Source organism: Stegostoma tigrinum, chromosome 30 (assembly GCF_030684315.1).
Source record: "Stegostoma tigrinum isolate sSteTig4 chromosome 30, sSteTig4.hap1, whole genome shotgun sequence".
In the NCBI taxonomy this organism is placed as follows: Eukaryota; Metazoa; Chordata; class Chondrichthyes; order Orectolobiformes; family Stegostomatidae; genus Stegostoma; species Stegostoma tigrinum.
The window spans coordinates 10,707,046-10,969,710 of NC_081383.1; the positions used below are offsets into that span (position 1 = coordinate 10,707,046).

General features: G+C 42.0%; 2 protein-coding genes across 3 annotated transcripts; both read left to right on the forward strand.

The window, feature by feature from the left end:
* Positions 1-38,218: 38,218 nt before the first annotated feature.
* Positions 38,219-188,857, forward strand: LOC125465805 (calcium/calmodulin-dependent protein kinase type IV-like). 2 transcript variants are annotated; one of them, XM_048559678.2, is made up of 11 exons: positions 38,219-38,572; positions 99,781-99,859; positions 108,794-108,856; positions 127,456-127,538; positions 130,297-130,369; positions 152,110-152,200; positions 153,364-153,438; positions 163,959-164,034; positions 165,443-165,569; positions 167,673-167,825; positions 181,513-188,857. In XM_048559678.2, the coding sequence occupies exons 1-11, from the start codon at positions 38,451-38,453 to the stop codon at positions 181,657-181,659; spliced, it is 1,089 nt and encodes a 362-aa protein (XP_048415635.1). In that variant the 5' UTR covers positions 38,219-38,450; the 3' UTR covers positions 181,660-188,857. The 2 variants fall into 2 exon arrangements, with proteins under 2 accessions (XP_048415635.1, XP_048415637.1); XM_048559680.2 differs by lacking the exons at positions 127,456-127,538; positions 130,297-130,369.
* Positions 188,858-205,879: 17,022 nt separating this feature from the next.
* Positions 205,880-262,262, forward strand: LOC125465742 (PWWP domain-containing DNA repair factor 3A-like). Its single transcript, XM_048559520.2, has 14 exons — positions 205,880-206,014; positions 218,906-219,007; positions 228,894-228,982; positions 229,497-229,567; positions 235,025-236,224; positions 240,717-240,851; positions 245,896-245,966; positions 246,250-246,335; positions 246,990-247,050; positions 248,511-248,586; positions 248,804-248,854; positions 253,677-254,122; positions 256,951-257,039; positions 258,572-262,262. The coding sequence occupies exons 1-14, from the start codon at positions 205,952-205,954 to the stop codon at positions 258,636-258,638; spliced, it is 2,607 nt and encodes an 868-aa protein (XP_048415477.2). The 5' UTR covers positions 205,880-205,951; the 3' UTR covers positions 258,639-262,262.
* Positions 262,263-262,665: the final 403 nt, after the last annotated feature.

The window sequence follows — 262,665 nt, forward strand, 5'->3', positions numbered from 1 at the left end:
TGGGGGACTTGAAAAAAATCAAAGTAAGACAGGTCAACATGATTTTGTAAAGGGGTAAATTGTGTGTAAAGAATTTATTGGAGTCCTTTGAAAAGTAACATGGAGCTATAGACAAAGAGGAACAGGTGGATATACTGTACTTAGATTTCCAGAAGGCATTTGATGAGTTGCCTCACCAAAGTTTACAGCAGGAAATAAAGGCTCATGCAATAGATGGTAGCATATTAGCATGAATAGAAGATTGGCTAGCCAGCAGGAAATGAAGAGTGGGCATAAATAGGTCTTCTTTGTTTTGGTTGGCATGAGGTAATGAATGATCTACCACAGCAAACAATGCTGAAGCCTCAACATTTTACAAGGAAACATGTTATCTAAATGGTGAAAAATTGCCAATCTCTGAAAAGGTCTGAGCGTCCTGGTGCATGGGTTGCAGAGGACTGATGTGCAGGTTCAACAAGTAGTTATAGGAAAGCTATTGGAATGGCCTCACACTGTTAAGAATAGAAATTTAGTGGGGTTATGTTTCCAATATACAGGGCATTAGTGACAGCATATCTGGAGTACAGTATTGGTCACCTGATTTAAAGGAGGTTGTAAGTGTGTTGGAAGCAGTTCAGAAAATGTACACTCCATTATTATTTGGACTAGGTGGATTTTCTTATGAGGCTACATTTGTATCCACTGGTGACTTGATTGAACATACAACATCCTGAGGAGTCTGACAGTGTGATTAGAGAAAGGCTATTTCCTTTTATGGGAGAACCTAGAACGAGGGACCAAGTTGCCTACTTAAGACAAAGATGACAGAAGGTTCTTTCTCTTAGAGGATCATGTCTTTGAAACTGTCTCCCTCAAAAAGCAGGGGAAGCAGTCTTTGAATATTTTTAAGGCAGAAGCCAATTGATTCTTGGTATTTAACATTGTTAGGGTTATCAGTTAGCGAGGTTTGCTGGATAGTTTGTTTGTGGTGCAGAGTAATGCCAATGGCACAGATTCAACTCCCATACCAATGAGGCCACCATGAATGTCCCATCTTCTGAACCTCGCCCTCCTGTCTGAAGCATGGTGACTTTTCATTTCCTGCTGGCTAGCCAATCTTCTATTCATGCTAATATGCTACCACCTATGGCATGAGCCTTTATTTCCTGCTGTAAACTTTGATGAGGCAACTCCTCAAATGCCTGCTGGAAATCTAAGTACAGTATATCCACCTGTTCGTCTTTGTCTATAGCTCCATGTTACTTTTCAAAGGGGTCCAATAAATTCACCACCAGCCATCTGTCTCTAATGAGACTTTACTATTACCTTTTATTATACTTCCAATGTAAAAGATGAGTTCTCAGATACACAAATGTGTATCTCTTTGACAAAGAGCTGTTTAACTCTTACCAGTAACTGAGAGGCACATTTACATTAAACAGGAAGAGTTTTCCAAATAACTTCAAATGATTTATTTTAGTTAACTCCAGAAATTTAGAGACCCCAGGTCCTCCCATTACCTCAAGACTAACCTCTATGCAGAGATAGATAATAAAATAAGGTAATATCTGAAATTATTGTCTGTTATGAATGACATGATCCCCATAATTTCGAGAGTTTGTTGATGTGATGAAGACTAAAGCATTGATGATGAATAATTGAATGCAGTTGAACCCAAAGCAGATTGATCTCTGTGTAAATGTGAATAGATTGTGGACCTCAATCCAATGAATTCACAATTTCCAAACAAAAATCTCAACAGTTTTTTTTGCTAAAACGCACTGTAATGAGATGTAGCTCTTAATTTGGTTTGATTTGATTTGATTTATTGTAGTCACATGTACCTAAATACAGTGAGAAGTTTTGTTTTGTGAGCAGAATGGGCAGATCACTGCAAACAAGGACATATAGATCATAAGGTGCTTGGACGGAGCCAGATCAACATTATTTGAAGCGAGAGAGGTCCATTCAGCAGTCTAATAACAGCAGGGAAGAAGCTGATCTTGAATCTGTTGGTATACGTGTCCAAACTTCAGTATCTTCTGCCTGACAAAAGAGGTTGGAAGAGAGTATTACTGGGGTGGGAGGAATCTTTGATGATGTTGGCAGCCTTTCTGTGGCAGTGAGAAGTGTAAATGGAGACTATGGATAGGAGATTGGCTTTCATGACGGTCTGGACTATGCACACAACTTTCTATAGTTTCTTACAGTCGTGGGCAGTGCAATTGCCGTACCAGGCCATTACGTACCCAGATGGAATGCTTTCTATGGTGCATCTGTAAAAGTTGGTGAAGGCTGAATTTCCTAAGCCACCCGAAGAAGAAGAGGCAATGTTATGCCTTCTTGACTGTTGCATCTATGTGGGAAGTCCAGAATAGATTGTTGTCTATCAATTTCTATGTTGTATTCAATGGTGACAATTTTTACTGAGCAATTTATATTTCAAAACTGTATGTTTTCAATAAACCTTTATCCGTCATTAAATTTGATCTGGTACATTACATCAGTGAGGAATAATTCTCATTCAGTCAAATTGTGTGTAATCATACCGTACAAGGGTTAAGGTCTTCTTCAGGTTCAAGTATATCTAACCCAGAAAATCCATGTTAATAATTAATTAACTTATTAAGAATTAATATACATGAATTAACCCCAGATTCCTCAAACACTATGACTGTCTTTGTCGATAACCCTAGTCATGACCTATTTTGTTTTCCACTTGTCTTTTGTAAAGTCCTCTCACAGTTTAATTGCAAACATTTTGCCCAATACGTTTAAGAATGTCTTCAAATTGTGTGCATACAAAATGTGACATGTTCAAATTCTTTGTTCATAGCGAAGATGTTGCAAATTGAAGATACAGAACCATAGAAGGCCTTCACTCAAGAAACTGAAAGAATTACTGCATCACTTAAAATTACTCTGGCAACAACTAACAAAGAGCGCAGAAGAATAGACATCTCTTTACTAATATTACAGTCGAGTGTTGGAAAAATGTTTAAGAAGTGAATTCCCACTCTCCAGTCAAGACAGATTTCTCTGAACATGTGTAAAATAATCATTCCCGTAACGAAAAACTCTTAAGGAAGTTAAAATGGAGACAATTAGCCGGCAAGAGCTGCATCAGATGCAAAGTTCAGGTCAAAATGAAAGCGATAAACAATGGAATACAGGATGGATAAAATCATTGGTGTGATTTGCCAGCTGGCAGGTTTCACTGCATTAAAGCAGGAAACTAATCAGTCACAACTTTATTGACTGAGATTGTACAGTCCTGTGAAAAGTGTAACATAAACCATTTTTTAACTTTTTCATCTCATTGTTTTATTAATCAAATAAGTCTTTTATTCCATAACGAAAACATAGCTGCTTACTGTTCATGTTTACAGGGAACTCCTTTCAGACTAGATTATTTTATAAATGCTGAATAGGAGAAAGACTTATCAAGGTTGACTTTGCTCTGTCTCAAATCAAGAAGGCTTTTTTTTCTGGTTACAAAGCAGAGGAGAAAGAGGCAGAGAATAAACTCAGTTGTCTTTGCCCTTCAATGTTCCTGAATACTTGTGGGGTTTTTTAGGGACACAGTATGTGTATCTTCAGAAGGCACACACATTGAAATTGTTGGCGAATCTAAAGGAAGCCATACCAAAATGCCAGCAAGCTCACTTGCCCAGAATTCTGTTGCCACGCACCCTGGATGGAAGTTACCTCGCAACAAATGAGCTGGACTGCCAGCCCCCCCACATTGGAGGAAATGACTGAAACTGGTAGTAAGAACATGTAAAGTACAGAAACGTGAGTAGTTTATTCAGCGTCAAAAGAATGTCAAATATCATTGCTGGACGAAATATGGTAGAGAAGCTGGGCAGCGAGTGAGCACCCTGTACTTTCTGTAGTTAGCACACACTTCGGTGAGAGTGATATTTCTCACGAAATTTTATGAACGATAGGATAAGCGCCAGACTGACTCAATGGATTGTACGCTGTGGCAGATTAGAAATGTAACATGGCAGAGAAAGCTCAATGCCTTGTGATCTTAGTAACAGTGAAAGCTGTTCCAGACCTCGACATTGGAGTCACCTGGCAGCAGCTGGAGTAGCTGAGTCATGTGCTGAATGTCTATCCAGAGGTACCCAAGCTGCTGCCTGGTGGTGGCTTCCCAAACGGAGATCAGGGTGGCCAAGACATCAAAGAGAGTTAAAGGCCTACCCTCATTGGCAGCCTTCAGCTGCAGCTGCACACTGCCTTGTGACCTGGTTGCTTGATCAATGTTTAATTTTGGGTTTTAAAGAATTGGACAATAGGCGCTACTGTCTCTCTTTCTCACTTTCCTGCCCTGGCATCCCGCTAGTCCTATTGGAAGTCTTCCTAAATAACATCAGCTTGGAGCACAAGGGCCATCCTTAATTAGACAGTGAGTCCACTCTCTGATCATTTGGGGGAAAATTGCTAGTGCATAATAATTTCCCAAATTGTGCAGATTTCTAACCTCCATTTGAACTTGGTGGTGGGATCCTGAATGCCCCAGCAGAGTCTCTGCCCAGGTTGTCTATAGTGAAACAAGGGGTCCAAAGTCTGGTCTTATCTGATATACCCACATCGTAGTGTATGCTGCTTACAATACTGAAGAGTCATTAAATTTGCCATGAAATCTTTTCTGATCATTATTTTATATTAACATCACTCCTTCTTTTGCCAATTGCATGGTCTCATTAAAATGCCCCAACTCACTCCTCTAAAAATTGAGTGAATCAATAGTACAGCTAATTTGGAGAATACACCCAATGTGGTTAGACCTAATGCAATCACTGTGGTTTCCCACAATCAAAGATGAGTCTACACTTCATTGCTAAATAGCACAAAGATGTGCAGAAGAATAAATACTTCCCTATGGGGAGAAATTATTGACAAGGTCCATAGCGTTCAGCTTTGCAGCCCAGAACAGAAAACACGCGATTAATGTCATTGCATCGAACAGCATGAGTACTCTCATCTTAAACAAAACCACTGCCAATTTCGGACAGAAAACCAATGTACAGCATAATCAGTACATCTAATACACGAAGGATCCTGTCTGACTCTCATGCGTTTCATGACAGAAATCTAAATGAGAGGCTAGGTGACAGCCAATACTGTGAAGACACAGCTCAATTGGTTTGATAGTTAAAATCCACCAAATTAGATTGCTCTCTGTTATTAAGTGACAGTTATCAAGTGTTACTGATTAAAGGAAGGTCAATGTATTTCCAACAGATGACAGTAGTTTTTTTATCAGCTGGAGGCTAATGTTGCACAGGTAGGATTGGAGTTGGCAAATGTTAACTCAGAAATTGCAGCCCTGCTGTCACTCATTCCACAAAATCATCTTTGCCAATTCAATTGCCTAAGTCCTTCAGTGTATTAGACTGACCTCCAATCATGCTGAGGATCAAATGATAAGGATCATCATTTTTCCATTCAGCTCATGTCTGATTTCCAATCCTGATATTCCTTTGAACTATTTACAACGCTCATGCAGTATGTTACAACTACATAAGGTGAAATGAATCGGTTCCCCTCTTTTCAGCCTCCTCGTTTGGCTGCAACAGAGATTTATATTCATTTAGCATGGTGTTATACCTCTCACTAATACAAATGCAATTACCAATATTTATTGTATCATTAAGGAGCCAAATACAGAGTCTTCTTGAGTCAAAGTAAGTGCAATTTTATCATGTTCTAACACAGAGAAAAACAAGAGGCAATGTCAAACATATGCACACAAAGTTAAAAAGGAATAGTGTTCAGTGAAAAGGGAGATTAAAGTAATACACAGCTTATAGTCCTGAGGGTGTCCTTGAAACATGAAGTTTTAACCTGATGCATGGGTTGTTTTATTAGCATATTCACCAAGGAGAGGGACATGACAGATGTTGAGGTTAGGGATAGATGTTTGCTTACTCTCGGTCAAGTTGACATAAGGAAGGAGGAAGTGTTGGGTATCCTAAAAGACATTAAGGTGGACAAGTTCCCTGGTCCGGATGGGATCTATCCCAGGTTTAGACAGCAAGAGAGGAAATAGCTGGGGCCTTAACAGATATCTTTACAGCATCCTTAGACACGGGTGAGATCCCAGAGGACTGGAGGCTTGCTAATGTTGTCCCCTTGTTTAAGAAGGGCAGCAAGGAAAATCCAGGTAATTATCGACCGGTGAGCCTGACGTCAGTAGTTGGGAAGCTACTGGAAAAGATACTGAGGGATAGGATCTATTCCCATTTGGAAGAAAATGGGCTTATCAGTGATAGACAACATGGTTTTGTGCAGGGAAGGTCATGCCTCACCAACTTAATAGAATTCTTTGAGGAAGTGACAAAATTGATTGATGAAGGAAAGTCTGTAGATGTCATATACATGGACTTCAGTAAGGCATTTGATAAGGTTCCCCATGGCAGGCTGATGGAGAAAGTGAAGTCGCATGGGGTCCAGGGTGTGCTAGCTAGATGGATAAAAAAACTGGCTGGGCAACAGGAGACAGAGGGTATTAGTAGAAGGGAGTTTCTCAAATTGGAGACCTATGACCAGTGGTGTTCCACAGGGATCTGTGCTGGGACCACTGTTGTTTGTGATATATGTAAATGATTTGGAGGAAGGTGTAGGTGGTCTGATCAGCAAGTTTGCAGATGACACTGAGATCGGTGGAGTAGCAGATAGCGAAGGGGACTGTCAGAGATTACAGCAGAATATAGATAGACTGGAGAGTTGGGCAGATAAGTGGCAGATGGGGTTCAACCTGGGCAAATGCGAGGTGATGCATTTTGGAAGATCAAATTCAAGGGCAAACTATACAGTAAATGGAAAAGTCCAAGGGAAAATTGATGAACAGAGAGATCTGGGTGTTCAGGTCCATCGTTCCCTGAAGTTGACAATGCAGGTCAATAGGGTGGTCAAGAAGGCATATGGAATGCTTTCCTTCATCGGATGGGGTATTGAGTGCAAGAGTTGGCAGGTCATGTTACAGTTGTATAAGACTTTGGTTCAGCCACATTTAGAGTTCTGAGTACAGTTCTGGTCGCCACATTACCAAAAGGATGTGGACGCTTTGGAGAGAGTGCAGAGGAGGTTCACCAGGATGTTGCCTGGTATGGAGGGTGCTAGCTATGAAGAGAGATTGAGTAGATTAGGATTATTTTCATTGGAAAGACAGAGATTGAGGTGGGACCTGATTGAGGTCTACAAAATCATGAGGGGTATAGACAGGGTGGATAGCAAGAAGCTTTTTCCCAGAGTGGGGGATTCAATTACTAGAAGTCATGAGTTCAAAGTGAGAGGAGGAAAGTTTAAGGGAGATATGCGTGGAAAGTTCTTTACACAGAGGGTGGTGGGTGCCTGGAACACGTTGCCAGCGGAGGCGGTAGACACAGACACGTTAGTGTCTTTTAAGATATATCTGGACAGGTACATGGATGGGCAGGGAGCAAATGGACACAGATCCTTAGAAAATAGATGCCAGGTTAGACAGAGGATCTCGATCAGCGCAGGCTTGGAGGGCCGAAGGGCCTGTTCCTGTGCTGTATGTTTCTTTGTTCTTTGTTCTTTGAGTCATCAGCAGTGATGTAAATTTGACTCCAAAGGGGTGTTTTACCTGATACAGCAACACTTTTGTTGTCCTCTGTAACATTAGAAACTGAGCATAGATATTGCGGTATCAAAGAATTGCCAGATATTTAAAGATATTTGATACAACAAATGTGCAACCAATACATTCCTTAGACATATTAGTGGCTGAACTTATATTAAACCGTTAGTTTATAGATGAGCAGCACAGATGGATTTGGGAATTCTTGTGAATAAATCACAAAAACTAACTCATAGGTTCAGCAAGTAAGAGGGCAGTCAAATAGCAATTTGGCCTTTAATTTGAAGGGAATGGAGTATCAAAATAGGGAAGTCTTGTTAAAACTGTATCAGGGTTAAACTAGTTATACTAGTTAAACGGTGAACAGCTTTGGTCCCCTTATCTAAGGGAAGATAGCTAAGGAAAGGAAAGCATTGGAAGCAATCCAGAGAAGGTTCAATAGGTTGATCTGAGATTTGGAGGGAGTTTCTTATGAGGCAAGGTTCAGTAAGTTAGGCCTGCACTAATTGGAATTTATAAGAATTAGAGACAACCTTATTGAAACATGCGAGATTCTTTGTAGGCTTAACAGGATAGTTGCAGAATGGTTGTTTCCCTTTTTGGGACAATCTAGGACCAGAGGGCATAATCTCAGAATAAGGGCTCAACCACTTAAAAAACAGATGAGGAGAAATTTTTCCTCTCAGTGGACAGTGCATCTGTGATATTGTTTAATGCAGAGGGCTACTGAGGTTGGGTTGTTAAGTCTATTTAAGGCAGGGAGAGATATATTTTTAATCAGTTAGGCAATCAAGGAATACAGGGAAAGGCAGTACTGATGATGTTCAGGCCAGCCACAATCTTTTGGCAGAGCTGTTCCGATGGGCTGAATGGCATACTCCTGCTTGTATTATTTATGTTTCTATCATTTGTTAACTTTGAGAAGAGGAAGATGTCGTGCTCAGCATTCCTCTAATGCTCTTTCTGGCTGTGCGGGCCTCTGTGGTCTGTGTGTGGCAGTCCTGAAAGGAACATCAATGCTATGACCAGCGTGCCAACACTGATCGCCTGGGACGAAAGCTTGGATGGCAAAGTGTGAAGCTGGATGAACACAGCAGGCCAAGCAGCATCTTAGGAGCACAAAAGCTGGTGTTTCAAACCTAGAGGCCTGCTGTGTTCATCCAGCTTCACACTTTGTTATCTCGGATTCTCCAGCATCTGCAGTTCCCATTATCTCTGATCACGAAACCTTGGATGCACAGCTTAGCAACATTATATTCTCATAATCATAGACCATAGAGTCATACAGCATAGAAAAGGCACTTCGGCCCATCAGGTCTGCACTCACACATCCACCACTAAAGGCGCACTTAACCCAATTTCCTGCACTTCCCCTATATCCTTGAGTGTTATGGCATTTTGAGTGCTCATCCAAATTTCTTTAAAGGTTGTAAGGTTTACTTCTTAGGCAGTACATTCCAGATTACCAGAGCCCACTAAGTGAAACCGTTTTTCTCTCTAATCCCCTCTGAATCACCTGCCCCTTAACCTGAAACCAAGCCCCAGCAGGGTGTCCTTCTCAACCAAGGGGACCAACTGCTCTCCATTCATCCTGGCCATTCCCTCATAATCTTATTCACCTCAATCATGCCCCTCTTAGTCTTCTCTGCTCTAAAGAAAACAATCCAAGCCTATCCAGTCTCTCCTTATAGCTTAAATTCTCCATACCAAGCAGCATCCTGGTGAATCTCCTCTGTAGCCCCTCTAGTGCTATCGCATTTTTACTGTAGTGAGATGACTAGAACTGCACACAGTACTCTAGCTGTGGCCTAACCAACACTAACCTAATTCCAACATTACCTCCTTGCTCTTATATTTTATGCCATGATTGATGAAAGCAGGTGCCTGATATACCTTTATTACTATCCTATTCAAGTGGCCTTCCAACTCCAGGGATTTGTAAATAATTACCCCAAAATCCTTCTCTTCCTCTAAGCTAACCAGTTTCCTGCCATTTATTAAATACCCCGTCATTGTTTCTTATGAAGTGAGTAATATGGCAGCATACTCTTAAGAGACATATTCATGATAACATCACTGTATCACAGCATAAGACCCATGGGTTTAAAGATCTCAAAGTCCATCTTACTTCAGATCATGACACTTCATTAGGACCATAAGACCATAAGATAAGAGCTTGCTCTGCCATTCAGTATGACCATGGCTGATAATCCAGAGAATATTCGAGTGAATGTAGTCCTCACTGATCCAGGTTCTCTGCATACGTCTGTCCAGCCATCCCAAGAATCAGCTTATCCCATCAGATATGCACATATAAACCTATGTAATTCGATTATTATACAAATATGTAAAACAGACATTGGAAGAGTAACAGTCCAAACTTCAATTCAATGATTCGGAGGTTTAACAACTCATCCTGATCTGTTGATTGTGTACCCATTTGGAGAGGCATGTACTGTTCTCTTTTGTATAGACAACTTAGTTGTCTGCTGCTGGTCGTTTTCACTCAAAGATCATCATTGTCAGGGTGCCCTTCTTAACAGCAGCTGCTGTGCTGTGCCTTGGTCTGAACTGGTTTCTTCATACAATCTGCATTGGTTGCATAGTTAAGCTATCTTTGCTGCAAATATTTATGTTTGTATATAAAAATAGAACAGAAAACTGCAGATGCTGGAAATCCGAAACAAATACAGAAATTGCTGGACTCAGCATTTGTGGCGAAAGATCTTCTGCAGTTCTTGTAATTGCACATCCTTGACAGTTGCTAATTGCAGCTGTTCACATTGATTCTGGCTAAGGTGTGACAGATCAACCTTAAGAATATCTTAAACTTTCTAGTCAAGAGCATCAATGAGTAGATCAAGTGAAATTTATTGGTCCTTACGTGAGTACGCTAATCTGCTCAATGTGCCTGACATAGTCATCTTGTTGCCTGGCATTATTTCACTTCAGTGTCATACCTTGCAGATCACTGTCTGATTCAGTTGTGTCACATTTGATCTATTTGTCATAGTGTTTGTAGTTTGAATCTGATGAATTTGTGAATGTACTGAGATCTGTGCATAATGGTTGTGCTGCCACTGCTGGACCGCAGACACTAACCAGGTAGAAGATGTTGAGAAACTAAGATAAGCCTGAGTATTGGCATTGCAATGGGATTCTGCCATTGCATGGAATTAGTCATCCATTTAAAACCATGAGATGAACTCTTCCATGGAGTACCAATTGGTGAGGTGCGATTCTTTCAGGATGCTTAGTGCTTTTAAGTTGCCATAAGCTGCCATGTCAATTTTACCTTTTGGAGTGTGTCATCTTGCCTTTTCAGAATATGTGATATTAAAGGTTATAAACACTTCCGATTGCCTCATAGCACTGGCACGGTGTGTGAATACAAAATCAAAAGCTTGGTCAACTTCTGAAATTTGCCTTTCACTTGGTTGGCTCTGAAACATATTGATTTGTTTGCATTTGTGCACCTTCTTAACACTTTCTTAGATGCCAGCGTTGTGGCGTTGGACAATCTTGTTGTTCAGTTCTGGGTCTGGCATAGCCTTTGGTACCAGATATCCAGCATAAGCATGCATGAGGTTCTTTGGTGCCACAGGGTTTACAGATATCTATAGGTTTGTCAGCTTATAGATAGGTGTGGCACTCCACATCTGTTACAGATTTTGGTGATTTGGCTTCCTTAGCAATGATGGACTTCAGGAGTGTAGCAATAATGGTAGCTGCACCTAAAACATATAATTGTTGTTGGTCTGTCACTAATGTTTCATACTTATGTCTATCCTCACGTAACGCTCCAATCCCATAGCCTTTTTCTTGCTCTTAAGGTTCTTCACATGATTTTTAATTGGTGTGAAGATAATGATTAACTTAATGAGTCTGTCCAACAATACCAGCTGTGCACAAGCCACTTGTGCACTTTTCCATGGCATCTTTCAACAAATAAGTCACTGGACTTTTGGGGTTTCTGCCTGCATGATTTGAATTAGTGTTTGTTCTAAGTGAATTATTTCCTTGAGCTAGTCTTCAGGAATGTTCCGGATCTTTTTTGTATCTTTCTGACCATCCATGGAAAGATTGAATATGCTAATTCTGGCAAGTCCATCTTTGTCAACGGCAAGGAAGTTTTTTCAACACTTTCTGGGGATCATTTATTACTTGGTCTGTGAAATAAAGCTACATATGTTGTTTAAACAGTTGTAATTCAATATAGATATCATTGAAAACTCAGCTCAAAATGAGGTTTTTGTTATCCATGATTCTACTTGAAAAACATTGGACAGTATCACTTTAAGCCATGTGCTCCTGACTTTGTGTCAGAGTAACTTTAAAACTATTCCTTTCTTAATAACAAAGGCTTTGCAGCTGCAGTTGTGAGGAACTAACAATCATGTATTAACTGTCAGGAAGCAGTCTATTATAAATTTCCAACTTCCTGGATGCCTAGCTTTGTTTTCAATCTAAACTGCACTGCAGTCTCTCTTTTGTTAAATAATATAACCTTAAAATTCAATTTTAAAATTCAATTTATCTTGAAAGAATTTACATTCTCATTAAAAAGAAGTTAGTTCTATCTTCTCGGTGGTTAGTGCTATATCCATAGATCTGTACAGCTATCTGTACTTACAGACATTGATGCTTCTTAGGGGTCAAAAACACTCTTTCTCCAAGTTTTCTTTTGTCCAAAGCCATTATCCATTTGGTCTTCAATTAGCATTCTAAATATCTACCACAAAAATAGTACAGTTGCATAGATAACTACTGTTGTTATGATGGTGTGATTCTATCACTGACAGAACAATTTACCTGATGATATATTACTCACATTTTCTGTCATGACATAAGAAGTTGGGTGTGGATATTGTGGTACTGAAGAATCCAAAATATGTTTATTACATTTAACTGTTATGGACACCTATTGTGTGTTACATTTGTCAGGTACATAAAGGGCTGAGCTAATATCAATCCAGTCATTGCAAAAGGGGAGTATGCTTCCATTAGAGTCATGCTTTTAATGGTGTGTAGTAAGACAAGATCTTTATAGCCTGAGGTCACACACCATGATGCAGTGATGATCTGATGAGCATCTCTCTTGAAGTTAGTCTGATTTGAGACATAACACTGGCTGTTACAAATATTTCAGTTGTCTTTTGCGTACTTAGAGCTCTCAGTATTCTGATTCATCAGTCCTGTCACTGGGCACGTTTCCTTCTTGAGAAGCCACGAGAACACTTTCTCCAAGTGACTCCAGTTGCAGTAAAAATTCATCACCCTGATCTGCCAAAATCAGTTCCTTGAAAAATAAACTTGTTTTGTATATTTCATCTATGAAATTATGTTCCATTAGCTTTGCTATCTGAAGGTAAGGTTCCATCTCCAGTTGTGACAACTCCCATAAAAGTGTAAACCAAAACAAAAGTGTCTTCACAATTCACTGAGTTGACTGGTTTTGCAGTCTTTGTTAAATTGGTAAATTCAGTTCAGATTGTCTTTGTTTATCTCATGTGGATTTCACGGCTAGGTCCATTTGTTAATCAGCTGATTGCTGCGGCCATTTTAAATCAGCATTTTTCCTTTTCAAGACCATTTCCGTCCATTAAAGTCCCAGGTATTATGCTGAGATGGAGGACTTCAAAAATCAGTGGGCCCACACTTTATCAGTAACATAACATGTCTCATAGCACTTTCTGTATTCATTTCACCTTGGATAATGTTTGGTGCGGATTTTCTTCTGGATTACACACTGCTCAAGCATTAATAAGAAATTGTTGCTCTTTGTCTCTTGTATCCTTCTTGCTTGCCCCTTTGAAGTCATTGCCCAAGTATTCCCTTTGAGGTAATTTTTATTTATAAATGTAAATTATTTTCTAAATTTCTGGTTCCAGAATAGAAGAATGCATGAAGAAATAGTCGGCTTATATTTTAAAAATTATTGAATGGGACATGGCCATCGCTGGGAAGATTGACTATGAATTAGCTTTATTGTCACATATTCAAATGAATACAGTGAAAAGTTTACAGTCGCTGCATTATAGTACCATTTCGGATATAAAGGTTCCTAGGCACAGATACTTAAGATCAAATGCTGAGGAAACAAAAGAAAATCAGAAAAGTAAAGAAATAAATAGTCCAGAATTATAGATCATAGGAATAAATTAGCAAATTAAAGATGTAAAAAGTTCAGAATATCAGTCTTTCCAACCCATGTGCATGCCAGCACCCAGCCTCAAGGTAGACCTCTACTACCTCACTGTTGCCTGCTTCGGACTTATCAATGTAGGAGTCGCTCCACTTTCAGTGCCATCTCTTCACCACCAGGCCCACTTTGCTGATGCCACTGAACCCACACTCATCCTATAACCAAGAGTTCCTGGTTCCGCTGTCAAGCCAGGCTGCCACTGGGCTCCGAATCTCGCGTCAGCTGCAGTGGTCACCTTGACGACGATACCATCTTGAAGAGTCTGCTGCCGTTGGCATCGCCATCCCTGTTATAAAGCAGAGGTCAAGCCCCACCTCTGGTAACTAAAACCAAAGCACCCAGAGAGGAGATAGCAGGAACTGCAGATGCTGGAGTCAGAGTCAATACAGTGTGGAGGTGGAGGAATGCAGCAGGCTAGACAGCATCAGAGGAGCAGGAGAATCAACATTTCAGGTCAGGATCCTTGATCCTGATGAACAGTCCCAACCCAAAATGCCAACTCTCCACTGATGCTGACTGACCTGCAGTGCTCCCCCAGCTCCACACTGTATTGAAACCCAGAGAGGCTCACCTCATCATATAATCTGTTAAAATAAGTGTGAAAAGTGGTATAATTACCTCTCACATCCAATCTGTTATAAAGGAGTGGTTAAATTTTAAAAACCCTCCAAACACTCACTGTATAATCAACAAGTAACAATTTATTAATCTAACTCTAACAGTAAACAAATTAACTGAAGTTAAAAAAAACAAACAATTCCCCTTTAACTACTAACTATTCCCAAATAAACAAGATTCGGATGGTATGCTGTTCCAATAAATACAAGTCCCACTTATGTAAACCAAAATAAAAATATTTAGAATTGAGTCTCTCAAAATTACACCCAGGTTACATCTTCCAGAATGTTCTGTGTCTTCTCCATTGATTTTCTATTAGGAACGCCTTCTTTGTCAAATTCTTTTGACAGGATGAGTGCTGTGGTACCTTTGTTTAGATGATGCTTCATCTAAGAGCTGAGAGATGTGATCTCTTAGTAGATGACAGTTCGCTATCTGACAATTTTGCAACTGAGCCTGTCTTTTACACCCTTGATGACATATGAATTTCTTGCAACTAGATTGACCCTATGTTGTCAAACCTATCAGATTTAAATTTAATTCGTTTTTAGTATCTAAGTGCCTAATTTAAATTAATTGGCCAATTCAAACTTGTTGTCTTGACAACAAAACAAAACTGTGGCTTGGACTGCTAACCATCTAGCCTTTGATAGAAGTATTACAGTTCTCTGCTCTCTGTGCCCCTGCAAACTCACAGACAGCCCACAGACATATTTTTTTCCCCAAACCTGGAAACAGCATGTCATCTTTTAAAGGTACCATGCACTGCCTTCCCTCTTATCAGTTAACAAAAATCAATATTTTGAAAACGCTAAATTTTAATGTCCTGCCTTCCAATCTGCAAGTACTCTATCCAACTTTGCAACATTCCTGATAGTGAAAGGACCTTTGCCGGTGCTGCCACCAGCCCTGAACTCCATGAGAACAGCCTTACTGTTGCTGAATACAGCCCCAAATACCAGGAGAACAACCTTGCTGCTGCTCCCACCAGTCCAGTATGTGTTGTCCATCACTCAATGTCCTTGAGAAGTTGGTAGGCCCCTTTCTTGTACCATTGCAATTCAATTGGTGCAGGTATACCTTCAGTGCAGTTAGGAAGAGAGTTTATATTTGCTAGTTTAAATTTGTTTTGCATCCTTAAGAAAGTGTGGCACGAGGTGTGGTAACAAATGCACACACGACATAAGACATTTAAATAAAGTGCTGGCCTGTTTGTTTTTCTTTTTGTTAATGTTCCTACATCAGATGGCAAGGTCCCAGAATTCCCACTGCTAAAAGGGAAAGAATTTATCTATGTGCAGTTCACAGTTTAGACACCAAATCCAAGCTGTCAGCAAGTGGTCTTGGGTCAGAAAATGAATGTGACATCATTGTAACCCTAACTTTGTCCTGCAATTCACTGAGTGAGGCTTACTGCTAGGATATGGAAATTAAATTTACCTTTAAGTCTTAAGCAGAGGACCAATTGCAGCCTCTGAAAGCTGTAAAAATGTAAGTCCTTAGTGCTTATATTATTCTGGAGATCGGGTCCTTTGTTACAGAGGGACATTAACAACTCATATATTGCACATAAGTTGCTGTCATTACTCTATCGTTATGAAGGCTAAGCTTGGGGCTGTTTGCATTGATACAGCAGATGGATTGGTTCCTCTAATTGCAGGTGAATGCACAGAGTAAACTCCATTGTACACATGCCAATGAATTTTCCTTTATCATATCAGTGCACACCGATTAGTATAGAAATTGCATTTGAAATGGCCAATAAAATAAGATAATTTACAATATGCTGTGCTATTCCAGTAATCAGCATTGTCATATTATCCTCGGATAGTAATGAATCAATCAATGAACCTTCATATACTAGGAATCCTGTCGGACCCTTGTTTAACAATATGGTTGTGGACAAGGAATCATTTCCTCGTTTAGCAAAGTCAGAAACCCATTTTTCATGAAGCACTTTCCGTTTTTGTTGCACAGAATGAACAGAGGAAACCCTGCTCCATGGAAGGTCTCAACATGGTGCCTAAGGCAAAACCTAGGTGGCCAGACCTCCAATGACTTTTTAAAAACCAATGCTAAGAAACAGAATTCATAGCTACCAACATCAAACACTCAGGCAAGAAGAATCATTGCAGCTCTTTTCAATGAAATATCTCAGGAAGGAATTGTTCTGCAAAATCTCATCAATTGTATTTAAAAAATCAATGTATTATAATGATGCGAATTCTTTTTAAAGATTTGCACCTAAAATGCCTTGAGGCCATTTTTGTTTAAATTATAGCTAGTTAAGCTGGTATTCCCTCTGTAACTCTTTTATTTGATCGTGGAACTGTGCTACAAAACTCAACTAATGGGCATCTTACCACCTCCAGGGATTGAGTGTTGCCTTTTGTAGGGTCAGGCAGGCAATGTGTTTGCATGTGTCCGTCATGACAGTTAGGAAACAATGTAGATGAGGTAGGAATACAAAGCTGCACTCATTGCTGCTGGATGAGAGTGGGACTGGCAGAAATCCAAATGCGCCTTTTTTTCAACAGTACAGCTCTTTTCTACCAAACCACTTTTTTTATGCTGTTGAATTGCACTTCTTACAAGTGTCACTCCCTGCAGAGAGTGCTGAACGCAGCATCATCCTTTCTATCACAGTCAGGCTGTTGACAGCACCCCCAATGTGACTAGACTTTGAAATATAAGGTTAACTCTTCCAATTGGCAATTTCTTGCCCTGTAATAAGGAAGGAGGTGGTTATTGTGTCTCCAGAGCCTTCTCAAAGGATGTATTATTTTCTTTGAGACCACGTTATAACATCGGATTACAAACACCTCCATCATTCTTTAGGTTTTACAGTCCAATCTGCTTCTGATACAAAAAAGCATACCACATTCTGTAAATTTTTTATAGCCATTAATACCTACATAAAATAAAAACATAGGTAGCAGATGATGAGAATTTTTTTAGCAGTGAGTTGCCAAAGGATGTACTGCCTGAAAGTGATGTAAGAAAATTCAATGGTGACTTTCAAGAGAGAATTGGTTATACCTGAAGGGGAAAAGTTACAGGAATATAAGCCCACAGTATGGAGTGCAAGGAATTAACCAGCTCTTTCACACAGGCAGAAAGAGCCAAATTGTCTCCTTCTGTCCAGTATGAGAGGTTGATTCCTCTGCACCTTTTTGAATTCTGCTACACTGGTTTTATATTCATCACAAGGACAGGCAGGATCTCAAATCTCCTAAAGGACGTTTTTTTCCCCTGTTATATTATTATTTTGCCATATGGATTTGACAGTGTTGGACTAGAGTGAATAAACCTTTTGGACTATAACCTGGTGTCATGTGATTTCTGATATTGTTGTTTTGCAATCAGTCATCATTGTTTCATCTGCCAGTACCTATCTAGAGGTAGACTTGTATTGTCATATCCAAAATTGTTAAATTATGCACATTGAAATTAAATGGTGATTAGCACCTGAAGAAACTGCAATGTTCCATATGACTTTAAAAAGTAGACATACAGGAAATAAAACATCTCTCAAAGTTCCACCAATACTAAAATGTACTCACCACACATTTCCATCAACCTATTTGACAGCGTATGTAACTAGAACTAGTTATAAAATGCAGCACTTAAATGTTTTTGTATGTAGCGACCAAGAATTAATATTGGTATAAATGCTACTACCCTATGTGGTCAAATTAGTTAAAATCTTTAGTTCTTTTAACAATAAATAAACCATGTAGTAGTCAAACTATTTACCAATCACATGTCCCTTAGGTAAGACAGTAATTTGAGTTTATCGCAATTTCCATTAAAGCAAACGGACTAAGTCTCCAGAAGGTTTTTTTTTAACAAGTGTCCAAGTAGTGAACGGTGCCAAAAATTGTAAATCAGAGACATCGGACGTTCTGTGGCGATGTTCACGATGAGTTTGAGACTTTGTTGAAGTGTGATGCTTTGAAGGATGGCAGATGCAGTGAGACTGCAAGTAAACCTGACATTTAGCTGATTTGATTTTGAATGAATTGTCACGTACTTTACAGTAAGAATAAGATAAACTGCAATGAAAAGCTTTCTTTCGACACCACAATATGGCGCCATTTTGAATAATTTAAGTTAAAACATGTAAGATATAACTTGAAAACAGCCCAACAGTCCTGAGTCCCCTTATCGCCAATGATGTTGCCTGTACCACCACTACATTGCCGCTATCTACACTGGACCCAACCAACATCAAAGTTGCTGATCCTCAGGCACCATCTTTGCCATTGGGCTGATACTCCTTCACCACCACCTCACTGCTGGCTCCACCAGACTAGCCAACATCAGATTCGTGTCTCTCACTGCTTGGCCCACCTCATCGATGTTGCTGTGATGCCCTTTCACAACCATGTTTCCTGCCAGAGACAGACCTAACTAACAACAAAGTTGCAAATCCTCAAGGTGCCATCTTTTGCTGCTGGGTTTACTTTGTAGATGTCACCTCTGCCAATGTGGTAGACGCCTGTGCTTGCTCCCTAAAAGTAAATAGAAGCTCACTCAAGGCCCGTGCTGTGCCCACTCTCCACTGCATTAGGCCCACTCTCCATTGTGCAGGGCCTACTCTCCGCTGCATTGGGCCCAATCTACATTTGGCTGGGCCCACTCTCCATTGCATTGGGCCCACTCTCTGCTGTATTGGGCCCACTCTACATTGCGCTCGGCCCACTCTCCGCTGCATTGGCTCCACTCAATATTGCGATGGGCCCACTCTCCACTGCAATGTGCCCACTCTCTGCTGCGTTGTGCCCACTCTCTGCTGCATTGGGCCCATTCAGCACTTCACTGGGCCCACTGTCCACTGCATTGGGCCCACTCTCTACTGTGCTGTGCCCACTCTCCACTGCATTGGGTCTGATCTACATTGCACTGGCCCCATTGCGCTGGACCTGCTTGCAGTCGATGGTAGACCCACCAAAGTCTGTGCGCCAGGTCTACTCGAGGTCTGTGCCCCAGGCTCTTGCTGCTGTCAATGCCCTCCAAGCTCAGACAAGGTAAGCAAGTAACCAGTAGTTACAGAAAGCATTCTTGACACAGGCATTAGTGCTTTTCATGGCTCTGATAAGTGCCCCCCATAATTTCCGTCGAAGCCATAGAGCAATGATCCAACTTGCTTAATGTAACATTGTACTGTTATTCAAGCATCTTTTCACTTCCAGCTACTCATCTCAAATCCCTTGTGTAAATTATTCTTTCTTCCTCTTGCTTTTTCAAATTCACTAAATTATGCCATTCAATTAGACTTTTCTTGAAGTAATATTCTAAATCTACAGGGTCAGAATCATATAATGTACTTCGGTGTACTAAAATTGGAATTTGAATTAGAATTTTCTTTATTGTCACGTGTACTCCAGTAGAGAGGTACAGGAGCACAGTGAAAAGTTTACAATGCTATCTGGCATAATGCCACTTTAGGTACAAAGTACCCACATCCAAATCTTAAATACAAATTAGAGAAAAAAGGGAAAAAGAAGTTACATTACCTCTGATGAAGGGTCTAGGCCCGAAACGTCAGCTTTTGTGCTCCTGAGATGCTGCTGGGCCTGCTGTGTTCATCCAGCCTCACATTTTATTATCTTACATTACCTTTCCTTTATTTATAGAATAAGTTAGAAATATAAGAACCCACCTGGCATACTATGAACAATTTTGTTCCCCTTATCTAAGGAAAGGTACACTGGCATTGGAGACAGTCCAGAGAAAATTCACCGGATTAATCATGGGCATGGAGGGATTTTCTTAAGAGGAGAGGTTAAGTAGATTTGGCCTGTACTTATTACCATTTAGAAGAATGGTAACATTGAAACAAACAAAATTCTTAGGGAGCTTATAAATGCGGAGAAGTTGTTTAAACTTGTGGGAGAGTCTAAGGCCAAAGTGCATAATTACAAAGAAATGGGTCACAATTTAAGACAGATATGAGGAGAAACAATTTCTCTCACAGGGCTGTGAATCTGTGGAATTCTTTACCCACAGACTGCTGCAGTGTCTGAGCTGTTAAGAATATTCAGGACTGGGATAGGTAAGTTTTAAATCATTAGGAAATTCAGGTGTTTTGGGGAAAAGGCAGGAAAGTGGAGCTGGGGAGTTGAGGTTTATTAGATCAGCCATTTTTGACTTTGGTTTAGGAATCTGAACTTTAATCTCTTTCAATACAAAGTGTAAAGATGTAACTTGGCATCAAGTTTATTTTGTATTTACTGTACAAGTACAAGAGGTTTACAGCATTTGGATGTTAAATAGACAATGGCACACAATTTTTTGTAAAGTTTACACCAAATTACACAATAAATTGGACAGCAAGTTTCAGATACTTGCAGTTACCTACTCATGTGTGCCATTTCTGTATAAATAATGCTGAGTTCCATTATCCCTGCTGTTACTTTGACAGCAAATTATGGCGGAACATTTGGAAACTTTGTGGTTCTTAGGTCTAAACATGAATGGCAAGCTTTAGAAGAAAATATAGACTGCCCTCTTCTGGGTGAAGGAGGAACCAATAACATGGAAGGCAGACACCAATGATGCTACAATGATTGAGAATAGAACATAGAACATTACAGCGCAGTACAGGCCCTTCGGCCCTTGATGTTGCACCGACCTGTGAAACCAATCTGAAGCCCATCTAACCTACACTATTCCATTATCATCCATATGTTTATCTAATGACCATTTAAATGACCTTAAAGTCGGCGAGTCTACTACTGTTGCAGGCAGAGCATTCCACACCCTTACTACTCTCTGAGTAAAGAAACTACCTCTGACATCTGCCCTACATCTGTCACCCCTCAATTTAAAGCTATGCCCCCTTGTACTAGCCATCACCATCTGAAGAAAAAGGCTTTCACTGTCCACCCTATCTAATCCTCTGATCATCCTGTATGTCTCTATTAAGCCACCACTTAACCTTCTTCTCTCTAATGAAAACAGCCTCAAGTCCCTCAGTCTTTCCTCATAAGACCTTCCCTCCATACCAGGCAATGCCCCGGTAAATCTCCTCTGTATCCTTTCCAAAGCTTCCACATACTTCCTATAATGTGGCGAACAGAACTGTAAGCAATACTCCAAGTGCAGCCGCACCAGAGTTTTGTACAACTGCGACATGACCTCATGGCTCCAAAACTCAATCCCTCTAACAATAAAACCTAACACCGTATGCCTTCTTAACAACCCTGTCAACCTGATTGGAAACTTTCAGGGATCTATGCACATGGACACCAAGATCTCTCTGTTCATCCACACTACCAAGAATCTTACCATTAGCCCGTACTCTGTATTCCTGTTACTCCTTCCAAAGTGAATCACCTCACACTTTTCCGCATTAAACTCCATTTGCCACCTCTCAGCCCAGCTCTGCAGCTTATCTATGTCCCTCTATGTCCCTCTGTAACCTGCAACGTCCTTCTGCACTATCCTCTACTCCTCTGACTTTAGTATCTTCTGCAAATTTACTAACCCATTTTTCTATGCCCTCATCCAGGTCATTTATAAAACTGACAAACAGCAGCGGCCCCAAAACTGATCCTTGTGGTACACCACTAGTAACTGAACTCCAGGATGAACATTTCCCATCAACCACCACCCTCTGTCTTCTTACAGCTAGCCAATTTCTGATCCAAACCTCTAAATCACCCTCAATCACATGCCTCCATATTTTCTGCAATAGCCTACCGTGGGGAACCTTATTAAACACTTTACTGAAATCCATATACACCACATCAACCGCTTTACCCTCATCCACCTGTTTGGTCACCTTCTCAAAGAACTCAGTAAGGTTTGTGACGCACAACATACCCTTCACAAAACCATGTTGACTGTCCCTAATCAAATTATTCCTTTCTAGATTCTTATAAATCCTATCTCTTATAATCCTTTCCAACACTTTACTCACAACCAAAGTAAGGCTCACTGCTCTATAATTACCAGGGTTTTCTCTACTTCCCTTCTTGAACAAGGGGACAGCATTTACTATCCTCCAGTCTTCTGGCACTATTCTTGTAGACAATGACGACATAAAGATCAAAGCAAAAGACTCTGCAATCTCCTCCCTAGCTTTCCAGAGAATCCTAGGATTTGCTGACACCTCCTCCTTATGAACCTCAATCCCATCAAGTCTCAGTATTCTCCTCGACAACACTGTCTTTTTCCTGCGTGAATACTGATGAAAAATATTCATTTAGCACCTCTCCTATGTCTTCGGACTCCACACACAATTTCCCATTACTGTCCTTGACTGAGGGTATCTTAAGAAACTATAAATAAGAAATCTGTTTGGCCTGTTTGCCTCTTCAGACCTTGGGATTGAGATACAGCAAAAGAAAGCATCTAGCCATTCAATAACAAACACAGGAGGCTTGATGCTTCCTCTGGGTATTTGAAGTTGAGTGTATTCCTTTCTCTAGCATTAACAACTTCTGCCTCAGTGAGTGCAAAGGTACAAAATAGTAAGAATAACAGAGAAACAGATATATCAGTGCATCAGGTCTTTGCCAGTATTCATCCTCTATACAAGCTAACCCAAAATCTATCGCAGGTTCACAGGAAAATTTGAATGACATGGAGACTACCTTGAAGAACTCTCAACAGTCCCCAAAATTGATTTAGCTGATAGAATACACTTGTGTTTCTCGCACATTGATTTTGATGAGGATTTTGGTGTCTATCCTTCCTCCAGTGTCTCGCTCTTCCTTTCATCTCAATTATCTCTCCTCTGACCAGCAGAGGGCACCCAATGTTTTCCCTCTGCAATCCACCAATGTAAGTTTCAACCTGACTTCATTTACCAGATGTATCTTGCATTCAATCACTCCTTAACTGCGTTGACTCATTCCAACTTGCAAAACTGACAAGTAACTTCATTTGTTTCAAATTTACGAATTCCAATAGCAACCCAATTACAGTCTCATGCCAGAGAGAAGCATGGATGAATTGAAATTTGCTGAATTGACACAGACTTAAGTTTGTAACCAGGGGCAAACAGCTATGACTAGGGGAAGGTGAATGGTTTAACTACTTCACCCAGAAAGTTACCTGGTAAGAAAGTGTAGGTAAAATAAAGTAGCTCTCAAATAATTGATAGGCATAATAAATAAAGTACAGGAAATTGCTTTCAAACTCTAGGAGCCAACCTGATAGACTACTCTGATATTTCCTGACCCTGTGTAATATATATAAATATTATTAATTAACCAGTTCACACAAGTTACCACACACTTTGTAGTGAATGAGACTTGAACCCAGGCTTCCTTGCCCACTGTAATCTGTATATCTGTTGTGGAATTCCCTACAAATCAAGCAGCAATTTCAATTAAGAACTTCAAGAAAGCATAAAATTAAATCTTTAAGGTTCCTTTCCTTATCTAGATCAGTGCCGATGTCAGTGATGAAGTTGTTCCACAACAAAGGTAAGGTAGTTGTACCACGTAAAATCTAGTTTTTATCTGCAACACAGAGTGGAATAATTGCATTATATCATATTAGATATTAACTTGCTGCACTCAGCATGTTTTATCTTGTTATATGAGAAATGGCCAATTGCAGTATCAAGGGTTAAGTTCATGCTTCATCTTGTTTTTAAAGCCCTTTGTTATATATTAGTTCAGAAACCTAACCTGCAGACCATGGTTGGAAAGGAACACAGGACATGACAAAATAAATCAATAATTAGCAATTAGGTGGCAACCCTTACTCAGTGGATACCGTTCCTGTCTTTCAGTCAGAAGGTTGTAGGTTTAACCCATGCTCTAGGAGCTTGATAAAACATCTGAGCTGACACTCCAGTGGGGGAGTGCCACACTGTCAGAGCTACCATTGATTGCAAGAATCCCATCTCTCAGATGGAAAAAACATCTTGACGTTATTTTGAAGAACAATGGGTTAAATCACTGCCCGATTCAAGGAGGCCTGTGGTTGCAAAAGGTGCTATTTAAATGCAAAAGTTTATTACTCATTCATAAGTATTAAAAGCTTTTAGATCACGCTGACAAGAGATTTTTAAAAAATAACATATTGTGCGATCTTAATCCCTGGTCCTGTCAGGAACACAGTCCAATAAAAAGCAAAGAACTACAAATACTAGAGATCTGAAACAAAATCAGAAATCGCTGGAGAAACTCAGCAGGACTGGCAGCATCTGTGGAAAGGAAGCAGAGTTAATGTTTCAAACCTGAAGAAGGATCACTAAACCTGAAATGTTGACTCTGTTTCTCTCTTGTTCCAGAAACTTAGTATGTATATGTTTTTTTTGCATGTATACATACATAGGGAATATAAGTATAATTTATACAAACCAAAATTTTTCTCTGCACCATCAAGGCTCGATGTTTTCATGAAAGAAACAGAACATTCCTGTGAGTGGCACTTACAACACTGAATTAATGTGAACTACATTGCTTTTAACAACCCACTCACTTCCCTCTCAAGCTTAACCCAGGCTGCCTCCCCCACACCAAGTCCTGTGTACTGGATGGTGTCACTGTGTGAATTCCTGTGCCACTGCTAACAGGGGATGAAAATCAGTTGCTTCATTTCGCAATGATGCAAAGCACTAATTAAGCATTGTGAGCCTTTGATGAAACATTTCCTGATAGGTTACAGTGTAATAATGTCAGCTATGTACCAGGCTGCCAGATGCAGAAGATTGAATCTGTACCAGCAGTGGGTGTTCACTACCCACCCCCTCATGTCGACACAAGACAGAAACTGTCAGTGAGTGGGCTTTAAGTGAAATTTGAATGAGCTGTTAAGATGGTGAAATACAGACTGTATACTGGCTTTAAAATGGACACTCTGTGGCAAGGACATTCAAAGAGTTGAATCTCTTGAGTTTCTTTTAAGTTTCATTCTTTGAGGCTGCTTTCATAATCTCAATGAAACTGTGCTAGATTTTTCACATTTGCATGTTATGCCCTATTTTAGCTCTTAAATATACAGCCTTGCTCTGAAACTCTATGTTTTAATGACATCGTTTTTTTAACCATTCACAGGATGAGGCCATCACTGCTCAGCATTTACTGCCCATCCCTAATTGCCCAGAGGGCCGTTAAGAGTCAACTACATTACTGTGGGTCTGGATTTACATATGGGCTTGACCAGCTAAGGATGGCAGCTCCCGTCCCTAAAGGTTTTTAGTGAACCAGATGAGTTTTTCCCACAATCAACAATATATTCATGCTTAATTCCAGATATTTATTGAATTCAAATTCCACCATCAGCATTAGTGGGATTCAAACCCAGGTCCCCAGAAAATTACTGGAGACTCTGGATTAACAGCCCATCAATAATACCACTGCGCCAACACCTCCCAATGAGGATGCGACCCTAGTCATGCAGGATGCAAAAACAGCACATGAACTAACTCCAATGCATTACCTTTGTGCAGCGGTGTGAATGATGTTGAAAGCATGGATAGGCTAGATCATATTCCCCAATAATTTTACAAAGCCTAGGGATGGGACTGAGTCATGGAGTGGGACGGTGGGGTTGAAAGAAGTATGTTCATTCTGAGCATCTAACAATGTAGCATTGAGAAAATTCATTCACTTAAAGCAATTGAGCAACAATGTTTCAGTCTGCATGTAAAAACAGAAAACACAATGGAAAGCCAGAAAATTTCACTAGAGAACTGGCCTAGATAAAGTTATAGTCAAGAAGAAAGACAGAAAACCCAACAACTTGTAAGCATAGTTATCACCCCATCCTTCACATCCTGTTAATTCTTTCTTTGCCTAGCTGCTGTTTCTGTTCATTGAAGTTCCTCCCAGCCACACTGATCATCCTATGCCACAGAGGTATTTGTTATTTTTCACTGCTCAGCTTCCCTGATTAGGCCATCAGAACCTCGAAAGAGTTCTGTGTGTATACTCCCTGGTATCTAAGGCTAGGACATGAACAGAATACAATAGCCGTGAATGAATTCTTTTCAATTGATAACTTTCCGATCAGCCTAAAGATTAATGGCTGGAGATGACAAATGAATCAAAATCCCAGAGGAGAGTAGTGGATTCAGAGATTAAGAATCAGTTAGTATGCTTGAAAGGGAACTGATTCCCTGCTGTTAGGAAGGGTGCTTTGCAGGTTTGACCACGGCAGTGAACTTTAATGTAAGGAATCCAGCGGTGATGGCTCAAGTAGCCATCAATGATATTGGGATTGGAAAGGCTCTAGTGGATGCAGCGAAGGAGAAATCCATGATGTGATATTCAAAAGTAAATTTCAAATGAGCAGGCTTGACAGAGCAAATTTCTTCTACTTGCTTTGGAGCTCCTATTGCGAGAGTGCAAAATTTCTGGTTTGCAACAGGATTGACCAGTTGAATTATATCCACACAAATACCCAATGTGGACTTCAGTAAGGGTTTTGACAAGGTGTCCTATGGGCAACTGTTAGACATAACGTTGTCTCCTTAAATCCCCTCTAAGCCTTCTTTCCCTACATTAAATTGATGGTTTCTGATAATTGCCTCCTCTACCAAGTGGAAAAGTTTATTCCTAATGATCCTATCTGTGCCCCTCACAATCTTGAAAGCTTCTGTCTGGTTCTCTCTCAGCCTTCTCTGCTCCAAGGAAAATAACCCCTGTCTATGTTGTCTTTCTACAAAGTTGAAATGCTACAGCCCAGAAACATCCTGGTGAAATGAAAGTAAGAGCTGTGTGATCCAGGTCAAATTGACAAATTGGGTCCAAAATTAGCTTAATGGTCAGAGGAAGAGTGTGCTGGTTGAAGCCTGTTTCTGTGTCTGAAATCCTATGACCAGTGGCACACCACAGATTTCGGTGCTGGGTGCCTTGCTGTTTTTAGTGTACTTTAATGATTTGCACAGAAATATATCAGGTTTTATCATTAAATTTGCAGATAACTCTATAATTGGTAGTGTGGTTAATAGCAAAGAGGAAAGCTTTGGTCTACAGAAAGATATAGACAGCCTTGTCAGATGGGCAGAACCATGGCAGGATTTTAATTTTTGGTGCGTGTGAAATGATACATTTTAGCTACAATCACTTCTGTGCAAGGGCCACTGGACTTGAACCATTAACTCTGCTTTCTCCACACAGTTGCTGCCAAACCTACTGAGATTTTCTAGCATTTTCTGTTTTTTGGTTTCTGATTTCCAGGATATTAACTTCATTGGGATTTTTTCACCAGAATATTGCTCAGTCCGTCGTGCTTCAGCTATGAAGAGAGAGTAGGTGTGCCAGGATTATTTTTCTTGGAGCAAAAAAGGCTGATCGTGTGCTGATTGAAATCAACAAAATTGTAAGGTGTAGATAGAATTCATAGGAGTAAACGTTTCCCTGTGCTAGCGGAGTTAATGACCAGCGGGCTTGGATTTAAGGCAAGGGGCAGGAAGTTTAGAGGGGATTTAAGAAGAAATGTTTTCACCCAGAGGATGGTAGATAAATGCAATTCACTTCCTGAAGGGTTGCTACAGGCAGAAACCATAACAACATTTTATAAGCATTTAGATAAACACTTGAATTACCATTGCATAAAAGGTTATGGATCACATGCTGGGATAATAGGATAGGTGCTTGATGAGAGATTTGGATGAGAGATAGGCCAAAAGGTCTTTTTCCATGCTGCTGGACTCTAATTAATTGGAAAGTGGAAATCCCATTCACTGGATCATTTGATTCCTTTTTTGGTGTTTGTGAAGTGCATTCCAGAAAGCTTTCTCAATCAATATGTAGAAGGAGCAAAATGCGATCTCCACTTAATCAAATGGGCTGAAGATTGGCAGATGGAGTTCAATTTAGATAAATGAGAGGTGTCGCATTTTGGTAAGGCAAGTCAGGGCCAAACTTATACTCAATGTCAAGGGACAAAAACAGAAATTGCTGGAAACGTTCAGCAAACCTGACAGCATCTGTGAAGAAAATTCAGAGTTAACGTTTCAGGTCCGGTGACCCTTCCTCAGAACTGATGGTAGCTGGGAAAGTGTTGGTTATCCTCAGAAGATAGGAAGAAGCGAAGAACAGTTGGACAGACAAACGGGTTGATAATGATCAGGCTGGGAGGGAGATTGGCTGTTAATGGGGACTGTTAGTGACTAACAATAGGTTGTGTGCAATGGTAGGCTATGTGATCACAAGGCCTTGTGTGTGGGTTAGGAGGCTAGGTCATGGGAGAGTTACTACCTAAAGTTATTGAACTTGATACTGAGTCCAGGGGACTGCAGGGCTCCCAAGTGGAAAATGAGGTGTTGTTCTACCAGCTTGCTCTTACCTCCGCTGGGACACTGCAGCAAGCCAGAGACAGAGATGTTGTCCAGGAAACAGGGTGGTGTGTTAAAGTGGCAAGCAACTGGAAGCTTGGGGTCTTTTTTGTGGGCAGAACGTAGATGTTCTGCAAAGCGGACATCCAGCCTACACTTCATTTCCCCAGTGTAGACAAGACCACATTGTGAGCAACAAATGCAGTAGATTATATTCTGGGAAGTGCAAGTAAAGTGCTGCTTCACCTGGAAGGTATGTTTGGGCCCTTGGATACTGGGGAGGGAGGAGGTAAATGGCAGGAGTTGCACCTTTGCCAGTTACAGGGGAAGCTGCCATCGGGCTGTGGTGGGGGCGGTGGGCAGGGGTGTGTTGTGGGTGAAGGAAGAGGGGACCAGGGTGAAGGAATGAATGATCCCTGCAGAAGGCAGACAAGGGAGGGGAGGGGAATATGTGTCTGGTGGTGGCATCTCTCTGGACGTGGTGGAAATGGCACCTGGTGATCTTCTGGATGTGGATGCTGGTGGGATATTAGGAAAGGACAAGGGAGCCCTATTGCTGTTGTGGAAAGGAAGAGAGGAGATGAGGGTGGAAATGCGAGAGATTGGTCGGACCCGGTTAAGAGCTCTGTCAACAATGGAGCTGGGGAGTCCTCGGCTGAGGAAGATGGTGGACATTTCGGAGGGTCCATTTCATTCTCTCAGTTCCTCCTTCTCCATCACATGTGTTCATGTGAGGCCAGCTTTGACAAGGGAGCCTCTGAAATGTCCACCTACTTCCTCAACCAACACTTTCCTAGCTACCATCAGTTCCGAGGAAGGATCGCTGGACCCAAAATGTTAACATTAATTTTCTTCATAGATGCTACCAGACCTAATGAGCTTTTCCAGCAATTTCTGTTGTTGTTCCTGATTTACAGCATCCACAGTTCTTACGGGTTTTAAACAATGGTAGGTCCCTGGGGAATATTGCTGAACAAAGAGACCTAGGAGTGCTTAGTTCATTGAAAGTGGAGTCACAGATAGACAGGGTGGTGAAGAGGTATTTGGTACTCTTGCCTTCACTGCGCAGAATATTGAGTACAGGAGTTGCGATGTCATGTTGTGGCTGTTTAGGACATTGGTGAGGCCACTTTTAGAAAACTGCATTTAATTCTGGTTGCCCTTCTATAAAAAAGATATTGTAAAACTTGAGAGGATGTAGAAAAGATTTACAAGGATATTGTCAGCACTGGAGGGATTGAGTTATAGGGAGACACTGAGGAGGCTGGGCCCTTTTTCTCTGGAGGGTCAGATGCTGAGTGGTGACCTTTTAGAGGATTATAAAAAGACCTTGGCTACTTACCCTATCTATACCTGTCATGATTTTATAAACCTTTATAAAGTGCCCCTCAACCTCCAACACTCCCAGGAAAGTAGCCCCAGCTTATTCAGCCTCTCACTTTGGTTTATACATTCCAACCCTGGGCAAAATCCTTGTAAATCTTTTCTGAACCCTTTCAAATTTCACAACATCTTTCCTATAGCAGGGGACCAGAGCTGATTGCAGTATTCCAAAAGTGGCCAAGCTAATGTGCTGTACAGCCGCAACATGACCTTCCCACTCTTACACTTAAAGCACCTGTTCCTGAGATGGGTGCAAACATTCAGCTTGAACTTTTGCACTTATGCAGTGCTCCATCGTTATTGGGCTTGGGCATGTTCATTGATCCACCTTCTCCCATTAGTTGCTTAATTGTCTATCATCATTTAGGGCTGAATGTGGCAGGACTAGAAGTTTGATTTGATCCATTGGTTGTGCAAATACTAACTCTGACATTAGCATAGTCTTTCCTTCTTTATTCATTCACAGGATGAGGGCATTGCTGGCCAGGCAGCATTTATTGCCCATCCCTAATTGCCCAGAGGGCATTTAAGTGTCAACCACATGGAGTCATGTGTAGGCCAGATCAAGTAAGTATGCCAGTTTCCTTCCCTAGGAACATTAGTGAACCAGATGGATTTTTCCAACAGTGGATTCATGGTCCTCATTAGTCTCTTAATTCCACCATCTGCCATGGTGGGATTTGAACCCAGACTTATTTCTGGATCTCTGGGTTTACAGTTTAGTGATAATACCACTAGGCCATCATCTCCCCATTCTGCTCTTATCATGCATATTTTACCAGGAAGGTACCTTATTCTGAGGTAAATCTGTTGCTATTCCCAACACGTTCTTCTAAATTCCTCATTTGAAGAGTTTTGGTTGCATAAAAGACCATGAGTCCATGAGTTTACAGATTGTTATTAATTCTGTTGTTGCTAATGGCCTATAGCGCCTCATGGATCTCCAAATTTAAGCAACTGGATCTGTTCTTAATCTATCCCTTGTGGCATAATATGATGGAGGGTATCTCAATATAAGGGTGGAATTTCATCTCCACAAAGATCCTGTGATTATCACTCCCACCACATTGTCCAGGACAAAGATACCTGTGACAGATAGATTGGGGAGATTGAGGCCAAGTAGGTTTCTCCTTCATCTCTTACCAGTTTATTAGCTATATCATTCAGGATTTGGCCAACTTTGTTAGCTGTATTGCAACCGAACCGATCTTTGCAATCATTATTTAAGTGCATCAGCCAGAATATACTGACCCATCAGCTGAGGGAAGTCAGAAGTAATAATAAGTAGGACCCTATCTTATCCGAATTTTATCTGATGCCATAAATAAACTAGAGTCAGTGTTAAGGGCTCACAGGATAACTCTGTTCTGATATTGTGCTATTGTCTCAGCAGTGAGACAGGGATGGTGATGGAATTCAAGAAACTTTCTGAAAGGTGTGATTCAGAGTATGGCAATGATAAGCTGTTGCTTATTTGTGTGTGAGAAAGCTCTTCCAATTTTGATATGTTTCCTGATGTTCATCAGGAAAACTTCATACGGTCAATTGGGCTGGGCAGGACTTTGCCTTGTTGTGTTCAGATCCAATACCAAGGACAATATTGGGTCAATATTATTCTTATTAAGCAGTGTCAATGGATTGATACAAATGAATGGCTCACTGGTCTATTTCAGAGGGCAGTTAGCAGACAATCACATTGCTCTGGCTATGGAAACCCACGTGGACCAGACAAGGACAAGACTACAGTTGATTCCCTTAAAAAGAATATTAAAGTATCAGATGGCAATTCTGTAGTCGTGTAGCCCCCATTGTTGCTATTAATTTGCTAACACTTTTTATTGAATCAATTGAATTTAAATCCCACAACTTCCATGATTGGATTTGAACTCAGGCCTTCAGGACTCTAGATTCCAAGACTTTGTACACTTGATGGCAACATTTCTCCTATGGTATGTTCCGCTATTAAAATTCTTGCTCGGTGTTATTATTGTTAATCTCTCTAACTTTATGATTCAATGTGTTTCTGCAATGTCAGAAATTTGCCTGTCTTAAGAATAAACTTGAATCGTTTCCCAAAAGGCTATGAATTCTGGAAACAAGGCTGATCTTTCAAAGCTAAGATGACTTGATTTATTTTGTTAGGTAAACATGTCATGGAGAATTGAGTTAAATCAGTTAATATGAGTTGAGGTCCAAAATAGAGCAGACAGGAGACTACCTCTGTTCCTGTGTCTGATTTCAGTTCACAGCCACCGTCTTTTCAGTTTCCCACTGCAGTATTAAAAGCAGGATGAGTTCTGCATATTTGAGAAGCTGCAATTTAATGAATATTGTTATTGTAACCTACCTCGCAAATCACTGTTCTAATACTTTGTGCTCCTACCTGAACTGCTTCATTTCTTTGCCCATAAGTTTAAGCTTTCCTCTAGCTCTAGAAGGAAAACCTTTTTTCCCAGGACATTGTGGCTTGGGAAGACATAGTGGGGCCCCTTGCTGAGATGACTGGAGGTAGGCTAATGTTGTGCCATTATTTATGATAGGCTGCAAGGTAAAGCCAGTCTGGTGAGCTTGTCAGTAGTGGGTAAGTTGTTGGTGGAAATTCTAAGATGCATTTGGAAAGACAAGAACAGATTAGGGATAGTCAGTGTGGCTTTGTGCATGGAAAATCTTGTTTCACAAACTTAATTGTTTTTTGAGAATGTGACCAAAAAGATAGATGAAAGCAGAGTGGTCTACGTGGACTTTAGCAAGACCTTTGACAAGTTTCTGCATGGCAGACTGGTTAGCAAGGTTAGATCATATGGAATCCAGGGAGAGTTAGCCAATTCGATACAAAATTGGCTTGACAGTAGGAAGCAGAGGGTGGTGGTAGAGGGCTGTTGTTCAGATTGGTGGTCTGTCACCAGTGGTATGCCACAGGGATCGGTGCTGGGTCCACTGCTTTTCGTTATTTACACAAATGATTTGAAGTGAATGTCAGAAGTATGGTTAGTAAGTTTGCAGCTGACACCAAAATTGGTGGCATACTGGGCAATGAAGAAAATGATCTCAGAGTACAATGGGATGTTGATTAGATGGGCTATTGGGCCAAGAAGTAGCAGATGGAGTTTAATTAAGATAAATGTGAGGTGTTGCATTTTAGTAAGGTAAGTCAGAGCAGGACTTGTAAGCCTAATTGTAGGTCCCTGGGGTGTGTTCTTGAACAGAGGGACGTAGGGGTGCACATACATAATTCCTTGAAAGTGGCATCACAGGTAGACTGGATGGTGAAGAAGGCATTTGGCAAACTTGCCTTCAAGAGTCAGAGCATTGACTATGGGAGTTCGGACATCCTGTTACAAGACATTGGTAATGCCACGTTTGTAGTCTTGCATGTATTTCTGGCCACGCTACTATGGGAAGGATGTTATTAAACTGGAAAGGGTACAAAAGAATTTTACAAGGATGCTACCGAGACTGGATGGCTTGAGTCATAAGAGAGGCTGGATAGGCTGTAACTTATTTCCCCTGCAGCATAGGAGGCTGAGGGGTGACCTGTTAGAGATTTAGAAATCATGATGGATATAGATAAGGTGAATAGCCAAGGTCTTTTCCCCAGGGTAGGGGAGTCCAAAACTAAGGGCATAGGTTTAAGATGAGAGGGACAAGATTTCAACGGGACCTAAAAGGGACAACTTCTTCACACAGAGGGTGGTGCACATATGTAATGAGCTGCCAAAGATAAAAAGAGAGAAGGAGAGAAACAAGTATTCAGCTCTTCCTAGCACAGGATTAGGAGTTCTCTGTAGTCAAATCTAACACTAAACCTGAAGAAAACCAGTTCATCTATCCTGCAACAGTTGTAAGCTGGGAATTTTAATTGATAAGTCAGAGATCTTTAATAAGTGAACCACCCACATTTTATCTCTTGCCAACCAATGAAAGCCCTTAAAAAAAGTCAACTACAAAGCAATGTGCTGGCCAGTAGGAGATTCAGCTACCGAATCTGCTCCTAAGATGCTGCTTGGCCTGCTGTGTTCATCCAGCTCCACACTGTGTTATCACAAAAATTACTGAAGTGTCTTTCCAGTTTTTCCCCTTTGCCCATAACCTATCTTCTTTATCTGTTTGTCTGCCTGCACATGTGTATATAAGAGGGATTACATAAAGGGATTAGAGTTTTAATTAGAAATGTTATATGCCAACAGTTTATAACTGTTTACCTGTAGCTAAAATCTAATTACTTGTAACAAGTAGTAATTCTTGTTCAGTACAGAAACATGGCCTGTGCTTTTTATCAACCCGGGTCTGACAGTCTAACTTTTGTGATGACGCTGGAAATACTGGTGATCAGTTTTGAGCATGATACTCCAGTGAGTTGTAACTGTAGCAATTCATCTCTTATTAGTTTGACTTGTCATTTGTGGCGTATACCCTCTGTGATAAAGCAAAATTGTGAAAAATTTATCTGATTATTAATATTCTTGATGTGAATTTTGTTTGGGTGTTTTGTAACTCAATACTAAAAATAAGAAATGATTTATGATTAAAGTTTTAAAAAAAAAGAAATGGCAGAATCTTTGCCATTTTTCTCAATGTGGAAATATGTGGTCTTTGTTCAATATCTCTTCCATCACAGTATAGCTACTCCCGAGCTAGCAAAAGCTGAATAATTATCTCTCTCTTTCTCTCTTTTTCTCTTTGGCAGCTCATTACATTTACGCCCCATCCTCTGTGTGAACAAGTTGCCCCTCAGGTCCCTATTAAACTTATGCCAGCAGGACACCATCAAACAATGCTCTGAAAATACACTATTAATAAATAGTAGTTCAATTTAAATTACAATTTGGAAATTTCTGTCAAAAGAACAATTGAAGTATTGCACTGCCTTGGTCAACACATTAACATCTCTTTTATTCCAGGCAACGAGAACTACAAGAACTACCTCTCCCTCCAAAGCTAGGAACCATTAGAAAGAAATAAATCGGGTTATTCAAATGAAAACATGTACCCTAGTCTTCTAGTACCTGGGGAGGTGATGCCTAGTGGTTTTACCACTAGACTATTAATCTGGAGACCCCAGGTAATGTTCTGGGGAACTAGGTATGAATCCTCCCATAGCAGAAGATGGAATTTAAATTTAATAAAGAATCTGGAATTGCAAGTCTAATGATAACTATGAAACCATTGTTGATCATCAGGAATAACCTGCCTGGCTTTCCAATGTTCTTTGAGGAGTGGCTTCTATTAACCAACCCCTATGATAGGCAAGTGAGCTGTTTGTCTATGATTGGAACAAAGCTAAATTAGGGTAGGGACCAAGTGTCACAGTAAGAGCTGAAACTGAGGGTTCATGATCAGGATATTACTCAGTAAGCGCAGCTTGTAAACACTATTGATGACCCCTTCTATCACTTTGCTGATAAATTGAGAGTGGACTGATGGGGTGGCAATTGGCTGGCTTGGATTTGTCCTACTTTTCATGGACCCAATGCCTGTGTGGGCTTCCTCTGAATGTTCTGATTCCTCCCATAGTCCAAAGATGTGCAGGTTAGGTGGATTGGCTATGCTAAAATGCTAGTAGTGTTCAGTGGATTCCTAGATTAGGAGGGGTTAAAGGGGGATGGGTCTGGGTGGGATCCTCTGAAGGTCAGTGTGGACTTGTTGGGCCAAAGGGCCTGTTTCCGTACTGTAGGGATTCTATGATCTATGATCTTTACATGGTCTGGCTTACATGTGACTCCAGACCCACAGCAATGCGGCTGACTCTTAATTGCCCTCTGGACAATTAGGTAATTAGGTATAGGTAATAAAGACAGGCCTGACCAGTGACACCCACATTGTATGTCATGTGATTTCTTTTTAAAAAAAAGATCATTTTGAAATTTATATCAAAAACACGCAATATCCCTTAGGATGTATCAGTCATTAAAGGAACTTCAGGGAATGTTTTTCACATCTGTTTGAGTAAGTAATTTGGAGATGTTCCCTTTACAGTGCTTGGCAATATTTCAATTAGACAACTGGTTTGAAGCAGTTTGCTCCATGCAGAACACCACTACAGTTTATAGGGGGGAAAGGAAAAAGGATAACATTGCTGTTTTTAAAGCTCAGTAAAGTAATTTTTGTTATCAGGATTGGATTACAAAAAGAAAGCGATCTGAAATTCAAGCCAAGAATAATATGCACTGCAGGAATTGTTATATTATGTAATTATCACGCCAAATGCACAGTGATTTCTGCCTCCAGACTCCCAGCAATTCTCACTGTTACTTTAGCTAATACGCCCACAGGCTGATTACACCAACACTTTATTTGAACAGCAGTACAGACACTGTGATACCGAAGCATATGTGCAACAACTACTACATTTTAGAAACATCTTTATTTTCAATTTGGACAATAAATAAATCACTGTGTATGTATAGATGACTATGTAGGTTTTCCTTTTCCCATGCAAAGTTTGATAGATGGCCTAACATCGTTCTTTAAAATTATGAAAGCTTTTGATAATCATAGAGCGAATGGGTTGGATTTTCTCACAGAGCTTGGGCATCCAACATCAGGACAAAGACCCTATTTGGGGACAGTGAGCTTGGCTCATCTTTTGGGAAGCAGCTGGCTCAGTGCCCACTGGCTCCAATAAGACCAACAGAAACCCCACCGGGAGAGATCCATACTGCTCAAGGAGCTCGGAAATCACGGGAATGCCTCACCATGGAAGTGTTATTGCTACCCTGTACAGAAGGCTGCGTTGGGACAGAGGAAAAACCTCTCCACTGGAATATGGCCATGACTGTGGCCTGTCATCCAAGTGGCTACTCTGAGGCTAGAGAGCTTCCAGCTCCAAAGGCCCCACAGCCTGGAAACTGGTGGTCTCCATTCATAGGAAAGAGTTCCTCCACTGGTGGGAAGGCCCAGCAAGATCATAAAATCATCCTCACAAGGCACCCTAACCATACCACTTGGTGTCCTGTCTCTGAAGAAGAGGCTGTTGATCCTGCGACCAACCTGGTGTTGGGAAAGTTCCTCTGTGGCAGCAATGCCATGGGGAACTCTCTTTATTCAGCTACTTCAATCCACCCCAACTATGAAAACACCTAACTTCCAACCCCATCTCCACAGTGCCAGGAATATCCAGGCCACCATTTCACTGACAGAGGAGTGCACAAAAGTGTCCGTCAGTATTTTGTGGGAGACATCAAACAGGGAATTCAGAAAAACCTTCTTTAGCTTAGATTAGATTCCCTACTATGTGGAAACAGACCCTTCGGCCCAACAAGTCCACACTGCCCCTTGATATACCCCACCCAGACCCACTCCCCTATAACCCACACACCCCTGAATACTACAGGCAATTTAGCACGGCCAAGCCACCTAACCTGCACACTTTTGGACTGTGGGAGGAAACCGGAGCACCTGGAGGAAACCCACACAGACACAGGGAGAATGTGCAAACTCCACACAGACAGTCGCCCGAGGGTGGAATTGAACCCAGGCCCTTGGTGCTGTGAGACTGCAGTGCTAAACACTGAGCCACCGTGCTGTCCTTTACTATGAGAGTGGTGAGAACGTAGAATGTGCCATCGTAGGAAGTGGTCAAGGCTGATAGTATCGATTTATTTCAGGGAAAGTTAGTTAAGAATGTGGGAGAGAAAAGAATTTGAGGGTAGTGCTGAAAGAATTTAATGAAGGGAGAGATGAGGCTCCAGTGGAACATGTAGAAGAGTATGGGAAGGGAAGACTGATTGACCTGTTTCTGGGGCTTATATTCTGTTCAATGTCCTGAACAACCGTGACCCCAAAATGCACATTTTCTTAAAATAAAGTTTTCCAAAACTACATCACTACTCATAAGTGCTGCACTCATATATTTGCGGGGAATCAGAAAACCAGAATTTACATTTTTTTTTTAAAAAGCGGCATAAGCAGATATTTTTCCTTTCCGTGAAATGGGATACGGTGCTGAATACAGAAAATCAGTAATTGCACTTTTGTAACTCCTCAGCTTTAAGGACAGTGGGTAGGGGCTAAGTGTCAATCATCTCCCGGGCGCTGGTTGTCACAGCACCCGAAGGGATTGACACTTGGACTGACCAAACATTGGCTAGCTCCAGGTTGGACCCCACTTACACTAGGCTCCAGTGCACCAGTCAGCAGCGAGTAGGCGGAGAGCTTCGACTGTGTCAAAAAGACGGCAGGTGTATCTTTCTGAAGCTTCTTTTGAAAACAGGATGATTATTTGGAAGGGACAAATAGTTGTTCAGTCCAGTCGGTCTTTGCATTAAAGAAATTTGCATGTGGCATGTGCCTTTGATTTATTCACAGTGCTGCAGACATAAATCGAATTGGAGGACCAGTTTTCTTTTAATAGCAAAAAAGGGAACATCAAATAAGATTGAAAAAAAACCACAAGAATATATATGATATCTATGATCATCATGCCAGCCTCCAGGTCTGGAACTAGCTGCGATTACTGGATAGATGGATCTCACAGAGAGATAGCCTTTGAAGATTACTATACAGTGGCACAGGAATTGGGAAGGTACTGTATATTACAGGCTGTATATTGTTATGGGTGGGGGTGTACCTGCCGGCACTGGCATGTGATGACTGATTGCAGTCTGACCTGCTCTAGTCCCGCAGTCACAAAATGCGTAACAATTCATCGCTCTGATTCCGTGTTAATTACAGTCATTAAAAACACGCTGTGAAATGTTATTTAAGATGCATCGTTTTATCGGGAATAATAAAAAAACTAACGGCCTTTTTCGCTCGTAGTCTCCCATCTGAACGTTGCAAAAGAAACTTTATTTTATAAAGAAAAGATTGTAGGGTTTTACAAAGGCTGAATTCAGTGGTGAAAAGCAACTGTACAGTAACATTTTTTTTTCGATGAAATAAGGTGATGGAAATCATTTAATATGGCCAAGTTTGTTTTTTTTAACGTTGTGTGTTCAACTAAACCCATCAAGAGTCACTCGTTAGGAACAGGGTTCAAGTATAAGATATCTTTTGACACATAACCCTCATTCAAATCAATGAAGTTCCATACACGGCCGCGCAAACTGAAACAGTCTTTGTTAATTTTGATTGTAATTTCTAATATTCCTCCATGTGTCAGTTTCTTTGCATCTGATACCTGCAGGTCCAGAGGGAAGGTGGGGGAGACACTACGGGATCATCAGATTCTAGTCCATCTCTGCATGGTATTCCTGCAGCTTATTGTTTCACTGCTTTCTGCTTAATGCTCTCAGTTGCTTATGTGTTTCTGTTTGTCAATGCAGTTTAAAACAAAAGGCTTTCTACTGCGACTGCACGGTTATCCTTTTGGTGGCTCACAGTTGTTCAGAGGTTAGGGCATTAGGGAACCCCTGTCAGGACATACACAGGACGTGAGGGATTTTGTGTTTGTAAATATGGTCATAAAATGTGGACATCCCTGGCAAGCCTGACGTATGTCAGTATTCACACTGTGGGGCATGGCGTTGGTCTTCCAAAATTTGCAGTGGATCCCTGGAATTGTTTTTCTTTTGGGAGATCTGGGGATATTATAATTCACTGGGAATGTGTACCTGTTTATAAGTATTAGAAATCCTGAGGATTTCAATGAGGTTCTCAGAGGCATGTTGGTCTTGGAAAGGTGTCCCTTGAATGTTTGAAGGGAATCTTAATGAATGTGTCAATATTTGCAAGAACCCTGAGAATATATCAGCATTTTCAAGTGTGACACTGTTTTCTGGGGCAAAGTTACTTATTTGAAAGGAGGATTCAATGGTTAATCTGTATGTCAGTATTTATAAGAGGTACAACTAAGAGAAAAGTTTGAAACCATTGCTTCATGTTGGCCAGTCAGTTTCAATGGTGTCCATATTTTGTTGTTTCAATTTTGGAGGCAAAAGATAATCAAGGCTTTTTTTTCTATCTCAGACCTTGATGGTCTCTGCAATTAGTGCAGTGTTCATTTTAAGATTGAAAAAATCCTGCATCCATTTAAGACCTGAACTTCTCAATTGGAGAAGATTATTTGCAAGTTCCAACTGTTTCTTTTCAATTTTGCGTTGCCTAAGTTGGCTTTTGGAGGGACCACTCAGCAATGGCAGAAAGTTATTAGACCCTGAAAGGTAAGTTGCATAGGGCAGTTCACCTGAATTTTGGAGTTGAAGCCTGAGATTTGGGTAGTTCTAATTAATTTAGATTTCACTGTTCTAATTCTTAATTGAAATAAATCAGTAGCCTACCATCAAATCCCAGTTTTGCTGCTTATAATGTCAACTAGAGCCTTTTTCTACAATGGAAGAGGAGGGCATGAGTTCTGGCTGATCTCACCTGGTATATTTAACAGAATTCCCTGCAGCTCAGAGATGTGAAAAAGACCATCAAAATACAACCCAGTGATCTATGTTTGTTTGTGTAACTGTTTACAATTTCAATGCTTAATTTTTTTACAGGCTGTTTTTCTTGCCCACTGTTTAGAGACTTTTCTCATGCGCTGAGCTCAGATGATGCTTTTGTTGCCATTTTAAATGAAATGTCTCTTTTTGCTGGAATCTGAGGTTTAAATGAAAATTGTTTTATTTAAAGTTTCAAAAGACTGAGTACCAACAAATAACGAAAGGCGAATTGTGCTGAGGGACTGTCCAACAAAAAAAACAACAATAACAAGAGCAAGTCAAGTGTGATGTCAACTTCCATTGACTTATTCCTGCTCAATTTTCAAGACTCATTAATAAAACTAGAGATCATAATTATTGTGTTTCCTTCTCCATACTGAAAAATGTTTGGAATTGCATTTCTGTTAATAACATTAACTTCAATCGCTTAAGTAATGGTCACATGCTGTGTTAGTGTTGAAGTGAGGTTATGGACAATAGGCCTCTGTGGTCTCTTTATCCACTAAACTGATTTACATGAGTTTTCTCCAGTTGCATTTATTATACTAATCTGGTCAGATGTATTGGGAGTAATTTTGACCTATCTGACCAGATAAAATCCCAAAGTAGAAGCTGGAACTTCAACAAAGAATAAAAGCCAATGCAAAGTAAAACCAGAATTAAACCCAATTTCATCAACTTGTTGAAGGCTGTGTTACCCAAAAGTGTTGCTATTGTAACACTGACATCATACCAATCAGGGAGTAATTTAGAAATGGTTGTTAGCAGAACAAGACATTGTAGGTGGAAAGCAGATGGCTCATACTAGTCATTGGACAGTTTTTTAAAAATGTTACAAGTTGGCTGTTAAATAATGCTTATGTGAAAAATGTAGCTGACTGGAGGAAAATAAAAAGCTAAAATAATTTTTTTAAAAATCAAATCTAGGTCTGGAGAAGGATCACTGGATGTGAAACATTAACTCTGCTTTGTCTCCACAGATGCTGCCAGCCCTGCTGAGTTTCTCCAGCCATTTCTGCTTTTGGTTCAGTTTCACAAAACTATTGTGTGCCAGGTGGGCAGTATAAGTCTGTCAGATTTATGCATGCAGCATTAGTTTGAGATGTTTAGCTAGTTAATGATACTTAGTTCAGTGCTTTATTTGTACATATCTACAGAAATTGTTTTGCTAGCAGTAATTTTCTCAAATTATGATCCTAGGCCCCCTTCTCAACCTATGCTGAGTTGGTTCGTCTGATTCAGGGTGACGGAGAAAGACACTGTCATTAGAAATATGGGAAACATGGAGTAGGAAATTACGCATGATTCCAATTTTGGTCATCCATCCAGTGGCTCCCAGAACATAGAACATAGAACATTACAGCACAGTACAGGCCCTTCGGCCCTCGATGTTGTGCTGACCTGAAGCCCATCTAACCTACACTATTCCATGTACGTCCATATGCTTGTCCAATGATGACTTAAATGTACTTAAAGTTAGCAAATCTACTACCGTTACAGGCAAAGCGTTCCATTTCCTTACTACTCTCTGAGTAAAGAAACTACCTCTGACATCCGTCCTATATCTTTCACCCCTCAATTTAAAGCTATGCCCCCTCGTGCCATCCTAGGAAAAAGGCTCTCCCTATCCACCCTATCTAACCCTCTGATTATTTTATATGTCTCAATTAAGTCACCTCTCAACCTTCTTCTCTCTAACGAAAACAGCCTCAAGTCCCTCAGCCTTTCCTCATAAGACCTTCCCTCCATACCAGACAACATCCTAGTAGAACAAATGCATATTTGAAAATATTTGGGTGAAAACAAAGCTGGACTCACGTTGTTAGTTGAAGTGGTAAATTACACCATTGTCACTCAAGCTGTGTATCCCGAGATAAAAAATTAGCAAGGCTTATACAGTATGCACAGTCCATGTAGCACTTCACCTCATTCTGAAAGCCTTCAGAAAGATAGTGAGAAAACCTGTTCAATGGAAGAAGTCTGGTAACAACAGGGTTTTTATTTAAAGTGAAAAAGAATGAGAACAAGTAAATTACAATAGATTTATACTAGGCTTGTCCACTAGAAGGCCTGGGGGCTAGAGTCCAGCCTCGCAAGGCTTTCCATCTGGCCCACCAAATAGTGTCCAAAATACACCTAATTGGAAGTGACAGGTTCACTGGAAGGAGCTGCTCCTGCAATCACAGCCTGTTTCTCCTGCATTAGCTGCTGATAATCTCACTCATCGGCTGAGAGAAGAAATTGCAAGGAAAGGTTTGTCTGCCAGGAATGGAATGAAACTGATCAGTCATTGTTCTGAGATATCCAGGAATATTCTGGCAATCTCCAAGTAGTAACAGAGACTGGTTTGAAATGTCAAGTTTCAGAACAGCAGGATGTTTGTGTATTAGTTTCCAAATTGCTGCTGTGTTTGTTTGCAGTTTGCCACAGAGTTGCGCATTAGTTGTATCTTCCTTTGTTGTTGGAAACTCCATGGGGCTATGATGATGGAGTTGCCAGTTTGGAGCGCCAACTTTCTGGAAGACGCTTTGGACCTGTCCTTCTATTTCCTGGTAGAAAGTGATCTGACAGAAACACAGACGGTGCAGCCTTTTACTCTGCTTCATTCCTACTTCATGGCACTGACCATAGTTTGGCCTGTCAGAAATAGATCAATGGTTTAAATGTGAGCAGTTATTTTAATTAGCAGACCCAACAGCTGTGAATAGGGCATAAACAAAATATTTGACCTTGCTGGTATGAGTACTTCATGCCACTGTAAAAGTTCTTGAAGGACTAATGTACCAATGAAGTTTGGTTCAATTCTAGAGTTAAATTAGTGCAATCTTTAGAAGACAAGACAGAAAGTGAAAACTGTGAAAAGTAAAGAAGACCATAAGAGACCAAAGATATAGGGGCAGAATAATGCCACTTGGCCCATCAAGTCTGCTCTTCCATTCGATCATGGCTGATATGTTTCTCAACCACATTTTCTTGCCTCCATCCCGTAACCCTTGATCCCCTTATTAATCAAGAACCAATCTATCTCTGTCTTAAATACACTGAATGACACCTAATTTTAATATACTTCAATCAACAAACATATAGAATTGGACACTATATACAAATCCACACAGATCAAAACCAGAAATGACAATACTCAATATAACAGACCGGACAGTATAAATTCCAAGCGGAGTAGAGTAACATCACTTCATCGGAGGCTCCACTGATTATGCCACCCAGCGTGGTGACGAAACGTCACAAAAACAGTCCAACTCGGTGAGAAAGTCAACAACCTCATCCACAATCCGGGCTACAGATCTTTACCAAAACTTAAATTCTAAAGTGTCCCCACGTTTTGGACTCATCCACAAAGGAAAATGTTCTTTCCATGTCCACCTTTCGAAGACCATTCAGGATCTCATAAACTTCAATCAATTCATCCCTCACTCTTCTGAACTCTAGGGAAAAGAAGCATAATTTATCCAGTCCTTCCTTATAAGACAACCTGCTCATTCCAGGGATTATTTTGAATGAATCCCATTCATCCATCACTCCCTGAATTTGCTGACCCACAGTGGTTCCCTGTCAAGGCACTGCTGAATTTCAAATTTTTCATCAACTCAACTAATAAATTTGTTTTCTCATTTGAAGTTTGTTCATCAAAATTTTTTGTTGATTTGATTAAACAAATCAATTCTATGTTGTTTTCTATAATTTGCTCAATGGCTCCATAAGGGAGAAGAAAAATTAAGCGTCGACCTGTTGCAAAAATATGACTTTCACAATTAATATGATGCTCTTTGTATCCTTGGTACCTGCTAAACAACCGCACAGCCAATGCATTACTTTGAATGTTGTCATATATTTTATCCTTTCATGGGTTTTGATCATCATTGGTAAAGCCAGCGTTTGTTTTACATGAGATAATGGGAACTGCAGATGCTGGAGAATTCCAAGATAATAAAATGTGAGGCTGGATGAACACAGCAGGCCAAGCAGCATCTCAGGAGCACAAAAGCTGACGTTTCGGGCCTAGACCCTTCATCTCAGGAGCACAAAAGCTGACGTTTCGGGCCTAGACCCTTCATGTTTGTTTTACATCCCAAGTTTGACAAATGCAGTGGCCAATTTGCACACAGGAAGCCTATGAACAACATTATCAATGAGTTATACCTTGTTTCTGCCATTGCTGGATTGGATTACAAAAAGAAAGATAGTGCGGCTTAGATTTGAATAGCACATTTACAGGGAGAGAGAAGAGGAGAAGTTGATGAAATGATTAAAAACCTTGACAAAGAAGTAGGCTTTGAATCAAAATGTGAAAATGAAGAGAGAGTTCAAGAGTAGAAGATGAATAGTGTTCTGCAAAGTGTTGAGCAAGAAAAGAAGATGGTTCAAGGGAGGACGATGTTTTCAAATTATTTCATTTGCCTATATTTCAAACATTTATTGGCTTTAGTCAATTTACAAGTAATATTATTTTAATTTAACTACTGCTACCATTTTTATTAATATTGAATATCATTACCAAAAATTTGTCAGCTAAAAAAAGTCCTTTGAAAAATGGTTGAATGAGGAAGCCTAAATTCTGGCAGCAGTCTATATGTGAATGTTAATTTTACCCGTGGGATTAGGCTCCTAAATCATTTGCACATGCTAATTCAGTGTATGGGCAAACCTGTTTAAAATAAATGAGTTCATGCCCATGTTAACTCAAAGACAAAAGAATGTGATATTCAAGAAGCATAAACTGCAAGAGCAGACAGGACATAAAATCAAATAGCGGGATTGTGATGTTGGATTATTCCTTGCCTTTTGTGTCCGATGTTGGATGGTAGGAAAAACCTGTTTGGTTCACTAATGTCCTTTAGGGAAGGAAACTGCCTTCCTGACCTGGCCTGGTCTGGATGTGACTCTGGACCCATATCAACATGGTTGACTCTTAATTGCTCTCTGGGAAATCATGGATAGGCAACAAATAGCAGTAAAGCCCACACCCCACAAATGAATAAATAAAAAACAAGCATCAGAATTTGAAGACAGCATGAAGTTTGCCTGCTTGCAACATCAGAAGCAGTAGGCACGGGGTAATCTGGCATCACAATCCCCAAATGTGATTTTATGCCCTGTCTACTCTTGCAGTTTACGTTTCTTGAATATCAAATTCCTTTGTCTGTTGAATTAACATGGACATGAACTCATTCATTTAAAACAGTTTTACCCATACACTGAATTAGCATGTGCTAACAATCCTGGAGCTTAATCCCAAAGCTAAAATTAGTATTCACATATACTCTGCTGTCAGAATGTAGACTTCCTCATTCAACTTGTTGTGTGAAACCAAGTGAATAATAATGTGGAGTGGCTGCAGGCGCGAGCATGGGGTGTAAAATCAAGAGAAGAAGCATGAGCTAAAGCCACTTTGTGCCCCTTTAAAGGGAAAATGTATTGTGGTGCTATAGAAGTGTTTTGAACTTGATTTTCCTGCAGGAAAACATTCAATAATGATATGGAATGGCAGAGAACAGGTACAAAATAGTTTCTGATGCCACTCTGAAGGACTTGATGTACGAGATGGAGAGAATGTAAGATGTGATTGATTCACAAGAGACTAGAAAGCCATCAGGCAAACGTCTGAAGGAGCTGAGACCAGATAGTCCTGACCAGGTGTCAAGCCCCGTAGACCTGGATGCAGAGCCACAAATAAATTCAGTTATCTCACATGATTGGTCAAGATCAGTGACTGTAAAATGAATTGCCATATTTCACTGGAAAAGCTCAGCAAGTCTGGCAGCATCAGTGAAGAAAAAATCAGAGTTAACGTTTCGGGTCCAGTGACCCTTCCTCTGAGCTTTTCCAGCAACTTCTGTTTTTGTTCCTGATTTACAGCATCCACAGTTCTTTTGATTTTTATTTGCCATATTTCACTGCTAGCTTCAAACACTGCTCAAAGCACTATACCCCATCACTGACCTACTAACAAATGCTATGAATTATGATTCATTCTGAAAATTCAGAGCTCCACCTCACACCCATCTCTCAGAGCTTTTGCATATCGTTAGATATTCATCCATGGCTAGTGTATCCCATGAACACCTCCTGAAACATGTACTTCTCTACAGCAGGAGAAGACAGCACATGTCTGGAGGCAGTAAGACCTAACTGATATGGAACGGGTACGAATGCATTTCCTTAATCCTGATGGTTGCGATATTCCTATCGTATTTTCTGATTTACAAGATGCAGATGCTGTAAGGATGCATCTCCATTTCTGCCACTAACCCCATTCCCATCATTACAATCCTAGCCTACCGCTTTTTCTTCCTTTCAGATACCCAAGAAATACAGTAAGAGCAGAAAGTACTGGAAAGACCAGCAGACCTGGCAGTGTCTGGAGAGAGAAAAGGTGTTGGCGTTTCAAGGCCAATCTGATTTTTTTTTGGATTCCTAGAAATGCAGGCTGATCAGGCAATGAAGACAAAGACTAAAAGTAAAAGAGCAGAAAATCAGTGATGATGAAGAAGAAATGTAGAGATTCATTCTCGTGCCCAAAGGCACCAGCTCAGATACTGACACTTCTTATATCTTAAACTACACCCATAAGAAATAGGAGTAAGAGTAGGTCATTCGGCATGTCGAGCCTGCTCTGCCATTCAATAGGATCATGGCTGATCCAACATTCCGCATGTCCACTTTCCTGCTCTTTCTCCATTACCCTAGATCCATTACCCTACTAACCAAAAATCTCAGCCTTAAATATACACAAGGACTCTGCTCCGCTGCTGTCTACTGCAGGGAGTTCCTAAGACTCAAAACCCTCTGGGAGAAGTAATTTCTTCTATCTCAGTCATAAATTGGTGCCCCTCTATTCTGAGACTGTGCCCTCTGGTTCTAGACTCTCCCATGAGGGGAAACATCTTCTCAGCATTTACCCTGTCAAGCCCCTTTCGAATATTGTCTGTTTTTATAAGCGAATGTGCTGAAACACCAGAGAGAGGTAGCCTAGGGGCAGTGTGAGGAAAAGGGTAACACAGGCGACAGCTCACTGTACTGAGTTTCCACACAGGTTCTCCAGCAGAGGCCTCAGCTGAACACTTTGATGGATGGGTGTCAGAAAAAGGCTGATGCATATGTACAATGTAGTGGCCAGTACATTGCAAAGGAGCCAGGAGGATTCCAGCTCCAACCTGGGACAGGGCTTTACTCAGAGCTTGTAGCTTATCCATTTCAGGGTGGAAATGGTGGGCCATTCCTTGAGTATATTCGATGCTGGGTAATTCAAGATGAAGGATGAAAAATTTGTGACAGTAAGAGCACTTCCTTTTTTGACGTATTTTCAGTGTTGCAGCTGATTTCTTCAAAATCAAGGATCAGTAATTACTATTTTATAAGCTGTTGCATCATTCTGGAACTTTAGGGGGGAAGAAAAGGTGGAAGACAGACAAAGGCAGTTACCACATAGTCCGGGAATCAAATGGAGAAATAAATCTGCACAGCTGTCTGACCCAGCAGTGAATCTGTACAGCTGACTGTTCTGCTGCTTGATTTCAAGTATCCCTGGACATCAGACTGGACACCAGTCATCTAAGAAAAAAATTAGCAAACAACAAAATTCACAGCTGGCTTTGGAGAAAATTGTGTGGGAGAGCTCACAACAGGGATGCAGTTAAGTGGCTTTTTAAAGTGTAACCTTACTTTGTTTTGTAAATCTACAGTTGAGTGTGTTCATTTTTGATTATATGTTTTATTGACATCTGTTCCTTGTTTAAACTTTAAAAATTCAAACCATCGGCACTAAATTAGCCTGGAGCAGTGTTTTTAGAGCGGTAAGACTGTGCTGTTTTCTGGGTCTGTAGATTCTTAAGATGCAAAGATGGCCTTCAGTAGAGTGATGTGCCCTTCCTGTCGGACAAGGGAGATTGGGGAGAGTTTCCCTGTTACCGATGATTATGTTTGCAGGAAGTGTGCTTGGTTGTGAATCCCATCAGATCACATGGATCGGTTGGAGTGGCAGTTAGAGGCAATGAGGAATTTACAGAAGCTAGAGGTTGTGATGGATGGCAGTTGCTGGAAGGTAGAAAAACTGAAGATTCACAGAGGTACAAGGGTTACCTCCAGGAAAGGTAGGAGAGGAATGTAGGTCATCCAAGAGTGTCCTGTGGCAATCTGCATCTCAAAATGAACATGCTGTTCTGGAAAATGTAGGGGGTGACGGACTCCATAAGACATCGGAGTGGAAATAAGGCCATTTGGCCCATCGAGTCCACTCTGCCATTTAATCATGGCTGATGGGTATTTCCAGTCCACTTACCTGCACTCTCCCTGTAACCCTTAATTCCTTGTGAGATCAAGAATTTATTAATCACTGCCTTGAAGATATCTAACGTCCTGGCCTCCACTGCACTCTGTGGCAATGAGTTCCACAGGCCCACAACTCCCTGGCTGAAGAAATGTTTCCTTGTTTCTGTTCTAAATTGACCCCCTCTAATTCTAAGGCTGTGCCCACGGGTCCTAGTCTCCCTGCCTAGTGGAAACAACTTCCCAGCGTCCACCCTTTCTAAGCCATGCATTATCTTGTAAGTTTCTATTAGATCTCCCCTCAACCTTCTAAACTCTAATGAGTACGATCCCAGGATCCTTAGCTGTTCATTATACGTTAAACCTACCATTCGAGAGATCATCCGTGTGAACCTCTGCTGGACATGCTCCAGTGCCAGTATGTCCTTCCTGAGGTGTGCGGCCCAAAATTGAACACAGTATTCTAAATGGGGCCTAACTAGAGCTTTATAAAGTCTCAGAAGCACTCACTGCTTTTATATTCCAACCCTCTTGAGATAAATGACAACGTTACATTCACTTTCTTAATCCCGGACTCAACCTGCAAGTTAACCTTTAGAGAATCCTGTACTAGTGCTCCCAGATCCCTTTGTACTTCAGCTTTATGAATTTTCTCACTGTTTAGAAAATAGTCCATGCCTGTATTCTTTTTTCCAAGTGCAAGACCTCGCATTTGCTCACCTTGAATTTCATCAGCCATTTCCCGGACAACTCTCCTAAACTGTCTAAATCTTTCTGCAGCCTCCCCACCTCCTCAGTACTACCTGCCTGTCCACCTAACTTCATATCATCCGCAAACTTCACCAGAATGCACCCAGTCCCTTCATCCAGATCATCCAGACTCTCAGGGAAATGTAGCACTGACGGCCAGGTTTCTGGTACCAAGACTGGCTCTAATGTAACAAGGGCTTCCCCATGTACAGGCAATTGATTATGATCGGGGACTGCCTAGTCAGTGAGATATCAGAATGGCATGTTGCCTCCCTGGTGCCAGGATCAAGGATATCCCAGAGAGGGTGCAGAATATTCTCAAAGGGGTGAAGGACTAGCAGGAGGTCATTTTACACATTGAAACTAATGACAAAGGAAGAGAAGAAGGTGAGATTCTGAGCAAAGAATACAGGTAATTAGGCATGAATTTAAAACGGACATCCTCAAGGGTAGTAATATCTGGATTACTCCTGGTGCCATGAGCTAGTGAGTGTAGGCATAGGAGGATAGAGCAGATGAATGCCTGGCTGAGGAGCTGGTGCAGGGAGAAGGCTTCACATTTTTGGATCATTGGAATCTCTCCTGGGGTAGAAGTGACCTGTATAAGAAGGATGGATTGCACCTGAACTGGAAGGGGACTAATATAAGGGTGGGGAGATTTGCTAGAGCTGCTCAGGAGGATTTAAACGTATAAGTGGCGCGGGGGGAATCCGGGGTTCAGGAAGATAGTGAAGAAAGACATCAGTGTGAAACCCGTACAGTTGGGAAAAGGAGTAAGTCAAAAAGTCAGGGCAGACAAGAACAAAGTAGAGAACAAGGTTGGATTAATAAATTAAATTCCATTTATTTCAATGCAAGAGGCCTATCAGGTAAGGCAGATGAACTCAGGGCATGGTTGCGAACACGGGACTGAACATCATAGCATTTACAGAAATGTGGCTCAGGAATGGACTGGACTGGCAGCTTAATATTCCAGGGTATAAATGCCAAAGGAAGAATAGAAACAGGGGCAAGACAGGAGGGGGAATGGCGTTTTTGGTGAGGTATAACATTACGGCTGTTCTTAGGGAGGATATTCCTGGGAATTCATCCAGGGAAGTTATTTGGTTGGAACTGAGAAATCAGAAAGGGATGATCACCTTTTCAGGATTGTACAATAGACCACCCAATAATCAGTAGGCAATTGAAAAACAAATTTGTGAGGAGGTCTCAGTTATCCGTAAGAATAACGGGATGATAATGGTAGGAGATTTTAACTTTCCAAACATAGACTGGGATTGCCATAGATTTAAGGACTTGATGGAGAGGAATTTGTTAATTGTGCACAAGAAAATTTTCTGATTCAATATGTGGATGTATCTACTAGAAAAGGTGCAAAACTTGACCTACTCTTGCGAAATAAGGCAGGTCAGGTGACTTGGGTATCAGTGGGGGAGCTGTTTGGGGCCAGTGACCAATTCTAATAGTTTTTAAATAGTGATGGGAAAGGTTAAAGCGGATCTAAAAGTTAAAGTTCTAAATTGGAGGAAGGCCAATTATGATGGTATTAGGTAAGAACTTTCAAAAGTTGATGCGGGATGGGGGGGGGCGCGTGTAGGGCAGATGTTCACCAATAAACGGATGGCTGGAAAATAGGAAGCCTTCAAAAATGAGATAACAGGAGTTCAGAGACAGTATATTCCTGTTGGGGTGAAGGCCAAGGCTAATAGATGTAGGAAATGCAGGATGACGAGAGAAATTGAGGGTTTAGTTAAAAAAAAGAAGGAATTATGTCTCAGATATAGACAACTTGGATTAAGTGACTCCCTAGAAGGGTAAAAATGTAATAGGGGTATTTCTAAGAAAGAAATGAGGAGGACAAAAAGGGGACATGACATAGCTTTGGCAAATAGAGTTAAGGAGAATCTAAAGGGATTCTACAAATAAATTAAGGACAAAAGAATAACTAGGGATTGAATAGGTCCCCTAAAAGGTTAGCATGGCCACCTGTGTGTGGAAATGCAGGAGATGAGGGAAATAGTAAATTCATATTTTGCATCAGCATACTGTGGAGAAGGAAATTGAAGATTGAGAATGTGGACAAATAAATAGAGACATCTTGTAAAATGTCCATATTACAGAGGAGGAGGTGCTGAATATCTTAAAAATCCAGAAAGGTGGATAAATCCCTGGGGCCTGATCAGGTGTACACTAGAACTCTGTGGAAAGCAAGGGAAGTGATTGCTGGGCCCCTTGCTGAGATATTTGTATCATTGATAGCCACAGGTGAGGTACCAGAAGACTTCAGATTGGCTAATGTGGTGTCACTTTTATGAAAGATGGTAAGGAAAAGCCAGCAAACGAAAGAGCGGTGAGTCTGACTTTGGTGGTGGGCACATTGTTGGAGGGAATCCTGAGGGACAGGATTTACATGTATTTGGAAAGGGAAGAACTGATTAAAGATATTCAACATGGCTTCGTGCGTGGGAAATCGTGTCTCACTAACTTAATTGAGTATTTTTTTGGAAAAGTGGATTGATAAGGGCAGAGTGGTGGATGTGACCTATATGGACTTCAGTAAGGCATTCAACAAGCTTCCTCATGGTAGACCTGTTAGCAAGGTTAGATCACACTGAATACAGGGAGAACTAGCCATTTGGGTACAGAATTAGCTCAAATGTAGAAGACAGAGGGTGGTGGTGGTGGGATGTTTTCCAGACTAGGCCTGTGACCAGCAGTGTGCCACCAGGATTGATGCTGGGTCCTTTTTTTTGTCTTTATGTAAATGATTTGGATGTGAACATAGGAGGTATGATTAGTAAGTTTGCAGATAACACTACAATTGAAGGTGGATAGTGAATAACAAGGTTACCTCGGAGTACAACAGGATCTTGATCAGATGGGCCAATGGGCCAAGGAGTGGCAAATGGAGTTTGATTTAGATAAATGTGAGGTGCTGCATTTTGGAAAGGCAAATCAGGACAGAACTTATACACTTAATGCTAAAGTCCTGGGGCATGTTGCTGAACAGAGAGACCTTGGAGTGCAGGTTCATAGGAGTGGAGACCCAAGGAGACAGGATAGTGAAGAAGGTGTTTGGTCTACTTGCCTTTACTGGTCAGTGAATTGAGTATAGGAATTGCGAGGTTATGTTGCAGCTGTATAGGACATTGGTTAGGTCTCTTTTGGAATACTGTGAGCAATTCCAGTCTTCCTGCTATAGGCAGGATGGCGTGATAAGTTGAGAAAGACAAGATTATGGGCTTAGAGGAATTGGACACAAAAGCAAGTAACTTAGAGGGAACATTTCTTGAAAGGGCTCAGGAAGTATTTACAAGGATGTTGCCAGTGTTGTAGTGATAACGCTGTAGGGAGAGGCTGAATAGGTTGGGGCTATTTTCTCTGCGGTGTCAGGGACTGAGGGGTGACCCTACACAGGTTTGTAAAATCATGAGGGGAATGGATAGAGTGAATAGACAAGGTTTTTACCCTGGGGTGGGGGAGTCAAAAACTAGAGGGCATAGGTTTAAGGTGGGAGGGGAAAGATTTAAAAGGGACCTAAGAGGCAATTTTTTTCATGCAGAGGACGGTGTGTGTATGGAATAAGCTGCCAGAGGAAGTGGTGGAGGCAGATACAATGATGACATTTAAAAGGCGTCTAGATTGGTACATGAATAGGAAGAGTTTAGAGAGATATGGGCCAAATGCTGGCAAATGGGAGTAGATTTATGTAGGATATCTGGTCAGCATGGACAAATTGGATCGAAGGGTTCGTTCCTCTGCTGCACATCTCTACTACTCAAAACCAAATCAATACTGACCACAACCCAAATCATCTCATCAGCAATGTTTCAGTCTCCATTGCAACACAACCGAGCTTGCAGGGTGTCTCAACAGTATAGCACTCTGTTCACCAATATTTTCCTAGGAATGTTGAATTACCACAAGGGGGACTGGCAGTGGCTCTGGGGGCTCAAGCTTCTTGTCCTTTGGCAAGATGAGAGTTTCAGTCCCCACACCAGTGACTGTTACATGCTATCCAAGCGGTCCGGATTGCTGCTGCCTTGCCTAAACCTTACATAAATTGTACAGTCTAACACTGGACCTTTGCGAGATTTGCTTTACGTGACATGCATTCTATCCCCCACTTCAGGTTTCTGAAAAACAGTTCAGGCAGAGGAGGCTTTGCTTAAACACTTGACCATTACAATTCATATAGCAGCATGGTTTGCATTATATGCACACTATACATATACCTGACATACGCACCATAGTCATGACTATAGTGTCAAAGGGTAGCCCTTGTCCAACTTCATTGAGGTATATCTCTGAGTTGAAATGCAGCACCCATCATTACATCCTGCGGTACTAAAAAGCCATGTCCTTGAGCTAACTGCTTCTCTCTGCCAAGAGTTTAATGTATTCGGCTATTTTGAAATAGTAGCCTTGGTGACTTACCTTATGCAACATTGGATGGCAAACTGGGAGATGTTGCAAACATTGTGTGCTTCAGCCTGGAAGGAACCAGGCATATGAAAGTTCATGGTCATGGAGGAGTGCAGTCTTCACCCAGCTCTGTGATTGCTGTTGTAACTTCAGCAGCTGGTATATTTCCATGCAGATACTGTTAGTGAAGAGACAGACAGTGTGCCACTTTGAAGCTGAACAATCCACTAATACTCCTGTTTTTGTAACTTCTTGCAGCTTACTCAGCAGTAGGAAAGTCTCCCCACCAGTGCCATTTAAAGGAAGCATCACCTGTTCTCAAGTTAGTTACTGGTTTATTTATACCTGCTGCAGCTGCAATTGTACAAGTAATTTTGCTAATTCTAGATTTAAAGTGACTAAAATCTACAGAAGTGGTGTGGCAGATGCTGAAGGACTTCAAGGGTGCTACATGAGCCAATCATGCCTCGACATGGACACAGTAGTGTGCATTCTCCTTGGTGTACAACATGACAGATATTATTCTTTGCTGAAATGCTCCCTCAATATTCTGGGCAGATATGTCTCCAGCATGATGTCCTTCTGCCCTCTTAGTCTTCCCTCTTCCAGCAGCTTGCTGTATTCCATGTTGCTCGTGCTTATTCTCCTTGCCATGCTGTTTCGGCAGTTCTTCCCTGTTTTAAATAATACTCTTTTTTCCATTCTTCCTGTTGAAGTAAACAGCTTCACATTCTCCCACATTACACTCCATCTGCCAGATTTTGCCCACTCAATCTTTCTGTATCCATCTGCAAACTCCTTATGCCTTCTTCACAATATATTTTCCTCCTACTTTTGTGTTGGCTGAATATTTAATTATCATACAATTGCTCACCTCATTTAAGACAAAGATGTAAATTGTACAGAGTTTGAGACCCAGCACAGAAACATGCAGGACCCCACTCCTCATATCCCACCTGCCAGACAAAGAACTGCTTATGCATTCCCTCTGTTTTCCAACAGCAGCCAATCCTCTATGGGGCCTCTCCCATTATCAGCCATTATCATAATGAATGCAGAACATGGGCCAAATGTCATACCCTGCTCCTATTTTCTATGTTTCTACTAGGTTTGATTACACATCACACATACAGCCTTGGAAGAATAACAGCACTTGTAACAGCAAAGTAACAGCTGCTAAGGAACTGAATTTTGCAGCTATTAACTCAAGGCATCTGTCATTAAATGTCCCATTTTGACACAATTTTAAAGATCAACGTCTATTTTCCCTTGTTAACTAACTATTGGAAAGAAATTACTGTTTGGAATGCAGGAATTTTTGGACATTACAAGGCAAAGGTCCATCCAGTTTGGAAATCAGGCATTGGCATGATCCAAGAATAACGAAGAGGTTGACTAATCTTAGCATGCAATCTCTGTAATTGTCTGCAATGAAGCAGAAAAAGCTTGAAGTGGAGAGCTTTTTTGCACCAGAGGTCCAAAGTGACTTCATTCTCATTCAAGCACACTATTTGAAATTTGAGACTCATGTCTTAAGTTATTCATATACTACATTCCCAAAATATTATTTGCTCAAGTCCTTCCACTTTCAACCTGGGGAGACTGTTTCATGGATTGACGACAAGTCTATTATTTGGAATTTATCCATTTTCAAACAGAAGATATATCCTCTGGTTCTAATGTTTTGGACAAGGTGAGCTGGCTTATTATTGTTTACATTATCTTGCCTTTTAGAGTCCTACATATCACTTCTTTGCAATGAGGCTATACAAGTTTATGTTATTATTGTGCAAGTTGAAACAGTTGTACAAATGAAGCCTGTTTTGACACATTGATGCAAGTAATTAGAAATTGACTTAACCAACCATTACTAAAGCTGCAAACTGTCAATCTTTCGCTTATTTGTTCAATTATTCCATTGCTTGACTAAATTCATTTACCTACACCTGAGAATGCTGTTGATTGAATTTATGGTGTGAATGATGTGAAACACTGGCAGCAGTTAGCACCTTAGTCGTGGGTGCTGTGATAGTTAATGAGATCATCTTGCTTTACTTAATAGTGAATCTGCTAATATGAAAGCTGCTTGCTCAGAATCTGCGATGGGATGGTGGCAGCCAGGGAACGGACCTATTTTCATCAGAAGTAGAAGATTCAATGTTTGTGAATGATACAACACTTACATGTTTTTTAAACTGGTGACAAGGACAACGGAACTTCAGAAGGACATTGACAAATTATGCGGAGTGAGCGGATAGGTGACAGGTGAAGTTCAATGCAAAAAAGTGAAATGATGCATGAAAAAGCATGAACACACAGCATAATGTAAAGAGTGTGACTGGAAAGATTGTGCAGAAGCAGAGAATCCTGAGTGTATAGTACACAAGTCATTAAAACTGGTAGGGAAGATGAAGTGTGTAGTTAGTAAAACATGCAGTTTTGTAGGTTTTGTTAACGTTGACTAGGAGCAAAGAGGAATTCTATAAGACACTAGCTGGACTCAGTTGCTTACAGTTCTGGGCCCCTTTATCCTGGAAGGGAATACAGAATAAAGAAGTAAATGGAATGTAAGTATAACCTTTTTCGTACTGGAGTGATTTTTGTCTGAAATGCACTGCTCAGAAGTGTGGTGGAGGCAGGTTCAGTGAGGCATTTAGAGGTCATTCAATGATTATTTCCATGGAAATAATGAGAAGGATTACAGGGAAATGACAGGAAAATGGCAGTAAGTCTTAATGCTCATTGGAGAGCCACTGCAGATGTGATGGGCTGAATAGTCTCCTTAAATTCTGTGAATCAACCAACTTCCTAAAGTCAATCTAGAATTAACTCTAATACCAAAATTAAACTGTACAACTTATATCTCTCACTCAGCTCCTGACAATAGCTTTTTTAATTTTTTTTAGCCAAACCATCAATCTTTCAGAGGCACTAGACTGTTTTAAAACTTATTTTGGAAATGACTGCAGCCCAGTTCCAGCTAATCCTGACCTTGAATCTTCTAGTGAGACTGCAGGTTAGATATTGTGACAGACACCACTGTGATGTCACTAGTTTTATCCTTGGACTGTAACCCATATATTACTTGGAAAATGGGTCAGTTCAGAAATGACTATGAACATCATTCTGTTCAGTTTGGATGTTGTATTTGGAGTAGAGGCTGAAATTATCTCAGTATAGTAAAACCGGAAACAAGAGTCTTCAGTGTAGAGCATAGGATCATTACCTGTGAGACACATTACCGTCAAAGTTATGGCATCAAGCCAATCATTCACAATGGGGTTTAAAATCAAACATTTGGATGAAAATACAGAAATGAGTGCTTGCTGTTGATCCTAGACAGGTTCAAAGTGATTGGTGGGATGTGAAGGATAGGAAGTAGGTTTGTAACATTAGGCCCCAGCAGATGTGTTGGGTGAGAGTGTCAGTAATGACATTCAGAGGATGGTGTTGTTGCTTTTAAGAAGGCAATGCTGGGCTCCTCAATGATGGGTTAACATAGAAACATATGAAATAGGAGCTGGAAGAGGCCATTCGGCCCTTTGAGCTTGCTCCACCATTTATCCCAATCGTGGCTAATTATCCAAATCAACAGCCTAATTCTGCCCACTCCCCATAACCTTTGATCCCATTTGCCCCAAGTGCTATATCTAGCTACCACTTGAATACACTCAATGTTTTGGCATCAACTACTTGCTGTGGTAATGAATTCCACAGGCTCACCACTGTTCGGATGAAGAAGTATCTCCACATGTCCATCCTAAAAGGTCGACCTGGAATCCTCAGACTGTGACCCCTGGTTCTGAACACACCCACCATCGGGAACATCCTCCCTGCATCTACACTGTTTAGTGCTGTTAGAATTTTATAAGTCTGTATGAGATCCCCCTCATTCATCTGAACTCCAGCAAAAACAATCCTAACCTGGCCAATCTCTCCTCATACGAGAAACCAGCCATCCTTGGAATCAGCCTAGTAAACCTTCGCTGGACTCTCTCAAGAGCAAGAGCATCCTTCCTCAGAAAAAGAGACCAAAATTGCTCACCAATATTCCAGGTGTGCCCCCACCAAAGCCCTGTACAACTGCAACAACACATCCCTGCTCCTGTACTCAGAACCTCTCGCAATGAAGGCCAACATATCATTTGTCTTTTTTACCGCCTGCTGTATCTGCGTGCTTACCTTCAGTGACTGGTGCACAAGGATTCCAGATCCTGCTGCACATTCCCCTTTCCCAATTTACAGTGATACAGGTAATAATCTGCCTTAGAGATAGTAAGAACTGCTGATGCTGGAGTCAGAGGTAACAAGTGTGGAGCTGGTGGAACGCAGCAGGCCAGGCAGCATCAAAGGGGCAGGAAGATTGATGTTTCGGGTCAGGACCTTCTTCAGAAAAATCTGCCTCCTTGTTTTTGTTTCCAAAGTGAATAACCTCACATTTATCCAAATGATACTGCATCTGCCATTGATTTGTCCACTCACCCAACCTGTCGAGATCATGCTGAAGGATCTCTGCATCCTCATTACAGTTCACCCTCCCACCCAACTTGGTATCATTTGCAAACATTAAGATGTTTTTGCTCCCTCATCCAAATCATTAATATATATTGTGAATAGCTGGGTTCCCAACGCGATCCCTGTGGTGTCCCACTAGTTACTGGCTGCTGATTTGAAAATGAGCCATTAATTCCTACTCTTTGTTTTCTCTCTGCCAACCAGTTTTCTATCTCAGTACACTTTCCCCAATCCCGTGCGCTTTAATCTTGCACAATAATCTCTTATGAAGGACTTTGTCAAATGCTTTCTGAAAGCCCTAATATATCACGTCAACTGGCTCCCCCTTGTCAACTCTACAAGTTACATCTTCATAGAATTCCAACAGATTTCTCAAGCGTGATTTCCCCTTCATAAATCCATGCTGATTCTGTCTGACCCTGCCACTGCTTTCTAAATGCTCCGCTATTTCGGATTCAAGAATTTTCCCCATTACCAATATTAGGCTTAATGGTCTATAATTCCCTGAATTTCTCTCTACCTCCCTTTTTGAATATTGGAGTGACATTAGCCACCCTCCAATCTGCAAGGACTGTTCCAGAGTCTATAGAATCCTGGAAGATGACCACCAGTGCATTCAATATTCCTACAGCCACTTCCTTAAAATACTCTGGGATGTAAATTATCAGGCCCTGGGGTTTTATCCGGCCTCAATGCCATCAATTTTCCTAGCATCATTTCTGTACTAATATTGATCTCCCTCAATTCTTCCCTGTCACTAAATCTTGCATTCTCCAACATTTCTGGAATCTGATTGGTGTTCTCTTCAGTGAAGACAGAGCCAAAGTTGCTCAGCCATTTCTTTGTCCCCTATTACAATATGGCCAAGCGACCTAACATGCATATCTTTGGACTGTGGGAGAAAGTTGGAGGACCCACAGAAAACCCACACAGACACAGGAGAATGTGCAAACTCCACACAGACAGTCACCCGAGGCAGGAATCGAACCCAGATCCCGGGTGCTGTGAGGCAGCAGTGCTAATCACTGAGCCACCATGCTGCCCTTCTTCCTTGGATTGGATACTATCTCTAATTTCCTTTGTAAGCCACAGATTCGTCTGCTCTCCAGTTGGTTCCTCCATATATTGGTCAAGAAAACCATCCCATATACAGTCCAGGAATTCCTCCTCTATGGTATTGTGGCTAATTTGATTTGCCCAATTTATGCACAGCATAAAATCACCCATGATCACCAATATTCCCTTATCACGTGCATCTCTAATTTCCTGTTTAATACCATTCTCAACACCACCACTGCAATTTGGAGATCTGCATATGACACCTACTAATATTTTTTGCCCTTTGTTAATTCTCAACTCTACTCATACAGACTCCACATTGTCACAGTCAATATCTTTTGTCACTATTGTGTTAGTTTCCTTTTTAACCAGCAATGCCACTCCAGCACCTTTTCCTTTTTCCCTGTCCTTCCTAAATACTGAATTCCCTGGGACATTCAGTTCTCACCCTGTAACCATGTCTCCGTAATCCCAATTACATCGTACCCGTTTACATCTATACGTAATTAATTCATGCGCTTTAGATGCTTTACGCATTAAGGCACAAAGCCTTTAAGCTTTTTTTTAAAGTGTTTGTCTCGCTATTATTTTTCTCAATAGCTCTGTTTGAATCTTATCCTCGGTTTCTCAGCCTATCTCTTTTCTTATTCTGTTTTCTACCTTTTGTTTTTGTCCTTGCTCTTCCTCTGACTCCTTACACAGGTTCCTATCCTCTTGGCATATCAGTTTAAACCCTCCCCAACCGCTCTAGTGAATACTCCCGCTACGGCATCGGTCCCAGTCCTGACCACATGTAACCCAATAATTTGTACAGCTCCCACCTCCCGCAGAACTGGTCCCAATGCCCCAGGAATCTGAAACCCTCCCCCAATACCATCTTTTCAGCCACATATTCATCCAGTATATCCTGTCATCTCTACTCTGACTAGCAAGTGGCACTGCTAGTAATTTTGAGATCTCTACCTTTGAGGTCTGATTCCTTAGCTTTCTCCCTAGCTCCCTATATTCTGCTTTTAGGACCATATCCCTAGTTTTATATCTGTCATTTGTACTGATGTATACCACGACCACTAGATCGTTCACCCTCCCCCTCCAAAATGTCCTGTACCCGCTCCAAGATACCCTTGTCCCTAGCTCCAGGGAGGCAACATACCATCCCAGAGAAAACGGTAACAAAGTGTGAAGGTGGATGCACGCAGCAGGCCAAGCAGCATCTCAGGAGCACAAAAGCTGACGTTTCGGGCCTAGACCCTTCATCAGCGAGGGGGATGGGGAGAGGGTTCTGGAATAAATAGGGAGAGAGGGGGAGGCAGACCGAAGATGGAGAGAAAAGAAGATAGGTGGAAAGGAGAGTATAGGTGGGGAGGTAGGGAGGGGATAGGTCAGTCCGGGGAAGATGGACAGGACAAGGAGGCGGGATGAGGTTAGTAGGTAGGAAATGGAGATGCAGCCTGAGGTGGGAGGAAGGGATGGGTGAGAGGAAGAACAGGTTAGGGAGGCAGAGACAGGCTGGGCTGGTTTTGGGATGCAGTGGTGGGAGGGGACGAACTGGGCTGGTTTTGGGATGCAGTGGGGGAAGGGAGATTTTGAAGCTTGTGAAGTGCACATTGATACCATTGGGCTGCAGGGTTCCCAAGCAGAATATGAGTTGCTGTTCCTGCAACCTTTGGGTGGCATCATTGTGGCACTGCAGGAGGTCCATGATGGACATGCCGTCGGAGGAATGGGAGGGGGAGTTAAAATGGTTTGCGACTGGGAGGTGCAGTTGTTTATTGTGAACCGAGCAGAGGTGTTCTGTGAAGTCGCCCCCAAGCTTCCGCTTGGTTTCCCCAATGATAGAGGAAGCCACAACAGGTACAATGGATACAATATACCACATTGGCAGATGTGCAGGTGAACATCTGCTTGATATGGAAAGTCATCTTGGGGCCTGGGATAGGGGTGAGGAAGGAGGTATGGGGGCAAGTGTAGCACTTCCTGCGGTTGCAGGGGAAGGTGCCGGGTGTGGTGGGGTTGGAGGGGAGTGTGGAGCGGACAAGAGAGTCACGGAGAGAGTGGTCTCTCCGGAAAGCAGACAAGGGTGGGGATGGAAAAATACCATCCCAGAGTCTCGTTTGCAGCCACAGAAATGCCTGCCTATTCCCCTTAGAATTGAATCCCCATAGCTATTGTACAGGCACACTTTTTAATCCCTCCCCTCTGCAGCAGAAACAACAGTGGTGCAATGTGTTTGGCTGCTGCTGCTTTGCAATGAGAAGACATTCTCCTCAACAGTATCCAATACGGTATAACTGTTTTGCAGGAGAATGGCCGCAGGAGATTCCTGCACTGCCAACCTGTCTCTCTTGTTCTGTCTGCTGGTCACCCATTCCCTTCCTGCCCACACAGTCTGAACCTGCAGTAGGACCGCCTGTCTATACATGCTCTCCATGATGCTCTCTGCCTCGTTGATGCTCCACATTGTCCCCGGCCACCGCTCCAGCTCTGAAACTCGAGCTTCCAGGAGCAGTAGCTGGATTCACTTCCTGTAAACATGCTGACCCAAGGGATTGGAACTGACCCGGCCTGCCACAGGGAGTAGGAGGAGCAAACCAAGACTTTGAGCTGTCCTGTCATGGTTTACACTTTAAATTAAACCTTGGAGACTACTTTATATTAGATTAAGTCAAATCCGGTTATCTGTAACCCTTCTTTCCTGGTCTGTGTACTACCCTTAAAGATTAGAAGCCAAAAAAAATTGCGTGCAATAGAAGCTGTAAGGAGCCATTTCTGAAAAAGGGTCCAAGCCTGAAACATCAGCCTTCCTGCTCAGCTTGCTGTGTTCATCCAGCTCCACACTTTGTTATCTTTGATCCCTGGAATGGTAGGTTTAACGTATGATGAACAGCTAAGGATCCTGCAGTTGTATTCATTAGAGTTTAGAAGGTTGAGGGGAGATCGAATAGAAACTTACAAGATAATGTATGGCTTAGAAGGGGTGGATGCTGGGAAGTTGTTTCCGTTAGGTAGGGAGAGTAGGACCCGTGGGCACAGCCTTAAAATTAGAGGGGGTAAATTTAAAACAGAAATGAGATGACATTTCTTCAGCCAGAGAGTGGTGGGCTTGTGGAATTCATTGCCACGGAGTGCAGTGGAGGCCGACACATTAGATGCCTTCAAGGCAGAGTTCAACAAATTCTTGATTTAGCAAGGAATCAACGGCTATGGGGAGAGTACAGGGAAGTGGAGTTGAAATGCCCATCAGCCGTGATTTAAATGGCGGCGTGGACTTGATGGGCCAAATGGCCTTACTTCCACACCATATGCCTTATGGTCTTATGTTCTTATAATGGGGGACCCTGGCACATCAGTGCAAGAGGTAAGGCTGAAGTATCTTCATGCACCTTTGGCTAGAAGTGCCAAATGGAGAATCTATCCTGGTCTCCTTCTGAGGTCCCTAGCATCACAGATTCTAGGTTTTAACCAATTTGACTCGCTCCACATCATGTTCAGAAGGAGTTGAAGGCACTCAACTCTACCAAGCGTAAGGGGTCAGATAACATTGGAACAATTGCACTGGATATTTATGCTCCAGAACTAGCCATACCCTAACCAAGCTGTTCCAGTACCTCGTCCTGACAATTTGGAAAATTGCCTAAATGTCCTGTGCTCAAAACTTGAGATAAATCCAACCCAGTCAATTACCACCCTATCAGACTATTCTCGATCATCAGTAAACGAAGAGGTCATCAACAGTGCTATCAAGTGGCACATACTCAACAATAACTTGTTCACTGATCCTCAGTTTGGTTCCGTCAGGGCCAATCTGCTCCTGACCTCATTGCTATCTTGGATCAATCATGGACGACAGAAATAACCCCCACGCGACTGCCTTTGATAATCAAGTCGGCATTTAATGCAGTATAGCATCAAGGAGTGAAAGCAAAACTAGTGTTGGGAAAAACTCTCTACTAAACAGAGTCATACCTAGCACAAAGGAAGTTGGTTGTGGTTGCCAGAAGTCAATCACCTTAGTCCCAGAACATCACTGTAGGAGTTCTTTGGTGAGTGTCCTCGGTCCACCTGTCTTCAGGTGTTTCATCAATGAAAACCTTGCCTCCATCATGAGATCAGACATGGGGATAATTGCTGATGAATGCACAATTTTCAGCGCCATTTATTATAGCATAGATTATGAAGCAATCTGTGTCCATAACAGAATCAAGACAACATTCAGGCTTGGCAAGTAACGTGCATGCCACACAAATGCCAGGCAATTAGCATTGAAAACAAAAGAAAGTCTAACGATTACCCCTTGATGTTCAACGGTACTATCGTCACTGAATTCACCCACTATGAACATCCCAAAGTTTAACATTGACCAGAAACTGAACTGGACCATATAAATACTGTGGGTAGCTGGGACTTCTGCAGTGAGTAACTCACTACTTGTATCTCCAAGGCATGTTCATAATCTACAAGGCACAAGTCAGGGGTGTGATGGAATACTCCCCACTTGCTGGGATGAGTGCAGGTCCAACAAAACTCTAGAAGCTTGATCCCATCAGGGACAAAGCAAGCTGTTTGCGTCACCTGCGATATTAATTCCTTTCACCACAAATGCGCAGTGGCAACACTGTGTATCATCTACTTGATGCACTTCAGTAACTGACCATCTCCTCCAAGGTAATTAGGGTTAGGAAATATGTGCTGGCTTAGCCAGTAATGCCCACAGCCCATTAATTTTGTTTTATTTCCAGGTGGGAGACTTAAAACGAAGTGTATGTTAAGTGGTTATTCTGTGTGAGCCTTGTTATCTTACTTAAGGTACAAGGCACAAAATTTGAATGCAATCGGTCTGAATTTGAATTGCAACGCCGGCTGCCATCACACTCCTACAGTTCTGATGTTCAGAATCACAACACTGAAATGGAATGTTAACATAATCAAGCCTATTCCCGTGGAAAATATTGTGTTTGTGAACAGTTCTGGCTTTGAATTTAAGATTCAACTCACTACACTTTCAGTGAATTGTGCAGGGGGACTTGACCATATCATTGGAACAAGTGACCTACTGATCTGGTTTGGGTTTCTGAGAAACCATCCAACCATGTTTTGGAGTAGCTACTAGTCAATGTATATGTGACCAGCAGCTGTTTGATTTTCCTTTATTTATTTTTCCCAGTGGTTTCAGTGACTGGCCTCTAGTCAACACCTGACAACTGAGGTTAGTAAGTCATTATGTAGCCATGAACCTCAACTATCAGCCCTCTCTCTGTGGTGCAGTAGACTTTCAGAGTACTTTTTTTTATAGTTTATTCAGAATGATGCAATATAAGAGTGCATAGCTATCTTCTGTAAGTCTTTCTCAGTTAGCTGTTTTCATCGCTGTCTGTCAGTTGCATCAAGATGTGTTAATATTACGCTGAGAAAAATCATTATGCTACCAAGTCTTGTGAGTACTAATGCCTGTGGCAAAATATGCTTTCCTTGACAGTTCTGTTTTCAGCCTTGGTGTTCAAAATACATTTAGCGTATTTTGAAGATAAATTTAACCACTTTCTATTTCATTTCACAATAAACCTAAAGACATAATAATAAAGTTTGTAAAAAAATTATCTTTTGAACTCACAATGTATTTGTTTGAAGTACATACTACTTCAAACAGCTGAGGTCTACAGACCTCTTTGCACTGTGAAATTCGCTCCCAAGATGTCTATAATGTTTGATGATCTAGTAACACCAGAAACAGCTGAATACTACAAGTAGAAGTTTACTCCTTTATGGGCAGAAGTTACTCACTGATCTAGGTCAGTTGTCAGAACTGGATTTACAAAGTTGTTATGAAAACATCAATTAAGCTGATTTAAGTAGGGGATCAGATTTACTTAAGATAACATTGCAATTTCTAATCACCTTAAAGGGCCAATATGTTCTGCAGGTCCAGCTAACAAGACAAAATCATTACCAAACAATATGTAGACGACAACATGCATTTTTAAGACAAATCTTTGATGGGACGTTGATGTTGCTGGAAAGGACAACATTTCTTGTCTATACCTAGTTGGGGTTGTAACTGCCACTATCCTTAAATAAGGGTGTATAACCACAGAAAGTAAGGAGTAAAAAGCATATCTGAAGGACAGGATTTTCAGTACCAGTGTGTCATACCTAAGACAAAATGTAGTCGAATTTCTGGGAGCTTTACCCCCAGAATGAGCCATAACTGGAGTGTGGTTAGGTGGTTGGTTTTGTTCTGCAGAGATATAATAGACCAAAGAGCCCTTTTCTGTGCTGTAGACCTCTATGACTCTAAGTAGCAGAAAATTTGATGGACTTAGGTATTTCAAATGCTCATAGTGTGTCTGTGAAGATTACATCATATCTGACCTTACTCACCACTAATGCCTTCAAACTACCAGAAAGTTCAGCAGACTAAATTAAAGAATACTTTCCACCTGCATTTGAGGTATGACAAATTCTCTTTTCCAGAAAAGTTACAGTTCAATCCTTTCATTTCCATGGGTGTTTTCAGCAATAATTTCAGTCACGTGTTTACGCCATTATTATTGCTAAAATCTTGCATATGAATATACAATATTTGAATCAATCCACAGTTCCTTCATTACAAGTCATCTATGTCTATGAGATTTGAATGTGGATGGCTGACATAAAACCTTGTTATTGGGAAGTTGGGCTACACCCTAGAAATGGGACATCCTGTGTCCGTTCAAAATTCATAGCTGGTATCAAAGCAAGACTGGAAGAGGCATGGGGTGTTTTATGTTAAATCATTTAATGGAAGGCTTTCTAATACAACCAGCGATTGTCTACATGTGATTGTCACCCACTACATGACCATGGCTCAACCACCTTTCAACTGGGATGGTGAGCATGAATGTTTCAATGTTAGAGGAAATAAAGCATTTCAGTTGCCTTCACTAACTAAACATGGAGAGGTAATGGCCTAGTGCTATTATTGCTGGACTGCTAATCCAGAGACCCAGGTAAGTTCTGGGAACCAGTGTCCAAATCCCACCTTTGGCAGATGTCAACACAAATGTATTCAATAAAACTCTGGAATTAAGAGTCTGATGATGACCATGAACTGATTGTCAGAAAAAATCTATCTGGTTCATTAATGTCCTTGTGGGAAGGAAATTGCTGCCCTCACTATATGTGTCTCCAGACCAATGTGGTTGATTCTGACTGATCGATTGATTTGATTTGTTGTGGTGAGTACCGAAATGCAGTGAAAAGCTTTGTTTATGAGCAGTACAGGAAGACCGCAGCAAGCAAAGGATGTACAGATCAAAAAGACTTAGAGGCATACAGGTTACAAAGCAGGTTACATTATTTGAGGCTAGAGTCCATTCAACAGTCTGATAATGGCTGGAAAGAAACAATTCCTGAACCTGCTTGTATGTGTGTTCAGGCTTCTGTATCTTCTGCCTGATGGAAGAGGTTGTAGGAGATCATTAACAGGGTACGATGGGTCTTTTAATGTTGGCCGCCTTTCCTGTGCAGTGAGCCATGTAAATAGAGTCCATTGATGGAAGGTTGGCTTCCGTGCACTCCACCTTCTGTAGTTTCTTACAGCCCTGGCCAGAGAAGCTGCCATACCAGGCCATTACGCACTCAGGCAGTACACTTTCAGTGATGCATCTATAGAAGTTGGTGTGGGACCTTATGGACATGCCAAATTTCCTGAGTCGCCTGTAAAAGAAGGGGGGTTGTTGTGCCTTCTTGACTATTACATTTACCTGGAAAGTCCAGGACAGGTTATTCTTAACTGCTGTCTGAGATGGGTAATTAATGTTGGCTTATCCAGTAATACCTTCATCCTGCGAATGAATAAAAGAAAATATGGCTTTAGCACAGGAAATAATCTGATTGCCAGCCACTTCAGTTTTTAAATTTCTAATACCAATGTAGGATGCTCCATAAACCAGTCTGTTTGATACCAAGGATAGATTTTTTTAAGCTCACCAACTTTGCACTCATGAATTAAACAGTTATTTTGATAATGATTCCTCAGTAGAATAAATTATAACTATAATAAAGTTTTTATTTCGCTGACATACAAGCCATAAACATTTTTCCATGAGTTCCAGCAATTTGCCAGTACCATTCCTGATATGAACCGCGACGTAAGCAAGGTCATTCAATACAGAAGGCTCACAGGTGATGGTGATCCTGATTCTGATCCTGTCCTCAGCCAATGCTCACACAAATGCAGTTCGAGTAAACATTGAATAGTCATTGGGAACGTATTGACCTTCCTTCTCTACCTATGTGGAAAGGTGAGGCTAAATGTGACATCACTAGTATAATTAAGATCAGTAGAATTTGGGAAGTTCCAGTTTGGCACATTATCAAGTTACATGGCATCGTTACCCACAACTGTCAAGAAATCCTACCACCAGGAAAATACCATGCTTTAAAATCAAAGTGCACCAGAACAGATTTTTGATTGCATTCAGCCTGCCAAGCCTGGACTGTTGTTCCTAGAGCCAACTTTCAAAAAATTGAATGAACACTTTTGTTCAAACTAGCATTAATTGGGCAATAAATGCTGGCCTAGCAAGTGAATCCATCATCCCAGAAATGATTTTTTAAAAATTACCACAATTTTCTGTAGGTTCATTTGAGTGATCCTCTCAAAATTGTGCAGTCTGGCTTTTTCTTCCCTTATTATAATAATCAGTTCACATCAATGGAAGTAAGCATGGCAAGCATTAAATGGATCTGGGTTTTTGTAAGTGAACATTAAGCAAGCTTCTGGTCTCTTATCACTTGTTTAATGGATGATTCTAACTTTAATAACTTTCTAACCAGGCTTATTGTATTTGTACAATAGAGGACCAATGATGCATCACATGAATGCACGTGGTGTTACAGAGTCATAAAGCACAGAAACAGACCCTTCAGTCCAACTCATCGATGCTGACCAAGTTTCCCAAACTATACTAGTCCCACTTGCCTGCATTTGGCCCATATCCCTGTAAGTCTTTCCTATTCATGTACTTATCCAAATGTCTTTTAGATGTTGTAACTGTACCTGCATCAATCACTTCCTCTGGCAGTTCATTTCACACACAAACCATCCTCTGTATGAAAAAGTTGCCCCACAGGTCCCTTTTAAATCGTTCTCCTCTCACCTTAAAAATATACCACCTAGTTTAGAACTCCCCCACTTTTGCAACTCACCTTATCTATACCCCTCATAATTTTATAAACCTCTATAAGGTTACCCTGCAGCTACTTACATCCCAGTGAAAAATGTTCCAGCCTGTCCAGCTTATTCTTATAACTCAAATCCTCCAGTTCTGGCAACGTACTGGTAAGTCTTTTCTGAACTCTGTCCAATTTATTAATATCCTTCCTATAGCAGGGCAACCAGAACTGTACACAGTTCTCCAGAAATGGCCTCACCAATGTTTTGTACAACGTAACATCCCAACTCCTATATTCAATGTTCTAAGCAATGAAGGCAAATGTGCTGGGTGCCTTCTTAACCGCCCTGTCTTCTGATGATGCAACTTTCAAAGAATTATGTAACTGAACCCTTAGTTCTCTCTATTTGGTAACATTACCCGGGCGCTACAATTAAGTGTATAAGTCCTGCTCTTGTTTGTTTTACGAAAATGCAATACCTTATATTTATCCAAATTAAACTCCATCTGCCACTCCTCACCCCATTGACCCAATTGAGCCAGACCCCTTTGTAATCTTAGATAATCTTCTTCACTGTCAACACTACCACTAATTTTGGTGTCATCTGCAAACTTACTAACCAGGCTTCCTATGTTCACATCCAAATTATTTATATAAATTACAAGCAAAAGTGGACCTAATGCTGATCCCTATGGAACACAGCTGCTCACAGGCCTCCAGTCCGATACACAACCCTCAACCACCACACTCTATCTCCTACTGTCAAACCAACTTTGTTTCCAGTTGGCAAATTCTCCCTGAATCCCATGTGATCGAACTTTACTAGTTAGTCCAACGTGCAGAACCTTGTCAAAGGCTTTACTGAAGTCCATGTAGTTTGCATCTACTGCTCTGCTCTCATCAATTTTTTTGGTTACGTCCTCAGAAACCTCAATCAAGTTTGTGAGACATGATTTCCGACACACAAAGCCATGCTGACTATCCCTAATCGATCCTTGCCTCTCCAAATGCATGTGAGTCCTATCTCTCAGAATCACCTCCAACAACTTCCCCACCACCGATGTCAAATTCACAGGTCTGTAGTTACCAAGCTTCTTTACAGCCTTTCTTAAATAAAGGCACAACATTAGCTACCCTTCAGCCTTCAGGCACCTGACCCTCAGCTGTGGATGATACAAATATCTCTGCTAGGTGCCCCAAAATTTCTTCCCTAAATTCTTACAATATCCTGGGATAGATTTTGGTCAGGTCCCAAGGATTTATCCGTCCATATGGTTTTTAAGATCTCCAGCACTTGCTCTTCTTTAATGTGGATTGTTTTCAAGACATTAATATTTATTTTCCTGAGTTCCCTAGCCTCCATTTCTGATGTGAAATATTAGACTAGTATATCTCCCATTTTCTGTGATTCCACATTTGGACAACCTCATTGATCTACTCTCCCTAGTTGCTCTTTTGTCCATAATATATGTGTAGAATCTTTTTAGATTGTCCTTAACCTTATCTGCCAAGACTGTCTCAAATCCCCTTTTGCCCTCCTGATTTTCCTCTTAAGAATGACCCTATACCCTTTATGTCCTTCAAGAGATTCACTTGAGCCAGTGGGTGATTCAGTGTCACTACTACAACATATTTGACCAAAGTCCAGCAAAGAAACTCATTCACATTAGTAGTTTGTCTTCTTGCCATTCCCATCCCCTCTTTCTTGCAAAACTTTAATGCTAATAGAGACTTGGTTTTGGTGCTTCTTGGTAAAGGGGAATGAAAAGTAGGTCACCATCCTTCTAGTCACACCCGAGCTGGCACCCCAAATATGCTAATTGGGCAAACACTGAAATTAGCAGCCCACAACATGTATATCAATAATTAATGGTCAAACAGGTTTGCTAGAGTGGATAATTTCCTGCCTGCATCATTAGGCTGATAGTGGGTAGATGGGTGGGAGGTGTGGGATGTTTTATGAGACCTAGACAAAAAAAGAAGGCAGGAAAAGGGGATCCTTATTTGGGAGTGGCACCTTCATCTGGACACTACAGCCCCAAGTGACTAGAGCCAACGTCCCTTTTCGTCTGGATACCTGGCCTGCAAAGCCTGAACCCTGCTTCTCACCTCTCTTTTGCTGGGTGTTCAGCACTTCTCGCCATTACTTTAACTCGAGTGGAAGGTGTCATGCTGCACAATCCAAACAATATCCACAAGGCATTGACGATTTTGGTGCATGTTGAGTTGCTTGTACCAATTGACACCAATTTCCATTTCTCGGCATTTTGTAAAATTACCCACCTATATCTCTCATAACCATCCAAGCTGAATGAATCTGCCACATTAATCACATTAAGCCCTTCATTTTCTCTACTAGCATTCCACTTTTGTTCCACACAAATCACAACTCAAACTGCCTCCACTACATTCTTATTTCCATGGCACTCCTGGTCTTAAAGATTGTTCTCAGCCCTCACACCCCACTCCCCAACATTTTCTGTCGTGATTTTGAAGGGTTCCTCTTATCTCTTCCCTTCAGAGTTTTCTCTTTATTTTTCCTGTTGTTTTTCACCAACTTGTACAAACACTTCAACGCATTTGTCTCTGATGCTGTCTAACAGGACCCATTGTGGATTCTTTGTTTGACAGTACAAAAATACTAAAACTTACTTTTAATGGGTTGCACTGCAAAATGGGACAGTTCTATTCCTGGACTATTAGGAAATGGGGCACTAGACAATAAATAAATTACAAGTCTGCCTATTTTTTCCACAATTACTGTAGAAATTTGCTGCATGTCTCAATCACACATCCTGTTTTGGACAAAGTTGCAAACATCCAAATTTGCACACAAGGAGGTATATGAAGCACACTCATAGACAAACTAGGGATAAAGTAATCAGGTTAACAAAAATGTTCTGAAGCAGATTGGTTCTGTAATTGAGTAGGGGGTAAATGAGAAATGAGCCACATTTCCATTATTGCTAACTCTTCTGATTCTTGTAGAAAAATACATTTCCCATTTTCTTGTGTGATTTCTTTATTTAAGAAATTAAGTCAAAGGGCAAGCCTGTAAATTCAGGATGGCATCAAGGTTGAATGAGTAAATTACAATGAATTTAATACCCACCAAGTGATGTTGCTGTCACTGCAGAAAGACTGCAGAGCTGTATAGAAAATGCAGCATTAATGAACCTAGCATCATCTCATTTCACCTGATATTGTCTCCATGAGGATAAGGAATGAAGCAATGACCAGGAGACTGTTCTGTCTCACCCTCGTAGAATGATTTATTTTTCAAGTGAAATGCAGCTTATATTTTTTCTTTGTATTTGTTGCAACCAAAATACATGAATTCCAAGTGAGATTTGGAATTCAGTTTTATGATTTATATGCTTGAAAATATTTCTGTACTATTAAAATATTATTAACACATTCATTTCATTAATTTCATCATTTTTGATGGGTAGGTGGAGATGCTACTTTCAAGTATTGGCCCACTCTGGGAGAACCCACATCATAATCTTTTGAAGACTCTAGCAGAGGTACAAAGGGAAGTAGTGCTATCAATGCAGAAATGTTTCTATTCATATTCAGCAACATAAACCAACATGCTCAAAAGTTTTAAAAATAGATGAAAAGCACAGAATACAATATTCTCAATATCTCATCCCTGTGTTGTAATGGTATGCTATGTCCTATGTGGATATAAATCCAATTTTCCTAGTTATGCCTGAGATCCACTTGTAGATTCCAAAATAGAAACCTGTTTTGATTTTGAATGAGTTAGATCATTCACTGTGCTAAGATTTTCCATTAAGATTTTACAAGGTCCTATCTAAGAACATTTAATCTTGCAATATTGTATAGATTAATTCCCGGTTAAAAAGTAAACATAGGAGTCCAACATAGAAACCTTAGACAAAACTTAATCTGTTCGTCCCGTTAATCTGCTATCGAAAGCTTCCGTTGGATTCTGAATAACAACCAAAAACACTGTAAATATTCTACAGGTATGGCAGGATCGAGGGACAGAGAAGCAGAGTTAGCCTATTAGATCAATGACATTTTATCATTGACCTGAAATGTTAACTCTTGTTTTGTAGGATTTAATGGAAATTGGTCTGTATTTGGTTGTGTTGACTGTTTCATGAGTCTTTGCAATTGTGCTTGATTGCATAAGCCTGTGGGGGAAGAAGAGGGACAAGTGAGGCAAGAGGACAATTTAATCACCTCCGGCTGTTCTAAATTCCAATGGATACAGCCTGTCTAGCCTTTCAAGGTGAGGCAGGTATGTAACAGAGAGGTCACTTCATTATGGAAGCACCCTTTCATAGCATACCACTGTGAGAAGACGATCAAAGATAGTGCTTACACCCAAGCAGGTAGGTTAGGCATTGGAGATAATGGGAACTGCAGATGCTGGAGAATCCAAGATAATAAAGTGTGAAGCTGGATGAACACAGCAGGCCAAGCAGCATCTCAGGAGCACAAAAGCTGACGTTTCGGGCCGGTCTAGGCCCGAAACGTCAGCTTTTGTGCTCCTGAGATGCTGCTTGGCCTGCTGTGTTCATCCAGCTTCACACTTTATTATCTTAGGTTAGGCATTGGACTGCTAGTGCCTGAGACAGGGTTGTTTTTGATGGTTCTGAAGGAATTAATGCTCTTGAAACATTGAACTTCAGCCATTCTGTTGATGTCACACACAGTCTGTGGCTGATGATGAGAGTTCTACACTAGCCTTCAACGGGAACATATGTTCTCAATGCAATTCCCAAGATTCCTGTAATTATGCCAGGTATGTTATATAATTATGTACAGAATCAACGGTCGCAGTCTAAGGACCATTTAAGACTGAGATGAGGAGAAATTAATTTCTTCGCTCGGAGAGTGGTGAGCCTGTGGAATTCTCTGCTACAGAAAATAGTTGAGGCCAAAACATTAAGTGTTTTCAAGAAAGTGATAGATCTAATCCTTAGGGCTAAAGTGATCCAAGGATATCGGGAGAAAGCAGGAAAAGGATACTGAGTGGGAAGTTCAGCCACGATCACCCTGAATGGCAGAATGCATTTACAGGGCCGAATGGCCTACTCCTGCTCCAGTTTGTGATGTTGCTGTTTTTAAATTGCTGCCTCCGCACAGAGAAAACATTCTACAAAGACCCAGGCTTCCGACAGAGACATCATACATACAGATATATTCTTTATTGAAACTTATGTAAGTTCTTAGGTGTTTAAAGTTCTGCAAATAAAGTGTTTGAATTTAGAACTCGTGTGATCTCTGCATGACTCCACAATAACTAAAAAACAAAACAACTCATTCCAAATATAACATATTTTTCCACAGCTGCTGCCGGTCCTATGTGGTATTTTTAACATTTTTTGTTTTTACTTTAGATAACCAGCATTCAGTATTCATGCTTCTGTTGGATCCTCCATTGTTTGCACAGCAAGTTCTGTTTGCCTTCAGAACTTTTCCATTCCTTCAGGAGTGAGAATTATAGAACAACTCCCTTTTCTGGTGAATTTTGCGCCAACATCAGAAATCTGCCCTTTGTCAGTCCTCTGGGTCAAGAAATTTCAATAATCTAAATTACCAAATTTCCAAACTTGAATGCAATGGTTGGGGGTCAGACCGGGATAGTCGGGGCTGAAGGAATGGGGGTCCCTTGAATTTTTTTTGTGATTGAGCGTTTTGTTGTGTGTTACTTAGACATGGATGAGGTTAACAATTCATGTGTATGTGTAATCTCAGATTGCTTTCTGATCCTGATTCCTAGCTCCAAGAGATTGAATGCCTGAGATTGTCTAGACAGTATATAATTTTAGCACATTAAAAAGTCCTAGTAATTGCACTAACACTTTTTCTCTTAATTATAGTTTTATTATCGCAACAGTTAATAATTTTTACAGCTCTGATAATCGTTTTGGATAAATGTATCAAAGTATAGTTTGTGTTTCTTTGTATTGGTGCTGGATACATTGCATGCATATAAAACTAAAATGACAATATGTGATATACAAGCCAAATCAATTAATGTTGCAATTAAAAAAAGGAGCAGGAAAAACTCAGCACATCAGCCAGTATCTGTGGATTAAGAATCAGAGTTAACATTGAATCTAATATGACATTTCTTCGGAAACCAGTTTCAGATCTGCAGCATTTGTTGCAATTTCCTTTTATTTTCCATAAGTACATATCTGTCTGTTGTATTTTTACTTGGTGTTTTTTTAACGTAATTGATGATATAGGAGAAGTTTAAATTTTAGCGAAAGATTGAGCTTTAGCTATTGGTATTGTGTAGTGTCCTGTCATTCAGATCAGGCCCTCACTGTGCTGTTGGATTTGTTTCGGGTGTGATGTATTCCATTTTGAATTCAAGCTTACTTAATTTCCAATTGTGCTAATTAATTTTTATTAAAATTAATTTTATACTTTACTTTCTTATGTGATACATCATTTAAATTATTGGATAATTCAATATTTTTAATGCAAAAGAATTTTGAATTATAGAAATAGACAGTAATTTGGAAATGTTCTCTGTGCTCCTGCTAAAATTGACAAAGTGCAATTCTCTGCATCATGAGACAATCAATACATTTTAATTCAGAAGCACAAGTTAGCAATTAGGTATATGATTGATGTACTGAGTCAAGCATTAGAAAGGAAGCTGTCTCATAAAGAATCCAGATATATAATGGAACTTTTCCTCCCCAGACACAGGATTGAAATGATAGAAATCTCAATTGCTGTACAAACGTAACAGGCATTTTAAATACAGACACTGCACGAGGATTATAAAACAAGGATTCTTTATTCTGTTGGCAGTGAGCATTTATAAACATTAATGGAAAATCATAACTTGGAGAAGCAAACTAATAATAACAGATATTTATCTATATTCGAGCTCCACCAGACACTGTTGTGGAGTTTAATAAGTAATCCCTAATCTGTGAAGTAGCAGCACTCAGTTGGTGGAGCTCTTACTGGTGACTTCTGCAATCACTGCACCTCCCACATACAGGGGACCCTTCCTCTCCTCATGGCCTCTCAAATGGAGGGCTTCATCCAGATGGCTCACTTAAGTTTCCTGCAGTTGCTCCTCTAACACTTGCCAGCTCTCTAGCCACCTTCAGTGGCTTCAATCTGTGCTATTCATGGCCTTGCCTCCTTGATACAGTGACTCTCCAGTCTCAAACTGTAACTCCAGCTTCTTGCTGCAGCCCTACTTATCACTGTCTTTGTAAGGCTACTCAAGCCCAAGGGGATGCTGCCATTCAGTCTAACAAGGTATCCAATAGCTGCATGCCTGTTCCAGTTCCTTACTCTGGTTCTGTTACTACCATCAGAGACTCCCAGCTGGCCTTAATCTGAGATCCTGGACTTGAGCTTCTTCCGGTATTTTTGTCCCATGTGGCATCTGGCTCGGACTCCTCTGCTTGCCAAAGATATGGTTTCCTGCAGGGAGAAGCCATTCAGTTTGCTTGTATTGTGCTCTCTCCCAACAATGCCACCTGCTTTCAGAGGCCCTGCAACACAGATTTTTCTTTGAATTATAGGGTATTTCAGTTTCTTGCATACTGTTCAGTAGGAGATTGGGATTAACTTTGGAGGATTGACACTGTTGTAATAAAATATTCTTAATTGTGTGAATTCCTGCCCTCTTTTCAGATGTTTGGGCAATAATTACTGGTATATTATTCCACTGACGCCATTAAACTTCCTGGTTTATCCAACAAATAATGTCAGGAATTTCTTAAATTTCATTCCCGACTTCCACTGAGTCAATTGATTTAGGCAACGTTGTATCAAAGGCTCAATAATTATCCACATCCCTGGGTTAGGGAAGGCAGAAACAGCCAGAGTTTCCACTCTGTCTTTCAATGACCACTAATAGACCTCAAACGAGGACAGAATGAGACTTAGTAATAATGTTTCATGCAGCTGAATAGTTTAGCAAATTTCTGCTTCCAAGCTTAAACATGAATAATGATTGTTGGATGAGGTAGTGGAAAGCATCAGCTGTGTTTTATGTGTTAACTTGAGACGAACACCTTCAGTAACCGAGATAAAAGAATGAGAATTCAAACAAAAAAGCTGTGTATTTCCTCTTCCTATCCCTCCTCGTGGTATTGAGGCCAATTATAGCATACTATCTACTGCCACAACCTATAAAAACGTTTCATTTTTCACTCAGGCTAATGAACCCATCTGTACTGGTTTTAAAAAAATGTAGTCTCACCCCCATTTTTATATCCACCCAACTGAGCCTCCATACAGGAAGGAGAGTCTCAGAAAATTAACCACTACATTTCTTCATTCTGCAACACAAGAATATTTGTTTTTCACTGCCGGTTTGGTAGGACAGGACACAAACTTGATACTGTCATAAAAATAGTGTGATCATATTTAAGCTAAGTTGCATTATTGCCATTGACTGTTATATTGTGAATTAGCGAAGCTGCTAATAAAATGTATACAGCTACGGCTGGCAATAATTTACATTCTATAAGAATAACAGAAATGGAACAATGAAACAGAATGGTGATATTGCGGTTGTCTGTGTACCCTTGATTAGAAACTCTCAATTATAATAGAGACCTCTGTTAGAATTTAGCTTTCTAATGCTATCCATGAGATTTAATTACCTTAACAAAGTGCTTTCTTAAATGAATTTAGGTATTTCAGTCAACTGTTTTGCACACGTTTGTTAACATAATACTAGGCATTGCCACAGAAATAATATCAATAATTATAATTTCAACAAGTAAAGTAATGCTCAGAGACAGTTCATTTTTCACTTCGGGCTACTGAATCCATCTGTGTTTTCATGATGTAGCTTTGCTTTTCTGCAAAGTTTATGGATTTGTTTATCCTTTTAATCATAAATGGAGCTGAAAATATTCAACTGAATTCCACCATTTTGAAACCTATCCTGGGCATATGGCTGGGAACCAAGGATAAATTACTGTTAAAGCTACAGTGCCTTTTAGTTGGGGAAAAAAAAGACATTTCCTGTCACATCAGAAATAGTTAAATTTACCTACCTTTTATAAAAGACTGACAACATACGACAGCTGTCAACACCTCAAAATAAAAGACAGTTTAGTAGGTCAAATGGATATATTGTACAATTTTTCCATTAACATTTGTGATACAATCTTTGATTCTCATGCTCTTAATTCAATTGTAAGCCTACCTCTTTAGCACCTGACTGATCTAATGTATATTTCAGGAGCTGTCAATCATTTATTTCAAATTTCAGCATATATTATTCTATATTTCCTATGTAATTGTATTGTTTTCTTCTAAAAGCCTAATTATGTCTGTTGAGTAAATATTTATATTGTGGCATTTTATTTTGAACTGAACTTGCTCCAGCATTCCATTGTTTTGCCTATGAGATGCCATTAGATGTTTTCTATTGTTCATATTACAATATCAGTGTAATCCGAGGAAGAATCAGCCTAACCAATGTAAAAAATTGTATCAGTTGTATCAAAAACAATTACTTTACTGTCCTCCATAATCTTTTACACTGATTTAAAAAATTGACAGGCTTGAAACAGTCCACTGCTGCAAGATTGGCCATGATATCAGGCTGAAATTCCATTGATTGTGTTAGCTCAGAAGGTGCTTGCACAATATTTGTTGCCTAGTAACCAGTCATACTGAAATCAACAAGGCTGCAATATAAAAGTTCTATTTTGGTATCCCAACACCAGTTGTCCAGTCAAATGCAGAGCTTCCACTACACATGAAAGAGTATAATTAAAGCTATTCAGGAAGAGTCTTCAAACAATCTAAGTTGCTAAGTAATACAAACCGTAGAACACGGAACAGAAGCAGGATTTGACTGAATGCCCCACTGAGCCTGCCTCGTCATTTAATATGATTATGGCTGACCTTGGGCTTCAATTCCATCTTCCGGCCTACTCTCCATATCCCATGGTTACCTCAGAGACCAAAAATCTTTTAACAGGCTGAAATGTGTTGTTTTATATTACACTGTCTGATGGCTCATAGAAGATTTAATGTTTGTAATTATGCAAATGTAATTTTGGATTAACTTGAATTGTAACCAAACCAGGGCAACTTCCTGATTGCTCCCAAAACAAAATCTCTATGCCAGTCATTTCTTGCAGGTTCTCCACATTGCCAAAGATTTGGAAGACGTTACTAGAAACTCAATTTATGTTACTTACCAAAATCTTTGACATCTTTATACCATTTGATTGTGAAAATCCCTCGGGATAATTCTCAGGTAGGTATTTTGAGACGCAGACAATTGCAGACACTTGATTTTGCTTTCCTAAAATAGGTTGAATAATCTTCATACAGCAACCTCTTATTTTTAAATCCTGAATACTGCAAATGAGGCAAATCAGAAGTAAAAGCAGAAAATGCTGGAAATACTCAGCAGGTCTGGCAACCTCTGTACAGAGCTAATCTTTTGGGTCTGTGACTCAATAGAGAGATTGGTTACAAAAAAGTCACCAATTAGTTCTGAAAATGTACTGATTATGCAACTTCATTCTCTAGCTACCTCCTCTAACAGGTTTGGTAGTACCTCACTTTCAATTTTTATGATTCAATTTGTTTCCTAGTCATTGCTTTGTTTGACTTTGATTAAACAGAAATGTCTGTAATCGAATATTGATATTGAACTCAAAGGTGAGAATTTATCTAGGTTTATTCAAGTATATTTTCTCATTTTGTTAAAGATGTCCCTAGAGCTTATAACAATATTATGATAACAGAACTAGATGACAATTTGAGCAAAATTTGAGATTAGAATGTATTTTACTTTCCTCACTATTATGGATATGTAGAATAGACTGTCAGAAGGACCAAATGATTCTGTGTCAAGTATAATCTTTTGAGAAAAACAGGGAATTCATATGAAACAAAGGTGGTCATATATACGGTTAGATCTGAGGAAATGTATTTTGGAACATGATTATGTCTGTGGATCTATGGAAATGGCATGCAACCAAAATAACAGGCTTCAAAGGGAAGTCGCTATCATAGTAGGGAGGGAGCAGAATCCTGGCTTGAGCATCCCATTTCCTCAGTGGAACCCTTGATATCTCTGCCAAAGGACCTCTGGCTCCAGGCTCAGTCACCAAACGACATTCAAACTATGAAGTTCAGCAGACATCATTCACAATTTGAGGTATTGATAACAACAGTGAATTAGCATTAGATTTTATTATCACCTGTACTCAAATATAGGGCTACAGGAAGACAGTGGAATGTTTACAATGTTGGCATTCAGCAGCACCATCTTGATTACAAAAGCATAACCTTTTAAAAAAAAACAAGAGAACAATAGTTTAAAACACATCAGATTAAAAATAGCAGCAGGAATAAAAGAAAAAGAGCCAAAAAGGGGAAAAGGGTGCAGACCCAAGAAAGAAAATGTCCAAAACTTAATGCCTTTGTCTGGAGTCTCAGACGGTGGAAAATTTCAAATCAATCTCCACATGGTGCCACTTTCTTCTTGCCGCAGTGACTGCTGCCATTCCCTCAGATCGCTTTGGGAGCTTTGCCACCACTAACTAACAACCAAAAGGTTGTGAATCCACAGTCCCACTTGGGTAAATTGTGAAAAGTTATCTATAAATCCAGTCTCAAACTCCAAAAGACTATTCCCACACACACATTCATACCCTGTTCACAGCAGATTAGTTTTTACACTCAAAATGGTGTGTTAACACTAAGTTCAAATGGGAGCTTCCTCTGTGCTCGTCTGACTTACCATTTCTTATGTGAGACATTTTTATCACTTCTGGAGTTGTGATTGAGCTCAATGCAAGTTTTTGATGTTTTCATCTCTGTGAACCATTTGGAGCTAGACTGAGAATCCCCCAGGTTGATTTCACATTGTGCACAGGATGCTCTCGCATTTTAAAGAAGACTAAATAGTACTTTTGTATGTTCTGCTGTTAGCTGTAGATTTTGATTAATGCACTGACAGCAGAGGCTTAGTCTTTTTTTTAAGATTTTTTGAGTTGGCTGAGTAAACCCGGTGTTTTACTGAGAACATACAGGGTGAAAATGTGAACCGGAAAGAGTGGCAGAAAGAAAATGGTGCATTATCACCTCTCCAAAAGTGTAACTAGAAAGTCAAAATACTCCACTGTACAACCAGAAAAAAGAAGACTGTCCTCCCATTGCATGGGAATAAACTCAAATGTCATTGATTAAAATTCAGCACAACGAAGGCAGAACGCTTCAGTTTGGGAGTACGGAACTTATTGCCTTCAAGACTAACCAGTTTTGCCTTATGTAGGCCTATAAAATTATGATGTGAAAAAAAATCATCCTCTGATCTTTTGCATTGTAAATAATTGAACTGGCTTTCAGTTTCCCATCACATCCAATCACGTCTTTGATTAATACTATTTACCATCTCTGTTTTGAGCCTATGTTGTGGATAATTTGATTGATTTAACAGTCAGTTAATTTGAGGATTTTTGTAGTTCCTGTTGGAGATTAACAATCCATGTGCACAGTGATTTAATGCACATTTGTCAGTCTGCATGATAGCTAAAGGTACTAAAAATTTAACAAATCCTGTTAGAAATGTGTAAAATGGTTAACTTTGTGTGATGAAATCTATCATATATATATTTTTTTAGAGTTTAGTTTTCAAAATAGTGGCATCTAGGTGATGGTTAAATTTGTAAAGATTCTTAAAGAATATATAGGTCAGTCGGCCCATCTCGAATATTGACCTAAACCAGTACGTGTCAGATTGGGGACCACAGAGTGTCAATGGAAGATTGCTGGTGCTGTGCTCGGTTTGTGACTATGGTGTGCAAACATTGAGGGCCATTTGCTTGTTTTTAGTTTAGGATAATCAAGGTTGTTTTCGGCTTAGGAAACCCAGTGACTAAAAGTTTTTGGACAATTTGAAGTAGACTTGACTAGGATTAGAAGAAATTATTCTTTCTCTCCAAAAAAAAGAACAGTTCAGGGAGTAGGTTACCTTAGTAGAAAGTTAGATTAACATGCAGACCAGGAGTTGTTAGTTAGAAACCTGCAGACTGTGAAAATATGAAAAATTATAAGGGTTCAGTTTTGAGAACATTCACGTGGGATTAATTCACAGTCACCTAGGAAGTATTAATTGAGTCAAACTAAAGATTTGAGATAGAGGGGTAACTTCTCTGGATTTGACAGTAAAGTGGTGTTGGGGGCTAATTGAAATTTTTGGTTCTGTGTCTTAAGATTTTTCAGACTGTGTTCTAGACGTTGATGGCCTGTTCTGTTTTAATTTGTCTTTTTTTTCTTTTACATCGTAAATTCTTTTGTTTTATTGTTTAAAAAAATTTGCAACCTTGAATGATTATGTTTCATTGACTATCGTGTTAAAATGAAAATAAAATCTATCAAGTAGTGTTTCATTCTGGGATGTAACTTGTTCAGCAGTAACACCAACTGGAGTCATAACTCTGTTACATATCGTTCAAGTGCACAGAATATACCCCAAGCTTAACCATTTTTGAGATCCATCTGTTATACACTTCAGATTGCCATTGTGAACTTTACATATATTAATATCTTTCTCAGATTCATTTCGTTTTATTCATTCATGGGATGTGGGTAACACTGGCTGAGCCAGCAATCCTTGACTATATCATGCATTTCTTGAGAAAGTCGTAGTGAGCCACCTTTTTGAACCACTGTAGTCTTCTTGGTACAGGTATCCCCAGAGGTACTATGAGAGAGGGAGTTCCAGAATTTTGAACGGATGACACTGAAGGAGTGGTGAAACCTTTCCAAGTCAGGGTTTTGTGTGGCTTGGTGAATGAATTGCCAGTGATTCTCACGTACTTGCTGCCATTGTCTTCTGGTAGTCGTGGGTTTGAAAGATGCTGTCTCAGGAGCCTTGGTGAATTTCTGCAGCGTATCTTGTAAATGGTTCTGCTGCATGTCAATAGTGGAGAAGTGAATGTTTGTAGATGTGGTGCCAATCAAGCAGTCTCTTTTGTGGTGGACAGCAGCCTTGTTGAACTGCTGCAGTCCATGATCAATATGTCAGTATGTCTTTAAGAGACATGCTTATGATGTTACCATTATAACACGCGACCTGAAGGTATAAAGACTTTGTACTGCATTGTAACCTTTGCTCACCTGAAACATAAATACTCCACTGGAAGCATGCTCCTTTGTTGTAACCAAATAGCTTATTATTAGCCAAGACACTAATGTGCCTGAGGAATGTAATGTTTGTATTGTTGTAATGATGTGTTATTATATAATAAAAAATACTGGATTATTTAATACCACTATTTCCATGCCCAGTTTCATTCGTCAGAGAAGACTGAAGTTTGGGGGCAGCACGGTGACTCAGTGGTTAGCACTGCAGCCTCACAGTGCCAGGGACCCGGGTTCGATTCCCACCTCAGGCGACTGTCTGTGTGGAGTTTGCACATTCTCCCTGTGTCTGCATGGGTTTCCTCCGGGTGCTCCAGTTTCCTCCCACAGTCCAAAGATGTGTAGGATAGGTGGATCGTCCATGCTAAATTGCTCGTAGTGTTCAGGGGTGTGTGGTTTATAGGGGGATGGGTCTGGGCAGGATGCTCCAAAGGGTGGTGTGGACTTGTTCGGCCGAAGGGCCTGTTTCCACACTGTAGGGAATCTAATCTAATCTAATCTAAAGTGTTGCCACTTCAGGAAGATACCCTGTAGGAAGCAAACTGACACCAGCCAATGCAATCTTTTATGCAGAGCGTAATGATTTGATTATTTTTCTCCCAGATCACTTTCACAGCCAATGAAGTACTTTTAAAATGTAATGGTTGTTCTTTTGTAGACTATTAGAGTAAGCATTTTTACACAGCAGTGAGATGAATAACCAATGCCACATTAGAAAATATTTTGGCAACATACTAGAAGTGGACAGATTGTAGGATCAGTGGGCAAAGGATAGAAATATAAGGAAGCAGCATGAGGCATGCCACAACAGAGAGAAGTACCTGAGATTTTTTTCTGTGGATAAGACTCCTGCCTGGGAAAGTATTGATCTCTGCTGGCTAATAGAACAAGAACTACATGCAGGGCCTTTCTTCAGTCCTGCGTTGACTGTGAGCATGAAAGTTGCAAAAGGCTTTTAACTGCTGTGCCACACTGCCCTTCCAGTCACCAATAGAAAATTTCTGAGATTAGTAAGTTTGATTTCAAGATTGTTTGCTTCCTCTAGAAAGTTCACTATTCTACGCGCACTCGCTTAATTGCAACAAAATTGATTGCACTCTCAAAAGTAGCTTTTTCCTACAATTTCACCAGGGTGCACCACCTCATTCACTGTCATTTATCAGAATCCAAAGTCATTTTAAAACCATATTTTGCCAGCTTGGCTCAACAGACAGTATTTGTCCATGAAAAGAAACAATAAACCCTCAAGGTCAACTCAAACAAATTGTCTATATAATTTTGACTGACTGCAGGGTAGGTGTAACCTCCTCACTACTTTCCTTCATCTACTGTGCTATACGTAATTTTGGTGGTGTCTTGCATGTTTGGATTATGTCGCTCAGTTAAGGTTTATACTTATAAAATTACTGTATAAATTGTGGTGATCCTTTGAAATCTGACATCTTGCACTCGTCAGGGATAAAAGCCTTTACACCAAGTCTCCATTTACAGAAATATTGAAATTATAAAATTATACTCGCCAATTATCCCTTGGAAATACAGTCAATACAATGATTTGCACATCAGCTGTAAATATCTACATTTTAGACTTGTTTATCACCCAAAATGCATTTCCTTCCATTTTACGGTCCAGCTGTCATAATTATCCATAAAGAGATAGCACAGTTGCAGAGTATAGATTGATGATATGTAATTTAAATTGAATCATTTTGTCATTAGTGTTTTATTGGATGATTCCCTTATCATCACATGTTCCATTGAGTACCACCTTAGGGCAAGTAACGACCTTCAGAATAATGATCTTACAATATCAATAATTGGACAGATTTGCTTTATCAAAACTCAAAGCAGGGGGTGTTAGTTACCTATACTCAAAGAGATGAGATACAATAGCAAGTCAAGTAATGAACAGCCAATGGCAGTGTCATCTGTTTTCAACAGAGAAATTGTATTAAAGTTGGGAATTATCATTGGTGTTCCAGAAAGCAAGAAATAATGTCATTATGATGTAGCTCTCCATATATTCAATGCCACACTCACAGTCATTTCAGCTTCTGTGAATAGTACATATTATGGACTGAGGTTCCTACCATTTAGCTGCTGAAAACTAAATACATTGGGATTTGCAATGTTTATGAAAAGTTACCTTGGGGGTGATTTAAAACAAAAGCCTACAAATCATTGAGTTCAAATAGCATTTTTTTAAGTTTAAGAGCACATTAAAAAGGAATGAAACAAGATCCAATATTGTAGAAGTTCATGAAGAGAATTTAATAGCGTCACTGGCCTGGTTATATGTATCTGATGCAGTCATTTGGGTGAAAGTAATCACTGTACTTAAGACCATGTTGAACATAAATTATATTATCTTAAAATCAACTTGTCCAATTATCAGGTAAATTTCAATCTACCATCTTGCTTCCATGCTAACATTTCTGTCCTTGACATACTGGAGTGTTCCAGTGCAGTGAAATTGAAGCTGGAAGAAAAGCAGAATAACAAAGTATGAAGCTGGATGAACACAGCAGACCAAGCAGCATCCCAGGAACACAAAAGCCGACGCTTCGGGCCTAGACCCTTCATCAGAGAGCTATCTTGGATTCTCCAGTATCTGCAGTTCCCATTATCTCTGGAAGAAAAGCACCTCATTTTCCACTGAGGCTCCTCACAGCCTCTGGGGCTCAAAATTGAGCTCAACAACATAAAGAACATAAAACACCATTCTCCAGTTTAATTACACCATCTCTTCTCTCTCTCTTTGTCTCCTCTCCCATTGGCAGGGTCTTGTTGGCTTTGCTGAGAGCAAACCCAATGCCAATATATTGTTGCCTGTCCACAAAAGCACTCACACCTACTTTGGATCAAAATATCTCCTTTACAACCAATTACATTCCCTTTGTCTTTTGCTCTGGGTGCCCTCACAATCTATTCCATTTACTCATAGAGGTTTTTTTTCCTATTCATTTGTGGAATGTAGGCTTTGCTGGCTGGCCAGCATTTATTACCCATCCCTAGTTACCCTGAGAAGGTGGTGGTGAGCTGCTTTCTTGAACTGCTGCAGTCTTCCTGCTGTGGGTTGACCCAGAATGCTATTAGGGAGGGCATTCCAGGAATTTGACCAAGTGACAGTGAAGGAAGAGCAACATATTTCCAAGTCAGAATGGTGAGTGACTTGGAGGGGAACTAGGAGGTGGTGGTGTTCCCATATGTATGATGGCCTTGTCCTTATAGATGGAAGTGGTCGTGGGTTTGGAAGGTGCATTCTGAGGATCTTTGGTGAATTTCTGCAGATCTTGAAGATAGTACACACTGCTACTACTAAGTGTCGGTGGTGGAGAGAGTGGATGCTTGTGGATGTAGTACCAGTTAAGCAGGCAGCTTTGTCCTGGATGGTGTCAAACTTTTTGAGTGTTGTTGGGGATGCATTTTTCCAGGCAAATGGGGAGTATTCCATCATACTCCTCACTTGTGCCTTGTAGACGGTGGACTTTGCAGGTCTTGGGAGTCAGGAGGTGAGCTACTCGCCACAGTATTCCTAGCATCTGGCCTGCTGTTGTAGCCACTGTGTTAATATGGTGAGTCCAGTTGAGTTTCTGGTCAATGGCAAACCCCAGGATGTTGATAGTGGGGTACTTAGTGATGGTAACACCACTGAATGTGAAAGGACAGTGGTTAGATTGCCTCTTACTGGTGATGGTCATAGCCTGGCATTTGTGTTGTGCGAATGTCACTTGCCTCTCGTCAGCCCGAAGCTGGGTATTGTCCAGACTCAGATGTACAGCATGGAAACAGACCCTTTGATCCAACTCACCCATGCCAACCAGATATCCTAAATTAATCTAGTCTCACACTTATTAACAGTGTACTCCATCTGCCAGACCTTTGCTCACTCACTTAGACTATCTATATCCTTCGGCAGAAAAAGCCTCATACTTTCCACTCTATCCATGCCATTCACAATCTTATAAATTATAATCAAGAGTCTAGTACTTTCTTCTAGTGACCTTTAGTGATGTTTGGGGTATTAATTTTGCTGATTTTCAATGAATACACTAATATCTCTTGTACACTCTGTATATTACAGTATGATTGAGCAGTCAGAAAGTTAATGAGCCATTTGCTCTTTCCAAATTAGTGACTTGACGCTGACATTGATTATAAATTCAAGAAGACAAAACTAAGTACACACCAGAGATCCTCTTGCAATGGACAAAAAAACACAATGTGATGAAGCAAGAGGGTTGTGCAAACATGTAATTGATGTGGAAAGAACTTAATGCACTCCGCCAGAGCATAGCAAGACTTTGGGACAGTTAGTTGGGCAGTCTGCCCATTTAAGGGACTCATTCCTGAGTACAGCAGTTGCCACATTGAAGCCCAAAAAGCAAACAAAGCCCCCTTGTTCAAAGGCATTCCTGACTGAGGCATCCTGCATCAGAAAGGGTGAAAGGTAGATGGGTTGAGGAGATGGCAACAGCAGCAGCCAAGAGCCAAGCTCCTCTCCTTGTTGACAGCCACCCCTCCCTCATCTCCTACAACCTCTATCCTACTTTCATTGATCTGTGACATGGATCCCTGTTGATTCAAAGCCACTCTCCATATATATTAATGACGACTGCCTCTTCAGTGGCAGTACCTGCAGTGCATACCTGCTAGCCTCTGGTAGGCCCACACAATACTTGGGGGTAAGGGAGTAAGGTTTCAGCTACTGATGTCCTTAATCCTGGGAAAGTCCAAGCCTTACCACCAAGGTACATAAAAAATACTTAATTCCAGTAGGCCTTTCCCAAAGGAGATGATGTAGCCTCCACAGGTGCATGACAGTCGGCCTTCCCATCCACCCTCACCCACATTAAATATTACTCAGCAAGTGCCATGAAGCTGGAAATGAATTGCTAATGCCACCATAAAATAAAAATAAAAGTGAATAAATTTCGGTCAAATGCTTCCCAGTCAGAAGAGATGCCTACAGTGAATATCAATACTTTCTACCAGTAAGATTTCGATCAGATTAGGACCTCACCAATCTTATATACCTTAATATTTCAGAAGAGAATTACTCAACTGCAAAAAATAGTCATAAAGCTAACCACTTAAGATGAAATGAAGTAGAATGGGTGAAGCATAAACAACCCTACAACAAGTTCTCAACCGAACTAAAGACCCACTCCCCGCCATGGACAAGACCAATGTCATCTAAAAGATCCCCCGCAGAGACTGCGAGAAACACTACATCGAACAAACAGGAAGGAAACTAACAACAAGAATACATGAACACCAACTGGCTACAAAAAGACACGACCAATACTCACTCATCTCAATCCACATGGACAAGGAGAACCAACACTTCGACTGGGACAACACCAAGATCCTAGGACAGGCCAGGCAGAGAGAAGCATGAGAATTCCTGGAAGCATGGCACTCCACAAAGCAGGCTATTAATAAACACATTGAACTCGACCCCATATACATTCCACTATGGAGGAAACCCGGAAGTGAGGCAATCCATCGCAACAGATCCCAGAGTTTAAAAACCAGGCGGGAAAACATACCGACGCATCATCAGAGGCTGCACTGAGGATGTTACCAAGCACAGTAACGAAACAACTGCGGAACAACAAACCAGCTCGGAGAGCCAACCAACCTCAGTGTAAACGTTGACGTGGATCAGTTGGGCCAAATAGACTATTTCTGTGCTGTCGATGCTATGAAATATACATTTTTGACTGGAATAACTCATGACTCAGTTTTGACCCTGCTTGTCAGATTGTCAATGTCCAAACTGGTGCTTTGAGCAGAATTGGATAGTGATAGTGCATCCAAAGGAGAATTGTGCTGTTCTCAGATATCTTCTACTCGTGCTGCTGAGATAGAGCAGGGAAAAAATGGGCAAGAGTTAGGACAGCAGATGGAAGCTGGGTATTTGGAGCTAATACTCCTGAGAATAGCTTGAAGTTATGAAACATGCTGTATACCTCTTGTGATGGATGATGAGTGGCAGGTAACATGTACATGCTCTGCTGATGTTAGCCACTGGCTCACATTCTATGCTGCTGGTTTTGTCCAGGGAACGTGATCGCTCTGGAGGTTCCTCCCCATAGTTTGTTCCTCTCCTTGAGGTTTATTCTGGAGAAAGAGAGACAGCGAGAGTTTTTAAGCTGTTGAAAAGTTCAGTGGAGACATGTAGGACTTGGGCATATAGTAATATATTGAGGGAAAAGGAAAATGGAATAATGATAGAATAGTAATTCATGAAGGAAAATGTGTGCCACACAAAGCGAGCAAAGACGTTTGGGATGGTGCCTGTGAAAGTGGTTGCATGGGAGAAGAGAATGGTAACATTGTGCAGAATAAGCACAGTAAATGAAAGTTGGGATTGTCTTTAGAATGAGAAAGATTTGCTACTGTGTGCCTTTGTGATTATGTGCTAAGAAGTATATGGATGGGAACAATTGAATGGTGCAGGAGAGGGTAACTGGAATTTTGGGAGTGGGCATAACAGGGTGAATGCTAAAAGGATGTTTCTCCCCCATCGGAGAGTGTAGGACCAGAGGTCATGGTCTCAGAATTTAGGGCGCCAATTCACGGTTCAGATGAGGAGGAAAGTCTTTTCTCAGAGGATTGAGTCTCTGGATCTCCTGGCCACAGTGAGCTGTGACGGCAGAGTCTTTGTGTATTTTTAAGGCTGAGGTACAGAGATAGATCAATAGATAGACAGGCAGACAGACAAATAGAAAGAAAGAAAGTGAATCAAAACTTCTGGATGTGAGTTTGCTCGCTGAGCTGGAAGGTTTGTTTTCAGACGTTTTGTCACTTTTTTTTATTTGAAAAAATATGCTTTATTCTTAGAATGTACAAAAAATAAAACATTTATACACCTACCCAGTCATGCAAGCTGCTCCCGGTTACCCAGGTGGTACGTACACCAACTAAAGGCAAAAACAAAACAAAGAAAGAAGAAAAAAAAACAAAGCAAAGAAAATACCCCGGCAGTCGTCACCCCGCACAGTCCCCGTTGGCCCCCTGACCAGTTGGGGAAGGCGCCAGCTGGGCCCAGTTAACAGATAGGACCCTTTTTTCTATTCTGGACGAGGGGTTTCATACGGTGGTCTTTCCCCACCACGCCTTGGCAGCGGCTGCCCCAAACTTTAGCGCGTCCCTCAGCACGTAGTCCTGGACCTTGGAGTGCGCCAGTCTGCAACACTCGGTCGGGGTCAGTTCTTTCAGCTGGCAGACCAGCATGTTGCAGGCAGACCAAGGAGTGTCTTTCACCACATTGATGGTCCTCCAGGCGCAGTTGATGTTGGTCTCGGTGTGCGTCCCGGGAAACAGCCCGTAGAGCACGGAATCCCGTGTCACAGAGCTGCTCGGGACGAACCTCGACAAGTACCACTGCATCCCCCTCCAGACCTCCTGCGCATAGGCACACTCCAGAAGGAGGTGATCGACAGTCTCGTCCCCCCCGCAGCCGCCTCGAGGGCAGCGTACGGTGGCGCAGAGATTCCGGGCATGCATAAAGGATCTCACTGGCACAGCACCTCTCACTGCCAGCCAAGCAATGTTCTTGTGCTTGTTTGAAAGTTCTGGCGGTAAGGCATTCTGCCAAACGACTTTGTCAGTCTGCGTGGGGAACCACACGACAGGATCCACCCTCTCCTTTTCCCGAAGGGTCTCGAGGATACTACGGGCTGACCACTGCCTGATGGCCTTGTGGTCAAAGGTGTTTCCTTTCAAAAATTTCTCCACGAAGGACAGGCGGTACGGGACAGTCCAACTACTCGGAGCGTTCTGCAGCAACACGGCCAGGCCCATCCTTCGCAACACCGGGGACAGGTAGAACCTCAGTAAGTAGTGACACTTGGTGTTTGCGTACTGAGGATCTACGCACAGCTTGATGCAGCCGCACACAAAAGTAGCCGTCAGGGCGAGGGTGGCGTTCGGTATGTCCGAAGGCCTGGGTGACCACAGCGGCGCAGGTCCAGGGAATAGGCCAGGCCGACGCCATATACAACAGTACCGAAAGCCCCTCACACCTGACAACCAGGTTCTTACCCGCGAGGGAGAGGGACCGGAGCGTCCACCTGCTCAGCTTCTGCTTCAGTTTGATGATACGCTCCTCCCAAGTCTTCGTGCATGCCCCAGCTCCACTGAACCAAACACCCCGCACCTTCAGGTAGTCTGTCCTGACGGTGAAGGGGATGAAGGAGCGGTCGTCCCAGTTCCCGAAGAACATGGCCTCGCTCTTACCCCTATTGACTTTGGCACCCGGGGCCAGTTCAAACTGGCCGCAGATGTCCAACAGTCTACTCACCGACCGACGATCGGTGCAGAAGACGGCGATGTCGTCCATGTACAGGGAGGTCTTGACCTGAAGGCCTCCGCTGCCTTGGATAGTCACGCCCTTCAGGCTCACGTCATTCCTGATGGATGCAGCGAAGGGCTCCATACAGCACACGAACAAGGCAGGAGAGAGCGGGCAGTCCTGCCTGACTCCAGATCTGACGGCAAAACTGTCCGATTCCCACCCGTTGATCAAGACTGCGCTAACGGTGTTGGTGTAGAGCAGCCGGATCCAATTGCAGATGCCCTCTCCGAACCCCAGTTTGGAGAGGACGTCCCTCATGTAAGCATGAGAGACCCTGTCGAAGGCCTTCTCCTGGTCCAGGCTGACGAGGCAGGTGTCCACTCTCCTGTCCTGCACGTCGGCGATCGTATCCCTGATGAGCGCAAGGCTCTCAGCGATCTTCCTGCCTGGCACAGCACAGGTTTGGTCAGGGTGAATCACCGACTCCAGGACGGACCTGACCCAGTTGGCTATGACCTTGGCCAGGATTTTGTAGTCCACGTTCAATAGTGAAATGGGACGCCAATTCTTAATTTCTTCCCTCTCCCCCTTCCTCTTGTAAATGAGGGTGATGATGCCCTTCCTCATGGACTTGCACATTTCCCCTGCCCGAAGCGCACTATCATACACCTCCAGCAGGTCCTGGCCGACCAGGTCCCACAGAGCGGAATACAGCTCAACCAGTAGGCCGTCGCTCCCGGGAGTCGTATTCTTCTCAAAGGACTTGAGGGCTCTGGTCAGCTCGTCCAGGGATATCGGCCGGTCCAGCCACTCCCTCGTGCCGTCGTCTAAGACCTCCGTGATAGACAACGGGAAAGACTCGGAGGCCGTGCTGTCCGTGGGCTTCGTGTCGTCAGTCCGGCATAGAAGGATCTGCTGATCCTCAAAATGTCGGGCCAAGTCGTTACCGAGCCATCGTCTTCCTTCAGCCGGCTAAGCACAGAGCTCTCTTTGTGCACCTTCTGAAAGAAGAAACGCGAGCACGTCTCGTCCTGCTCCACGGAGCGGACGCTGGACCGGAAGATTATCCTGGAGGCCTCCGCGGCGAAGAGCGAGGCTTGCTGGTCCCACACCTTGCGGAGGTCCTCCGTGACATCGACCTCCATCAACTGCAGAAGGAACATGTTCTGCATCCTTTTCTGGAGTCGCAACAGCTTTCCCCGTCTCTCTCTCGCCTTCCGAACACCCTTGAGGACAAAAAATCTCTTGATGTTCTCCTTCACTGTCTCCCACCAGTCGCCCGGAGATTCAAAGAGGAATTTGACGGTTCTCCAACTGGCATATTCCCTCTTAAGCTCCTCGACATTCTCTGGGGTCAACAGAGTCGTGTTGAGCTTCCACGTCCCCTTGCTGGCCTGCTGGTCGCCCTGTAAGCGACAGTCGGCCAGCAGGAGGCAGTGGTCAGAGAAGAACACCGGCTCGACGCCGGTGGACGTGACCGAGAACACCCGTGACACAAACAGGAAGTCTATCCTTGAGCGGATAGACCCGTCTGGCCGCGACCAGGTGTATCTCCGCTGCGCTCCGTCTGCAGGGGTGCTGAAGACATCGAGCAGCTTGGCGTCCTTCACCGTGCCCCTCGGGAATCTGGATGTGGCGTCCAGTTGACTCCCGCCACCCGCTGTCCCCACGCCGGATCTTCCATCCGCACCGATGATGCAGTTGAAGTCTCCGCCTCGGATGACAGGCCTGGACGTAGCCAGCAGGGGTGGAAGCCACTGCAGGACGGCCAACCGCTCACTCCGTACCGCTGGGGCGTACACGTTGATCAGCCTCAGGGAAGTGTTCCTGTAGGTGACATCAGTCACTAGGAGGCGCCCCTTCACCACCTCCTGAACTTGAGAGATGGTGAAGTTGCGCCCCCGCAGCAGAATAGCCAGGCCCGAGGAGCGACAGTCGATACCCCCCGACCAGATCAAAGGCCCACAGGTCCAGGCGCCGGACCATTTCCCGTACCTGCTGAGGTGCGGTATCCCGCACTCCTGCGGAAACAGGAGGTCTGCCTTGCGGTGGTCAGGTAGGCCAACGTGGACACACATCTTGCGGTGGACTTGACGCTGCGCACATTAATGCTCACAACTCGTACCCCCCTTGTGGGCAGTGACCGCAGTACGCTCCCCGAGTTCAAGGTCCAGCCCCTCCATCTGTCCCTTCATGCCCATTGCCCAGGCGAGCTGCTGGACACTCTCCAGGCTCAGGAAACCGTCCGTGCTGCCTTCCGGGTGGCATCCCCCCGTCGGGGGTACGGAGGCAGGAGAGTCCGGCTCTGGGTCAGGCTGGAAACACGCTGTTTCCTGCTTCCCGCCTGAAGGTTCCGGGGGACCCTCCAGGCCCCAATGGCACGTGGCTGGGTGTCAGAGGGAGCCTCAGGATGCCTCCCGTCACCTGGAAGCGGGGTGCTGCTTTCCTTCTCCCTTGAGATCTTTAGCTTCTGCTTCGGGCGGGCACTCTCCGAATCCCCCTCGTCAGAGGAGCTCTTGTAGCCCCCCTGTAGCTGCCTCTTCCCGCCTGATGGTTGCGGTGCTGGGGCCCGCCGGCGCGCCTTCCTCCTTGCCTTCCGGACCGTCTTCCACTCCCCTGGGTCACCTGTCGCCTCCTCCAATCGACTCCGGGTTGTCGGGGGGGAGCAGAGCCTGCAGGGGCACTTTGCTGGCCTCAGGTCCGTCCTGCGGGGCTGGGCCCTCCTGCACGACCTGGACCTCCTGCACATTAGGGGGGTCCTTGCAGGGGTCTGGTGCCTTCCTGTCCTCCGGGGGTGCTGGCCCCGCATTGCCCCTGCCGGCAACCTGGGCTTAGGTGGTCCCCCGCCGCAGGCATGCCCTATAGAGGTGGCCCGCTTCCCCACAAAGGTTGCACCTTTTTTCTTGTGGGCAATCATTTGCAAGGTGTCCCTCCTCCCTGCAGATGGTGGCTTTGCAGTCGACCGCCACATGACCTGACCTACCGCAGGCATGGCAGATTTTAGGTTGCCCTGTGTAGGTCAGGTAGGCCTTGCTCCCGCCGATCGTGAAACTGGACAGTGGGTGTACGATGTTCCCGTCCGCGCCCGTCCTCAGCGTCACCCTGACCTGTCTCTTACAGGTCCAGGTCCCAAAGGGGTCCATGATGTTGGTTAGGTCCCCTTCCACCTTCAAGTACCTTCCGAGGAAGGTCAGGACATCAACTGCTGGCACATGCAGGTTGTACACGTGTACAGTCACCATACGGCTCCTCTGGACCGGCATCACGAACAGCAGGACAGCAGTCAGTACAGAGAGGGGGCCCTCACCTCCTTTCTCCTTGAAAACCTCCAGGAAGCACTCACAAAGCTTGGCACTCCTGAAGGTTACATCGTAGAAACCTCCTCCGGAGAAATCCTGCAGGCAGTAAACGTCCACAGCAGCGAACCCACAACAGTCCAACAGGACCCTCTTCACGAAGAAGGTGCGGTCCACAGGTGCACCTTCATCCACCTTCTTCACGGAAACACGGATGGTGTTCCGGACCCCCTGACTCGGAGCACGAGCACTCATCGCAGCCATCGTTGCAGGTTGGCTGCTCCCCTGAACCAGCGTTAGGCCGAAGCCAACATTAAGATCCACCGGTTGCAAGGGTGCACAGCCAACCCGACGTCTTCCTTCCACCTCCAACACAGTTGCGCTCTCCTCTTCTCGGTCCACAAAAGAGTGGGTCTTTATTTTGTTCCGGATGTAAGCTGGTTCACTGAGCTGACAGGTTCGTTCCCAGACGTTTCGTCACCGTTCTAGGTAACATCAACAGTGAGCCTCCAGTGAAGCGCTGGTGTTATGTCCTGCTTTCTATTTATCTCTTTAGGTTTTCCTTGGGTTGGTGATGTCATTTCCTGTTCTTTTTCTCAAATCTTCTCAAAACTCGCTGAATCAAAAGTCGTGTGGGAAAGGATAGGGGACACATGTTGGATCAGTAATGATCATATTAAATGGTGTATCAGACTCATATTCCATGCAGTCTTATGGTCTAAACTTTGGGGACTTGCACCAGAGTGTAAACTGTCCAGATTTGGTTCACGGAATCATCTCCACAAACTCAGATTCGTGAAATAAAACCAAAATACTAAGGATGCTGGAAATTTGAATCAAACACAGAGAATGCTGGAGAAACTCAGCCGATCCAACAGCATCTGTGAAAAGAGAAACAGAGATACCATTTTGAGTGCAGTATGACTCTTCTTCAGAACCTCCAGCTCTTCCAGATCTGCCTATTCTAACCATAACAAATTCTTTTTACCTACCACTTCCTCTGCTAGCTAACTTCTGTTTAGGCAACACTTCAGATTCAAAATTCCGATTCTTATTTTCAAATCCCTGTTTGGCTTCAATATTCAACATCTCTTTAATGTCCTCCAGCATCTGAGGATTTTGCACTTAAAACCCATATGAACAACCACAACAGTATCTTGGTTCTCACTCTATCCATTGGAAAACATCGAAATCTAGCATTATCAGCTCAAATTGTAAATGGTTTAGGCGTTGAGCTGGAATCCACTGTTTCTCACTGACAGGCAAGATTGCTTTGAATTAAGCCTCATTGACATTAATAAGTTCTGAAATTTTAGCCCAAGAGAGAGTTAAATAACAATTAAATAACAATTCCCAGAAGTATAAGAATTAACTATCTTGTTTTCTTTTATCAATTTTTATTTTCCAGATGGCTCTTCAGTTGGTACTAGAACAGAAACACCATACCAGGCTTTCAGTAAAATCTCTGAATATCCAGAAGGCATAATTTAATCATCATTCTCAAAATGTCCTTATTTAACCTTCCTCGTAATTTTCCATCATGATATTATCCAGCCTAAGACATTGCTTGCAGTTGATTTGTTTTTACTAAATCATGTTCAAATCTGCTTATGGATAATGCCATGGTTAAATCCAAATGCTGATTGCTGAACATTCACAGTGACTGAGGCTGTAAAACGAGGTGTAGTTTGTAACAGTTTATTTAAGAAACCATACAAAAATTAGCCTAGAAATTCAGCCTCAAAGCTGCAGTTTAGCCAATGCTGTATGAACTTCCCGAGCATCCAATTCATGGTATAGAAGAAACCGACATGAATTGCAAAGTGTGATTGCTGTCTGCCAGAGTTGAAGCCCAAAAAAACAATGTGCATTTCCCATGTCTGAAACTGATATGTATGAGGCATAAATGCTGCTACTTTACAGCAGATTGATTTTCAATCCCATTTCACTGCCAACCTGCCCACTCTAGACCGCAGCTTGCTGGCCCAAAATAGAATATTTGTCATCATTCAGGTACTGGAAAATTTGTTGCGTCCTCCTCCCTGAAGTCCTAAAACAAGAGCATATTCAAATTCCTAGACCACTGTATTAACAGGACCCAAGTCATTCTTTAATACTAATGCAGGGTGAATAACTGTGAGCCTCAGGCCTCATGTTGGCTTATCTCTTGCAGCCTGTCCCTTAAAGCCCAGGTAACTTGGCCCTATTTATGCTTATAATGGTCAATTTTCTTCAGCATGCACCTGATGTATCTCAGCTGTTCTCAATCTGTGGAACCCTCGGAGAGCATGTGGCATACCTACAGGTTTCGGAATTGTTTGTAAACATCTGGTGAGATTAAAATGAAGATTGACACATACGAAAACGCTTTCAACCAGTGCCCCACACAGACCCTATGTAATGACTGTTGAGTGACTGGTGATGCTGTAAACGTTATGCGAGCCTGGAGGCCAGGAGTGTGCACACCACCTCTATCTCTATTAAACCCTACAAATACAAGTCAGTGGTGCTTCACAACAAAGCTCCAGGGAATTACTGCTGGATAAAACGCGGGCAGAGACATAGGTCTTAATTTTTCGGCCCTGGTGACGGTCAGGAACTGAGCCAGATAGGGCCTGAAAATCCAGGCCAGCAGCATTTGAGTTTCTTAATCTTATTCCCAAGAACAGACATTTGGTCTAACAGGATTTTGGATTCAGCAAAACCCCTCCCCCTTGCACATTAAAATGGAATTCTGGTTCAAACCAGTGTAGTGATTGTAATGAGGTCAGCCAGGTGGATCTCAGTGAACGTGAGCTCCCTGATTGGCGATGTTAACTTGATCCAATCATGAAGCCCTGGCTGACAGGGATAAACAAGAGTGTCAGAGATTCTGCTCACGCTGGGAGCTTGGTCAGTGTCATGTACTATGCACGTGTAAATAAAGGACGACTTGGTGACAGGCTACCGTCCTTCGTGCAGTTATTTCACCCAATACTCGTTATTTCCAAATTTACTATGTTTTTCCTTCTGACCATAAGGTGGGCAGGCAATGCGGCTCCTTAAGAACTATGTCACTGATAAATGGCAAGGCCTAACTGAGACATTCCGGTCACCCTCCGTTATTTACCCTGGTCTGTGCAATTTGAGTGTTCAGAGCTTGCACGTTCGTAAAGCCTATAAACTGGCACTGTTGCCTCATTATAGGTTAAACCCTAAACAAACAGTTGTCAGTGTTAAAAATACTAATTAGTACCTGAATTCTACTTTGCATGTTCCCATGTCATTTCATGATATACCCTAATGAGACCTAAGAAGATACAACCTTGGGCATTCCTTCATGAACGGGCACTTTCTCTTTCCAAATCTTTAACTTTCAAGCTATCTTTTTATCATCCATTAGTTTCTCTTTCTGTGACTCTGATTTTCTCTCTTCTTTTCCTCTTCATTCTTTCTCCACCTTTAATACTTCCTCTGATTTTCATGTAGTTCCTGAATTAAACTGGTCGTGATTCAGGTCTAAGAAATGACCTGGTGTAATTTGTTTAAGCTATCCCACCAGAGACAAATAATAACCTTGATACAGAGATTGAAAAGGTAAAATTTAGCTATGATATTTTGGAGAACTAGCTGTTCTTACTCGTGGGATACATGGCTAATTATAATCCTTGATGAGGCTTGTGGCACAGAGGATTGTACACTTCTTCACATGAGCTACTTTCTTAACACAAGGCAGAAAAACTCAATCTTGTGAAAGCAAAGTGTGGTGAATGCTGGAGATCTGAAATAAAAACTGGAAGTGCTAGAGAATCTCAGCTGGAGAAATTCAACAGGTCTGGCAGCGTCTGAGGAGAAATTCTACCACACGTAATGACAAAAACATCTCCAGCACTCATACTCCACGCAGTTGAATAATCTGACGGCTACACCTACTGTTGAGAAATGAGGGTGCTGTTCTGAAGTAGTCAAGATCCCATTCAGTTTCTTCACAGCCCACAACAAGGAGGTCAATGCAAGTACAGTTTCAAGGCTTATGTCTTTAACTGGGCTTGAAATCTGCATCACTTATTTTGATTATAAATCTCAAACCTCAGTTACCCAACTATATACCTGTTTTAACTTTGAATGGGCTTGCACTCAAGTACTGAATTAGCTTACTTACATGTAAAGCAATAAGTTCAGTTGTAGTTGCACTTGAACTGTTTGATCAATGTAAATTCAGTTAAATTAACCTTTATTTAGTCACCAGTGTTGTGCAGGTCATCTTCTTCTAAATTAGATAGATTGTCTAAACGAGATAGCTACCCCATCTAAATCCTTACCACCAGTCTCATGGCTTGATAATGCCAATCTGTTCTCATAACCCATTACTCAGATAAATAGACCCTCTGAAGTGCCTAGGTTTTATTTTTATGCTGGCAGTCTACTGTTCGGCTATCATAATTCTGCTTTTTTTTGTGTTCTATCTCTCTTACTAGTCGGGATAAAAGTCCCACTGTGTGCTTTTTCTATCAAAGCAGGAGCTGATATATAGCTTGCTAATGACAGGAGCATTTAATAAACAGTCAGTGAAGCCATGCTTAGTGCATTTTTAAGGCTACAACATTTAATTTAAGGTTGATTAAAGCCAATGGAAACATTATTCGCTTCACTAAAAAATTATTTGTTGCACATTCACATAGGATAAATGGCAGAGTACTTCGTAAAATATATTCAGAAGACACAAGTAATAAACATATATGTATGTGAGCGTTCACATTGAGTCTAGTTTTCTAATTGAAACCAATGAAAAATGGATAATATTATATTGAGTCCTACTTCTTGAGTTTAACCTGATTTGAACTTTTGTTTGCTATTGTTAAGTGTATAACTTGAATTTCCAAAGCCTTCTTACGGTCATCTAAATGTCAAATCTTGAATTATCATTGTATAATATTAGTACTGAACCTGTTAGCTCATTTATATGAAATTGTTTTTAAAACCATTAAAGATTTCCATTAAAGTAGTAGACAAAAAAATTACGTGCAAATACATCAGTCATTATTTGCAAAGCATTACATAATGCATTTTGAACTATTGAAAAGTTTATGTAAAAAAGTATTTTTAATACAGAAACATTGGAAATTGCTTTTCAAATAATGGTTGATGAATAGGGGACAAATGTTTATTTCCGGGGGAGAAAGATAACAGAATGGAACATAACACGGCAATAAAATTTGATTTTCAGGGAACTACATGAAAATATTTCTTGTGTCTCAGGAACTCAAAAGTGAAGGATGTTGTTTCCTGTCCTGTCAAAGGAGAATTGGATATGCATTTCATCCTCCAGGATTGCTCATAAAGTTTGATTGAATGATGAAAACAATGTTGTAGTATAATAAGACTGTACAGTGATTCTTATTGGTTTGGGATTATTGTCTTCTGGTTTTTCTTTCTGTTGTAGGGGTGCCACATCTGTTGTGTACAGATGTCAAGAAAAACAAACCCAGAAACAATATGCTGCAAAAGTCCTGCAGAAAACTGTAAGTGGAAGTTTTGAGTAGATTTTAAACTGAAACTGCGCTTGTACTGTATTAGAGTGTCAGTAATTGCAGGTCTTGTACCATTAGTGACATGCATAAGCATTAGTGACCCAAACTATGTACAGTCAATGCAGTAAGGTATTACAATCACCATCAGGACAGTGACTGCCTCCTATGACCAACTAATTATACTGAGTTGCTGCAGTAAATAACTATGCCTGTATTACAGAACAAAGTCATATTATGATCCAAGCACTGTTTATCTCACTGTCACATTCTCAGAACTGTGTATGGCAGGCACATGTGGAGAATAACAATCTTTCAGTTTTGGAGCCAGTCTGAATGGAACCAAAACCAGATGCCAATGTGAGTGAGAAATGTATGGTTTACTGCTTCTCTGAGATAGAGTTGAAAGAAAAGATAGATTCTTGGCTTTACAGTATTTCAAAGCTTTTAGTAATTTAGTAATTGCCGTGAGTTTTGTTAGCCTATCAATCTGGAGAATCTTGGGGAAGACTGACAAGGCAAGGAAATACACAATAAATTGCTGGATATTTAGAAGTGTATGAAATAGAGGGATCTAGGAGTTCAGACAAGCAAATTATGTAGTCAAAAATGCACATAGCATACTTGTCTCTATTAATCAGGTTGAATAAAGGCAAGAGGTTATGGTGCAAATTTATAAAACTTTACACCCATTTGGCCACAGAAAGAGAAATGTGCAGTTCTAGTCATTGCGCTGAAGAAAAGATGTGATTGCTCCAGAAATGGTGTTGTGAGGGATTTATAAGGTTGTTCCATAGACTAGAGAATTTTAGTTTGAAAGAAAAGGATGAGTCTAGGGTAATTTTCTTTAAAATAGTGGAAGTTGAGGGAAGACCAAACTAACGTGTACAAAATAATGAGGACCCAGAAGGAAAGGCCTTATTCCCAGGGTTCTGTAACTAAGGGGAAAAGATTTAGAGTAAATGGCAAGAATTTTAGAGCGAATTACAGGGGAAATGTTTCCACCCAGAGAGGCATCAGCATCTGAAACTCACTGCCTTGAAACTCTTACAACATTTAAGAAGTAGTTGAATATGCACTTGAAGTTTGTAAGGTACAAGACAACGGACCGAGACCTGGAAAGTGGGATTAGGCTGGATGGCTACTTGTCAGTTAGTGTAGAGCTGATGAACCAAACAGCTATCTTTCACACTGTAAATTTCTAGAATGCAACACCATGGTCTGGTAGATTTATAAATTACTTTCCTTCATCCTATTTTCCACTATCCAAGCTTCCAAGTCAATATAAGGCTGCACAATTAAAAATGCACGGTTGTTCCTTCCCACAATATTGCTAGGTAAGTCTTCTTTCCATGTCAGGTCCTTGAGTTTTGAATGTACAATGGAACATTAAATATCCATAGCCAAGCCAGGCACAAAAACCACAAGCTATGTAATGCTATTTCAGTACGGCAGAAGCTATTAGTTCAAAATAGAACACACTTGAGCTGAGACTGGCTAGAAGATAGCAAAACAAAATGGAGATGAGAAGGAAATAATCTAAAGTTTAATTTTTCCTTGATTTAAGATGTTTAGCGTTGAAGTATTGTTATTATCTCAACAAAAGCAAAAACTATTTGCACACAGCTATATAGCACAACAATGAGAAGAATGGGCCCATTTTTGGGTCGTGTCTGTTTAGCATAAAATTTATGGACAATGAAAGAACTCCCTGTTCGTTGAATACCAGAGGATCTTTAAAATCCACTTCAACCATTGGAACTAGTGAACAAGACTTTGATTTTATGTTGTAGCTACAACATTTTGTTTTGAGTCTCTATGATAGAGCACACCCTATGTGCAGTACTGAAAACGTTAATCAGGATTTTGAGCTAAAATCCTGGAGTGGTATTTAAACCCAGAAGTTGTTGACTTGGAGGGTCAACTGAGCTAACATAATACTATAATGCCAAAATTTGTTTCCCATGAAACATTATCATAACCTGAAAAGGAAACCCTGTTCATAGACAGTAGGAACTACAGATGCTGCAGAATCTGAGATAACAAGGTGTAGAGCTGGATGAACTCAGCAGGCCAAGCAGCATCAAAGGAACAGGAAAGCTGATGTTTTGGGCCTAGACCCTGCTTCAGAAATGGGGAAGGGGAAGGGGATTCTGACATAAATAGGGAGAGAGGGGAAGGTGGATAGAAGATGGATAGAGGAGAAGATAGGTGGAGAGGAGACAGACTGGTCAAAGAGGCAGGGGTAGAGCCAGTAAAGGTGAGTGTAGGTGGGGAGTTAGGGAGGGGATAGGTCAGTCCAGATGGACAGGTCACGGGGGCGGGATGAGAATAGTAGGAAGGAGATAGGGGTGGGGCTTGAGGTGGGAGGCAGGGACAAGCTGGGCTGGTTAGGGGATGCAATTGGGGGAGGAGAGATTTTGAAGCTTGTGAAGTCCACATTGATACCATTGGGCTGCTGGGTTCCCAAGCGAAATGAGGTGCTGTTCCTATAACCATTGGGTGGCATCGTTGTGGCACTGCAGGAGGCCCAGGATGGACATGTCATCTAAGGAATGGGAGGGGGAGTGGAAATGTTTCGACTGGGAGGTGCAGTTGTTTGTTGCGAAGGTGTTCTGCAAAGCGGTCCCTCCGGATCCAATGCATCATCCTCCGACACTTCCGCCATTATTTCGGAATCCACTTCCCCTCTCTCATTTCTGCAGAAGGGTCTAGGCCCGAAACGTGAGCTTTCCTGCTCCTCTGATGCTGCTTGCCCTGCTGCGTTCATCCAGCTCTACACCTTGTTATCTCAGTAGGAACTGCAGATGTTGGAGAATCTGTCTCTGAAACAATTTTAACCCCACTGTGAAGCCTCTTCTAAGGATGCCTACCTTGAAGAAGTTACCCTCCTCCATCTAGAAAGACCTCAGTGGATCTCTCTCCCGCTGCAACTCTCTCGTAATCTCTTCGGCCCTGAAACTGCTCGACCACGTCCTGAAGCAAACCAGGTACTACAGCCACATTACCTTTCTTAGTATCTGTTGACGGTCTGAGTCTGGGAGGATTGGGAGTTGGAGGAATGGAGGATTGAGTCTGGGAGGACTCACAGTGTCAGGGACCTGGGTTCAATTCCACCCTTGAGTGACTGTCTGTGTGGAGTTTTTCCATTCTCCCTGGGTCTGCATGGGTTTCCTTCGGGTGCTCTGGTTTCTTCCCACAGTCCAAAGATATGCAGGCTAAGTGGATTGGTCATGCTAAGTTGCCTGTAGTGTTCAGGGATTTGTACATTAGGTGTGTTTTAGGGGAATGGGTTTGGGTGGGTGCGGACTTGTTGGGCCAAAGGACCTGTTTCCACACTGTCGGGATTCTATGACGGATCTGGATCCCCAATGGACTACAATCCACATTTAGGCCTTCCCAATGTGGTCGCAACTGTGACAACTGCTACATTCAGAGCATTGAGATCCTTCAAAAACGTTTCTCCCTGCGACTCCTGAAACACACACTCACAGCAATGCGCCGGCATCTTGTGATACTACAATCCAGCCTACCCCAGCTCAGAGCCTCCCTCTCCCAGACCTGCAAAGGACCTCTCCTGTTTTTCATTCTTCGCAGGGTCCACAACCTGAACTCACAATTCTACTTGGCTTTATTGGACACTAAAAACCATAAGTATACTAAACCTACTAGTGCCTGCCACCCAACACAGGCCTCCTCCATCCCCCAAATCCTCAACCCTACCCAGGACCTTCCCTACAATGTGCCCACTGCCATTGGCCATGCGGCCACTGTCGGAGCACCCACGGATGACGTCACATCTGCCACCGCTGGATACGCCACTTCCAGTACAGCGAACACCATAAACACCGCTGCTGCTGCTACAGCTAACATCCAGGACTTATGGACCGATGCTGCTCCTCCCACTACCGACTCCGCTCCACCCACCACCTCCCCAGCCAGCAGCTCCAGAGGAGACAATAGCACCCAGCCCTGCCGGGTCTTCACCGACCACCAGACCTCCCCCTCACTGAGGACGAATGGTCACTCCTCAGGAAAGGGCTCACCTTTGTCCCCCTCCACCCAAACATCAATGAATACTGCTCACACTTGGATGTTGAGCAGTTTTTCCGCTGCCTCTGCTACCGCACTTACTTCTTCAGTCATAAGCCTAACCCTCCCTCTGCTGACCCCCCTTCTCCCACCTCCAACACAACCCTTCCTCCTGGACACACCCCAAGGCCTCCTACCCTCCCTCGACCTCTTCATCTCCAATTGCTGTCAAGACATCAATCACCTCAACTTCTCCACTCTTCTCACTCACTCCAGCCTCTTCCCTACAGAACATGCAGCCCTCTGTTCCCTCTGCTCCAATCCCAACCTCAACATAAAACCCGTGGACAAGGGAGGCGCAGTTATAGTATGGTGCACTGACATCTACATCGTAGAGGCCAGATGCCAGCTCTCTGACACTTCCTCCTACCGCCCCCTTGATCATGACCCCATCCCCACCCAGAGCCTCCAACCTCATCATTCCCCAACCCCACACCACACGTTTCTATCTCCTTCTCAAAATCCACAAACCTGCCTGCCCTGATCGACCCATAGTCTCCACCTGCTCCTGCCCCATCGAACTTATCTCCAATTATCTCAACTCCATTTTCTCCCTTTTGGTGCAGCAACTCACTGCCTATGTCCGTGACACCACCCACACCCTCCACCTTCTCCAAAACTTCCGATTCCCCAATCCCTAACACCTCATCTTTACCAAGGACATCCAGTCCCTATACACTTGCATTCCCCAAGCAGATGGCCTTAAGGACCTCCGCTTCTTCCTGTCCTGCAGACCCGACCAGTCCCCCTCCAGCAACACCCTCATCTGCTTAGCTGAACTCATCCTCACCCTTAACAACTTGTCTTTCAATTCCTCCCACTTCCTACAGACTAAGGGGGTGGCCATGGGTACCCGCACGGGCCCAAGCTATGCCTGCCTCTTTGTAGGTTACATGGAACAGTCCCTCTTCCGTTCCTACGCTGGCCCTAAACCCCACTTCTTCTTCCACTACACCAATGACTGTATCAGCGGCGCCTCATGCTCCCACGAGGAGCTTGAACGGTTCATCCATTTCACCAACACCTTCCACCCCAACCTTAAGTTCACCTAGACCATCGCTGATACCTCCCTCTCTTTCCTGGACCTCTCTGTTTCCATCTCTGGCAACTACCTGGAAACCGATATCCTTTTCAAGCCTACTGACTCCCACAGTTACCTAGAATACACTTCCTCCCACCCACCTTCCTGCAAAAACGCCATTCACTATTCCCAATTCCTTCGCCTCCGCCACATCTGCTCCCAGGATGAGGCATTCCACTCCCGTTCATCTCAGATGTCTTCGTTTTTCAAGGATCGCAACTTCCCACCTCTCAGTGGTTGAGAAGCACCCTTGACCATGTCTCCCACATTTCCTGCAACTCATTCCCACACACCCCCTCTCCGCAATAACAACCAAAAAAAATCCTTGTCCTCATGTACCATCCCACTGACCTCCAGACCCAACGCATCATCCTTCGACACTTCTGCCATCTACAATCCGACCCCACCACTAAAGACATTTTTCCCTCACCACTCTTATCTGCTTTCCAGAGGGACCACTCTCTCTGTGACCCCCTTGTCCACATCACACTCCCCTCCAGCCCCACCACACCCGGCACTTTTCCCTGCAACTGCAGAAAGTGCTACACCTGCCCCTACGCCTCCCCCCTCACCCCCATCCCTGGCCCCAAGAAGACCTTGCACATCAAGCAGATGTTCACCTGCACATCTGCTAATGCGGTATACTGTATCCGCTGTTCCAGATGTGGCCTCCTCTGCATCAGGGAAACCAAGCAGAGGCTTGGGAACCGCTTTGTGGAACACCTACACTCGATTTGCATCAAACAGCTGTACCTCTCAGTCACAAAGCATTTCAACTCCCCCTCCCACTCCATAAATGACATGTCCATCCTGGGCCTCCTGCAGTGCCACAATGATGCCACCCGAAGGTTGCAGGAACAGCAACTCATATTCCGCTTGGGAACCCTGCAGCCTCATGGTATCAATGTGGACTTCACAAGCTTCAAAATCTCCCCTCCCCCTACCACATCCCAAAACCAGCCCTGCTTGGCCTCGCCTCCTGAACCTGTCCTTCCTCCCACCTTATGCCCCACCCCCATCTCCTACCTACTAGCCTCATCCCGCCCCCTCGACCTGTCCGTCCTCCCTGGACTGACCTATCCCCTCCCTTACTCCCCACCTACACTCACCTTTACTGGCTCCACCCCCGCCTCTTTGACCTATCTCCTTTTTACCCATCTTCTATCCACCTCCCCCTCTTTCCCTATTTATTTCAGAATCCCCTTCCCCTCCCCAATTTCTGAAGGAGGGTCTAGGCCCAAAACGTCAGCTTTCCTGCTCCTCTGATGCTGCTTGGCCTGCGGTGTTCATCCAGCTCAAACCCTTGTTCATTGTCTAGATTTTCTAATTATCTAATCCCAATTGATGGTGACAAAGTTATCTAGATATTGGTGCCACAATTATTACAGACATTCCTGACCAAGTGTAAATTGTCCCACATGTTTGAACATTTTGGAATTTTCATGTCAATGCACTGTTACATATTAAATAATCTATGTGCAGAACAAGAAAAAAACAGGGCAAAGATTTTCTCCAAATATCCAATGGCTTCATGCTGATACCAGTGTTATAATTATTGTCAAATTATTACTCATACCACATAAGTAAGTGGGAATTAGCCCTGTCAGATTATTTTTTGAGTGAGTTCATACAAATTTGACAAACCCCCGGAAAAACAAAACATTTAAACATGTATTTAATCAAACGGTTGTTTGATTAGTAACCTTTTTGAATCCTCTTCTTACGTCACAAAGACAAGTTTCAAGGTACAGTTCCATATCCTGTAGATCTATCAGCATCGGCAAAATTTTGCATAGATCAGCTACCAAAAGTAAAGCTGATTGACAAATTATTTGCATTCTCTGCATTTATTTTTAAAGGTGATGTATGAAAAGCTGAGTTGCATTTTCAAAGCAAAAACCGATGTTGATAAATTCAGGTAAGTGACACGAGCTACAAATGGTGCCTGTAGCTATTCCTGCCGGGAGACTACAGTCATGGTATACCACCTTCTCCATGATTATTGCTGTAGTTCATCTGCAACCACTGTATAACAATTGTCATCCAACCAGGCCTAATCCATCACCATTCTGCTGCTGTCCACTTTGCCTCCTCAAAGAGATCTCTTTGTCTGATTAAGTGGCCAAAATACTGACATTTTCCTTTAGTGTTCTTTTTGCTTTGGCAATTTCAAGTATTCATTTAACTATTATACATTTAGTATGGTCATTTACTATGATTTCATGTTTTGACAGTGCTGCCTATTTTTAGTTGTTACTAAATTGCATCTCTCTCGTGATTCTTTTATAAAATAATGTGCATGGAGGGAAAAGCTGATCTGGATCGTTTATTTTCCCAAAAATTTTCTTGGGCCAGTATTTCCAAAAAACAAGATGTTAATGCCCATCGCCTCCAGAGAAATTCTGAACCCTGCATTATGAAATTTAATACATTAACATTGAAAGCATCTTGTCCAAACCCTTGCGATTCTAATAACCCTACAACCATAAGCTGGGAGGAAGATGAATTCGTAAACTGTCAAGATAGCTCACTGACACAATGATGCCGAGGTTGTTTCCCAGCAATAGTTTGACTGCCGGAACAGATGAGTGCCAGAATGGTAGGAGACAGGCAATTTGAATAACTAACCATCTAAATAACCATCACTTTTCAGTAGCCAGAGTGTCTGCCAGCTGCATTGAGGTCGCTTCCCAGGGGTTAGGGAGGAGAATGGCATCAGACTGTCAGGCCCAGGAAGGAGCAGGCTGGCAGGAAATTCTGCCTGCACAGCCCCAAAACAACCCTTGTCAGTACTTTCCCTTTTACCAGCAAAGTCAGCTGTATTTTTTAAAAATATAAATTCCTCAATTTTGATGTGCCTTTATGTTTTCCAGCCTGCCTCAGCAGCAACCACCTCTTGTAGCGCGAGAGATAATGGGAACTGCAGATGCTGGAGATTCCAAGATAACAAAATGTGAGGCTGGATGAACACAGCAGGCCAAGCAGCATCTCAGGAGCTCTCTGATGAAGGGTCTAGGCCCGAAACGTCAGCTTTTGTGCTCCTGAGATGCTGCTTGGCCTGCTGTGTTCATCCAGCCTCACATTTTGTTACCTCTTGTAGCGCCACTGGTTAGGTTCCAGAGCCGCCAGCCCTTTCATTAGGCTTGCCTGTCCGCAGTCTAAATGGGATGATGTACCAAAAGCTGGCCAACCAGGAGGCTGATGTGGTTCTGCAGCGCACTCCTGTGGAAATGGGTCCTGTATCTGGTTCCAGGGGTAGGAATTCCCATCATCTTCACACCCTGCTCTCAGTCAATTTCACTACCATCATGCCTTCCTTAGCACGTGAAAAATTTGTGTTAAGAGTTTACAATGTTTTTTTGATTGTCCTTTTCTAACCAATTTTCATCCTTTCCTGAAAGTATTCATCTGTTGCTGGGGCATAGACCGAGAAGAGAAAGACACTTTCGACTCCTTCATCCAAGCAGCATTCATGAATTTACATATTAATTGCTTTCAGACACCCAACATTTCCATTTCTAAAAGAGCCACTTTTATAGCAAAACACGTATGGCATTATCTAATCTTTCATTATCTAACCAATGGATACCGAGCTGAATATCATTCTGACCAACAATTTTAGTGTAAATTTGAGAATTTTCTACTCGGAGTGACTCTTCTACTGAAGTAATAAATTAATTGAGTCAACATGGGATATTTTATAAACACCTTGGAACCATTTAAATGTAATTAAGAAACCTCACTTTTTTTTACAGATTGATAAGAAGATTGCAAGGACTGAAATTGGAGTTTTGATACGACTTTCTCACCCAAATATAGTAAGTGTGTCACTTACTTAACATATAAGTTAAAAGTATGCTTCCTTCAGTTTCTCTAATTTTGAGTATTTAAAGTTGGTTCCTGATTCTTAAACTGATGTTAATCCAATTTTGACCTTTTAAAACTTCAGCATTCAGTATTTTAAGTGAGCCCGTCTTAAATGGATTCTATATAGTTATAGACCTGTTGGGCCAGATGGCCTGTTTCTGCATTGTAGATTCTGCATAGGCTTCACTGAAAGAAATCAGATATTTCCCAAGTCAATGAAACCATGTCAAACCCAAGATTTGTTGCTTACTTATAAACTATTCTAGCCTGCGATTAATCCTTTTCTCAATTTATCTGTCTGTACAGAACGGTTAGAAAGTTTCAGCGAAGATGGCATTCAGTGACTGTTTCTACAATTAGCCTCAATATGTCTGCTTTTGTTGTTGATGGCTATGAAGCTGCCTTTGCTTCAAGTGCACAAGTTGATGTTCAATCTTATAATCCTGGTAGATTCTGATCATTTTTAAAAAAGGAAGAAATTCCACAACACAAATAGAAAGAAAGCCTATTGACAAAATTTCACTTTTTAAACATTTGCTGTTACAAAGCAACTAAAATAATATAATTTAAACAATTAAAGGATATTTTGAATGTACAGGCAAATATCACTTTATATAATTGATACAACAAATTTACAGGTAATATAATTACAAATATACATGTCACCTGTCACAGATATGTGTCTCCACGTGCAGTCTCAGTCTTTCCAACTCAACCTCCAATAAACAGAATCTTCGGTGGATTTGGCCCTCGGCAGGAATAGTTTATCTCAGGTTCCAGGTATACTTAACACTGACAAGCTACAAGAATTCCTTCATTCTCTCAGATTACACAGCAGTCCTGGCGGTGTAACTTTCTAGAGTTCCTTTTCAAACTAGCTAGCAAAAGTATAAAGTATGTAGTAACAGTAATAAGGAAAATTTACAAAAAGCAGTCACTATAAGATTTCTGCCACATGACTGATTTCCAGAACTATTATTTTCAGAATGAGGTGGCTATCAATTTTGATGGATAGCTCCAACTGCTCATAGAATGGAAATTTTGGATTTGTTGAAGGAATTTCAATGTGTTAGTGTTTTGTTATCTATTATTGTTTCTTTCTCAATTGTGAAGTTGTCAATAGACAAGCATATAAACAAACAATAAAACACCATTTTATTTTCTGTCAGCGTGTCTCCTGAGGTATGCCCATGGTTGGTGCTGGGTGAGTCAGCATGAAAAGAGAGAAAGGCAAAGGATGGAAAGTGATGAGTTGGCATTGGGAGATGATAACAGCAGATAACAGATGACAGCGAGCATAGGGAGTATGAGGGGGCATGGGAGATAGGTACACTATGGTATGGGATGCAAAGGGCCATAAGCGATGAGTAAGTGGGCACAGTGGATATGAAGGACCATGGAAAATGGGTAAATGGACATAGGTTGGCACAGAGATTATTAGGGTCGATGATGGTGGCTATAGATTGGCATGGAGGTGGTAGGGGTCATGGGGTGTGTTCAGTGTATTAGGTGGCATGGATAGGGCATGGAGTGAGAAAGCACTGTGAGTCAGAGTCATACAGCACGGAAACAGACCCTTCGGTCCAACCAGCCCGTGCTGAACACAATCCCAAATAAGCTAGTCCCACCTGCCTGCTGCTGGCCAAACCTTTCCTATTCATGTATTATCCAAGCATCGTTTAAACGTTGTAATTGTGCCCACATCCGCGATTACTTCAAGCAGTTCATTCCACACACAGACCACCCTATGTACAAAAACTCTGCCCCTCCTGTCTTTTTAAAATCTTTCTTCTCCCACTTTAAAAATGTGCTCTTTCATCTTGAAATCCCCCATACCACAGAAAATATACCTACCATTAGCCCTATCTGTTTTCTGCATGATTTTATAAACCTCTACAACATCATGTGAGGAGGGATGTTTTGTTTAAATATTTAAACAATGCCCAAGTAGGTTATCTGTTCAGAAGTGGCACACTTATCCACTCTTCTTGGGTTGCTAAGCTTTGTTCCCAAATGAGACTGCTGCCTCCCAGAATGGTTACTTAGAGAAGGCGTATGAAACACAATAAATAGGAGCAGGAGTGGACCAAATGACTCATCGAACCTATTCCATCATTCATTACAATCATGTTGATCTTGGGCTTCAACTCCATCTTCCAGTTTGCCCTTTGTATCCCTTGATTCGCTAAGAGAACCAAAATCCGTCTATCCCAGTCTTAAATGCATTCGAATGGACAACCATGATCCTCTTTTGCAAACACTTCCAAAGACTTACAACCTTTGAGTGAAGAACTGTTTCCTCATCATGCTCCAATATAATCCTGAGACTGTGGCCCTGCATTTTAGATCCCCTGACCCAGCGAAAACAATTCCTCCAGATCTATCCTATGAAGCCACTTCAGAACCAAGTGGGTCTCAATGAGATTGCTTCTTAGCCTCTAGACTCCAGAGAATACAGACCTAATTTGGTTTTAATTTACTCGTGGCACTTGGGCATCGCTGGCTGGCCAGGTTGCATTGTCCATGCCTGGTTGCCTTCAAGGTGTTGGTGGTGAGCTGCCTTCCTGGACTGCTGCAGTCCACATGCAGCAGTAAGGAGGAAGTTACGGAATTTTGACCCAGCGAAAGTGAAGGAACAGCAATACATTTCCAAGTCAGGATGGTGAATGGCTTGGAGGGGAATTTGCAGATGGTGCTATTCCCACCTATCTGCAGCCATTGTCCTTCTAAACGAAAGAAGTCATAGGTTTGGCAGGTACTATCCAAGGATCGTTGGTAAATTTTTGCAGTGCATCTTGTGGATTGTGAACACAGCTGCTTCTGAGCGTGAGTAGTGGAGGGAGCAGATGCTTGTTGTTATGGTGCCAATCAACTGGGCTGCTTTGTCCTGGATGATGTCAAGCTTCTTGAGTGTTGTTGGAGCTGTAGCCATCAATGCAAGTGGGGAGTATTCCATCACACGCCTGACTTGTGCTTTGTAGATAGTAGAAGGGCTTTGGGCAGTCAGGCAGTGTGTTACTCATGGCAGTATTCCTAGCCTCTGACTGGCTCTTGTAGCTACTGAGTTTATTTGATGGGTCCAATTGAGTTGCTGGACGATGATAACCTCAAGGATGCTGGTAGTGGGGGATTAAGTGATGGTAATGCCATTGAATGTCAAGGAACAGTGATTAGATTATCACTTATTGGAGATGGTCATTGCATTTGTGTGGCATGAATATTACTTACGACTTGTCAGCCCAAACCTGGCTATTGTCCAGATCGTGTTGCATTTCAACATGGATTTCTTTAGTATCTAAGGTGTCACAAATAGTACTGAACATTATGCGATCATTGGTAAACATCCCCACTTCTGACCTAATCATGGACAGAAGATGATGCAGAGGAAGATGTTTAGGCCTGGGAAACTATTCTGAGGAACGCCTGCAAAGAAGTCCTGGAGCTGAGATGACTCCAATAAACAAAACCATCCACTTTTGTGCCAAGTATAACTTCAACCTGGGGGGAGTTTGTCGCCATTAATTCCAGTTTTGCCAGAGCTCCTTGATGTTAAAAACCAAATCAAATGCAGCCTTGATGTCAAGAGCTGTCATTCTTACATCACCTCTGGGATTCAGCTCGTTTGTCATGCTGATATGTGAGTCATTCTGCTTGGTAACTGGGTGACCTCTTTACCAGAATGGAAGAATGACATGGCCTTAGCATGTTCATTACCATACAGAAGCAGAAAAAGCAAAGTATTTTTGGAATGGGTACTTTATGATTTCAACAGACGAACATTTGAGCATATTGTTAGCTTTCATAGATAAATGTTATCATAAAGATTATTCATTGACAGCTTGTGAGGCATGGTCGGAATTTGATAAACTTAAAAAGATTGAGGATAATACATGAATGGAATTCAGTTGATTGTATGCAAGACTGCTGCAATTCCACTTGTAAATTTCTACGCACTCTGCTAGCATTTAAATTAATATGCCAAGTATCAAATCGGGACAGACTTCTACATTTAACATAAATTTGCAGATAAATATGCACTGCTAGAACAAATGTTAGAAGCACAAAAATAACTAGGAAAGCATTCCTTTCCAGCATTATTAATGCAAAGGAGATAATTGGTGAGACAAGAGGAAACAGAAGACACAATGGCACGCCAATGCCAAATGTCACACACAAACCTTGGAACAGCATGATGCTGTTAACATCTGTTAGTATTTGGAAAGTAACTTAAAGTTCCCTCATGAATATGATCAGTTCCCAACTTGGGAAGAATTAGAATTAACTGTACTTTGCAACAATTGAATACATTGCACAAGAAAGACTTTTATTCAAAGCCCAACTCTCAGAATTTGGTGGGCTTTAAAATTGAGATGATTGGAAACCCAGTTTTAATTGGGAAGATGTGGTTTAGTATAAGAGGGAGAGAGGGGCTTGAAGAATGGAGAGACCAGAGGGAGATAATTGGTTCAGATGGAAAAACAATCATTGAACAACATGGAGTGTGGGTACATGCTTCAAGGTTGCTTGGTATGGATTACAAATTTGCAGATTCTGAAGAAATGTTAGAAAATAACGAAGAGCCAGGTACACCTTGTAGCAAATTTACATAGCTATAAGGATCAAACCAATTCATTGACTTGTCTAAATGGTCGATATGAGGCGATTGGTCCCTAAAGTGTGCACTAAAGTCAAATATTTTCCAGGACGGGCTGGTCATTCGAGAAACGTAACTATTATTAAAGCCAGGAAGATCACTGGAAAATGTAAAAGCTGGACGGGTATACAGGATGAGGGGCAGGAAGTTAGGCCCCTGGATTGGGAACATGACGTACAAAAAACGGAAGGCAAGAAAATGCAGTGTAAGCTCAGTGGGTCTGGAACAGAACATGATCCTAGAAAGACATCACGAGCCATTGAAATGAATCCTGTTTGTAGTCAGGAGGAAGTCAAATAATTGCAGTCCACATAGAGGAATGATAGAGGCAGGATAGATTGCATAGTTTATCAAGAGCTAGAAATACAGTACAAACCAGTGGTATCACTACAGAAGTCTGTGTCACTGAGAAATTTTAGTGGTTACAAACTAGAGGACAAGTTTAGCAGAGCAGCACAGTGGCTCAGGTGGTTAGCAGTGTTGCCTTATGGTGGCAGGGACCTGGGTTCAATCCCAGCCTTGGGTGACTGTGTGGTGTTTACACATTCTCTGTATCAGTGTAGGTTTTTGCCAGGTGCTGTGGTTTCTCCCACAGTCCAACGATCTGCAGGTTAGGTGAATTGGCTATGGTAAATGTGTGGTTACAAGGAGTTTAAGTACACTGGTTTGGAAATTGAGCAGAATGGATCACAGGTTGCTTTACATTGGCAATTTTATCTGGTAAACGTTATGCCCCATTCTTATTAATCAAAATTGGGCCTCAAAAAAGATGCAGCAATGTCCGAACTATACAAAGAAATGGCATTTTTTTTCTTAGGGACAATATTGGAACAACACTGATAGCCACAGACGAGGTGCCAGAGGACTGGAGATTGGCTAACGTGGGGGCACTATTTAAGAACGTGGGAAGAAAAGGCCAAGGAACCATAGACCAGTGAGTGTGACATCAGTGGTGGACAAGTTGTTGGAAGGCATCCTGTGCGACAGGCTTTATATGTATTTGGAAAGGCAAGGACCAAATAGGGATAGTCAACATGGCTTCATCCGTCAGAAGTCATGTCTAACTAACTTGATTGAGTTTTTCAAAGAAGTAACAAAGAGGATAGATGAAGGCAGAGTGGTGGATGTGATCTGTATTGACATCCATATGGTGTTGAACAAAGTTCCGCACAGTAAACTGGTTAACAAGGTTAGATCACATGGAATTCAGGGAGAACTAGCTTGAAGTTAGGGGACAGAGAGTGGTGATGGAAGGTTGTTTTTCAGACTAAAGGGTCTGTGACCAGCAGTTTTAGTTAGTAAATTTGCGGATGACACCAAAATTGGTGGTGTAGTGGACAGCCAAGAAGGTTACCTTAGAGTATAACTGGACCTTGATCAGAGGGGATGATGAGCCAAGGAGTGGCAGATGGAGTTTAAATTTAGGTAAATGTGAAGTGCTGCATTTTGGAACTGGGCAGCATGGTGGCTTAGTGGGGGTGGGGGCTGGTTAGCACAGCTGCTTCACAGCACCAGGGGACCAGGTTCAATTTCTTGCTTCAGGTGTCAGTGTGGGGTTTGCACATTCTCCCATGTCTGTGCAGGTTTCCTCCAGTTCCCGCCCACAATCCAAACATGTGCAGATTAGGTGGATTGGCCTTGCTAAATTGCCGCTAGTGTCCAGGGATGTGTAGGTTAAGGGGATTAGCCCTGAGAAATGCAGGGTTTAGGGATAGGATGGGGGTGAGTCCAGGTGGAATGCTCTTCACAGAGTCGGTGTGGACTTGTTCAGCCTGTTTCCACACTATAGGGATTCTATTCTATGGAAAGGCAAATTAGGGTAAGACCTGTATAATTACTGGTAATGTTCGAGGGAGCATTGCTACACAAAAAGAGACCTTGGATCATAGGTTCATAGTTCCTTGAAAGTGGTCACACATAGGCAGGATAGTAAAGGTGGTGTTGGTATGTTTGCCTTTATTGGTCAGTGCATTGAGCATAGGAATTGGGGAGGTCATGTTGAGGCTGTACAGGACATTGGTTAGGCCACTTTTGGAATACCACGTTCAGTTCTGGTCTCCCTGCTATAGGAACGGTGTCGTCAAACTTGAAAGGGTTCAGATAAAATTTACAAGGATGTTGCCAGTGTTGGAGGGGTTGTGCTACAGAGAGAGGCTGAATAGGCTGGGGCTATTCCATCACCTCTGTTTATTTAAAGTCCTGTGCAGAGGCCAGGTTACACAAATGGACTGGAAACTGGTCCCAGCACTGTTCAGATGGAGTCTATCCCAGTGGGAAAAAACTTGCTACTCCCTGACTGCTGATGCCGCTGCCCCGTGCATCGAATCCTTTTCTTCCCATAATACTCTGAGCTGCATTCTTTAGCTCTGTATTCTGCTTGACCCTATGCCAGTTGGCATGTGGTTCAGATAAGAATCCAGCAATGATTTGATTTTATTTTTTGCAGTTCTGTGCGTTAACTTACATCCTAACTCCTCCAAAAAAGATCCATTGGCTTTACCTATGTTGTTGGCTCTCCCACATGGGCCCTGACCACTTGCTCTCTTCCCTTCGTCCCCAAAAAGACTACCATCTTTGCTTTAGCTGGCTGGAAACTGGATGTCAGTTGCAGCTGTAGAAAACATCAGTATCTACTTCATAAGAACATTACCACGTACAAAATTATATGTGAGCGTGAATCATACGTTCAGGTGAATAAAATCAGTGTGGTGATCCTTGCATTTATATTGCTTATGATGCTTCATGCAATTCTTTTTTGAAGCACCAGCTTGCCATTTGTAAAATTCCAGCAAAATCTGTCAACATTACAGACAAATTATGAAACTGTTTTATACATCATTGACATAAAGTCATTAGAAAAAAACAGAAATCACCCCAATCCTCCTTGAAAAGTGCTACAGAATCTGTAACATTCACCGAAGTGAAACATCTTATCAGCAGTGTGACACCCTAACAGTGGTGCACTTTCTCAGCGCTCAACTGACTCCTAGCCTAGATTAATCTACCACAGTAAGATTAATATTTTATTGGAAGGAAGGAAGGAATACAGGAAGAATTTGTCACGTCTTTCAATCTGAAAACTTGGTAACGGATTTACACCTGAAAGTTATTCCAGTAGAATTCAGTGTCAGTGAATTTGATTAAACATTAGCTGTTTCACAATAACTAGACTAATCTTGCATTTTTTTAAGGTTTTAAATAAAATGGAAGATACTTACCAAGAGATAGGGTTGTTTCTGATATTAATTAATTATGCAGAGCAGCCCAAACTACAGCACCTCTGGCCTCAATGGTAATCTTATGATACTGCACTGGTGGAAATAATTTTTCTCCATGTGCCTCCATGAATCTGACCTGGGGAGGATGCAATGTCACAATGTTTCCTAAAGGTCAAAAACAATCTTATGAATGATATGCCCTGCCATGTGAATATAAGCGAGAAAAATATTAAATAATCATCAGCCTACTGATAGAAGCATGGAAATAGACATGAACTGAAAAAGTATAAAAGTAAATGAAGTTTAGAAGCTCCCAATTTATGATTTGCCTCGCTTATGATACTCAAAATACTCAAACAATTATACCATCCATGTTTAGTGTCGGGCAAGCAATTAAAATATATAATTGAAATAACAACAAATGAAATAATGGTAGCTCAGTGGTTAGCACTGCAGCCTCACAGTGCCAGGGACCCGGGTTCAATTCTACCCTCAGGCAACTGTCTGTTTGAACATTCTCCCCATGTCTGCGTGGGTTTCTTCTGGGTGCTCCGGTTTCTTCCCACAGTCCAAAGATATGCAGGCTAGGTGGGTTGGCCGTGCTAAACTGCTCATAGTGTTCAGGGCTGTGTAGATTAGGCGGGTTATAGGGAGATGAGTCTGGGTGGGATGCTCCATGGGTCAGTGTGGACTTGTTGGGCCGAAGGGCCTGCTTCTGCACTGTAGGGATTCTGTGAACAAGAATAATGCAACATTCTTGACTAGACAACATCTCTGCTGATGAACTCAAGGACTTCTCTTTGACATCATCCCTATCCTGATCAACGCTTTGAAACAAAATATTCAATTGTAATCTTTGCACATTGAGTTTCTTCTTGACATGAAGCATAAGCTTACTTAAATATTTTGGAGTGATCTTCTTGGTCCTGAGTCCAAACAGCAGTCATAAGTGTCAGTACAAAATGTCTCACCTTTAGGCATTCAGAAGGCTCAAAATGGACAGAGATCCCTTAGATAAAATGAAATTTGTAGGGTTTCCGTGATCAAGCGCCAACCTGAAGAAGCTTTGAGATTACAATGAGGAGATATTGCATGAAGCATTTAGGTCACCTTTAATTCCTATGGATGCAAGCTTTGTTGCAACTGTTCCAAATGTTCCAACTTAACATTTAAATTGACAGTTTCAGTCAGAATCTAGAGAACACCAGTGAAAATATCTATGCTGAGTGTCTATGGGAGATTTCTATTCTGCAAAGAATAACAATGATCTATAGTCAAAATTGTTTTAAAATCCAATATTAACTGTATGTAATATGACAATCAAATGTGTAAACAGTAGGGCTAAGTGTTTAATTTTTTCTGTAAATTGTGCAATGAAATTTTGCTTAACTTCTTGTCTGCTCTGTTTAAATGCAGTCATCTATTATTTAAGTGTTAAAATAGGAATTTATAGTGAGCATTTTTAGTCAATTGAGCTGGGGTTGGGGTGGAGATAAATGGAGAATTAAAATCCATTCAGCACGTGTTTTAAACAAAATAGATACTGCATGTCTGTTTTATTTGATTTAAGCTATCCAGAGAACACAAATTTCAAGCATGTGAGAAATAAGAATGATCCACTGACTGTAGACGTTTAAGGCCCTTTGTTTCTGGAATGGAGATTTAGTGCATGGCAGGCCGTTAATTTGTTGCCTACTTTAGTTTCAGAGTGGCATATCTTCCATAAATATGTGCTGTGACAGATTAGAGATAATGGGAAATGCAGATGCTGGAGAATCCGAGATAACAAAGTGTGGAGCTGGATGAATACAGTAGGCCAAGCAGCATCTTAGGAGCACAAAAGCTAACATTTCGGGCCTAGACCCTTCATCAGAAAAGGGGGATGGGGAGAGGGTTCTGGAATAAATAGGGAGAGAGGGGAAGGCGGACTGAGGATGGATAGAGGAGAAGATAGATGGAGAGGAGAGTATAGGTGTGGAGGTAGGGAGGGGATAGGTCAGCCCAGGGAGGACGGACAGTTCAAGGGGGCGGGATGAGGCTAACAGGTAGGAAATGGAGGTGCAGCTTGAGGTGGGAGGAGGGGATAGGTGAGAGGAAGAACAGGTTAGGGAGGCGGGGATGAGCTGGGCTGGTTTTGGGATGCAGTGGGGGCGGGGGGAGAGGGGAGATTTTGAAGCTTGTGAAATCCACATTGATACCATTGGGCTGCAGGGTTCCCAAGCGGAACGTGAGTTGCTGTTCCTGCAACCTTCGGGTGGCATCATTGTGGCACTGCAGGAGGCCCAGGATGGACATGTCGTCCAAGGAATGGGAGTGGGAGTTAAAATGGTTCGCGACTGGGAGGTGCAGTTGTTTATTGCGAACCGAGTGTAGGTGTTCTGCAAAGCGGTCCCCAAGCCTCCGCTTGGTTTCCACAATGTAGAGGGAGCCATAACGGGTACAGCGGATGCAGTATACCACGTTGGCAGATGTGCAGGTGAACATCTGCTTGATGTGGAAAGTCATCTTGGGGCCTGGGATGGGGGTGAAGGGGAAGGTGTGGGGGCAACTGTAGCACTTCCTGCAGTTGCAGGGGAAAGTGCCGGATGTGGTGGGATTGGAGGGAAGTGTGGAGCAGACAAGGGAATCCCGGAGAGAGTGGTCTCTCCGGAAGGCAGGCAAGGGTGGGGATGGAAAAATGTCTTTGGTGATGGGGTCGGATTGCAGATGGCAGAAGTGTCAGAGGATGATGCGTTGTATCCGGAGGTTGGTGGGGTAGTATGGGAGGAGAAGGGGGATTCTCTTAGGGCGGTTATTGCGGGGGTGGGGTGTGAGGGATGTGTTGCAGGCAATGCGGGAGACACGGCTGAGGGCGTTCTCGACCACTGCAGGGGGGAAGTTGCAGTCCTTAAAGAACAAGGACATCTGTGATGTACAGGAGTGGAATGCTTCATCCTCTTCCCAATTCCTTCGCCTCCACCGCATCTGCTGCCAGGATGAGGCATTCCACTCCCGTACATCTCAAATGTCCTCGTTTCGTTTCTCAAGGACTGCAACTCCGCACGTCCCCCCGCAGTGGTTGAGAACTCCCTTGACCGTGTCTCCAGCATTTCCTGCAACTTATCCCTCACACCCCGCCCCCGCAATAACCGCCAAAAGAAAAACCCCTCATCCTCACATACCACCCCACCAACCTCCGGATACAATGCATCATCCTCCGACACTTCCGCCATCTGCAATCCGACCTCATCACCAAAGACATTTTTCCATCCCCACCCTTGTCTGCTTTCCGGAGAGACCACTTTCTCCATGTCTCCCTTGTCCGCTCCACACTCCCCTCCAACCCCACCACACCTGGCACTTTCCCGTGCAACCGCAGGAAGTGCTACACTTGCCCCCACACCTCACCCCCATCCCAGACCCCAAGATGACTTTCCACATCAAGCAGATGTTCACCTGCACATCTGCCAACGTGGTATACTGCATCCGCTGTACCCGTTGTGGCTTCCTCTACATTGTGGAAACCAAGCGGAGGCTTGGGGACCGCTTTGCCGAACACCTACGCTCGGTTCGCAATAAACAACTACACCTCCCAGTTGCGAACCATTTCAACTCCCCCTCCCATTCCTTAGACGACATGTCCATCCTGGGCCTCCTGCAGTGCCACAATGATGCCACCCGAAGGTTGCAGGAACAGCAACTCATATTCCGCCTGGGAACTCTGCAGCCCAATGGTATCAATGTGGACTTCACCAGTTTCAAAATCTCCCCTTCCCCTACCGCATCCCAAAACCAGCCCAGCTCGTCCCCGCCTCCCTAACCTGTTCTTCCTCTCACCTATCCCCTCCTCTCACCTCAAGCTGCACCTCCATTTCCTACCTATTAACCTCATCCAGCCCCCTTGACCTGTCCGTCTTCCCTGGACTGACCTATCTCCTCCCCACCTCCACACCTATACTCTCCTCTCCTCTACCCGTCTTTGGTCCGCCTCCTCCTCTCTCCCTATTTATTTCTGAACCTTCTCCGCATTTCCCTTTTCTGATGAAGGGTATAGGCCCGAAACATCGGCTCCTAAGATGCTGTTTGGCCTGCTGTGTTCTTCCAGCTCCACACTTTGTTATCTTTGCTGTGACAGATTGCTGGCTAAGGCTACCATTACATTACTATGTCATTCCTGCTAAGAAGTCACAATGTAAACCTAGGGTGAATTGTTTTTTTGGGGGAGTGGTGAGGTGGGAGGGGGGTTGGTGCTGGAGGATTGGGGAGGTGAAATCAAAGGATTGTTGTCAAAACATGACAGGAAGGGAATTGAGTTGGTAACTGGTGGATTTCAACACCCCAAAAGGTGAAGTCAGAAACAACAAAGCAGCAATCAAATTTGACAAAATTTTGAGAGAGTTTACTCATGAGTCCGAATCTCAAATGTATTGCCTGGAGTGGTTATGAAATCTTTTTAACCCCCTCTACTCATAGCCTTCACAAGCTTCACCAGTGAGCAAGGAGGCATTCCTGGTTCCTTGTAAAAAAGAATATGCGGGTTGGCATGACAGCTGGTTAGCAATTCACAGTGATGCCAACAGTGTTGTTTCAATTACCACATCTGCTGAGGTTACCATGGAGGGTGCTCCTCCTCAAGCTCTCCCTCACTTAAGGCATAGTACCCCTCAAGTTAAAACATGACCAGTTGTGTATCGCATGAGAGAGCAGCCACATGGTCTGGTAGGACTATGGTGACATTATCTTATGTACCAATTGAGCTTACATCGACATGCGTGTTTTTATTTTCATTTGTACATGGAATGTGAGTGTCACTAGCAAGGCTGTACTTGTAGTCCAACCTTAATTGTCTTCCAGAAGTCTGTGATGAACCACTGCAGTTTGTGCAATGAATACATCTACAGTGCTTTTAAGAACGGAGTCCCAAGTTTCTGACTGAGCATCTTGCTTGAGGCCATTAATCTCTATCTCAGTACACCCCTGCAGATGTTCCTCGGGAGTGTCCTCACCCAAAAAGCCTTAGCTGGTTTATCAATAACATTCTGTCAGTCTTAAGATCAGAAGTGGGAATTGCACAGTATTCAAATCCACTTGAAACTCTTCAAATAATGGAGCAGTTCCTGCCTCCATGCCACAAGACATGAACCACATTTGGGATTAAATGCAAAACTTGAATGAAAAACTGAAGACAAGAGCTTTAAGACAGGGAGCTGGATAAGTGTTATTGTTTTGCATTGACGATATCAGGCTGTGAGATATGCTATTAATGACTGAAAGAGACTTTACTGTTTAAAAATACATCAGATGGCTGGTTTAAAGGAAATGAGAATAAAGAGATCCAAGAATAGGATCGGCATATTGTTAATGCTGAGATAACAAGGTGTGGAGCTGGATGAACACAGCAGGCCAAGCAGCATCAGAGGAACAGGAAGGCTGACATTTTGGGCCTAGACCCTTCCTCAGAAAATTGTTAATGCTACAGTTCATGCAGAACACAAACCTCAAAACAGACTGGATAGTCTGCTTCCATTTTAAGTAATCTTCCATTTCTTTCAGGAAGAAAAACATTTTTAAATGCATCTGAGCAGAAAGTGTGTTATTTATAATTTGGAGAAAATTCGCTAAACCACCTGCAATTTTGGGCTATATTTTATGGATTTCTCCCCTGCCTTTCCCAGACTCCCTAAAAATGGGCAAGTGGGGGCTTCTGTGGGAACAACACCTGATTGAATATTAATAAACTGGTGGCAGGACTGTCAGTCTTCAGGGACAGGAAGCCTCCCCTCAAGAGGCCGGGAGATGTTCAGTACCACCAGCACCACTATGAACAGTGGCTGTTTTTAGTACTGCACTTGAGGAGGTGAGCCATGCTGAAACTTGCTCAGGAGATGAGTATGGGATCTCTTCAAGTATTGGGCTAGTCAGCAGCCAGACTGCCCAATGCCAGCTATGCCACAAGGAAAATTGCAACAGGGTAAGAACTGGGCACTGTACTTCACATGCTCTTGCTTTCATACTAGCTAGCAAGAGAATCTATAATCCACCCCTTTGAACCTCAGAAGCTGTTAACCCACTTAAGAAAAATGTCAACGGTCTGTTAATGTGGAAGCAACAACAGAAGAAATCTGGCTCTGACAGGCTTTGGTCCCACCATCTAGTCTACATCTGAATGATTCTGACAGCTTCCAGTCCCACCTTTCAACTGATCTAATTGTTCGATTCTGATGAGTGCAAGACCAGTGTAAAAAGTTGGATTTTCTGATGAATTGCCAAGCTGACATATCAGTTGAAACGCTGCCAGTTTAAAATGCTGACAGTTGGTGTAACTAATGGCATTCTGACTGAGTAGTCAAGGGAATTAGATTGAGAAATGCATTAACAAAAAAGGAAGGGAGCTATGCCTTGCACAATCCTGCAAAAGTATAATATTCACAAGGTAACACGGCATAGAGCTGGTGGACACGGCAGGCCAAGCAGCATCAGAGGAGCAGGAAAGTTTGACATTTCGGCTCGAGACCCTTCTTCAGAAATGGGGGAGGGGAAGGGGATTCGGAAATAAATAGGGAGACAGGGGGAGGCGGATAGAAGGTGGATAAAAGAGAAGAAAGGGTGAGAGCAGACAGACAGGTCAAAGAGGCGGGGTTAGAGCCAATGAAGGTGAATGTAGGTGGGGAGTTAGGGAGGGGATAGGTCGGTCTGCGGACAGGTCAAGGAGGTGGGATGAGGTTAGTGGGTAGGAGATGGGGGTGAGGCTTGAGGTGGGAGGAATGGTTAAGAAGGCGGGGACTACCTGGGCTGGTTTAGGGATGCGGTGGGGGAAGGGGAGATTTTGAAGCTTGTGAAATCCACATTGATACCCTTGAGCTGCAGGGTTCCCAAGCGGAATATGAGATGCTGTTCCTGCATCTTTTGAGTGCCGTCATCGTGGCAAAGCAGGAGGCCCAGGATGGACATGTCATCCGAGGAGTGGGGAAAGAGGGGAGTTGAAATGGTTCACCACTGGGAGGTGCAGTTGATTGTTGCGAACTGAGCGTAGGTGTTCCGCAAAGCGGTCCCCAAGCCTCTGCTTGGTTTCCCCGATGTAGAGGAGGCCACAACGGGAACAGCGGATACAGTATCGTGCAGGTGTATAATATTCACAAGGTTGTTTTCTGTCACCTTTCCCATTTCAAAGCAGGCAAAGAAGCACAATTTTGAGTTTGAAAAGATTGAGATTGTTTCAACATTTAAGAAAAATAAGTCCAACTACACTACAGCACAGTAGGCAAAGCCAGTGTTCCAGGATTACTCTTATGTTCTTGCATTCGAGGGCGAGGATATGAACAAAGGGACAAAATTGGTTTAAGTCAACTTTTCAGCAGAGTGCAGTGCACAGGATGCATGCCCAATCTAATAAGGCCTAAATTGGTCCATCTGACTAATTTAAATACATTATGTGGACTGTCAGCGTTGTTTGTGCTGTTCATTGTCAAAGTCACCAAATTGGAGGAGAGAGAGAAATACTGTGCTGCTGGCACCATTTGAAAGCAGGCTGTACTGTTTAAGGAGAAGGTGCACATGTATTGCTAACAACTGTAAATAGCTGATAATTCTCGGCAAAAGGAGAAACTGCAGCCTGCAACCAGCTAAAGAAATCTTATAGGGCTGCAATAATTTGCTGCTGGATCTGATTATATTGGTTATCTATATCTGTTCCTAGATTGTTGAGGGCATATCCATTATCCATCAGCAGTCTTCCCATCCACTTGATTATCTGTGAGAGGGTGTTGAGGAAGTTTTAAAGCATCATGATAACCACCAGGAAACATGCACGACTGTGGCTATGAGTTTGTATTTTTTTCCAAGAGAAACAGATTCCATTTGCTCAAATATTACTGTTTCCTAATGGGAAACTACAACTGAGTATTTGATGCAATCCTGAAATATGACAAATCATAGACGGTTTACAGCACAGAAGGAGGCAATTTGGCCCATCATGTCCATGCCAATCAACAAATTTCTGACTACACTAATCCCATTTTCCAGCTCTGGAAGCTGTGGCCACACTGGTAAATATCTAAATGCTGCTCAAGTGTTAGTTTCTGATTGAACCACAGGTGAGTCCAGGCTCCCATTTTAAATCCCAATGTTTTTTCTCCTGCTTGCCGGACTCTATCGGAAAGCTAGTGAACAGTAAGGCAGGAATCTTCCGAAATGCCATTTCTACAGTAATTTAGTTTACAAAAAGCAGCTTGCAAGGGCTGTAGGTATAAAGGCTTGCAGCCATGGTGACTCCCACTACCCTGGCAGTGCAGTGCATACCTAATGTTGGGCTGTACTTGCTCTAATAGGTGGCGTAGGTAAGTAATTATTCCGTGTTGAATAAAACTGCCTTACACACACTTCCTCAATGAAATTCCGATTCAACATTCCATTTCTGAAGACCCACAGCCCTGTAATGTCTTTTGAAAGATTCCCTTCATCACCCTCTGTAGACTAACACTTACCTTGGCTGACGCTTTTTCTCTTAAGATAAACTAGCATCATTCTGATTTCAACAACTAAAAATAGAAAACTCCTGTAAAAAAGCTCAGCACCTCCACAAATCTTTTTTGCCATTTCAGCCAAACTGGCCAAAGCAGCCAAAAGCCTCACTCCAAACACCATCGCAGTCAAAAATAACCAGAAATCTACTTTGATAGAATTGACGATCTTTTTAATTAGCACTTTGCCATGATTTACAGAGCAGCTTTAGGAAGTAACATTTCAGACACACACGGCCGTCAACCTGTCAAAGATATATTGTTTTGACATTTTAATGTTTTAACAGTGGCTACATTTGTTTAAGACAATTGTCACTTGGAGTGCTCAAATTAGTTTAGTATCGGATGCCTTGGCACAAGATTTGCATTTGTACCACCCTTTCTAGTTCTGGAAAACGGCACACTGTGTGCCAATTCTACCGCTAACTTTCGAAAAATAATATCCATCTTACCCCTGAAATTGAAATTGTATCTAGATTGCCAACCCACTAAAATTACAACAGAAACAAAAATTGCTGGAGAAACTCAGCAGGTCCAGTATTTGTGGAGAGAAAGCAAAGTCAACAATTCGGGTTCAGTACCTTCTTCAGAATTGGCAGTAGCTAGGGAAAGGTGATTATTATATACTGAAGACATAGAAATATAAGAGATGGGAGCAGGAGGCGGCCATTCGGCTCTTCGAGCCTGCACCGCTATTCATCACGATCATGGCTAATTGTCCAACTCGATAGCCTAAACCTGGTTTCTCCCCATAACCTTTGATCCCATTCACCCCAAATGCTATTTCTAGCTGCCTTTTGAATACATTCAATGTTTTGGCATCAGCTATTTCCTGTCATGATAAATTCCACAGACTCACCACTCTTTGGGTGAAGAAATGACTCACCTCCATCCTAAATGATCTACCCCGAATCCTCAGACTGACCTCTGGTTCTGACATACCCACCATTGGGAACATCTTCCCTGCATCTACCCTGTCTCGTCCTGTTGGAATTTTACAAGTCTGTATGAGATCCCCCCCTCATTCAGCTGAATTCCTCTGAAAACAGTCCAAACGTAGTCAATTTCTCATCATATGTCAGACCCGCCATCCCCGGAATCAGCCTGGTAAACCTTCGCTGCACTCCCTCGAGAGCAAGACCATTCTTCCTCAGAAAAGGAGACCAAAACTGCACACAATATTACCAGTGGTGGAAAGGTAAAGGAGTAAGTAATAGGTGGACAGAAGCCCACAGGGAGAGCAAAACAGTTTAGCAGACAGGGAGATGGATAATGGTAAGCCAGGAAGAATAAAGAGCTGATAATGGGGACCATAAGTAGGTGAAAATGGGTTGGCTGTTCTGAAAGCAGCCCACGTGATGACAAGGCCTGTGGTGGGTAAAGGACATGAATGTAGGTATTCAGGCCCTGAACTTATTAAACAGTACGAAGTGCTGAAGGTTGCAGGGGCCCGAAGCAGAAAATGAGATGCTGTCCTCAGAAACATTGAAGCAGGCCCGAGCCACAAATGTTGGCCAGACCACACAATGTGTTGAAGTGGCAGGCAACAGGAAGCCTGGGGTCATTTTTCCAAACAAAACATAGGTGTTCTACCAGGATCCATCCTCTGCAAACAAAAGAAGTATGTCCAGCCTGGTATCTATTTTGAATTCCTCAAAGTGTGGAGAGTTAATGGTTCCCCAATGCTTTCTCCATAACAGTGCCTCAATCAGCTAACTTGCAAATCAATCAGCATGATTTACTCTGATGGTAGAAATGGTAATCATTTAAACTTGGATATGCTTGTGTTTATCCCAACGAGTGAGAGACAAAAACTTCAACAAACTATCCCTCTTTTCAGCAGTATTAAAGCTCTGCACTACCAAGCAACAGGTTATAGTTTGACAGTAAAACAGAATTTAACGTTCTATAACTGGACAAGTACCTCAGAAGCTGATTATAAAACAAATTAAAATATTAGATCAAGTGAGCACACGTTTCATGTTTAATCGTTTAATTTTCAGATGTTCATTTAAGGCTTCCAGCACTGTCCAAACCTACCAATTTAGAAGTTAAAGTATCTTTAAGTGTACCAATTAATAATTTCACTCTGATTCAGCGAAAGAGCAGGATTTAGTCATCAATGAAGAGATGGTATTCAAGAAGCAAAAGCAGTAGTGATTTGTTACTGTTTCTTACAGATTAAACTAAAGGAAATCTTTGAGACTCCTGCAGAGATCATCCTGATCCTGGAACTGGTGACTGGTGGGGAACTTTTTGACAGGTGTGTTCAGACATTAAACAGAAAATGTTTGATTATATATGATCTGTTTGTGTCTGTGTTTATATGTGTCATTTCCTAGAACGTCTAAGGAAAATTGACTTCAGACATTAAATAAAATGCAGTGGAAAATAAAATTCTTCTAAAATGCTTTGTCTTGAAAAGATAATAATGGGTCAGAACTTCTCAGTTTGCTGGCCTCAAAACACTGACTCTGCTTTCTCTCTCCTGAGATGCGGCCAAACCTGCTGAGTTTCTCCAGAAATTTGGGGGTTTTTGCCTCCTAAATATACAAAGTCATGAACTAGCGGAGAATTATACCGCAGAAAGAATGAACTCTATTCTCTTGTTACTTCAAGAAGTGACAGTGCCCAGAAGAAACTAAATTACCATAATTTACATAATAACAAAGCGTGTAGCTGGATGAACACAGCAGGCCAAGCAGCATCTCAGGAGCACAAAAGCTGACGTTTCAGGCCTAGACCCTTCATCAGAGAGCTCCCCTCTCTGATGAAGGGTCTAGGCCCGAAATGTCAGCTTTTGTGCTCCTGAGATACTGCTTGGCCTGCTGTGTTCATCCAGCTACACACTTTGTTATCTTGGATTCTCCAGCATCTGCAGTTCCCATTATCTCTTACCATAATTTACATTGTAGGTGTAAAAGAAAAGTTAAGTTGCCATAGTCCTACCAGACATGGGCTCATCTTCATTAGAGGGGAGGGATTGAGAAAGAGACTCATTCATACTTACCTAAGCCGGTTCTGAAATTGAACCCATGCTGTTGGCATCACTCTACCTTACAAACCAGCTGTCCAGCTAACTGACTGCTTGATGCTATTATGTGGACATGATGTGCAATTGTTATATTGACTTTCCAAAGATGGTTAATGTGATACAAGTTAAAAGAGCAAAGTTATAAAATTTTCATTCTACTGTGGCAGAGGCAGCACAAAGGCTAAATAATCCTTTGTCAACACTGCTCAAAGTTGTTATTGTCTAATAGCACACTTGTCACCTAAGGAGTGGATCATATAACAGAAAAAAGCACATTTGAGCACCCATTATTTGATTAATTAAGGAGAATCTGCTAAGCACTTGGAGGGAACTGGAAGACCAAAATGTCAGGTCAGATTTGGAGACTAAAGCCTGCATTTTCAAAATGATCGAGAGGGCTTCCAGTTTAGTCAAAATGGCACACAGCACTGGCTCTGGAAGCCCCCACTGAGCTTTTTCGCTGGGGTTATGGAGGAGAATTGGGGGTGGATTGTGAAATGCACATCTGTGGATTACAGAAGCAACTGCACGTGCAAAAGTGCAACTTCCTTCAGTCAAATCCAGTTTCCATTAGTGGGATATTCTAAAACCCTATTGTGGGCTTGTGACTTTTCAAAAGAAGAGTATCATTTTTGGAGAGATAAGGTATCTTTTCTAGATAAATCCAGTGACCTATTTAAGGAAAGAAAGGTGCCTTTGGGTTGTTAAAGTTAGACATGAACATGAATAAAAAGTGGGTAGATCTACAGGAACTCTCAAGTGTTGCAGCGTTTAAATTTTATGCCCTTTAAATTATGTTTTTTTTAAATGCGATGTGAGTTGACATGGATGCTGCATGGAGACTGTGTAGGGGGTGTGTATGAGGGTTGGGGAGCCTTTTTTTTGGTTTATTGTTTATTTTTGAACTGCTGGGACAAAGCCCCAGAACATCAAGATGGGCATTCCCCGGACCCACACTCTGCACTCTGTGACAGTCTTGAAACTCTTTCCAATGACAGTGAGATGGATTGTTTCTGTCCCACCCAACACCAGGTGTGACCTGTTTTTTGCACCCTTCCCCAGGACTGGTTAAACTGACAGTGACCAGAGTGTCTCAGTAAACAGGATGGTTAAGTGAGCTGACCCTTTTCCAAGCTCCACTTATTTCAGGGGAAAAGGCAGGCAAAACTGACTTCAGGAAATTTGCTGGACTTTAAAGCTTGAGATGACACTATATGAATATCTATGTGTGCAACATATTGGAGTGTCTTGAATTAAAAAAAAGAGTTGGTGACTTTATTCAAATAATTTTACCGTTCAAACTAATACCCATACTGTAATCTCAAGATCTAAATCTTTATAGTTAACTACATTTGGTGGTCTTCCTTTAAATATCGGTACTGAAGCTGCCTTATAGTATATAATATCATCATGACTGCTGTGCAATGCTCACAAAAATATAATGACTAAGCAAGAAAGTTCCAAAAGGAAACTTACAAAAAGAACACAGTTTTAGCCCTGTTTATTGTTCATGGAGTTGATGTTAGCACTGAAAAATATTATACTCGTTTTACTCATGTCAGCCACCCTGTTATATCAAGCTCTCCTAGTTCAATTATATACCTATGCTTGATGCAGAATTAAATCTTTCCACTTTACCACAATAACATGCCCCAGCTTTATCCTCGCCCTTTGAAGAATACCCTTCCCTACCACATTCTTGCCACCTTCCTACAGAAGTCATCCTGTGATCTTTCTGATTTCAAATTGCCAAATTAATGATCATTTTGTGCTGGACAGTTGCACAAACTCAGTCAGAAACCTTACAGACAGCAGAACAAGAGTTTTAGCGCAACAATGAAGATCTGAACCTTGATTCAAGAAGTGGAAAGGTCTGAGCCTGTGCAGCCATTGTCAGAAAGACTACCTTATTGGTTGGGTTGGAGAAACAAAACAAATACTTTGCTAAGTTGGTAATATTTTATAACATTACCTCTTTAATATACAGGATTGTAGAGAAAGGATATTACAGTGAGAGGGATGCAGCTCATGCTGTTAAACAAATTCTGGAAGCTGTTGCGGTGAGTCATGTTAACCATCTTTCACTCTCAGTCAAATTCTCCCTCCCACTTCTTCCCTCACCCACTTACTAACTTTTCTGTGTATGAAATAATTTTATCTGCAACATTTTGACCTGCAAAGTGAAAATCAACCAGCTGTTCTGAATCAGAATTTACTCCTGTAGGTGGATTGCCATTGTATGTTCTTTTGTTGGAATTCAGCTTACCTTAGCACTTGCAATGACCCATACAAAATGCTGAGAATGTACTCCAGGATTAAATTTTATTTTTATGTATCCGGATTAGTTTTTATTTACTCTTAAATAAATAGGGATAAAAAGAGGAAAGCACAACCCAGTTAAACCACAATGACGCCTTATGAAATACACAGCAGTAGTGTTTTACACAAGCATGATGGACATAGAGACATCCTCCTATGCAGTACAATTCAGTTATTCTTTTACTGCAATCATGAATATTGTTAATGTCATGACATATAATCCTAATTTTCATCAGTCAAAATGTGTAAACGCCATTGGGAATTATGTGTCCAGGGTTCAGAAATTGTATCAATACCTTGATTTCTTGTCAGTACTCTGAAAAATACTTTGAGGGATGCAATGCAACTCAATTAGCTGCTCCCCTTTTCGTTTAAACACTTAATCAAATGTACTAGGTGTCGGGATTGCTGAATCTTCTCAAGAATCAGAGCTTTAGCAGAGAAGCCATTGAGTTCAGCTTGCCAGAATCTATTAAAACACAGAAATCCTTCCAATTTAAAAACACAGCAGAAAAGTTATGAAGTTTTCTCAACAGCAGTTTTAAGTATTCTGAGTAAGGCATTATCCATTCTGGAGAGATATTCCATGATGATAATGACAGTCTTTGAAGCTACATTTAAACCCATATGTGCTGTGTCTTTTTTTTGCAACTACTAGACCTCTGAGATTTGTCTGATAACCCAGCTTTGGCAGTGGTATTTACCAGTTGTGTCTAATTATTCCTTTATTTTTATTTCATTAGAACCAAACCAGGTTTTTCAATTGGTTTTGAGATATCCAAGAGAGAACTTGGTGACAAGATTCAATTGTTCACTCTGCAGTACTGGACAGAATTAGTATGAGGGGATATTTTCTTTGCTTTGCACCACACTTATTGGTTTAGCTGAACACAGTGAATTCCAAAAAAATTTCAGCGCACTGAGGTGGGGATTGAACCCAATGGATCTTTCTTCTATTAAATAAAAGACTTATGATATGTGCATGCACTACCTATCCAACATTTCAGTCTGTGCTGTACAATGAGTTCCAGAGTGGGCAAGATGACCAAGAAGAGGGCGAACAGTAGACAAGAATGGGGAGGCGATAGCCTCGTGGTATTATTGCTGGACTGTTGATCCAGAGACCCAGATAACGCTTTGGGGACCGGGGTTCAAAGCCCACTACAGCAGATGGTAAAACTTGAATTCAACAAATATCTGGAATTAAGAATCGAATGATGACCATGAATCCATTATCAATTGTTAAGAAAACCCATCTGGTTCACTAATGTCCTTTAGGGAAGGAAACTGCCATCCTTACCTGGTCTGACCTACATGTGACTCCAGACCCACAGCAATGTGGTTGCCCTTTGGGCAATAAATGCTACCTAGCCAGTAACACCCTCATCCTGTGAATGACTTAAGAAATGTTTTAGAGCATGGAAGAACAGAAACAGTAATCATAGGTATCAAATTGTATACAATATTTCTTGTTTTGTTAATTAAACATCTTTTCCCCCCCTAAAATAAACAGGATCCATCTGGCTTTTGCTTATTTGGTTCTTTTATCATTTGTATGATTTTTAGCCTTGTGAATCCCTCCACAATACCAGATTATTTTAAAAATATCACTACTTTTTAATCCACGACAAGGTCCTAATGATCCTTTGGAAACGAAAGCAGCATTTTCAGAAAGACAGCTTTACTATCTTATGTAACATACTACATATCCCTAATGCTGGAGTCTGATTAGTTTGAAATTAAATAGAATTTGCCTGGATTAAGACTCCATCCAGCCAGCCACCCACTGTATATTTTTTCCTGTAATTGTGTAATGAACTTGCAGTGACATTGCACGGTTCTTCCAGATATCCTAGTCTCTGTGCTGAATTTTAATAGCCTATAATTTAAGGATGTCTGCTACTTGCAAAATATAACCTGCAATGATGAGGCACAACAAAAGACCAACCTGTGTCTAAACTGTTTCTTTTCAGGCTGAACCACACAGAGAAACAAAAACTAATTATCTTTAGAGAGCCATGGACCAACTCAGTGTGAATGTCAGAGATTGGTTGGTGAATTCATTAGAACAGATTCATCAGTAGTCACGGACATGATCTGGCATCATGGAGTTACATCAAAATTATAGTGCTGTACACAAAACCTTGACTACACATTGCTGTCTGGACCAACTAAATAAAATGGTACACGTTGATATGTGCATCATTCTCTCCAAAGTGAGAAATTTTGTTTAAAATCCCCACCATTCCCTCTTACGGTGGCTGTCTATAGTATATTACGAAGATGGCACAGACCATGTGCCTTTGCGATAGGCAACAGCTACAAAAGCAAAAAAGAAACAAACAAGGAACTGCGAATACCGGAAATCTGAACCAAAAAACGGGAATTGCTGCAGAAACTCAGCAGGTCTGGCAGAAACTATGGAGAGAAAGCAAAGTTTAACATTTCAGGACCTGTGATCCTTCTTCAGCTACAAAAGCATTCCATGAATTGTACTAATCATGCTCACACTGTAAGGCCATTCGTTAGCTGTGTGTACCTTGTTAGAATGCCTTGACTTGTTATTTATTACCAAATTCTACCCCCCCATAACCTCTAAGAGTTTTGCCCTTTCTGTGAGCCAATCTTGCTACTGAGCAAGGCAATATGCTATTCCATTAATCAAACTAACATGACAGTCTCGCCTCTTAAATGCATCCAGGTTTCCCATCTCAAACCCAAATTGTTAAAGGAAGTGCTGATTGAGTTTTAAATTCCTCAAAGCCTTCATTACCTTAAAATCCCCCGATCCATTTTTCCAAATAATTTGGATCATCAATGTATCTGGTGTAGTTTAAATATTAAGTACTGGAATAGTAAATTAATGTAATGTGGAAAGAAAAGGAACAGAGGATGAAGATTCTGTGCTATTAAAAATTAACAAAATTCATTTTAAAATTCTTAAATAACACCTCATTTTGACACTCTTGTATCTCTATATAGCACTGTATCCATGGACAGTCCTCCTCACTGTCTGCAACTCGGCCAATTTCGGTGTTATCCACAAACTTAACTAATCAGACCAACTACATTTTCCTCCAGATCATTTACATATATTACAAACAACAAAGGTCCCAGCTGTGATCCCTGCGGAACACCACTGAATACTGATCTCCATTCTGAAAAGCAACCTTCCACTGCTACGCTCTCTCTTCTATGATCAAGCCAGTTTTGTATCCATCCAGCCAGCTCACTCTGGATCCCATGAGACTCTGTACCAGCCTGCCGTGAGGTACCTTACCAAATGCCTTACTAAAGCCCATGTAGACCTGTTACAAGATAATGTGTGGTTTAGAAGGGGTGGACGCTAGGAAGTTGTTTCCGTTAGGCGGGGAGACTAGGACCCGTGGGCACAGCCTTAAAATTAGAGGGGGTAAATTTAAAACTGAAATGAGACGACATTTCTTCAGCCAGAGAGTGGTGGGCTTGTGGAATTCATTGCCGCAGCGTGCAGTGGAGGCCGGGAAGTTGAATGCCTTCAAGGCAGAGATGGACAAATTCTTGATCTCAGAAGGAATCAAGGGCTACGGGGAGAGTGTAGGGAAGTGGTATTGAAATGCCCATCAGCCATGATTTAAGTGGCGGAGTGGACTTGATGGGCTGAATGGCCTTACTTCCACTCCTATGTCTTATGGTCTTATAGACAACATCCACTGCCTTCCCTCAATCATTCTTGTCACCTCCTCAAAAAATTCAATAAATTTGGTTGAGACATGACCTTCCCCATACAAATCCACACTGGCTATCACTAACAAGTCCATTCACTTTAAAACGTGAACAAGTCCTGTCTCTCAGTACCTTCTCCAACCATTTCCCCACCAGCAACGCCAGGCTTACCAGCCTGTAAGGACCTGGATTACCTCGGTTTAAGGAGAGAAACAAAGGAGCAACATTAGGCATTCTCCAGTTCTCTGGAACTTACACCCGAGACCAAAGAGGATGCAAAGATATCTGCTAAGGCACTAGCTATTTCTTCCCTTGCCTTCCACATATCCTGGAATAAATCTCATCTGGCCCTGGGATTCTTGTCTATCTTAATGTATTTCAAGATGCCCAACACTTCGTTTTTCATTATCTTGACCTGCCCTAGAGTATTCAGACACCTTTCCCTAACCTCAATATCTCTTATGTCCTTCTCTTCAGTGAATGCCGTTATAAAATACTCATCAAGGATCTTATCCATTTCCTCTGGCTCCACACATAATCTCTCTCCTTTATCCTTGAGTAGGACTACTCTTTCCCTAATTGCCCTCTTGTTCCTAATATATGCCTAAAATGCCTTGGGATTCTCCTTAACACTGTTGGCCAAGGCCATTTTAGTCCTCTTAACTCCCCATTTGAGCTCCTTCCTACTTTTTCTATATTCTTAAATATAGAGTATAATCCCTACAGTGTGGAAGCAGGCCATGTGGCCCATTGAGTCCACATCAACCCTCCAAAGAGCATCCCTTCCAGACCCATCCTGAATCTTTAAGTACTTTTCTGTTTTTAGTTGCCTAGACCTTAGGAATGCTTCAATTTTTATTAACTAAGCTGGTAATTTCTCCTATCATGCAAGGTTCCCAAATCCTGTCATTCCTGTCCTTTTTCACAAGGAACATGCCTGTCCTGAACTCTCATCAACTGGTCTTTAAAAGATTCCCATATGTCAGATATAGATTCACTCTCAAACAGCTGCTTCCAATCCACATTCTCCAATTTTTACCTAAATCGGTTACAGTTGGCCATCCTCCCAATTTAACATCTTCCTTTGAGGTCCACTCTTGGTCTTATCTGTAATTATCCAGAAACATACAGATTTATGATCACTATTCCGCAAATGCTCCCCGACTAAAACTTAGATCGCATGGCCGGGTTCAATTTCCGATACCTGGTCCAGTATAGACCACTCTCTCAACGGACAATCTGCATACTGTTTCAAAAACACTGAACTGGACCCACTGGCAAATTGCTCCCCATCCAAACCCCTGGCACTAATGGAGTCCCAGTCAATATGGGCCAAGTTAAAATCACCCACCATAACAACTGTTATTTTTAGATCTTTCCAGAATCTGATGACATGTCTCTTCCTCTATTTCCTGCTGGCAGCTACATTTCCTCCTGTCTGCACTGCAATCCCAGCATCGTGGTTGGACCTTTCCTAGTCCTGAGCTCTACACATCGTGTCTCGCTACAAGATCTCTCCAGCGTGTCCTCCCTCAGCACAGCTATGATATGCTCCCTGAACAGAGTTGCAACTCACCCACCTCTTTCGCTGCTGTCTTTGTCATGTCTAAAACATCAATATCCCAGAATGTAAAGCTACGATTTCATATTTACAATACAGCAAATGTTATTCATACTTCCATTGTCCGCAAAGTTATTATCTCCAAAACCTTTGAGAGCCCAATAGAACAGCGGGCAATTGACTTAGTTTTCCTTAACCAATTAAAATGCAATTAATTCTGGAGTTTGGGTTCAAAGAGCTCGGTAGTTGTTACTTGCTTGTCCTTTACATGGTTGGAATTTGCATCTAACCTTAGGCAAGACGACTAACAGGAACTGGGATTTTGGGTCAGTTTATATGAATCTGGAAGGATCTAACAGGGTTAAAAAGTTAAATGAATGCATAAGCAACATCTGCTGTCATGATCACTTGATAGGAATGTACATTAGCATTTTGTGAGGGACAGATCTGAGACCAGGTCCTCCCAAAAGTCTTTGTAGTAACGTAGAGCACATTCTTATAACCTATAACTAGTTGCAGACATACAACAAACTACATCTCGTTTATTCGGACAAGACTGTTCATGTTCAACCAGAACATGGCTATCCTCATTTACACTAGACTATGCAAGCCCTAGAGAAACATCTACCTATAAGGTTATTTAATGGAATCACTTAAATCATGGTTAGCAATGATGGTGGTCAGAAGATATGCTATCGCTTCACCATAAAATACGGTGATCTGACAACAGATCTGCCTGCTCATACAGCTTGATGAAGATTATTAGATCGAGATATGAAGACCTAATGAATCATGGAGAAAACAACTTAGGGCAGTACTCAACACAGAAGAACACTTCAAAGGATGAAAGGAAGCATTTATGATGTGATAAGACTGAAGCTGGAAAAGAAGAAATCAGCTCTGAAGCAGTGGTACAGGCTGCATCTTGAGGCAGCGATCTGTGGGAACAGTCCCACACCCAAGCCCAAAAATACTCAAGACGCTTGACTCCATCCAGGACAAAGCACCCCACCTTGACTGGCTCCACATCCTCCATTAACCCTCAGTAACAGAAGTGTTTGTACCTTCTACAATATGCACTGCAGAAATTCACTAAGACTCCTTAGTCAGTGTCTTCCATATCCATGACTACCACGGAGAGGAACAGGGTCAGTAGGCACTTTTGAAAACAAGATCTGCAAGTTCTCATCCAAGCCACTCACCTTCGTGACTTGGGAATATATTGCCATTCCTTCAATGCCGGAGGATTAAAATCCTGGAATTTCCTCCCTAACAGCATTGTGGAATACCTACAGCACATGGACTGCAGATAAATCTGTGAGAATCTCAAATTCCACTTCCGATAACCTTAGATTCTTGATAGACAAAGGAATAAATCTATGTCCACTTTTTAAAAAACATTTAATGGTCTTCTCTTCACTATCTTCTGAGGTAGAGCATTCTAAAGTCTTACAATTGTCTCAGAGAAATTATTTCTCTTCATCCCTGTCCTAAAAGGGCAACATCTATTTTTCAACAATGTTCCTAGCTCTGGACTGACTCAAGAATCTTAGAGTCCCTACAGTGTGGAACCAGGCCATTCAACCTATCCATTCCACACCAACCCGTCAAAGAGCATCCCACCTAGACCCACCCACCTACTCTATCCCTGTACTTCTGTATTTCCCATGGCTAATCCAACTAGCCTGAACATCCCTGGACACTATTAGCAACTTAGCATGCCCAGTTGACCTAACCTGCAAATCTTTGGACAGAAAACATCTTTTCCCACATCCAACTTGTCAAAGCACTTCAGAATCTTATAAGCTTCAATCAAGTCATCCCTCACTCTTCTAAACTCAAGGGAAAACAAGCTCAGTATGTCCAACATAAGACAGCTCACTCATTCCAACTCCCAATGCATTTACATCCTTTTCTTAAATGCAAATTTCTGATGTCAGCGAGTTATCAGTTTGACACTTGTAGAGCTTTCAAGTCAAGCCATTTCCTTAAAATAAGTGAAAAACCAGTCCAGAAGGAATACATTTTGGATGCCCAGTGCGGGAGAAGAAATTCAGGTATTTGAAAGCCAAGTGTAGATGCAGTCAAAAAGGACTGGCTGAAACGTCCATTGACTCTTCAAATTGGTCTTTTTTAAATGAGCAGGTCAGTTTCAAGATGGTGGCCTTGTATCCTTGACTTTTTTTTAGGCTATAGTCTGGAATACCTGTGAATTCTACTTATTCTACTTCAGTGATTTTGACTTCTTTGAACTTTCAGCTGGTTTTGGATACAGGAGGTGGGAAAATTTGTGACTTCCAGAGGTTGACTCATTTCTTACTATCTACCTCTTTTAACCACATCAGACAGGAAAGCAAATTTTCCACCATCCCCATCCCCATCCCCAATTGGAAATCCTGTGATTTGATTTTCAAGTTAGAGACCTGGTGTTATCAAAAGCAGCCTTACTTTCCTCCACTCATATACATTGACTGCTGGATTATACCTAAGTATGCCCAGCGTAGATATGCATGGATCCTGTACCTCCTTTTGAAATATGCATATGTGCAACTTTTTGTGATAAAAATAGTGCTGTCCGTGGGTTAAACAGTTTCCCCAACATTTGCAGTCTATACTTCCATTTGACGATTAGGTATTTGGGTACTTTATGTTACAGTCACTCAGTATTTCAGAATTAATTCGAGTAGAATCTTGTTGATGGCATGGGAATTGCCTATCAGCTGTAAAGCTGGCGATAGACCCCGCACCATGTCTTCAGAGGACGGCCCACCAGATTGTCTGTCAATCTGCTACAGTTCTAAGATCACCCATGGGCCTTCTTCCATAATCAAGTCCCTGAGGGCAGAAGTCACTCGTGGCAGAAGCTGCTCACCAGAGGCCAACAGCCTCTTCACATTGAAGGGCTTGGCTGCTACCAGTCAGCAATCGCTCCAAGATAGGTGATTTGTGAAGGAAGCGTGTAATGTCTCCGACAAGAGTTATAGGGAGGCAGGAGAATCAGAAGTAAGGGAAGGCTGGTGGATCTCAGCAGCCACCTCCATGCCCTGTGTCTATACAGCTGATCAGGCTCTCAGTGCCTTTGATTGAATCCCCCCACACTGTCCCATTCCAGCCCCAGCCAACAAACAGCGCAATCCCTTCTGCCTCCAGGACAGTCGGTTCTTGACAAACTGGCTTGCATCTCAGTTAATCCCAGGGTCAATGGTCTAAGGCTCCAGCATGGTCTTTAATTGACCACTTCAGAGCCTCAGATGATGGTGGTGAAAGTATCAGCCATGGACCACCCTGCCCACAATTTAATACAATGAAAAGCAGGAAAGCAGTGGAGCTCTGATAAACCATCACCTTGTCTGATTAAATACTTGTCTCACATCCTACCTTGCATCCTTTAGGCCTGGAAGATTCTGTCCAGTGGCTGTGAAGCACTTAGGAGGCCATGAGAGAGGTATATAAAGATTTGCTTTTACCAGCTGCAGCTGGTTTTTATGGAACTGACTCCCAGCATGAATCACCATCTTCGGGGTAAAGCAGACATGGGTGATTAAAACTAAAAGAAGAAAATGCTCTGTGCATTTTTTTTTAAAAAATCACATGATTGCAAATGTCTATGACCTTCACGTCATACTTGTGTTCACAATTTTTAACGCCTTTTAAAAGAATAACTCATTTGATTAAGTTATTGAGAAAATGCAAATCCAAACCAAATGAAGCTGATAGAAAGCTACCAATGAGAGAAAATAAAACTGTGGACTTGTGGTTTTTAAACACACTCCTGCTTTAATCCAATACTGCTACATGCCCTTTGAGACACTAGTCTGGACTATGGCAGGCTGGGTGTGTCTGCATATACACTCTCCTTACAGCTGCTTGTTCCTTATTTCTTAAGTGAGACTCTGTAACTTCTTATGTACTTTAATACTCCTTTATTTACAAACATACATTACTTGGGAGCTGTATTTGACAAACAAAGTGCAAAAGAACTTGTTCTTTACATTGCTTAATCTTGACTGGTATCTTCTGTCCTACTAATGGTAGAATCATGTGTTCAGTTACAGGTTTCTCCCAAATGCCTCTCTACTTCTTGTATAGTTTATGTCATCATTAAAGTCATTATTAACAAACTATCACCATTGTTACTCTTATCACTAATGCCTCCCGATCACCAGACTTCCCCCTTGAAGTTTGAATATCTCAGAACTCTAACTGTTTACGAGTTCAGCACTGGAGTGATGGTGTCGTACCATTTTGAATATGGTATGAAGTAGTATAGACATGGCTGTCCCACATGTTATAATGATCATATTCTGTCTCACTTGGCCTGAGTAAGGTCAGTGCCTTCCTCTTCCTCCTGAATGTTCTTTCAGGCAGTCTGATAATATAAGATCTCAGTTGATCTGTTTTTCTAATGGCCGTGGCTTTTTACTTACTTCTTTTGACTGGACTTTCTGCACCGATCTAAAGTTTGACAAGTTTACAGCCTGTGTTTATAGCTGTTCCACTTCTGCTGCTTTTTGATATGGCTTTTCCCTAGTTTCTTTTTACTTTCTTACAGTCTTATGAGATTACCTTTGGCCTGAGTTTGTGTCCTAAAACTGCTAAATTAATTTTGAACCACCTCCCTAGTTCCACTGGCAAGAGCCCATTATTTAATATTGTTGGTCTGTAGCTGAGTAGAGCTAATTCCCAAAATGGATTGTCATGCATTAGTGACTTCAAAGTCTTGACTGTTCTTTACACCCTTCGTATTCAACTGGCGATGGAATGGAGAATTTGTCACATGATTGATATCTGCCCTCGAAGTGCCTTCTTGAAAAGTGATAATGGGAACTGTAGATGCTGTAGAATCCAAGATAATAAAACGTGAGGCTGGATGAACACAGCAGGCCAAGCAGCATCTCAGGAGCACAAAAGCTGACGTTTTGGGCCTAGATCCTTCATCAGAGAGGGGGATGGGGAGAGGGTTCTGGAATAAATAGGGAGAGAGGGGGAGGCAGACCGAAGATGGAGAGAAAAGAAGATAGGTGGAGAGGAGAGTATAGGTGAGGAGGTAGGGAGGGGACAGGTCAAGGAGGAGGGATGAGGTAGTAGGTAGGAAATGGAGGTGCGGCTTGAGCTGGGAGGAAGGGATGGGTGAGAGGAAGAACGGGTTAGGGAAGCGGAGACAGGCTGGGCTGGTTTTGGGATGCAGTGGGGCGAGGGGTCAAGCTGGGCTGGTTTTGGGATGCAGTGGGGGAAGGGGAGATTTTAAAACTTGTGAAGTCCACATTGATACCATTGGGCTACAGGGTTCCCAAGCGGAATATGAGTTGCTGTTCTTGCAACCTTCGGGTGGCATCATTGTGGCACTGCAGGAGGCTCATGATGGACATGTCGTCTGCGGAATGGGAGGGGGAGTGGAAATGGTTCGCGACTGGGACGTGCAGTTGTTTATTGCGAACTGAGCAGAGGTGTTCTGCAAAGCGGTCCCCAAGCCTCCACTTGGTTTCCCCCATGTAGAGGAAGCCACACCAGGTACAATGGATACAATATAACCACATTGGCAGATAGGGGGTGGCCATGGGTACACGCATGGGTCCAAGCTATACCTGCCTCTTTGTAGGTTATGTGGAACAGTCCCTCTTCCGCACCTACACAGGCTCCAAACCCCAGCTCTTCCTCTGTTACATTGATGACTGTATCGGCGCCGCCTCTTGCTCCCCAGAGGAGCTCGAACAGTTCATCCTCTTCATCAACACCTTCCACCCCAACCTCACGTTCACCTGGGCCATCTTCAACACATCCCTCACCTTCCTGGACACCTCAGTCTCCATCTCGGGTAACCAGCTAGAAACTGATGTCCATTTCAAGCCCACTGACTCCCACAGCTACCTAGAACACACCTCCTCCCGCCCACCCTCCTGCAAAAATTCCATCCTCTATTCCCAATTCCTCCGCCTCCGCCACATCTGCTCCCAGGATGAGGCATTCCACTCCCGCACATCCCAGATGTCCACGTTCTTCCAGGACCGCAACTTTCCCCCTGCAGTGGTTGAGAACACCCTTGGCTGCGTCTCCCGCATTTCCCGCAACACATCCCTCACACCCCGCCCCCGCCACAACGGCGCCCAGAGGATCCCCCTCGTTCTCACATACCACCCCACCAACCTCCGGATACAACACATCATCCTCTGACACTTGACCATCTACAATCCGACCCCACCACCCAAGCCATTTTTCCATCCCCACCCTTGTCTGCCTACCAGAGAGACCACTCTCTCCGCGACTCCCTTGTCCGCTCCACACCCCCCTCCAACCCCACCACACCCAGCACCTTCCCCTGCAACCACAGGAGGTGCTACACTTGCCCCCACACCACCTCCCTCACCCCTATCCCAGGCCCCAAGATGATTTTCCATATCAAGCAGATGTTCACCTGCACATCTGCCAATGTGGTATATTGTATCCATTGTACCCGGTGTGGCTTCCTCTACGTTGGGAAAACCAAGCGGAGGCTTGGGGACCGCTTTGCGGAACACCTCCGCTTGGTTCGCAACAAACAACTGCACCTCCCAATCGCGAACCATTTCAACTCCCCCTCCCATTTCTCAGACGACATGTCCATCCTGGGCCTCCTGCAGTGCCACAATGATGCCACCCGAAGGTTGCAAGAACAGCAACTCATATTCCGCTTGGGAACCCTGCAGCCCAATGGTATCAATGTGGACTTCACAAGCTTCAAAATCTCCCCTTGCCCCACTGCATCCCAAAACCTGCCCAGTTCTTCCCCTCCCCCCACTGCATCACACAACCAGCCCAGCCTGTCTCCGCTTCCCTAACCTGTTCTTCCTCTCACCCATCCCTGCCTCCCAGCTCAAGCCGCACCTCCATTTCCTGCCTACTACCTCATCCAGCCTCCTTGACCTGTCCGTCTTCCCTGGACTGACCTATCCCTTCCCTACCTCTTCACCTATACTCTCCTCTCTACCTATCTTCTTTTCTCGCCATCTTCAGTCCACCTCCCTCCCTCCCTCTCTCTAATTATTCCAGTTCCCTCTCCCTATCCCCCTCTCTGATGAAGGGTCTAGGCCCAAAACATCAGCTTTTGTGCTCCTGAGATGCTGCTTGGCCTGCTGTGTTCATCCAGCTCCACATTTTGTTATCTTGCCTTCTTGAAAACTTTTGTTTCATGAATTGAGATCTGTTGTCCAATATTAATCCATCCAAGGAACTATATATGACAGTTCTGTTTCAGTGCTCTGATCACTGAATCTGCTGTGGTTAAATGCAGTCTTGCCACTTCAATCCATCCTGTAAAATAAAGTCAAGTAAAGCTAAATACATTTTCTCCCTAAAATTGAACGAATCCATAACTGACCATGACAGAAATTATCACCAGAGATCTCACCTGATCCACCCTTCTGGACACAATGATCAAGTAAGCACATTGACTTCTCTACTTCCTTGGGAGACTAAGGAGATTTTGCATGTCCACAATGACTCTTACCAATTTTTACAGATGCAGCAAAGAATCAATCCTATCTGGATGCATCACAGCATGATACGGCAACCGCACATCCAACCATCTATACTTCCTGCTGACTCGAGAAAGCAACCAACGTATCCTAAGACCCCTCCCATCCCAGTTATACTGTGTTCCAATTCCTTCTGTGAAGCAGAGTTATAAAAGTTTGAATACACGTACAAGTAAATTCAAGAACAGCTTCTACCCTGCTGTTATCAGATTTTTGCATGGACTCCTCAAATGTTAATTCTGATCTCTTTCTCTGCAGCTATAAAACTATATTCTGCACTCTGTTCTGCTACCCTGGTGCACTTTGTATGCTACAATCTGCTTGTATAAACATGCAAAGCAACACTTTTTAACTGTATCTCAGTACATGGGACAACAATAAATTGTCAAATTTCTGTAGGATTCTTCATGTCAACTTTGATACAACCATTCTATGGTCTTATATACAAGAAATCTTGCACTATTGTCAAGGGTTGTTTCTGCTCGATAACCTTTCAGTACTTGGCCTGCCGAACTGCATTGCTACCATCCTTGCAGAAGGATTGTTAGACTTTTGAGTACTGTTTGTCAGATTTCTTAGCTGCACAATTTTGTTGGCATGCAATAACCCTGGGTTGCAGTAAAGTGGTGGTTATAGCCACAGAGTAAGTCTCTACTAATATATATACACATACACACACACACACACAGGTTTTTTTGTGGCTTCTTTCAACCCCAGTCATGTCTCCCAAAGGCTTGTGGTCCATCTCAACATGGAATTTCAGTGCCATGAGGTATTCTTCAAACCTGTCTTATCCCCATGAAACTGCTAACACTTATTTTAATGTACCTATGTTCAGTTAAAGCTATTGATGTAAAATAGACTGTTTCTCATGCCTCATCATGACTTTGCTTAAATTTGGTTGATTATGCACCTGTGGCCATTACAGTGAATAAACCTGGATTCTATTGGACCGAAGATGGAGAGAAAAGAAGATAGGTGAAGAGGAGAGTATAGGTGGGGAGGGGATAGGTCGGTCCAGGGAAGACGGACAGGTCAAGGAGGGGGATGAGGTTAGTAGGTAGAAGATGGAGGTGCAGCTTGGGGTGGGAGGAAGAGATGGGTGAGAGGAAGAACTGGTTAGGGAGGCAGAGACAGGTTGGACTGGTTTTGGGATGCAGTGGGTGGAGGGGAAGAGCTGGGCTGGTTGTGTGGTGCAGTGGGGGGAAGCGACAAACTGGGCTGGCTTTGGGATGCGGTGGGGGAAGGGGAGATTTTGAAGCTGGTGAAGTCCACATTGATACCATTGGGCTGCAGGTCCCCTCCACCCACTACATCCCAGAACCAGTCCAGCCTGTCTCTGCCTTCCTAACCTGTTCTTCCTGTCACCCATCCCTTCCTCCCACCCCAAGCCGCATCTCCATCTCCTACCTATTAACCTCATCCCACCTCCTTGACCTGTCCGTCTTCCCTGGACTGACCTATCCCCTCTCCACCTATCTTCTTTTCTCTCCATCTTTGGTCCGCCTCCCCCTCTCTCCCCACTTATTCCAGAACCCTCACCCCATCCCCCTCTCTGAAGGGTCTAGGCCCGAAACGTCAGCTTTTGTGCTCCTGAGATGCTGCTTGGCCTGCTGTGTTCATCCAGCCCCACATTTTATTATCTCGGATTGTCCAGCATCTGCAGTTCCCATTATCACTGGTAAATATTTCCCATTTGATTTGTCATATCGAAGAACTTCTTGAATGCTAAAAATTCACTGATGGCTCCTGCTCACCTTGGATACACTGCCATACATTGTTCTGGGATAATATGTCTTAGGAATATAATCATTTTAGCGGATTGGTATTTCTAATTTAATTGAAGGCCTGTTTTTTGTAGTGCTTTTAGTATGCCCCTCAGCCTCTGATCTCATTTGTTCTTCAGCTTACCATGCAGTAGGATATTATCCACGTAGCAATTTTTTTTGTTTCCCTTCCTGGATTCTAGACATTGGATTTCTTTTGCGCCAGAGATTTCACAAATAGACAAAGCAATACCATTCAAACGGTTTATTAGATATAGTCATGAATCTTGATTCTGGGCCTAAAGGACAGTTGCCAAAATCTACTTTCACAAAATTGTATCTTCAAAAACCTACTTCTTGTCAATCTTGCCAAAATCTGTAAACAAAACAGAGCACTAGCTCAGTTTCAACGATGGAAAAGAGCTAAAAAAATTCCAAGAGAAGCTTTATATTAAAAATTAAAAGCAGTAATGCATCACCGACATATTTAAGCCTTTGAAAGGAGGTTTCAGTATAATCAACACAGATTTCAGTAGAATACAGCCTTTAGAAACCAAATGGGATAAACCAAGTTAAATGGCATATTAAGATAATAAAATGTGAGGCTGGATGAACACAGCAGGCCAAGCAGCATCTCAGGAGCACAAAAGCTGACCTTTTGGGCCTAGACCCTTCATCAGAGGCTCTCTGATGAAGGGTCTAGGCCCGAAAGGTCAGCTTTTGAGCTCCTGAGATGCTGCTTAGCCTGCTGTGTTCATCCAGCCTCACATTTTATCATCTTGGAATTCTCCAGCATCTGCAGTTCCCATTATCTCTTAAATGGCATATTGTTGATCAGGATGAGGTCCATATTTCTTTAGAGAACGTGTGGTGTTAAAAGCAGTCGACAATCCACAAACAAAATAACGCATCAGAAAATTTAGCAGAGGCTGAGGCTCAATATGAGGACTCCCTGAAGCAGCACATTGTCGATGGTGTTTTTCTCTACTGAGGTTAGGCATTAGCGAATCAAGATTTACGTCTCACTGCCTCACAAGCTCACCACACATTATTTTGATCTTAAGTCAACACAAGACCTTCATTTGAAAAAGGTCTTTACCTACAAATAAAGACTTCAGTTGTAATTTTGCAACATTCCATGAGCAGTACAGAGGCTTGATGGGGTTAAGTGTAGGGTCACAAAATAAAGATGCATTTTATACGAGAATAAAAAAACCACTCAGGTTTTAGGAGTCCCGACAGCTAGCAGAAAACTTGCGGCTAGTATAAAAAAAGAGTCATTGGAAATGTCATTTTCTTGCAAATTTCTGATCAGCAATATCTTCCACCTATTTGGAACAGGTACACATAGTATGTAGGCGCAGCTTTTTAAAGCGATAATTTTCTTTTAGTTATCTAAGATTAGATTTTTAGCTTTTTAATACTGCTTTATTTGCAATTTTATTGATGCATCATTTTCGATGCAGATATCTGCATTGCAAAAACTCTGTCCAATTACCTCAGTTAATGTGTTATCTAGAGCACTAATGTGAATAAGATGGAAATATTTTTGGCACTTCCAATTGTGTTTCTAGATTTTTAGAGTAAGTCCTAAGGGCATAGAATAGCAGGTACAACTGTACCTTACATGTTGTATGTATACCTGCCCTTATCCAAGGGTCTACATTTATCTCAGTATTTACATTTGCTGGTCCGTCTATTACATCAGAAGACATCTACCTTTAGCCCCACAAAGGAGGACACATGTGGCTATGCCACCTGTTGGAAAGGCCAGCTCTTTCTTTCATGTGAACATAATGACTGCATTACATTTTTGCCAAGTTTAGCCAATTGGTCATGTACTGAATGTAGTGGCCAACATCACTTCCCCTTTAGAAAGGCAGCACACACTGGCCCTAAACCCCACCTCTTCCTCCGTTACATTGATGACTGTACTGGCACTGCCTTGTGCTCCCACGAGGAGCTCAAACAGTTCATCCACTTCACCAACACCTTCCACCTCAACCTTAAGTTCCCTGGACCATCTCCAACACATTCCTCACCTTTCTGGACCTCTGTCTCCATCTCAGGCAGCCACCTAGAAACCAATATCCATTTCAAGCCCACTGACTCCCACAGCTACCTAGAATACACCTCCTCCCTGCAAAAATTCCATCCCCTATTCCCAATTCCTTCATCTCCGCCGCATCTGCTCCCAGGATGAGGCATTCCACTCCCATACATCTCAGATGTCCACAGCATCACCCCTACTCCCCCCCCCACAGTGGTCGAGAACGCCCTCGACAGTATCTCCCGCAACTCATCACTCACACCCCATCCCCACAATAACCACCAAAACAGAATCCCCCTCGTCCTCACATACCACCCCACCAACCTATCATCCTTCGACACTGCTGCCATCTACAATCCAACCCCACCAAAGAAATTTTTCCATCCCCACCCTTGTCTGCTTTCCAGAGCACCACTCTCCCCGTGACTCCCTTGTCCACTCCACACTCCCCTCCAACCCCACCACACCTGGCTGATTCTTCTGGTTCACTAGTGTCCTTTAGGGAATAAAACTGCCATCTTTATCTGGTCTGACCTACATGTGACCCCAGACCCACATCAATGTGGTTGACTCTTAAACGACTGCCTGCTTGGTAATTAAGGAAAGGCAATAAATGTTGGCCTAGCCAGCAACATCTTCACCACGTTAATGAATTTTAAGAACTTACATATTCCAGCTTTGGGGTCTGCATGACAATACAGGATGTTGCCAAGCAACTATTAGTTGGAGAGGTGAAGGAGAATATCCAAATACTGAACTGAGCATATAAAGACATTTTAAACATTTCAATAAAAGCGTTGCTTGTATTTTGAACAATGCATGAATCTTTGCAAATATCTGGATACAGACCACTTGAAAGAAACCACCCACAGCAAAAAGAAAATTGGCTCAACCTCATGACTTAAATATAATGCTGTAACTTGACAGATGCTGCTGTGATTAAGTGTCATATTGACAAATACTCAGTGTCCCTGGCATGTTTGAAAGCTTGACTTTCACAGCTGAACAATAAAATTTGTGTGGGTTCCTCAGTACAATAGAAATGGAGGCAATTATTGAAGATTTCTAGTTCAGCAGAAACTTTTTCAGGTAGACTCCTGTGGTATTGCACTTGGGCATTCTAAATCAAGTCCAAGTAGGTTTAGAAGATGGGAAGATAAGATTCTGGCAGATGGGAGTCAATTGGAAGTGAAGGAGAAAAAAATGAGAGAAGTGCAGTAGGGAATGGAGAAAGTGAGAAAATGATAATACCAATGGAAGAGAGGGAAGTTTCAGAAGTGAGTATTTACTAGTTTTAAGTTGCGTGAAGGCAGGATACAATGAGCCAAGATTGATTTTCTTCACAGTAAAGAAGTTAATGACAGAAGAAAAAGTACATGGATTAGTGGTCAAATTAACTGTATCAGGCCATTTAACTGTGCTATCACTTCCTTGTTCATTCAAAAAAAAAACTGGTTTGGGCATTTCTTTTAAACCAGTTAGACACAGGACTGAAGCTTCTCATATCTCAAATGTGTGTCATTTTTGGCAGGTTCATGGGAGGTTTCTCTCCACAGACCCCGGTGAATTTTCTGATGGCTGTCTTCCCAAACTCCCCTCATTACCTATGTATATCATATTCTCCCACTCCCCACTAGTGGAAGTGCTGGCCATTACCAAGGCCTCCAGGTATTCCAGGCAATGGCACAATCTTTAAAGCCAAGCCACATATACACAGTCAAGCGCTGGCAATCCACAGCCGTCCTGCACAGTACCTGTCAATTGCCCAGACATATCAGTCAGAGGGAAATTGGCATCCCACTTTATGGAATGGGACCTGAGGACCCTGATGGACAGGGCATACATGTGGTCACTACGCTCGGAGCATGTTCCAAGATTTCAGTGACTTACGGAGTGCAGGAGGAAAGTGGCGAGCTGGAGTCACCAGATTACAGTTCTGACTTTCAAATCAGGTATTATTGCCATCTAATTTCTGTCCAGCGGTTGGGAGACTAGGAGACTACATATCATTGAAGAGAAATGAAGAAATAATGAGGATATTATTGTATGCTAACTAGCAAGAATCTAACATTGCCATTCAACACAGTTGAAAAATGACACTTTTTGCTCTTGATGGCAGGAAGCTCCTTGCTGCTGAACTCTTGCAATGCTCTTTCTTCCAATACCCAAGCTATTCAATGCCTGAGAAGATTTCATGCACAGTTTAAGCTGAGGGAAGTTTCAGGGCTGGAAAAAAAAACAGGATCCACGTAACTTCAAGGGAGTAACTTCAGAGGGTACACCAGCCTTTTGCATATTGTTAGAAGTAGTTCTCAAAGCCTCTCAATAGTATTCACAGGAACAGGTTAATAGATTGTCAATGTCATAGCCAGTCAAAAATTTTAAATATTTCATGGATTTTTAAATTTTTTTTGAATTCCTTAATGGAACATTAACATCTCTAGCTATCGACTATCTCAAATTGCCCTGGAAAAGCTGGTGAACTGCCTTCTTGAACTTCTGCAGTCCTTGAATTGTAGCTGTTCCTACATTGCTGTCAGGAATTCTGTAACATATCAGCAATGCTTGACACGACACATTACTCCCAGTTCTTCTGATCAATGCAACAGCATACACAGATGCATGTTAGGACCTAATCCAAGTCGGTTGTAATACTCTCCCTGCAAAATATTTCGAATGAGACTCAAATATAAAGTATGACCACTGGGATGCAAAACTGAGCTACTCATGCCTTGCCAGCATTCTCCACAATGTGCAAACAAATAAGAAGAAACCAATAACCAAGAGTAATAGTCAGTAAATGTTGTGGTTTCAATCTTCATGTTTGATCAGTTATAATGCAGCTTACAACAGATCAAAATGAATATGCTTGTGAAATGGAGCAAATTTTGCACCTGGTTGAATGCAAATTATGATATCAGATTAATTTTTCATTCAAATGAAATTAGGCAGCCTTGAATCTGATGAAACTCATCACACAGCTGGCTGACATTGAAACATTTGACAGACAAACTCAGAGCTTGTCACCACACAAGTTATGAAAAAATATCTTTGTTGTAAACACTGTGCTGCACATGATGGTAAACTGATTGCATTACAGCCAGTTAAGTTATTCGAAAGATATTCACTTACATAGAGTTAAAAGCAGGTCCCAACAAATTGTTTGCAGGAGAATAATGTGGGAGCAGTGATTTTCTCTGCTCAATAAACATCACTGACAACATAAGTGTAACTTTCCCACAGTCACAATTTTGCAAAAAATTGACAGTACACTTTTTTCCCCCCCAAAAAAATCTAGCAGAATCTTGTTGAAGCAGCAGGCATCTCATCAGATGGCTGCAGCCTGGTGAGAAACCCACCCTGCCTCTTCCAGGGAAGGTCTGACAAACTTATGGGAATAGAAGTCCCGTCCAGCAATACCTTCCTTTAATCAGAGGCTAATCTTCTTAGGATGTGGTAAAATATGATTCAAACACCATGGCAGATGGCAAAAATCTGTACTCAATTAATGATAGAAACTGGAATTGAAAGCTGCTCTAATGGTGATCATGAAACCACTGTCACTTGTTGTACAAACCCATCTGGTTCACTGATGCTCTTTAAGGCAGGAAATCTGCCTGTCCTCAACTGGTCTGGTCTACACATGACTCCGGAACCACAGAAACTCGATAGGCTGGGTGATGCTTTTTTCTCAAAATTTAAACAAGGAATTAAATTGACTACATCTTCAAAGACCTTATCCAATTTTACTTATATTCATGTCTAATTTTAACAATGCCAAAGGAATGCCTTACTTCTCTAAAGGGTACCTGACCTCTACAAAAGTAGTACGTGACTTCATCCAAAAGATTACATTACCTCACCTCTCGAAATAATTCTGGCAGGTTCAGACCTTTCTCAGAAAATGGCCAAAGCCCAGAAGTGATGTTTCAGAAATCTGGGCAACCTAAACGGTTTCTGTTTGAAGACAGCTAAACTTACTATGCAACTGTCTCTGTTGTGTAAAATGTCTCCTGTCCCCATACCCATCCCCCTGAAAATGTCAGTTGCCAGTTTCAAGGTTGGGATCCTTTGAGTTCTGGGCTACACTGTTTTTCTAGCTAAAACACGGAACCTTTCTAACTTTACAAAGTTTTGTATTAGCGTCTCCTCCAACCTGAAAGCTACATATAAAGTCAGATAAAGTTGTCTCGAAGTTACTATAACCGGAAATTGTTGAAACCACAGACTTTACACTTCCTGGAAAAAAACTGTGATACACTTTTAACCCAATGTAATAAAAACAAAACAACTAACAGGTGAAAGTTCAGGATCTGCCATTAAATACAGTAGAATTAACAAGCACAGCAGTAATGCCATAAAATCAGGCATGCCTTCCAATTTTCAAAATTTACATAAGAGCAAGAATCTTTTAGAATAGCTGCATTTATAATGTCATGATGCCGAAATTTCACTATATTTGAGAAAATTCCCAACTCCACAAACCCAGTTTAGCATTCAGATCCAAGTTAACCTCCCCTTGAACCAACTCATCTATATATAAATCGAAGAAATTTAATCCCAAAAACAAAGAACAAATCACAGAGTAGCACACATGCAATCTTAACACTGATCTTTACCAAAATACTACAAATGACTTTTTAAATTAAGTCCCTTTTGTAATTTTCAATGGCAATGAAATTCTCTGCTGTCACCAGTGCTGGAAAACCTGTTATGAAGACAGATTGATTTCATCATTGTACAACTGTTTCAGCAAAAGAGGCTGCAATTTACGAAATAATCAGAAACAAAGACCAGTAGCAATTGACCAAAAGCCACTCAAGCACAAAGTTACAGTACTGTTATTTTGTTAACGTGAAGTCTGATTTCTTTCTGAATATTCTTTTAGTATTTACATGAGAATGGAGTGGTCCATCGAGACCTTAAACCAGAAAACCTTCTATATGCAGATCTATCATCAGAAGCACCACTGAAAATAGGTAAGCCTCACCTGTACAATTACATATAACTGAAGATTTGCCATACTTAAAATTTGGGAGAAACTACACAACTCCCCAGCAATATGAAGATTTTCTATTTGTTCTGTGATTAGCAAAATTGTCAACAAATTCACAGTTCTGCTAACCATGACGATAGGGAAGTTCTCACACGTGCTTAACAAATGTGTTTTGTTTCAAATCTTGTGTCTCAGAGTAAAAGCCATTTTCCATGTAAGAACTGAGACAATGATCAAATAACAGCATGTTGTTCACCATTGAAGTGTCAGAGTCAGGGTGGATTCTGGATCAACATAACATGCACATACCGTAGCTTCTTGCAAAAATTATTGCAAAATATTCAAAAATGTTCTCCTAGTCCAGGGCTAGTGCAGCTAACAAGTCTCCAATTTACTACATTAGCTTGCTTCAGACACTCTTTCCTCACATCTCTGTAATAATTCCTTTTAATTTAAGTTGTGAACATGGGTTTGAGACCCCAGTTACTCTCTCTCAAACTGAATTTGAAGATTTCTGAAAAAGTCTCCTAACTTTATATAAATTAAAATATAAAACATTGTAGACTGGATTGAAAGAAAAGCAAATTAATATATTTACTATAGACTCCTTTTCACATATATGACATACTGATAAATAAAGTCAAATTTTCCAAAGTACTATCAATGGTTGGAAAAAACTGTCTCTTGAATCTCTAAACAGATTTTTAAATATACTCTTTTAAGATACAGACAGCCTGCTGTTTCTGTTTTTAATTTTCAAAATGTATAGTTTATTTCTTAACTGAGGCCTTGTTACAAAAGCATCCATCAAGATTAAAAGACTATTTCTATTTTTTCTGGATTTTCTTAACCATTAAAAAAAAAGCCTTTTCAATTATAACTAAAAGAATTTTTTGTTACTAAATGTACTGTTGTGCTTAGCAACAAGCACCATCTCTGCTGTGGAGTTACCCAAATCTTTCATCTGCTCCAGAAAGCAGTTATTAAAGTAGGTGCACAGATCAGCGGACCGGAGGGTACTAACATGCTGGCTTTTCAGCATCGATGCTCGTATAATACTTGATCATTTTTCTTGACAATAACAACACATAGACATTGTAAAAAAATTCACCATTGATCCTGTTCTGTCTTTTCTTGTTGATTTAGCTGACTTTGGTCTATCCAAAATTCTGAACGAGCAGGTTACCATGAAGACAGTCTGTGGGACTCCTGGATATTGTGGTATGTAAATAGCATTTAACTGAATGTCTAACAAACATTGTGACATTTTGACACAAGAATGTTTGAGCACAAACTATAAAAATCATATCCCAAAAACATCCACTGAATTGAGGGTATTTGGATAAAGGGAGCAAGCAAATCATGCTGACAGTAAAATGCTCACTTTGATACAATTTCATAGTATTCCACAGGAACAAGTTACCATTTTACAATGATAGTGGAATATTCCATGAGACTGAGAATCAAGGTAGTTCAACTACTTAAATTATTACTTAAAGCTGACAAATGCATTGTTTCTTGTAAAATTGTTTCAGTACAGCACTAAACACCATTCAGTCCCACAGCAGATCCTTTGGTGCCTAGACAATAAGATATACAAGTAGGAGAAAATCATTCAAACCCTGAATCTGCTTTGTTATGACTGATAGCTACCTCACTGCTAAGGTCCTATGCTATCCCTTATCCCTGACATCATTGATAGATTTCTAGCTACCAATCTCTGTATCAATCTTGCATAATGACTAAGCTTCCACAGCTGTCTGAGGTAGAGAATTCAAAACGTTCACCATCCTCAAACTAAAGACATGTTGCCGTTCACCTCAGTCCTAAATAGCTTACCTTTTAGTCTGAGACTGTGTCCTCTGATTCTAAACCCCACAGGCAGGGAAACCACCTTTGCAGCATCTACTCTGATTATCTCTCTAAGAATTTTCTAAGTTTCAATGACATAATCTCTCATTCTTTTAAACTCCAGGGGATACAAGTCCGGGCTCTTTAATCCACCCTCATGAGGCAATCCCACCATCTCAGGAAAAAAGTGAATTTCTGCTGCAGTGCCTCTATTGCAAGTATATCCTTCGTAAGACAAAAGGATCAAAATTATACTAAGTGCAGTTTCACTAGTGTTTAGTATACATGAAGACATTTTTGCTCCTGTATTCACCACCTCTTGCAATAAAGGTTAACTTAATGTTTACCTTTCAAATTGCTTTCTACATGCCAGGTTCAGTGGCTTATAAACAGAGAGGTTCCTTTGGTCATCAACACTTTCCAATCTCTCATCATTAAAGAAATACTATGCATTCCTTCTACCTAAGCAGACAATCTCATTTATCCAGATCTCACATACTCCATCTACCACACTCTTGCTGTTTCACTGAGCCTGTCTAAATCACAGAATCTTGGAATCACTACATGTAGAAACAGGCCATTCAGCCCATCAAATCCACACCAACCCTCTGAAGACAACCTAACCAGACCCTTTCTCCCACCCCTGTAACCCTGCAATTCTCATAGCCAAACCACCTCACCTACACAACTTTGGACTGTGGGAGGAAACTAATACATCCAGACACAGCCCAAGCCACATTCACTCCAAGTGTTTCAGCTGAAACCAATCTGATTGACTGTGCAAACTAAATGCCATCACATGATGCTATTAACACATGAGGGCCAGCACTCCTTTATGTTTAGGTGGCAATTTCAATGTAAAGAAACATTACAAGATGCTCCACAGGAGCATTAAAAAATAAAAAAAAAGTGACACTGAGATCCTGCAGGCATTAGGTCAGATGACCAAGTGCTTAGTCAAAGACTTTTAATGAAATGTCTTAAAGAGAAGGCAAGTGACATAGGGAGCGATTCTGCTTTAGTTCCATCAGCATCATTCTGCTAACATTTAGATGGGTAGAGCCAGCCACAACAGGCATTGCCTGCTGAAAATGACAATCCTGATAACAATTGTTTTTAAATTATTTCCAGTGATGTGGCAGTGACCATTTCATTTGTAGCTTGTTCTACTGTGGAATATATCCTTTCTCACAATTCAAATCCCTACCAAGTTTTATATCAATTACAAAACTGGAAACAATTAGCCCCCACATCTATATGTTTTCCCATCAATCTGTTTGGACATGTTATTTACAGACCTCTGGAGCAGGTGGGAGTATGAACCTAGGTCTCCTGGCCCCAAGGTAGGAACACTACCTCTGCGCCACAAGTGCACCATAGGCCGCACACTAAATCTTTAATATAAATGGTAAACAGCACTGTTTAGCACTGATCCTTGCTGTATCCCATTAGTCACTGTCTGCCAACCAGAGTGTGACCTAGTTATTCCTACTTTCTGCTTTATGCTTGTTAAGCAAACCTCAATCCATGCTATATCAAGTCTACATCCTCCAATTCCATGTACTTTAATTTTGTTTACTAACCTCCTATATGGTACCTTATTAGAAGTTTTCTGAAAATCCAAACACACCACATTCACTTGTTCCCCCTTATCAACTTTACTAATAACATTCTTAAAAGAGTATGTTGCCGTGCAGATCACACCAGTTAATGATACTGACTATTAACTACTTGTTTAACATTTTAAAATTTTAATTAAGGGAGGGTGATCTTATTGTCAGGGGATCTCACTGAGAAATGAACTTGGCAATGGCTGCCATCTACTTTGCTGAGTCGAAGCAGACATAATATATGTACAAGACAACAAAATGTGAGGCTGGATGAACACAGCAGGCCAAGCAGCATCTCAGGAGCACAAAAGCTGACGTTTCGGGCCTAGACCCTTCATCAGAGAGGGGGATGGGGTGAGGGTTCTGGAATAAATAGGGAGAGAGGGGGAGGCGGACCGAAGATGGAGAGAAAAGAAGATAGGTGGAGAGGAGAGTATAGCTGGGGAGGTAGGGAGGGGATAGGTCAGTCCAGGGTGGTATACTGCATCCACTGTACCCGGTGTGGCTCCCTCTACATTGGGGAAACCAAGCGGAGGCTTGGAGACCGCTTTGCAGAACACCTCCGCTCAGTTCGCAACCAACTATTGCACCTCCCAGTCGCAAACCATTTCCACTCCCCCTCCCATTCTTTAGATGACATGTCCATCATGGGCCTCCTGCAGTGCCACAATGATGCCACCCGAAGGTTACAGGAACAGCAACTCATATTCCGCCTGGGAACCCTGCAGCCTAATGGTATCAATGTGGACTTCACCAGTTTCAAAATCTCCCCTTCCCCAACTGCATCCCTAAACCAGCCCAGTTCGTCCCCTCTCCCCACTGCACCACACAACCAGCCCAGCTCTTCCCCTCCACCCACTGCATCCCAAAACCAGTCCAACCTGTCTCTGCCTCCCTAACCTGTTCTTCCTCTCACCCATCCCTTCCTCCCACCCCAAGCCGCACCCCCATCTACCTACTAACCTCATCCCACCTCCTTGACCTGTCCGTCTTCCCTGGACTGACCTATCCCCTCCCTACCTCCCCACCTATACTCTCTCCACCTATCTTCTTTTCTCTCCATCTTCGGTCCGCCTCCCCCCTCTCCCTATTTATTCCAGAACCCTCACCCCATCCCCCTCTTTGATGAAGGGTCTAGGCCTGAAACGTCAGCTTTTGTGCTCCTGAGATGCTGCTTGGCGTGCTGTGTTCATCCAGCCTCACATTTTGTTGTCTTGGATTCTCCAGCATCTGCAGTTCCCATTATCTCTGATAATATATGTACATATTATTTCTATCTACAAAGAACAGGGCTCTATGTATTAATAAATCCAGTATATTAAGTGAACCATATTGCAAGTGTGATTGACAATCCTAAATTGCTTCTCAGCATTATCCTTCCCAAACTAAGGATTATGTAGCAAATGTTGTCCAGACTTGGAATCTAAGTTGGACATTGTGCCATGAATTTTGTAATTCATGTGATCAGTACTTTACTTGTTAAGGGGATATGCTGTTTGATATAGTCCACCACGCTTTGAGATGTATGCTCCACATACCTAGCATCACACCAACACTGAAATTCATATACTGCATTACTGTTTTGTTGGATAGGTAGAACGTTTTATGGCTTTATGACAGCATCCTGTTAATCGTGAACACAAATTGTAATGCTACTGCGTGTTAGCAACATAAAGCAATTAGTTTCATCAGTTGCTCAAACAGAATGTTTACCATTTCAGCTTAGTCTGTAATAGATTGAAAATTTGCAACAAAATCCAGAAGATACGAAGTATTATGCTGACAACCAAATTAGGACTGACAGTCAGGCTTGCAATATGATGCACTTGCATGTACATCCATTAATGTTTATTAATGTACACACACTATGTCTATTTCAATGCAATAAAATAGGTGACAGCCAGTTTTTAGTTCATTTCTCAAGGCAGTGTCGTAAGTAATCAGAGTCACCTGCCTTGTTTGAACTTCAAAGCTTGACAGTTTACTATCAGCCATCATTGACATTTGCATTCTCCATGGCAGCACCTCTACTAATCAAGTCCACTTGCCAACCAATTAGTGCACACGTCATACAGCATAAGTATTGTTTTCTCTCCATATTGGTATTACTTGCAAATTGCCCTGATAAGTGCAAGACAAAAAGCTTCAACAAATCCTTTTTTCATCAACATTGAAGTTGTACTATATTTATTAATAACTGGCATGACTTTTTTCTTACAATTGACTTTTCATTCAAGTTGTGCATATTAGTTATAAATTAAGATGTGCTCACAGCTGTTATATCCATATAAATTCCAATATCTCACTGAAATCCATCTAGCTATACAATGTGCAACATATGATATGTATAATATGCAACAGATGATATATGTATACACACACACACAAGTACATGTTGCTGCATCTTACATGATAAGACGAATTTTAATTAGTAATGGATGCCTTGAACTTAATGACTGTATTTGATAATGGTCACAACTTCCTATGCAAGTAGTTGCATTATTTGTGACACCAAAGTCTGCAACTTTAAACTTTCTATTTATTAAAATACAGTAGATATGCAGAAAGCAGAAAAAAATTTAAGTAAATCTTTCTTGATTAGAATGCCACATTAGTGTCAGTAGAAACAAACTGCAGTCAGTATACCTTGCTGAAGAGGTTACTTTTTACTGTGCATTATGTCTCAGTCTACAAACGTGTTTACATGTGCTTACACTAGATAATTTACTGCATTAGAATTTTGCAAAAGCTGATTGTAATATGAAAGAAATACAGATTGACATGCATGTAGTGAGAGGCAGTATTATTTTGGCACCTCGAAATTACTGATTGTCACCTTTGACAGAAAGACCACAACTCACAATTTTTGGAGCCTCCAAGGCTGGGGACAGCTAGGTGAAGTGAGAGTGCTAATGAGGCAGAGAGGTTCAGGGAAAGAATTCTAGATTTTAAAACTGAGGCAGCTGACGAGACCATTGCCAATGGTGGTTACAATAGACGTGTGCAAAAGGCCAGAAAAGGAAAAGTCCAGATTTCTAAGGGTTAGTCTATGAATGGATTTGAAAAGAACAATCAGAATTTTAAAATCGATACATTGCTAGACTGGTGGCTAATGTAAGTCAACAAACATAGAGGTGATGGATGAATAGGACTTGCTCTGAGTTAGGATATACTAGCAAAGTTGAGGTGAGCTGAAGTTTATGGAGGTAGGAAGATGGGAGGTTGATGAGGAGAGCACTGGAATAGCCAAATCTAAAAGTAACAAAGGTATAAATGAGGCTTTCATAAGACCATACAAAACATAATAACTAGGAATAAGAGTAGGTCTTTCAAACTAGTATCATCATTAATTATGAACGTGGCTGATCTTCTACCACAATTCAGCCTTCCTGTACTATCATTAAATCCCTTAAATCCATTCGTAATAAATTGAAGCACACATGAACTAAGGTAGGGCTAAAATAGGTGATGCTACGCATATGGAAGTAGACAGTGATGATGATGGAATAGATGTGGGATCAGGAGTTCATCTTGGGTTTATAGAAAATTCCGTGATTGTAACAGCACAACACTGGTCTGGAAGCGCAATGGTATAGGTGGCTAAAGAACAGAGCTTCTGGAAGAGAATAAACACAATGGTTTCACTCTTCAGAATGTTTAATTTGAAGAAATTTTCTGCTTAACTAGTACTAGACATCAGACAAGCAACCTGACAAGTCAAAGGCAATAGAGGGGTCAAAAGATATGCTGATGAGGTAATCTGGGTGTCATCAACGTTTATGTGAATGCTGATAAGTATTCGTTTGGGGCAGCATTTAAGATAAAAAAAATTGGAGCAGCCAAGGATAAATCTTTGAGAGGTAGTAGTGCAGGACATGAGGAGAAGCTATTGCAAATAATTCTTTGGCTTTGATTGCAAGAATAATAATGGAGCCGGGGACAGCAGTCCCATCCTGGTAGGCAACATAGTGGAGATAATGGAGGAGGATAGTGTGATCAACTGTGTCAATTTACACACAGGCTGAGACTCATGAGGAAGAATAGTTTTCTATTAGTCACAACCATAATGGACTTTAATTAAGAAAGATTCAGTGCTACGGGAAGGGCAGAGACCTGGTTGAAACTTCGTAAACATAGACTCATGAAAAAAATGGGCATGGATTTCGAGAGGTGGCATGTTTGAGGATATTCGACATATTATTCTTAACTCAAACCTAACCTTGATACTACTCACTATATCCACACAGCATATCTCTGTTCCCATTTGCTGAAATTTAAGTAATAGTTATGCTAACAAAAAAGGCAATGCCTAAGTAAATGTATCCATATGATTCAAGTATGTTTTGGACCTTTCAAAAGTTGAAGTAGACCTGAAATGCTACGATTTGTCCTTGCATATCTCATTTTTGAAAGTTTCTCAAAGAGGTGTGAGACAATCACAGACTGCGCAGTGTCAAGTGGTCTGTTTTTGTGGCCATGTCAGATGTGTTGCTGTTGCTGTAATCTCTTTTCTATCACGGTTAACAGCTATAGTAACAGAAAAAAAATTTCAACTAACACGGTAAAGGTGAAACAAACACCCTATGCAGAAATGGGCTTTAGCATTACCCCTGTCTCTCAGCTTAGGCTCAATTCAAGATTCTGAAACTTTTAAAAATGGGATGAATATATTCCTGTTTCCCTTCTTATTCAGCTCAAATAAACAGCATAAGGGGAACGTATACAGCTGTTTGTTAGTATCTGCAACCCCATTACAGAGAAAAAAAGTCCTACAGCACAGTTTTTAAATTATTTTCTAATTAAAGGTTACCAGAGTTATAGATTTCCCACTGTTCACTTCCCTAGTTAAGGCCACCAATACAATATGACATTTAAAAAAATCTGTGAGAACAGCAAGCCTGTGCTCCAAATCATTGCACCTATTAAAATTTCATATTTTCTTATTTTTATCAGATAAGCCTTGAACACAATAACAAATCAAGTTCAAGTCCACAGTGTAAGTGGTGGCTTGCATTTCCACAGCTGGATAATAGCATACTATAAGAACTAGTCAACACAGTAGGTATAATTTTGCTCCATCTTCCTCTACCCTGATTCTAGATGTTAGTGAGGCACAGCATGCAATATGTGGTGACCCAAATTTACCTGATGTAGAAGTTAGAAATTCTGCAAACCTGAAAATGGTAAATAGTACCTGAAAAAAAGAGATGCAATGCTCTGAATCATATCCATTTCATTGTTGTGTAGATTATCTCAAGACCTCTAATTAAAGAAAAGAGTAGCCTAAATTCACCCTCCAAATGGGGGTCCACCAGCAAGAATCCAGCAAGAAGGTGGAGTGAGAGGGCCAAATACACAGCTCCTAGATTCATTTTCAATGCTATGCCTGATGTCACAGATCAACTATCCCTGCAGTTAACGAAAATAACTGGACAATGTAAAAGAGTTAGTGTATCTCTTGCGAGATAACAAAGTGTGGAGCTGGATGAACACAGCAGGCCAAGCAGCATCTTAGGAGCACAAAACCTGATATTTCGGGCATAGACCTTTCATCAGAAAAGGGGGATGGGGAGAGGATTCTGAAATAAATAGGGAGAGAGGGGGAGGCAGACCGAAGATGGAGAGAAAAGAAGATAGGTGGAGAGGAGAGTATAGGTGGGGAGGTAGGGAGGGGATAGGTCAGTCTGGGGAGGACGGACAGGTCAAGAGGGCGGGATGAGGTTAGTAGGTAGGAAATGGAGGTGCAGCTTGAGGTGGGAGGAAGGGATAGGTGAGAGGAAGAACAGGTTAGGGAGGCGGCGACGAGCTGGGCTGGTTTTGGGATGCAGTAGGGGGAGGGGAGATTTTGAAGTTTGTGAAATCCACATTGATACCATTGGGCTCAGAGATAATGGGAAGGTCTAGGCCCAAAACGTCAGCTTTTGTGCTCCTAAGATGTTGCTTGGCCTGCTGTGCTCATTCAGCCCCACACTTTGTTACTTTGATACCATTGGGCTGCAGAGTTCTCAAGTGGAATATGAGTTGCTGTTCCTGCAAACTTCGAGTGGCATTATTATGGCACTGCAGGAGGCCCAGGATGGACATGTCGTCTAAGGAATGGGAGGGGGAGTTAAAATGGTTCGCGACTGGGAGGTGCATTTGTTTATTGTGAACCAAGCGTAGGTGTTCTGCAAAGCGGTCCCCAAGTCTTTGCTTGGTTTCCCCAAAGTAGAGGATGCCACAACGGGGAGAGCAGATGCAGTATACCACATTGGCAGATGTGCAGATGAACATCTGCTTGATGTGGAAAGTCATCTTGGGTCCTGGGATGGAGGTGAGGGAGGAGGTGTGGAGGCAAGTGTAGCACTTCCTGCAGTTGCAGGGGAAAGTGCCAGGTATAGTGGAGTTGGAGGGGAGTGTGGAGTGGACAAGGGAGTCCCAGAGAGAGTGGTCTCTCCAGAAGACAGACAAGGGTGGGGATGGAAAAATGTCTTTGGTGGTGGGGTCGGACTGCAGATGGCAGAAGTATTGGAGGATGATGCGTTGTATCCGGAGGTTCTTGGGTTGGTATATGAGGTCTAGGAAGATTCTCTTTTGGCGGTTATTGCGGGGGCGGGGTGTGAGGGATGAGTTGCGCGAAATGCAGGAAACTCGGTCGAGGGCGTTCTCGATCACTGCAGGAGTGAAGTTGCAGTCCTTGAAGAATGAGGATATCTGGGATGTATGGGAGTGGAATGCTTCATCCTGGGAGCAAATGCAGCGTAAGCGAAGGAATTGGGAATAGTGTATCTCTTGCTGTTTCTTTTGATTTCAGCTTCGAAACAAAGGTACAATTTAATATCTCCTATCCATACCAGTAGCAGACTTAGAGGCAGGGAGAGCATTGAATTGAGAATGAGAGGGCAGGGGAGAACCTTTTCTCCATTAAAGTCCATCTAAGACCCTCATCCTACCACTACTTGTATTCAGCCAGTGGCAGATGGGGTGTTCCCACATGAGAAACACACAAAGCAAACTTTTGTCTGGTTCCCTGCCTTACTTAACACGTGCTCCCAGTCTTGAAGGACGGTCACTAACATGTAACATTAACTTTTTTTTATTCACTCATGGGACAAAGGTTCACTGGCAGGTGACCATTTCTTGCCTTTCTGTAGTTGCCCTTGAAAAGGTAGTGCTGAGCTGCCTTCTTGAACTGCTGCAATCCATATGCTGTCGGTTGACCCACAATACCCGTGGAGAGGGAATTCCAGGATCTTGACCCAGTGACAGCAAAGGAACAGATATATTTCCAAGTCAGGATGGTAAGTGGCTTGGGGGGGAAATTTGCAGGTGGTGGTGTTCCCATGTCCTTGTCCTTTTAGATGGAAGTGTTCATGGGGTTCAAAGATGCTGTCTAATTTGGTGATTTTCTCCTGTGCATCTTGTAGATAGTACACACTATTGCTATTGAGTGTCAGTGGTAGGCAGAGTGAATGCTTGTACATGTGATGCAAATCAAGCTGGTTGCTTTATCCTGGATGTTATCAAGCTTCTTGAGTGTTTTTGGAGCTTTACCCTCCAGGCAAGTGGGGAGTATTCCAAGACATTCATGACTTGTACCTGGTAGATGGTGGACAGAGTCTGGAGGTGAGTTTTTCACTGCAGTATTCCTAGCTTCAGGCCTGCTGTTTTAGCCACTGTGTTTATGTGGTCAGTCCAGTTGAGTTTGTGGTCTGTGGTAACCCCAAGGATTTAGTGATGGTAACATAATTGAATGTCAAGGGGTAGTGGTTAGGTTGTCTCTTATTGGAGATGGTCATTGCCTGGCTTTTGACTGTTACTTGTCAGCCCAAGCCTGAACATGGACTGCTTCAGTATCTGAGGAGTCACAAATGGTGTTGAGCATTGTGCAAACATCGGCAAACATCCCAACTTATAAACTTACGATGGAGGGACAGTCATTGATGAAGCAGCTGAAGGTGATTGAGCCTAAGACATTATCCTGAGGAACTCCAGCAGAGATATCCTGCAGCTGGGATGACCAACCTCCAATAACTGCAACCATCTTTCTATGTGCCAGGTATGACTCCAACCAGTAGAGAGTTTGTCTCCAACACGCTTTGCTAGGGCTCCTCAATGCCACACTTGATTGAAAAGGCCTTGATGTCAAGGCTGTCACTCTCATCTCACTGTTTCTTTCTCCACAGATGCTACCAGACCTGCTGAATATTTTAAGCACTTTTTATTTTTGTTTCTAAAGCTTAATAATATGTATTTAATGTTTAAGTTATTAATGCCATTTGATTATTTTCCATTTTTCAGCACCTGAGATCCTACGAGGCTGCACCTACGGGCCCGAGGTGGATATGTGGTCTGTTGGAGTCATAACTTACATCTTGTAAGTGTGCTTCAAACATGACTATACTGTCAAGAGTAAAACATCATATTATAATATTGCAAGGAACTCAGATGCTATCCACTAATACACAATATGTTTTGTCAAAATTATGGATGCCAAAACTTAGATAACACAAAGCAAACCAACCTTCAGGCTTGATTTCATGTTGGCACTAATTTGATTTGCTAGCAATATTAATTGTAGGCAGTTTTTCAGCTGAATTATTCTAAAGCTGTTGAGTTTCATGCATAAATTGTGGTAACCTGCTGATTAAACCTGTCTAAGCAAATGTGAAAATGAAATGACACTTTTTAAAAGCCATATGGCTTCTGCAAATTTCAAAACATTTTTAAGGCTCTGTTTTTAACTTTACTGCAGTATTTCTTTCAGAGTAAGTAAGCCCCAGTGAGGAGAAGTGCTTCTTGCCTTTACCCGCTTCTATTCTGATTCCAAGCCAATGGTTGTTAGCAGTTATTTTCTCCGCTGCTTAAACCTTACATGAACCTAAATGACGTACTCACAAACAGAACACAAAAACAAAGTTGCTGAAAAAGCTCAGCAGGTCTGGTAGCATCTGTAAAGCTAAAAACAGAGTTAACGCTCGGGTCCGGTGACCCGTCCTCAGAATGGAATGTGCATTGAGGAAGGGTCACCGGACCCCGAAACATTAACTCTGTTTTCCTCTTTCACAGATGCTGCCAGACTTGCTGAGCTTTTCCAGAAACTTTGTCTTTCTTCCTGATTTACAGCATCCACAGTTCTTTCGGTTTTTATGAAATACTTTTACTCAGAACTTCTTCCTCCCCATGTCTGATGTCTGCTCTACTGAATTACTAGTGCTACATAAGGTGCCTATGGATGACACTGGTCCAATCCATCACTGCATTTAATGTTCCCATGCCTGCACAGAGGTAGTATCAGGTCTCAGACCAAACTACTGCTATCATAGCCTTGCAGCTGTTGGCCCAGCTCAGCATGTGGATCGCTGCTGACCCAACCCTACCAGACATCCCTGCAAGCTTTACCAGATTGTGGTGCCCATGACCCTAATAAGGCTTCCTGACTTGCCTACAGACTCTTGTTCACCGTCCTGTGCAAGTTAAAGAATTGCACACTGTGACTTGGCTGTTTCCTAGGAAGCTATTGTAATGAATAGGTGGGAAACAGTGAACAGCTTGTACCAAAATCTGCTTTCACTATGTCAAGTTCAAAATTCTAAGCAGAGAAGAGGAAGATCTGGCCTACAGGGTGTAGACTAATATGTTGTTAGAGTTATTAAATTTTGAAGTGTTACCTGGTAAACAACACCTTCCACATCAAATCACTTCTCCTATTTTTTATTTTCATGTTTTAAGTTAATATAGTCTTAAAATACTCACTGTAAGTTATGTTTTATTATCTTTCCTAGACTATGTGGGTTTGAACCATTTTTTGATGCAAGGGGTGACCAGTATATGTACAGCAGGATCTTGAACTGTGACTATGAATTTGTCTCCCCCTGGTGGGATGATGTGTCTCTAAATGCAAAAGATCTGGTAAGTATTGCAGGAATCTGAGGAAGCATTTATAATTCAAAAACTAAGCTCGAAAGTAATAAGCTAATTGTTCGCTTATTGTAAGACAGTAGCACAGAGGTGTTTCAGAGTTCTGATTGCCATGAATGAACTTGAAGTCACTCCAAATAATGAGACACTCCAAGTTTTAGGAGTTTGGCATATGTGGAACTTTAGAGGAACCTCAAGGAGTTGGGTCAAAAACCTGGAACTTACTGCTTAGCAGCATGTTGGGTATTCTACATCCCAATGACTGCAATGGTTCTAGATGGCAGCTCGTCACCAGCCAGGCAACAAATGATGGCCTAATAACACTCACATCCCATGAATGAATAAAAGAAAAACTTACCATTCCAGGGATGTACCTTCATTCAACTACTTTCAACTTGTTTACCTCAAGCTATTATCTCATGGATAGTGACTGAGAATGGGAATAATGTAAGATTTCCCCATCTTTATCAAGACTTTTTAAAGTTAATTTCAGTGGCCAAAAGCACCCTCAGGACATGCTCCACGGGCACCAATGAGATGCACCCCATATCTCCACAAATTAGCATTCCATGTTTGCCAGCCTCTAAGAGCCCTCGTTACACTTACATGACGCTTTTGCATTTCAGTGTTGTGCCTTGGAATTCATCAGCAGTTATCATTGTAATGTTGCAGCAAGGACACTGTGCATTCAGGGACATGCACCAGCTCAAATACAGGATCAGGCTGCATCTCTTGGCTCTTCGCTTTCTAGCATAGTGCTCACTCACTCCAAACCTACCTGGATGCTCACAGTGTCACTGTCTTGCATTTTCCTTGCCTCTATGCGTTTGCCCCTCAGGCAGAGAAACCAGGTTCATAGCTCTGATGAAGGGTCTAGGCCCGAAACGTCAGCTTTTGTGCTCCTGAGATGCTGCTTGGCCTGCTGTGTTCATCCAGCCTCACATTTTATTGCCTTGGATTCTCCAGCATCTGCAGTTCCCATTATCACTCATATTACTTGTCTTGCCTTGCCTTGCCAATTAACACAAACACAAAGGAAGGAGGATTATCAGGCTTGTCATTAGGCCTCAGTCAAGTCACCTGGGGATAGCTTTCAGTCAGATGATTTCAGCACAGGAAGTAAAGTGCAGCCTCTGGTGTCAGTCTAGGCGTTTGGACACAGTCATCACTCAAAGTGGTCAGAGTTGGGTTGCTCCCCACATAAGGGTAAGGAGACAAATTTTAAAGCATCCCATTATCCATTCCTCTGAATCTTGCAGCTGCATCATTTGTTCTGCCTATTGGGGCTGTCAATCTCTTCTGCTGGCAGGGTCAATTTTGATAAAATTGCAATAACAAAATTCGGTAGTAGCTATTTTTGCTTTGTAAGATCTTATCAATGAGCATAAAACAAATTGTTGTGTTTTACTTACTTATTATAAGATTTTATTATTATAATGAGGAGGCAATGGCCTAGTGTTACAATCACTGGACTGTTAACCCAGGTAATGTTCTGGGAACCCAAGTTCAAATCGGCAGATGATGGAATTTGAATTCAATAAAAACTTGGAATTAATGATACCCTTGAATCCATTGTCGATTGTCGGGGGGGGAAAGCCCATCTAGTTCACTAATGTCTTTCAGAGAAGGATACTGCCATTCTCACATGGTCGAGCCTACATGTGACTCCAGGCCCACCGCAATGTGGTTCATTCTTAACTGCTCTCTAGGAATTGCAATAATTCTAGCCTGCGATGCCCTCATCCATGAATGAATTTAAAAATAAGAACATTGAAGCTATTCACTCTAATGCTCTAAAAATGCTATCAATCTACATTTTGTGCCTCTGAATCTTGCAGCTGCATCATTTGATCTGCCAGATTATTTCTCTTTGTTTACATTTTTGAAAATCAGGTTGCAACAACAGATGAGAAAAAGAAATGGGACAATTTTGTAACCAAAGGGAAAAAAAACTGACTAAAAACCTCAGGATTTAATAAAGCATTTTGAATGTTGAAAAGGTCTTTGTTCAAATCACGTAAATAAGAGTGATTCACAACCAGTGAAGTTTCTTCCTCATGCTACTTCTAAGGCACTGTGTCTTAACATAAACAGGTCAGAAAACTGATAGTGCAAGATCCACAGAAACGGTTAACAGTTCATCAGGCCTTGCAACACCCTTGGGTGACTGGGAAAGCAGCTAATATAGCTCATATGGACAACGCTCAGAAGAAAATGCAAGAATTTAATGCGAGGCGCAAACTTAAAGTGAGTAAATGAACAATAAGCAGGGAGTTGTGCAATAAATTAATTTTAAATGTTGAAATGGCACATACCCATTGTAGGCTACACTTCTGCCTTAAAATCTTTCTTCCCTTGATTCCAGAAATGCACAGGTGGAATTAGTTCTGAATAAAAACTTTAATCACTCTTGTTTAAAGTTATAAATTATAGTGTTCTATCGACTGATATCAATGTTTGGGAACTTTGCTGATTCAAGAAACATTCATGTACCATCGACTTTTGAGAAGATTTGTAGCTCAGGTTGAGGTTCTGGATGTGAGTTTGCTCGCTGAGCTGGAAGGTTAGTTTTCAGATGATTCGTCACTTTTTTTTAATGTGAAAAAATATACTTTATTCGTAAGCATGTACAAAAAATAAAACATATTTATACACCTACCCAGTCATGCAAGCCGCTCCGGGTTACCTGGGGGTACATACACCAACTAAAGGAAAAAAAACAAACAAAGAAGAAAAAAAAACAAAGCAAAGAAAATACCCCGGCAGTCGTCACCCCGCACAGTCCCAGTTGGCCCCGTGACCAGTTGGGGAAGGCGCCAGCTGGGCCCAGTTACCAGATAGGACCCTTTTTTCTATTCTGGACGAGGGGTTTCATACCGTGGTCTTTCCCCACTGCGCCTTGGCGGCGGCTGCCCCAAGCTTTAGTGCGTCCCTCAGCACGTAGTCCTGGACCTTGGAGTGCGCCAGTCTGCAACACTCGGTCGGAGTCAGTTCTTTCAGCTGGCAGACCAGCGTGTTGCGGGCAGACCAAAGAGCGTCTTTCACCGCATTGATGGTCCTCCAGGCGCAGTTGATGTTAGTCTCGGTGTGCATCCCGGGAAACAGCCCGTAGAGCACGGAGTCCCGCGTCACGGAGCTGCTTGGGACGAACCTTGACAAATACCACTGCATCCCCCTCCAGACCTCCTGCGCATAGGCACACTCCAGAAGGAGGTGATCGACAGTCTCATCCCCCCGCCCGCAGCCACCTCGAGGGCAGCGTGCGGTGGCGCAGAGATTCCGGGCATGCATAAAGGACCTCACTGGCAGAGCCCCTCTCACCGCCAGCCAAGCAATGTCCTTGTGCTTGTTTGAAAGTTCTGGCGATGAGGCATTCTGCCAAACGACTTTGGCAGTCTGCATGGGGAACCACACGACGGGATCCACCCTCTCCTTTTCCCGAAGGGTCTCGAGGATACTACGGGCTGACCACTGCCTGACGGCCTTGTGGTCAAAGGTGGTTCCTTTCAAAAAATTCTCCACGAAGGCCAGGTGGTACGGGACGGTCCAACTACTCGGAGCGTTCCGCGGCAATGAGGCCAGGACAATCCTTCGCAACACCGGGGACAGGTAGAACCTCAGTAAGTAGTGACACTTGGTGTTTGCGTACTGAGGATCTACGCACAGCTTGATGCAGCCACACACAAAGGTAGCCATCAGGGCGAGGGTGGCGTTCGGTACGCCCTTTCCCCCATTTTCTAGGTCTTTGTGCATGGTGTCCCTGCGGACCCGGTCCATCCTTGACCCCCAAATGAAGTGGAAGATGGCCCGGGTGACCGCAGCAGCGCAGGTCCAGGGAATAGGCCAACCTGCGCCACATACAACAGTACCGAAAGCCCCTCGCACCTGACAACCAGGTTCTTACCCGCGATGGAGAGGGACCACAGCGTCCACCTGCTCAGCTTCTGCTTCAATTTGGTGATAAGCTCCTCCCAAGTCTTAGTGCACGCCCCAGCTCCACCAAACCAAACACCCAGCACCTTCAGGTAGTCTGTCCTGACGGTGAAGGGGATGAAGGAGCGGTCGTCCCAGTTCCCGAAGAACATGACCTCGCTCTTACCCATATTGACTTTGGCACCCGAGGCCAGTTCAAACTGGCCGCAGATGTCCAATAGTCTACTCACCAACCGACGATCGGTGCAGAAGACGGCGACATCGTCCATGTACAGGGAGGTCTTGACCTGAAGGCCTCCGCTGCCTTGGATAGTCACACCCTTCAGGCTCACGTCCTTCCTGATGGAGGCGGCGAAGGGCTCCACACAGCACACGAACAAGGCAGGAGAGAGCGGGCAGTCCTGCCTGACTCCAGATCTGACAGGAAAACTGTCCGATTCCCACCCATTGATCAAGACTGCAATAACGATGTTGGCATAGAGCAGCCGGATCCAATTGCGGATGCCCTCCCCGAACCCCAATTTGGAGAGGACGTCCCTCATGTAAGCATGAGAGACCCTGTCGAAGGCCTTCTCCTGGTCCAGGCTCACGAGGCAGGTGTCCACCCGCCTGTCCTGTACGTAGGTGATCGTATCCCTGATGAGCGCGAGGCTCTCAGCGATCTTCCTGCCCGGCACAGCACAGGTTTGGTCAGGGTGAATCACCGACTCCAGGATAGACCTGACCCGGTTGGCTATGACCTTGGCCAGGATTTTGTAGTCCACGTTCAATAGTGAAATGGGACGCCAATTCTTAATTTCTTCCCTCTTCCCCCTTCCTCTTGTAAATGAGGGTAATGATGCCCTTCCTCATGGACTTGCACATTTCCCCTGCCCGAAGCACACTATCGTACACCTCTAGCAGGTCCTAGCCGACCAGGTCCCACAGAGCAGAATACAGCTCGACCAGTAAGCCGTCGCTCCCGGGAGTCCTATTCCTCTCCAAGGATTTGAGGGCTCTGGTCAGCTCGTCCAGGGATATCGGCCGGTCCAGCCACTCCCTCGTGCCGTCGTCCAAGACCTCCGTGATAGACGACAGGAACGACTCGGAGGCCGTGCTGCCTGTGGGCTTCGTGTCGTACAGTCCGGCATAGAAGGATCTGCTGATCGTCAAAATGTCTGGCCGAGGTGACGTCACCGAGCCGTCGTCCTCCTTCAGCCGGCTAAGCACAGAGCTCTCTTTGTGCACCTTCTGAAAGAAGAAACGCGAGCATGTCTCGTCCTGCTCCACGGAGCGGACCCTGGACTGGAAGATTATCCTGGAGGCCTCCGCGGCAAAGAGCAAGGCTTGCTGGCCCCTCACCTCGCGGAGGTCCTCCGTGACATCGACCCCCATCGACTGCAGAAGGAGCAGGTTCTGCATCCTTTTCTGGAGTCGCAACAGCTTTCCCCGCCTCTCTCTTGCCTTCCGAACACCCTTGAGGACAAAGAACCTCTTGATGTTCTCCTTCACCGTCTCCCACCAGTCGCCCGGAGACTCAAAGAGGGGTTTCACGGTTCTCCAGCCAGCGTAATCCCCGTTAAGCTCCTCTACGTTCTCTGGGGTCAACAGAGTCGTGTTGAGCTTCCACGTCCCCTTGCCGGCCGGCTGGTCATCCTTTAAGTGACAGTTGGCCAGAAGGAAGCAGTGGTCAGAGAAGAACAGCAGCTCGATGCCGGTGGACCTGACCGAGAACGCCCGTGACACAAACAGGAAGTCTATCCTTGAGCGAATAGACCTGTCTGGCCGAGACCAGGTGTACCTCCGCAACACTCCGTCTGCAGGGGTGCTGAAGACGTCAAGCAGCTTGGCGCCCTTCACCGTGCCCATCAGGAATCTGGATGTGACGTCCAGTTGACTCCCCCCACCCGCTGTCACGCGCCGGATCTTCCATCTGCATCAATGATGCAGTTGAAGTCTCCGCCTAGGATGACCGGCCTGGACGTAGCCAGCAGGGGTGGAAGCCGCTGCAGGACGGCCAACCGCTCACTCCGTACCGCTGGGGCGTACACGTTGATCAGCCTCAGGGGTGTGTTCCTGTAGGTGACGTCAGCCACTAGGAGGCGCCCCCCCACCACCTCCTGAACTTGAGAGATAGTGAAGTCGCGCCCCCGCAGCAGAATAGCCAGGCCCGAGGAGCGACAGTCGTTACCCCCCGACCAGATCGAAGGCCCACAGGCCCAGGCACCGGACCATTTCCCGTACCTGCCGAGGTGCAGTATCCCGCACTCCTGCAGAAACAGGAGGTCCGCCTTGATGGTGGTTAGGTAGGCCAACGTGGATACACATCTTGTGGTGGACTTGACGCTGCGCACATTAATGCTCGCAACTCGTACCCCCATTGTGGGCAGTGACCGCAGTACCCTCCCCAAATCCAAGGTCCAGCCCCTCCATCTGTCCCTTCATGCCCATTGCCCAGGCTAACTGCTGGACGCTCTCCGGGCTGAGGAAACCGTCCGTGCTGCCTTCTGGGTGGCATCCCCCCGTCGGGCGTATGGAGGCAGGAGAGTCTGGCTCTGGGTCAGGCTGGGGACACACTGTTTCCTCCTTCCCGCCTGGAAGTTCCGGGGGCCCCTCCAGTGCCCCAGCGGCACGTGACTGGGTGTCAGAGGGAGCCTCAGGACGCCTCCCGTCACCTGGAACCGTGGTGCTGCTTTCCTTCTCCCTTGAGATCTTTAACTTCTGCTTCGGGCGGGCCCTCTCCGAATCCCCCTCATCAGAGGAGCTCTTATAGCCCCGCTGTAGCTGCCTCTTCCCGCCTGATGGTTGTGGTTCCTGGGCCCGCTGACGCACCTTCCTCCTCGCTTTCCGGACCGTCGTCCACTCCCCTGGGTCGCCTGTCGCCGCTCCATCAACTCCGGGTTGTCGGGGGGGACCGGAGCCTGCAGGGGCGCTTTGCTGGACTCGGGTCCGTCCTGCAGGGCTGGGCCCTCCTGCACGACCTGGCCCTCGTGCTCATTAGTGGGGTCCTTGCTGGGCCCTGGTACCTTCCTCTCCTCCGGGGGCGGCTGGCCCCGAATTGCTCCTGCCAGCGACCTGGGCGTAGGTGGTCCCCGGCTGCAGGCATGCCCTAAAGAGGTGGCCCGCTTCCCCGCAAAGGTTGCAGTTTTTTTCTTTTGGGCATTCCTTTGAAAGGTGTCCCTCCTCCCTGCAGTTCCTGCAAATGGTGGCTTTGCAGTCGGCCGCCACGTGACCTGACCTACCACAGGCATGGCAGACTTTAGGTTGCCCTGTATAGGTCAGGTAGTCCTTGCTCCCGCCGATCGCGAAGCTGGACGGTGGGTGTACGACGTTCCCGTCCGCGCCCATCCTCAGTGTCACCTTGACCTGCCTCTTACTGGTCCAGATCTCAAAGGGGTCCATGATGTCAGTTAGGTCCCCTTCCACCTTCACGTACCTTCCAAGGAAGGTCAGGACATCAACTGCTGGCACATGCGGGTTGTACATGTGTACAGTCACCATACGGCTCCTCTGCGCTGGCATCACAAACAGCGGGACAGCGGTCAATACAGAGAGGGGGCCCTCACCTCCTTTCTCCTTGAAAACCTCCAGGAAGTGCTCGCAAAGCTTGGCACTCCTGAAGGTCACATCCTAATAACCTCCTCCGGGGAAATCCTGCAGGCAGTAAATGTCCGCTGCAGCGAACCCAACAGAGGGTCCAACAGGACCCTCTTCACAAAGAAGATGCGGTTCACAGGTGCACCTTCATCCACCTTCTTTACGGAAACACGGATGGTGTTCCGGACCCCCTGTCCTGGGGCACGAGCACTTGCCGCAGCCATCGTTGCAGGTTGGCTGCTCCCCTGAACCAGCATTAGGCCGAAGCCAGCATTAAGATCCACCGGTTGCGAGGGTGCACAGCCAACCTGACGTCTTCCTTTCACCTCCAATCCAGCACTCTCCTCCTCTCGGTCCACAAGAGAGTGGGTCTTTATTTTGTTCCAGATGTAAGCTGGTTCACTGAGCTTGAAGGTTTGTTCCCAGATGTTTCGGCACCATTCTAGGTAATATCATCAATGAGCCTCCGACGAAGCGCTGGTGTTATGTCCCGCTTTCTAATTATCTGGTTAGGTTTCCTTGGGTTGGTGATGTCATTTCCTGCGTTAGTGATGCCATTTCCTGTTCTTTTTCCCAGGGGTTGGTAGATTGGCTCCAAATCAATGTGTTTGTTGATGGAGTTCCGGTTGGAATGCCATGCTTCTAGGAATTCTCGTGCGTGTCTCTGCTTGGCTTGTCCTAGGATGGATGTGTTGTCCCAATCAAGGTGGTGTCCTTCCTTATCTGTATGTAAGGATACGAGTGATAGTGGGTCATGTCGTTTTGTGGCTAGTTGATGTTCATGTATCCTGGTGGCTAGCTTTCTGCCTGTTTGTCCAATGTAGTGTTTGTCACAGTTCTTGCAAGGTATTTTGTAGATGACGTTTGTTTTGTTTGTTGTCTGTATAGGGTCTTTTAAGTTCATTAGCTGCTGTTTTAGTGTGTTGGTGGGTTTGTGGGCTACCCTGATGCCAAGAAGTCCGAGTAGTCTGGCAGTCATTTCGGAAATGTCTTTGATGTAGGGGAGAATAGTTATGGTTTCTGAGCCGCAGGACAAGCAAAACAGAGACATGCACGAGAATTCCTAGAAGCATGCCATTCCAACCGGAACTCCATCAACAAACACATTGATTTGGAGCCAATCTACCATCCCCTGAGAAAAAGAACAGGAAATGACATCACCAACGCAGGAAATGACATCACCAACCCAAGGAAACCTAACCAAATAAATAGAAAGCTGGACGTAACACCAGCGCTTCGTCAGAGGCTCACTGATGATGTTACCTAGAATGGTGACAAAACGTCTGGGGACAAACCTTACAGCTCAGTGAACCAGCTTACATCTCAAACACAATAAAGACCCACTCTCTTGTGGACTGAGAGGAGGAGAGTGCTGTCTTGGAGGTGAAAGGAGGACGTCGGGTTGGCTGTGCACCCTTGCGACCAGTGGATCTTAATGCTGGCTTCGGCCTAACGCTGGTTCAGGGGAGCAGCCAACCTGCAACGATGGCTGCGGCAAGTGCTCGTGCCCCAGGTCAGGGGGTCCGGAACACCATCCGTGTTTCTGTAAAGAAGGTGGATGAAGGTGCACCTGTGGACCGCACCTTCTTCGTGAAGAGGGTCCTGTTGGACTGTTGTGAGTTTGCTGCTGCGGACATTTACTGCCTGCAGGATTTCCCCGGAGGGGGTTTTTACGATGTGACCTTCCGGAGTGCCAAGCTTTGCGAGCACTTCCTGGAGGTTTTCAAGGAGAAAGGAGGTGAGGGCCCCCTCTCTGTATTGACCGCTGTCCCACTGTTTGTGATGCCAGCACAGAGGAGCCGTATGGTGACTGTACACATGTACAACCCGCATGTGCCAGCAGTTGATGTCCTGACCTTCCTCGGAAGGTATGTGAAGGTGGAAGGGGACCTAACTGACATCGTGGACCCCTTTGGCATCTGGACGAGTAAGAGGCAGGTCAAGGTGACGCTGAGGATGGGCGCAGATGGGAATGTCGCACACCCGCCGTCCAGCTTCGCGATCGGCGGGAGCAGGGGCTACCTGACCTATGCAGGGCAACCTAAAGTCTGCCATGCCTGTGGTAGGTCAGGTCACGTGGCGGCCGACTGCAAAGCCACCATCTGCAGGGAGGAGGGACACCTTGCAAAGGATTGCCCACGAGAGAGAAGCTGCAACCTTTGCGGGGAAGCGGGCCACTTCTATAGGGCATGCCCGCGGCGGGGTACCACCTACGCCCAGGTCGCCGGCAGGGGAAATGCGGGGCCAGCCCCCCCGGAGGAGAGGAAGGCACCAGGGCCCAGCAAGGACCCCACTAATGTGGAGGAGGGCCAGGCCGTGCAGGAGGGCCCAGCCCTGCAGGATGGGCCCGAGGCCAGCAAAGCACCCCTGCAGGCTCCGATCCCCCCCGACAACCCGGAGCCAATGGAGGCGGCGACCGGCAACCCAGGGGAGTGGACTACAGTCCGGAAAGCTAGGAGGAAGGTGCGTCGACGGGCCCAGGAACCGCAACAATCAGGAGGGAAGAGGCAGCTACAGGGGGGCTATAAGAGCTCCTCTGACGAGGAGGATTCGGAGAGGGCCCACCCGAAGCAGAAGTTAAAGGTCTCGAGGGGGAAGGAAAGCAGCACCCCGCTTCCAGGTGACGGGAGGCGTCCTGAGGCTCACTCCGACACCCAGTCAAGTGCCGCTGGAGCACTGGAGGGCCCCCCGGAACTTCCAGGCGGGAAGGAGGAAACAGCACGTCCCCAGCCTGATCCGGAGCCGGACCCTCCTGCCTCCGCACCCCTGGCGGGGGGATGCCACCCGGAAGGCAGCACAGACGGTTTCCTGAGCCCAGAGAGCGTCCAGCAGTTAGCCCGGGCAATGGGCATGAAGGGACAGATGGAGGGGCTGGACCTTGGACCTGGGGAGGGTACTGCGGTCACTGCCCACAATGGGGGTACGAATTGCGAGCATTAATGTGCGCAGCGTCAAGTCAACCGCGAGATGTGTGTCCACGTTGGCCTACCTGACCACCATCAAGGCGGACCTCCTGTTTCTGCAGGAGTGCGGGATACCGCACCTCGGCAGGTACGGGAAATGGTCCGGCGCCTGGACCTGTGGGCCTTCGATCTGGTCGGGGGGTAACGACTGTCGCTCCTCGGGCCTGGCTATTCTGCTGCGGGGGCGCGACTTCACTATCTCTCAAGTTCAGGAGGTGGTGGGGGGGCACCTCCTAGTGGCTGACGTCACCTACAGGAACACACCCCTGAGGCTAATCAACGTTTACGCCCCAGCAGTACGGAGTGAGCGGTTGGCCGTCCTGCAGCGGCTTCCACCCCTGCTGGCTACGTCCAGGCCGGTCATCCTAGGCGGAGACTTCAACTGCATCATTGATGCAGATGGAAGATCCGGCGTGGGGACAGCGGGTGGGGGGATTCAACTGGACGTCACGTCCAGATTCCTGATGGGCACGGTGAAGGACGCCAAGCTGCTCGACGTCTTCAGCACCCCTGCAGACGGAGCGCAGCAGAGGTACACCTGGTCGCGGCCAGACGGGTCTATCCGCTCAAGGATAGACTTCCTGTTTGTGTCACGGACGTTCTCGGTCAGATCCACTGGTGTCGAGCCGGTGTTCTTCTCTGACCACTGCCTCCTGTTGGCCGACTGTCACTTACAGGACGACCAGCCGGCCGGCAAGGGGACGTGGAAGCTCAACACGACTCTGTTGACCCCAGAGAACGTCGAGGAGCTTAAGAGGGAGTACACTGGTTGGAGAACCGTGAAACCCCTCTTTGAGTCTCCAGGCGACTGGTGGGAGACGGTGAAGGAGAACATCAAGAGGTTCTTTGTCCTCAAGGGTGTTCAGAAGGCAAGAGAGAGGCGGGGAAAGCTGTCGCGACTCCAGAAAAGGGTGCAGAACCTGCTCCTTCTGCAGTTGATGGGGGTCGATGTCACGGAGGACCTCCGCAAGGTGAGGGGCCAGCAAGCCTCGCTCTTCGCCGCGGAGGCCTCCAGGATAATCTTCCGGTCCAGGGTCCGCTCTGTGGAGCAGGACGAGACGTGCTCGCGTTTCTTCTTTCAGAAGGTGCACAAAGAGAGCTCTGTGCTTAGCCGGCTGAAGGAGGACGACGGCTCGGTGACGTCGTCTCGGCCCGACGTTTTGAGGATCAGCAGATCCTTCTATGCCGGACTGTACGACACGAAGCCCACGGACAGCACGGCCTCCGAGTCGTTCCTGTCGCCTATCACGGAGGTCTTAGACGACGGCACGAGGGAGTGGCTGGACCGGCCGATATCCCTGGACGAGCTGGCCAGAGCCCTCATGTCCTTGCAGAGGAATAGGACTCCCGGAAGTGATGGCTTACTGGTCGAGCTGTATTCTGCTCTGTGGGGCCTGGTTGGCCAGGACCTGCTGGAGGTGTACGATAGTGCGCTTCGGGCAGGGGAAATGTGCAAGTCCATGAGGAAGGGCATCATCACCCTCATTTACAAGAGGAAGGGGGAGAGGGAAGAAATTAAGAATTGGCGTCCCATTTCACTTTTGAACGTGGACTACAAAATCCTGGCCAAGGTCATTGCCAACCGGGTCAGGTCTGTCCTGGAGTCGGTGATTCACCCTGACCAAACCTGTGCTGTGCCGGGCAGGAAGATCGCTGAGAGCCTCGCGCTCATCAGGGATACGATCGCCTACGTACAGTACAGGCGGGTGGACACCTGCCTCGTCAGCCTGGACCAGGAGAAGGCCTTCGACAGGGTCTCTCATGCTTACATGAGGGACGTCCTCTCCAAATTGGGGTTCGGGGAGGGAATCCGCAATTGGATCCGGCTGCTCTACGCCAACATCGTTAGCGCAGTCTCGATCAACGGGTGGGAATCAGACAGTTTTCCTGTTAGATCTGGAGTCAGGCAGGGCTGCCCGCTCTCTCCTGCCTTGTTCGTGTGCTGTGTGGAGCCCTTCGCCGCCTCCATCAGGAAGGACGTGAGCCTGAAGGGCGTGACTATCCCAGGCAGCGGAGGCCTTCAGGTCAAGACCTCCCTGTACATGGATGATGTCGCCGTCTTCTGCACCGATCGTCGGTCGGTGAGTAGGCTGTTGGACATCTGCGGCCAGTTTGAACTGGCCTCGGGTGCCAAAGTCAATAGGGGTAAGAGCGAGGTCATGTTCTTCGGGAACTGGGACGACCGCTCCTTCATCCCCTTCACCGTCAGGACAGACTACCTGAAGGTGCTGGGTGTTTGGTTTGGTGGAGCTGGGGCATGCACTAAGACTTGGGAGGAGCGTATCGCCAAATTTAAGCAGAAGCTGGGCAGGTGGACGCTCCGGTCCCTCTCCATCGCGGGTAAGAACCTGGTTGTCAGGTGCGAGGGGCTTTCGGTACTGTTGTATGTGGCGCAGGCCTGGCCTATTACCTGGACCTGCGCCGCTGCGGTCACCCGGGCCATCTTCCACTTCATTTGGGGGTCGAGGATGGACCGGGTCCGCAGAGATACCATGTACAAAGACCTGGGAAATGGGGGAATGTCGTACCGAACGCCACCCTCACCCTGACGGCTACCTTTGTGTGTGGCTGCATCAAGCTGTGCGTAGATCCTCAGTACGCAAACACCAAGTGTCACTACTTACTGAGGTTCTACCTGTCCCCGGTATTGCGAAGGATGGGCCTGGCCTCGTTGCCGCGGAACGCTCCGAGTAGTTGGACCGTTCCGTACCACCTGTCCTTCGTGGAGAAATTTTTGAAAGGAAACACCTTTGACCACAAGGCCGTCAGGCAGTGGTCAGCACGTAGTATCCTCAGGACCCTTCGGGAAAAGGAGAGGGTGGATCCCGTCGTGTGGTTCCCCATGCAGACTGCCAAAGTCGTTTGGCAGAATGCCTCATCGCCAGAACTTTCAAACAAGCACAAGGACATTGCTTGGCTGGCGGTGAGAGGGGCTCTGCCAGTGAGATCCTTTATGCATGCCCGGAATCTCTGCACCACCGCACGCTGCCCTCGAGGTGGCTGCGGGGGGGACGAGACTGTCGATCACCTCCAACTGGAGTGTGCCTATGCGCAGGAGGTCTGGAGGGGGATGCAGTGGTATTTGTCAAGGTTCGTCCCGAGCAGCTCCGTGACGCGGGACTCCGTGCTCTACGGGCTGTTTCCGGGGACGCACACCGAGACCAACATCAACTGCGCCTGGAGGACCATCAATGCGGTGAAAGACGCTCTTTGGTCTGCCAGCAACTTGCTGGTCTGCCAGCTGAAAGAACTGACCCCGACCGAGTGTTGCAGACTGGCGCACTCCAAGGTCCAGGGCTACGTGCTGAGGGACGCGCTAAAGCTTGGGGCAGCCGCCGCCCAGGCGCGGTGGGGAAAGACCACCGTATGAGCCCCCTCGTCCAGAAAAGGGAAAAGAATCCTATCTGGTAACTGGGCCCAGCTGGCGCCTTCCCCAACTGGTCAGGGGGCCAACTGGGACTGTGCGGGGTGGCGAGTGCCGGGGCGGTTTCTTTGCTTTGTTTCTTTTTTCTCTGTTTTGTTTTTTTTTCCTTTAGTTGGTGTACGTACCCCCGGGTAACCCGGAGTGGCTTGCATGACTGGGTAGGTGTATAAATGTTTTATTTTTTGTACATTCTATGAGTAAAGTATATTTTTTCAAATAAAAAAAAAGGTGACGAAACGTCTGAAAACTAACCTTCCAGCTCAGCGAGCAAACTCACATCCAGATTCATGTACCACTTTTGGTATTTACAATGAAGCTGATGCCACTTTGCCACAATAACAAGGTGTGTAAATGGGATTAAGTCAGATTTAATAATTTTACAGAACTAAAAGTTTAATCTAATGAAAGCAAAAAGTGCTGGAAATTACAGTTGGTCAGGTAGCATCTGTAGACAGATAGCAAGCTAACGGTTTGAGTCTAAATGGCTCTTCCCTATAGTCTAGAGACCTCTCCCCTCTCCCCACTCCAGTGGGACCGAATGTTTTTTCCAGTCTAGCAGTTAGACACACCATTTTTCTGCCATTCTCACATTCTGATTACTTAATCTGCACTCTCAGCACCCTTTCTCCCCCAGCACTCCACCCCACTACTATTACATAAATGCCGCCCCTTCCACACTTCACATCAGCTCTAATGTAGAGTCATCTAGACCTGAAACATTAGTTTGCTCCCTCTCCATGGATGGTGCCTGACCCACTGTGATTTGCAGGACATTTTTGTTTTTAGTGCAGGTTCCAGCACCTGCAGTAATTTGCTCATGGGTTGAATCTGTTGTACTTAGTAGTTCTGAACTGCAGATTATTAATGAGAGGCAACATTGTTTTTGGCAATTTAAGCCCCAAAGGACAACATTGAGCAAGGCTGGAGAGCAATAAATGGTTACTGAGTCCAAAACTTTCCAAAATTGATTGCTCCTTCTGGAGATAATATTTATAATAACTTCATGGCATTTGATATCACGATATTAGGATTTCAGCGCAAAATGAATGACAACAAAAACAGTAGGCTTTGAAGGTTCCTTTTGAAATTAGTCCTTCAAACCCAAGTAAACTGAGGAACAGCAGTAAGCGACTTAGCTCCTCAGGCTATCAATTAGATTATGGCTGATCTGTATCCTAATTCTACTTTCCTGTCTTAACATCCCTTAACATCTTTGGCTAACAAATGTCTATCGATCTCAGATTTTAATTTATGAATTGAATTATCACGTACTGCTTTTTGAAGGACAAACACAGACATTTATACCACTTGTTTTCTGAATAGGTTTACTACCCTCTTCCAAATGGCCTGGTTCTGATTCTGTGGTCATTTCTCCTTATCCTAGTCTTTCTCATCAGCAGAAAAACTTTCCATTATATTACTTGACATTAAAATGCCAAAGACCACATTAAATACATGTCTGTTTTATGTGATTTCTGAATTCATGCCAAATTTAAATGGTGGCAAGTACATATACTGTGGATCAAACACAACAGCTGCATATGTTACTAAAAAGTGCTTCCCTTGGAAAAGCAACTTTGTTATTTCAAGCTCAGTGGCAAGTAAGAACATGCTATGAGACAAAACAGACATTGATCTGCTTTAGAAATTTATGAACTGTAACTATATGAACTAAGAAAATTCTAAACCGGTAAACGATGAGCATGCTGAGATAGGATTTCTTTGCTGATAATATATGACTGGCATCTACACCTGATGAATTTACTGTTGATAAGGATTTCTTGTTTCCTTATATTTTGATGCACAAGTAATATGTAAATTCTCAAAAGGCTAATTCTCAGGAGAGATATACTGACACATCTTTCACAAGCAACTTACGCATTTCTTAAAACTATGTTTCATGTAAATGACGATCATCTGGCTTACAGCTGGAAAGAAACTTTAAATAAACTATGGTGTATACTCAACTGAGTCTACCAGTGTAGTACATGATGAAAAAAAATTGAGATGTTGTGCTGTTTTGATTTTACTTTGACAGGCAGCTGTTAAGGCTGTAGTAGCCTCAAGCCGACTGGGAAATGCCAGCAATCACACCCACAGCAATCACGACAGCGTGAAAGGAAGACACAATTCTTGTTCCATCCAAGAGCAGAATACAGAAAAGGAAAATGGGCAAGATTCATAGCTAAGCTTTTGCAGTTGGTTCCCAAAGACTATCTTCCTCATAGAAGATACGCAAAGAATGCTGGCAATGTTCAATAGCTCAGAACTTTCTTTCCTGGATTAATGATGATAACATATTTTGCAAAAAAAAGAATTCTGTAAAGTATGTTCCACGTCATCTTGTAGTGGAATGAATATGGCAGATCTTCAAATCACGTGGGAAGATTTTATATATATATATATATATTTATAGTATTTTATGTTGTAGTACTCTATGTAGACTGATAATGGTGTAAACTAATCTAGGATCACTGCAGTTTTAAAATACGCAACACAGCATTTGTATCCAACCTTCATTCAGTCCATTTATTGGATATAATGTCCACTCTAGTTAATTTTCATGGCAGATGCTTTGACTCACAGGCAAATGGCATACATTGATTTAAGCAATTTAAAGGAAAAGGAAACATGGCCTATATCACAAAGCAATGAAGATGTTTACTGGGTCATGTGAAAATCCTCAGTTCATCCAAAGATTTTGAATGAATGGATGTAACAAAATAATAAAAGTAGACCAGAGCAGAACATACAAAACAATATTATACTCCTTTTTTTAATTATAAATTTGCTTTCATCTAATAAATAGGGTACAGTGACAATGAAAGTATTAGATATCCAAAATAACAACAAATATAGTTGGAAATCCATGGTGGGTCAGTACACACTTGAAAAAGAAAGGCAGGCTATTATCAGTTATTCAGTTTTCCCTGTTCTCTCTAGTTCCACATTACTAATATTCTAAAAATGAACCCCGTGTCCTCTAGAATCAAGAATATACTGCTGTTCAATACGTATACAATAAGAATGGCCAAGGGACCGTAACGGTAAGTCACTTAATTGTGTTAGTGTATCCTGCTATATTATACTTGCTCCATGCCATTTCTCTCATCTTCTGAAAGACTAGATGAAAAGCATGCCAGTGAAATAAGAGCAGTAGTACAATTAATTTCATGACTGCACATAATACCATGAAAATGTCAACTCTTATTTATTTCTTATCCCTCTTTGAAATATCAAAACTGTGCCTAGGATTTGAGCCTCTCTTCACTTTATTATTGTCTTAGGAAAGTGTTTGTTTGTTTCATTGTTTGAAACTCAAACTTAGCAATGGAGTCATATTTTGTACCCAGAGATAGAGAAAAGAAAATCCAAAAGCTTCATCTCAACTCTTCTCCCAGCTTTCTGCCAGTATTTAATCATAAAACTATGAATGAAGAATAACTTGATATGGCTCCCATGGTAGCTAATTTATCTGGTTAGCCACTTGCTGTACCCAATCCATAAAAGCAATCTGACATTACACATACAAATATTTTGAAGAAACTCTACCTGCCACTGCTATATTACTGCCAAGAGATGGATGCAGCTACTTTCCACCTGAAAAGATAATACATTTGGTGGATTCAGTGAGGCGGCAGATTCTGAGTAACAGTCAGAGAGACAGGTGTCAGTGCTCCCATTACCTCCCCAGCTCAAGTTCCAAATTCAGCCCGAAGGTACTGTCTCTCTCTCTCACCATTCATGAGATGCCATGTAGCCACACTATTTAATGGCCAGTACTACTTTCACTGCCTCTGCCCTGCTCCTGGATTCTCCATTCCAGGCTCCTTTAGACATGTGTAAATTCAGTTTCTATAGGGCCACCTGTGCATGTGATATCATTATGCACAGAATGGTGTGAAATCAACTGCTTGTGCTGATGCATCCTGGCCGAAGGCCATGATATTGCCAATACATGACATCACCAGGTCTGTTTACATATGCCCAGACAGTCATTTTGATAGCCATCTTTGTGTTCAGGCCAATAACTCTGAAATATTTAATGGAATTTTTGGGATACACTAATGAAGCACCCATCAGTTATCTTGGGTAGAATCTTGCAGGAACCCAAACGACGTGCACAATGGTGAGAAATATGGCAGAATCATACAAGAAATTCAGCAAAGCCTCTTTCAGCGTTGGGAACAACTCATTATATATTTTAACTAACTTGCAAGCATCAAGGTAAGAATTTTGCTCAGCAGCAGCAAGCTGTCAATTCAGGAGGATTGTTGCTTGTTAACACGTTACAAGCAATGTATTCGCATAGATAGAGGATTGGTTAACTAACAGGAAAGAAAGAGTGGGGATAAATGAGTGCTTTTCTGGTTGGCGATCAGTGAGTAGTGGAGTACCTAAGGGATCAACATTGGGACCACAATTGTTTACAATTTACATAGATGATTTGGAGTTGGGGACCACGTGTAGTATGTCAAAGTTTGCAGATAACACTAAGATAAGTGGTAGAGCAGAGTGTACAGAGGACTCTGAAAACTTGCATATGGATACAAATAGTTTAAGTGAGTAGGCAAAAGTCTGGCAAATGGAGGGCAATGTTGATAAATGTGAACAAGGTCAGAAATCACATGACACAATAGTCCAACAGGTGTATTTGAAAATACAAGTTTAATTGCAGCATGCTGCTATGCAGAGGGGCCTACTACCCTTGTGCATGAATCACAGAAGGTTGGTTTGTCGGTGCAACAGGTAAATAAGAAGGGAAATGGAATTTTGTCCTTCATTGCTAGAGGGATTGAGTTTAAAAGCAAGGAGATTATATTTCAGCTGTATAGGGTACTGGTGAGGCTACACCTGGAGTTTGTGTGCAGTTTTGGTCTCCTTACATCAGAAAGAATGAACTGGCACTACTGGAATGCACAAGTGATTCACTAAGTTGATCCCAGAGTTGAGAGGGTTGATGTCTGAGGAAAGACTGAGTAAACTGGGATTATGTTCATTGGAATTTAGAAGAATGAGTAGGAACCTATGGAAACATATAAAATTATGAAAGGAATAGATAAGAAAGAAGCAGGGAGGATGTTTCCACTGGCGGGTGAAACTAGAACAAGAGGGCTTAGCCTCAGAATTAGGGGAACAGGTTTAGGATTGAATTGAGGAGGAACATCTTCACCCAATGGGTTCTAAATCTGTGGAGGTCCCTGCCCAGTGAACAGGTTGAGACTTCTTCATTGAATGTGTTTTTTTAAAGCTAAAATAGATAAAATTTTGAACAGCAAAGGAATTTATAGTAGAGGGTGGATAAGTGGAGCTGAGGCCATGGAAAAATCGGCCATGATCTTACTGAATGTTGAAGTGGGCTCTAAGGGCCAGATGGGCTATTCTTGTTCCTGGTTCTTCTGTCCTTATGTAACACCATATTTATTAACACCTTATTAATTGCACATCTCACCTTATTAATATGCAGAATCTACTGTACCATCTGCGATGAGCAAACTTGATGCCAAGAATTCTTGACATGGAAGTCAGGCCAAGCACTTGGCAACTTCAGCTCACCACTTGCTTCATAGGATCTCCATTTTGGACATCATACACTAACATCTCAGGCCACTTTCCATGGGCACTGGCTTCACATGCCCCACATTCAGGGATATTGGCTTCTGGCTAGCAGCCTCTAAGAACCTTTGTGGCACACTTCCAATTCACTTACAGTTCATATCTGCAATTCAATGCTGCACTTCAGAACACAATGGCAAGCCGTCATTGTAATGCAACAAGGACATTCCATGACCTGGCACATGCATCCATCTCATGAACAGGGCCAGGATGCATCTCTAGATGGTTCACTTAGCATTCATTCAGTAAGTGCCTACCTGGATGCTCACAGCATCCCTTCCTTGCTTGTCCTTGCCTTTTTGTTCCTTGCCTCTCAGCTACAGATATCTGTGACAATAAAACTAATTCTAATTCAGGTTCACAATACTGCTGCATTGTCAGATTCCTCAGTAAAGACAAGGAGGATAGCCTTTGGTCAGAGTGTCCTGGTCCAGTAAGTCATGGGCAACTTCCAATACCAATTACAGGCTTGGACATGGTCAGTCGGTTGCTCAAGGTAGTCAAAGTCAGGATTCTCTCCTCATAAGGGGTGAGGAACTGAATATGAGGCAGTTCACCACCTGTGTTGTGTCTTTCTCCTCTATTGTGGACTGTTTTTCATCCTGTAATGAGAGAAGGAGCTATTAAAAAAGATGGAAGTAAGTGCACAGTTGCAACTTTTGGTATAGGTGGGAATGTGTCCCAATCAAGTTGGGCAGCACAGAGGGCAGGCATGGGTAAGTGCTTCAGGGTTTGGCATAGGTGACAGCAAATGAGGGAAGATGTTGCAAGCAATAGAGTGTGTTAGAGCATAAGACTTGGTGGGACGTGGGTATAGTAGCAGAACTTATGCTGGCAGAGTAGAGAAGGTATTTGCCTTCTTCCTACATTGCTGTGCATTACACCAGGTCGCAACCTTGAACCTCATCAGTACTGTCTGGTGTTGTGTCCTCCACTGCAAAGGCATCCCACCGCTGCACCACCCATTTAGCAGGTACTCCAGGTCTGTGCCCAGAAAATCGGGACACCGATTCTGCCTTCTCTGCCATATCCAGAAATCTTGCAGGGCAGCTCCAGAGTAATATTGTTTGTCCAGGGATACAATGGTCTTTAAAAATGGTATTGTTACCAGGGATGCCACGAACAACTGGGATGTCCTGGGACTAGTGAGCTATTCTAGGAATGGCATGTGGTAGAATGGGGCAAGAACTCAACGAGAGAGGCACCATAGGGGAAGGTAGGTAATTAAATGAGGTGAGTTTTGTGAGATGCAGTAAGAAAAACCTCATGGACAATAACCCCCCATGAAAACTCAACAAACCCAGCAGCCAAAAAAAATTCAGACCAACATAATAGTTATGATGATTAATCTGCTTCCCTGAGGGAAAGCTGATCAAACTTCCTTAATTTGTTCAGTGACTTGTGTTTTGCTAACATGGGAATTAATTGACTCTATCTTGAATATAACTGTCTGGCAAAGACAGTTTATAACATATCAAAAATTAATTCCAGGCCAACCAGGTGAAAATTTTGAAATAAGTTAACATTTCATTAAAAATCTTTGACAGCAGATCAATCTTTCTTTCATATACTGGTTGACCCACTGTACATTTTCCTGCTGAACATATTGTCAGCTTGTTTCTGCCATCAGCACACAATTACATTAAAAATAATGAGAAAGTTGTTTTTATGTGCATTGGACCAAATGACTCTTGACAAGATGTGGCAATTAATTTTCAGTTTTAAGAAATTAAATTGTTATTGTTTTGGTCTTTATAAACATTTAAATATAACATCAGTAAATTAAACAGATGTGTAAATCATTAGGAAAATTACAACATGATGATCTAGGAATATACATATAGCTAGTGATTGCATATAAGGTCACGTCTTCATTTAAGTTAGAGTTAAAAATATGCTTTTGCTATTTATCAATAAATGCAAATCTTTGCTTAACATACTGTTCTCTCATAGACATGTTTGAAACTGAACTTTTCGAATACTATGTTTTTTATAAACTCATTTCCTATGGTATTTGATCTGATGTTCAATGAAACCCATCTCTTACAGCTGTACAATATGTTAAAACTTACTTAAGGAAAGCTTGTGGTGTATGATTTATATTCCAGTTATATTGGTCATGTTTAATCAGTTAGTCTAATGACATAAATCATACAGAGCTTCATAATCTAATATTTATATATAGTGTGTGTGTGTACATGAGACAGGGTGGGGAATGGAGCAGGGATGGGAGAGAAGTGGTGAGAAACTAATTTCCCTTTGCATGTGCTGACTTATATAGACAATAACCATCAGAAATAAGTATTATCTGTGTTAATGGACTAAAATGTAGGTGATGCTTGTGCAGTCAAGAATAAATGTGTCCTTGCATACAAAATGCACTAGTAAAAGTTCACCCGAAACCTCTGCCTTAAAATACAGTCAAATTCATGAATTACATTTGATAACATCAGATATGTAGCCTATGTCCAAAAAAGCCAACATTCTCAAGAATATATTTTTCACAGGTTACAGAAATTTGGCAGTACACAGTAAGCTACAGATCCAATAAGTGTCACAAAGCACATCAAAGCCATTCAAACCTCAAATGGGCTCAAATATAACTGAAGCATTGAGAAGTTCAGAAGATACAAGGGTTTCACTTTAGAGGAAACGGTATTCTACTTTTTAGCAAAGTAGTCCTAATGTACATTTTGGGTTTTTGATGTTCTGGTGGATGATGTGGGGAGTATCTGAAAAACTTCATACCTTGAGGAATACAATAAAATTCAGTATGATATGCTTCCCCTTAACAATAATGTATGCCTTATGCAAAAAGTTAGTTAATGTAAATAATTAGCAGAGAGCCTGGTATGAGTAGAGAATATTAATAGATGAAAATATTTACTTATATGTAGAATGCTTTATAAATTCCACAACTATGCCTTTGGTTATTAAACAAATTACAATGTATTTCTTCCCAACTAGTTAACATGCTAACATTGAAAAAATTGATTTTCTAAATGTAGTGACTGTTGCATTTCAAGTTTTAGGGAAAAATGGAAATAGTGTGATAGGATTTATTATAATTTTGTCAAATCAGTTATTCTCTGTCATGCTACATGAAGCAAACAGATAATGTAATATGAATTTCAGATTATCTGTAGGACTTCAAAGGATATTAAGATCATTTTTGACATATTATACATATTTATAATTGATAATGGCTTTTTAAACGGAGAATGATCTATATGGCATTATGCATTACTTATGTGTGAAGAATCCTTTTGCTAGTCTGTTGCGCAAGACTTCCAGTATATTGTGTAGAAGATATATTTATCTCGTGAACAGCAATCTTTTTTAACTGCAGTATTCTTTAGGCAATATGCAGTTGATTGTATCTTACAGTAACTCTATCTAATTTAGTAAAAAGCAGTATTTTTGACTATAAAACAGTACTGTTACATTTCAACAAACACACAAAATGCAGCTAAAAATTGTTGAATGTTTTACTACAAAGTGAAAATTGCAAGATTATAGTTCTGCTTCAAATATTGTTTTGTTTCATAAGCTTTCTATTACAGATGATGTTATTTTTATTTCACCTCTGTTTCTGAAATATATGTGTTATTCCATAAACATGCGAGGTACCTGTGTTTAAAAGAATTCCAGATAGTGGTACTCTGTTCCTTTAATGGTTCATGGATCAGGAGCCAAATGCAACAATATGAAATCAGCTGCAAATGTTACTGTCATCTATACTCGTGAATAAAAATTACAAAATAAGATTTTTCTTGACTCCAAGTACTCTTAATTTATTTACAACTGTGTTATAAACTATTCTTAGTTAAGAGTTTGTAATACTTCATCAAATCAGTGTTAAGAAAGGTTATGTATTTGATATACAGTATCTATTGTTGGGCCTATAAAGTACAATACATTTTGGAAGAGCTACCAACAGCTTGTACATTCCAAATAACTCTCCATATTTAATGAGTGTAACTGTATATATTACAGTGCAGACCTGGCCATACATCTTTGACCCCTTGGCAGGAGGAGTCATTGTTAGAATTAAAGCTTGTTACTTGCAAATTATTCATCTCCCATGTCATTGCATATGGAGGGTCAAAATTAGTGGTGGTCCTCAAATGGAGCCGCAGAAAGTAGACAAAATTATGATCCAAAAACAGGTAGTTAATGTAAATAATTAACAGAATGCCTGGTATCAGTACAGAATATTAATAGGTGAAAATATTTACTTATATGTAGAATGCTTTATAAATTTAACTATGCCTTTTGTTTAATAAACAAATTACAATGTATTTTGTGAATTGTCTACAAAAAATGACAAAACAAATCATAAATCCTGTGCAGTAATACAAGTTGTGGGAATCTGCAAGTTATAAAATTTGATTTCTTCAAAGTGTACTGTTGCAGGTTTGATGGAGCAATGATTTTGTAATGGAAACACTATCCAGAAACATAAAAGTATCACTGACCAAGCATGTATTGCTTAACATACACAGAAAATTTATATTGTCTTTTGTCTATCTTTATTTAATACAGTTTGAGAAGGCTGCATTAATTTTGTAAAGGAAAATACTTTGAAGAAAAACTAGGTGCAGAATTTTCTCAGCCCCTTAACATCATTTGCAATGGCAAATCAGATGGAAAGATATGATGAGCTTATAAAAATGAGATTCTCAACTTTGAGGGAAAAAAATGTCCATCTAGGCTCCTTAAGACTTGAATAGCTAGATGAAAATCAATTAAATATATGATTAGCAAGCGGCCTAATTCAATCCATTTACATCTCATTAGTACCTAAACTCACCTCCTTTACATGCAGTTTCTTCTTCTCCCATCTATCAGAGAGAAACTACTTGACAGAAAATCCTGCCAAGTACCTGATGACTCCAGCTTAGCACTTGTTCCTCAAGCTTCCATCTTGGACAGCTGTCCCAAACATCTCAGGGTATGCTCCATGGACAGCAACGACCTGCACATCCCCCAGCCACCCACAGACAGAGATTGGCATCAGACACCCAGCAGCCTCACCACAGCATCATGGCACACCTCCAACTCACTTGGAATGAAGTTATCATTCCAATGAAGTTGGGGAGTCAACCAACACTTACAGTGCTTCTGACAAATTTGCCTGCTGTTTGTATGTTTGCTTGTGCATTTGAATGAAGTTATCAATGGCAAACAGTATGGGTCCTCTCCTGCCTGAAGCTGAGCAGGTGCTTAGTCTCTGGCAGATATCTGAATGCCAGAGTCTTGGAGTGTTTCTTCCTCTTTCAGCTGCAGAGACATGCTAGTAATGTGTTCACCAGAATCAGTTCCTGGCTGTACTCCAGCAATGAGGATTCAACTGAAGAATCAGGATGAGCTGGTAGAAGGTGTAGTAGTGAGCCTTGCTTGTGCTTCCTCTCAGGGATCTGTAGCTATTCTTCAGAGATGGAGGAGATGATGTATTGAGGGGCTAATCTCTTCATGGAGGTGACTGTACAGATGCCACTGGTGCCTGCAGAAAACAAGAGAAAGAATGAGTTGTGATGTAAGGGTAGACATTTGGGCACATTAAGACTATGTTCACTGTTGCAGTAGTGAGAAAGTGACAAAGAATCTTAATTGGTTGCCAGAACATGGAAGCATCACCACATGGGCAGTGACAGTTCTCTCTTGCTAAGGCAAGGATTCTCACATCAAAGGGATAAGGAGATAAATAATGAGCACCCCAGCACCTATCTTGGCTCTCTCTACCCCACTGAGGGATATTTTCACCTTCAACGAGATAGTTGATAGCTGTTAGTAAAGATGGAGGAAAAAATTGGTGAGGTGTCCTGATTGGGTGAGTAGGTAGTATAGACAGCATACAGGGTGATAGTCTGGGGACTTTGCTGTAAGTGACAGCAAGTTATGGAAGAGGCTTTATGCATGCGAGAGTGTAATAGACTACAAGCCTTGGAGCAAGGAAGCTGCAATGGCACTTCTAAAATCAATGTGAAGTAGCAAGGAGAAGATAATGGCACTTAAACACTTCGGGTTCACAGAAGGTCATTAACTGTCTTCCTGCACTGCTGGATGATCCTTTAGACTGTGGACACCACATTGGCCTGGGTAGCAACTTAAGACCAAGCTTGTGGGCAGGGTGCCACTGGCTCCTAAGAAAACTGAAAGATCCTCTTCTCCAGCACCTTATCCACCAAAACATCCAGGTTCGTGTCACCCAACCGGGGTATTAACCTGCCTCTGTCAACTGTCTGCAGGGCAATTATTTCCACACAACAACTGTGAAGAACAGCTCCTGGTTGACAACACTTGGCCTCATGTACAGCTGAGGTTTAAATATGATATTGGCTGCAAGAATCCCAAAACATCCAGTAAGGGGAACTACATCTACCAATGGCAAGCACACAGAAATGCAAGTGTGGCATAGAAGTGTGGTGCATACATAATGAAGTGAGCTGCGGAAGACTGTGTGAGAAAACTTGCTAGGGCTCACTGAGAGAAACCATTCATGAACTCCCCGAAATTGACATTTACTCTATTTTTACTAAAATTCAGCCCTATATAACTTATTCAGCAGATAATGAGCCTGAAAGCAATTTTTTTTTAAATTATGCAAAACAGCAATGCTCCCAAAACAACAAGCAAACTGGGCTAAAATTCTGGCGAAGTACTGCAGATGCTGGAGATTTGAAGTAAGAGCAGAAGCTGACAGAGACCCAGGTTGGGTAGCATCTCTGGGAAGAGAAACAGAGTGAGCATTTCAGGTCCACTAAAGGTTCTTTGTTAGAGCTGGGTTAAAATTCCGAGATTCCCCATATTTTAGGCAGTTTTGAAAGTAAAACAGGAAAATGAGACAGACGTTTAAGATGTTTGTTTTTGTCCTATGATCCTACATCCAGTTTTCAAAAACACCTGCAACAAACTTAGCAGATGTCACTATTGACAATTTCATGCAAAGCGAGTGAAAATTGTAACGTCTATATTTGTAATCCAAAGGATAAACTTGCATGCTAAAAAATAGGACAGAAAATAGTTACACAATTCAATCAAAAGAAGGATTGGGGTGAGGAATGGAGACACAACATACAGCAAACTGATTTTCCTACATGTTACCTGCGCTGTCCATTTCTACCCAGATATATGTAGATCCAACGAGGAGAGAGAGAGAGAGAGAGAGAGAGAGGGGCAGAGAGACAATTCCTGGCGTGATAATGAAAATTTATTTGCATTGAGAGAGTTGTACGATAAGACACAGAGTAAACACTGAAAGCATTAGCTTGCTTTCCATTTAAAAGGATTAGGAATGGATTTAGTTTAGTTTTGCAATGTAATAAAATGCATAGATTGAAAAGCTTTTGGTTCCAGCTCTCAGATGTCCTGGTTGAAGTTAAATGCAAGAACAGTTTCTCCTGGAGAATGGAGTTAGCTCAGAACAGTAAGGAAATGGGCTGTGTCAGTGTAAGGATTTTAGCTTGAAAGTACCAGACCATTAGTTGGTTGGAATCCTGAAGGGTTAGTTAAAGCTGAGAAAGTCTTCACTCAATTGTTTGAATAATTCAGGAAAAGGCTCTCAGCTCTCAAGACCAGAAAGAAATAGGTAAGTCAAACCTATTGATGGTGGAGAAGGGGACCGACTGGTATTTGAGCTTTATGAAGTGGTGATGTTGAGATATATGTATTTTTCCCCGTGTATCTTGGAATCTTTCGAATGGTGTTTTATGCAAATAGATTGGTTTATTCTATTTTGATCTTAATTCATTTTGCATAATAAATTTGTTTTATTATTAAAACCAAACACTCTGTGTGTTTCAGTGAAAGATCGCCTCAAATTAAAAAAAACTCTCAAGCGAGATTTCAGTCTAGGATCTAACTTGTCCAATATTAACATCAGTTGGAATGTTAAAATAGATTAATTTGTATGAAGGATAAACATCTTCACAGAAAAGTTTATCATTGTGGCTGTGGACTTTGCACTTGAAAAATGACAGCAGGCCCCAAGGACCTTCCTGCCTAGCGCCAGCAGCATTTGTAAGAGAAGGTAGGAGTTGGTCAGAAAATCCTTCACATTGCTCTGTCATTTTATCATAGCTGTTCCAATCTTGCCTTGATTGTACTCTCTTGCCTGCTCCCCATCGCCGACACTCCCCCATCACCCCCAACCTCCATTGCATATATGGTGTAACCAAGTTACTGTGTCAGAGGAGGCTGTAGTCCAATAGCAGCAACATTAAGCACTGCCTGCCACTTGCCCCAAATCTCTTAATTGGATTAACTGATGAAACACCACTGTCAGGTTGACTCCCACCTCCAGTGAGATTGCCGGGAGGCAGAACATTTTGGGGAACCAACCATATGCACAAGTTTCTAATTTTGTTCTTCGGCTGACTCCAAACCTCCAGAGGTATGGCAACACCATCATGATTTTATTTACTTGTTTATGGAATGTGAAAGGTCCTGGCTGGGACAGTATTTATTACTCATCCCGCATTAACCTCGAGAAGGTGATGGTGAGCAGCTTTCTTGAACAGCTGCAATGCATTAACTGTAGGTAGCTCTACAATGCCTTGAGGGACGGTGCTGTAGGATTCTGACCCAGTACTTAAACTGTTAAGATCAATCAAATAATACTTGTGATAATTTGTAAATTTCCAGCACCTTATTGTTCCCCAATCCCGCACTGCCCGCTTCTATCTCCTTCCCAAAATCCACAAACGCGCCTGCCCTGGTCGACCAATTGTCTCCACCTGCTCCTGCCCCACCGAACTCATCTCCACCTGTCTGGACTCCATTTTCTCCCCCTTGGTCCAGGAACTCCCCACCTACGTCCATAACACCACCCACGCCCTCCACCTCCTCCAGAACTTCCAATTCCCCGGTCCCAAACACCTCATTTTCACCATGGACGTCCAGCCCCTATACAAGGCCCTCCGCTTCTTCCTGTCCCGCAGGCCCGACCAATCCCCCTCCACCAACACCCTCATCTGCCTAGCCGAACTCGTCCTCACCCTCAACAACTTCTCTTTCGATTCCTCCCACTTCCTACAGACAAAGGGGGTGGCCATGGGTACCCGCTTGGGCCCAAGCTATACCTGCCTCTTTGTAGGTTACATGGAACAGTTCCTCTTCCGCACCTACTCTGGCCCCAAAGCCCACCTCTTCCTCCGGTACACTGATGACTGTATCGGCGCCGCCTCTTGCTCCCAAGAGGAGCTTGAACAGTTCATCCACTTCACCAACACCTTCCACCCCAACATCAAGTTCACCTGGGCCATCTCCAACACATCCCTCACCTTCCTTGACCTCTCTGTCTCCATCTCAGGCAACCAGCTACAAATTGATGTCCATTTCAAGCCCACCGACTCCCACAGCTACCTAGAATACACTTCCAACTCACCCTCCTGAAAAAATTCCATCCCCCATTCCCAACTCCTTCGTCTCCGCTGCATCTACTCGCACGATGAGGCATTCCACTCCCGCACATCCCAGATGTCCACATTCTTCAAGGACCGCAACAGCCCCCCCACAGTGGTCCAGAATGCCCTTGACCGTGTCTCCCGCATTTCCCGCATACATCCCTCACACTCCAGCCCCGCAATAACCGCCCAAAGAGAATCCCCCTCATCCTCACATACCACCCTACCAACCTCCGGATACAATGCATCATCCTCCGACACTTCCGCCATCTACAATCCGACCCCACCACTCAACATATTTTTCCATCCCCACCCTTGTCTGCCTTCCACAAAGACCACTCTCTCTGTGACTCCCTTGTCTGCTCCACACTCCACTCCAACCCCACCACACCCGGTACCTTCCGCTGAGACCGCAGGAAGTGCTACACTTGCCCCCACACCTCCTCCCTAACCCCCATCCCATGCCCCAAGATGACTGTCCATATCAAGCAGATGTTCACCTGCACATCTGCCAATGTGGTATACTGCATCCACTGTACCTGTTGTGGCTTCCTCTACATTGGGGAAACCAAGTGGAGGCTTGGGGACCGCTTTGCATAACACCTCCGCTCAGTTTGCAACAAACAACTGCACCTCCCAGTTGTGAACCATTTTAACTCCCCCTCCCATTCCTTAGACGACATGTCCATACTGGGCCTCCTGCAGTGCCATAATGATGCCACCTGAAGGTTGCAGGAACAGCAACTCATATTCCGCCTGGGAACCCTGCAGCCCAATGGTATCAATGTGGACTTCACAAGTTTCAAAATCTCCCCTTCCCCCACTGCATCCCAAAACCAGCCCAGCTCGTCCCATTCCCCCACTGCATCCCAAAACCAGCCCAGCTTGTCCCCGCATCCCTAACCGGTTCTTCCTCTCACCTATCCCCTCCTCCCACCTCAAGCTGCACCTCCATTTCCTACCTACTAACCTCATCCCGCCTTCTTGACCTGTCTGTCCTCCCCGGACTGACCTATCCCCTCCCTACCTATCTTCTCCTCTATCCCTTTTCAGTCTGCCTCCCCACTCTCCCTATTTATTTCAGAACCCTCTCCCCATCCCCCTCTCTGATGAAGGGTCTAGGCACGAAACATCAGCTTTTGTGCTCCTAAGATGCCGCTTGGCCTGCTGTGTTCATCCAGCTTCACACTTTGTTATCTCTTCAACTCGATGGTTTGCTTTTTCTTATTTGCATAAGAGTAGTTTGCATCTTGGAAAAAGTAATGTAATTTGTTCCGAGAAGAACACATACACAGTCACGCACAATCAATCATTTTATCAGGGCAATGGATAGATATAATTGGTTCTGGTGCTTATCCTGATTCCAGACCAAACAGTCCATCCTCTTTGGAATATTCTCAACCTTGACTTTCCCAACCTTCTAACCATCTGTCCTTCTTGATTTCACTGTACCACCTCTCTGGTCTCTTCTGGCCCCTGTAAGTCATACATGGTTCTCAGCTGGCAGTCAAACAGTATGGACACTAGAGAGCAATATGTTATCACTTATGGCACGTTCCTGTAAATGCTGAGTAACTTGTTGAGTCGATGCCCTAGTGAATCCTGAGTCCCTGAAGGCCTACTTCCTGGTTTGTGAAAATCTCTCTACCTGTTTGCTTGTTGCGGAGTGATATGAAGCAAACCTCACATGCCTGACTGTGATTTTCAGGGTACTCCTCGAATGTTTTTTAGCATAAACACTGTCAGTCAGGACTTGTCTAGGGTTCCCAAACCTGGCAGGTATTTAATCTAGTCGGTCCATTGTTGCTTTTGCTGATACCAACTTCATGACTGCCATCCTGGCCCACTTGGAGTGGGCATCCATGACCACTAATGACATCTGTCCGTTTACAGTACCACAAAAATCTACAGGTATCCACTGCTTTGGTAATTGAGGCCATTCCCATGGTAACGGGCCAGCCTTCCTTCATGTGCAGGATATGTGTGCTCCCACTTTATCCTCACTATTTCTTTCATTCTCACCATGCCAGGGTGCCCTTGGTGACTTCTTCCAGCACCTTTCCTCTTAATGGGAGGAGGGATAACAACTCTCATTCCCCGCATTAAACATCTGACTGATACAGACAATTCTCATCTAGATAGGTAAGGGCTTATTTCTAGGTGGTCTCTTTGACAAGTTGTTCCTCTCAGACTAAGTCCATCACTGGGCTCCATACTGGGTCATTCCAGGTATTGTTCTGCACCTGGCTCCCTGATATGGGTACCTGGTCTTTCTGGGAAAAGTACATAATTTTCAGGTTCCAGTTGCGAGTATTTTTATTTCCCAATAGAGATAAACTTGCTAAAGCATCTGCACTGTTGTACTTCTCCAACTGTTGGTATCTGATTTGGTACGAGTAGGCTGATAGAGCCAGTGCCCATTTCTGCAGATGTCCTGGCTCCAATGGTATACCTATATACAGGCCAAAAATGAAGGTTAGCAGCCTGTGATCGGTTAGTAGCACAAAGCGCCTGCCATAAATGGAAATGGGTGAACTTCTTAACAGCAAATATGATGCCCAATCCTTCCTTTGTCATTTGGGAACCCTCACCATAAACTACGTGGTCCAGATACTCTATGGAGTCTTTTAAAAAAAAAACTCACATCTCTCCCTTTTTACTAATATGACGTGCTCCTTCAACTTTTTTGGAGTTTCTTCTAGGTTCTTCAAATGCTCCTCTTGGTCTACGGCCCTTTGGACCAGAACTGGCACTGATGCGATGCCAAAAGGCATCATTTTCTCATAGAAAAGTCCCCTGTGTCGCACTATCACTCACATCACTCCTTTCCAACCCCAGCTCACACGAGGCCTGCAACAAATCAATTTGAGAATTTTCCCCCAGCCAGCCCAGTGAACAGGTCCTCGATAAGCAGAAGTTGGTATTGATCTACACAGAGCTAGGTTGTCTGTGACCTTAGAGTCACCACAAATCCTCACCACATCATCTACTTTTACAACCAGAATAACTGCAGTGGCTCAACTACTGGTGGTTATTAGTTCTAACACCCCCAGGTTCACCAGCTATCCCAGTTTTGCCTCCTTTTTAGGCTAGATAGCATACAGTACTGGAGGGCCTCCCACTTCAACCAAAGTTTAAACTCTACTCCTTTCATTTCTATATTTGAAGACATTTTTATATTTGTAGGAAATCCCTTGCAAACTCATTTGAGTCCACCAGCCTATTAAGGATAGGCAATGGCCTAGTGGCATTATCGCTGGACTATTAATCCAGAGACCCAGGTAATATTCTGGGGATCAGGTTCACAATCCCACTGTGGCAGATGGCAGAATTTGAATTCAACAATAATTTGGAATTAAGAGTCTAATGATGACCATAAGACATAAGAGTGGAAGTAAGGCCTTTCGGCCCATCAAGTCCACTCCGCCATTTAATCATGGCTGATGGGCATTTCAACTCCACGTCCCTACACTCTCCCAGTAGCCCTTGATTCCTTGCGAGATCAAGAATTTATCAATCTCCACACTGAAGACATTTAACGTCCTGGCCTCCACTGCACTCCGTGGCAATGAATTCCACAGGCCCACCACTCTCTGACTGAAGAAATATCTTCTCATTTCCATTTCAAATTTACCCCGTCTAATTCAAAAGCTGTGCCCACGGGTCTTAGTCTCCCCGCCTAATGGAAACAACTTCCCAGTGTCCACTCTTTCTAAGTCATACATTATCTTGTAAATTTCTATTAGATCTCCCCTCAACCTTCAAAACTCTAATGAATCCAATCCCAGGATCCTTAGCCATTCATTGTACGTTAAACCTACCATTCCAGGGATCATCCGTGTGAATCTCCGCTGGACACGGTCCAGCGCCAGTATGTCCTTCCTGAGGTGTGGGGGCCAAAATTGGACACAGTATTCTAAATGGGGCCTAACTAGAGCTTTATAAAGTCTCAGAAGCACATCACTGCTTTTATATTCCAACCCTCTTGAGATAAACGACAACATTACATTCGCTTTCTTAATCACGGACTCTATCTGCAAGTTAACCTTTAGAGAATCCTGGACCAACACTCCCAGATCACTTTGTACTTCTGCTTTATGAATTTTCTCACTATTTAGAAAATAGTCCATGCCTGTATTCTTTTTTCCAAAGTGCAAAACCTCGCATTTGCTCATGGTGAATTTCACCAGCCATTTCCTGGACCACTCCCCTAAATGGTCTGAATCTTTCTGCAGCCTCCCCACCTCCTCAGCACTACCTGCCTGTCCACCTATCTTCATATCATCAGCAAACTTCACCAGTATGCCCCCAGTCCTTTCATCCGGATCATTAATATATAAAGTGAACAGCTGCAGCCCCAACACTGAACCCTGCGGGACACCACTTGTCACTCGCTGCCATTCCGAAAGAGAGCCTTTTATCCCAACTCTCTGCCTTCTGTCAGACAGCCAATCCTCAATTCAAGCCAGTTGCTCACTTCGAAACCCATGGGCCCTCACCTTACTCAGGGTGCCTCACGGGAGGCTGCTATCAAAAGCCTTTTAGAAGTCTAGATAGCTAACATCCACTGGGTTTGCCTGGTCTAACATACTTGTTACCTCTTCAAAGAATTCTAACAGGTTTGTCAGGCATGACCTCCCCTTATTAAATCCATGCTGACTTGTTCTAACCCGACCCTGCACTTCTAAGAATTTCGAAATCTCATCTTTAACAATGGGTTCCAGAACTTTACCAACAACCGAGGTTGGGCTAATCGGCCTATAATTTTCCATCTTTTGCCTTGATCCTTTCTTAAACAAGTCGGTTACAACAGCACTTTTCCAATCATCTGGGAGTTTCCCAGACTCGTGACTTTTGAAAGATCACAAACAAAGCCTCCGCTATTTCCTCAGCCACCTCCTTCAGAACTCTAGGACGTAGCCCATCGGGGCCAGAAGATTTATCAATTTTTAGACCTTTTAGCTTTTCCAGCACTTTCTCTTTTGTAATGCCTACCATACTCAACTCTGCCCCCTGACTCTCCCTAATTGTTCATATACTACTCACATCTTCCACTGTGAAGACTGACACAAAGTACTTAATAAGTTCTTCAGCTGTGACTATGTGAGAAACATTACCTGCTCACAAACTCAGCCTGAGACAAAGCCTTGGAAACAAGACAATTTTATTCTGTACGATCTTGCAAGAAAGGGTGTCTGCTAGACAGGCACACACTACAAAGCATGTTAAACATTCTTATACAGTTGACAAGTTGCGGAATCACGCCTCCCTGCTCCCATCGGTCTTCTCTTATCCTATCATTCCCCATCCTATCGGACCGCCCTTGTTTATTGATCCCTTTTCTGCCGGCCGAAGGCCCCATCCCCTTGTTTACTGCAATCCTTATTTGGCTATCCTGAAGAGCGCTAGACATGCTATACGTGCAAATCGTCAGGTTTGCAGAAATAAACCTCTGCTACAACATCCTTATCTCTACCACATTCTTGTCTGCAGAAAGAACATTTCTGGTCGTGCTAACTGCCACCTTTGCAGAACCTAATCTCTGGTTAATGATAAACTTCTGCTACAAAATCTTGTGACTATAATGGTCTTCTTTTGCAAGAGCCCACCATTCATCCTTATCTGCAGAAACAACATTTCTAATCTCTCACAATTCCCCCTTTTTCTTTTCCTCAAACTGTTTTTCTGCACTAATTAAGCCCCTTTTCTAATTCATTTTCCCATTTTCTGCCCTCTTACGCTTGCTGGCGTTGAGGTTCACAATCTTGCACACGGTTAGCCCTTAAATCATTCTTTGTGATGTTCGTTTTTCGAACTCTAGAAGCATTCTTTGACTTTCTCTTTGTTGCATACCATCTGCTGATTGTAAAAGCATCTGGTGATGTACTAGGGTTCGTTCCCCTAGAGATGTCATTAATCGGTTCAGTATCCATTTGAGGACATTAAACCCCACCATCAGACCCACTAATATCAATAATCCATAGATGGCCAAATTAACCAACCACCTTCCCCAATTCCCCCATTCCCAGCCTTTTTCATTCCGGTATCGGTTACCGGCCTCCCTTATCTTGGCGATTTTGTCTCACACGTGTTGGGAGATATCAGTAATGTTATGGGAAACATCAGGTATGTATGTACAACACACTTCGCCAATTAGTGCACAGGTACCACCTTTCTCTGCCAGAATACAATCTAGAGCCATCCTATTCTGAAGAGTCGTTAGCCTGGTGGCAATCATTTCGGTCATTATGGCCACCACTTGAGATTGGGTCTCGGCCAACGCATCGGCAGTATTGTTGGCCAACTCCTCCAGGGAAGGCGCCAACTTTTGTATTTCTCTTCCTGCTCAGGCAGTCTCATACATAGGTATCAAAGTCCAGAGGAAACGATCCCCTTCGGTTACTTCTCGGGGTGTCCGCTTCCCTCCCTGCCAATACTGAGTTATTTCTGGGGTTTTATGTAACAGCCTCAGATGGAGAATTAGGTAGGCGAGGTAGCAACAGCCACTCCAGCCTTTCTGACTTTGAGGCAGTGTTAGATCAAAATCATAACATTCCTGCTTTTCTACGCTTCCTATGCATTCGGTCACCCGAATGTACCTTTCCCCGGGGATAAAGGGATAGGCCTCTAGGCCACATATCCAATATGTCCCGTTCAATATGTGGGGTACATTTGTGCCAGTAGCTTGGCTGGTGGCGACACAAGATGAGTTTCCTAACTGGAAGGGTGCGCTGTCATTCTGATTGCAGAAACAAGTAGCATTGACTACTCCTTTTGGTGGGGAAACCCTAAGGCCGTCGATAGCACCCGGGGTTTTCGGAGCTGGTCGTGGGAACCATCCCACAAATTTATAATCACCCCTTTCAGATCTCCATTTTGTATCATTTGAGCCCAAGTCAAATTGTTGTACCTCGTACACCTCTCTATTGGTAAATGGTACTACAGTGAGAGGGATTCCAGATTCTCCATGGTGTGGGATCGCAGCGCATACCCAGTCGGTACGCCCCGTTGCTCTAGCATAATTGTGACATAATGCGGTAAAATGATTTTTCCCAACCCCCTTGGCAACTAGCGCCAATATTATCGTGACAATATAAAGCTGACTGCTCATTTCAGCTTCCCAACCCCTATCTGTCTATTCTCTAACCCTTTAAATACCCAGGAGGTGTGAGTTCGCGCAACGTTTACAATACAAAATTTCTAACCAATACTTGATAGTCTTTCGTATCAGTTCAGTTCATTCTTTTTTTTTTGCTCAGCTTGACTTTCAGAGGGTTGTCTGTAGGATGAACTTGCCACTCTGCCGGAGGGGAAGGAGCGTCCACCAGACCCTTAACACGAGTGTGATGACTCCACCCTTTTTCAGCAGTTCGGACGGCTGTTTCAGTAGTCAGGAGGGTTAGGAATGGTCCCTTCCAGCTTGGGTGCAGTTTGGTATCTTTCCAGGTTTTGATCAGGATCCAATCACCCAGTCGTTTCCGATGTACTGCGAACTCAAGTGAAGGTGTCTGGGTCAACAGACCCTTCTTCCTCAGGACAGACAAAGAAGAACCGAGCGCCACAATATAGTTCTTTAAAAACTTATCATTGAACTCTACAGTTGATAATTCCCCTTTTCCACCCAAGAAAGGTAATCCAAACATCACGTAAAGGAGAGAGAATATAGGGTATTGTCTAACACAAACCGTCTCATCTTTTCGAGTCAGTGTGATTACCAACGGGTAATAGTTAGGTGCCCTGCATTATCAGCTCTCGCCCACACATCAGGACTGATTTGTTGTTCTTCCCTAGGCGTTAACATAGCCATTGTTACAGCTACCGCACTATTCTCTACCCCAATTTTTAAGCCCAGCAATATAATCAAATCCCTACCTAGTAAATTACTCCCAATGTCAGGAATGGATAGTAATTGTCCTGTCACTTCCTTATCATCGTTTCTAATTAGGGTTGGCTCAAAAATAGGCACTGGGAATCCTTCGCCTTTTACTCCGGAAACCCTGAGATACTCATTAGTCAATTTAACTCGCTAGTAGGTATAAAACTTAGGGATGACCGTGCCGCACCGGTGTCCATCAAGATTACTACCTCCTCCCCTTCAGGTCCCACTTTTAAGTTTATCAAGGGTTCCTGGTGGGCCTTAGGAGGAAGGAACCCCTGACTCCCCTAATCCTCATCGAGGGCCATTAGGGAGACCGTTTCTCTTTCCCGTGTTAACTCTGGGCATTCCTGCTTAAAATGTCCCAGTCTTCAACAATGGTAACATCCTGCCTGTCGTTTCCCGCGTCTAGTATCTGCCTCTTCGCTTTGTCTCTCTTTCTGCCTCAGTGTTCTCTGTTCAATTCTTTCTTTCTTTGTTACTTCTTTAATGGCAGCGACCATCATTTTTGCTATTTGTTTCTGCTTCTCGTACTCCCTTTTTACATATAGCTTCTGTGCCTCTCATAGTAATTCCTCCATCTGTCTCTCACTCCATCCATCTATTTTCTGTTATTTCTTTTGTATGTCCAGCCACGATTTAGTTACAAACTGGACCTTTAAGAGTCCCTGAGCTACCGGATCATCAGGATCCAACCCCGAATACTTCCTTGTGGCCTCCTTGAGCCTTTGAAGAAATGTAGAAGGAGTTTCATCCTTCTCCTGTCGTACTTCGAAGGCTTTAGCAAAGTTTTGCGATCTGGGTGCTGCCTCTTTAATTCCCAATATTACCATTTCCCTCAGATCCCGCATTGATTCTCTATCGTTTGTTCTTTTATTATTCCAGTGAGGATCGGCATTCAGGAATTTCTGGTCTGCCGGGACTACGTTTAGTCCCGCTGGTTGCCTTTTTTGTTCCACTCCTGTAAGGTCGCCCTCCTAATCATACCTCGTTCTTCCCCCGAAAATAGAGTTCCTAGAATTGCCAACAGTTCTCCCCAGGTATATAAATTGGGTCCTAGGAATTGATCTAACTGTTCGGCCAGTCCGACCGGATCCTCTATTAAACTTTTCATTTCTTTCTTAAAGATCCTAACTTCACTACTGGTTAAGGGAGCATTCACATATCCAATTTCACCATCCCCAATCGGGACCTCCCTAAAAGGGTATAATTTTTCCTTTTCCTTTGTTTCTGCCACTCCCTTACATGGGGTAGATTGTGTAATTCTGGGCCCTCTAGGTTCCGCGTCTTTTACCTCAGAGTTCGTCTCTTTTTCAGGTGTTTGGGGTTAGTTCTGGGGCCGTGGGCTGGTTGTCGAGGCTACTCATGGCCGTCAGTGGGGAGGAGGGGGGATATGGAGGCGGCAAACGTGTTAGGGGATCCCACTGTGGTTTTTCTTGTTCGTCCTTTCCCTGTCCTCCCCCTGATCCTTCTGCACTCATAGGATATAGTCCTACCTTCGCACCTCCTATCCAACAAGCTGCATAATCTGACTCTTTCTGACTGAATGGTTCTTTCCGATTGACGTATAGGTATTGGCACAGCCAATCTTCGTCAGATCCATATTTGGGCCAAAAAAAAAATCAGGTACCTTAATGCTTTCTCTAGACCAAACAAAACAACAATAATTTATCATTGTAGTCTTGTCTTTCTCCCACGTCCGGGAGCTGTATTCTCAACTGCCCAACATTCTCTCCAAAGGGCTGTTGGGCGGAATATATTCCTTTTGATGTTATTTGCAGATCAATCACTACTCAGGCAACTACCCTTGTCTCCCATTGTTGCTAATTTAATTAATCTTGTCGAGATTCGGTGGCGCCTTCTTCCACACCCACTTCAGGGTCCTGACCTTCGCGTGGGGGATTTCCCCTCTTAACAACCGGTCTAAGGGTGGGTGCTCAGATCAGGCAGACACCTTACTTGTCCAATTATATACTTTTTATATTTCACCAATTCCCCGTACTTTCCGTACATCCACGACCACCAAGGCAATACTTAAAGGTCAGTTTTCTTACCTTGGTCCGTGCATGGAGTTACCTGGTCATTACAACTCTTCCCCGCGGCAATACCTGCAGCAAATACCGCTGCTCCCCCAGTCGCCCAGACAGATCTTTAAGACCTTTCCTGACCCGGGTCTTGTGCAGAAGTTACATGACCGGACCCGCCGCGTCTACCCGTCTTGTTTCCAGGGTCTCCCAGTCCGGATCGCACTCGCCCAAACCGCAAACGACAAACAAGGGAGTTTGAGATCGCCGAAATCGGCGAGTCGCACCTTCCCCGTCGTCCCAAGAGTGTCGAGCGGCTGGAGTGTCCGATCCCGGACGAGCCCCAAATTGTGAGAAACATTACCCGCTCACAAACTCAGCCTGAGACAAAGCCTTGGAAACAAGACAATTTTATTCTGCACGATCTTGCAAGAAAGGGTGTCTGCTAGACAGGCACACACTACAAAGCATGTTAAACATTCTTATACAGTTTACAAGTTGCAGAATCACACCTCCCTGCTCCCATTGGTCTTCTCTTATCCTATCATTCCCTATCCTATCGGACCACCCTCGTTTATTTGCCGGCCGAAGGCCCCATCCCCTCGTTTACTGCAATCCTTATTTGGCTATCCTAAAGAGCGCTAGACATGCTATACGTGCAAATCGTCAGGTTTGCAGAAATAAACATCTGCTACAACATCCTTATCTCTACCACATTCTTGTCTGCAGAAACAACATTTCTGGTCGTGATAACTGCCGCCTTCGCAGAACCTAATCTCTGGTTAATGATAAACTTCTACAAAATCTTGTGACTATAATGGTCTTCTTTTGCAAGAGCCCACCATTCATCCTTAGCTGCAGAAACAACATTTCTAATCTCTCACAATTATGAATCCATTGCTGATTGCTGGAAAAAACCCACCTGGTTCACAAATGTCCTTTAGGGAAGGAAACTACCATCCTTACCTGGTCTGGTCTACATGTAACTGCAGACACACAGCAACGTGGTTGACTCATGATTAGGGATGGATAAATACTGATCCAGCCAGCGATGGTCATACCCCATCAATGAATGAACAACATTTAACATCTAAATCTAACTTTAATTTCTGCAACCAGGATGGAAATATTGCCAAATAAATAGACTTTTCAAAGACAAGGCTGCAGTCACGTGGCACGTCGAATGCCGTTGGGTGACTGTTTTATGACGTAATTTTTTAAAAATGCGTGGCGCTGGGCGGGGTCCGGGTCCGAGGCTGACCCTTGATCCCGGAAGTGGCTGGGCGGCTGCTCTCCTCTTCCCTGTCCATTTTCTGCAATCGGAACTTGGTCGTTACTCCGACGACGACGGTAGGGAAAAGTGAAAGAGTTGGTTGAAAAGTATAAGAAGACCGGGGGGTACTTGAACGCCCGGCTTCATCCGGAGGGGAAACGATTGTGGGTGTGTGTGTGTGTGTCGCGCGCGCCCGGAGAAGGTAAAGAGCAGATAAGTTGTTGCGTGTCTGTGGTGCCGGAGTGAATTGTCGAGTTTCTGCTGGGAAGGAGGAGGGGAAGATGCTTTCGCATTCCTCTCCACAGCGTTATATTCACCCTCCCCCGGTGGCCGAGGACAAATGGGTAACCCTTTCCTGACTTTATTGGGGGCGGGTGTTGTTAATTGTACTTTTACGGATGCACTATGTTTGTGTTTTCAAACTATTTCCACCAGAAATCATTGCTGGTGGCCTTTTATAAAGTCCTTCCGACGTCACGGGGGTGGGAACAATCGGGCTGTATTTTCTTCTTGCTTTTCGAGAAAGAATGAAGACTTCACCGGTACGTTAGAGGACCTTTAAAGTCTCCACCACGAGGTTTTGGGTTTCCAGTAACTTCTGATTCGTGGATGTCTGAAGTTTTTTTTAAATCAGTTGCTTTTAACTTGTTATTTATTCAGTCTCGTCCTGTATGTGAACGTGTTTTCTGTAGTAAATGTAAAGCCATAGCGATTTCACTAAATTCATCGCTCAAGTAAATTAGCCTCTAACATTGGACTCAACATGCCTGAAATTGTAGGAACTTCGTGATACAAGGGAAACTGGGCACTTTTCATTTAGAAATGTTTATTTTAAACAGACTATGTACTTACAAACAACAAAGTAAACTGATGGATACCTTACTGAACGGTGAAATTTATTAGATAATGCAACTTTGAAAATAAAGTAGCTCCTGCCAGACTGCTAATTAGCAAATTACCTGGGCCCTGGAGCCCCAACAACATGCGTTAAAGCAGGTGCAACTTTAAGACGGCCCTAGGGCTGCATCACAGCTGCCGAATGATGAAAACCCATACTACATTCTAGGAATTCTAATGTGGCAACTAAACCATAGAGGGATCAAAATCCACTAATCAATCTGACCTCACGTTTATTGTTTGAACTGGAGCCTCCTTCAAGATTCATTGGCCATAAAAGCAGTCTGGCAAGAACACTTGCATTTTAAGGCCATGTATGATGTTATTTTACTTCTTATTGAGTGATGGGATCTGCAGCTGGAGACTGGAGGATAAATCAAATTAAGGAGCATAAATCTTAACTTGTAATATTCAGAGGTTATGGATGATAGAATGTAGCAAATTTTGGAACAAGTTATGGAAACATTAACTGGAAAAAAAAGTTAACAATTTGAGCAGATCATCTCACAAACATCAAGGGGAGGGGAACACGAGTGTTTGAGAGAAATCAATGGGAAGAGAGTGGCACTATTGCTGAAGAACAGTTGGAAGGAGGTGGAATGATGAAGTTATTTGTAATGGGTCTAGAAAGCATGAGAGGAATGTAGTGCCACTCTCTTCCAATTGATTTCTCTCAAACACTCGTGTTCCCCTCCCCTTGATGTTTGTGAGATGATCTGCTCAAATTGTTAACTTTTTTTTCCAATTAATGTTTCCATAACTTGTTCCAAAATTTGCTACATTCTATGCCCTGCAATGTTGTAGACGCAGAGAGAAACTTGAAAGCAGGAGAGCAGATCTCTGGAATGTATTCAGCCCAGGTATCAGAGCTGTAAGGCTTAACAAAGGCACTGGAGCTACCCAAGAACCAGAGGGCCAGTATAGGTAGCAGGTATGCTTTTGTGGTGTACTGTGCACATACAACATAAGGAACAGGTAAGGGTCCTCATGGAATTAGCAAAACTGTCCAAACGAGCTGCACTGATTAAACTTAAAGCTCTCTGAAAAATGTAGACCCCAACAATAGGGTAACAATTATACAGGTAAGGCTCCCAAAGCCCTTGCAGGGAAACAGATTGAATTTGAGGAAATGCCTGTGGTGGTAATTGAGCCAAAAGGGGTGGACAAAGGAGTGGGTACTTTAGGTGCAGTTAGAGAAGAGATCAACGAGCTTCTTTAAGCCAGTAAAGCTAAAGAAGCCCTCTGACTCCATCCCCTCTCCCAACTCCTCCACCTGTCATGTATTTATTGTCCCCTCTTACGCGCTCTCTGCTGAACGTTCTGTTTTCAGCAAAGGTCTTAGATTCATCCCTCTGCTTCCCCACCTTTATGATACTCAGGTACAACATGACATTGAACTCTTCTTCCATTGCTTTTGTCTCCATGCTTACTACTTTGGACAAGGGTCATCTCCCCATCCTGTGAATGCCTTCCCCTGCCTCCAACTCACAGCTTCAAAACGATCCTCATCCTTGGGCTTTTTACCTGCTCTTGACCTGTGCACGAGAACAGTCAACGTTACATTGATCGCTTTAATTTCTCTGCCTTCCTTACTCATTTCAACCTATCCAGTCCTGAAGAAGGGTAATACTGTTCCTCCAGATGCTGCCTGGCTTGCTGTGTTCTTCCAGCCACTTGAAAACCTGCTCCAGATCCCCCCCCCAACATCAGACTATCATGTCCACAGTAGTCACTAATCTCATTTTATGGCTTTGTGTGAGGAAAATCATGCCTGTCCAACTTGTCTGGGGTTTTTTTAAAGGAAGTAACCATATAGACTGAGGGCAGAGTGGTAGAAATTGTTTACATGAACTTTAGCAAAGCGTTTGACAAGGTTCCATATGGGGCTAGGTGGGGAGGAGTTCTTAGTTGAATAGAATTTATTTCTGGGATTTGCAAATTTCTCTTTCCAAGAGAATAATCGGTGCAAAGTCATTGAATACTTTAATAATGATTTGGATAAGTTCTTGATCAACAGGGAATCAAGGTTATAGTGAGTATATTGGCAAGAAGAGTGAGGCTGTAATCAAATTAGCCATGGCCTAAATGGCTTACTAATACTTCCAGTTCATAAAGGGTGACCCAGTACCACTGTTTCAAAGGCAATTTAGAAATGGATAATAAATCTTGATGTAACAAGTGATACCCACATCCATACTAAAAAATGCAAATACAAACTCCTCATAAGGCAACCCGTGTGCTAGTTATTAATCCACCTGAACAGTCCATTGCTATCTTTTTGCCTCACTCTAAACCACAAAATCTTGTGTTTGGCAATGAATAAATATTAAATGATGCTTTCTATGCTTTGATCTTAATTATACACTTATGCTGTGATCTGCAGTGGATCTGGTCCTGTGCCTTGTGAAATGGCATTTAAAACTGTCTTCTAGTCACAAAATAACGCCAGTCAACTGCTTCCTGTCATTGAGCTAACCTGGATCTAACTTGAGCTTTTCCTTGGATTTTATGGAATTTTTCTTTTCTGATGAGCCTTCTGTAGAATTATGAATTTTAGTAAAGCTTATGGTATCAAAAAGAGTCACCTTCATTCGCCATCACCGAATCTGTTTAGTTTTGAACTGGTCGTTACTTTAGACACGAGCTTTATTTAAAATAATGCTAAATATGTCTTTCTAGTTAATTCTTATCAGACTACTCTTCAACAATTTATCTCCTCATCACTGCAGTTTGCCTGACTAGCCAGTAGCCACTTCGTGTATCCCTTCTTGACAACCATAAGCTTTATGGTCTACATTAACCAGTGAATATATTGGAAAATAATTTTCAGAACCTCCTGTACTTTCTTCACTTGTTTCCCTTGACAGCCTGACAGTTTGTTTACCTTCAAGATGCTAAACCTGTGAATCTTTCCTTTCTTGCCATCTTTATCAGGGAACATAGTCAGTGAGCCCATGGTTTTTTTTTAAGAAAGAGCAGCAGGTTATGGTATTGTCAGCGATGCTTTGGATGAGTCCAAGTTAATGGAACAGGAAAATGGGTGACTGACCAGAAAAATGCTCATTTCTGGAGGTTAAAAAGTGTTAATGAGTGTTTTAGCACCTGTAAATGGAAATTGACAACATGGAGATACAAATAAATAGCCTTTTATAATGGAAGTAATGAGGTTGGTAGCTCAACTAGAAGTTGATTAGGACATTTTAAGTAGTGAGTTGGCTGGTTCAGCCTGAGATGGTAGGGTAGGAGCAGGAGATTACAGCTAATGAAATAGGTGACTAAAGAAGAGGTCTTTTGATAGAAACTGGAGACAGTGGAGGAAATTGTAGTCCAACTTGGAGTGAATGTCAGACAATTCACAGAAGCAGCAGTGAACCTGAGTGAAATGGTAGTGATACAGCTTTATAAACTAATGGTGGCTAACATAGGTGACTTTTGTCTGCTGTTGACAATCTTGGAGGCTGTGAAATTAGTTAACCTACCTGGATATGTTATGACACACCTCCATGCCAGGTGAGACTTGAACCTGGACTAGCTCAGGGGAGGGATTCTTGAACTCAACTATGAGGGCCCCTGTGGAAGTAGTGAATAGTTGGTAGAATGGAAATGATTAGTAAATGAGTGAATGTCCTGTCTTGGCATCCAAGATTCAAAGTATGATGAAGATGATCTTTTTAGAAAAATAAATACTTTCTTTCATGGCTTTTTTGAAACTTTCATACATTGAAATTTTGTGTTCGGGTTGACAATGCTTTTTGGAGAAAAATGAGTCATAGGTAGAGAGGGGGAGGTGGATAGAAGATGGATAGAGGAGATGATAGTTTATCCAGCATCTTCAGTTCCTACTGTCTCTGAAACTATTTTAAGCCCACTGCAAAGTCTCTTCTCAGGATGCCTACCCTGAAGAAGTTACCCTCTGGAAAAACCTCAGTGGATCTCTCTCCCACTGCAACTCTCTCGTAATCTCCTCTTTGACTGGTCTGTCTCCTCTCCACCTATAATCTCCCCTATCTGTGACTTGGATGAGGGGATTGAAGGATGGGTCAGCAAGTTTGCAGACGACACAAAGGTCGGAGGTGTCGTTGACAGTATAGAGGGCTGTTGTAGGCTGCAGCGGGACATTGACAGGTTGCAGAGATGGGCTGAGAGGTGGCAGATGGAGTTCAACCTGGATAAATGCGAGGTGATGCATTTTGGAAGGTCGAATTTGAAAGCTGAGTACAGGATTAAGGATAGGATTCTTGGCAGCGTGGAGGAACAGAGGGATCTTGGTGTGCAGATACATAGATCTCTTAAAATGGCCACCCAAGTGGACAGGGTTGTTTCGAAAGCATATGGTGTTTTGGCTTTCATTAACAGGGGGATTGAGTTTAAGAGTTGTGAGATCTTGTTGCAGCTCTATAAAACTTTGGTTAGACCGCACTTGGAATACTGCGTCCAGTTCTGGGCGCCATATTATAGGAAAGATGTGGATGCTTTGGAGAGGGTTCAGAGGAGGTTTACCAGGATGCTGCCTGGACTGGAGGGCTTATCTTATGAAGAGAGGTTGACTGAGCTTGGTCTCTTTTCATTGGAGAAAAGGAGGAGGAGAGGGGACCTAATTGAGGTATACAAGATAATGAGAGGCATAGATAGAGTTGATAGCCAGAGACTATTTCCCAGGGCAGAAATGGCTAGCACGAGGGGTCATAGTTTTAAGCTGGTTGGTGGAAAGTATAGAGGGGATGTCAGAGGCAGGTTCTTCTCACAGAGAGTTGTGAGAGCATGGAATGCGTTGCCAGCAGCAGTTGTGGAAGCAAGGTCATTGGGGTCATTTAAGAGACTGCTGGACATGTATATGGTCACAGAAATTTGAGGGTGCATACATGAGGATCAATGGTCGGCACAACATTGTGGGCTGAAGGGCCTGTTCTGTGCTGTACTGTTCTATGTTCTATGTTCTGTCTTCTATCCGCCTCCCCCCCCCCCCCCCCCCCGCCCTCCCTATTTATTTCAGAACTGCCTTCCCTCCCCCATTTCTGAAGAAGGGCCTAGGCCCAAAACGTCAGCTGTCCTGCTCCTGTGATGCTGCTTGGCCTGCTGTGTTCATCCAGCTCAACACCTTGTAATCTCAGAATCTCCAGCATCTGCAGTTCCTACTATCTCTCAAATATAAGTTATCTTGCTTACCAAAATAAGGGCCCTCTTGTGGTTACGTGGTACTGTCTCTACCCTGGACCGGGTGGTCTGAATTCAAGTGCCAGCTGCTCAAGAGATGTGTAATAACATCTCTGAAAATATTGTTTAGAAAAATAGATTAAATAAAAAAGCAAGAATTTAGCAATGTAAATTATTTCAATTTAAGTATGAAAATGTTCTTCTTTTTCCTGATGAAGATTCTCCTTCAGAAACTAACTTTTACGCTTGTTTTAATGGGAGAGTACGACCCACTTAAGTCTTTTCACTTAAAGTTGTAATTTTCAGGAATGTCACTAAATTTTGAATTTGTGATCACCATCTATGTTCACATGAAGGCAGCTAACTGGATGAGGTAGCAGAGTACCTGGAGTACAACATCCCAAAAAGAATCACTGACCCATGGAGATGAGGCATTTTCACAAAACCCCATACACTTGGTTTGGCACATGCCAAAAAGAAATGTTTAACTTGTAGCCACAATTGGACAGTGGTCAGTACAAAAAGTCCTCTTAAACACTGCAGAAAAGGAGATGAAGTATGTTGGGTTGCTCTCTGAGCAGACTGGTCATTTGGCAGAATATCTCAGTGCCAGAATTTTCAATGTAGCATCACATTGTTGCTGGACTGAAAGTGCCTGGTCCTTTTTCCACAACTAGTGTCACAGCTCCACCTCAAGGTGCTACAATGGTGAAGAGGCTTGTTATTCAGCTCCCAGACTCTGCATTTGCAAGAACGCCTGGAATGTGTACACTGGCTTTTGTCAAGGTTCAATCTGAGCAGTTATCTCAACACAGGGCTTCGTGCTGTACGCTGTTCTTAGGGATGCATACCAAAACCAATATCAATTGTTGCTGGAAGGTTGTGAACGATGCTCTCGTGCATGAAGCTGTCAATGACTAATAGTGTAGTCTGGCACGTTCCAAACCCAAGGACAAAGTGCTATTGGGAGAGAGAGAGAAGCTGATGCCGTCACCAAGTCTAAATGGGGAAAAACTCTAAATGAGCCCTCCCACTATAGTGGGCAGGAACCATTTAAAAATATCCCTTGGGATAAGTCTCATGAGACATTAAATGTAAATGTAGATCCAATGTGCATGAGTGTGGAAACCTAAAACCCCACATATCATGTTTAACTTATTTGATCATTTTGCATTGAAGTAACTTGAATTGTACTTCAGTGACCTTTTTCTGGAAGTTTGTTCTGGTTCTGGAGGAAAGGATTAATTGAACATTTTTGAGTACTGTACCTGGGAAAAGAAAAACACAGCATGTTGTAGGTATATTTTAAACAACCTCAAGGTGCAAGAATTGAATTCTAATGACAATGGTTTTGCATACCAGTATTTCTCATGTGAAAAATTCTACTGTACCATACCAGCCAGTGGGAAAACTTGTTTCAATTTTTTAAAATTTCACACACTTTTGTCAAGAACAATAATAACATATTTATTTGATTGTAATGCCACTGAGAATTTGATTGAATTAAAGATGGAAAACAAAGTATCAAAGCTAACAAACCTGGATTTCTTGTCCATCCAAATTGCCCTCGCGAAAAGGTTAGTAATTACCATGTAAAATGCTCCAATCCCTGTAGTGTATACTCTAGGTCTGTTGGCAAATGAGTTCTTGGATTTTGACTCCATGATGAAACAATAGCAACAATATTTCCAAATCAAGACATGGTGTTATGTGAAGGGAATGTTGGAAGGCATGGTATTCCCTTGCAACTGATTGATCACCCATCTAAACTGAAAAGTCAGTGGTTTAGGAAGTACTATTGAAAAAGCATTGGTGAGTTGCTGCATGACTACAGTGTGAATATTGCACCATTGGTGAAAGAAATGAAACCTTTAAAGTCATAGGTGGGTGCCTGTCAAACATGCTGTATGCCTTATGATTTTTTTTTTTACTTGTTTTAGAGTTACACATGCAAGCAAATAGATTTTCCATTAATTTCCGGGTGGAAAAATCTTCTGTACAATATTTAGGATATTTTTCAGGCCTCTTGGCCTCCCTGTAGCCAGTTATTCAGCAGTCCCCTGATGAAATTAAGTTAGCTCAAAACCAACATCTGTGGTGGGAATCCCAAGCTGAAGCAGAGCTAGAATCATAGAACAGTTAGGAGGAGACCATTCAGCCCATTATGTGTTGGATCTCCATAAGAGCAACTCAATAAGTGCCAATTCCCCATTCTTCCCATAGTATGACATTTTCTATCTTATTGTAACATTTTCTATCTTATTGTAATTGACCAATTCCTTTTCAAATCTGTTTGACTTGGTATCTACCATGCTGTAAAATTTCCGATTGTTTTATTAACGGATCAGATTAAGATTTTTCTTCTGAACTGCTTCCTGCCAAGATTCTAAGCCGTTATGTCAGTTCTTCTGTCTCTGTCATATATGTTAAGGTGAGGCCAACTTCAAGGGACCCTCTGAAATTTGCATCATCTTCCTCCAAAAAGGATTCCCCAGTACCATTGTCAACCTGGTCCAATGCATCTCCCGCACTTCTGCCCTCACCTCTTCTCTTCCCTCCCACAACAGCGATAGGATTCCCCTTGTCCTTATCTACCATCCCACCAGCATCCACATCCAAAAGATCATCAGACACCATTCTACCACCTCTAGTGAGATGCCCCCACCAGACACACAATCCCCTCCACTCCCTTGTTTGCCTTCCACAGGGACCATTCCCTCCAGGACAACCTAGTCCACAATTTCTTCATCCCTAACACCTTCCGCCACAGGCCAATGGCACCTTCTCCTGTAACCAGCAAGGGTGCAACACCTGCCCATTTACCTCCTGCCTCCCCAGTATCCAAGGGCCCAAATATACCTTCAGGGTGAAGCAGCACTTCATCTGTATTTTCCAGAATCTTATTACTGCATTTGCTGTTCACAATGTGGTGTCCTCTACTTCGGGGAAACAAAACATTGACAGGGTGACCACTTTGCAGAAAAGACGCTGAGCTACTTGTTGCCTGCCACTTTAACACACCACCCTGTTCCCTGGCCAACTACTCTGACTCTGGCTTGCTGCAGTGTTCCAGCAAAGCTCAGCGCAAGCCGGAAGGACAACACCTCATTTTTTTTGCTTGGGAGCCCTACAGCCCTCTGGACTCAATATCAAACTCAATAATTTTAGGGCCTGAATTCTCCCATGTCCTAGCCCCCCTACCCCACCAACCAGGCCTTGTTATCACATCGCCTGCCATTACACACCACCTAATTTTTAGTCACTAACAGTCCCCATTAACGACTATTCACCATCCCAGCCAGATCGTTATCAACTTTTTTTGTCTGTTCAACTGTTCTCTCTCTGTTTGGGCTCTATTCTATAGTTTACTCCCTACCCCACCATTATCCCTCCCTATTTTCTATATATAAACTGATGTTTTCCCAGCTGCTAGCATTTCTGAGGAATGATCACTGGATCCGAAACGTTAACTTATTTTTTCCTTCACAGATGCTGCCAGACCTACTGAGCTTTTCCAGCAACTTTTGTTTTTGTTCCTGATTCACAGCATCTGCAGTTCTTACGGTTTTTATTAAGTTTTTTTTTTCATTGTTCACTGCCATCTTAACTGGATGCAGCAAGACTTTGATCTGATTATCTAGATGTGAGATCATTTGACTGGTTCTGCTGTTCAGCATCTATCACATGCCGTGTCTCAGTTCACCTAAACATCCAATTCTTAACTATTCCCCATGCTGTTCCTGGCATGCCCCAAAGAACGTATTGAATGAGTTTTTTGCATCATTTGGAAATGATAAGCAATGGATATACTAGACGATAAGGCTGTCCAAATGCTAATGCTCAGGCTAGCAGCATCTGTGGAGAGATGAACAAAATTAATTGTTCCTCTTTAGATGTGATGAAGGATTATTGATATTAAAAAATAGTCATTTGCGTTTCCTATTTCTTACACTGCCAAACCTGCTGAGTATTTCCAGCAATTCCTGCTTTTTCCATCCAATGCTTGCAATATTTTGCTTTTGTTTTAGCTTGCCCAAGGTAATTACTACAACTTTCACCATACTGAGAGAATCCAATATAATACATTAACATCCCTCTTTCCACAAGAGCAAACCCATGAATACTTTTTCACAATTGGGATAGCAGTTATGATTCTCTAACTCCTGAGCGTTTTACACCGTAAAAAAAATTGGGAGATTGGTATAAAACAGAGGCAACAAGGTGTAGAGCTGGATGAACACAGCAGGCCAAACAGTATCAGAGGAGCAGGAAAGCTGACATTTCAGAAGGGTCCAGACCTGAAATGCCAGCTTTCCTGCCCCTCTGATGCTGCTTGACCTGCTGTGTTCATCCAGCTCTACACCCTGTTATCTCAGATTCTCCAGTATCAGCAATTCCTATTACCGTAGTATGAAACGTTGGTTTTGTGTGTTATTTGTAGTTTAAAATGTTATAGCTGATAGGTTTTACTGGATTGTGGATGCAATAAGCCACTATATTGGGTAGGGTACAGATTTATTCTATGGCAGCTACAACCTCCAGGTAATTTATAATGCTGTGAAATAAATAGCTGTACTAAAGAAATTCTAAATTTTGTGGTATCGTGCAGAGCTGTATAGAAACTGCCTGCAAGAAAGGTGCAGGTTATTCAAATTGTTTTTGTAAGATTTAGTTGCTGATTTTCAAATGTGGTTTCCCATTTTTGAAATTCCTGCCTCAATGCAACCAGATCCATTAAGCTGGACTCGCAGCTGTGTTAGTTTGGTTGTTCTACAAAATACTGAATGTGTATTTTCATCCATTTGAGCTTTTGCAGAGATTTATTTTTCTGGTTTCATTTTGCTTTTCTCTCTTTTTCAAAAACAGTGCTCGGATCTTGAGATATCATCTCATTTGGGCTTAGCACCATTTTGCTTGCCTGAATCTAGCAGGTTGCCCAGCTGAACCCAATGTAATCCTTATCTGATGTCAACATACACACACCCATTGAGGGTATTTATGGCCAGTTTCATTGTACCTGACTTGCAACATAAATAGTCTCACATACTGATGAGTTGCCATTTGTTTATGTAGGCACACGATCAACAGGATAAAATTCAGTTCTTTCAGTGCATGGTACTTTATTAATGAGAACTAATTGACTAGACACTTCATTGACTCAGAGTCCAACATTTTAGGCACTATTTTTTAAAGAATGAATTCTAGTTTGTCAACATTTCAAATGATTATGGAAATTTTCAGAATGGATTTGTAACTTTTCTGAATATATGATCTGTTTTCTCAGATTTCAACAATTTGTGGGCTATTTAATTGAACATAATGCCTCTGTGTCCAGCCATTAATTGCTATCATAGAATTCTATGGTAATTTCTGCGACTACTCATGTTGAAAGATGTAGATTACTGGGACCCGTCTTTCTTGATGAGGACCTGGATCATTAACATTGTTACAATATTTTAGCAGCTATCTACAATTGGAGGTATAAAAGAAAATATTTAATCCCCCAAATCTTAATTTTTATTAAGATACAAAATGTGAAAATGCTGGTTAAGTAATCACATCAGTCAATATTTGGAAATAGTGAAGTTGAATTGTGACATTTCAAGTTCATACATTGCAGTCCAAAATCAATTTCCTTCCTCTTTGCTGAACTTGAGGAAGACTTCTAATTAATCTTCCAGTATTATGAAGAATTTTGATTGCAGATAGGAGGAAACTTGCACGATTAGTGACCAAAGAGTATAGGTTTAAGATAGTTGTCAGATATTGTTCACAAATTGGATTATATTAGTTTTATTACTTGAAATTGCCTATTTGATAGAATAGTCGCCGGAGATTCACTAGACCTTTCAAAATATTGATATGTTGGTTTTGCAAAGTGGAAAAACAGTAGGGGAATGGTGAAAACCCTTTCAAAGAACCTGGGATATCCTGAAGCAAAAAGCCCCTTCAATGCTCTTTGGATTTTTAAAAAATCCAATCATCATGGCAAACAACACAGCATTTGGGCCAAAATTACTATTGTATGCTCTCCTGTCTATGAAATCAAATCTACTCACCACATTTCTTTGGCTGGATTTTGTACAAACTGTGGTCTTCCCTGTGCCAACCCAATCCGGCAGATGTTTCATTTCAAAAAGTATCATAGAGCATCTTAAAATAATTCCCTCAAGGGTTCCTGCTTTGAAGCCTGTGCTCCCTTCTTTCAATATTTATTGCCCCTTGATGGGTGCCTCATAGTTCAAAATAAGATCCTTGTCTCACAATCTTGCCATCTTTACTAAAAATAGTGAAATTTCCATCTTTAGCATTTGACTCTACAGATCTCATTGTTCTTAAGATATTTACTTCCATTTTCTGGAACAAACAATCGCTTTTGTCTCCAAATTTTTGGCAGATTGGCGTAAGTATGGGTAAAATCATTTGCACAAGGATTTATAATATTCTGTAGTCAGCAGTTTGTCTCAGCATCTGTTATATATGTTTTCAGATGAGTCTTTACAATTTTTAATGTCATGCTGAAAGCATTTCTTTAGCAGCTGGTTCATGATTATTATAGGGTACTTGGTGAATTTTTGAACTGTTTCCTTTTATCTTTGTACTATATTTTATATAGATTTGAATTCAGTGAAAAATTAATTCATTTTACATGTATTCATGGGTACATTGCTTCTATTGAAGTTGACAGATTTGTTCAAAGTATGATTTTATTGTTGTATTTAACCCGTTTTATTCGGTTTGCTTAACATTTAATTTTGTGTTCCTGTAGATATTTTTAAGCGACCTCTTCAGATGTTATTACACAATTCTGCAGCAGATGGCACTGTTACATGGGTTGTTTTGCTCAGCGATAGGCGCGTACCGCTGTGCTGCAAGAGTCCTTTCAAACCAAAATTTGAATAGCGGACTATTTGACTGAAATAAAACTATTTATTTCCTCTGGAATCTATACCCATTGAATAACAATTGTGTAAAGTTTTTTTCTAACAAATTTTACTGTTTATGAAATGGGACTTTTGTGAATATCCTTTATGCCAGTACATAAGAATTGCAGTAATTCTCTTTATTACTGATGTACAACATAAATGTTGTTGGATGGCTGTGAACTAACAGTTTAAATACAAAGAAGCATCAAACTGAGGTTTGTTCTTTTTCTCCCTCCCCCCCCGCCCCCACCCACCCAGTATCCAGATTTAGAACAAACTGGATATGCTGATTCAAAAGCAATGAAAGATTTGGATGAATTCATCTTTTGTGAATGGCAGGGTCGGCTGTGGCCTGCAAGAGTAAGTTTCCTTTTTTGTCTTTTTCTTCGATTAATTTTTGGTACGTTTTGTTAGCTGATGTAATCAGGCTACTGCTGTACGTCATTTCTTCACAAAATGTTGGCTTCATCTAAGCTATATTCTTTGAATCTGTCTCATTTACATTAAACCCGTTTTGTAAATCGATTTTAACAACTTGTGCTAACCTATCTGTAATTGTGTGGTTATTGTTCTTGACTAATGTTCTCGGCAATCTACTCACTGACCTAGTTTGGTGCGAACCATCAAAATTTACTTAGTTTGTTTTGCGAAGATGCTCACGTCTGTAATGAGTCTTTTTCTTTTCTTTTTACGCGATGTGACACTGCTATCTAGGCCAATAATTGTCCATCCCGAATTGCCCTTCACAAATTTATGGCAAGTCACTGACTTGAACCAGCGAAATCCACGTGGTACAGAAACTTTCACTATGCTGTTGTGGAGGGAGTAAAGACACTGACCAGGCAACGCTGAAGAGATGGTGATATAGTTCCGAGTTTGAATATTGTGGCTTGGATGAGAATTTGCAGGTGATGGTTTTCCCATGCATCTGCTGTCTTTGTCCTTCAAGGTGCTAATGGTTGGGGGTCTGTGAAGATGGTGAGTGGAGTGCCAATCAAAGTTGGCTGCTTTCCCTGAACAGCTTTGAGCTTTTTGTATGGCACGATAGTCATCCAGGCAAGTAAACGGTATTCCATCGTACATCTGGCTTGTGTTTTGTAGATGGTTGACAGGCTTTAGGGACTTGAGGTGAGTTATTCAGTCCAGAATTACTAAACTTGTGATTCATATTGTCAGTCCAGTTCAGTTACTGTTTAGTGTTAACATCCAAATGTTGATAGTAATGCTGATCTTCTTGAATGTCAAGAGGAGATCATCTCTTTGAAGACAATCTTTAGCTGATACTTGCATAGTGCAAATATTACATGCCTCTTAGCAGACCAAACCTGACTACTGTCCAGGTCTTCACGCATATAGATGTGGATTCCTGCAGTACCTGACAAGTTGCGATGTTCTAAATCATCACTTCTGATCTTTATAATAGAAGGAAGGTTGCTGATGAAGTAGCTGAATTTGGTTGGGCCTTAAGATACTGCCCAGAGAAACTATATCCAAGTTCATGTCCTGCCGCCTCCAGAGCAGTCATAACATGCCTGGACCGATTTTAATTAAAATATATACCCTGAGACTCATGCAGTGATGTCTGGGACTAAGGTGGTTGACCTCCAACAACCACAGCATCTTCCTTTTTTGTACTAGGTATGACTCCAACCAGAGGAGTATTTTCCCCAATCGTCACTGACTCCTGTTTAATTAGAGCTCTTTGAGCCAGAGTCGATCAAATGCTTCCTTGATGTCAATTGTAGTCTCATTTAACTCCCCTCTGGATTCAGCTCTTTTTGTTCATGTTTGGGCCAAGACTGTAACAAGGTCAGCAGCTGAATGGCTATGGTCGAACCCAGTTGGAATATCAGTAAGCTAGTCAGTGAATTACTGTGCCATTGCTGCTTAGAGTCGTGGATGTACAGCATGGAAACAGACCCTTTGGTCCAAACTGCCCATGCTGACAAGGTATCCTAAATTAATCTAGTACCATTTGTCAGCTTTTTGTCCATATCCCTCAAAACCTTCCCTATTCATGTTTCCTTCCAGATATCTTTCAAATGCTGTATATGTACCAGCCTACTCCACTTCCTCTGGCAGCTCGTTCTATATACGTACCACCCTCTGCATGTTTGATAGCACCTCCCATTGCTTTGATAATCAAAAGGTGAAGGGGTAGTAGTTGGCCGAGTTCATTTTCAACCATTTTCATGGGCATTTTTAACCTGTAATTTATCAAAATTACGATGAAGAGTTGACCTTGTACTTCGTAACACTCCTAGGTTGAAGATAATATGGAATCAATTGACATTCGTGCTTATAATACCTAGTTCAGGCTTTCAAAGCATTTTCAAAGTAAAATTTGTAATACATTTTCTGCAAGTTAATGTTGTAATATAACTGATATGTATTAGCTAGAGATATACTTGGTAGTTCCAGAAGCCTAACCAAATCAAAGTAACACTGATAGTTGAGACATTTTACGTTTGACATCATATAATTTAGGCTCAATCCAAAACTAAAAGGACACGTTAGTTTGCAAAGCACTAACGTCTTGAATGTAAGGAGCTCTGAGCTGTTTTCTTTCAATTCTAATATCATTCTGCCCTGGTATATGTTCTGTATGTAGTTAAAATATGGAATGCACTGCCTGGAAATGTGGAAGAGGCAATTCTATTTGAGGCATTCAAGAGAGCATTAGATGAAGATTTGGATAGAAATACTGTGCAACGGTATGGGGAAAACGAGGAGATTGACATTATCTAATGAAGAACTGGTGCTGCACAATGGGCCAGATGGTCTCCTGCAATATAACAATTTTGAGATTCATTCATTGTTGGCTAGGCCACCATTTATTACACAATCCTGATTGCCCTTAAGAGTGTGGTTTTGAGCTGCTTTTTTGAACTGCTGCAGTCTGTGTGGTGTGGTCAAGTGCTGTGGTAACTTAGCAAAAGTGAAGGAACAGTGATTATGGCTTGGAGGAGAGCTGATCGGTCCCATTGCAACCTCCTCCCACTAATTTTTTTCCCTCCTAGCAGCAGGCTGGCTTGTCATTTTAGTCATTTCTAGGATAAGAAACAGAAGAAAAAAGTCTGGCCATTGTCTGTGGCAGGATATCTATTTGACTGGCCTCACCAGGTTTCTGTTGTGCTTCTTGCTTTCCTGAAAATATTTGGGGTTATTATGACATGTGAATGCACTTCTTCAACAATAGACTATTTTAGAGATTTTGTTCATCTGTGCTAGGGAGCAAGGATACTGTTTGCAACAATTAAAATTGAAGAAATCCTACCTGAATTTGGGCAAGGCATATTGTGCTGGGGGGAGAACACCTTCCAGAAAGGCAGCATATGCAAGTGAAATTTCAATGGCTAAAAGATGTATCAGTTGGACCAAAATGTAATGTGAAGCTTTTCCTTTGACAACACTGATTTTATGCGACTGTGCTATTACTTAAACTGTGATTGCATATTGTGCCCATTGCACTTATGTTGACAGCAGTTCCTAATGTCCTCCATCTTGTACTTCTGCATAGTTTCTTTCGCCTGAATAGTGTATCTTCTCCCTAATTACATTTTACCTTAAATAGAAATGTTTTGAGACTTTTGTCTTTCATACATGAGTTTGTGTATGAACCTCCCTTGTGTTTTGGTATAAATTGAGTAAAACTATTCTTGGTGGGTATTAGTACTCTAAGGGTGTGTTGCATCAAATAAAACTGAAGATTACCAATAATATTTAATATACCACTAAATATGATAGAAATTAGTAAATATTTTTAAAACGCATGTGATTTTCATTTCATTTGTACTGCTTTGTGACCTGTCGAAGTTTTTTTTTGTTCTTCTTGCCCACTTTTGACCATTTGCTGTTCTGAATTCTTATTGGGGAGTTTGTTCAAAGAACAAAGAAAATTACAGCACAGGAACAGGCCCTTCAGCCCTCCAAGCCTGCGCCGATCAAGATCCTCTGTCTAACCTGTCATCTATTTTCTAAGGGTCTGTGTCCATTTGCTCCCTGCCCATCCGTGTACCTGTCCAAATATATCTTAAAAAACGCTAACGTGTCTGCGTCTACCACCTCCGCTGGCAGCACGTTCCAGGCACCCACGACCCTCTGTGTAAAGAACTTTCCACGCATATCTCCCTTAAACTTTCCTCCTCTCACTTTGAACTCATGACCCCTAGTAATTGAGTCCCCCACTCTGGGGGGCAAAAAGCTTTTTGCTATCCACCCTGTCTATACCCCTCATGATTTTGTAGACCTCAATCAGGTTCCCCCCCCTCAATCTCCGTCTTTCTAATGAAAATAATCCTAATCTACTCAACCTCTCTTCATAGCTAGCACCCTCCATACCAGGCAACATCCTGGTGAACCTCCTCTGCACCCTCTCCAAAGCGTCCACATCCTTTTGGTAATGTGGCGACCAGAACCGTACACAGTACTCCATATGTGGCTGAACCAAAGTCCTATACAGCTGCAACATGACGTGCCAACTCTTGTACTCAATACCCTGTCCAATGAAGGAAAGCATGCCATATGCCGCCTTGACCACCCTATTGACCTGCGTTGTCAACTTCAGGGAACAATGTACCTGAACACCCAGATCTCTCTGTTCATCAGTTTTCACTAGGACTTTTCCATTTACTGTATAGTTTGCCCTTGAATTTGATCTTCCAAAATGCATCACCTCGCATTTGCCTGGATTGAACTCCATCAGCCATTTATCAGCCCAATTCTGCTGTAATCTCTGACAGTCCCCTTCACTATCTGCTACTCTATCAATCTTATTGTCATCTGCAAACTTGTTGATCAGACCACCTACACCTTCCTCCAAATCATTTACATATATCACAAACAACAGTGGTCCCAGCACAGATCCCTGTGGAACACCACTGGTCACAGGTCTCCAATTTGGAAAAACTCCCTTCTACTACTGTCTCCTGTTGCCTAGCCAGTTTTTAATCCATCCAGCTCACACACCCTGGACCCCATGTGACTTCACTTTCTCCATCAGCCTGCCATAAGGAACCTTATCAAATGCCTTACTGAAGTCCATGTATATGACATCTACACCCTTTCCCTCATCAATCAACTTTGTCACGTCCTCAAAGAATTCTATTAAGTTAGTAAGACATGACCTTCCCTGCACAAAACCATGTTGCCTATCACTGATAAGCCCATTTTCTTCCAAATGGGAATAGATCCTATCCCTCAGTATCTTCTCCAGTAGCTTCCCTACCACTGACATCAGGCTCACCAGTTGATAATTACCTGGATTATCCTTGCTGCCCTTAAACAAGGGGACAACATTAGCAAGTCTCCAGTCCTCTGGGACCTCACCCGTGTCTAAGGACGCTGCAAAGATATCCATTAAGGTCCCAGCTATTTCCCCTCTCGCTTCCCTCAGTAACCTGGGATAGATCCCATCCGGACCTGGGGACTTGTCCACCTTAATGTCTTTTAGGATACCCAACACTTCCTCCTCCTTCCTTATGTCAACTTGACCTAGAGTAAGCAAACATCTATCCCTAACCTCAACATCCGTCATGTCCCTCTCCTCGGTGAATACCGATGCAAAGTACTCATTAAGAATGTCACCCATTTTCTCTGACTCAGCACATAACTTTCCTTCTTTGTCCTTAAGTGGGCTAATCCTTTTAGTTACCCTCTTGCTCTTTATATGTGAATAAAAGGCTTTGGGATTTTCTTTAACCATGTTTGCCAGCAATATCTCATGTCCTGTCTTAGCCTCTTAATCCCTTGCTTCAGATTTGCTCTACATTCTCGATTTCTTGCAAAGCTTCATCTATCTTCAGTCGCCTAGACCTCATGCTTCCTTTTTCTTCTTGGCTAGTTTCACAATTTCACCTGTCATCCATGGTTCCTTAATCTTGCCATTTCTATTCCTCATTTTCACAGGATGTTCCTGGATGTGAACTGTGCTGTGCTGATTTTGTGTGTGTATATGTGTGTGGACTTTTGCAATAAGTATCAGTCCTGGCTGTTATGCATGCTACAGTTGAAAAGCCGCCTACTTCTCTTTAAACTTTAATATGGAGTATTTATGGAGTAAAGGAGCCTCTGTCCTATGCTTCAGCAGGTAAAGCAGTGAGGTAAAGGAAGAAAATAAATTTTATTAGAACTTGAATCTAATTTGGTGCGTAGCACAACATGCGATGAGGAATAAGATCCATAAAGAATTTGGAAGCTTTGGAATGAAGAATCCTGTAGAAAGGGGAGAAATCAGATCAGATAGTACTGCAAAAAGAAACAGCATCAGATCTATTCCTTAGGATCAAAATGGAGCTGGTTTCAATGGGACAGTTTTCTTTGTTGGAAAATAGTAATCACTATGATAGGTGGGGAGGGATTAAATGACCATTTCAGATCAGAGATATTTTTTGTTCTGATGTAAACTGACAAATGGAAAATCTTTTTCTGTCTGTACCCATACTGCCTGAGCTGATGAGTATTTCCAGCGTATTCTGTTTTTATTTCAGATTTACGCAATCAGCAATATTTCACTTTTGTGTCACTATCATTAAGTTTAGCATAGTTACCGAAAAGAACACGGAAAAGTCAAAGTGAAGATACTTGAGTGGAAGAGGGCAAATTTCAGTCAGCTGAAAAAGGATCTGACCCAGGTGGCTTGGAAATGAAGATTGACAGGTAAAATGTTAAATTAGCAATAGGAGACTTTCAAAAAAAAATGCTTGATGCACAAACAAGACACATACTTCTCAGGGTTGGGCGTTGGTGAGGAGAAGGGAAGGGCCTTCAAAGCATTAAAATGAAACAGAGGAAGAAAATTGGAAATATGTGAGTTCTATAAAACAGTTCAGAACCTCTGAGAATACATAAAGTGCAGAAGAGAATAAGAAATGTAAGATAAATGGTACACCTTTGTAGAAGGTGCAAGAACATGCACCTGTGGTTTTACACATCTTTTGAAGGTTGCTGGAAAATTATTGTTCAGAAGGCCTGTGCTAAGTTTAGCTTTATAATGTCAGAGTGCAAGAGCAGCAAACTTTTCTCCTTTTCTTAAAAAAAAATCAGTCAGCCCAAGACTAGATTGTTTCCATTTCAGGGCACTAAATGTTTCAGAATGAATGTCAAGGCTTTGGAGAGGGTGCAGAATATTGATTCTGTTTCTGTCTCCATATATGCTGCTAGACCTGTCATGCTTTTTCAGCACCACCCTGTTTTTATTTTTGTTTCTTTTGCTATTACTTTCAAGAATGTTACCTCAATGCAGGATTCCAGTGCAGTGACTAAAGAAGTTCTCCCGCACTATCCCGAAAGCTGAGAAAGCCTAGGGAAGATTTAAAAGAAATGTTGATCATTTTAAAGGGTTTTGGTGGAGTAAATTAGAGAAACTGTTTCCAGTGACTGGAGCATTGGTAACCAAAGTATTCAAATTTTAAGATGATTGAAAAAGATTGAGTGAGGAATGAGGATATATTTTTAAAGCAGCAAGGGGTTGATGGAAGCACTTTTAACATTAACCGTTCAAAAAGGAATTTAAAAAGTGAGAAACATGGGTTATAGAGAAAGTACAAAGGGTGGGATTAAATGAATGGTTCTTTCAGAATACTGGTCTGAACACCATGTTCCCAGTTAAGTCCTATAAATTTTGGAGTTAAAAGGGTGTGTATTTATTTGGTGATAAGTGTGGAGCTGGAGGAGCACAGTATGCCAGGCAGCATCAGAGAGGCAAGATAGTTGATGTTTCGGGTCAGGACCCTTCTTCAGATTCAGACCCAAAACATCAACTTTCCTGCTCCTTTGATGCTGCCTGGCCTGCTGTGTTCCTGCAGCTCCATAATGTGTTATCTCTGACTCCAGCATCTGCAGGTCTTACTACCTCTGAGCGTATTTATTTGTCTTGGTTATCCTTTGTTTTTAGCAGTGTTTAACTTTTCAGCTAATTGCCAGCTAGATGTGAGATCTTGGAATCAGAGTACTTCCCAAAGTTGTGTGTTGTTCAGTTCACAGAGTTTGCGAGTATTACATCAAATATCTTGTTGCAGCCTGCCTCTGACTTCATACTTTGGAGTTTAAATAGCATGATAAGAATTTATTTTATAATATGCCCCAAATTAATAGAATGTACTTCACCTTTAATGAGTGCCTTTTATAAAAATTGTGTAATAAATTACATATTTGTGTTTGATAGGTGTTACAACTACCTGGTTTTTTGTATTTGTAAGAATGGATTTCAGATCATGATACCAATAATATTTATTTAATGAATCAATTGTTTGGGATTTGTTTGATAGAACTAGTATGATCATTTGTTTAATTGTATGTTTTAGAATTATTAAAACTTCAGTAAGCAGTCAAGGGGTTCTTAATTTAAAGAGTAAATTTATAATTTACTGTCACTTTATCAAATGTGCTTCACATATAATAAGAATCAAATAGCATATTTACAATCAGACCTAATGATGGTTGGGAAGTTTAAATATAAAATCATAGAATTTTATAGTATCGATAGTTCTGAGTTTGGTATCTAAATGTTCATTATAAATTTTAAACATTCCAATTTTAAACATTTCCCCTTGCATCCTTGTGGAAATTTATATAATTCTTAATTAGATAATTGAGTTGAAAAATAGAAAATTGAATAAAATACAGGAAAAATTGAATTGACAGCCCCATTTAGTGGCTGTCTTTCAACAGCAGTTTTCCAAACTCTTGGCTTCTACCACCTAGAGGACAGAGTGCAAAAGGTGCCCAAGAACCAGCTGAACATTTCCCTTTTGTCACAAATTCTGATGTGAGAATATAATCACTTTTCTTTCAGTGCCCACAAGTCACAATATTGGAATTCCTATCCCCAGAGCACTGAAAGCATGCCTTTACACTTGAAGTTTAGCCGTACAAGAAGATGGCTCATTACCACTGTCTCAAGGGGAATTAGGAATAGTAATAATTACTAACATTGCGATCAGTGCCTACGTCCCATGAACAACCTAGCTGATGTTTGTACTTTTTTTTGGAATAGCATAATTCCTGGAGTTATTTATTGGTAGTTTCACTCTTGCTGCAAGTAACTGTTGTATCAAGTGGAATTTAAATTTTAAGTCAGTTTTTGATTTAATACCATGTAGTATTTGTTTCCTGCTTCTATCCAAATTTCATTTCAAAAGAAGATCATATACCTATTGTTTTTAATGTGAGAATGTTTCACTTCTTCCTGTCCTCATTATCAGTTCACTAAAATTGTGTACACTGGCATGTCTTCTAACTGCGTTTGTTGAAATCTGTGAAATGACCATTAGTTTAAGGTCATTCCTAGCTAAGTAACCTAGCGGTACATTAAACTAGTTTAGCCTTTAATCTGTTCAGCAGGGAAGTTTAAGGTTGCTATTGGTAGAATGAATTCTCTGTATATTACAATCGTTAACAAACCCGAAAGAGTGATTAACTTGCCCTTTCACCACTATTAACGTTGCAAAGAACAATATGTTGAGAAGCAGTAAGTGATAAGAGCCTGAGGTTTGTAGAAAGTCCTATACTTTTGAAGTGAAAAGTATCTTCTCTGCATGGACAATGTTCACAGTTAACCTCTTGTTCCTTCTGTTAACGTCTACTTCCAAAATTGAATCCAATCATTGTTAGACTTGTTTAAAAATTAGTGCTGTACTAAATTAAAACCAAATTACTTTTGTGGGTCCGTTCTCAAGAGCTAGGTGGTGATCTGTCAAACTTCATGAATAGTGTTAATTGCTTCAAATTGGAAACTTTGTTTAATGATTAAAGTTTGGCTGAATTTGAACATATGCCAGAGGTGAAAGGTCAATTTATAATCCTTCATGTCACCTTGTTTTGCATGTCCTTGAAAGATGGGCACTTATATACCACCTCTCATAACAGTAATGTCCCAAGGTTCTTCAGACTGTTGAAGAGAGAGATGTAACACACTGCAATAGCTAAATGTGTTTGCTGTTATTTTTGATATAATTCTGACTACTGATATCATGCTACCACTGCTATCATGAGTGACTGATCAAATCTAGTCTCAAAGAGTGCAAGGACATAATTCTGTAACATTTTTTATAATTCTTACCAAAAGTTAAATGAATGATGTAAAAACTTCACATTCACAATTATAATTGATTTTTAAAACCCTGCTGATTGCACTTGTTTCCATTTGGAACTAATGCAATTGTGTAAATGCAATTTAAGTCTTGATTGCATCATTTTCGCTTGGAATAGTATATGTTGTAATTTTTCTTCTTTTTTAATTGAAAAGATATTGTCGAAGTCTGGCAGTTCTTCCAGTAAGGCATCTGAGAACATTTCAGATTGTTTAGATGTCCAACTAATATGCATGGATAAACAGTAAGTATTGAAGCAATGATGAAGCAAATTAAATTTCCACTTGCTACAAAGTTTGAAAAAAATCTAGGCTGTTTAAGTTCTTTTACATGCTCCATAAAATCCATTTCATATTCTTTTAATAACTAGCATTATTTTCTATGCAACATGTACTAAATATTACTTATTCATTTACATGCCTCCAATTCTAAGCTATAGCTAAGGAGAACAGCTTACACCATTCAACCAATGTTATTTGGGCTAACTAAATATTGTCCAAATATCAGATTTGCTCAGGAAGATTTTGTATTGAGAAGAAACAAATGGTGACTAAATTTTTTGGCACTTGGGTGTTCAAAGTTGCAGGGTAACCCAACCCAGGTTTTGTAGGACGTGCTTGTTCCTCTATTTGGGGTTGGTGTTCTGAATCACTTGCAAAACAGACTTGAGGGGCTTAATTGCCTCCTGTTCTTCTATTATCGTACAAAATTGTTAAGTTCAAGCAACTGCACAATATAACATTCGGTTTATATTTTAGGTTGAGTGTTAAGTACGTAGACACAAGACCATTTGAGCAAAAACAGGCTGAAGACATTAGTTCTGCATTAGGTGAGTACTTCTTTATGAAATTTACAAATTTTTTTAGAGTTTTTTTAAGAGTGCCATTTTGAGCAAGATTAATATCTCGTTGATTATTGCGCCACACAGCTTAAGTAGTTCAGTAATCTGAAATGTAGGAGCTGATCCTTTATTTATACCATGGCTATGCTTGAAGTATTTTTGTATTTCAACTTTTCGTATTTTCATTGAAAATTGTATTTTTACGACTTTTTATGTGCTTGTAAAAATACTGAAGAATATTGAATTGTGTTGACTTCTCTGTAGACTTTATATAAAAAGATTTGATGGACTTGCTGAATTTGATGTATATTTTTGAGGAATAAACTTACTGATATCAAACATGTTAGTTAATACTTTCCCCAGCAGTATTAAGACTGCAATCATCATGGTGATATAAGCAAACTTAGAAAATATTACTTCAAAAAAGATTCAACCTGCTGTAGAAATACAAAGCTTTACCTTTATGAATTCATGGATATTGGTTGCCACCACACAGTAACTCCAGGTGGAGATGAAAATTCATATTGCGTGAGAGTTTCAGTGGGAACAGCATTGAACTGCAGTTGTGATAGTGTTCCACAATAGCAATGAATAAGCTCTTGTAGTGCCCATCAATGATGCAAGATAATTGCTATTCAGATTGGAAGAGCACCTTCTATTGTTATCCAGGTCATCACTCTGATAACTTGCTAAGCTCGAGATGACAGTGGTTGAAATGGTATGTGTCCTTAAGCCAATTCATTGATATTGTTTTTTTTAAACCTCCCTATCTGCCCTCTTGCTCAAATATGTTCATTACAACATTGCAATTCAGCTTATATACATGTGTATGTTTTTAATAATGGTGTTCAAAATCGTCACCATAAAATAATTATGCTACACTTTAATTGCTTCCAATAGTTTTTGTTTCACAATGCAGGTTACTAAATGTCAGAAGTCTCAGTAGCATACCAAATCCAGAAGTTGCTGGAAAAGCTCAGCAGGTCTGGCAGTATCTATGATGAAAAGTCAGTTTTAATATTTTGGGTCTAGTGATCCTTCCTCAGAACAGGACCTGAAATGTTAACTTTGATTTTTCTTCACAGATGCTGCCAGACCTGCCCAGCTCTTCCAGCAACTTCTGTTTCTGGCCCTGATTTACAGTATCCATGGTTCTTTCAGTTTTTATTGAATAAATCATTGGACTTGTGATTTTCTAATGTAGTGACGTATGTTAAGTGCTGCAACTACTTAGCCATCTAATATTTAATAAGAAAAGGCTATAAACACATCATCTTGATCAAACAGAATTGCTGAACAAAATTACATATTTGCCAACAGTAGAGGATATTTTCAAGCAGAGGGCCCTATACAAAATGTTAACTAACTTTCTTTTATTTCTGGGATCCTGGTTCAAGATTTCCTGTTTCTTTTCCTCAACATGCCTTTTTATTATTGTCAAAAATTATTCCCTCTATTTGCTCCAGCACCTAGTGGTTGTGAAATTGTTTGTATGTATGCACGCACATTAGGATCTTGCATTTTTGATAGTACTTTTAAGTATTTAAATGCTTTTGTGTTGCATTTGTATCTCCCTTAGCATGCCAATTGGCACCTTGGTGCACAGTTAATTAAAGGCAAAATGATTCAGCAAGTTTTGTGGTGATTCTCACTAATGGTCTTAAGCAGTTAGTCAGAAAGCAGAATAGTGTGGATGCTGGAAATCTGAAATAAAAAGCAGGGAGGTAGCATCTGTGGAGAGAGAAACAGGGTTGACCTTTCAGCTCTGTAACTTTCATCAAAACTGAGACAAGCAGTGTAATATTCTATGAACACGAGTTGCGTGGGAAAAGGATACGAAGATAGACTGATACAATGGAAAACTGGAAAGAGTTAATGACAAGAGATTGGCTCTGGCAGACAAAAGGAATGCAGATGGGGCAAGAAATGGAAGATATACCTAGAGTAGGTATGCCAACCCCAAAAGTAAAAATACAAGGTGAAGTGTGGAGAGATCGTGTTATTAAATTGTTTAAATCATGATGTTTCTGGCAGGCTTTAAAATGCCTTAATTGAAATCGCTCTGCAAGCTTGCTGTGAGTTTCACTGAAGGAATGCATTAAGCAGAGGGCAGAGATATTCCCATGAGAGCAAAGTGGGAATTAAAACTAACAGGCCACCAGTGGCCTGGGGTCATACTTAGAAGCTAAAACAGTGGCATTCATGGAGCAGACATCTAATAAGGGTTTGGTTTTCCCATTATAGTGGAGACTAAACGGTGAACAGCACATGGCAGACTTGACTGGAAGAAATACACCAATCACTGTTTGCCTTACAAGGTTGTATTCTGGCTGTTGGGTAATGAGAAGGGACAAGGTAAAATGGTGGTTGTTAAATCTCTGGTATTTGCATAGGTAGGTGCTGTGGGATGTAGATGGGAGTTTGGATGATTTGGGAGTGGACCAGACTAGCACAGTGGGAATATTAGGAGGGGTTGAGGTGATGTTTGGCATGATGCTTGTACTCTTTGCTCACCCCTTCCCTACCATAAGACCATAGATACGTGAGCAGAATTGGGCCATTCAAGCCAATGAGTCTGCTCTACTGTTCAATCATGGCTGATATGTTTCCCAGTCCCATTTTCCTGCTTCCTCCCTGTAACTCTTGGTTCCCTTACTAAATCAAGTGCCTACCTATCTCTGTCTTGGCCCCACCGTGTAGAGTGGCAACAAGTTCCACAGCTCTACCACCCTCTGGCAGGAGAAATTCCTCCTCATCTCAGTTGTAAAGGGTTGTCCCTTCACTCTGGGTTGTGCCCTCAGGCCCTAGTCTGTCCAACTAGTGGAAACAACTCCTCTACCTCTTCTGTATTCAGGTCTCTAAGTACTCTGTACGCTTTGATCAGGTCTCCATCATCCTACCAAGGTCCAAGTACATACCCAGAGTCCTCAACCACTCATAAAAAGCTCTTCATCCCTGGGGTCATTTTTGTAAAACCACCTCTGCAACTCCCTCCAATGCCAGCATATCCTCCCTTTGATATCGGGCTCCAAACTGCTCGCAGTATTCCAAATACCATTTGACCTGACCATTATACAGCCTCAGCAGTACATATCTGCTCTTGTATTCTAACCGTCTTAAAATGAATGCTAACATCACATTCGTCTTTCTAACTGCCGACTGAGCCTGCATGTTAACCATAAGAAAACCCTAAACTAGGACTGCTAGGTCCCTTTGTTCTTCAGATTTCAAACACCTTTCCCCATTTAGGGAATATCCTGTGACTATTATTTGTACTACCAAACTGCATGACCTCACACTTACCCCATGATATTCCATCTACAGTTTTAGTCCACCCTCCTAACCTGTCCATGACCTTCTGCAGCCTCCCTGCTTCCTCCACACCATCTGTCCCTTGACCGTTGTGTCACCTGAAAACATGGCAACAATACAATGCCCTCAGTTCCTTTGTCCAGATCATTTAATGTTTCACATGAATAGTTGTGGTCCCAATACTGACACTTGTGAAACTCAAGTAGTCAGTAAGTGCCATCCTGAAAAAGACTCCTTTATCTCTACTGTCTGCCTTCTGCCAGTGAGCCAATCCCCTCTCCATACGAATACCTTGCCCCGTAACGTCATGGATTTTTATTTTCGTTAGTAATCTCCTGTGTTGTACATTTTCAAAGGCCGTCTGGAAGTTCAGTCAGATCGCATCCACTAGCTCTCCTTTGTCCAATTTGGTTGTTACCACCTCACAGAGTTCTGACAGATTTGTCAGACGTGATCACCTCCTGCCGAAGCTGTGCTGTCTCAATCCTATTTTGTCATGCACTTCCAAGTATCCCGCAATCTACCCTTTTAATAATGAGCTCTAAAATCTTATTCATGACAGGTCAGACTAACTGGCTTATAATTTCCTGTTGTCTGCCTTCCTCCCTTTTAAAAAGAGATATTGCGCTAACTATTTTCCAGTTCTCGGAGGCCTTCCTTGACTCAAATGATTGCTGAAAGATCACCACCAGTGTTTCCAAATCCTCAGCTATCTCTTTCAGAGCTCTGGGGTTAATCCATCTGGCCCAGGTGATTAAACACCTTCAGACCTTATAGCTTCCCTAGCTGCTGCTCCACCATATTCACCTCTGCTTCCTGACTCTCTCGAAGTTCTGATATGCTGCTGGTGTCTTCCACTGAAGAATGATACAAAGTACCTATTCGATTCCTCTGCCATTTCTCTGTCCTCCTTCTCCAGCCTCATTTTAGAGTGATACAATATCCAATCTTGCCTCTCTTACCTCTTATATATGTAAAAAAACCTTGCAATCTTATATTTTCCCAGGTAGCTTATCTCCTATTTCAACATTTCACCCCAGTTTGCCTTTTTAGTTGCTCACAGACTCATGATAGGGTTCCCCTTGTTTTCACCTTCCACCCAAAGAGCCTCCATTTCCACCAAGTACAAGATCTCTCATTTTGACATTCTGTCCAAGGCCCCAAATGGAGCAATGATTTATATACATTACTTTCAGTTGAGTCGACTGCATTTGCTGTTTGCAGTATGGTTCGCTCTATATTGGTGAGATCAAACACGCATTAGTGACTGCTAATGGAACACTGTTCAGTTGGCAAACATGTCCCCAGGTTTCCAGTAGCCTGTCATTTCAGTTCTGCACCTTCCCCTCATGCTGTCCTCCTCCTGTTTTTCCAGTGAAGCTCAAAGTAAGTTTGAGGTATATCATTTTCACCTTTTGGGCATGTAATAGCCTATGGTCATCTCATTAAGTCAGGGAAATGTTTGACCTCTGCATAAATTGTTTTTGGTTTGTTTCAAGCTTCCCACTAGTATGTGGCTCAGGTTATGCAAGGAATTTGATAGCTTCTTGTATGTCACCGCAAGTTTTTACTCTGCAAGAATCATGACTGAGTATTTCCTGCATTAATAGGTAGAGTTGTGGGTTAATATGGAATTAAAAGAAAGCCACAATGCACCAAAAGCATTTGCTTTTGGGTTCTTTTTCATTCCTTCTACTTGAATTGCGCACTCCCTGTAAGAGGGAATTTTAAGACTGCACTTAAAATACTCACAGATGGTATCTGCGCTTACAACCAAGACCCCATGTTACTATTAATTTCAAGAACCTTCACGCAAAAATTCAGTCATATTTACAAGTGGATGTTTTATGTGCTGTCTTGCGTTCTGAGTTGCATACAAATTGACCTATGAAGTCAGGGATGGAACCCATTCACAGCCCAGGGACGAAATTTACTTTATTTCAGTATGCACGAGTAAAACAGCATTTATAATAATTTAATGTGGGCACATACTGTAGAGTGCCCAGTATGGGCAGAGGCAAGTTTTAAATTTCCCTTAGAATAGATAACTTGAGTGCAATATTCACATTCGATGTTTCGTAGTTTTGTTCTCTCTGCTCTGATCTGTATCAATATTCTTTTTAAAACAAAAAGTGCATGAGGAAGATTTTACTCACGAAGAAGCTGTGGAAGAACTGACTTACAGGAAGGCACTTCGAATTGCCTTAAATATTTTAGCCAATCATGACTGTCACATTGCTGAAATGACTATACAGGAACCGGTAATGGCAAAGACTCAAGTTCTGACTTCAAAGGAGCTTAAAGAGTGTTCCTGTGTTCGCAATGCAAATGAAAGAAAAAATACACCAAAGAAAAATGGATTGCACTCCCTTCAGGAACAAGAAACTGTTTGCACTCGACAAAGTAGCAGAAAAGTATCTTGCAACGAAACATTATCAGAGGTTGAAGAAGAGAAAAGACTGACTAGGTCTTGCACGTTAACCCCAAGTTCAACTAAAATGAAAAACCATGCTGGTAACGAAAGAAACGGTGGTGTCAGGAGAAGTGTGCGAAGGCCAAGAAAAAATCTCTTTAAACGCCAGCCAAACACTTCGTGTAGCAGTCACACACTGTGTGAGCAGCTGTTGCCAGTGAAACAGGAAGCTGCTGACACAGAGAAATATCGGGGTGAAGAGAGGCTGCAAAATGTGGGAAATTCATCTTTACAGATTTGTGATTCTGAAATCTCTGGAGAGGGTAAAGATCAAAGTGGAGAAGTTAAAAAGATGACCCTTAGATCAAGGATTATTTGCAATTCTGCCTGCAAAGAAGTTACCAATTCTTCTGTACAATCCAATTGTAAATCTCCGATCATTCCAGCAACTGACACTCCTGACTATATAGAATTGACTCCTAAACATAAGACTAGTGACAACATTGGGTCACGTGAATGCTCTCACTTTTTACGAAGATCCCATGATGTTCAGTTAGAAATCAAAAGTAATTTGGACCAAAATAAATTCGTAGAAGAACATAAAAGGAGAAAAGGCAAGAAGTGCCCAGAACCTGTAGAGTGCCTTCGTACCAATGCAACCTCTGCTGATTTGGATATTAATGTTAGATCCAGCAAGCAGTCAAATTCAAATGGTTTTACAGGAACCAGGAACCCAAGGCAACATGTAAATGGGCACAAAAGAAGCATTTCAGACAATTCTTCTACCACCCCACTAAATAAACAAGAGGCATTCCCTCCTTCAAAAATTCAGAAAGAAGAGGAAGCTTCAAAGATGCATACTGTATCTGCTGAAGAGCCTAACACTCTTGAGTCACCAGTATTTCAAGTTGATGAAATAGGTAAGATAATCTTTCTATTGAAGGATGACATCCATTAACTATTTTTGCATTACAGACAATAAGATAATCTTTGAATTTTTTTAGCAAGTGTTTAATAAGTCTCCTTACTAAAATATGAATCACAAATGACAATTTGTACTTAATTTTACTAATTTTAGCTAATTTTACTTAGCTCAAATATACTAAAAATCGTGACTGTATGAATTTGAGATTTGTTAAAATTACTAATGAAGGTGCAATTCAAGCCCAAACTATACAGATTGTCAGTTAATAACCTGACCTAACTGCTGTGAGGAATTATATTTGTTCACATTAGACTGCTTATAACAGTGCCAAAAATGAGCATCACTGAACTGCTGAAGTACATTTTTGAGGACATTCGCAAAGCTGTAACTTCAGGAAATAAGCTTTTTTTGTTTTGCCTCGTATTTAACGTAGCACTTCTGTTCATTTTTTACTTAAACCAGGTTTACAGCATGAAGGACCTCTTCAGTTTAGTATTTGTGTGCTGATGCTTTGCAAGTGCCATCCAAAACTGCACTGTCAAAGAGAATATTCCACTGCATTAAATGTTCACTGTTTTAATTTTTTAATACCTTGTGGTTAAAAGTTCAGTCATTGCCTACACAAAAGCATTCCTTGCACTGACACCCATTTAAAGAAATTTCTTCTATCTCTCCTTTCTCTATTTCTCTCATATGTCCTCGCTTGCTGACTCCATTCATGACTTGATGCAAATGTGTATATTGTACTGGTATATTGACGGCTCCTTGGCGGTGATTTCCACAACTAGTGGACTTGCACTTTCGTTTTCAAAATTCTTAATTTCAATAAAACCAAATGGAACATTTAATGAGGTTTAATCTAATGTACTAAGAATAGTTCAGTCCTAAGGCTTTCTCAAGTTTGTATGATTCATGTTAATTCGTAATATTGATAAATTATGATTTTGCTGTAATCTTGCATTTGATGAGCACCACTTCAAACAATATTGTCATTGTGTGGCTTAACTGTTGTCATTAATAAAGTTTGTAATGTCATGGTCATGTGTTCTGTCCATTCCTAAGACTCGATATTGTCCGTTCTTAACTAACTTTATCTACTTGCACTTTATATTTAAATTAATTTCATATTTTATCCAACATTTGTCTATTATTTTAATCTTTCTTTTGTCTATGTACTTCTATTTTGCGTTTTCACTCCCTAAATGTAACACCACCCACTTCTGCATTCATTTTATGTGCTATCAGTGATTTTCTGATCATCCCATTGTCTTTTGGACCTAGTTAAGCTTTATTTCTTTCAGGGCCAGCAGTTGAGGTGGAAAAGGTATTGATGTCCAGGATAAGATTGGATTGGTAGGTAAAGGGAAATAGTAACAGGGTAGATAATGTTGCCCATCACTGGGATAGGATGGAAGAAATCAAGCCATGCTACTCCTGAAGGCATCACAGTTTAGTTTTTTTAATATGTATCATTCCTCAATTTACTACTTTATAGACGGAGGTTGACAGGTTATGTACATAACTAAGTACTATTTATTAAAAGTAAACCAACTGTAGTTACAGGTAAACCATTATGAACTATTGGCATGTAACTCTACTCATTAAATCTTTTATCCTCTTTTAAACTCCCCCTTTTACACATACACACTTACACATGGAAAAAAAATAACATGGATGTTACAAGGGGAAGGCAAATCTGGCAAAGCAGTTCAGTGTTCCTGTTTACAAGATCTGCTGAGAAATTTCTCTAACTCATCAATTAAAAGTCTAACCTAATAGCAACAGCTGAAGGAAAAAAATCCTGATTTTCTTCTTGTTTAAAATGGCTTTTACGACATTCAGCGGAGCTCATAGAATTCACAGCTTCTCAATCCCTATTATCTCGTTCATAGCCCTAACCTGTTCAGTTACATGAGAATCAATCACGATGTTGGCAGGCAAACTGCCTTGTTATCAATAACTGGCCACAAGTCTACAAACCAGCGCCTGCTAAATCTCCATTTATACACCTCTATCAATAATAGCTCATCTGTAAACGACGTTTCAACTAATGCGTGAACAAGCTCACTAACTTTTGCTACAGCATGTGTCAAGTTACTTCCTTTAAAAGCCTGTAATAATCTTTCAGCAATCCTTCATTTTTAAAACAGTTCTTTTCGTATTTCCATCGACAAATAATACAAAAACTAAAAGATGTATTCTTTAGAGTAAATATAGTTAATAGATGTTTGTTCATGTGGAGGTTAAATGCCAACAGTCGGTTGAATGGCCTGTTTCTGGATTGTAGTTCTTTGTTTGCAGGTGCTGTGGGATTCTGTGTGAGAATTAAATTTTGCCCTGAGCATGGCTGAAGGAGAGATTTCAGAGAATTCTGTAATTCTAATAGGTGATGGTGTTCAGTGTGTTAGTATATATGGGCAGCTTATTACCCATCCCTTCTTTAATTCTGACTATTTTAGTAAAATGCTTTTGATAACTTAAAGGGATGGAAGCAAAACTAGTTAACTTTTAGCAAGTTAGTTTCTATTTTGCCTGTGTACATGTTTGATTATCTGATTAAAGGCCAATAAATTAACTGCTTATTGTAACTCAAACTGTTCGGCGTATACTGTTTGAGTGTATTGTTGATGTGATTTGAATTCTTGTCAAGTCAATGCAATTTTTTTAACCATCCGTATCAGCTTTGAAATTCAGCTGCCTCATTCCTAAACAAAACAATTCCTGATTTTTTTGTTTTCTTCCTTGACAGCAAATGAAATGTTTTCACCATTAATATTGTTCTTTATAAAACTGTTCTAACTTTCAGATTTTGACAAATAAAGTGGAGAGGAACTAAATCGTAGCTTAAATATTTCCTTGCTAGCAGCAAAATGAAACAAAAAGTGCTGGCGAGCCAACCAAGGAGTAGACTTAGTAAAGAGATAATGGGAACTGCAGATGCTGGAGAATCCAAGATAACAAAGTGTGAAGCTGGATGAACACAGTCGGACAAGCAGCATCTCAGAAGCACAAAAGCTGACGTTTCGGGCCTAGACCCTTTGGTCTGATGAAGGGTCTAGGCCCGAAACGTCAGCTTTTGTGCTCCTGAGATGCTGCTTGGCCTGCTGTGTTCATCCAGCTTCACACTTTACTAAGACTACTATAAGATAACAAAGTTGCCATTCGACCAGAGGGCAGCTGTCTCAGAGAGGCAACTTGTGGTTTAACCTGAGTGTCAGCATGCCTCCAGTGAGGAGAGTACTTAAGAAGTTGGGACCTTCGGGAATCTCAGTTGATGCAGAAATTGAACCCGTATTGTTGACACCACTCTGATTTGCAAATCACCTGAACTGGAATTAGTGGACAAAAGCAGCTTATGTGAGGGAAAATGTATCTCGTCAAGTGACCTGTTTCGGTACTGCCATTTTGATTTAAATGCATTTGAACTTTTTCTGCTACTGCTTCTACTTAAAGCCAAAGCAAAGTGGTATTTTGCCCTGTTGACATTAATTGGCAATATTTCTGCTGTAAAAACTAGCTAGACTGCAACTTGAGGGGCTTCAAGTCTCTGTCAGAGCCATGTTAACTCTTTCGCCTCGTGAACCTAGTTATCAGGTTTCCTCACCCCGGGGTTTATAGGCTCCGCTTGTGCCACTTAACGGGGATTCATGTCAGGCCTCATGCTGTCCCAGATTCACTGTCCAGCTTGCAGATACGTTAGTGTTCTGAAGACTGGAAATTTGCCTATTAAGCGGTCATGTGCATTCACTCAAAGGCCAGCAGAACGGCTTCTGCTTTGCTGGTTTCTTTTGTAGTCGCCGGTACCAGGAGAAATTCTGGATGTGAGTTTGCTCGCTGAGTTGGAAGGTTAGTTTTTCAGCGGGACATAACACCAGCGCTTCATCGGAAGCTCACTGATGATGTTACCTAGAATGGTGACGAAACGTCTGAAAACCAATCTTCCAGCTCAGCGAACAAACTCACTTCCAGAAACTCAACCTGAGCTACAAATCTTCTCAAAACTCGCTACCAGGAGAAATTCTGCAGTTATTTGAAAATCCCACTTCTGTGTAATTATTTCATAACTTTGAATTAAAAATAGAAATATGGCAGTGCTGTAGAGAAAGTAACATTTGATTCTCATGAGGTTTGTATTAACTGCTTGTTTATTTACCATTTCTTACAAACATAGAGCCCAGCATCAACCATTTCTCTCATCATTTGCCTCAAGCTCTCTGCCACCTCCAAATCCGCCTTGATGTTGACAGAAAAGTAATCCAACTGGTATAAGTATGTCCCTGGCCAAATATTCTATCCATGAATATTCTGAAGTTTGACTTAAATGCAGAATGTGCTTTTGGAGAACCAGCTAGATAAGTGTAATTGTGTTATGGCTCAAAGGTGGATTGGCCATGCTAAATTGCCCACAGTGTTCTTGATGGCCTCAAGGCCTTTTCTTTTGAAGCCACAGTTCATCACTAGTGATGTAATTATCTATATTCATACAGGATTGCAGTCATCCTCTTTGTCAGTAGAGTTCAGTTCAGTAGACTCTCTTTCAACAAGCGAACCCACAGATGATGGGGAGGAGGATGAAGAGAATGATGAAGATGAAAACCTTCCAAGTATACTGCTGCACCAAGGTGGGACACTTAATTTTTAATCCTCTAGTGAGCATTTATGATACATAATTTCTCCCCTGGTGTCTAGTCACCTGACGTTCCCCTCGAACTGTCAGGTTTAAATTAGTGTAGAGCTGTTTAAACAGAATTGACCTCTGTACAGTTAAAACTGCAAGATGTTAACCGTTTTATATGAAACTATAGTGTCACTTGATGGATCTTGCCAGTGTAAAGCTTTTAAATGTGATATTTTATGTCCTTTCTGTGCAAAAATGCAAAAACTCTTAAGCAGTGATTATGCAACATAACCTGAGGCTGCCGGCACTGTAGGCTCCACTGTCTTGTTTCGCAGCAGCCCTTTATTTGAAGTGACTGAGACTTCAGTGTGATGTAATGCTTTTATGTTTGCATTAAACTGAGAATACAATAGTAGGAGTAGCCAATTCTGCCAGTTCCACTGTTTTATGAAAAACCTGCTGATTTTCTGTCTTGACTCCTCTTGCAATGATTCCATATTCCCTAATACCCCTAGTAGAAAGGTCTCAAATCTTGAATTTAAAATTACTAATTGATTCCTTTTTATCATTTACAGGAGAGTGTTTCACACTATCACCATCCTTTTTTATAGGAAGAAATACTTACTAACTTCTGTCCTGAATAGCCTAGCTCTGATTTTGACTTGCACTTTTTGTGATGGCAAAATATGTTCCTCTTTCTTTCTTGCCCTATCAATTTATTTCTAAGCTTCAAATCTGATCACCTCCTAACTTATCACATCAAAAGGTGCAAGTTTGGTTTAGATTAGATTAGATTCCCTACAGTGTGGAAACAGGCCCTTCAGCCCAATAAGCCCACACCGCCCCTTGAAGCATCCCACCCAGACCCATCCCCCTATAACCCACACACCCCTGAATACTGTGGGCAATTTAGCATGGCCAATCCACCTAGCCTGCACATCTTTGGACCGGAGGAGTTACTCTACGGAAAGTGCCATTTTAGTCCAAGACGTGTGCCTAAGTCCTCTGGACATCATGCTCTCATTGTCACTGTCACTGTTTCTGTGTTCCTTTGGTCTCTGTTCAGGAGCAAAAGCAGGAGACCAGTGTTTTCTATACTTTGGGCACTGTTGACAGCAAGGAAATTTGGGTAGCAGATGTGAAGTGTGTATACTACTTCAGGAGATGCATCTGTTGCTGGACTATTTTTAAATATTCATTAGATTAGTAGAATTAAATAACCATTAGATAACAGCCAGATTATATTACACCCTCAGTCTTCAAGAGTGAAGTTGATTCTCAATGGGTAAAATGTATTCTAATCTGTCTTCATGTGCTTTTTCCTTCAATGTTTAAAGCAGCTGATATGTTGGCTGTTCTTGCTTTCAGTTGGTGTAACTGGATCTTATACACTCGTAGGTAAACTGCCAAGTTTCCTTTGGTATCGTCAAAGACTGGTGATTAAGAAAATTCAGTTTACAAAAGGATTGATTTCCTCATGACTAGCCTTGAATAGATCTATCTGTTTACCTTGTTGCGAGCAGTTGAGCAAAACTCACATTAAGACCTAGCAGCACTAAACCAGATAAATATAACTTTACAGGATTTTTAAAATGTCGCATGTTAGTTCTTAATTGAACTAAGTTTATGAGTGTATCTTTTAATAATTCTCTTACCTGGATTAAGTCCAAAATATTAAGAATAATTGATTCTTCTAGAAAATAGATAGATAAAACAATACTGTTCAAAGCTTCCTGTCTGAAATATGACAGTGCTGATCAGCACTGAGTCATTTACACTAGTCTGTTAAACCTTTCCTATTTGTTAAGGCATAGAGATAGCAAGCTAGACCAAATCAATTTGCTAACAATGGATTGCAGCAGCGAAATGAAAAATATTCAATGACCCTCAAAATTTCCCAGTTGTTCCTAACCAGATTTTATGAATAAAATATGACACAAATCTTATAGCTTAAACGCACATGATTAATAGTAAATTGATAATTTATTTTTAATAACTTCAGTTGGGCAAAGCTAACCAAAAAGACGACAAGCTAATTTAATTAATATCTGTGATTTACACTCAATCTTTGATCGTAACCACACTGTCTCACCGCAGACACAGTGAAGAGAAGAATTAGAAAGAAATTGAATTGTGACTGGCCAGTTTACTTCAGGAGTTTAGAGCCCCTGGTTGCTAAACATTTATACAATCCTTGAAAACATTGTTTGCAGGCTCAGCAAACTATCTCCCCTGAATTCTGACATCAATACAAGCAGCTTCTGCAAACCACTAGAGATTTTTACTTCAATCTTGCACACCGGGGTTCTTTTCACAGAGCTTTCAAAAGGTCAATAATAAAGATAACTAGAGAGCAATCAAAACTCTCTGTTTTCACAGCCAGACTGGTCAACACCCAGTGCACGCCAGTTCAATCTGTGGTTTCTCTTTTTGTATCCAATTTCTCTCTCTTTGGCTGGCACTGCTCTTTTTTAATTGATCCTTTTAACATTCACGCAGCTGCCAGTTCTTGTGCATCAAGCATCTCAAGTGCTGAAATGTTTGGAGTGTTCTTAAAACTCAATAATCAAACTGCAGTTACTTTACAGGCCAGTTCCCACAAACATGTTATCAGTTCTTGTTCTTTCCAATTTTAGAAATTGCTGCAGCTCAACGTCTAAAGTTTAACTCTCAAATGCAGCTCACAATTCCAAACCATAAATTAGAAAAATAAAGAAAATGTGATGGTCCCAATTAGTTACGATGTTTGAATTTAGAGTTGCAGCTGATAATTTTTTTTTTAAATCTACCAAGTAGCCTTGGTGATAGCAAACCTATGTTAAGCCCTCTTTGCAGGCAACTGTGAATGAAAATGGGTTCCATCCGTTTCTTTGTCCAATCTATTTTGACTTCCTAGCACTATGGCAAGATGTAGTTAGTAAACTGGATGGTGGATGTGCTTCTCTAGCTGATCAGATGCTTTGTCAGCCCTGCAGTACAGTGAAAGGATTAGGAAATGGATATTATTAACCTTCTCAAAATGATGGTCATTTCTCTCAGAAATTATAATCCAGAAGTGTAATCTTATAACATCAACTACGTTTATATTATTTCATGGGATCTGATGTGATGCTCATTCCTGATTACTTTTGACAAAGTGGTGGCAAACTGCCCTTTTGAAAATTGTGTACAGAGCTACTGGAATTTGGTTACAGGACTTTGTCCCAGTGACAGTTAAGGAATGGCAGTGTAGTTCCAAGTCAGAAGTGTGGGCTTGGAGGGAAAGGTTTACAAGTGGTATTCCTAATAATGTGTTTCTCATGACTTTCTGTGACAGATGTCACAGATTTGAAAACTGCTGCTGGAGTCTTGCAGAGTTGCTATTGGTGCATCTTGTGGATCGTACATATGATTGCCACAATGCATTGGCGGAGGAAGTGAAAATTTAAATTGATGATGTTCTAACTGTTAGGTTCGTTTTTAGGAGACTCTCACAGACTTTGCAATAACAAGACACTGACCTGGCTACAAAAAGGCAATTCTTTATTATTCAGCAAATACAAGCTGTGGAGGATTGCTGTGCCCAACCTGGCACAGAGTGCTGAGTTCCGTAGGTGATTCTCCCCGAAGAGCAGACAGTCCCCGCTTTTTATACTCTCTTTTGGCAGACACATTAAACATTTAGAACATGAAGAGAACAGGATGCAGCATTGATTGTTCACAAAGTAACTGATAACAACAGAATGCGATTTCAAGCTGCCGAAGTGTCTGACTTGAACAACGGTCACTGACCTGGCCACTTCAGTAGAAACAGAAGTTTCATACCTTTACAGAAATTTCACCCCTTTACAGAATTACAGAAGTCTCACACCTTTACAAATGTTTCCCACCCAACCCGATTCAAGCAGGAAGTTTAAGACAGTTTCCACATACCCCTTTGTAAGAAGATAAGGAGCATAAAAATTAATGGGATGTTATCCCGTTAACATGTCATTAACAATCATTCAAGCCGCACCTCCATTTCCCACCTAGCAACCTCATCCCGCCTCCTTGACCTGTCCGTCCTCCCCGGACTGACCTATCACCTCGCCACCTATCTTCTCCTCTATCCATCTTCGGTCCGCCTCCCCCCCTCTCCCTATTTATTTCAGAATCCTCTCCCCATCCCCCTCTCTGAAGAAGGTCTAGGCCCGAAACGTCAGTTTTTGTGCTCCTGAGATGCTGGTTGGCCTGCTGTGTTCATCCAGCTCCACACTTTGTTGTCTTGGATTCTCCAGCATCTGCAGTTCCCATTATCTCTGATTTAAAAGTCATTCAAGCTGCTTTATCCTGTGTCTTGTTGACCTTTTAAGCATTGTTGGAGCTGCAGTCATCCAGAAGAGTGAGACACTCACTCCTGACTTATGCCTCGTAGGTAAAGAGGCTTAGGAAGTCAGGAAATGCATTACTTGCCCATATTTGAGTTAAGACAGTCTTTGTTATCTTACGCAATTGTGTTAGCTTGCATAAGGCTTTAGTATTGTTCCAAGAACAGAAAAATAAACAATGATTTTCTTCTTATGGTAAAGTTAAACCACTTGATAAAACACCTATTTTGACTGTTGTAATCTGGTTATGAAAATTTTCCACTCCTGATTCTTTGTTTTTTTTCTCACGAATTAGGATGCAGTCTTCATAAAATTTGAAAATAGAGAATTGTTTTTTAACAAGACTTTGTGTTAGCGCATTTCAGTTGACATTTTCTTGATCATGATCAGTGACTTGTATAAAATCAGATATGGATCAGTTTGCCTGTGTGGCCTTCAGTATCCATTCACCCATTAACAATTTTTAAGACCCATTTAATGAAGAATGGCCTTGTAAAATTAGATTGGCGATGCAGACCAACAGTTTGGGAATACTCTGAATCTCAATCAGACTTGAGATTTGGTAGAAAAGTTAACCACGAACTTAAAAGTTTTAGTTGTTGAAAAAGTTAACAGATTTGGAAATGCTCTTGTTAACTGGCAAATTGAATTATGCTGCTAATTTTAACTAACTAATTTCTGTTTTCTGTTTTTTTTTTGCAGATCAATGGTCAGTAAGTGAGGGGATGCTAGTTTGGTGTAAATTCCAGAAGTACCCACATTGGCCAGCAGTGGTGAGTAAGAAAAGGGACAGAAGTCCAAAGGATAATTAATTTTGTAAATTAGAGCTTTTAACAATTGTCAAACCCTCTCATGTTTTTTAAAAAAACTTACATTCATGTAGTGTTTCACAAACACATCCCAAAATGCTTTACAACCAATTTCAGTATTTCAGAGATTGCACTTCAGAAGTAATTTTGGTTACATGGCAGTGAATTTGCACATGGAAAGCTCCCCCAAATAGCAACAAGATAATGACCAGACAAACTTTTAAGTCTGCATCCCTGCTTTTAACAGGTAAGAAGTGTAAAGCCCAGGATCAAGAAGGCCAGCATATTGTTTGTCGATGAAAATATAATAGATGTAGAAAAGAATAAAAAAGGGTAAGTGAGACTGTTTTCAGAAATTTGTCATTAAATAACCTCATTGTAATAGGTTTCAATAGCACAGATTTCTCTGTTTAAGCAGTATACTGTGCACTTTTTTTACGGGATTGAGCATTAAATTAATAATGTAATTTTTTTTGTTGATGTAAATAGCATTAATCCTTGAATGCATTTGCATGACTTTGCTGTGGCTGTCCGACTTTATTTTCTTTATTATTCACCACACTGCAACCTGCACTTTCCCACACACTTTGACTTGGAGCTTGGCTTTATTGAGTTGACATGGGTATCCTAAGGCGCTGCCCCAAGGAGAGATGATATGCATGTATCACATTGTGTCTTACCCTGCTGGTGTGTTGGTGAAGAAACCTATAGTTTTTTGCTTAATGTATCTGAATTGAACATAATATTTGTTACATATGCCATTTTAAAAACATTTGTTTAGGCATTTTTAACTCCAGATTAAAGTCTTTTAAGTTATTTCCCATGCCTAAGCTTATATGCAAATTATCATAGATGATTGTATTGGAGCTTAAGTCTGATTATGTATGAATTTCAGCATATTCCCTTTAAACCTAACATGGTGATGAATAGCCTTTAATGTTTCAGTACATTAACCAAACCAGTTAATTTTATTTTTGTATACTGTAGCTTTACGGTGTCTGTAAGGACGCTGAAACCATTTGACTGTGAAAACCGTCATCAATTAACAGTAAGTTTACAATGTTTGTTCACAGCCATACATTTTAATTGAAGCAAGGTTTAAAACTGCTGTTTAAAGCTACCGTGATGGATAATGTAACTGCCATGGTCAAGATGTCTGGCTTGATAACTGGTGTGATAGCTGGTGATATTGAATTGACGGTTACAATATAATTCGTCATTCTTCTTATTTGGGGAATCATAAGGTGTGAATAGGATAATACAATTAGTGGTCTTGCTTTTCGTTGTTGCTCAATAGCTACATTAGTGCACATGCTTAGGCATAGGAGTAAGCAGAATTGTGTTCCGCTCTCTTGAGTTCATACAAAAATGACCACTGCTCATGACGTTTATCCCAACATGACTCAGCAGCTTCTGGAATTCTGAACTTATTTTGGCATCATTCAGAAGTTACAAACTACAACAGTGAAATGAAAGACAATGGTGCAGTAATCATGAACTTTATTCTGTTGTGTCTTGGGACATAATTGATGTTGGCAGATTTGGGGAAAATTGAATTTATACAATTTGCATTGATCAGCGAATCTGGTATGGCCATAAATCATCAGGGACAAGTTGAAATCAATTTTTTATTTTTACACAGTGACATTAGAATATAAACAGCCACTGAAGAACAGTTTTACAGTATTTAATAAAAATTAAATGAGTCCTAAAAAATTATTGTAAAAGTGAAGAAGGCACTCTGGAGCACACATCTTCGTCACAGTGTGTCACTTTAACATTACTATAAATTCTCAGCTCTTGGTGACACTCTTAAAATGTTGATGCGCAAAGAAGATTTTTTTCAGCATAATAGTCATCTTAGAGCTTCCATCATGCTGATGTGCTATCAAGTCTCTGTTTCCAACAGCCTGCTCTTAGAAATTCTGCTTACATTCTGACATCTGTAACGAAGGCCACCGCAGCAGCAGAGACCATCCACACCATTCCAAAAAAATCAAATGTTTAAATCAAACAGCTCCCAACATTTTTTTAAAACAGTCAATTTGCCCTAAATACCAGTTATAATATCCTTTAAAGATTGCAGAATCCGCATCTTCAACAAAATTAATCTGTTCTACCTCAGGCCATACCTTTTATCTTGTACTGCCTTTTATTGCATTCTGTCCCTATTGATATAGACCGTTTGTTTGAAAACCATATAAATTGTGGCAAAACCGTGATTTTGTCTTTGCCACTGAAGGTGGGTAAAGAAAAAGAGTAAGGAAAGAAGCAGAATTAATATAGATCATTCAGCTACCTTTTTTTGTGCTAAGTTTCTATGACTATATTTGGTAGATATTGAATCTGGGAGTGCTAACACTTTTCTAACAATAAAATTTCAAAGCACAAGGTGTTAACGTGCTTTTATAAACCTTTTGACAAACACATTCTCAATTAGAAATCTGTTCTATCTTTGATCTTAATATTTCGAAGATCCATGCAGTTGTTAAATCTTTTATTATACAGGCTGCAGCGCGGCACATTTACAAGACTTCAGTTGATTGGTGTGTGGCTCTAATTGATGATTATCGAATCAGAAGAGGCAAGTTCTACCAAGTTGAATGCTTTTGAAAAGTGCACAGAAGACTTTAAAAGAAGCTTTTTCCAATGTCGCTTTTTCTTTTGTTTGCTTCCCCCAACCCCAAACACGTCACTGGAATTGTTTTCTAAGTTCTGTGATAATTTGTTCAGCTAAATTATTTGATATAGCGATGTAAAATTTTGTCTTTTTAACTAACTTTATTGGAATATCTTGACAGGATGTGGCTCCTTCACAGGTTCCTTTGTTGAGTACTGTACAGCTGAACTTAGTAAGTAATGTTGATTTTAAGATTATCAGTCTCTCATTTTTTTTGAATCCATTGCTTTAATTGATCCAAATTTGAGTTTAACATTCTATTGCTGAGTGAACTGAGATGAGCTAAAGTCCCATAAGTGAAGGGTTTTTGTTTTGGCATGATACTAATATAGAATTAATGTCCCAAAACAAGCCAAGGTATTTTGTTTTTGTTGGAAATTTGCTACAAGTATAAACTTTCTTTTCCCACTGACTTGGACATAAAATCACCATTCTTGAACCAGGTAGTACAAAATGCCAATTACAATCCAAAAGTTTCCACTGAATTAGCTGATGTGTGCCAGATCAGTGATCAGATTCTGCAGATTAGCTGAAGCATTGTTGAGAAGAAAAGAAAACCTAACTTAAATTTATAACAGGCCTTCCGTAGTAAAACTTCCCAAAGTGATTCACAGAATTGAAGAAGAATTGGCTCCAGGTTTTTAAAACAAGTCAAAAAAAGAGTTTAAAGAGCCCCTCAAAGTCGGTGGGGGGGGGGGGAAGGGAAATTGCAGACGAATGAAGGCCCACCTACCAACAATGGTGTGAAGAAATAGAGAAAAAGCCAAAGTTAGGTGAACTCCGAGATTGTAGAGTGTTGTGTGTCTGACGAAAGTTTCAGGAGAGGTGAGGCTATAGAAAGATGTGAAAACTTGGACTATGAAAGCGCACAGGCATAGTAGATGAATGGGTTTTGAAGTCTTAGGATATGAACAATAGAATTTTGCATGACCATAAATTTGCAAGACAGTGGAAGATGAAAAACCAGCCAGGAAAGCATTGAAGAATTGACCCTAGAGATAAAGGGGAACTGCAGATGCTGGAGAATCCGAAATAACAAAATGTGGAGCTGGATGAATACGGCAGGTTAAGCAGCATCTTAGGAGCACAAAAGCTGACGTTTCAGGCCTAGACCCTTCATCAGAAAAAGGGTCTAGGCCTGAAACATCGGCCTTTGTGCTCCTAAGATGCTGCTTGGTCTGCTGCGTTCATCCAGCTCCACACTTTATCTCGAATAATTGACCCTGGACCTGAGGTGAGTCTCATAGTTGTAGAGTGCCCCCTGATGGAAGTACATCCATTATTTGTATTTGGTAAAATTAAGTCCTCACCAAATCTATTTTACAGAGAAGCAAATGTCATAAAGTAAAATATTTAAACGTTTTGAGTATTTATTTTGATAATGGGGCTGTTAGATTAATAGAAAAAGAGCGCACATTTTCTGGACTGAACATCTCCTTTCCAAAACTTTGATCAGCGTTCTGCTTTGAAGGACAAATTGTTTTATTTGATGGTAGTCCTTCCAAAGAAGCACTTATGATAAAGTTGAATCAAGTGTCATTCTGTCTGATAATCAATGTCAATATTTTTTCTTTAATCTTTTGGATTTTCGAAATATTTCCCATCTTTGTAATAATCTTGCAGTGGCATTATTTTACCTCCGTTAGGGGTCAGCCTGGTAAAACCATAACAGGATGGCTTGCAAGTCAAGCTCTGTAAACAACATCAATAGACCTAGGTAGTCCAACAACCAGCAAATCGGATCCGAGCTGTGCAGTCTTGCTATATCAGGTTATGAATGGTGGTGGACAATTAAACAGTTCCTTGGTGAGGAGATTCCACAAGTGACCCTAACTTCAAGAAAAGGTGCGTGTCCATGTTGTGCAAAAGACCAGGCTGAAATATTTTGAAGTTCTATTCAGGCGATCTGCCTCTGCTTCCTCCAGGGGTCTCAGCGTCATTTTGCTAGCCTTCATCCAATTTGATTTCAGCCAAATGATATCGAGTAACAGTTGAAATCACTGGATACTGCAAAGGCTACAGGCACAGACAATATTCTTGCAATAACACTTGAAAACCTTTGCTCCAGATCAAGCTGCACGTCTCGCTCAGCTGTTTCAGTACAGCTACAACACTGGTATCTAACTGGCAACATAGATAGTTACCTAAGTATGTCCTAGCTATAAAAAGCAGGACAAATCCAATCCTGCCAATTGCCACTCCATCTGCCAATTTTTAATTATTTGGAAGGTAACACCAACAGTGCTATTAAGTGACACTTTCTTGGTAATAAAGTTGGCTTGGGTTCTTCTTATGCTAAGCCCAGTCATGGTCCACACCTGGACCAAAGGGCTTATCTCAAGGGGAAGCGAGGCGGAGCACCTTGACATTAAAGTATCATTTCATAGAGTATAGCATTAAGGAAATGCAACAGTGTCGGCCTCACTGGTTGATGTTGTACAAAGCGCACAAACTCCTCCTGATGCAGGAAACCCATGTTCAACTCCCAGCTAATCCAGAGGTATGTTACCCAGAGTAGTATCTTAGGAAGATGACCTTCAGTTAGTTCATCAACGATCTCCTGACCTCCATAAGATCTGAAATTGGGATGTTTGCGCCATCATCAATGTTCAGCACCATAACCCTCTTTAGATTCTAACATAGCCATGACCAAATTCGACAGGACCTAGACAACATGTACGATTGAACTGATGTATGGCATGAATGCTACTTACCACATGAAGTATAGAACAATGGCCATCTCCAGTGAGAGAATATCATCGTTGCATCTTGGCATTCAATAGCTTTGCCAAAGCTGAATTCCCCTGATCCACATCCTGGAGGTTGCTGTTGACCGGAACTGGACCAATTCTGTATGTACTGTGTAAATCAGGGTAAGGACTAGGAGTTCTCTGGTTCCCCTTCAAGTTTCTCACAATCCTAACTTGGAGCTATAATACCATTATTGCAGAGTTAGTATCCTGGGACTCCCTGCCTGACAGCACTCTAGGTGTACTCGCACTGAAATATTTGCAGTGTTTTCGTAAGTTAGTTCGCTGCCTTCATTGGGAGTTGGGAATGGACAATAAATGCTGACCCAATCAGCAACGTCCACATCCCATGAATGAGTAGAAAATACACTTTTTATTCAGGTCTTCGTAGATACGAGCCGTAACCTATAGGTTTCAAGTGGCTTATGTTTGTTTGAACTGTAGAATTCGGCTATTGATGACATTTGAATCTTCTATCAGCTGTAGTCAGAAGTATAAGTAGCCCAACCTTGATATGGGTGCCAGTATTAGACCTTTCTTTTTCCAGTGCGAATAAGGTTTATGGATATCCTCTCATTCACTACCTGTTTCTGGCCAACTAAACAGAGGAAAACCATGCAATCTGACACATGAGCTGCAAGATGAGAATAATGATTGAAACAGACAAAAAATGAAAATATTGTGCTTTACGTGTGGGTTTAAATTAGGGACTCTGTAGTCCTGAACAGGATTTTCTACACAGCCTTAGCAAAGGTTCGAAGATCAGGTGAGTCAACAAAGTTTTGAAAGGGAGGCTTAAAATGATGGCGTTAAATGCAGTTGTAGACATGCTCACTGAGCTGGTGGGTTTGGTTGCAAACGATTCGTCACCCTGCTAGCTAACATCAACAGTGCACCTCCTGTGCAGCGTTAGTGTTCTGTCCCACTTCTTATTTATATGCCTTGGTTTGAAGTGTTTGGTACCACTCTGGTTCTGTTTCACAATGGTTTGTACACTGGGTCTAATTCAATGTGTTTGATAGGGTTCCGGTTAGAATACCAGGCTTTCAAGAATTCTCTGGCTTGTGCGATTTATGGATGTGTTGTCCCTGTTTGTCTGTGTGTCATGAGACAAGTGAGAATTGGTCATGTCTCTTGGTGGCAAGTTGGTGTTCATGTATCGTTATCAGCTTTCTTCCAGTTTGGGCTATGTAGTGCTTCTGTCTGTCCACACCACATTCAGCAGGGTAGATGCAGATAAACTGTTTCCTCTGAGGGAATCCAAAAGTAGAGGGTGTAATCTTAAAATTTGATTAAGGAAAATCTGGGGTCAAATGAAAAAGCACTTTTATGTTTAAATTCCAGTGGAGATCTAGAGTACAGGCTTACTAACTTGTCCACTACTGAGTCAATTGAATTTTGAAGACAGATCAATAGATTTGGTATATTACACTGATTTTGGGTATGGGATCCTTTTACATTCATGAGTAGCTTTTGGAGGGCAGTTGATGGTTTGTGGCCTACCCTGATTCCTAGGGGTCTGAGTAGTCTTGTGGTCATTTCAGAAATGTCCCTGATGTATGGTAGGGTGGTTAGTGGGTCTGATTGTGTTGTGTCTTCCTGTTGTGGCCTGCCTTGGAGGTAACTTTTCGGGTGTGCGTTCTTTTTGAAGACTCCATATAGGTGCTCCTGTTCTGCTTTGCATAGTTTCATGTTGTTGCATTGTGTTTTGGTTCATTTAAATAGTGTCCTGATGCAGCTCTGTTTGTGAGTGTTGGGGTGTAATTGAATATCAGGTCAGAATGTGTGGTCTTTCTATATAAGCTAGTCTGGAGTTTCCCATTGTTTTTGTGTTCTGACATTATGTCCAGGAAGGGTAGGTAGTTGGTGCTGTCCTCTTCTTTTGTGAATTTCATCCCGATGAAGAAGTTGCATAGGTGTCGGTGGGTTTCTTCTAGTTTTGTGCATTTGATAATCTGATATGTAAATATCAGAACCAGAATTAATGCCAATCACCCCAACAAACCGAGGCATATAAAAAGCAAGCAAGACAGAACACCAATGCTTCACCGGACGTGTACTGATGTTACCTAGCATAGTGGTGAAACATTTGTAAACAAAACCACTGGCTCGGCAAGCATTTTGACAACCCGAGCTGCAAATCTTAAACTTTTTAAGATGCCCCTAAATCTCTTAACTGTGCCATTGATTCTCGTGAGGCCTTTTTATAATTAGCCAATTTCAATCATCTTTGTTCCTCTGCAGGTATCCCAGTGCGAAAATCATTTGGACAAGATCCCTCACTAATGACCTTTCCATACACTTCAATTGCAAATCAAGAAGGAGGGAATTCTGATTCTGAAATTGAGACCACACCATCCAGACAACATCCTACCAAAAAATTGCTTCCTGATAGGAAGAAAGCTGCCAGAGATCGAGCCAATGAGAAACTTGTGCAATTCATTGTCAAGGCAAAGGGTGCAGAGAAGCACCTTCAGGCTGTCATTAAGGGACAGAAGCCATCTAGGTGGCTGGAGGAATTTAAAACTCGCTCCCGCAACTCAAGTGTCATTGATACATACCTCGAAGATGATTGGCAGCTGGACCAAGTGGTTAACTACTTAAAAGCTGTCTGTGAAATGAATGTGAGCACAAAACTCTTAGAAGATTATGAGAGGTCTAGGTTTATCCTGGATGTCCTCTTGCCGGAGGTGAGTTCTAATGTAATATGAAGAGGATTAGATTTCTGTTTTCTTGTGATTGACAAATTGCAATATGTAAATTCATATAGAGAGCAGTTACATTTCCGGGACCTGGTAAAATACCGGATCACTGGTTCTGGAAAATGGAAAATGCAATTTTGAGCCTCAGCAGAATTAGCTGAGCACCATTGGGCTGTCCAGTTGGTGTCAGTGCTTCACCAGCATGTTACTAGGACTTTAAGTTGAGTTGAATTATGAGGTCAAGTCGCTTAAACTTGGCTTGTATTTCAAAAGTTAAAAAGGAAATCTAATTGAAATTATTAATTCTAATTGAAATGTAATAGGACAGGTGCAGATAAACAGTTTCCTCTTTGGGAGAATCCAAAAGTAGAGGGTTTAATCTTAAAATTTGAATTAGGAAAATCTGGGATCGAATCACAAAGCACTTGTGTTCATGTTCCAGTGGAGATCTAGAGTACTGACTGACTAATTTGTCCGCTAGTGAGTCCATTGAATTTTGACGACCAAATAAAAATCTATTGATCTGTCGAGGTTATCCAAATATATAGAACAAAGGCAGTTAAATGGAGTTGAGATATTGAAAACTATGATCTAGTCAAATGGAGAAACCAGCTTGAATAGGATAAACAGTCGACGACGTCTTTTCCTGTGCTTTTGAAGTAGAGAGGCATGAAGAGTTGTTCGTGCTCCATGCTTTTAATTTACATTTAATGTTGGCATTTATCTAGAGAAGGATGTACCAGAAAAATCTGGCACACGCAACAAAAAGTCAAAGATCCCCAACTCAGAATTGCATTGAAATTTACTGTCGTAGGTGTTGCAAATTCTTTGCTCCCAACTGGAATGAAGGCATGTATCATACCATAGGCAAGCTGGTTTGATGGCTGTGCAGGGAGTACAAAATGGTTGACTTTGGCAGTGCAAGTTATTGTTATGTATACACACACAGACTAATGTAGTTCCCCACTTCTAAGCACCCCTCCTACCCCAAATTATTGCTTACGTATAGAAGTCGGAATACTACAGGTGTCAGAAATTGGAAATAAAACAGAAAATGCTGTAAATTTTTTAGTCTGAAAGCATCAGCAAAAGGAAAAAATGAAGTTAAAATGTTAAATCCAGTTAAATCTACTTCAGACCAGTTTTGATGAAAGTTTGCAGAATGATTACAATGTGGCATGTAAGTCAACCTCTTAAAGCCTTAAAATCTATTCTGTACATGGCAGTAACTAGGTTCCAGTCAGAACACCATACAAACTCAATGTTTGCTACAACCCAGGAGCGAGGTTTTTATTCTGCAGTTCTGCTCTCTGAAAGCTCAAACAAGTCTGAACAAGCCGGTGAGCACACTTCTTAAGCAAACACTTTCAAACATAAAAGAACTATAATATGTAACAAAAACTTTCTTAAACAGGGTTAAGCTGTCAAGTATAGCGAAACAGCAAGTGTGGATGGCTGCCAATTTTAAAAAGACATTACGATCCATGCAAATCATCAACCCTGAAAGATCGTATCAGAGATAATGGGAACTGCAGATATTGGAGAATCCAAGATAATAAAGTGTGAAGCTGGATGAACACAGCAGGCCAAGCAGCATCTCAGGAGCACTTGCTACTTGGCCTGCTGTGTTCATCCAGCTTCACACTTTTATTATCTTTAACCCTGAAAGATCAACTGTTTCTCTTTCCAGAGATATCCTGAGTATTTCCAGCAATGTCTGTTGCAGATCTCAAAAATCTGAGAGTAACATTTCGCATCTGCATTACTGTTTAAAAGACTGCCACAGATTCGCTTCCAGTTCTTTGTTCACAGGATGTTTGTTCCTCTGACTGCCAGCATTTCTAACCCTTTCCTAATTGTCCAAAGGGTTTAAGAGTCAATCATAATGCTGAGAGTCTGGAATCACGTGCAAATCAGACCAAGCAAGGACAACCACTTGCCTTGCCCATAAGGTATCATGAAACCAATGTTGATTTTGGATAATCACCAATGGTTACACATCACATTAGGTCAGCTTTTTATTCAAGTTTTTATTGAATTCAAATTTCACCACCTGCATTGTGGGATATGACCCCATGTGCCAAAATATTGGCCTGGATTAACAATTGCTAGTCCAGTGAAATTACCACTACACTACATCACTAAGAAATTGTCAGTTTTCAGGATTTCCATTTGTGTTGCTTATCTTGCTGATGTTCACTGCTTTCTCTCACTCTGCTTGTGGTTAATCATGTATTTATCAAAATTCACATTCACAGCCAGTCCTTTATCCTTAGCAAATATCTCCAGCTATCACTCACTCCACATGGGTTCCAACTGAAATTCCTCAGTTTATAAATCCTGTCATGATTACAGGTTTCTCTGAATCATTGTGTTCCTTCAGTGTCAGTTCTCACCATAGTCTGGAATCCATTGCCTAGTGCCACGTGGCACTCTCTCATTTGGGCCTTTATCTCTTTTTTTTAAATACAGACCCCTCCAAATTGATCATCATTTCATTGAACCTTATCTACACTTAGTACTACTTTTTGTGAGATTCAGATGAAAAGTCGTTGATCTGAGCATTTGTCCCTCCACAAATGTTCCCAAAACTTTTCCCACACTTTCAGTTTTTGTGACAGCTTAAGTACTGGCATCCTGCATTGCTGTCTCAAGGTTTACCTGATCCACATGTTAAACTTCTCCAGTTAGATACTGTCCAACACATTCCAGTGTCTTTTGTTCAAAAATCTTAATGCTTTTAATATTGTTCTTGGTTGCATTCTTGCACTATATCATATACACCTAAAGCAACTTTCATTTCACTTTCAACGTAGGCCATTATTTGTGCAATTGCTGAGGTTGAACAGATGAGCACCAAGAAAGCTGAAGAAAAGTACATGAAGGGCCCACTTCATAGTGAAAGGTGAGAATTGTGGATGTTATCCAAATCTATTTTGAACTTTAATACAAGTTATTGTTAAAAATCTTTTCATTGAATGACCATTTAAATGAATAATGTGGGGCTTGCTGATATATAAAATGGAATAATAGTGTCAAATTCTGAAAAGATTCGACCAAATTGTTCACAGTAGTGTTTCTGAAATTAGATTTGAGCAGAATATCTTTGACCATTGCATGTTCCAAGCATTAATTTTACTATTGTTTAAAAACCACTCAATTAGTTGGACCGAAAACAAAAATCGCTTGATGGATTGATGGAATTTTATCTTCTCTCAAATGCCTGTTTGTACAAAACCAACAGCAGAATTGTAATATAGATATCCAGATGCAATATGTACCATCATTTTGCTACTATTTTCTTCCCTCCTTTAATCTTTTCCTTGTTTGATATATCAGCTCACCTAATTGGCCACAATTCAAGATCACACTAAGTGGAGGTAATGACATCCTGGTATCATCAGTAAACTATTCTGGGGACTCAGGTTTGAATCCTGCCATGGGAGATGGTGGAATTTGAATCCATTAAAGATCTGGAGTTAAGATTGCAATGATGACTGTGAAACCATTGTAAATTGTCAGAAAAAGCCTATCCCACTCACGTAATGTCCTTCTGAGGAAGGAAATTGCCCCCCTTGCTTTGGCAAACATTTTGTCTCCAGACCTATAGCACTGTGTTTCATTCTTATTAGGGTTTAGCAATAATTGCTGGCACAGCCAGCACGTGGAGTACCTGTGCAATGAGCGGCGGGTTTCTGATGACAATTTGGATCCTCTCTGCAACACACTAGCTCAGTTCTTTATCTACACATGCATACATTTCCATATTTAAAAAGCACATCGAGATCAATTGGATTTCAGAATTTTCCTGAACTGCATGGCTGCTGCTTGATATCTCATAATTGGGAAAACTGAAAGTCTATGTTTCAGTCCTTCACAAATATATAGAGACCCTGTCGTTACCAATTAAACCAGGTATCCCCAAGTGAGGTGGTGAGCTGAAATAGAAGGATTGCGCTCTGAGGAAGTAATGGTCACCCTAGCATCTTGTCAGACTTATAAAGATGTACCCCCTCGTATACACGGACACCACATCGTAGTAATAACCATAGCTAAGATGAAATATGATATTTTGGCTGTTGGCAGATGAACTCTTTAAAAAGTGCAGTAGAATACAAATTTCTAAACTTGAACTGTAAGTGGGGTTGGACACACAGGGCGTGCTTTTATACTCGAACTCTTGCCAATTGTCATACAACAGTTGAATTTATAAGACATCTTAAGCAGAGTTGAATTGTATAACTTTGGATGAAGTATTGATGCTTGGTAGTAGAGGTGATAGCAATACAAGATGATTCAGTTGCAAAAGTTGATTTTGTTCCCTTTACTTTTTTTTTTCCCGCTGTAAAACACCAAAATGCCATGACTTATGGTAATGATAGTATTTACATGCCAAATATGTTTCAAGTGACCTTATGACTTTATGATGTTTTGCAGGGAAGTTGAACACTTCAACAAAGAGATTGAAAAAGAGATGAAACTGAAACAGAAGCTCTTGAAATAGGAGGAATCCATTCGCTGAAGCTTTCATTCTTGAAATGCATGTGTACATAAGATTGAATGACACTCATATTTTTGTGCAAAGTAATATCATTTTTGATAGCAAGAATTTAAATGTTTATGAAATATCAAAACCAATTGTGTACAGATAATAAGAGTTAAAAGCATGTAAATATCCCATCACGGGAAATCAATTATCTACTTAAGTCTCAGTGCAATAGACTTAGAGCTTAAGTATTTTTTTTACTTCAAAATGAAAAGCCATTCATTTCACAAAGACTTAAAATTTTAGCAAGCTCAGTTAAGTTTGATATCCTTTATTGTGTCTTTTTCTCAAATGCAAAAAAAAAGCGCTTTTTTTGTTGATCTTAAATTTGAATGATAACCAGTTTTGTTGTATAATATCAATACTCTCCTAGGAATGGGTAATGAAGGCATTGGATTCACTATTCCAACTACACGCACAGTATAATACAAGAGAATATGCTATCAATAAAAATCACACTTGGAAGCATTGCCCATTTTTGTTGGTCTAGATCCGGAGTGGTGATTTTCTATAAGTGGCAATAGTAAGGAGAAGACAAACAAAATAGTTAGATGAGAAGATATCCTGACTGATATAACCTTAGGTTTGTGCTCTGAAGAAGTAATGGTCACCCTAGCATCTTGTCAGACTTACAAAGATGTATGCTCTCGTATACACGGACACCACATCGTAGTAATAGCCATAGCTAAGATGAAATATCATGATATTCTGGATGTTGGCGGATGAACTCTTTAAAAAGTGCAGGGAAGGTTAGAAATTGAGTGAACTGCAGACATTTTAAAACCATCTGCCTGAACGTTTTTTAAAGGTGGGGAGAAGAGAAGACAAGTAAGGATTTAGAGATAGTAGGAACTGCTGATGCTAGAGAATCTGAGATAACACTGTGAAGCTGGATGAACACAGCAGGCTGAGCAGGAAAGTTGACATTTTGGGTCGAGACTCTTCTTCAAATCTTCAGAAATGAAGGGTCTCGACCCGAAATGTCAACCTGCTCCTCCGCTGCTTGACCTGCTGTGTTCGTCCAGCTTCACATCGTGTTATCTAAGGATTTAAAGATGCAGTTCTTGAGATTGAGATTGAGACCAAAGTGGCTCAAAGCTCTTTAAAATAGTCAGTTGTAGAATTAAAAGATTTTCCTATCCATTCAGATCGAGATACCAGCCAAAAATCAGTCGATTGTGATATTACTCACTTGCAGAGATGTTTGATTTTATGTGTTAAGGAACTTGCCATACATTTATTGTTTCAGTCCTCGATTTTACCTTCAGAATTTTTTCTTTGCTATTACAATGGTCTGTTATTCATTTAGAAGGGTGAATAGTGTGAAAAGAAAATGCAAAATAGAACTACCTTTATTGACAACAGCAGAGGAGACTGAAGTCTTGAAATCAGAATAATTATTTTTAATGGTCAAATATGTTTTCATGGTCTTGTCAAAGCAACTGGAAATTGCAACATTTCCTTTGGGTGTTTCAGTAGGAAAGAGAAAGGAAATCTTAATTTTTTTTTAATATAATTCTTTCACCATTTCAAGACTTTGGCTGTAAAGTAATTTGCAATGAAGTATTTTCTGCTGCCTAAACTCTGAATCTATAATCCTCCACTAGTTACGCTTTCGCAACCTGTAAAAGACAAATTAATCCAAATTGTCCCTTCTTGTTGATAAAGCCTTAACCCATGCTCATATTGTAACCACCGATACTGAGAGATCGTCTCTTATGCGACAATTTTTTATGTGATAGCTTATTGAATATCTTCTGAAAATCCAAAAACACTACATCTCCTGGATCCTCTTTATCAACTCTTGTTATATAACTAAGTAACTCTAGCAAACTTTTCAACCACAAGTTCCCTTTCACAAAACTGTTTCTAAGTGACCTGCTATTTCTTCTTTAATGAACTGATGTTAGGCTAACTGGACAGTAGTTTCCTGCTTTCTGTTTGTCTTCTTGAACAGGTGTGTCACATTTAGCAGTTTACCAATCTGCTGGAACCCTCAAATATACAGAACATGCTTGATATCACAACATTAAAATTGGATCATACTCCACGTCAACAGCTGATGTGCTTGCCCATCAGCCTGAGTATATTATATCTCCTCGTTTTTTTAATTTGCATATATTTTATATTTCTGAGTAGGGTAGTAAACTGGCTCCAATGGTCTCAATTTAACTGTGTGAGCCTGATACTCTCATTGGACTCCTATTAATTGACAGTAGGACATGTTGAGATTCTTAAATGGAGTGGCAATTTATTATTGAGATTACATAGCAACAGATATTACTTGCATTTAATTATGTTAAATCTCTTTGGCGTTTTGGTCAAATACAGATAGGAAATATGAGCTTTTTACTTGAGTTTGGGCATTTGATATAGCTGCATGAGCAGATTAGTTATTAAAGGCCTCATTAGTCCAGGGTTTCTTCTGCATCAATGCGTACTGTTTCAAGTCTGCCCTGTTTTCAGCTCTGTAATTCTACCCATCTTCTATTCCAAGCACCTTAAGTCAGCATTGTCCTTTGACACCATTTTTGTCAATAAATAATCAGGATAGTGTTTAACAGGTTCTGATGATGAGATCCTCTCATTTTTGTGCAATTTTTTAAACTAGTATTCAATTTTCTGCAATACTGAGTATTAACACTGAACTCTTCTTGATCATATTGTTAAATTTCTTATCTAATGTTAGTAGGTGCCATAAGTTTATAAGACCATAAAAAGTAGGAGCAGGAGTAGACCATTTGGCCTGCAAGTCTGCTCAGCCATTCTATAGGATCATGGCTGATTCGATATTTCTCACATCTACTTTCCTGACCTTTCCCAATCACCCTTATAATCCTTGATAAAGAATTATCTCTGCATTAAATATACAGAAGGACTCTGCCCTCACAGCTGTCTGTGGTAGGAAGTTCCAAAGGCATTCAACTTTTGGAGAAAATTCCTCCTCATCTAAGTCTTAAATCCACAATCTGTAATCTCAGAATATTTATGTAATTGGTCATTGGTTCCTGTTTTACCTGATTTTAGACTTTGCTCCTGTGGGGTACTCTTTATAATCAGCTGATTGAACAGTATGGAGATCAATAGGAAAGTCTCCTTAAGTAAAGTAATAAATGCCAATACCAAGCAATTCTAAGAGAAAATGAACATTTGTACTTGCTCCATCTAAGTTTGCTGTAAAAAAGGGCAATTTTATTAGTACAAAAAAAACTGGGATAATTACCAGCAGCTGCATTTGTGCAAATACAACTTTTTTTAAGCAACATACTGGTTTGAGAGGTATAGTGATGACCCTTTGGTGTCTCTCTTTGTGTGAGAGAGAGAGAGGGAGAGAAATGGGTAGTATAGCTGCTAAATTAACGAAGAACGATGAAGCTTCACAACCATGTGGGATCCTATTCAGTTCATTAACACAAGCCCTCCACTCGTCCTTTCCAGTTGAGGGCAATTGACAGAGTATCTATTGTTCTTATTTCTCTAGGCAAAAGACAGCAATTTCAAATATGTATACAGGCAAGTACATTATTGTATATCCTGGTGTTGTACTTTAAATTGATTAAACAATTGTGTGTAGGATTCAAATGATTGCAGTTGCTGGTGGTGTGGAACATTATGGAGGTGTGAAAGTGCTCTTCTAGAAATGAAAACTAACCCAAGCACTTGCCTATATTTCATCTTTTGGTTTTTAATCCTATTTTGAATCACTGCTTTTATTCACATGTCCATGTCTATATATTATATAAATGTTAATAATGTTTCACTGTAGTTGGTAGTCGTGTGTGATGTGAAAATCGATGGCTGCCTCACTTTTTTTTAATGCACATAGAGTAGGAGTATTGTTGCCAAAGCCACCTTTTGTGGCCCATGGCTACTTAGCTTTGAGAAGTTGCTGGTGATTCACCTTCATGGGCCAATGCAGCAAATGTGGTTAAAGTGCATCCTTGGTGCTTTAAGGAAGGGACAAATTGCTGCCTTGCGTAACATT

What these genes read in the sequence shown, in the direction of transcription:
- LOC125465742 (XM_048559520.2), top strand. Translation starts at nt 205,952, where the DNA reads ATGCTTTCGCATTCCTCTCCACAGCGTTATATTCACCCTCCCCCGGTG. An exon ending in GTCGGCTGTGGCCTGCAAGA is followed by an intron (nt 219,008 to 228,893) that starts GTAAGTTTCCTT and finishes TTAATTGAAAAG; the next exon opens with ATATTGTCGAAGTCTGGCAG. An exon ending in ACCCACATTGGCCAGCAGTG is followed by an intron (nt 245,967 to 246,249) that starts GTGAGTAAGAAA and finishes TGCTTTTAACAG; the next exon opens with GTAAGAAGTGTAAAGCCCAG.
- LOC125465805 (XM_048559678.2), top strand. Translation starts at nt 38,451, where the DNA reads ATGATATCTATGATCATCATGCCAGCCTCCAGGTCTGGAACTAGCTGC. An exon ending in GTGGCACAGGAATTGGGAAG is followed by an intron (nt 38,573 to 99,780) that starts GTACTGTATATT and finishes TTTCTGTTGTAG; the next exon opens with GGGTGCCACATCTGTTGTGT. An exon ending in AAATTCTGGAAGCTGTTGCG is followed by an intron (nt 130,370 to 152,109) that starts GTGAGTCATGTT and finishes ATATTCTTTTAG; the next exon opens with TATTTACATGAGAATGGAGT.